This window comes from Pinus tabuliformis, chromosome 6, assembly GCF_031772625.1.
Source record: "Pinus tabuliformis cultivar Carrire ecotype Pingquan chromosome 6, CPIR1, whole genome shotgun sequence".
NCBI lineage: Eukaryota > Viridiplantae > Streptophyta > Pinopsida > Pinales > Pinaceae > Pinus > Pinus tabuliformis.
Window position 1 is genome coordinate 1,175,920,283 of NC_142292.1, and position 288,358 is coordinate 1,176,208,640.

The following is a 288,358-nucleotide window of genomic DNA, read 5'->3' on the forward strand; positions in this document are numbered from 1 at the left end:
TTTACAATGTTGTTTGAACCATTACTGTCTTAGGAATCAAGTATGATCTTCTTGATTAGACATTTATTTTTGTTTTTTCCTAATTAAGCTTTGTATACACTTTTTTCTTAGTTTACAGTCGCATATACACGCAGATTTCTTCAATCAAATTCACGTATACACGAGTTTCTTGTATTAGAAATGTGTGTGCACGCTTCTGTGTCTTCACACAGTTGCATATGCAATTTTTTTAATTGTTTTTTCAAATCTTCTTTCCCAGATAGGTCTATTACTTGGTGTTTATGTTGTTGTATGGTCATCTGCTGTCTGGAGAACTTAGTTTTCCTACAATATTTCTTTTTCAAAATCTCCTTCTCACTAAAAAGTCTTGTTTTGCCTAGGATTTCTTCTTAAGCAAGTTTGTGGTTTGTGTCTTGGATTCAAAGCTTCGTTTTGAAGTTCTTGGATGTTTTGGTTTTCTAGAACAAGAAATTGATTTTGATTTTCATTTTAGCCCAGATTTCAAGTTCCCTTGCTTTGCTTTTCCTTGTTTTATGGACTTGTTGCTTTTCATGCCTTTTTGAGAGTCTTTTTGGCAAGTTTGAAAGTATTTCTTTCTTGACATTTTGTTGATTTGCTGAAATCTGTTGTTGCTGTTCGGATCAGTTTATGCAAGTTTTTAGTCTTTCTTCACTTATTCATGAGTTTTATAACTTGCGAGATTGGAAAAATCCTTGTACTTTTTTCTTGATCATTAAAATTTAGCAGTACTTTTGAGACCTCAAAAAGTTTCTTTTGTTTCCTTAAAAGAAAAACACAAAAAAATTTCTTTTTGCTTTTCTTTTTCCAAGCTTTTGGTTTACAGTTTCTTTTGTTTTGTTGTTGAGAAGCGAATTGTGATCTTTTGCAATTTGTTCTGCTTGCTTTGGAGAGAGATTTGTTTTTAATTTTTTTCCCTCTTCATTTTCAAGTTGGCTTATTGTCTCTATAAAGAAACACATTTGCTTGTGAGTGTTATTTAGGATCTTGCATCATCATTTTGACTTGCATTAGGTTAGTTTTCATTTTAAGCATTCTTAGTCTTTTTAGATTTTGGGTGTGTGTGGATTGTTTCAGAAAAGAAAAGAAAAATATTTTGCTTATATATAGGTTTTCATAGAACCCAAGTAGAAATCACTCTTCATCGAAGAAAATGAATGCATCCATATAGTTAGTTTTCTATTGATTTCTTTTAAGTCATAAAACATCATCAGTTTCACTCTCGTAATTCCCCCTGACTTAAAGAACAACTATATAAACTCAAGAGATCTAATAAAATGAACTATAACTTTTATTGTTGTCATTAATAAACACCAACAAGTTTAGGTTCATTAGGGCCTTGGAATAGGTGAGTGGAGAGTTAACTCTCTCCAAGGCTACTCAAATTACAAAACTTATAAGTTGAATAAAAAGTGAATCCCAATATTGTTAGAAAGACCGGGAAAGCTACGTGATTTGGATTTAAGCACGAGGTAGATTGAAGACAAGGAAGAGAGATACCCCCTCTCCTACTTGTTGGATCCTGCCTCATGACTGTTCCATCTTGCTTTTGATACAAGTTGGTATCCATAGTTTCCTTTCCTAGGGATCGCATAGGTGGCTACAGAGGGGAATCCTGTGGCACTAGAGGTTGACATTGCATCATGTTCAAGAGTACTTCTGGAGGGTACCTGTTGAGCCTCAAAACTTCCCTTTCCTTAGTAACTTTTCTCATCCCTTCTTCTTTGTTTTTCCATGAAGAAATGCATTTCTATCATCGATGACCAGTATACATTGCCTTAAGGAGAACATTTTAGTGGTTTACATTTTATGCTTTTATGTTTCGCTGTTTGAATAAGTTTTTGCCTTTTGGCTACGAAACGCAGCCTATTCTGCAGTTAATCGGATGTTCCACAACTACTTCCATGCTTTTACATGTTCTAGGTGTCAGAAGGAGAAAATAACTACATGGGCAGCTTGGAAAACATCATGACATGGATCGTGTCCTATTCACCTAGCCCAAGTCAACAAGGAAGATGACACAAGACTTCGGTCAAGGAATAAGTCAAACATAGAGACCTAAGGCAAACATGACTCTGTTTTTTACACGTTTCACAGTGATGGGATCCAAAACAACTTCCTGAACCCAAAGACTTCAACAACCATCTGTGCAACCAAATCCAACAGCCATCACCTTAGATTTATGTCTCTAGTAGCCGAGGAAGAGAATTATGTGTGCCTGTTTGCTACGTGTTTTGGTTGTAGCTTATTTTTCTCCATAACCAGTTGTATAATTCCTTTATAAATACCTATGTGAAGAACACAGAACCAATTCAAATTTGCTCATGTATTAAGCGCAGACTACTACTATGTAATTTTGAAAACTCATTTCCTTTGTTTTTAATATGAAGATCGTGTGTTTTATGGATATCTGAAAGCGTTTCTTGGAGTTTTGATTGAGTATGCATAACCTAAGCAGTTTCAGAGGGCCCTTGCGTTGACTGAGATTTCATTTCATTTTGTTTTGTCTTTTCTATTTCAAACTGTAAATTTACCATTCCTTTTCATAGTGTTCATAACCATTTACTAACTTTGTTTATAATGCAGTCTTTATCATTTTCTTACTAATGCAGAATAGCTTCTTTCAATGCAGAATAGTTCTTTTTGCTTAATTTCTTTCTAGTTTCTTATCAGTAGTTAGAAGTTGAATTCAGTAGTGTAGAGTAGTTTGTTTCATTTGTTGTTTCATTAGTCTTTAGGTTTTCAATTAAACTGATCAGTGCCATTACTGTTCTTGCCATTTTATTACTAGTTTAGTGACTCATGGTGTAGGTGAATGTTTCTAAAAATCCCTTCTAGTTGATGATTCATCTTAAACTAAGTGGTTGAATACTTCATTCATGCAATGAGTCTTTTTCTGTGTTTTTGTATTTATCTTCTCTTAGAATAATGAAGTACAAAATTCCTCAAAATGTCATCTCAAGGAGGTTTGTCTTCGAAAATTGAGAGGCAGAGTAACTAAGTATTTCATTTAGTTTTGTTGCAATTTCACTTTCAGTTTTTCATTAAGTTTTGTTTCTGCGATAGACTAAACATTAGTTGTAATCTCACTTTTAGTTTTAGTATTTCATTTTGGTTTTGTTTCCATAATAGATAGTTGCAATTTCACTTTCAATTTTAGTATTTCATTTTGGTTTTTTTTTCCATAATAGATAGTTGCAATTTCACTTTTAGTTTTAGTATTTCATTTAGTCTTGTTTCTATAATTGATTAGACAATAGTTGCAATTTCACTTTTAAGTTCTTTTAGTTCATGATTTGGAAACAAGGGTAAGAGCAGAAATAGAAACTCTGTTTTCATTTCTTGATTAAACTTTACTACCAGGTATTTCTTAAAGAAATTTTAGTCCTCATTTCATTTCTTTAGATTCTTAGCAGAAGCAGATTCAATATTCTGTTAAGTACATTGTAAATCATTAGGGATTAAAGGATCAAAAACCACAAGACAACATAAAACTCAAAAACGTTGAAGTAAGAAGGGTCATCTAGCACATATATTGCACTACACTTCATTAGTTTATGATACTCGGATTGATAATTTATGTAGAGCAATTTAGGACACTAAATTGACCAAACATTTTGGCGCTGTTGTCGGGGAAGTGTAACTAGGTAGCCTTATCTCTTACATTAAGAAAATAAAAAAACAAAACAATGACATGGTTTTACGGGCAAGTAAAATATGGCTTCTAGCTTCGCGAAAATAGCTACTAGCTCATCCGCTTCTGGAGGGCAAGCTCTTGCCCATATCGTCAGTGAAGCCCCAGCTCCCATTGTCCAAGTGGTCCATGCCTCACTCGATGAGGCTTTGAAGTTTTCTGAAAGTGCCCTAATCTGCCGGTTCAATGGTTTTTGGCCACGGCTGACAGCTCTCCACAATTGGATCTCGGAGGTATGGAAGCCTATTATTTCTGATGAAATTAATATCTACCCCTGTGCTAGGGGTTTCTTTATAGTAGATTTTGAAAATCCTGAAAGCAGGCAATGTATTCTAGATTCCAGCCCTTGGTTTTGGGAAAAATCAGGGCTATTCATGAAGCCATGGAACCCATCATTTGATCCCTCTACAGCAACCATAACCTCGGCACCAGTTTGGGTGAGATTGCCAAGCCTACCCTTGCATCTCTTGAATCTCTTCTCGCTAAAATACATTGGAAATGCAATTGGGAAATTTTACTGCAGGTGCCCAGAAACAGAGGAATATGCCAAAACCACCTATGCATGCATCTGTGCGGAAATGGACTTCAGCGCCGGATTCCCAGCTGAAATAAACCTAACAAGTAAAGACTATGTGTGGACCCAGAAACTCGATTATCAAAGTGTCCTCTTCAAATGTCGATCCTGCTTTGAGATAGGCCATCTAGCCAAAAATTGCCCAAAATCCTCCCAGCAAAATTCTACTAGAAAAAACCACCACAGATCTACATGGTGTGAAGGAGTAGAAAAAGAACACTACACTGTCATCAAAGAATAATACTCTAGAGGAAACTCTGAATCACCAAAAATCTGGCAAGAAAGAAACAACTCTTAACACAAGCGAGGAGAAAGTCCCACCCAACAGATCAACAGTTATGAAGATTCGAAGACCGCACAAAATAAATCTTCATTTAACAGCAAAGCAGATCTCCTAGACCAAACTTCTTCTCTGACTATCCTCAAAAGGACGAACACAATAGATCGCGAAGCTAAAACACCAATGTCCCAAGAACCAGAAGAGATGAAAGAGATGCAAGATAAAGGAAGTTGGAAGATCGTAGAGAAAAAAAAGAAAGCTATAGCACCAATCTCACCAAGAGAGACGAGGAGCCAGATAATTAAAAACTAAGAAAATTATAGGTCCGATAGACCAATTTGGTCTCAGTGGACGTTAACCATCATCATCATCATCATCATCATCAGAAAGAGACACTAGGTGTAGATTTATAGCTAGGGGAAAAAGTTCAATTCCCACAACTCCACCTACTCCACCAAGAGTTAGAAAAGACACATCTCTATCCCAGACTCATACTCCCAGCCATAGGATTCCTGGAATTCAAGGGGTAGAAACTCAATTACAAGATTCTCCTACTACATCTACCAAAACAGTCCTTGGAGAGAAAAATTTTGAATCTCCAATAGTAGGGATAACCTTTTTCACCTCCAGAGGAGAGCCTATTGTAGTTGAAGAATTAGGAATACTTGGTGAGGAAGAAAAAGTAGAAACTCTCTCCCATATTCCATTAATAGAAGAACCAGAGGAGGAGGGAATAACCTTGCAGTTTGAGCCCTATACTGACTCTGAAGAAACTATAATGGTAGAAGAAGAACAATATGGAGAATTCTCACTGTTTGGAGGAGGGGGTAGAGGGAGAGGTAGAGGAAATAATGGAGGAGGTAGAGGTAATAATGGAGGAGGCAGAGGAAATAGGGAAGTAGATAACTCTTTCGGATTCCCTATAGTGGATGAGGAAACACATACCACAATGAAAAATGTCTCACCATCTGTCCTCCCAAAATTATATGGGTTGAGAAGTGAGGACCTGAAACATTTTTGTTTTAGTTTGAAGTCTTGTACAAAACTTATGAATATCTAGAAGACTCTCAAAAACTCGAATTGTTTCCTTCAACACTAAAAGGGGCTACTTTGAAATGGTTCATGGGGTTAGTCGCTCAATCCATTAGAATGTGGAATGACATGAAATAGGCATTTTTGGATAGATACTTGGATTATTGTATGCCTACCAATCATAAAGATGGGGAATTCAAAATGATGCAAAGAGAGGATGAAAACTTGGAAGATTTGCTTGAGAGATTAAAATATAATTTGAAAAGAGCAAAGATTAACAATTTAGATGAAAAAAATTTGAAAGCTCTTTTGTTAAAGGCCATTAGAGATGAGTGGATAGATATCCTTAACATGATGGGGAAGGGAGATATCTCTCAACTTCCATTGAGTGACATAGGAGAACTATGTGTTCATCTCTCAAGAGGGAAATCTAAAATAGGGAAAGGGTCGAGAGATCCTTCTCTTGTTAGAGCAAACAAATCTGCAATTAGATCTATAAGTAGGGTAGAAATTGGCAATATGTTTGATGAGTTTAAAACTGACATTCTAGGGAGCCTTAGTGAGCAAATAGACACCCTTAAAATTCAAAACAAGTAGAAAACAGAGGTTTATTCTTTAACCATTTTTTGACCAAAATGCAGAAAGAAACATGCTCTAAGGGAATTCCCTTTAGATGTAAAAATTGTAGAAACTTATAATATTTGTTCAGAAAGTCATGAGACCAAGGGTTGCCCTTCAATCCTAGGTCTTAAGGCCGTCTTTCAAGAGAAAACAGTCCCACATTTTGTAGAATCTCTTTTTTTTGTTGCAAGAACACCTTGGCAGGGCCACAAAATCAAGGATTTAACAATCCAATGTATCTTCAACCCCCACCAAACTGGAATTCTTGGCAGCAACCTTGGCCTTAATCTCAATCTCAGTATTAATCTCAACCGTGGACACAAGGGGTACAAAATCCTTATGGGATATTTGCCCAATATTATCAATATCCTCCATCCTATCAGAATTATCCTCCCCCACAAAGTCAACAATAAAATCAACATCCACAACTTTAAAATTAGAACCCTCAACTTTCATTGCCATTTCCACAACGACCTCGACAAAAAGTCAAAATCCTCAACTCTTGCTGCCATTTCAGCAGAAACCAAATCTGCTACCTGCTCAACCATTACCAAACCCCAAAAATAAAAACCGTTAGAATGCTTACATGGTAGAGGGACAACAATTTTCAACTTACATGATTACCCCACTAGATCTTAATGATGTTCAACTAAGATCTGGTAGGATATTAGAAAAGGAAAGACCTTTTGTAGTTATTCAAGAACAAGACACTTCTGAGGAAGATTCTCTAAAAGTCAATAAAAGTTTTGTGGGAGCATCCCTCCAAACCAAAACATTGAAAAAGAAAATCAAAAAGAACCAGTGAACACAACTCCTATCATTGAGCAACTAGCATCTACTTCTACACCTCCTTTTCCTGAGAGACTACAAATTCATAGAGGGGTAGAAAAATAGATCTTGTTGCCCAATCATGATTTTTGAGATGAATTGAAGAATGTCTGTATCAAAATTCCTTTGCTACAAGACATTAGAGAAATTCTTGTTCTAGCCAAAACAATAAAGGAGTTGAGCATCAAAAGACTAGGAAGAAAATCAAAAGAAACAAAAAGAATTCATCTGGTAGGAAAGATAGTAGACATGATGATGGGAAAAATTGCCATGCAGAAATATGTGGATCCAGGAAGTCCAATTGTCAAGACACGTATAAATGGAATTGAAATTCGAAATACATTGATTGACTTAGGGGCAGCAATATACATTATGAGTAGACAAACTATGGAGCAACTTAAACTTCCTAATCTTCTTTACACACCTACCTTACTGAAACTTGCAGATAGATCAGTAATCAAACCAGATGGTGTGCTAGAAGATATTTCAGTATCCTTAGATTCTTGGGAATATCCTGTTGATTTCATGATATTAACTCCCAAGAATAATTTAGGAGGACACCCACTCATAGTAGGAAGACCTTGGCTGGCCACCGCTGATGCTTTTATTAGTTGTAGATCTGGTGACATGTATATTTCTGATGGTAATTCAACAAAGAAATTTACTTTGTATCCTCTAGCAAAAGCAATCACAAAAATAGATGACAAGGAATCGATTAATGATTAATATGATATTCAACCTCTCTTTACTATGTCAGAAATTAGTGAGGATAGTCAAATTTTGAACACATTGGAAAATTTTGAAACATCTTCAGAATATGATCATGCACAATTTCAAGAAAAATCGAATGTTGAATACTTGTCATCTAGGTAGATGTCTCTCTATTCTATGGAAGAGTTTGGTAGCTCTACAATTGAAATTTTTCTAGGTAGGACATTGAACATAAACAAAATCTTAGAGAAACTACAAAAAGAAGAGCTAACCAAAATATTACAAAAGCATTATGCTTCATTTGCATGGGAATACACCAACATGAAAGGTATTGATCCTAAGACTTGTATCCATCATATCTATATTGAGGAAAATAGTATACCAATCAAACAACCTCAAAGAAGAATGAATCCAAATCTTAGAGAAATTGTGAAAGAAGAGCTCCAAAAATTACTCAATGTAAACTTCATTTATCCAATTTCAGATAGCCAATGGGTTTCTCCTTTGGTAATTGTGCCTAAAAAGAATGGTAAATGGAGGGTGTGCGTTGAATACCGAGAATTGAATAAATCAACCCTTAAATATCACTTTACTTTGCCCTTTATAGATCAAGTGTTAGATACATTAGCAAGTAAGAAATATTTCTCATTCTTGGATGGTTTTATTGGTTATAATAAAATTCAGGTAGCACCTGAGGATCAGGATAAAACCACATTTACTTGTCCACGGGGAACTTTTGCCTACCGAGTACTTCCTTTTGGGTTATGTAATGCACCTGCAACATTCCAAAGAGCAGTACTAGGATTTTTTTCTGATCTAATACATGATTGTGTAGAGGTATATATGGATGATTTTACAGTTTATTGAAGAAGCTTTGGAAAATTTGGAAAAAGTTCTTAAAAGATGTAAAGAGACAAACCTTTCACTATGCCATGAAAAATGTTTTATGATGTTTACAGAAGGTATTGTTTTAGGAAATCACATTTCAGGAGATGGGATTAAAGTTGACAAATCAAAAGTTGAAGTCATCTCTAAGTCATCAATTCTAAATTGCCAAAAGGATGTTAGAAGTTTTCTAGGATTTATAGGATACTATAGGAGGTTTATAAAAAACTTCACTAAAATAACATCTCCACTCTTCAAATTGCTTACAAAAGATTGTGAATTTAGTTGGAATCCTGATTGCCAATTAGCATTTGAAACCTTGAAAGCAAAAATTTTCAAAGCACCTATTTTAAGAGGTCCAAATTGGAAAATTCCTTTCCATATTTCTACAGATGCTTCAGATACAACCTTAGGAGCTATGTTGGGACAAAAATATTTGATTCCTTATGCCATTTAATATACAAGTAAGAATTTGACTCCCACTGAGTTGAATTATATTGTGACTAAAAAAGAATTCTTAGATGTTGTTGATGCAATTAATAAGTTAAGACATTATATAACAGGCTATGAAACCTTTGTTCATACAAATCACTCTGCAATTACATATTTGATGAATAAACCTATTACTAATGGTAGAGCTACAAGATGGCTTTTAATTTTGCAAGAATTCAACATTACTGTGCTAGATAGACTTGGAAAACAAAACATAGTTGCTAATTTCTTGTCTAGGATTTAGAATATCAAAGAAGACTCTCCGGTTGAAGATAAGTTTCCTGATGAATATATTTTTGCAGTATCTACTCAAACTCCTTGGTTTGTAGATGTTGCTAATTAATTGGTTACAGGGAAGTTACCTTCACATTTATTTCCTAGAGAGAAAAGATAGATTATTCAAGAAAGTGCAAGATATTCATGGATCACTGACGAATTTCATAAAACAGGGCCATATCTTATGATCAGGAGGTGTGTCAGGGAAAGTGAAATGCCTAATATTCTCAAAGCATGTCATGATGAGCCATGTGGTGGACACTTTGCTGACAAGAGGATAGCCTATAAAATCCTTTCTTTAGGATATTATTGTCCATCCATCTTCAAAGATGCTAAATAATATGTCAAGAGGTGTGACAGTTGCCAAAGTGTAGGGAAACCTACTCCCTCAAATGAAATTTTATTACAAACTCAGGTACTTATCAAACCCTTTGAAAAGTGGGTTTTAGACTTTATTGGACCAATTAATCCTCCATCTAGGTAGGAAAAGTATATATTGGTATGCACTAATTATGTCACCAAATGGGTAGAAGCCAAAGCATTACTTTTTGCTAATGAAAAATCTATAGTTAATTTTCTTTTTGAGGACATCTTCACTTGTTTTGGTGTTCCAAGAGAAATTGTAACAAATCAGGGATCTCAATTTACATCTAACATGATGGAAAGGCTTATGGAGGAGTACAAAATCAAGCATAGGAAATCCAATCCCTATCATCCACAAGCAAATGGTCAAGTGGAGTCTACAAATAAAGTGATTAAATGAATCCTCACCAAGACTGTGCATCTACATAGAAGAGATTGGGCAGAAAGGCTTCCTGAAGCCTTATGGGCCTATAAAACTACATGGAGGAACACAACATGACACACACCCTATGAACTTGTTTATGGGAAACAAGTACTATTCCCTATAAAGTTCCAAATCAGAACTTTCAAGATGGCAGTTCAGTTGGGGATGGATTTATCAGAAGCTCAAAAGCATAGATTGAAGCAATTGAATGAACTTGATGAAATCAGATAAGAGGTAGTTCAAAGAACTGGTCTAGTCCAACAACAGAGGGCTAAATGGCATGACAAATACATTAAGGACAAGAGGTTTCAAGAGGGAGATTGGGCACTACTATTTAATTCAAAGTTTCAAGATTTTAAAGGGAAGTTTCAAACTCATTGGCTTGGGCCACATGAGATTGAAAAAGTCTTTAGTAATGGAGCAGTGAGGATCAGAACAATAGATGAAAGTCAAACTCCTCTTCTTTTGAATGGTCATAGATTGAAAATATATCAAAAGCCAATTTCAAAGGAGGAGTTCATCAAGGTCTTCCAGAACAATTCTGAAATGAAGTTAGTGAAGAAGAATCCTTTTTCTCCACCAACTTAGTCTTTGTTTTTCCTATCTAAAAAATTATATATATATATATATATATATATATAATAATATAAATAAATAAATTGTATAAGGTTGAAAACCAATCATTGATTGGCATGCTTATACATAAAATACAGGGTGAAAATCAGAAGTTTCTGACACCCTATATTTTCCATTTCCTTTCTAAAAAAAAATGGTGACAAAAAGCCATAGTCATTCAACATTCTGCAAAATTCATTGTCTCATTTCATTTCACTCTATTTTACTTTTACAGTTTCACTTCATTCCATTGCCATATTTCACCAACAAATTTTTCCTTTTCCAACATTTCTTCATCTCCATTTTCATTTATCATCTTGTCTTATTTTCACTTACACAACCATTTCCATTTCATCCATTCATAAGCCATATTCTACTCTCTATTTTACATTCTATAGCTATTTCCACATTTGGCAGCTAATTCTATTCCGTAGTTGATCTTGTTCTGCAGCTAATCTGATTTTGCAACAATAGTTTGTTTATCAGTCTAAGCACAAGTGGCCAGTTCATAATAAAATCTTGTATGTAGGTAATTGAAGAAAAATCAACTTTGAAGACCAATCATGCCTAAAGAACCTATGGAGAAAACATAAAAATATTAGCAAGAGGAAGGTAAAAGTTCCAAAGGTAAAATACAAAAATTTATTTCAAAAAGCAATTCAAAAACATAAGCTTTTATAACATGTATGATCACATGTCTCCTTGATTAATCATTATGTGATTTGACCACCACGATGTCTCCACCATATATTCTGTCTTCAATGACAAACGGTCCAATGATTCCTTCATAACTGATCTCTGTTTTAAACTCCATAACTTGTACTTAACCAGACTTCTACAACCACACCTGTTAACAATCAGATTAACGACATGACCTATCTATATACAACTATTTAAACCATGAATTTTTATTTATTACATGCCAACTCTTAAGTTTTTCTCTGATATTTATGTAGCCACTTCGTGCATATAGTCACTCTATTTCCATATATTTTGTGCATACAGTCACTCTGTTTCCACACCTTTTGTGTATACAGCTACTTTGTTTCCACACCTTTTGTGTATACAGCTACTCTGTTTCTATATATTCCGTATATACAGTTGTTTTCTTTCATATTCACAGGAATTCTGTTCCCATATACCCTATCATCCTGTTTCCATATCCGTAATCATTCTGCTTTTGTATACACCGTCTTCTTATTACCATATATGCAGTCATTTCATTTCTCAAATAGTGAGAGTAGTTTGAAGGGTAGCCAAGAACAGAGGTTATGGGGCTTATTGTTAGAACTGAATCCGTAGGGGTAAAATACATGGAGGGATTTCTGCAGCTGAAGGGAATGTTACAAAAAGTCAGTTGGTTTTGTTTTATTGAAAAATTCAATGGTTACCATAAGGAAATCACTAAGTCCTTTGCCAGGTCATTTGATGGAATGGAAGTGGAAATAGGTGACATCAAATTTGCAGTTACCGAGTCCTTCATACCTGAAGCAATAGAAATTCCAAGGCTAGGAGAAAGGTGTTTTAAGAACATAGAGTTTCATGATGAATCTTGGAAGGTCATTCTTAAAAATCCAGGTATGGACATTTCAGTTTTTAGAAAAGGGATTCCAATTTCTGCATTCAAAAATAAATGGAGAAGCATGTTGTTAATACTGTAAAAATTTATTACATGCGAAGGGAGGTTTCGATCTATATATGTTTATCATATAAGATTGCTTATGAATTTTCCAGAGAATGGAACCCTCAATCTTCCCTTTTCCCTTTTGAATAGTCTGAGAAGAATGGCAACTAATGTTCAAAAGAAAGTTGAATCAATAGAAACCATTCTATATCACCATGGACTAGTGAAGATTTTTGCTGAATTTCATTTGAGAAGTGTAGGGGATACGTGGGAGGACTTTTTGGTAAGGAATTTCTTCCAAGATGCTCCAGATTTGTCTGGGGGAAGTCATGTTAAAAGAAGTAGGAGAAAGAAGACCAATCTCACCATTCAAAGCACCCCTAAAACTTCAGCATAGAAAAATGATGAAGAAGAACCAATCTCTGAAAAATTAACAGAGATCAGAAAGAAGAATAAGGAGAGGAGAAAAATGAAAGAAAATGTTGAAGAAATCAACAGGGATACCCTTGCACCTTCATCACCTCAGGAGGATGAACAACTACTTTCTGAAAGACTAACTAAGATTAAGGAATAGATCAAGAAAGATAAGGAGAAAGAGAAGAGGAAAAATGATACAAAAGAAGAAACCATAGGCTTCCAAAACTTGAGGAGGAGTTCTAGACTCCGAGGCAAAGTGAAGAAGGTGAAATCAAAAGAGGCCTAGTTTATAAATTTAGAGGAAGAAACTCTAGCTCAGTCCCTTAACAATATTCCATATGAACAAAGTCCATAAAACTCTCCTCCACAAAATTTTGAAGACAACCCAAGAAGAGCTTCTCTTGGCATTGATCCAATACAACAATAAATCTATGACTACATACAGTCATTAGAGAAAAATAATACCTCATTAGACCCAGGGACTTCAGATAATCTAGAGCAGCTTGCCACCTCACAAGAAACTCTAATTAGCTCTCTCAAACAAGAGATCTATGAGCTAGAAATTGTGAACAGGCACATCCAAAAAGAAAATGAAAATTTGAAGGAACAAAATAAGGTGGATAGAGCTATTCATGATAACACCATGCTACACTTGGGATTATGGCACAAGAAGAACAGAAAGCTGAAAAAGAAAAATAAGAAGTTGAACAGGGCACTTATTAACCTCAAGTACAGATTTCTCATCAGGAAGCCAATGATGGCAGTTGGTGCAAAGAAATCAAGAAGAGGAAGTTGGATGTGTTGGTTGAAGTATCAGAACAAATTCAGTAGGAGGAGGAAGTTCACAATTTTGATTGCATGGGGACATGCAATAGTCCTGCAATGGGGGCATGTTGAGCCTCAAAACTGCCCTTTCCTTAGCAACTTTTCTCATCCCTTCTTCTTTGTTTTTCCATGAAGAAATGCATTCCTATCATCGATGACCAGTACATTGCCTTAAGGAGAACATTTTAGTGATTAACATGTTATGATTTTATGTTTTGCTGTTTGAATAAGTTTTTGTCTTTTATCTATGGAACATAGCCTATTCTGCAGTTAATCGGCTGTTCTGCAGCTACTTCCATGCTATTATAGGTTCCAGGTGTTAGAAGGAGAAAATAACTACATGGGCAGCTTGGAAAACATCATGACATGGATCATGTCCTATTCACCTAGCCCAGGTTGACAAGGAAGATCCAATCAAAGGAGAAGTCAAATGTAGAGACCTAAGGCAAAGAAGACTATGTTTTATACACATTTCATAGTGATGGGATCTGAAACAACTTCCTGAACCCATGGACTTCAACAACCAACTGTGCAATCAAATCCAACAACCATCACCTTAGATTTATGTCTCCAGCAGCCGAGGAAGAGAATTCTGTGTGCTTGTCTGCTACGTGTTTTGGCTATAGCTTATTTTTCTCCATAAACAGTTGTATAATTTCTTTATAAATACCTGTGTGAAGAATGTAGAACCAGTGTGCAAGTGATATCTAAATACGGTAAGCACAGAAGGAACTAAGAGAAAAGCTATGGCGGGAGCAACCTAGGGTTTGCAGTTGCAACCTGTAACCTCAGCAACAGTTCTGGCAGCACAAAGGGACCGATTAGCTGATCTACTCCACATAGGTCAAGGACTGACCCGACAAATGGTAAACGAGGGGTCCACTGGGACCCCAACCTTCAAGCAGGTCATCATGAACAAGCAGAAAACGTTAGAAGGGTTCAAAATCAATGGCTCTGGAGACCGTAAGGATGGCAGTGGCAGCAGAGGGGAAAGGACACAGCCGCTGCAGAAAGAAACAGGAAAAAACCCCTCGATGAAGGGCAAAGTCAATAACGAACAGGAGACAGAGGGTAAAAGACTGGAAGCAGAGCAAAGGAACACAGTACCAATAACAGCTCACAACGAAGGCGGGAAAGAAAATGATAAAGAGCCGCAATCACAAGCGGAAAAGGAGCAAGCAAAAACAGACAACCCCGGCTCAAAACAGCCAACTCAAGGGGCTTGCAAACCTAAGAAAAAGGAAACCCTCCGTGTTGTTTTCTCAGATCTAAATATTCAGGCCTACAGAGACCACATGATGGAGCACACAGTTATCTGCAAATTTATGGGACTATGGCCAACAGAAAGCACTCTCTGCCAATGGATAAAACAGCACTGGAAGCCAAAAGGGGATGTTAAACTCCACCTTGGAGCTAAGGGCTTCTTCACGGTTGTCTTCACAAACCTAGAAGACAAGGATAGAATCTTCGATGGCGGCCCTTACTTCTTTGCCTCCGCTGGACTCTACATGAGGCCATGGAAGGCAAACTTTGTACCTGAACAAGAGACATTCACACAAGTTCCAGTGTGGATCAGGCTATTTTCACTACCCATAGACTATTGGGGACTGGCAACGCTCAAGCAGATTGGAGACCGGCTCGGAACCTTCATCAAGGCATCTGAAGCCACAGTGCAACGAAGATATACCTCCTGTGCGCGCATTTGTGTTGAGATGGACGTCTCGGGGGCCCTGCATGAAGGGCTGTGGCTGGAATTCAGAGATGAAGACTACTATCAGGCCATCGACTACGAACAGATCCCCTTCCGTTGTAGGAAGTGCCATGAGCACGGACACCTAGTCAGAGAATGCCCACTCAACAAAGCAGGGGATGAACACAAACAGGAACAAGCAACAAAGAACAAAGAGGCTTTCACAAGGCCAAAACTACGACAGAGAGCCAACAGGAAACAAACACACAGAGCAGAGACAAGACATGGCATCATCACCAACAGCTTCAGCATCCTGGAAATGGACACAGACTCAGAAGGCACTAACAGAAACACAAAACGCATTGAAGCACCAGACAACCAAACAGAACATACTATTCAGGATGGGGAGGAAAATACACCCAGAACAGAAGAGCAAATGCAAGAGCACGACGAGGTACATGATGAAGACACTGATATGTTAACCAGTGATGGAGGAAGCGAGGACCTAGAGCTCAATGCAATCTTAGAAAAAGGAGTCAACCTCCCAGCCCTGGAAAAAAGCTGGAAATCCCAAGGGCTAGACAACATACATGAAGAAGAAATCAGGAAAATCAGTGATCTCTTCATAGAAAGACAAAAAGTGGAAATCGAAAGGCAAAACAGAAGATTAGGCATCGAAAAAGGTACAAGTAAGCAATCAAAACTCATAGCTCTCAACCCAACAGGCCGAAAGCCAAATAAAAGAAGAGGTAGAAGAACCAGCGGAGAGGTATTGCATGACCTAGGGATTCTAATGATTAACTCTGGGAAAATGAAGGCTCTTCATGCCTTCCAGACCTACCAATAAGTCTTTTAGTTACCAATGAAGGTCATCTCATGGAATGCAAGAGGGCTAAATAGCCAAGCTAAGCAGAGACTACTCAAGCGGAAGTTCCAACAGGAAAAGCCAGATATCATGTTCATCCAGGAGACCAAATGCGCCACCAACCAAATAGAGATCATCAGCAAGAGAATTGGCAAACCAATCAAATATATAGAGGTAGCCAGTCACAGATGGGAAGGAGGCATAGCTACATTTTGGGATACCCGAGCAATAAGCATCATCTCAATGGAGGCTGCACGTTCATTTATTACCACTGAAGTTCAAATAACAGGTAACTTTGATACCTACCTATGCATTAATGTCTATAGCCCGCAAAAAATAGAGGACAAATTTTCTTTTCTTAACTCTCTTATGAATTTAAAGTTAAGATACCCCACCTCTAAGATCATCATGGGGGGAGACTTTAACATGATAACATCCCTGCTGGAGAAGAAGGGAGGTCTCAGAAAGCTCAACAAAGATTCAGAGCTATTTGTATATTTTATAGAAGCTGCAAAGCTCGTAGATATCCTCCCCAAAAATGGTTCCTACACATGGAACAATAGAAGAGGAGGAGACAATAGGATTGCCTCCCGGCTAGATCGATTTTTGATCTCGTAAGGCATCCTACTCGGAGGAGCTACTGTGGATTCTGATATCCTCCCCAGCGGAGGATCGGATCACTGGCCCATAGCTTTGGAAGCAGGCATTCTTGGCACCCCCAGAAACAAGCCATTCCGATTTGAAAAGTTTTGGTTAACTCATCCCGACTTCCCAAATCTGCTGAAGGAATGGTGGCACGAACCATTGAATCTAACAGGTACCAAAATGTTCAAGTTCCAAAGCAAGTTAAAACACATCAAGCACAGAATCAAGGAATGGAACACTGAAAAGTTTGGAAACATCTTCCAGGAAAAGAACATTATTGAAGGAAAGTTAAATCAAATTCATACAGAATGGGCTTCCGGGACCTATAAAGAAGACTCAAAAGAACAGGAGAAGGTTCTGATGTAGCAATGGCAACTTCGCTGCCAACAGGAAGAAACCTTGTGGAAACAAAAATCAAGGATCCATTGGCTGAAGGAGGGAGAGCAAAATACAAAATTCTTCCACAGATCAACTATGGACTACAGGGGAGCAAACAAAATCCTTAGACTAAAAAATGAAACAGGGGAAATCCTTCAAAACCACAAGGACATATCAACGCTACTCACCAGGCACTTTCAGCACATAGCTAAGGAAACGCAAGAAGATAGATCCGAGGCCATTGAGGAACTAACTAAAGCAATACCGCGCACCATAACCTCAGAACAAAACTCTGCTCTGCTCAGAAAAGTTTCAATGGAGGAAGTGGAGGAAGCTGTCAAAAGCATGCCAATGGATAAAGCACCGGGACCGGATGGCTTTACAATCAACTTCTACAAAGCTTGCTGGTCAACCATCAAAACAGAGGTTTGGGAAATTGTCGAAGACTCAAGACGCTCAGGCTCTATTCTCAAATCCCTGAATGCCACCTTCATAGCGCTTATCCCCAAGGAAGAAGAAGCCAATTCCCCTAACAAGTTTCGGCCTATATCCCTCTGCAATGTGATCTACAAAATCATCTCTAAAGTCATTGCAAACAGACTCAAACATGTTCTTCCTAACCTCATTTCAGAAGAACAAACAGGGTATGTGGAAGGCAGGCAGATTCTAGACAATATCCTCTTAGCTCAGGAGATGATCCACACCCTGCAGACAAGGAAACTTCCAGGTATGCTAATGCAACTAGACCTCTCAAAAGCATTCGACAAAGTAAACTGGAATTACTTGGAGGCCATTTTAAAGGCCTTCGGTTTTGCCTCGCAATGGATCAAATGGATCCTCGCTCTAATCAAGTCCTCCAACTTTTCCATCCTAGTAAACGGATCCCCCTCTGCTCCTTTCTCCCCGTCCCGTGGTATTCGTAAAGGAGACCCTCTCTCCCCTTTCCTCTTTGTAATTCTCATGGAAGGACTCAGCAGGCTCATTCACAAAGCAAAAGAGGAGAGAAAGCTCTCTGGCCTTCGACCTTTCCCCTCCATTCCTGCCACTACGCACCAGCAATTTGTTGACGATACAATGTTACATGGCTCCCCTACTGTCAAAGAGGCCACGGCCTTCAAAAGTATCCTCCATCTCTTTAGTAAAGCTTCAGGTATGGAGATAAACCAGGCCAAATCGACCATTTTCTTCTTCAACACTCATCCTGCCATCTAGATTCATCTTTCCAATATCCTGGGGTTTCGAAAAAGCTCTCTCCCTTCTAAGTATCTGGGAGCCCCTCTCACCACCAAGCCTTGGCAAAAAGTTCACTGGGAAAGCATCTTAGCAAAACTAGAGAAAAAATGCAAGCATTGGACTCATAGGGCGCTTAACCTAGCAGGGAGACTGGTCCTAACCAAAGTTGTTTTGCAGGCCATCCCGCAGTACTTGATGTCCATAATGCCAGCCCCTAGCGGCATCATGCAGAAGATTAGAAACATCCAACGTTCCTTTCTATGGAGTGGTAATGCGGAAAAAAGAAAATGGGCACCAGTGGCCTGGAGCAAGCTTTGCACCTCGAAAGCAGTTGGAGTTTTAAATTTAATTGACCCCCATATAGTCAACAAGACATGTGGAGCCAGGTTATGGTGGCGTTGGCTGAAGGAAACCAACCTACCATGGGCCAGACACTGGAAGGAGAAATACACTCCCCACTACAACAATCAGGACCTAATCAGGATACAAGAAACTTCGGAGGGCTCTCCAATATGGAACTTAGCTAGAAGAAACCGCAACTTAATCCAGGACCGTAGCTTTTGGGAGATCCGCAACGGAGAAACTGCCCTCTTTTGGGAAGATGCATGGCAGTAGCTCCTAAAACTAGAACAACCAGAGCTAGAAGAGTTCAAAACAGATTGCCAGAACAGGGGAAAATTCACAGTCCACCACTACTGGAACCCTAACAGCTGCGACTAGGAATGGAGGGAATGGGCTGTCCAGGATGAGGGGAACCCAATTGAAGAAAATAACAGCACAAAAAATCTTCTGAAAGTCCTAAATAACCGCACTATCAGGAAAACCACAGAAAACGATATCCTGAGATGGGGTATGAAGGGTAGCGGGAACTTCACCCTCAAAGAAGCCAGAGAGAAACTTGAACTCTTGGAGCAACTGGAAATGCCTCAGTGGAGCAGCAAGGTTTGGGACGCCACATTTTGGCCTAAAATAAAAACATTCTTATGGCTTCTCATGAAAAGAAAAACCCTAACGTGGGAGAACTTGCGCAGAAAAGGTTTCGAAGGCCCCTCCATTTGCCCCATGTGCAAACAGGCAGAAGAAACCATGAATCACCTTTTCAACTCCTGTAACTGGGCCGATCAATTATGGCAAAAAATGGAAACTACATTGAAGCAAACAAACAGAGACGGGGAATCCATACACAATACCATCATGCACTGGCCTACCAATTACTCCAACAACACAAGAATCAACAACATATGGAAAATTCTACCAGGCTTCATCACTTGGACCCTCTCGAAAGAAAGAAACCGCATAATTTTTCAGGATGAGCACAGAAGCATGGATTACCTGCATAGCATCTTAATCCAAAACATGCGCCAACTAATCCTCGTGAAATTCAAGGTAGAACCTGACAATCATCCTTCGGCCAAGGACCAACGAATACTGGAAGCCTTCAACCTGCTCAATGCTCCTCAACAGGGCTCTTACGGTCAACAGCAACACTTCAACACAGAACCAAAGAGCTGGAGGCCACCACCGGAAGGGTTTTTAAAACTAAACTTTGACGGTGCCTCAAGAGGAAACCCCGGCCAAGCAGGGATCGGAGGAGTCATCAGAAATCATGAGGGAAACATACTCTACATCTACAACAAAGCTCTGGGGGAAGGCACCAATAACGAAATGGAGTTTGCAGCGCTGGAAAAAGGGTTGAGGATCCTCCAAACTATTCAAACAGGCAAGGCAGTAATTGAAGGAGACTCAGAGGTGGCCATTAACGTCGCCAGGAGAATTCAGGGAGGAACGCCGGCTAGCAAGGTAACCAAACATTGGCGACTGTCCAAAGTCACAGATAACATTGCCAAAATGATCGGGGAAATGAAAGGTCTCATATTTCAAGTTGTAAGGCGTAATGCCAATGCAATCGCTGACCACTTGGCTAATCATGGGATTGAACACCCCAACGAAATTTGGGACAGCTGTTGGCAGCAGGTCGACAACCTGCAGTTAAAGAGCAAGTGCATCCAACTCTCACAATTGGATATGGTGACGACAGTGGCGCCCGTCCGGAGGGTCGAATAGACATTCTCCATAATGGCATGAACAGTCTGACTAGGCATATAACATTAATTCCAAGCAGCATGTTAAGGACATATAGGATGAGGGCAAGCATGAACACAATAGATGACAAAGATTTGGGCAGAGCCATAATCTGGAATGATATGAGCCGCCGAATCATTTCAACGAACAGGGACAGATGGCGCATTTTGGCGTATGCAGGGTGCGACGACCATAGGCGGGCTCAATTATCCCAAATCCCAAACAAATTTCCTTCACGTCGCAATAATGTTGAGCAGACTTGCAAGTTGCACAAATTTTTCCGATCACACGCCGGAGACCTCACCAATTTGAATTATAAAATCACTCTCAGTCTCCCATCGAAATTCATTGTTTCGGTAGAAAGCACTCTCGTTTCTCCTCCTTCAGCAATTATCGAGCGAGATTCGGCCAGGAAAGCAAGCAGCACTATGGCTAGGGAGACGAGCCGCAACAAATCTTCCAACAGAGATTTGCAGCAGGCCAAGGAAATGTTCGAGAGGCGAACATCGCAGCGCAACAAACGCAGAATTATTGATTTAGAAGCCGAGGTCAAGGATGAGGAAATCAAACTTTTTGATCAACAAATCGAAAACGAGGTCGACTGGATTCAGGACCGGGGAACTCCCAGCACCAGAGCCACTTAGTTTGTAAGAACTCAGGCAGAAGCATGGCGAATGAAGACCCTCCTTGCCAAAGCCATGGACGTCCAAGGGGAGCAAGCAGACCAGCTGCGTAAACTCAAGAAGTTTGCTGAAACCATTGCGCATGATCATATGGCAGTGGTGGAAAGCAGCGAATTTAAGCTGAGTGCAATCCAACAACAAGTCGACACCATAACGAAGAAGCTCGCAGTGCTGATTAAGATCCTGCAGCAATTCATGGGGAAAGACAACAAGCCTGCTGACAAACAGAAGACTGAATCTCCAGGTGAATAGCAGGGTGCCTCTTCCAGGCCAGGGCAAAGCCATATGGCAAAACCCAACCCGACTCTGGAAATGTTTAAACGACTTTGATTCAGCAGTCCTCCCAGCCTCCCCTGCTCTTCTCTTCTCTGCGGGATTAATGTCTTTGTTCCAGGTTCCTTCTGTTTGTGTCTACTGTCTACTAGTGCTTATTGCCGCCCTGCGTGGTGAGCATGTTCTCTTGTCTTGCAGTTTTTTTCAATGTTCTGTCAGTTTAGATACCTCTGTCTTCATGAGGCAAGGCCTTCAGTTAAGCGGCCTGTAATCTGCTTCTGCAGAATTTTTGTACCATATTTTTGTTAATACAAAGCTTACTTACACAAAAAAAAAAGAATGGAGAACCAGTTCGAATTTGCTCATGTATTAAGCTTAGACTACTGCTTTGTAATTTTGAAAACTCATTTCCTATGTTTTTAATATGAAGACCGTGTGTTTTATGGATGTTTGAAAGCATTTATTGGAGTTTTGATTGAGTACGCATAACTTGAGTAGCTAGAGAGGGCCCCTGCACTCACTGAGGTTTCATTTCATTTTGTTTTGTCTTTTCTATTTCAAACTATAAATTTACCATTCCTTTCCATAGTGTTCATAACCATTTACTAACTTAGTTTATAATGCAGTCGTTATCATTTTTTACTAAAGCAGAATAGCTTCTTTCAATGCAGAACAGTTCTTTTTTCTTAATTTATTTCTAGTTTCTTATCAGTAGTTAGAAGTTGAATTCAATAGTGTAGAGTAGTTTGTTTCATTTGTTGTTTCATTAGTCTTTAGGTTTTCAATTAAACTAATTAGTGCCATTAGTGTTCTTGCCTTTTTATCACCAGTTTAGTGACTCATGGTGTAGGTGAATGTTTCTAAAAAGCCCTTCTAGTTAATTATTCATCTTAAACTAAGTGGTTGAATACTTCATTCATGCAATGAGTCTTTTTCTGCGTTTTTGCATTTATCTTCTCTTAGAATAATGAAGTATAGAATTCCTCAAAGTGTCATCCCAAGGAGGTTTGTTTTCCAAAACTGAGAGGCAGAGTAACTAAGTATTTCATTTAGTTTTGTTGCAATACAGAATTCCTCAAAATTTCATCCCAAGGAGGTTTGTCTTCCAAAATTGAGAGGCAGAGTAACTAAGTATTTCATTTAGTTTTGTTGCAATTTCACTTTCGATTTTTCATTAAGTTTTGTTTTTGCGATAGACTAAACATTAGTTGTAATCTAACTTTCAATTTTAGTATTTCATTTTGGTTTTGTTTCCATAATATATAGTTTCAATTTCACTTTTAGTTTTAGTATTTCATTTTGGTTTTTTTTTCCATAATAGATAGTTGCAATTTCGCTTTCAGTTTTAGTATTTCATGTAGTCTTGTTTCTATAATTGATTAGACAGTAGTTGCAATTTCACTTTTAAGTTATTTTAGTTCATGCTTTGGAAACAATTATAAGAGTAGAAATAGAAACTCTGTTTTCATTTCATGATTAAACTTTACTACCAAATCTTGCTTAAAGAACTTTTAGTCCTCATTTCATTTCTTTAGATTCTTAGCAGAAGTAGATTTAAGATTCTATTAAGTACATTTTAAATCATTAGGGATTAAAGGATCAAAAACCCCAAAACAACATAAAACTCAAAAACACTGAAGTAAGAAGCATCATCTAGCACATATACTGCACTACACTTCATCAATTTAAGATACCCAGATTGATAATTTATGTAGAGAAATTTAGGACACTAAATTTACCAAAAAATACCCTTGTGAAGCTTGGGTGCTTGCACCAGAAAAGGTTGTTGTTTGGAGGTCAGCATAATTACTTCTAATACCTTCGCTATTAGGCCTAGGGCGTAATTACCCTATACTATTTTCGGAAGGCCCTTGATTTTGACTTCCTTGTATTTTGGTGTCTGGTCCTAATCACCTGGAGCGGAAATAATTGAAAGTTGTTTGATTTTTTGTATCTTAGGGGACTTTTAGAGAGTGCTCTTTGCTCCTAGTTGGCCTAGCTTTACAATTTTTTCAGTCTTTAAGTATATCTCTTTAAAATAATTCAAAGTCATTGAGCGAGTGGCTCGTCGGTCTAGGATACTTCGTGTGCTATCACCTACGAGTCCTGAGCCTTCTCCTTGAAGGCATAGGAGAAATCCTTCCAGTGGTTTCCAACTGATAGCCACAGGCGCATCAGAGATTGATCCTTTGGTTGGAGTTGTTGATTCACAAGATAGACCTGGTACAAGTAGAGAGTTAGAGGGGAACACTCTAGTTCTTTCTTAAGTCCTCTTCCAGTTGGAAGATAATATTGAGGTTGAAGAGATCTCTAAGTCTATTTTGGCTCCTAATTCTCCTCTTTTTCCTAATTATCCAGATGTTTTATTATACATTGGGACTCCAACCAACAGGCCTTCAAGCCCAGGTCTATATCGATATTTTCCTTCGATGACCATTGCTGGAAGCATGGCATCCATGACAAGTGCTATGAGTATGCAAACTCCTGTATCCATACAAGGAGGAGGAACCATTTCTATACCATTTGTTACTCCTAGCACTACTATATTTGGTTCTATGTCCATTCCATCTTTGAGGGGAAGTTCTCAAGTTGTTACCTCTTGCATTGGTTTTTTCCCTTTTGGAATGCTGACCAATGTGATTCATTCGGTTCATTTAAGTATTCCATTAGCTTCCTCCACATCCATGGCAAGTGGATCAACTTCTTTTCAGGGTTTCCCATTTAGGGGTGTTCATATACCACATTCCAATCCAACTTTGGGATCAATGTCTTTTTCCTCTACGGGTCAAAGTTATAATTCGTTTCAAAGTTGGACAAACCCTGTGGTTGGTGGGTTAGGAGGTGGGAATCAATTTTATTTCGGCCAATAAGGGAATATGATGTATTCTTCTGTTAATTATTTCTAAAACTTTTATCCCTATGCTAATGCATGGAACCCTTATCAAGGGCTCTCTGCTCCTTTCAAAACTTCTCTAGGGGGAAACTTTACTAGTTACGGAGCTTTTTCAGTAGCAGTTGGTCAAAATCTGGTTTTTTCTGGACCACAAGGAGCTCCTTATGGTTCAGTTGGGTCCACGAGTTACTTCATGCAACCTGGTGGCTTCACAAATCTAGGCCATTATTTTTAGAATGTTGGGGGTTTCGCCCACACTGGGTGGAATCCTTAGGGTCCGCCATGAGTCCATTTTATGGCAACGTTAAACTTGCCAGATCTCTCTAAATTGACTAATGATCCAATTAGGTATAACTCGGTTTGGCCTCCGATCCCATCCAAACTTCCCTCAGATATACCAAAATTTGAGGGGAATATTTGTGAAGATATAGGTGACCACGTAACCACTTTCCACTTATGGTGTCCGTCCAACTCCCTAATAAGCGATTCAATCAAGTTGAGATTATTTCAATGTACCCTAGGGGCACCTTCACTTCTTTTAGCAATTTGGCTACTATCTTTCTGAACCATTTTCAATTTCTTGTCCAATATGATGCTGGAACTGAGCTTGTAGCTAATTTCCAACAGGATTAGGAAACTCACATTTCAGATCATATCCAAGAATGGATGAGAAGGAAGAGGTTCATTAAAGCTGATATTCCACAATAATTCCTTCTTGAATGGTTTCTTAAATCATTATAGCTTGAGATCTCTAAGGACGTGTCCCTCTCCGGTGTTTTCATTGAAGAGAAGGCTATTTTCAGAGCTCAGAAGTTGGAACTTATATATTCTTAGTTTGGGGTTCTTAAAAAAATTCTACATGACGCTCCTAGATCCAAGGTGGGTATAGTCAAATGGAAGCCAGGTCCCCATGCCAACGGGCTAGTCAGATCAATTGATGCCAACACAGCTAACTTACTAAATCAATTACAACAGTTGTCTTTACAAACTGCTTCTTCTATGCAGGCATCACTGTCTGTATCTACACCTTCCCAACTGATGTTTATAAATAATGTCCAAACTTCTAACCCCAAAGGAAACCAAAAATATGATGGGAAGAAGAAACGATGAGGTAGGAAAAAGAGCTAGGATGGGAAGGGCAATGCAAACAAACCCAGCAATGATGTTAGAGGTGGTAGGAAAGAGTCGAAGAAAAAAGTAAAATTTCCATGCAAGTTATGCAATGGGGATCATTTGACTCATGTTTTCCCTAAGATCCAAGACACTCAACGCTTATTACTATAGCAGGGGCCCTCTAGCTCCCAGATTGTCCTCACTAACCCTTTTCCCTAAGGGCATCGATTACTTGTTGGCGCGAACTCTAGTACTTTTAGAAATTCTCACTGTAGATTAAACTAATTATGCAATGTACTAAAGAAAAATACTTAATCTACTTCTACTATCAAACTTGCGGAAGCTTAATCGATTTGGGAAAGATCAAATAGAACACATATAATAGAGAAGAAGAATCAATCACACATGAAACATAGAAGAATACTCTAGGGAAAGCCTCAACTAAAAACCCCGCTATATGTATTATCATACAAGTGGAAATATCTAGGATTGCACAAAACTTTAGCTCTCATAGCTATCCAGCTCTCGGTACAATCCCTCACTACTGCTCATAGACATAATATACAACACATATGCCTTCTCCTCTGTCCTCCAAGCCTCCTATTTCCTTTTTTTGTTTCTCCTAGATGATCCAGCTGTAACTTGTCTAATTCCCACCTCACACACTGCTCTGAACTCTATAGAAACTGTGTAATCCTCAAGGAATGAATTCCTTCTCTTGCAAGAGATTTCTGTTGGGTGTGGAGCATGATTATCATCCTAATTTAGAGATATTTGTTTCAGCCAAATGTATACCCCAAGAAGATTGTACACCCCTCCATGCAAGGGGGTGCGGTGGTTCGGGGGGGCCACCCCTCCGGCTAGGGGGTCTAGGGGCCAGCGGTCCCCCGGCAGGGGTTTCTGGGGCAATGCCCCCGAAGCTAAAAATAGATGTAAAATTGCCTTGTAAAAGTATAGTAATCAATCTGGGCCATTCATTAGGTAGATGATTTGACGATAGAATTTATGTTTAGTTTAGGGTTTTTTTCCCTAGAAGGCAACCCCTCTCTTTGTATGAGGGTATTGTATTGAGGCTATGAAATATATGTGTATTCTCAGAGCAAGAAATAGGGAGGTGAGACTGTGAGAGAAAACAGAGGGTATTACAACAAATCTGCTGGAGGTTGTGTCTCTTCATTTTGCTGGATAATAGAAAGGAAAGATTGGCTATTCAGGGTGGACGTAGCCCAAACTGGGTGAACCACGTATATTTGTGTCTATAGTTTTATGTGTTTGTGTTTTTCCACATATTATATGTCTTGCATTTCTCTGTCATATATAATATTTTTCTAACAATTTCCTCATGGGAATACTCTTGCAACTGATAGTACACTGTCCCTACCTTTAATCTCAACTGGGTCTTTGTCTGAACTGACATACATGAGTTATTTATGAGAGAATATTCAGTTATCTGGAGAACAGTAGTTGCATGCATGCATGCATTAACTGACTGAACTCACAATTAGTTCCACAAACTGTTTGAAACTAATTTAACTAGACTTAACTCAGTTAATTGAGCTAACTAATTACAACTCAAATAAAACTCATTCTCATCTCCTTAATTAAGGGATAACTTCCTCAATCAAAGGGATAACTGCTACATGTCTCCATAAAGACTTCATGTTTGAATTTCACCAACTAGTTAACTCAATATGAATTAATTAATTATTTTTCAAACAGCTGGTGAGACTAAATTTGAATTTTAATTCTCAATTTTAATTCAAGGATAAATTAAAATTGGAATATATCCTGAATTGCTATCTATAGCAATACTATTTATAGCAGTTCTATTTTAGCATTTCTTGTTATTTTCAACACTCCCTCTCGACAAGAAAGGGATTATATACCACCCCGATCATGTCTCTATGGAACTCGAATTTACAGTTTGACAATGCCTTAGTCAAAGTGTCAGCATCTTGCTCCTTAGTTGAAATATACTGCAACAACATGATCCTCCTTGCCACATAGTCTTTGAGATGATGATACCGAATGTCGATATGCTTGGACCTATCATGAAATACTAGATTCTCAGAGAGTTTGATACAACTCTGATTATTGCAATAGATTACAGTTGGATCCATCTTATAATCAAACAAACCAACTAGAATTTTCTGCATCCAAATGGCCTCACATGTTGCCTGACTTGCAGCCATGTATTCAGCCTCTACTTAGCTGAGTGCAACTGACCTCTGTTTCCTGCTATACCAAGAAACTACAACTGAACCAAGGTTGAAAATTCTTCCTGATGTGCTCTTTCGATTTGATGGACTCCCTGCCCAATCTGCATCTATGAAGCCCTGTAGCTTCACTTCCTCTGACTGTCTATACCATAATCCATACTGATATGTGCCTCTGAGGTATCTCAAAACATGCTTCACTACCTTCCAAAACAGCTTGGTAGGCTGAACCATAGCTTGACTCAGCTGGTTAACCGCCTAGCACAAATCTGGTCATGTGTTCACTAAGTACTGTTGAAAATAGCAACAAGAAAAGCTAAAAATAACATTTCTTTAAATAACATTTCAGGATATACTCCAACTCTGTTGGAAATAACAAAAAATAGAAATGATAAAAATAGCATTTCGGATATATTCCAATTTTGATTTGTCCTTGAATCAGAATTGAGAATTAAAATTTGAATTTAGTCTCACTAGTTGTTTGAAAAATAATTAGTTAATTCATCTTGAGTTAATTAGTTGGAGAAAATCAAACATGAAGTCTTTGTGAAGACATGCAACAGTTATCCATTTGATTGAGGAAGTTATCCCTTAATTAAGGAGATAAGGGTGAGTCGTATTTAGTTAGCTAAGTTAACTGAGTTAAGTCTAGTTAAATTAGTTCCAAACAGTTTGTGGAACTAATTGTGAGTTTAGTCAGTTAATGCATGCATGCATGCAACTAGTGTTCTCCAGATAACTGAATATTCTCTCATAAATAACCAATGCATGTCAGTTCGGATAGAGACCCAGTTGAGATTAAAGACATGGACATTGTACTATCATTTGGAGGAATTTTCTTATAAAGGAAACTCATCCATGCAGAAGGGATCAACTCCTTCAGGATTGCGTAGTTATTTCAAAGGTTAGTGTTGTGTGTGAGATGAGAATCACACAGGTTGCATCTAGAGGACCCAGGAGAAACTACACAAGGAAATAGGAGGCTTGGAGGACTAAAGGAAGGCATATGTGTTGTCTATTCTATCTATGAGTAGCAATGAGAGATTGTATTGAGAGCTGGATAGCTTGTGAGCTAAAGCTTTGTGTAATCCTGAGATATCTCCACTTGTATGATAATATAGATAGAGGGGTTTTTAGCTGAGGCTTTCCCGAGAGTATTCTTCTATGTTTCATGTGTGATTGAATCTTCTTCTCTGTTATATGTGTTCTAGTTGATCTTGCTCAAAATCAATTAAGCTTCCACAAGTTTGATTGTAGAAGTAGATTAAGCATTTTGCTTTAGTACATTGCATAATCAGTTTAATCTACAGTTTCTCTACAAGATGTGTAGACAGCATAATTTCTACATGGTATGAGAGTGAGGTTTTGTATTAAAAGTTCTACATGGTATCAGAGCAAAGGTTATCATAGTTGTGAACAATTTATTGAGAAGAATTCAAAGTTTGAAGTTCAGGGTTGCAAGTGCAAACCGAATTCACAAGATGGGACATTATGCAACTAATTGCCCATCGAAGAAGTCCAAGAAGGGATCCTCGAAAGGATTGGAAGGTGAGGCATTAGCCTCTCAGTTTGAAATGGGCTTTACCCTCTTCGCATGCGTGGTGTCATCGACGATGGGTTATGTTTGGTATATTGATAGTGAAGCCTTGTTCCACATGACCAATGATAAAAGTTTATTCAGTACCTTGGAGGAGAAGGACCTCCAGATACGCATAGAAATGGGCGATGATGGAAAGTACCGTGTTTCAGGTGAAGGTACGGTTGTGTTTTAGAGGGACCATGGAGCTCCTCTCACCCTGACTGATGTGAAGTATGTGCCAGGACTGAAAAGGAACTTGGTATCGGTTGTGATGTTGGAGGACAAAGGCTACGATGTTGTCTTTGGTAAAGGAAAGGCATTCCTGAGACACATAGCCACGGGTGAGACCAAGAGGATTGGGATTCGAGTGAAGAATCTCTACTAGTTGGAGGTAGATGATTGTGCTGCATTGAGTTCCAAAGAAAAATTGGCACAAAGCTAAGATATTGGCGAGTTATGGCATAGAAGGTTGGGTCACTTACATCATGGGGCCTTAAAGATAATGCAACAGATTTCTACTGAACTTCACAATTGTAATGTTGAGCAAGTGGACACATGGAAAGGTTGTACCTTGGGTAAGTATGCAAAATATTCCTTTCAGGATCGAGACAGTTTAGCTGAAGAAATCTTGGAGCGAGCTCATACAGATGTGTGTGGACCATTCTCGACAGCCTCCACTACTAAACAAAGGTAATATGTTATTTTCATTGATGATTTTTCTCGTATATGCTGGATTTATTTCATGACGAAGGAGGATCAAAACTTATCAAGGTTTTTTGAGTTCAAAGCCTTGGTTGAGAAAGAATCGGGAAAGAATATTAGGGCCTTTTGAAGCGACAATGGTGGAGAGTATGTCTCTCAAGAGTTTAAGGACTTCTGTGTTGTAGAAGGAATTAAAAGAGAGTTGGCGACACCTCATAACCCACATCAGAATGGGGTTTCCGAAAGGAAGAACAGAACAATTGTGGGAGAAGCTCAGGAAATGCTGCATGACCAAGGTCTACCACTTCATTTGTGGGTTGAGGCATGCATCATATTAGTTTACTTGCAGAATAGAAGCCCGCATCGCATACTTGGAATGAAGACACTAGAGGAATATTTCTCTGGGAAGAGACCAGATGTGAGTCACTTTAGGATCATTGGCTCATTGGTTTATTACCATGTGACCAAGGATGCCCGAAAGAAGCTAGAGCCGACAGCAGAGTTGGGGATACTTGTGGGGTACACTGATACACCCCACAACTATCGGGTGTACTTGGCTACCAGTCGAAGGACAGTGGTTCGTAGAGATCTCAAGTTTGATGAGTAGAAGGCCATGCAAGTTTCCCTTGAGAGGGAGCTCAAACTATAGGCTGTGGAGGAACTATTGGTTCCTAAGGAGGAGAAGCCTCAGACTGGTGCAGAGTAGCCGCATGCAGAGGTTCCAATAGTGGAGACATCCACTCATGTAGATTCTTCCAGAGATTGGTAGAAGCACACAAGAGAAGTTGACAAATTGTTGTCGGATGCGAGAGAGAATGTGGGAGAACCATCTTCTCAGTGCAGACAGAGGAGGTCACTTGAGAGGTACACTGGATACATGGCCCTTGTTAGAGAATGTGTTGAGACCGAGCCATATTCCTTTGAGGAAGTAGTGCAGCAGCTGATTTGGGTTGATGCTATGGTGGAGGAGTATGACTCCATAGTTCGGAACAGTGTTTGGGATGTGGTTCCAAGACTGGAGAACAAGTCAGTTGTGAGTTCCCGTTGGCTTTACAAGGTAAAACATGTTGCTGATGGTAGTGTGGAGAAACATAAGTCAAGGTTTGTTGCCCATGGTTTCTCACAGGTTGAGGGGATCGAATATGATGGGAATTTTTCTCCTGTAGAAAGGTACTCATCTATCATATCGATGTTGGCACTATCAGCACAAATGGGCTGGAAGATCCATCAGATGGATGTGAATACTGCATTCCTCAATGGCAAGATTTAGGAAGAGGTGTACATAGAGCAACAGAAAGGATTTTAGACCTTCGATCGTGAGTTGCATGTGTGTCGACTCAAGAGAGTTTTGTACAGTTGAAGCAAGAACCCTGTGCTTGGTACACTAGGATTGACAACTACTTCACCGGGTTGGGCTTCACAAAGAGTGAAGTGGATGCGAACTTGTACTAGATCGTGGTGGAAGGTAAGCAGTTGATCATTGTTCTTTATGTTGATTATCTGATATTGATAGGTGATGATCAGTTGATCATGTCTTGCAAGGAGGACCTTGAAAGAGAGTTCAAGATGAAAGACATGGGCCTCATGCACTACTTTCTAGGCATGGAAGTGTGGTAGAAGGATGGGGAAGTGTTTGTGTCTCAAGGCAAGTATGCTAATGAGATACTCAAGAGATTCCACATGGAGAAGTGAAAACCCATGCAGACTCCTCTAGCAAGTAACAGGAGGAAGGAGGATGCTAATTCAAGTGAGGTAGTAGAGGCTACTGTGTATCGACAGCTTGTGGGCTCACTGATGTACTTAGTGAAAACATGACTAGATTTGTGCTTTGCGGTGAACTAGCTGAGTCAAGCTATGGTTCAACCTACCAAGCTTTTTTGGAAGGCAGCAAAGCATGTTTTGAGATACCTCATGTTTTGAGGTACCTTAGAGGCACATCTCAGTTTGGATTATGGTACAAATGGTCAGAGGGAGTGAAGCTACAGGGCTTCACAGATGTAGATTGGGTAGGGAATCCATCAAATTGGAAGAGCACATCAGGAGGAATATTCAACCTTGGTTCAGCTACAGTTTCTTGGTACACTAGGAAACAGAGGTTAGTTGCACTTAGCTCAGCAGAGGCTGAATACATGGCTACAAGTCAAGCACCATGTGAGGCCATTTGGATGTGGAAAATTCTAGTTGGTTTGTTTGATCAGAGGATGGATCCAACTATGATCTATTATGATAATCAGAGTTGTATCAAACACTCTGAGAATCCATTATTTCATGATAGGTCCAAGCACCTAGACATTCGGTATTATCATCTCAGAGACTATGTGGTGAGGACGATCATGTTGTTGCGATATGTTTTGATCGAGGAGAAAGATGCTGACATTTTGACTAAGGCATTGTCAAAGTGTAAATTCGAGTTCTACAGAGACAGGATTGAGGTGACAGATAATCCCTTTCTTGTTGAGAGGGAGCGTTGAAGATAGCAACAATAAATGCTAAAAATAGAAATGCTGAAAATAACATTTCTATAAATAGCATTTCAGGATATACTCCAACTCTGTTGGAAATAGCAAAAATAGAAATCCTAAAAATAACGTTGCTATAAATAGGATTTTGGGATATATTCCAATTTTGATTTGTCCTTGAATAAAAATTGAGAATTAAAATTCAATTTAGTCTCACTAGCTGTTTGAAAAATAATTAATTAATTCATCTTAAGTTAATAAGTTGGAGAAAATCAAACATGAAGTCTTTGTGAAGACAAGCAACAATTATCCCTTTGATTGAGGAAGTTATTCCTTAATTAAGGAGATACGAATGAGTTGTATTTGAGTTGTAATTAGTTAGCTCAGTTAACTAAGTTAAGTCTAGTTACATTAGTTCCAAATAGTTTGTGGAACTAATTGTGAGTTCAGTTAGTTAATGCATGCGTGCATGCAACTAGTGTTCTCCAGATAACTGAATATTCTCTCATAAATAACCAATGCATGTCAGTTCAGACAGAGACCTAGTTGAGATTAAAGACAAGGACATTGTACTATTAGTTGGAGGAATTTTCCTATAAAGGAAACTCATCCATGCAGAAGGAATCAACTCCTTCAGGATTGCGTAGTTATTTTAGAGGTTAGTGTTGTGTGTGAGGCGAGAATCACACAGGTTGCAGCTGGAGGACCCAAGAGAAACTGCGCAAGGAAATAGGAGGCCTGGAGGACTGAAGGAAGGCATATGTGTTGTCTATTATGTCTATGAGCAGAAGTGAGGGATTGTATTGAGCGCTGGATAGCTTGTGAGCTAAAGCTTTGTGTAATCCAAGATATTTCCACTTGTATGATAATACAGATACCGAGGTTTTTAGCTAAGGCTTTCCCGAGAGTATTCTTCTGTGTTTCATGTGTGATTGAATCTTCTTCTCTGATTTATGTGTTTTGGTTGATCTTGATAAAAATCAATTAAGCTTCTGCAAGTTCGATTGTATAAGTAGATTAAGTCTTTTGCTTTAGTACATTGCATAATCAGTTTAATCTACAGTTTCTATACAAGATGTGTAGAGAGTATAATTTCTACAAGTACATCAGTGAACCCACAAGCTTCGAATACATAGTAGCTTCTACTACTTCTCTTGAAGTATCATCCTTCTTCCTCTAGTTACTTGCTAGAGGGGTCTGCATGGGCTTGCACTTCTCCATGTGGAATCTCCTGAGTATCTCATTGGCATTCATTCCTTGAGACACAAACACTTCCCCATCCTTCTACCACACTTCCATGCCTAGAAAGTAGTGCATGAGACCCGTGTCTTTCATCTCGAACTCCCTTGCAAGGTCCTCCTTGCAAGACATGATCAAATGATCATCACCTGTCAATATCAGATCATCAACATAAAGAACAATGATCAACTGCTTACCTTCCACCATGATCTGGTACAAGTTTGCATCTACTTCATTCTTTGTGAAGCCCAACGCAGTGATGTAGTTGTCGATCTTGGTGTACCAAGCACGAGGTGCTTGCTTCAGCTTGTACAAAGCTTCTTGAGTCGGAACACATTTGACTCACGATCGATGGTCTCAAAACCTTAAGGCTGCTCTATGTACACCTCTTCCTGAATCTTGCCATTGAGGAATGCAGTCTTCATATCCAACTGATGGATATTCCAACCCATCTATGCTAATATTGCCAACATCGATATGATAGATGAGTACCTTGCCACAAGAGCAAAAGTATCATCATAGTCGATCCCCTTGACCTGTGAGAAACCATCGGCAACAAACCTTACCTTATGTTTCTCCACACTACCATCAACAACATGCTTTACCTTGTAAAGCCAATGGGAACTCACAACTGACTTGTTCTCTGGTCTTGGAACCACATCCCAAACATTGTTCCAAACTATGGAGTCATACTCCTCCACCAAGCATCAACCCAAATCAGATGTTGCACTACTTCCTCAAAGGAAGATGGGTCGGTCTCAACACATTCCCCAATAAGGTCCATGTATCCAGTGTACCTATCAGGTGACCTCCTCTGTTTGTGCTGAGAAGATGGTTCTCCCACATTCTCTCTCACATCCGACAACAATCTGTCAGCTTCTCTCGTGCACTCCCGCCCATCTCTAGAAGACTCTACTTGAGTGGATGTCTCCACTCTTGGAACCTTTGCATGCGGCTACTCCACATCAATATGAGGCTCCTCCTCCTTAGGAACCAAAAGTTCCTCCATAGCCTGTAGTTGGGGCTCTCTCTCAAGGGAAATTTGCATATCTTTCTGCTGATCAAACTTAAGATCTCTACTAACTACTATCCTATGACTGGTAGGAAAATACACCCAATAGTTGTGGGGTGTATCAGTGTACCCCACAAGTATCCCCAACTTTGTTGTCGGCTCCAATTTATTCCAAGCATCCTTGGTCACATGGAAATAAACTGATGAGCCAAATATATTGAAGTGACCCACAACTGGTCTCTTCTCGAAGAAAGCTTCCTCTAGTGTCTTCATCCCAAGAATGCGATGCAGGCTTCTATTATGCAAATAGACTATTGTGTTGCATTCCTTAGCCCACAAATGAAGTGGTAGGCCTTGGTCACATAGCATTACCTGAGCTTCCCCCACAATTGTTCTATTCTTCCTCTCAGCCACCCCATTCTACTGTGGGTTATGAGGTGTCGTCAACTCCTGTTTAATTCCTTCCACTGCACATAAGTCCTTAAACTCTTGAGAGACATATTATCCACCATTGTCGCTTCTTAAGGCCTTGATCTTCTTTCCCGATTCTTTCTCAAACAAGGCTTTGAACTCACAAAACCTTGAGAAGGTTTGATTTTTCTTCTGCATGAAATAGATCCAGCATTTACGAGAAAAGTCATCAATGAAAATCACATAATACCTTGTTTAGTAGTGGAGGCTGTCGAGAATGGTCCACACACATCTATATGAACCTTCTCCAAGATTGCTTGAGCTCGAATGTCTCAATCATGAAAGGAAGATTTTGCATACTTACCTAAGGTACAACCTTTGCATGTGTCCACTTGCTCAAGTTTACCTTTGGGAAGTCTGGTAGAGATCTGCTGCATTATCTTCAATGCCCCATGATGCAAGTGGCTCAATCACCTATGCCATAACTCACTAATATGTTGGCTTTGCACCAATTCTGATTTGGAACTCAATGCAGCACAGTCATCTACCTCCAGCTTGTAGAGATTCTTCACTCAAATCACAATCCTCTTGGTCTGACCCGTGGCTATGTGTCTCAGGAATGCCTTTCCTTTACTGAAGACTACATCATAACCTTTGTCTTCCAACATCGCGACTGATACCAAGTTTTTATTTAGTCCATGCACATACTTTACGTCAGTTAGGGTGAGAGGAGATCCATGCTCCCTCTGAAACACAACTGTACCTTCACCTGAAACATGGTACTTTCCATCATTGCCCATCTCTATGTGCATCTTGAGTTCTTTCTCCTCTAAGGTACTGAATAAACTCTTATCGCTAGTCATGTGGAATGAGGCTCCATTGTCTAGGTACCAAACAAAACCCACCATCGATGAAACCATGCATGTGATGAGGGTAAAATCCAATTTGAACTGTGAGGCCTGTGCCTCACCTTCTGATCCTTTCGAGGATCCCTTCTTCAATTCCTTCAATGGACAATTAGTTGCATAATGGCCCACCTCATGACAATTAAATAATCTCACTTTAGATTTTTTAATATTCTTCCTTCCATGGGAAGAACTCAATTTGGAATGGGAAGCCTTCCTTTTACCTTTCCTTGCCTTACTTTCTAAGGCTATATTTTCTTCATCATCATGCTTAGATGAAGAACCATCTCTGGTGCTCCTCCTGATCTCCTCTTGCATTAGATCTGACCATAGTCATTCCCAATCTGGCAGTTTCTCTCTTCCATTCACTGAGTCCTAGTAGCAATGTCAGCTCTTAGGAAGATCGAGGAGAGCAAGACTCACCATATCATCATTGGCTTTCATGATTGATACACTTCCAAGCTCATCTCTATAGGTGGTGAGCTTGTTCAGATATGTAGAAATCGCGTCGCCATTTTCACACTTGATTTTCTGAAGCTTGTCCTTCAGTGCCAGTTTCCTCTGGTCGTTGTTGTTCTGATATAGGTCCCTCAATGTCTTCCACATGGAAAATAGAGTCTCCTTCCCATGGAGACTCAAGACAATATGGTCTTGAACTCCCTCCATAAGAATCCTCCTCGTTCTTGCCACACACTTCTTCCATTCTGCCAATTCTTGGGCATTAGCTGTTGCTGGCTTGGGGACTTCTTGATCAATGAAATCCTTAAAACCATTGTATTCTAATACCACTTCCATGCAATCCTTCCATGCTATGTAATTTGAGCTTCCATCCAGGGCATACTTGAGTCTCAAGCCATTGAACGTCATTGGTGAACCTTGAGATGTGATAAGAAATTGATTTTGTACCTGCAATCAAGAACTACAAAATTTGAACTTTTCCCTTCTTAGTATGTTGTTCACAGCTCTGATCACCTTTGCTCCGATACCATGTAGAAATTCTCACTGTAGATTAAACTAATTATGCAATGTACTGAAACAAAATACTCAATCTACTTCTACTGTCAAACTTGCAGAAGCTTAATCGACTTGAGCAAGATCAAACAGAACACATATAATAGAGAAGAAGAATCAATCACACATGAAACACAAAAGAATACTCTAGGGAAAGCCTTTGCTAAAAACCCCACTATCTATATTATCATACAAGTGGAAATATCTTAGGATTACACAAAGCTTTAGCTCTCACAACTATTCAGATCTCAGTACAATCCCTAACTATTGTTCATAGACAAAATAGACAACACATATGCCTTCTCCTCTGTCCTCCAAGCCTCCTATTTCCTTGCGTTGTTTCTCCTGGGTGATCCAACTGTAACTTGTGTAATTCTCACCTCACACACTGCTCTGACCTCTGTAGAAAATACGCAATCCTCAAGGGATGAATTCCTTCTCATGCAAGAGATTTCCTCATGGGAATATTATTGCAACTAATAGTACATTGTCCCTACCTTTAATGTCAACTAGGTCTTTGTCTAAACTGACATGCATGAGTTATTTATGAGAGAATATTCAGTTATCTAGAGAACACCAGTTGCATGCATGCATGCATTAACTAACTGAGCTCACAATTAGTTCCACAAACTGTTTGGAACTAATTTAACTGGACTTAACTCAATTAATTGGTCTAACTAATTACAACTCAAATAAAACTCATCCTCATCTCCTTAATTAAGGGATAACTTCCTCAATCAAAGGGATAACTATTGCATGTCTTCACAAAGACTTCATGTTTGAATTTCACCAACTAATTAACTCAAGATGAATTAATTAATTATTTTTCAAACAGCTGGTGAGACTAAATTCGAATTTTAATTCTCAATTTTAATTCAAGGACAAATTAAAATTGGAATATATCCTGAAATGCTATCTATAGCAATGCTATTTATAGCATTTCTATTTTTAACATTTCTTGTTGCTATTTTAAACAATACTGGTACCCCTCCTGGGGGAAACCAGGAAGGGGATAATTCATCAAATGTCTACATGATGAGCTCGCGTATCAACATCACTACGCGATCACATGATTACGGTGAATCAGAATCATCTAAGGCTAAGTCTTCTTCCGATGCCTCAGAGCCACTCCATATTGATAGGCCCTCTATTGATTCTATACCTCGGATGTCGAAAGGCTCTGCAAAGTGCTCGACCATTAACCCTAGTGGTAGGGTAACCCAGAACAACTCGATTGTAGAAGATCTGGCTCCAGGTCCTTGTGCTATGTCAGCGTTAGAGGTACTCTAGTCATGCCCCACTCAAAGGAGTGCATTACTCTTGGCAATCAGAGTAGTGGATCCAAAAAATTCTCTTGTGATCACCTTTGATATGTCAAATGTCAAAAAGAGACTCCCACATCATATGGCTTTAAAGTCTACATATCAAAAGACCAACATTTTTCAAATTGTCATTGATGAGGGAGCTTCCACATGTGCGATGTCCATGTCATGTTGGAAGGCCATTGGATCACCTCAATTTGTTCCTTCGAGGACTCTATTGATGACTTTTGATGGACATTCTCATAGGCTACACGGGAATATTCCAACCTTTCCCATCTATTTTCGGGGAAAGGTGGCAAATATTGAGGTAGAAATAGTCGATGCAAACTTGGATTACAACCTCCTCTTAGGCAGGAATTGGATTTACAAGATGGATGCCATAGTTTCATAATTATTTTTCATCCTTTGTTTTCCTTGTTGGGCATGGAATCCCCCCACAACATGTTTTGGGACTCAAAACCCAAGTTTTGAGTAGTATTGTTGAAAATACTCCTCGAATTGCAGGCGTGGAGCTCAAATTGTATGTTAGAGTCATAGGGTTTTCCACCCTAAGTTTTGAATGTAGTGTCGGCCTACCCATGGTCTGCAGACAATGGGATTGTATAAATAGAGTGAGGCTCTAAGTTGTAAAGATAACTAGAGAAATATAGAAAAACGAATGGAGTCTAGAAGATAGCGAGCATAGAGGGAAGGTCTAAGTGCTTTGAGTCATAGTAGTATGAAGAGGCTCTGCAACTGAGTGCACAGAGGCCTAGTAGAATCCGCAGCTGAGTGTGTTGACCCCTACAACTGAGTGTGTAGGGTGGAGTCAAGTCTGTAAACAAGGAAGAATAATAATAGAGAGAAGTTTGATTCCAAATCTTGTGTATCTGTTTTAAGTTATTGTATGGTTGATATCTTTTGCAATTATACTGTTTATTTATTGCGCACACTAGAATGAATGGTGAACACTGTTAAGTTTAACTAAACACATGCAGATAAGTTAAGTGATCAACTAATATCGGGTTCTTAATAAGGGATTGGGTACTAACGTGGATTGAGCCCCAAGTACTACGAGGTACTGATAGGTTCATGTAACGACCTGTGCGCAGGGTCAAAACTAGACCACTGAAAATCATCAAACATCCCTAGGGTGCAGAAACCTAGTTCTAGCACCCTCCCATACTACCTCGGGTGAGACCTCAATCCATGCTCCATAGGCTATTGCCAAAAGGGCCAGTAGTATCGGGATTTGTTTGGCTAAATCACCTCTGAACTTGGGTCAGGCCACTGCAAACCAAAAAATGGTCCCATTGTCGGGACCAGGATCTGTATAAGGAATGTCTGATGTCATGTCACTGGAATCCAACCAAGAAAGAAATTGAAGGGTGGTTGGACAAGAAGATTCACGAGTTCGCGGTGCAGGAAAACAGGAATCTGTGAGTATCTAAGGAACAGTGGTTGGAGTGCTACTTATATATGGAAATTCACGAAATTTTCTTTTCATCCTTTCCTTCTGAGCTATATGAGTGGATCACGAAGCTATCAGACAGTCAAGGAAGGTGTAGGCTAAAAAAACCAATCATGTGGACTCCAAAACTAGTGCACAGACTAGAAGCATCAGGAGATAATATCGCGTGATTTGTGGACCATTAGCTCGACCAGATTATAGGAGGATTTATCACTGAGTTTGCGGTAGATACGACCGTCAGCTACAGTGAGGCGGAATGACACTTCCTCAAAGGAATGTGAGGTAAGTATATTAAATATTTGAATACTTGGATTAAGATGATATTATGTGAAAAGCGGGTTATGAGAATAAATTAATGTTTGGGACTATGCGAAGTGGGAAGATCTACAGAAACAGAAGTAGTGAAGAGTTAGAAACTAGTCCCTTAATTTCACCCTCATGGGAAAGTGAGGAAGAGCTCGCAAAATTTTCTCCAAGAAGCACGGTCAGTCTGATAAGGTAGTGAATTTTGTGCTTACCACCTCCACCTACACTACCACTTGTCTTACCCTCTTCACCTCCATCTCCACCCACTCCACCTCCGCCACCACCACAGTTCAGTATGGCAAGTGTGATCAAATTGCCGCTATTCAGAGGAGTAGGGAGTGAGGATCTGGACCAATTCTGGTTCGTGGTAAGGGCAGTATGGGAAGCAAAAGGAGTCATGGATGACAATATAAATAAGGCTAAGCTGGTAAGCACATTGTAGGATCGTGCATTAACATGATACATTAAGCATTCTAATGACCATCCAAACATAGGAATCATAGAAATCTAGGCTGCGCTGAACAAGGAATTTAGCAGGCCAAAGTTGGAGACATAATCAATTAACAGGTTTAAGGAGATTGCAATGCTCTCAGGTGAGACTCCTTGGGATCTGGACCAGAGGCTAAAGAGTATGATTCATGAAGCCAACATGAATCTGACGGATGGACAACACTACGCATGGTTTATAGCGTCATTAACACAGCATTTAAGGACGACGCTATCACAACAAAAGCTTTCCACCTAGGCCAAAGCCTTGGAGATGGCAATGAGATTGCATGAGACCCCTATATAAGATCCTAGTCTAGGACTCAAACAAATCCATGCACAACTGCAAAATTTGTGTCTGGAAATGTAGAGTTTGAAACAGGACAGTGCACCTTGGCTAGAGGCGCACAAGGAGGTATGGTACATAAAATGTAAAGGCCAGGGGCATGACAAGGACCACTGTCCAGTTTTCACAAAGTACTTAGCAGGAGGAGGGTTGATGCCTTTATGACCTGAGGCACAAGTAGGACCAAGTGCGGCACCTGCACTATGGTGCACGATCTATCAGTAGGCCATGATGAATGCACCTGCAGAAGCTACGAACTAATGATGGATTGGACTCCTGCCTACAGGGTACAGACCGAAACGCGAGCCCTTGACCCAAATACAGGAATGAAACGTGCTGGATTTTAGGGGTACGGACGAGGTCGAGGTGGAATGGGACCATGAAGGGGTTATAGACAACTAATTTGTTACAATTACAGAGGGCCTGGACACTATGGCTATGATTGTACAAATTTAACGAGGACATCATGTTTGTACTGTACTCAGTTTGATCACGAGGTAGTGTTATAGACATTTTTGTGCCTTACAGCATTGAGCATGAAATGTCCATAAACTAAGGGATCCAAAGTCCCTAAACATGTTGTTCCTACCCCTAGACGAACAAGGCAAACTAACCACAGTAATTCACAGAAGTTCTCCACCTGAAAACACTCAAAAACAAGCCAATTCTGGATCATGTCAACTACTCCACTGAGCATCTGCGCTGAATGTCAACTGCTACACTGGCTACCTGCATTGAATGTCAACTCCAACACTAGCTACCTGCGCTGAGCGAGTTTGGACATGTGGCAGAGTCATTCCTCAAGGTGTCAATGCCCAGGAAGCTTCCAAAATGACACTTGCATCAAAGAATTCGACTGGTGATGAGTAAGAGGTTCCAAATCTCCAAGTGGAAGCAAGAACCTCCAAGTGGACTCAAGAACTGAGAGAGGGAGAGGACACTAGTCAGATCTCAAGCTGACTCATCCTCTCTCCAAACATCTATATATGGATCTCTCCTCCATGGGATCTAAAGGCTGGAATTTTGTGATTGCAAAGAATTGTTGTTGGTTTGTGGCTGGAAACATTGGGTGCTTAATGCTTTGAAGGGAGCTGAAGAAGGAATTCCATTCTGCTGGGAAGGAGATGCTGGATTGGAGCCCTATGGGTTGTATCTCTTCCTGAACCCTGTTACTTATTAATAAAGCTATCTTGATTCTTTCCGATATGCTGGTGTATTTTGTATGATTTCATTAGTGTATTTGATTTGTTTCTAATCCTGAATCATTTATGAATATGTATATTTGCCTTTGTATTGTGTTCTTCTCTTGTCGCAAGTAGCTGTTCTCTTGTCACAGGTAGCTGTTCTCTTGTGATCTCGTGGGATTCAAGTAGCTGTTCTCTTGAGCAAGCGAGGAGACAAGTAGCTGTGGACACACAAAGAGAAGAGGATCTAGATCGAGGGACAACCGGAAGACAACGGTAAGTCTGCCAATCTCCCCTCTTTCACATTTCATAAAGGAAGAAATCATAATAGCTGTATTCGTTTGTTGCTAAGGCGCTGTCACACCTTAAGTGGATAGGATCGTCCTGCATAGGCATTTTTCCCCACAACAAATTGGCGACTCCGCTGGGGAAGAACTTGTTTATTCATTTCATTTGTGTTTCCGCCATTTGTTTACTTCATTGACTTGACAGCAACTATTGAACTGCATCTTTCCCGGATGAAAAGTAAAAAGTTGCTGCTTTGATCCAGTTTGCTGGACTTGTCTATGATCTAAACTAGATCCACAAATGATTTGATGATCCTTTTGATAGTCTTTTAGTACCCTATCAAAGCATCCCTCTGTTTATACCTTGCTTGTGTTTCTGATTTGGCCTGAAACAGTTGACTTTTGAGCATTTTATGACCCAGAACCCAAGGGAAACGAGAGTTTCTCTTTCAGCGCAATTGTTGTGAAGGCAGTCTGCATTTCAACGCAGGTCCCGAAGGGGCTACCTGCGCTGAATGTCAAGTCCTCAGTGTTGAGGTTGCGCTGAACCAATTTGGCCTTGTGCAGCTGGGGTTCTTTGTCCTCTGTTGCCCTGTTTTGATCTCTGTTTTTGTAGCCTTTAACTAGCACAGGTGCCAGTCTGATAAACCCTTTTCTTTGCTTGAATTCTGCCTCATTTTTGTACAAAAAGACTGTGAATGTTTTTATGTGTTTGTGGTGTCATTTACAGTCTTTCTTTGCATGAGTAAAGTAGTCATTCTGTAGCCTTTGATTCAGATCTGATTGATAGTGATCTTAGAAGAGAGTTCATTGGTTGTTATTCAGATTGATTATAGTTTTACTTTTGCTTATTGGTTTGAATTTGTCTCTTTCAAAGTGTCATAACAAGTCTTTATTTCAAAAATCACAAAGTGATTGTAATCTCTTCTACCCTTGTTGATTTCGAAGAAAGTGAACTTGTTTGTATTGATCATCTTAAAAGCAAATTCAAAATTGTGCAAAAAGCTTTCTTTGTAGGCATTTATACTAAGAAAGTGGAAAACAAACACCTGCATTGTGCATTTTGCATTTGATAGTTTGCGTGTTGGATTTAGCGAAAGTGCATTAGAGTGTGCTGATTGCTCTTTGAGAAAAGATAGTGTTATTCTTTTCCCTTAGTAGCTAGGATTTTCAAAGTTGAGAAGATAATAAAGCTTGCTTATCATCTTAGACTGCATTTAGGAATTTGTATCATACATCTCGTGGTGAACCTTGAAAGGCAAACTTTAAAAAGATCAACCTAAAATAAACTAAATGAACCTAACAACGCTTTGTAACATAACGCACAACATAGAGGTCTAGGCTAGAGACGTGTTTCGGCGTCATTAAGCCTAGTGACTGTCGATCTCGAAGAAGGTGGGTGATTCCTCCTGAGAGACAGTAGTGCTAGTACGGATTGTGCTCCCACGTACCGTCGCGTATATATTGGGAGACCCCTATAGGCATATATATTTTATCCTTAGGAAGCCGTGTCGGTCGCCCTACTGATTGCAATGCAGTGAACACAGCATTCACGAAGATCGACCACCCGTACCGTAAAAAGTATTCTGTGGTTTTGCGAAAAGTTTGGCACACCCTCTGCCTAGATCTCCAGAGCAGTTTCTTTTGGCCTTTTTCAGACTCTATAACAGAAAAAGTCCATCCGAGCATTTGTCACTTCGGGCTCGTTAAAACATCAAAGGAGACTAGAGTCATCTTTAGCTTTTTCTCGACTCTTTAAAACTAAAAAAGCAAGTTGTGTCTAAAAGCATCGTTAACAATTTATTTTAAATGGAACAATCACCCTTTAATCCTGCGTTGATCTTTAGGTTGAAAAGATGGAGCACACCAACCAAGGAGTTCCCCTTGGTGGGAATCCTAGTCCCTTCTCCTCTTGGGGAGATGTTGGTGCACCCCACATGGCCACATTGTCGCTTCCAGGACTGACAATTGGCCTACCAGTTTGGCTCTTTTCAACCAATGTCATTCAGAATACCACCATTCCTGAACAGTCGAGTCAACAGTTAGATCATACAAGAGTTGCCTCCCAGCCTTCAACTTCATCTTCCTCCCCTCCTTCCTCTTCGCTTGAAGGGACTGGTCGAATTAAAAACCAGGTTCCTAAGGAGAAAAAGGAGAAGAAGAAGAATGAGCCTAAGGCGACTGGGGGCAAACAAATGTCATCTAACAAAAATCCACACACCGCATTCGTAAGGCCTAAATCGCCATGCGTCATCTGCAGGGGAGACCACTTCCATAGAGATTGTCCCTGTATCCCGCGGATACTAAGGGATTGGTCCCCCCGTTTGCACAATTCGGTAGCATCGACCTCTGATAGCCATGTCGACTGATTATCGTCAACTAGTGGGAGTGAAGCTCCAGGACAGAACGGGAGAGCTAAATTTCCCTGCAGACTGTGTGAAGGCGATCACGCCATCCACCGTTGTCCCTTCTTAGACGAGGCAAAAAGAGTTCTGGAAGATTGCCCAATTTTACGAGCGCATCTCCCTCCTGGATATCAAAGACTCTTGCCAAGTCCCTCACTAGTTGAGAATCTAGCCGAGCCACTTAAGTGGTCAGCCGAAGCACCTGTCATTGAAGAAGAACCGTCTGGATCCATGCCTGACGAAAGTCAAAAGGTTGATACGGCAGTTGACCCGGTTTTGCCTTCAGAGGCTCCATCTTCGAATGACACCATCACAGAGGAGAATAAAGACGACATCGTCCAGATTCTCTTCATCATCACTGACTCTGATGATCAAGGGGGCAATGCCACCATTCCTTTATCGCAGGAAGGAAGTTCATCGGAGCGATATCCGACCGTATATTCGGTCCCACCACCAAGCAACCTGGTTGTGTCCTTTGATTGGAACCAACTAGGCAGACCCCGGTTGCCAGCCAGTATACCATTCAGAATTATTTGTCAAATATACAGAATGGTAATGGCTGGCACTATCATTGATGAGGGGGCGTCTGTCAGTATCCTTTCCTCTATTGCTTGGAAAGCACTTGGTTCGCCAACGCTTTTACCTGAGATGAGAAATCTATCAGGTTTTGGTAAAGGAACCAGTCGACCTTTAGGGATCCTCCCCAATGTGCCTATAACATTGAAAGGGAAGACTGTTCAAATAAACGTGATGGTCGTTCAAGGACCCTTGGATTATAACCTACTCCTTGGACGAGACTATATATATTGCATGGGAGCTGTAGTCTCCTCACTCTTTAGAGTAATGTGTTTTCCGCATGAAGGAAGAATGGTCAAGCTCGTGGACCAACTTTCGTTTCCTGGATCACACATCGCAAATAGTCATGTGCCATCCCTAAATGGTCTATTCATGCAAGAAGTGTCTCAACCCACGGTCCGTCCTCCTGATGAGCGCGAGTAATCCGGGAGGATATGACTGGAACCCAGGGGGCATGCGTCCTGGCCTGCTTTGGCAGGAAAACTTTGGGTATAGGGTAGGTTTCCGCGGGAGAATATGACTAGTCCATACCCCGTCCGTTATTTGGAAGAGGGGTTGTTCTGGAATAAGATTCTTTTGTCAAAGTTATGTGAGGAGGCGGGGGTCGTCACTTACCTCTGTCTATTTGGGTAGACATTGCCGAGGAAGTGTTTTGTTTGAAAGATTAACGAGACAATCTTTGGGTAACTTGAAAGAGGTAAGCCTCTCTCGATTAAAACAAATGTTTTGGCGGAGGGTAAGTAGAGGTAACCTTGAAACTCTGTTTTATACTTGGGGGCATGCAAACCTTTTGGAGTGCAAGCAAGGGGCGACTATTTATTTTTTAAATTTTTAGGTCCTCCCTTTAAACCTGTAGGTCTAACCCTTTAAACTCGTAGGATTAGCCGTTTCCGAACTTGCATAAAGAAAGGATAGGGAGCAAAGCTTAGTGAGATGAAGCTCCATAAAAAATAGAATCTTGATGAGACACTCTTATCAAATGACTGGGTAATCGAGCAGTTTTAGCATAAAGTTCATGCTCGTTAAAAAATAAACGCAAGATCTGAGCAGTTTTAACGCGGTCTTCATGCTCGTGAAAAAATAAATATAAGCAGTGAGCAGAGTTTCCTCCAGTGTTTAAGCTCATTTTTAACTAAAAAATGAACCTATCCTGGTAAATAACCACTGTGAATGTAATTTATCAGCCGTTAAAGCCTTGGTCGTGTTTGCACCTGCCACCTCCACTTTTCATTTGTCCGATCGTTCACCTCCATATGATTGTTTACCATTTTGAGGAATAGCTGCGAAGAGTGATTTCACCTAGCCATCCTTGTGACACTGCCGTTATCAGAAAATTCCAACCTGTACCTGGAATCAGTTGCTATCCCTGTTTATCACTCGTTCCTCAAAAGATGAGTCTTCTTTAAGCTCTTTTCAATTGACTCGTAAAATATGAAAAGATTGCCGAGTTTTGGCCTTCCAGCTCGTTAAAGGACAGGAAGAGCTATCCCTCCTCTAGATTTTAATCTTTTTGGACCTGAGGGATTATTGCACAAAAAGGTCGAGCGCTTGTTTTATTCGGCTCGTTAAAATTATCGAAAACTCATCCCTTCTGTATGGTTTTATACTTTTTCGGACTTAAGGGATTAGATGACGAAAAAGGAATTTTGGAGTTAACTTTATGTACCTTTTCAGACTCTCTAAAAATGAAAAGGACCGAGTTATCCTTGTCGTTAGACTCGTTAAAATTATTAAATAGCGACAAACTTGTCTTTAGATGAGAACGAGTTTCACTATCGCTAGGCTCGTTAAAACATAGCGATGGGCTTGCCCGAAGGGCAGGTTATAGAACAAGCATATGTTATCCTCCTCAAGCTTGAAAAAAATAAAGAGGTACTGGTCAGCAATGACTGGGGAAAAATTGGGAAAAAATCAAGAAAACTTTGATGGTAGCAGGTCGCTCTTGAACATGACACTTTTCCTCCGTACCACATTCGGGTTGGGTTGTTTCATTCACCGGTCACATCACCATGGTCTCACCATACCATCCATATTTGGGGTAATGCTACCAATCCATCGCATCAGTGTCGCCATATGTTCAAGAGAAGTCGTTCAGAAAGAGTCAACCGGGTCCCATCCACTGCCATACATTATCCTTCATCCATTCATGACCGCCACCCTGAATCATATGTCACGGATCGTTTTCACCTCCATTAAAATCATTAGCTCCGTTCCGTGTCACTGATGTGGGATTCATTAAGGCCCTCCTGTGACGGATCGCTTCTTGTCGACATCAACTCATTATCCAAGAAGTTGATGTAGGGACAACCCCTTCAGTACTTTGAAGCTTGCATGCCTCAATGGCAAGTTTCTCACTTCCGGCGACAGGTATACATTAATGACCTTCGACCAGAAGATTTTGCGTGGTGTTCGACGCCAAGTCCTTTATTCACGCCACGTGAATTGTACTACAGTACCTTGAGGGTCATTATCATTATCGGTGATTCCTCTCGCGCTTGTTAACGGTTTACATCATTGACCGGTAATCAAGCGATGTCTTTCCATGTTCGACTTCAGCGCAATTCTCACATGGATCGACTTGTACTTAGAGTGAAGATCGAACGAGTTTGAAGACCCCGGATCTAGTTTCATCCATCCGGGCTGCGATATATATTCAGGAAAAATAAAGACATTTGACATGTACATCATTGCAGCAGATGATCATCCTACTCAAAGGATGATAATTTCGCCAAAATTATCAGTCTACCATCAAACTATCGTCTGTTCTATGTACAAAAATAAATTTATAAAGTTGAGCATGGGAATGCCCGCCTCAGCTAGATCATGAAAGCAGTATGAATCATAATGTATTGTATTGTATTTTATTACAGGTCTCCTCCCAGTAGATGGATGAACTTCGGACCCTCCTGGATAAAGCATTTCACCCGATAAACGGCCTCATACTTTAGGGGGCAACTGTTATAGACATTTTTGTGCCTTACAACATTGAGCATGAAATTTCCATAAACTAAGGGATCCAAAGTCCCTAAACATGTTGTTCCTACCCCTAGAGGAACAAGGCAAACTAACCACAGCAATTCATAGAAGTTCTCCACCTGAAAACACTCAAAAACAAGCCAATTCTGGATCATGTCAACTGCTCCAATGAGCATCTGTGCTGAATGTCAACTGCTACACTGGTTACCTGCGTTGAATGTCAACTCCAACACTAGCTACCTGCGTTGAGCGAGTTTGGACATGTGGCAGAGTCATTCCTCAAGGTGTCAATGCCCAGGAAGCTTCCAAAATGACACTTGCATCAAGGAATTCGACTGGTGATGAGTAAGAGGTTCCAAATCTCCAAGTGGACTCAAGAACTGAGAGAGGGAGAGGACACTAGTCAGATCTCAAGCTGACTCATCCTCTCTCCAAACATCTATATATGGATCTCTCCTCCATGGGATCTAGAGGCTGGAATTTTGTGATTGCAAAGAATTGCTGTTGGTTTGTGGCTGGAAACATTGGGTGCTTAATGCTTTGAAGGGAGCTGAAGAAGGAATTCCATTCTGCTGGGAAGGAGATGCTGGATTGGAGCCCTATGGGTTGTATCTCTTCCTGAACCCTGTTACTTATTAATAAAGCTATCTTGATTCTTTCCTATATGCTGGTGTATTTTGTATGATTGCATTAGTGTATTTGATTTGTTTCTAATCCTGAATCATTTATGAATATGTATATTTGCCTTTGTATTGTGTTCTTCTCTTGTCGCAAGTAGCTGTTCTCTTGTCACAGGTAGCTATTCTATTGTGATCTCGTGGGATTCAAGTAGCTGTTCTCTTGAGCAAGCGAGGAGACAAGTAGCTGTGGACACACAAAGAGAAGAGGATCTAGATCGAGGGACAACCGGAAGACAACGGTAAGTCTGCTAATCTCCCCTCTTTCACATTTCATAAAGGAAGAAATCATAATAGCTGTATTCATTTGTTGCTAAGGCACTGTCACACCTTAGGTGGATAGGATCGTCCTGCATAGGCATTTTTCCCGACAACAGGTAGAATACTTCCCTACATTGATAGCGAGGTTGCACGAAAAAGGGGTACTTCAGCCTCCTCTGACTCAAAATTTGCAAATGATGAGGTCTGAGTCGTGCAAAGAAGACGTTCATGGAAACTAAGAAAAGCTTAACGGAGGTCTACACTACCTTTCTGGAGACATGCATGAAAATTCTAAGTGATAGCAAGGCAGTAAAAGGATTACAGGAACTTATCACTAGGTGCGTGGGGTCCGAAAACTTGGAAAGCATGCATTGTGAATAGGGAGGGAAATGAGGTTGACTGCACAAATCAGTGAGTATGAAATAGATCAGGTAATCTTGGATCTTGGATCGGATGTGAATGTATTACCAAAACAAACATGGGAACGCATGGGCAGACCCACAATACAATGGTCTTCTATTCAATTGTGAATGGTGAACCAGCAGAAGATCGTCCCCTGTTATAGACATTTTTGTGCCTTACAACATGAAGCATGAAATGTCCATAATCTAAGGGATCCAAAGTCCCTAAACATGTTGTTCCTACCCCTAGAGGAACAAGGTCAGCAAACCACAGCACTGAATAAAAGTTCTCCACCTGAAAACACTAAAAAACAAGGCAATTCTGGATCATGTCAACTGCTCCACTGAGCATCTACGCTGAATGTCAACTGCTCCACTGTCTACCTGCGTTGAATGTCAACTGCAAAGAAGGCTACCTGCGTTGGGCAAGTTTGGACATGTGGCACAGTCATTCCTCAAGGTGTCAATGCCCAGGAAGCTTCCAAAATGACACTTGGATCAGGGAATTCGACCGGTGATGAGTAAGAGGTTCTAGATCTCCAAGTGGAAGTAAGAACCTCCAAGTGGACTCAAGAACTGAAGAATAACTGAAGTGAGAGAGGACACTAGTCAGCTTCATGCCAGCCTCAAGCTGACTCATCCTTTCTCCAAAACTCCTATATATAGATCTCTCTCATGAGGTCTAAGGAGGCTGGAATTTTGTGAATGTAAAGAATTGCTGTTGGTTTGAGTTTAGAACTATTGGGTGATTTGCTTTGAGTGAGGTGAAGAGGAGATTTCTTTCTGCTGGGAAGGTGATGCTGGATTGGGCCTTTTATGGTTGTATCACTTCCTGAACCTTACTTCTTCCATTAATAAAGCATTTGAGGTTCTTCTATATGCATGTGTCTCAATGGTGTGTTGTTATACTTGTGTATTTGATTTATTCTAATCCTTGAATCAATTATGAATGTATGCTTCTTGTAGTTTCCCTATCTTGCCATTTTGCAGGATCTTGGTGTAGCTGGGCCAGTGAAAGAGCAAGGAGCTGGGGGCAAGCAGCAAGGAGAGAAGATTGGATCAATCATTAGCGAAAGACATCGGTTAGTGGATCTCTTTCTCCCCTCTAATACATCTCATAAAGAAGTAATCTCAGATAGCTTTACTTTGATTGTTGCTAAGGAACTATCACCCTTAGAGTGGGATAGGGTCATTCCATATTGGATACTTTTCCCAACAACAAATTGGCGACTCCGCTGGGGATCGTATCTTGTTGGTTGTTTGTGTTTTTGCTATTCATTTCCTAAACACAGGGAGTACCGAATCGAACTGCATTTGGATCTTTCAAATGCAAAGTAGAGGGCAGCTACTCTAGCTCAGTTTCTGGGCATGTTTATGATTTGAAGAGCTGATCCACAAGGACTCTGAACAACTCTTAGTGATAGCTTTTCATCCTCCTTTGAATCATCCTTTAGTGTGTACTTGATTGGTAGCTTTGATTTGGCCAAAAACTGTTGATTTTTGAGCAATCTGTAACCCGGAAACCAAGAGAAACAAGAGTTTCTATCTTCATTGCAGGCACTGTGAAGGCAGTCTGCATTTCATCGCAGGTCCCGAAGGGGCTACCTGCGCTGAATGTCAAACTGACAGTGTTCTACCTGTGCTGAACCAGTGTGGCCTTGTGCAACTGGGGTTCTCTGCTTTCTGTTGCCCTGTTTTCATCCCTGTTTTTGCAGCCTGTTATCAGTCAATGTACCTATCTGAAACCACCTTTCTTTGCCACTATTCTGCCTTGGTTGTATAAAGAAACTGTATTTGTTCTTTGTGTATTTCTTACATCATTTGCAGTTTCCCATAACGAAAGTGAACTAGTCTTGCTGTGGCCTCTTAGATCTAGACCTGTGATAAGTGTCGTTCTGATCTTAAGAGTTAGTTTGTTTGCTGTTCATAGCTAATTGAGCTTTTGCTTTCGTCATATGGTTTGAATTTATGTATTTCTAGTGTTGAAACAAGTAAATCTTAAGGTGTCTTTTGATTTTGGACAAAAGCTTGTTTGCTTTCACTTGAAATTGAATTCAAAGTTATACAACAGCTTTCTTTTTGTAGTACACCAACATTAAGAAAGAGAAAAGAAATACCTGCATTGTGCATGTGCATTTTGACAGCTTACATGTTGATTTTGGAAAAAGTGCATTAGTGTGTGCTCTATGATCTGTGTGAAAAGATGATGTCTTTCTTTTCCCTCAGTAGTTAAGATTTTCATAAGTTGAAAAGATTGAAAAAGCTTGCTTCTCATCTTTAGACTGCATTTAGGAATTTGTATCATACATCTCGTGGTGATCCATAAAGGCAAATTGCTAAACAAGATCAACCTAAAATAAATTGAATTTACATAACAACGCTTTGAAACATAACGCAAACACATAGAGGTCTAGGTAGAGACGTGTTCCGACGTCGTTAAACATAGTGACTGTTGATCTCGAAGAAGGTGGGTGATTCCTCCTGAGAGTCGGTGGCACTAATACGGACTTGTGCTCCCACGTATCGTCGCGTATATATTGGGAGACCCCTATAGGAACAAAGCCTTTATCCATAGGAAGCCGTGTCGACCGCCCTAATGATCGCAATGCAGTGAACACAGCATTCACAAAGATCGACCACCCGTACCGTAAAACGTATTCTGTGGTTTTGCGAAAAGTTTGGCAGACCCTCTGCCTAGAACTCCAGAGTAGTTTCTTTTGGCCTTTTTCAAACTCTATAACTGAAAAAGTCCATCCGAGCATTTGTCACTTCGGGCTCGTTAAAACATCGAAGGAGACTAGAGTCATCTTTAGCTTTTTCTCGACTCTTAAAAAGTGAAAAAGCGAGTTGTGTCTAAAGCGTCGTTATAAAATTTATTTTAAAACGGAACATAATCACCTCCTATTCCTGCGTTGATCTATAGGTTGAGAACATGGAATTCACCAACCAAGGAATTCCCCATGTTGGAAATCCTAGTCTTTTCTCCTCTTGGGGAGAAGTTGGTGCGCCCCACATGGCCACATTGTCGCTTCCAGGACTGACAATTGGCCTGCCAATATGGCTATTCTCAACCAATGTAGCCCAGAACACCATGGTTCCTGAACAGTCGAGTCAACAGTTAGATCAGTCTAGAGCTACCCACCAGCCTTCTACTTCCTATAACTCTTCCTCCAATCCTTCATCTTCGCAAGGTAGAGCCGGCAAAAGCCAAGCTCCCATGGAGAAGAAGGAGAAGAAGAAGAGAGAAAAGAAGAAGAAGGAGCCTAAGGCGACTGGGGGCAAGCAAAAGACATCTGACAAAAATCCACACACAGCACAGACCGGGCCTAAATCGCCATGTGTCATATGTAGAGGAGACCACTTCCATAGAGATTGTCCCTGTATTCCTCGGATACTAAGGGACTGGTCCCCTCGTTTGCACAGTTCGGGAGCATCAACCTCTGATAGCCATGTTGAATGCTTACCGTCAACCAGCGAAAGTGAAGGTTCAAGACAAAGAGGGGGAGCAAGATCCCCCTGCAGACTGTGTGAAGGCAATCACGCCATCCACCGTTGTCCCTTCTTAGACGAAGCGAAGAGCGTTTTGGAAGATCGTCCGGTTTCACCGTTGAGACTTCCTCCTGGATACAAAAAACTCGTGCCAAGTCCTTCGTTGGTTGAGAATACAGCTGGCCCTTTCAAGTGGCCAGCTGAAGTGTCAGTCATTGAAAATGAACCTACTGAATCCAGACCGGATGAAAGTCCAAAGGTTGAAACGACAGTTGACCCGGTTCTCCCTTCAGAAGTTTCATCTTCAAATGACACCGTCACTGAAGATTCATCTTCAAATGACACCCTCACTAAAGAGAATAAGGATGACACCATCCAGATTCTTTTCATCAACACAGACTCTGACGAGCATTAGGGCAATGCGCCCATTCCTTTATCGCAGGAAGGAACATCGTCAGGGTCATATCCGGTCGTGTATTCGGTCCCACCACCAAGCAACCTGGTTGTGTCCTTTGATTGGAACCAACTAGGCAGACCCCGGTTGCCAGCCAGTATACCATTCAGAATCATAGTCCAAATATACAGAATGGTAATGGCTGGCACTATCATTGATGAAGGGGCATCTGTGAGTATCCTTTCCTCTGTTGCTTGGAAAGCACTGGGTTCCCCGGCGCTTTTTCCTGAGATAAGAAATCTCTCGGGTTTCGATAAAGGAACCAGTTGACCATTAGGGATCCTCCCCAATGTGCCTATTACATTGAAAGGGAAGACCGTTCAAATGAACGTGATGGTCGTTCAAGGACCCTTGGATTATAACCTACTCCTTGGACGAGACTATATATATTGCATGGGAGCAATAGTCTCCTCACTCTTTAGAGTAATGTGTTTTCCACACGAAGGAAGAATGGTTAAGCTCGTAGACCAACTTTCATTTCCGGGATCACGCATCGCAAATAGTCACATACCAACCCTCAATGGTCTATTCAATCAAGAAATGTCTCCACCCCCATTCCTTCTTCCCGATGAGTGCGAGTGATTCGGAAAGATGGGACTGGAACCCAGGGGGCATGCATCCTGGTCTGCTTCGGGCAGAGAAAACCTTGGGTATAAGGTAGAATTTCCGCGAGAGAATATGACTAGTCCGTACCCCGTCCGTGGATGGAAGAGGGGTTGTTCTAGAATAGGATTCTTTTGTCAAAGTTACGTGTCTGGCACCAGTCATTCACCCTTGTCTATTTCGGTAGACATTGCCAAGGAAATGTTTTGTTTGAAAGATTAACGAGACAATCTTTGGGTAACCAGAAAGAGGTAAGCCTCCCTCAATAACACAAATGTTTTGTCTTTGAGTAGTGTTCTTCTCTTGTCGCAAGTAGCTGCTCTCTTGTCGCAAGTAGCTGTTCTCTTGCGATCTTGCGAAAAATCTGTTGAAAGTTGGGCTGACGAGAAGACAAGTATCGTATAGACCCGTTAAAATTGACGAGAAGACAAGTATCGTTAAAATTGGACTAGCAAGACGACAAGTAGCTGTGAACACCCAAAGAAAAATAGAGGTGAGAAGGAGGAGGGGCAACCTTGAAATTGTATTTTATACCTGGGGGCATGCAACCTTTTGGAGTGCAAGCAAGGGGCGACTATTTATTTTTTAAATTTTTAGGTCCTCCCTTTAAACCTGTAGGTCTAACCCTTTAAACTCATAGGATTAGCCGTTTCCGAACTTGCATAAAGAAAGGATGAGAGGGAGCATAGCTTTGGTAAGGCGCAAGCTCTATAAAAAATGGGATCTTTCAGGAGACATTTCTTATCTTATGACTGGTATAATCGAGCAGTTTTAGCATAAAGTTCATGCTCGTTAAAAAATAAACGCAAGATCCGAGCAGTTTTAACGCGGTCTTCATGCTCGTTAAAAAATAAATATAAGCAGTGAGCAATGTTTCCTCCAGAGTTTAAGCTCATTTTTAAATAAAAAATGAACCTATTCCGGTAAATAACCGCTGTGATCGTAAATTTATCAGCCATAAAAACCTTGGTCGTGTTTGCACCTGCCACCTCCACTTTCATTTGGCCGATCGTTCACCTCCATATGATTGTTTACCTATTTTGAGGAACAGCTACGAAGAGTGATTTCACCTAGCCATCCTTGTGACACTGCCGTGATTGGAAAATTCCAACCTGTACCTGGAATCAGTTGCTATCCCTGTTTATCACTCGTTCCTCAAAAGACAAGTCTTCTTTAAGCTCTTTTCATCTGACTCGTAAAATATGAAAAGATTGCCGAGTTTTGGCCTTCCAGCTCGTTAAAAGGACCGGAAGAGCTATCCCTCCTCTAGATTTTAATCTTTTTGGACCTGAGGGATTATTACACAAAAAGGTCGAGCGCTTGTTTTATTCGGCTCGTTAAAGTTATCGAAAACTCATCCCTTCTGTATTGTTTTATACTTTTTCGGACTTAAGGGATTAGATGACGAAAAAGGAAATATGGAGTTAACTTTCTGTACCTTTTTAGACTCTCTAAAAATGAAAAGGACCGAGTTTTCTTTGTCGTTAGACTCGTTAAAATGATTAAATAGCGACAAACTTGTCTTTAGACGAGAACGAGTTTCCCTATCGCTAGGCTCGTTAAAACATAGCGATGGGCTTGCCCGAAGGGCAAGTTATAGAACAAGCATATGTTATCCTCCTCAAGCTTGACAAAAATAAAGAGGTACTGGTTAGAAATGACTGGGGAAAAATTGGGAGAACCTCAAAGCTTTAATGGTAGCAAGTCACTCTTGAACATGACACTTTTCCTCCGTACCACATCGGGTTGGGTTGTTTCATTCACCGGTCTCATCACCATGGTCTTGCCAAACCATCCACATTTGGGGTAATGCTACCGATCCATCGCATCAGTGTCGTTATATGTTCAAGAGATGTTGTTCAGAAAGAGTCAACTGTGTCCCATCCACTACCATACATTATCCTTCATCCATTCATGACCGCCACCCTGAATCATATGTCACAGATTGTTTTCACCTCCATTAAAATCATTAGCTCCGTTCCGTGTCACTGATGTGGGATTCATTAAGGCCCTCCTTTGATGGATCGCTTCTTGTCGACTTCAGCTCACTATCCAAGAAGTTGATCTAGGAACAACCCCCTCAGTACTTTGAAGCTTGCATGCCTCAATGGCAAGTTTCTCACTTCCGGCGACAGGTATACATCAATGACCTTCGACCGAAAGATTTTGCGTGGTGTTCGACGCCAAGTCCTTTATTCACACCACGTGAATTGTACTGCAGTACCTTGAGGGTCATTATCATTATCGGTGATTCCTCTCGCGCTTGTTAACGGTTCACATCATTGACCGGTAATCAAGCGATGTCTTTCCATGTTCGACTTCAGTGCAATTCTCACATGGATTGACTTGTACCTAGAGTGAAGATCGAACGAGTTTGAAGACCCCGGATCTAGTTTCATCCATCCGGGCTGCGATATATACTCAGGAAATATAAAGACATTTGGCATGTACATCATTGCAACAGATGATCATCCTACTCAAAGGATGATAATTTTTCACCAAAATTATCAGTCTACCATCAGACGGTCGTCTGTTCTATGTATCAAAATGAATTTATAAAGCTGAGCATGGGAATGCCCACCTCAGCTAGATCATGAAAGCAGTATGAAAAATAATGTATTGTATTGTATTTTATTACAGGTCACCTCTCAGCGATTGAATGAACTTCGGATCCTCCTGATAAAGCATTTCACCCGATAAATGACCTCATACTTTAGGGGGCAACTGTTATAGACATTTTTGTGCCTTACAGCATGAAGCATGAAATGTCCATAATCTAAGGGATCCAAAGTCCCTAAACATGTTGTTCCTACCCCTAGAGGAACAAGGTCAGCAAACCACAACACTGAATAAAAGTTCTCCACCTGAAAACACTCAAAAACAAGGCAATTCTGGATCATGTCAACTGCTCCACTGAGCATCTGCGCTGAATGTCAACTGCTCCACTGTCTACCTGCGTTGAATGTCAACTGCAAAGAAGGCTACCTGCGCTGGGCGAGTTTGGACATGTGGCACAGTCATTCCTCAAGGTGTCAATGCCCAGGAAGCTTCCAAAATGACACTTGGATCAGGGAATTCGACTGGTGATGAGTAAGAGGTTCTATATCTCCAAGTGGAAGCAAGAACCTCCAAGTGGACTCAAGAACTGAAGAATAACTGAAGTGAGAGAGGACACTAGTCAGCTTCATGCCAGCCTCAAGCTGACTCATCCTTTCTCCAAAACTCCTATATATAGATCTCTCTCATGAGGTCTAAGGAGGCTAGAATTTTGTGAATGTAAAGAATTGCTGTTGGTTTGATTTTAGAACTATTGGGTGATTTGCTTTGAGGGAGATGAAGAGGAGATTTCTTTCTGCTGGGAAGGTGATGCTGGATTGGGCCTTTTATGGTTGTATCACTTCCTGAACCTTACTTCTTCCATTAATAAAGCATTTGAGGTTCTTCTATATGCATGTGTCTCAATGGTGTGTTGTTATACTTGTGTATTTGATTTATTCTAATCCTTGAATCAATTATGAATGTATGCTTCTTGTAGTTTCCCTATCTTGCCATTTTGCAGGATCTTGGTGTAGCTGGGCCAGTGAAAGAGCAAGGAGCTGGGGGCAAGCAGCAAGGAGAGAAGATTGGATCAATCATTAGCGAAAGACATCGGTTAGTGGATCTCTTTCTCCCCTCTAATACATCTCATAAAGAAGTAATCTCAGATAGCTTTACTTTGATTGTTGCTAAGGAACTATCACCCTTAGAGTGGGATAGGGTCATTCCGTATTGGATACTTTTCCCAACAACATCCCCATGGGGAGATTGCAAGGGGTAACGGTGGATATTAAAGGTGCGAGTGCGTTGGTGGATTTTGAAGTGATAGATATTGTCAATGATAACAATCCCTATCCCGCATTACTAGGAATAGACTGGGCCACTGATATGAACGGAATCATAAATCTGAAGAAGTGCAAAATGATTTTTGAGAAAAAGTCACTACGTGTAGTAGTACCGCTAGATCCAGCCGAAGGAGCACGATACACTAAACCGGTGTGCGATGATGATAGTGATGATGATCTCTATTGTCTCTAAAGATAACCGTGCGAGAACAGGATTGGGTGAACCCAATTGTAGATGGTAGGATTTCGTGGGAGCACGAAAGCTCCTGCATGTTGGATTTAGACAAGGAAACAGAACGATGGCAGAGCCGGTTACACGAGATAACCACACATAATTTCAACATGATGGTTAGATCATTGCACTGTGTGACAATAGAGGTAAGAGATCTTCCTAGGTATGACAGGTTGACAGTGGTGGAAGAATTCCTGGACAAATTTGAAAGCGCAGTACTAGAACAATAGCAGTTCGATGCTCTAAAATGGGCACTATGCGTGACACCTGTAAGGTGGTGGAGTACACATCAGGGAAGTTTTGAGGACTGGCGCAGATGCAAGAGGATGATGCACCTATGATTTGGAAAACCCCAGTTAAGTATGAGAGCCATCCATGAGGGGAAAAATAACTTGCGTGCCCACCTTTCCCGATGGGTACAAACATGTGACATGCAGCCTGCACAAGCGCACACCACTCCCAGAATATAGAATAAGAACAAAACGTAGCAGTAGGAAAGGTGAAGTGTGCCAAGGATTATCCACGGAGAAGCATTCGACAAAGTGTGCGAAGTGCTAAACAGGGTTAACCAGGTGAGACACACTAATTGGGACCTGCGCGTACCAGCGGTTTAATGGGCCTATGGGACCATATGTAAAACCCTGATCATGAAAACAATTCCAAGGAGGAAGACTAAAGTATGGACTGTAATCTTGGAGGAGCATATGAAGATAAATCCACACGAAATAGAACCCACAGGGGTGATAGTGCATGAAGCCCAGGATAAGGAAATCACAAAGCTACGTGAAGTAGAACACATAAGGCTTCAGGAAGCCATTTGGAAAGGGAACCTTAGACTTCATGAACTTGAAAAGGACTTGGTACGGCTAAGAAAGAAAAGCATTTTGATGGACGCAGAGGTCAAGAGGGTGGGAGCATGTCTCGTTGGCAAACCAAGGATGGTAAGGCAAGGTGTGGGTGATCATACTAATGAATTAGAAGACTATCACCGAGAATTAATTAGTCTATTTCCGTGGCTAGGACTGTATATCACCAAACACAGTAACCAAGGGAGCACACTACAAATAGTAGAGTGCGCGACACCAATCACCACAATGACAGATGAGGATTTTCCGCAAACTATACTAGAGGGCAAGATGGAGCCTCACATAGGTGGTGCGACCACCTGACTAGCCATAGGAAAAATAGTCTTAGCACTCCAGGGAGTTAAAAGGGAGTGTGGGACTATAAACTATTCTGCCTGGAAGCTGCGTGCTCTGACAGGTGCGCAGGAACAACCTGTCACAATGTTCGCGCCTATGCATGGAGGGATGTGCTGCTGCACAGGTGGGCTAGGAAGTGACCGTTGGTGTCATTGTTCATGATGGGATGTTTGATTTAAGGCCAAATGGAGTGGGCGTCAGAGCTTAAAGACAAGGGTTATGGGCAAGATTTTAGAAAATCTACTGCCGAGAAAGCATTGATGGCCTGAAATTGGGGGAAATAGTCGAATTTGAATTCAAAAGGCGATATAAAACTTAGAGGGCTAGCCAGTAGACAACACTTGGTCATTTGAGCATTGAACGATTGAGCAGAGCACAGAGTGTTGAGAGCTGAGCGATAATAGAGCCCCTAAGTTCGTGAGAGACAAAATATTATCTAGAAATGATGACGACCACTAAGGATGGGTTGGGAATTGAGGAAGGAACCACCGGTGAGGCCGCGTTGAGCCCCATGGTATAGGACGTTCCCGAAAGCACTAGGGTCGTGACAGAAATCCCTAAATCACCCCAAACGCAGAGATTGAAGAAAGATAAGCAGGAAATGGGTCCAATACGTATGTCCCCGAGGAATTGTGGCATAGTAAGTTATCAATGGAAGAAAAAGGAAAGGTAGTTTCCATTGAAACAAATGAAGAGGAAGAAGACTTGCAAACCTTGATTGACACCACAGAGGAAGAAGAAGACATGGAGGAAGACATCCAACCAATGCACCCCGCAGAAAAATTGCCCGAGTATGTCCCTCCGTGGAAAGGGAAAGCTAAAGTACCAAAGGATTTGGATGCAACGAAAAGTGCACTCCAAACCCCACTCCTCCCTAATGGAATTACCTTTGAGGGTCCGCTTCTTGGATGCGTGCCCACCCTGAAATTTGAATATTGGGACCTTGTGGATAGCGAGAATTTCCCACACTTATAAATGGTGAACATAATGAAACAAAATACGGAGGGGTCAATGATAAAATTAGCACTGCGAAAATGGTTGTGCAGTGTGGAAAAGGCCAGGTTGCTTCATTTGCTATGGATACCACATTTCCACTGCACGCCTATCACCATTTTCATCATCAGGCAGCTACTTTTCCTGGTGCATGATGGGTACTTATGGCTAGAGGAGCATATTCCCATCATGTCAAATCTCATCCACCAAATTTATGGGCTTCCTTGTAAGGGAAAGGACCCCGCGATGATAGCAGGGAAAAGCAGTGACTTGGCTCTCACAGAGGCCATGAAGAAAAAATATAAGCTCGAGAAGAAAAAGAGGGGTTATGCCATCACTGGTATCAAGGATAAAGGGGTGTGCGTAGCCACCGAACTCCCAATCGGTAAAGCAATGAGAAAATGTCACAGAGATGAAGTACTAATGGCAGTAGTTGCATTGGCCGAATAATGTGTGGAAGGGGTCCAGTTCAACTAGGCCAAGTTCCTCTACAAAGAGTTTTTTCTCAACTTCCAGGAGACCCAGGAACACGGTAAGACCTTCCACTACATGTGGTTGCTCTTATCCATCTTGCTGGTAGTAGAAGAACTACTAGAGGATAGCCAGTTCCTGAGCATCGATCAAGACTTGCCAGAGGTGGCAAAGTATGCTTTGCTCTCGGCCACCAAGGACGTGAAATAGATTCGCGATACCAAGATTTTTTGGGTGCTCATGGAGGTGAGCATCCGAATGTGGATTAATAGGAGGTCGCGCCTTTCCCCCATAGTGCACAATAATCTACAGAGTTTTGTAGATTTCAAGGCAGACATGCACATTGTCTACATTAGAGCATGAAAAGATCCGGCGTACTAGTGGAAAAAGCTCCCATTCATAGCCATTGATGACATGATATTTACAATGTTAGAGACATGGCCTCCCAAGTGGCACGCCCCGAATTTGGCAGAGTTGGAAAAGACAACAACGCGGAAAAGTAAGGAAGATGGCAAGTTGCACGTCACACAATTGGCTAAGAAAAGGTACAACGTAAAAGCGGCAGCCAAGGTCAGGGAAACCCGGGAAGCGACACAGGCAGCCATGGAGTAGAATAAATTCATCGAAGAAGTAGCAGCAACATAGACAACAAAGGCCACAACATTGTAGGCAAAGGAGGGTCAAGCAGTGTTTGTAGGACAAGAGGCAGAGGAAATGGACCTTGAAGAAGAGAGCGTAGACCTAGGAACCACCTCGACCCAACTCAAACAGCCACGCGTTGCAGAAAGATCGGGTCCAAGAAAAAAGGTCAAGGCCTCAAAGCTGGCCATCGACCTGATCACCTTAACTAATGGTGATCTCCATGACATCGATGAGATGGTTCGCGATGTCACTAGTGAAGAAATCCAAGACTTTATGACAGAGCAACAGAGTGTGTTGGGGCCCTTAGGATGCAGTTGCAGGAGTTAAAGGTGTGGCCCCCTTAGGAAGGTATCCTATCTACCCACGTGGCAGTGGGCACTTCAATAGCAGAATAGATGCTGCGCGCGAGGATGGCCAACACAATAGTGTTGCCAAAATTAGCATTGGTATCAGCAGATGCGATGGACTGAATGATGGTTAGCATGATGAAAGGCCTTGGCCTTAATCTAGCTGCCCTTCCCCATGAAATGCTCTATCAGCTATAGGATGGAATAACAACAGAGCTGCGCACCAGGGAGAGCCACGCTATCTAGGTTTTGAGCGAGCAGAAGATTAATATAAAACAACTTAGCTTGTAGTGTGATGAGTTGGTGTCGCAAAACAAGTAGTTGGTGCAGATAGTATATGAACCTTGCTGACGCGTCCCAGAGCTTTCTATCACAACATATCTACCAGTATAAGTGTAGATTCACAGTTAGCAAGTGGAGTCTATGATGCCAGAGAAGAGACAACAAAGGTGTAGCTGGAGGTGAATCTCTAGATTGCTGAGTTGCAGTTGAAGGCACAGCCTTCCACTCACCCAGAGGTCAAAGAGTAGCGTGCCAACACTATTGCAGCAGGGATGGAAGATATTAGAGGTGCAGTGCGTGACTGTACCAACATGTTGGAGCAGGCGCTTGAGGTCTTCACAACGTTGTAGGAGGACCCCAACATTTAGTGGCTGGAGATAGAGGCACACAGACTCTAGCAACAATATGAAAACATCAGAGGGACTGCGTAGACAGTAGTCCTTACTCATCAACTTGCAAGGATGGAGCAAGCCAAGGCATTAAAAGAGTAGGTAGATGTGGCACGCCATAAGGAAGCCATTCTCAAAGCGCATGTCCAGCCATGGATTGATGAAGCCTTCACAATCACAACAGATATTGAAGGAAAGCTTGTGCAGATTTAGGGGATGCATGCATAGATGCAACACATCATGCCAGAAATAGAGGGCTCAGAAGACAGAATGCAGCAGGTTGAACAAGTAGTAGTTCAGTGTGATGCCAACATTCAGGCCATTCAAGACCAGCTGGAGGGACTCCGTGCCAAGATTTCCACGCTGACAGAGTGACTTGAGGACGAGACATGATGTTTTCGTTGGGGGCCTGTTGGGCATGGAGTCCCCCCACGGCATGTTTTGGGGCTCAAAACCCAAGTTTTTAGTATTATTGTCTAAAAGACTCCGTGAATTGCGGACGTGGAGCACAAATTCTATGTTAGAGTCACAGGGTTGTCTGCCTTAAGTTTTGAATGTAGTGTCATCCTACGCATGGTCCACAGACTATGGGATTGTATAAACAGAGCGAGGCTCTAAGTTGTAAAGATAACTAGAGAAAGATAGAAAAATGAATGGAGTCTAGAAGATAGCGAGCATAGAGGGAAGTTCTAAGTGCTTTGAGTCGTAGTAGTAGGAAGAGGCTCTATAGCTGAGTGTACAGAGGCCTAGTAGAGTCCACAAATGAGTGTGCAGACCCCTGTAGCTGAGTGCGCAGGGTAGAGTCGAGTCTGTAAACAAGGAAGAAGAATAATAAAGAGAAGTTTGATTCAAATCTTGTGTATCTATTTTAAGTTATTGTATGGTTGATATCTTTTTCAATTATACTGTTTACGCACTAGTATGAATGGTGAACACTGTTAAGTATAACTAAACACATGCAGATAAGCTAAGTGATCAACTAATATCAGGTTAATAATAAGGGATTGGGTACTAACGTGGATCGAGCCCCAAGTAGGGTTGCGTGAAGATAGCATCACCGGCTGCGAGGTACTGATAGTTGCACATAACGACATATGCGCAAGGTCAAATCACAGACCATCGAAAATCATCAGACATCTCTAGGGTGCAGAAACCTAGTTCTAGCACCCTCCCATACTACTTCAAGTGAGACCTCAGTCCACGCTCTACGGACTATTTCTAAAAGTGCCAGTAGTACCGGGATTTGTTTGTCTAAATCACCTCTGAACCTGGGTTAGGCCCCTACAAGCCAACATTCTTCATGGGGGGAGGATTGTAAAAGTTGATAAGATGGACTATTCTTCAGGTGACTCCCACGCATCTTCTGATTTTACTATTCCATTAGTGGAAAATCCTAGGAAACCTGTAGACAATGTAGGAGTTGGGATGTACTCTTCTTTAATGGGTATTTTTGATCTTCCTTCTCCTATAACTAGACTCAATGTTATTTCATCCTCCAAGGGACCTTCTCGAAGAAATTTATTTTGGACTCATTATCTTTTGGACCCTTGGCCCTTACCTTCATCTAACACCACACTAGATGGAGGGAAGGTAAGTGGAATGGCATGTCTTATGTATGCAACAGAAATTTCTTATTAGTCTATTGTTAACTTAGCAGACTCCCATCCTACTCCTTTCTCACAAGAGGAGTTAGATGGAGATGTGGCTCTGGCCTGGACCCTCGATTCAAGTTCGGCTAAGGATTGCTTAGATACAATATTACCATCTGAGGAAGCAATCCTAGAAGAAATCATGGGTGTTGATAGACCATGGGATGACCTACATCATTGTTCATATTTCCTCCCTCAATTGCGAGAAATTGAGTCAAGTTTGTCCAGTCGTTATACTAGTGATGTTCATACAGTTTTAAACCCTTTGGCCCTAGCACAATTTTCTGCCGAAGGTAACATGTCTGTTATCTCACAAACTGTACTGGTGAACATCTCTAGGAATCCTAACATAATAAAAAATGTCTTCATTGGAGTTGATTGTTCCCCAGAAGAAATTCAAATTTATACCAATCTGTTCAAAGAGTTTCATGATGTGTTCGCTTGGTCTTATGAGGAAATGCCTGGAATATATATATCTGTTGTCTAGCATGAGATCAAGACATATGGAAATGCTAAACCTATTCATCAAAGCTTTGACAGGTTAACCCTAGAAAAGCAGCAGCTATCAAAGCTGAAGTCGAAAAGCTGATAAAGGCGGGTTTTACATACCCCGTTCCTCTAACTGAGTGGATCTCCAATCCGGTCCCCATAGAAAAAAGCAAGGAATGATTCGAGTATGTATTGACTTTAGGGACCTAAATAAGGCTTATTCGAAAGACAATTACCCCACACCTTTTATTGATCAAATTATTGATGAATGTACAGGTAATGAAATTTTTTTGTTCATGGATGGATTCTCTAGTTACAATCAAATTACTATTCGTCAAGAAGATCAACACGGGACAACCTTTATTTGTCCTTATGGTATGTTTGCGTACAAAAATATGCCTTTTGGCCTAAAAAATGTTGGAGCCACTTTTCAGCGGGCCATGTCTTATGCTTTTCATGACATCAAGCACGTTATCGAAGCATATCTGGATGATCTAGCTACTCGTTCTTGAAAGAGAATTGATCATCCTAAGAACCTTTAGTTGATCTTTGAGCGGTGTAGTTTTTATAAAATCTAGTTGAATCCGAATAAGTGTGTTTTCGCAGTCACATCTAGTCGGTTGTTAGGATTCATCGTGTCAACATAGGGGATTTGTGATCATCCCTTCAATTTTGAGGCAATGCTTCAATTTCCTCCCCCTTCTTCCATACGTCAACTTCAAAGTCTCTAAGGAAAATCAAATTTCATGAGGAGATTTATAGCCAATTATGCCGAGATCACAAAAGGATTTATGTGTTTGCTTAAGAAAGGGGTCCTGTTTTTATGGGATGATTTCACGCAATGATCTTCTGATGCTTTGAAAAAATAATTAACCTCTACTCCATTGTTGAGTCCACCTTATTATAGAAGAGATTTCCTCTTGTATCTCACTGCAACAGAATCAACCGTTGGTATGGTTCTAGTTCAGAAAGATGATTTCTTATGTGAGCATGTGATCTACTATATAATTCGAGGCTGAGTAGGTCCTAAACTGCACTATTCTCCCATAAAAAAATTAGCTTTGGCAGCTATCCATGCTATCCAGTGGCTTCAAAATTGCATTCTTCTTCAAAAAACATTCATCTTAGCACCCGTCAATCCATTTCAGCTTGTTCTTAGTAGGTGAGTGATTGCAGGCAAATATAATAGATGGATTGTTATTTTTCAATAATTCTATCTCAAATTCATGTCAGATATATCTAAGAAATGTTTAGTATTTGCAAAGATAATATCATAGTTGCCTTGTGAGGAAGAAATTATTCACGAGGAAATTTTTCCTGATGAACACTTATTTCTTATTTCTTCACAAGATCCTTGGTTTGGGGATATCATTGTATATCTCCAAACATAGAAGTTCTTGCCCGTTTTTTCCAAATATGAGCATAGAAAGTTGTGCCACCTCATTAAGAATTATGTTATTATATGAGACACATTGTATCGTCACATGATTAATTCAATTCTTAGGCATTTCTCAACCTTGGAAGAATTTGAGTCAGTTCTTAATGATTGCCACAGTGGAGCTTGTGGCAGTCATCTATTTGTGCTTGCAACAACCCAAAAAAAATTACGAGTAGGTGTTACGGGAATAAGTACCCTAGGGCTTTGGGTTGAAACCCCAACAGAGCAAGAGAAAACTACAGTAAGAAACACTCATACAACTTAGGCGACATGCTTATATAAACAGACTATGTGATAGTGATCATACCCATATGTCCTTCGTTTGGGTAGTTTCGGCATGGTTCAGACCCTATGCAACTCCTGATGATCTATGAATATGCAAATCAACCAATCCGAACACACATAGCAGCACATAGATAAAACATTTTAATGAAATCAACTTTATATCATATAAGAAAGATGATTAGTTATACATCAAAATGACATTCATACATGAATTACAATAGTATCTAATGCATAAAGAAAGTTAATCTCAGGAACAAGACAGTGTTTCTTTTTATTGTAGAAAGCTATAACCAACACAGAGACAATTCACTTGAGTCTTCTTCTTCTGGCTCCAAGTGGAACCTTCCTCTAGATCCATCCAGTCCTAGTCTTCAATAGCCTTCTTCCATAACCAGTACCATGATATCTCAAGCAAGTGGGAGAATATCAACACTCAAGGAAACAAGGGTTTCCTGAACTTGGGGAAGTGCTTGAAGCACAAGGATACTTTAGATACAGTCAGAGGATAATCTTAGTATAGTAATTCTATCTCTTCTCCTCCTTAAGGCCTTCCCATAGAAGTATATTTATACTTCTCCCAATCAGTTTTTTAGTTGGGAAATAGTTGGGCCACGGGAACTAGGAGGTAATCAACAGGTAAAACCCATGAAATCCACCCATAGTTAAGGAAATTTAATTTTTTAAAGTGTTTTAACACATATACATGGGTTGGGTATTGACTAACCCATGTATACACGCTTTTATCACAGGTAAAAGTAGCGTACAGGGAGTAAAACCTTTGGACCAAGTCTAGAAGGAGGGGTTGCCCTAGGCCATAAACCAAGCATCAAAAATACCAAGGGTGATATTTGGAGCTATAACAGATGCCCCCTAATATATGAGGTCAGAAGGGGTACATGATGGCCGAAATGTATTAAGTATATGGAAAGGAAACCTATCAAAACTGAGAAGGACTTCACCAGATTTTAGCCTACCAAGCCATCAAAAAGAGATCAGAAAGAAACAACTGTCTGAGGTGGGCATACCCATGCCCAGAGAAAGTGAATCATGTCTACATATCAAGTACAAGCGGATCCACTATGTATACAAGTATAAAAGAATGAAAGTACATAATGGATCATCTGATCATGATCGAACAAGTACATGTCTCAATATCACATATAAGAAGATGATCAATGAAGGTGATCACTGATGTCAAAAACTGATCCCAATAGTACCAAATGAGCATGATGGAATAAGATTGTACTACATCGCAACTCAGATGCTAGCATATAAGATGTTGCTATGAAGGACTGCAACATATAATGTGGATGGTGTCAACTAGCAATAACAAGAGCAATTGACAAGTGAACCAAAGAATGTTGATGCAACCTGAGGTCTTCACTGACCGCCGACGTACATTTCTACACAATGGGAATAAATGAAGTAAAGCTGATCATGTGAGAAATCGTTTTATTACTATTCATTGATGTATACTATGAAAAATCGTGAGACTACTCACCGATAATGATAATGAGAGTCAAGGTACCTAGTACAATCTAACAAGTGCGAATGAATGAGTTGAAGTCGAACACCTGGAAGAATCTATCAATCAGGGGACAATGATGGTTTCCCATTGTCGATAGCGAAGGAATCTGCCACTGATGATTGCAAACCCCAAGGTACTGCCAAATGGACTCTAGATCTTTTTCCCAGAGCAATGAGTCGTAGTTGATAGGAAAAGATCCGCTAGAAGGAAGGCATTAAGGCATCCTTCATCAATCTAGTGCGAGTGTAACCCGTAGGCAAATAATGTGGAAGGAATCAGACAAAAAAGATGTAGTAACCCAACCGAAGCATGTTTCCAGTGTACATAAGATGTAGCTACCAACCAATAATGAAACCTGACACAGAGGCGAGGAATCCACCCATAAATGGAAACCAAGGCACTGCACGAATCCCAATGTGTGAAAATGAAAGCTAATGTTGAACACAAGGGAAACCACTCAGTCAAAGACCCATGATACTGATCGTTGCTGAGAACAAGATGACCTATCAATAATGAAAATAGGGCTAGGGTGCAGCACTAGACCTGCCCTCAGAGCAATATGTCATCATCAATAAGGACAAGACCCACTAGCAAGAAGTCAATGGAGACCTTCTCAAACCAACACGGGCAAAGGACCAATATAACTGATGTGATGATGAACATGACACTGACAACCAGGGATGGCCGACTGAAAAATAGGTCAAGGGACACCACAGAGAGGCTGACTCACGCTTACTTCCCTTGAACAAAAGCACGACTCAGTGATGACTATATGGCAGCATATGATAACTCTAGATAAGTTTGTCATTCAGGAGGAACGAGCGAACTCTCCATATGATTGGAATAGGTAACCAATCAGAGGAGAACTAACTCAATAACAAGGTTAAGGCATACCTAAGTCAAACTAAATCCCGCCCAAAATGGAGGAGAGACTTTCTTTTGAGTGCTTTGTTCAAGGGTGATACAACTGACTCTAGATGCCAAAAATATATGGAAATGTTGTCCCATTCCCGCTCTTTTTGGAATATATAATTTTTTTTGTCTTTTTCTTTAAGTTGGAAAAAGAATAAAAGAATGCTATAATACAATGGAAAGAACGAGTGTCAGAGAAACAGATGATCTAGTTCCTGGGATGGGAACATTCTTATGCTCAATGCAGGGAGGCAAAATTGGTTAAGGACACTCAAAGGGATGTTCCTTCCATGGGTCAAAGGGTGTGTCAAGTTGCAGAAGCTAAGTGATTGACTGGTTGATCTTGCAAAAGACATGGTCAAATAAGTGGCTTAAACATGAGTCCAAGTGAAGCCGGCTCAAGGCCAAAAAGTGCAAATAGTCAAAATGCAATGCAGCAGTACAACTCAACGCAAAGGAGCCTCTAGGGTATAAGGCTAGAAATAAGCGTAGAAGCAAGGAGAATGTGTCTTCACGCACAAGTCATGGCGGGACTAAAGAGGACTCTTAAGCCTACTCAGTAAAATAGCATGGGAAACCAATTTCAGTGAGGTTCTAACTACGATGCCCATGTAAAGGATGGCTCTACCATTGTATCATGGTTTTAAAAATTGGCGAGTGAACATGGTTTGCGAACCAAGACATGATGGGGTTGACCCTACGGCTAATGTATCGCTGAATGGAGGCTAGTACGCAAGATGAAATGGAAAAAATGGTTTCCCTAACCTATATGCTAGTAAGTGAATGAAACCTGCCATGACGGGTCAGTGGTTATGGGACCAAAATAGGATCTCGAAGAAGTGTCCAAAATACCTTGAAACAATAAATCATTCTCGACAATCCAAGCCAAGAAGTCAAAAAAATCATGAGACGAAAAATCAAGTTTTGAGAAAAAAATTTGAAATTTCAAAGCTATATATTGAATTTTAGACTCACAAATTTTTCATTTTCATTTGGAAAAAAGTTATGGATAAAAAATGAGCAAACTTGCCTCTGAAGAATTCAACCGTTCAAATCGCGCCAAAGTTACCAGGTAACCCTCAAACCATACTTGCAATGTTTTGTAATGCTTTTTAGAAGTTTTAATTAAGATTTAACTGTGGGAATTCTTGTTAAAAAATCCAACGCTACATACACATGGGTTGGTTGTGACCAACCCACATATATGATGGCCCTACACGCGACTGTGTGTGAAGGGAACCTGCATGTACGTGAGTTGAAGTTCAAACTCAAATTCTGATGGTTGAAACTCATTTCTTTTTAGGATGACCATTACATGGAGAGAGAGAGAGCATACCACAATTGACAATGAGGTAATGAACGACCAAACTGCACTAGATGCATTGAGAGGGTGAGGCTTGTTGAAGTTCTTCAAAATGCCAAACATGAAAGCGAACACACGCCTGCTTGAGTTATTGATCAACTATTGGAGTGTAGAGGATGATGCCCTCATGATAGATCAGATGCGACTCAGGATTGAGGTGGAAGACATCTACTTTATCATGGGTCTCTCCCGAAGAGGGGAGGTTGTGCATTCGACCGACAGGACACAGAGTAGTCTTTCAGTAGAAGACTATGCACACATATACTGTCCTGGGCATCCGAGAAGATTGGAAGTCAGATTCCAATCAAACACGTGGATAGTTTATCTCTCAGGATTCTGTTGTTTACCATTGCTAGGGTAAACAGATCAGCTTCACTACATCAAGCTTCAGAGGTGTCCATGAGCCTGGCAGCAGAATGCTTAACCACTGTGTTTGATTGGTGCACAGCTCTTCTAACCAACATGAAGAGCCAGATGACCTACATTCAAAAGGGTCAGACTAAAAACTTTGGATATGGGACCATTTTATGCTCCTTCTTCGAGAAGGTACCTGGGCTACGTCCCAAGGTATCTGTCTCTATCAGAAGCCCGCAAGATCCACAAATGGGTAGGTGGGATGACTTGACGAAATGCCTTGGAGGTAGGGACATTTTGAGGATGACTTTCGATGATGATCTTTTCACTTGGTGGGACCAACAAATAATCGCAGTTGACGACTACCCTTATGTTGGTATGGATTTGCAAGGATATCCAGACTTGGTGTTGCCACCAAATGTAGCATGGGGGGGACATAGGTAACAATTTTTAGTTTTTTATCAATTTTTAAGGTTTTTTTGTCTTTTAAATATGAACTTAGAAATATTTTTGATGGGACTAAATAATGACAAAATGATCATGTTCCAGATGTGGATCCAGTGAGACCAGATGGATTCCCATGGCACAAGCATCGTGGAAGAGGTGCCAAAGAGGCAACTATTGAGACAGAGAGGGTCTTATATGCGTTCCAAAGAAACTTGGTGAGATTGACTCACTAGGGACCGATGGTAGCCATAGAGGACCTACCTAAGGAGATGCAGTGCCACGTGGTAGGAGTACCACGATACTGGGTCCGCATAATTCGGCGTGTGGCAAATGCAGTAGTTACCTTCTTAGCCGCTCATCCTGAGTTGGGTCGATCGATAGACTGGACATGATTATGGGCATTTAGTCCTGATTTTGTATATTATTTTTTGAATACTTTATGTATACACAGGTAGTTTTATGATATATATATATATATATATATATATATATATATATATATATATATATATATATATATATATATATATATATATATATATATATATATATATATATATATATATATATATATATGTAGATAGATAGATAGATACAGTTCCAAAATTTTTATGTTTGCTTTTAGCTTGATGGATGATCGATATGCCAACCTAATGCTTGATTAGCGATAGAATCTGCTAATAAATTTTTAGATTGTGGAATGTGCACATATGTAATATAAACAAATGATCGTTGCAACACCCTCACTCTCAAAAATTGGTGATATAAATAAGGATCTCGAACTCGATAAATGTTATTTAATTGTGACACTACCAGTTGTGAGTCAAGATACACTACCAATGAATCAATTCCATAAGAAATAGCTTCGGATGGTAAATTAATAATGGTAGTATATTCGGCAATGTCATTTGAAGCAGGACTAATACATAATCCCCTTGACACCATCAACTGACTAGATGGATAATAAATCACCCAAGCTGCGGAAGCGAGATTCCGAGTGTGCCGACTAGCACCATTGGCGAATCCGAAATAGACCAAGTCATCCATCATCACCTGCTAAAGTAGATCAAAAAAGTGTTGATATCACAAAAATGCCCAACAAAATATGTAAAAAAATACAAAATATACAAAGAATCCATTGCTCAGTTGTAACCTAATAAAAATACTTCTTGAGGTAGAGCCCATTTCGGGGCTCCACCAACTTGCTCCCTTCAAAATCGACTAATTCATAAGCCCCTTTTTCTAAAACTCATTTTATTATAAAGGGACCATACCACATAGACTTGAATTTGCCTGCCCCCAAGGCATATTTATCTTGGTCATAGACCAAGACAAGGTCGCCTTAAGAAAAGTCCAGAGGACGGATAGCTTTATCATACTGAGTTTTAACCCTTTTCTTATGGGCCTATTTTATTATGGCGGCATCTCGATGCTACTCATAGAGATGTTAAAAATTAACAAGGCGCTCTTCGAGACTAGAGGTCTTTGGAAGAATCTCAACAGCTAAATTCAGGGATGGAATTTCGCATTCAATAGGAAAAATAGATTCTAGCCCATAAACCAACTGAAAAGGTGTAAAACCGGTGGTAGTCTCTAACAAGGTTTGGTATGCCCAAAGAGCCATGTACAACATGATGTTCCAATTGGAGCGATATTTTTCAATTATCCTTTGCAGGATCGTCTTGAGGGACTTATTCATGGCTTCGACTTTCCCATTGGCCTGAGGATAATATGAAGATGAATGCTCCTATCGGAAGCCCAACTTAAGAGCCAATTCAGTCTTCAATTGTTTTTGGAAATGACTGCCATGGTAAGCGACAATCTCTCTCGGGATACCAAAACATGAAATAATCTGATTGAAGAGGAACAATGTTGTTGTTTCACTATCCTTTTTATAAGTAGGCATGGCCTCGGCCCACTTCGTAAAGTAGTCTACGACCACTATAATATACTTGTTATTCACCACTAAAGGCAGATTACAAGTGGTAAAGTCAATGCCCCACTTCATAAAAGGACTGACAGTGACAACAGGGAAAAGAGAAGCTAGATGGGGGTGCATCTTCTAAGTATAGGCTTGACAAGGGTGGCAACGTTTGACCACTTCAATACAATATTTGAAAATTGAAAGCAAAAAGTAGCCGGCACGCAAGATTTTCTAGGCTGTTGCAAGCCCTGATAGATGACCACCACAAGCTCCACTGTGGCAATCATTAAGTACAGATTCTGCTTCCTCCAAAGTTAAACAATGCCTAAGGATTGAATCAACCCCTCGGTGATATAATGTATCACCAATGATAACATAGTTCTTAGCAAGGTGACATAATTTTTTAGGTTCATTCTTGGAAGAAGCAGGCGGGAACTTCGAAGTCTAGAGATATATGATGATATCTCCATACCAGGGATCTTGTGAAGAGATGAGGAATACATGTTCATCTAGGAAACTTTCCTCATAAACAATGTCTTCTTCACAAGGAAACTTGGAAATTAATTCCATAGAAACCAATGACTTCTTAGACTTGGTTGACAAGAACTCAAGATGGAATTCTTGTAAAATAACAATCCATCGATTTTATTTGCCCCTAATCACTCGCCTACTGAGGACAAATTGAAAAGGATTGACAACTACTAAGATGATTGTTTTGCATAGCAGAATATAATGACGAAGCCACTAGACAACATAGACAATTGCCAAGGCCAATTTCTCAATAAGAGAATAGCGTAGTTCAAGACCTACCAAGCCTTGACTCAAGTAGTAAATAACATGCTCCATGAGAGCATCATCCTCCTGAACCAGAACCATACCTATGGTTGATTATGCCTTTGCAAGATACAAAAGGAAATCTCTGCCATAATCCAATGGAATCAACAATGGGGCAGAGATTAATGCCCGCTTCAAGTCATCAAAATATCATTGCGGAAAGTCGTCCTGGAAAACGAAACTCTTTTCTTAAGAAAACACATAAATCCTTTAGTTATCTCAGCATAGTTTTCTATAAATTTGTGCATGATTTTCGCACATGTTTTTGGACGCGATAGTTTTTGGTCCGTGGTATTGGACGTGATGGTTTTCGATCCATGGTATTGGATGCTTCAGAATGTATAAATATGTATTATGACATTGAAAGGAACATAATGAAAAATCAAGCTGGTAGTCCCGTTTTTTAGGATCTAGTGGGAAAATATCTGTGTATATGTGTTTTATGTGTTATGCTCTCACATTTTTTATTTTCTGTGTTTTAGAATTTGTATGCAGGTAATTTCTATATGGGGTTAAAACCTACATTTGGTATCAGAGAATATTTGGCTTCAAGGGGACACCTTTGTTGCTGAGGGGTTTCGCTGGGGCTTGTGGTAAACCCTGTTCAGTGGGAGATCTGCGATATTGATTCTAGTGGTGAAAGAATATGGTGAGTAGTGGAAAGATAGAGATCGAGAAACTTAATGGTCAGAGTTTTGAGTTGTGGAAACTCAAGATGGAGGATCTGTTGGTGGATAAATATCATTGGATCGCGGTAGATCTAGGTACTAAACCAACGGGAGTGTTCGATGAAGAATGGAAGAAGTTGGATTGGAAGGCAAAGAGCACAATACGATTGTGTGTCTCGGATTTAGTATTGTTGAATGTATTAGGGGAAGCTATGGTGAAGGATTTGTGGGACAAGTTAGGGACTTTGTACCAATCTAAGTCTCTAGTGAATAAACTATTCCTGTGGAAAAAGTTGTATAACTTGAGGATGAAAGATGGAGACTTGGTGACAAAGCATCTAAATGCATTTAATACTGTGGTAAGTCAATTAGCATCTGTCGATATTAGAATTTCATATGAAGATAAGTGCATCGGTTTGTTGTGTTCTCTACCAGATTCATGGGATAGTCTGGTTATTACAATAGGTAGCAATGCAACTACTTTACAGTTTGATGAAATAGTCTCAGCCTTGCTGATGGAGGAGATGAGACGGAAAAATATAGAGAGCCAAAATGGTGATGCCTTGTCTATATGAGACGGTCCCATAACAGTAACAAATATAAGCCATTGAGTGGGAGATCTAAATCTAGAGGGAGATCTAAATCTCTAGGAAAACCTGTAAAGGTAGTGTGCTGGAAATGTGGAAAGGAAGGGCACTACAAAAGGGACTGTAAATCTAAAGCTCCTGATAAAGGAAAGGGATCTGATGATTCTCCTTCTATAGAGGCGAAAACCATCTCAGATGAAGGTGGGGTTGTGTACTTGGATTCTTCAAGTACACATGTAGATCATGAGGCATGGTTGATTGACTCAGGTGCATCCTTTCACTTCACTCCCCATAGAGAGTGGTTTTGCGAGTATAAGAAATAAAATGGTACTGATGTCTTCTTAGGGGATGATAGGAAGGCTAGAATCATTGGTCACGGAAAAGTAAAGTTGAAGTTGCAAGGTGGAAGGGTTAGAATACTTTCGGGTGTTCCGCATATTCCTGCATTAGCCAGAAATCTGATTTTTGTAAGCAAGTTGGATGATGCAGGTGTAAAAACAGTGTTTGAGAAGGATACCTACAAAATGGTTTGGGGAGCACTGGTATTGATGCGGGAGTTTGAATTGGAACTCTATACAAGCTACAAGGTAGCACTATTATTGATGGGTGCAACAATTTTGTGGTTCTTGAAAAAGGAGCAGAAAATCTAGTGGTCTCTGGAGAGAAGACCATGTTGTGGCATCAAAGGCTTGGACATATTCGAGAGAAGGGCTTTCGAATACTTCATGGTAAAGGTATGGTAGAAGGTATGAGTAATAGCTCTCTGGATTTTGATTTCTGTGAAAATTGTGTATATGGGAAGGAGAATCGGGTGAGTTTCCTCTCTGGTAGTAAGAGGGTGAAATAGATATTAGAATTTGTGCACAGTGATGTGTTTGGACCTGTGAAGGTTCCATCACTAGGTAAGTCTGTGTACTATGTATCATTTATAGATGACTTCACAAGGAATACATGGATATATTTCCTTAAGAAGAAATCTGAAGCCTTTGACAGGTTTAAAGAATTTAAGGCTCTCATGGAAAATCATACAGAGAAGAAGATAAAGGTGCTGAGGACAGATAATGGGGGAGAGTTTTGCAGCAAGGAATTTGAAGAATTCTGTAAGAAGTGTGGTATAGCACGACAGAAGACTACTCCATATACACCTTAGAAAAATGGAGCTGCAGAAAGAATGAATAAGACATTGATGGAAATGGCAAGAATCATGCTCAATGATGTTGGGTTAGGACAAGAATGCTGGGTAGAGGCGGTGGATACTGCATGTTACCTGGTCAACAGGTCACCTTCATTAGCGTTGGAGAATAAGACTCCACAAGAGATATGGACTAGTAAGAAACCCTCTCTTTCACATCTGAGGGTATTTGGATGTGATGCATATGTACATGTTCCAAAGGATAAGCAAACCAAGTTAGATAGTAAATATGAAAAGTGCATCTTTATTGGGTATAAGGATGGTTTAAACGGTTATAAGCTTTGGAACCCAGTAATAATGAAGGTTGTGTACATCCGAGATCTGGTGTTCAGAGAGGTGAAAGATGTTATTAAACATGAAATCCAACCAAAGGAACCTGAGAAGATAGAGTTTGAGCTAAAGGAGGAAGAATCGGACTCCATAACAGAGGAGGAATCAGAAGATGAAAAGCCACAAACTCCAAGTGTGAGAAGATCAGTTTGAGAAAGAAGGTAGCCAGAAAGGTATAGTCCATTTGCTTTCTATTCAAATTTTTCTTTATCTATTACTGATGATGATCCTAGAACTATGAAGGAAGCAGTAGATTCAGAGGATGGCAAACTCTAGAAAGAGGCCATGTTGATGAAATGGCATCTTTGCACAAAATGAGGCTTGGGATCTGGTGGAGTTGTTGGCTGGAAGGAAACCCATTGGTAGCAAATGGGTTTTCAAGAAGAAGATAAATGCAGAAGGAAAAGTGGAGAAATATAAAGCTCAGTTGGTAGCAAAAGGTTATTCCCAGGTTTCGGGAATTGATTTTGGTGATATTTTTTCTCCTGTGGCCAAGGTAACTTCTATTAGATTACTTTTATCTGTTGCTGCTACTTTTGATTTTGAGGTAGAATAGATGGATGTGAAGACATCATTTCTTCATGGGGATCTGGAAGAGGAGATCTACATGAAGCAACCTGAAGGCTTTGCGATGAAGGGAAAGAAAGAACTAGTATGCAAGTTAAAGAAGTCTCTGTATGGGTTAAAACAATCACCAAGGATGTGGTATCAGAAATTTGATACATTTATATGGGGACTTGGCTTCACCAGAAGAAAAGCAGATCATTGTGTGTATTTTAAGTTAATTTTTGACCTTGTTATTTATCTAGTCTTATATGTGGATGATATGTTGCTGGTTGGAAATGACAAAGAAATTATCTAGGATTTGAAGACCCAATTGTCCTCCAAATTTGACATGAAAGATCTTGGTGCTGCAAACTATATTTTGGGCATGGAAATTAAAAGAGATTAGGCAAAGAGGAAGCTTTGGTTAAACTAGAGGAAGTATGTCAAGACAATACTACAGAGGTTTAATATGCAGGATAGTAAACCAGTGAAGGTTCCTATTCTTGTACGTGTGAGGTTATCTGTTGAACAGTGTCCCAAGACACAAGAAGAGGAAGAGGACATGTCCTGTGTTCCATATGCAAGTGCAGTCGGTAGTCTAATGTATGCAATGGTTTGTACTAGACCAGACATTGCACATGCAGTGGGAGTATTGAGCAGGTTTATGTCAAAACCAGGGAAGAAGCACTGGATAGTAGTGAAGCGGGTTTTCAGGTATTGGTGTGGCACTAGTGATTATGGTTTGTGCTACCAAGGAAGATCAGGATTGGAAAGAATGTTGGATATTCATGGCTTTGTTGATGTAGATTGGGCTGGAGATCTGGATCAAAGAATATCTACAAGTGGGTATGTGTTTAACCTATTTGGAGGTGCAGTCAGTTGGATGAGTAAGAAACAATCTAAATTGGCCATATCAACTATAGAGGCAGAATACATGGCAGCCACTCATGTAAGCAAGGAAGCAGTTTGGTTGCAGAGATTGTGTTCAAGTATGGGGTTAGTACAGGGAGCTATAAGGATAGACTGTGACAGCCAAAGTGCAATTTTCTTGGCAAAGAACCCCACATATCATTCAAAGACAAAGCGCATTGATGTTTATTATCACTTTGTGAGGGATATGATAGAAGACAAAAAGGTGTTGCTGGTAAAGATGGACACATTGAAGAATATTGTAGATGCATTGACAAAATCTGTGAGCTTTGGGAAGTTCTCTTGGTGTAGAGAGACAATGGGAATTTTAGGGTTGGAAAAATGACTAATCTCTCTTATGGCCCCTTATGGAAAGAAAACAACAAGTGGGAGAATGTTGGGTTGTGTTATATTCTTTCCACGACTAGCCCACTTAGTTAACCGAGGGGTTAGAGGGGGGACATAGCCCACCTTTGTTGTGTCGATTGTGTAGCGGGGGGGATCACAGGGGGTTTGAGGTGTACCCATAACCCCACTTTATGGGGTCTAGGCAGTGCCCTAGAAAATTTTGGATTTGGACCCTATGATAGGATGGGCGGACCCACCTATGGTTTTGTGCATGATTTTCGCACATGTTTTTGGATGCGATGGTTTTCAGTCCATGGTATTGGACGTGACAGTTTTCGGTCCATGGTATTGGATGCTTTGGCATGTATAAATATGTATTATGACATCGAAAGGAACATAATGAAAATCAAGCTGGTAGTCCCAGTTTTGGGATCCAGTGGGAAAATCTCTGTGTATATGCGTTTTATGTGTTATGCTCTCGCATTGTTTATTTTCTGTGTTTTAAAATTTGTATGCAGGTAATTTATGTACGGGATTAAGACCTACAAAGACATGGCCCGGTGAAAAGTAGCGCCAGCATTTTTAAGACCAAAAGGCATCTTTTTGTATGCAAAGGTAGCCCGAGGACAAATAAAAGCTGTCTTATGTTGGTCCTCTGGATGGATATTTATTTGATTATAACTAGAGAATCCATCCATGAATGAGAAAATTTCATTACCCGCAAATTCATAAATTATCTGATCAATAAACGGTGTGGGGTAATTATCTTTCAGACAAGCCTTGTTCAAATACCTAAAGTCGATGTAGACTCAGATCGTTCCTTGTCTTTTGTCTACTGGGACGGGATTAGAAACCCAATCCATTAGAGGAACGGGGTATATGAAACCCATGTTTAGCAGCTTTTCTACTTCAGCTTTAATAGCTACTGCTTTCCTAGGATTGACCGGTGAAAGCTTCTGACGAATCGGCTTGGTGTTCTCATACGTCTTGATCTCATGCTGGACTATAGATGGATCAATACCAAGCATTTCCTCGTAAGACCAAGTAAACACATCTCTAAACTCTTTAAAGAGGTCGGTGTAAATTTGAATCTCTTTAGGGGAACAATTGGCTTCGATGAAGACATTTTCTATAATGTTAGGATTCTTAGAGATGTTTATAGGTATAGTTTTTTAGATAATCAACATATTACCTTCGACGAATAAATGTGTTGGAGCCAAAGGGTTTGACACTGTACAAACATCACTAGTAAGCAGATTGGACAACTCGGATTCAAATTCCTACAATGGTGGAATAAAATATGGTCAATGATGTAAATCTTCCCAAGGTTGATCTATACCCATTATCGCTTCTAAAATTGCTTCGTCGGATGGCAAAACTGTATCTAAGAAATCCATAGAAAAAGTAGAGCCAAGGGTCCAAGCTGGAGCCACATCACCATATAACTCCTCTTCTGAAAAAGGAGTGGGATGGTTATCTGTAGAGTTAACGATAGATTGATAACTAAGCTCTGCTGCAGACATGGGGAATGCCATTCCACCAACTTGGCCTCCATCTAATGTGGTCGTAGATGAAGGTAAGGTCCAAGGGTGAAAAAAATAATGAGCTCGAAAGAACTCTTTTCGTGAAGGCCCCTTGGAGGATGAAATTGCATTGATTCTAGCTGTAGGAGGGGGAATATCAAATATACCCATCAAGGAAGAGTACATCCCTACTCCTAAATTTTCTATAGGTTGATGAGGATTATCCACCAATGGAATGGTAGAATCCGAAGTTGCACGAGAATCACTCAGAGAATAATCTAATTGATCAATTTTAACAACTCTCCCCTCGTGAGGAAAACAAAGGATGTGAAACAGAGATGAAACTATGGCGCCCATCTCATCAATCCAATTTCTTCCTAATAGGAGGTTGTAATCCAAGTTGGCATCAATGATTTCTACCTCAATATTAACGACCTTCTCTCCAACACTTATAGGAAAAGCTGAGATAATTTCGTGTGGCCTATGAGAATGACCATCAAATGTTGTTAAGAGATTCGGTGAAGGAACAGTCGAAGGTGATCCAATGGCCTTCCAACATGGCATGGACATTACGCATGTGGAAGCTCCTTCATCTATAACTATCTGAAAAATATTGGTTTCCTGGTAAGTAGACTTTATCTAGAAATCCATATGATGAGGAAGTATCTTTTTGACATTGAGCATATCAAAAGTGAGCACTAAAGAATTGTTTGGATCTACTGCCCCCATTGTCAAAAGCAAAGCACTTCTTTGAGTAGGACATGACTGGAGTATCTCCAATGTAGACATAGCACATGGAATTTGAGACAGATCTTCTACAATTGAGTCATTCTGGGCTGCCCTAGCATTAGGGTTAATCGTCGAGTGCTTAGCAGAACCTTTCAGTATCTGAGGTATAGACTCAACAGAGGATCGCTCAATATGAAGAGGGTTTGAGGTTTAGGGAATAGATTTTGCCTTAGATGTTTTCGTTTCACCGTAATCGCGTGCGTTTGTGGCAACATCAACATGCGAGTTCATCATATACACATTTGAGGAATTTTCCCTTTCCTGGTTGCCCGTTGTGGAGGTACTAGAATTCAAGTTCGCACTAGCAGGTAACTGTTGCCCTTGGGGAAAAGGGTTAGTCAGGACAGCTTAGGATTTAGTGGACCCTTGCTACACTAACAAGTGATGAGCATCTTGAATCTTGGGGTAGAGGTCAGTCAAATGATCTCCATTGCATAACTTGCATGGAAATTTAACTTTCTTCTTAGACTCTTTTCTACCCTCACCAACACTGTTACGCTAAAATTTGTCACCATGATTATTTGTAGTTAGTATGGCTCTATCAACTGTCATACTATCCTCCTTGGTAAGTCTCATACCTCTACTCTTCATGTCAAACTCCAAGAAAGAGAGAAAGTCTTTAAAAATCTATATATCTCTGGGTACGCAGTTTCTCTTAGCCTTACCTGCGTGTACGCACCTTAAGTTCACAATACCTGCGTACTTGTACGTTCTGTCTGTAAAGGGATGGGTGCGTACTCCTGTAAAGGTCAAAAGGCGCAAGTTTCACTTCAAAAAAGTTACTTGTGGTCATTTCTAGAGCATTCTAGAAGCTTGTTTGACGTGTATTGAGCGCCTCCAGATGGTTCATGTATCCCTATGAAAGAGGAACTTATCCCATCAAGAGGGGAGCTATCCCATTCAAAGAGGGGCTTATCCCATTGATGGTGGACCTGATTAACTTCCTCTAAAGCACTATAAATACAGGCATTGGGCCAGAGGGAGGAGAGGTTGAAAGCTGAACATTCCTAAGGGTAGATGTTGCTGGAATTAGGACTCCCTTATAGAGCTTGAGAGGAGAGATTCCCATCCTTTCCTAGCCTTATTTGGAAGTGGGTGAGTTGATCAAAGTAAAGGAGAACTCTTGCTGGACCCTAGGAGGGACCTGCACAATACCAAGGCTCAGGTTGTAATGGTTTCTTTTGTTTCCACTTAATACAATTAAGCTCACTTTTCTCAACAGATTGTAATACATGATTTGTTTCATATACTCCTTGGTCCGTATGATGAATATGTTTTATTTTATAAGTTTATCAGGTGCTATGTAATCTTTTGGCTTGTTAGTGAATGCAGGTTTCGAAGAGAAGGAGGAGCTCATCCGGATCAGCGAGGCTGGACTACTACAAAGCGTTGGACTAAAGGTATGTTATAAACACCTGATTACTTGTATTCTAAATGCATATTTAGAGAAAAGTAGTGTTTACTTGTCTTGTTTGTCACTAGAAAGCCTTAGCTTCTAGGGAGGTCAGTTTTGTCCGCAAAATTGACTCTTTCCGCATGATAAAATGGCGACTCCGCTGGGGAACTCCATTGATGTGAATGATTTTTCCTTTGTGTTAAACTTTGATCTGAGAAAAGTTGTTTGTTTTCTGGTTTTTGGCTGTTTGACTGTGTATTTGGGTGGGATAGCTTAGGGTTAAATTATATTTTAGTTTTTCTTGGTTTTGCTAGAAGTACACAGCCTCTGTGTTGAGCACAGTGCGTATCTGTACGCACTACAACTTTGTACACAGAGCGTACACGCACCTGTGCAAACAGGTTGCCTGCATACCCTGTCAAAATTGAGAAAATTTTCAATTTTCTCCTTTTTGCTTTTTTAGATTTTGTTTATAATTTGTTTTTGCTGCCCAGATCCATTGGTTACCTGTCAGAAATCTTCACCTAAGCTTGTTTCATTAGTGTCAAGAGTTTTAGTGAAATTCATAGAGATTTTGCCCTAGGGTTTGATTTTTGCATTGGTCCTGTAGTGACTTTGGCTTTAGAAGTTGTAAAACCTTTTGATCTCCCTGGTATTTTCAGTCTTCTTAGGAGTCGGACCTTTCATAGAATCCACCCTTGTGAGAAACCTATCTTTGTGTTGTCCCTTTGCGGAATCTCGAAAAAATTTGTTGATTAAACTTTGAATTTTATTCTTAAGAAAAAGAACAAAAGATTTTGATTTTTGTTTTTGACTGGTTTTTGATTCTGCATTAACTAGTCCTTAGTTAAATTTTGACTGAGTAAAACATCCTGGAATCATACTTGCTAGGCTTTTGCCTCATTAGATTTACTTTTAGGTGAATTTCTCTTAGATTTGCTTTTGGGTGAAATTGAGTTGATTTGATTGCCATAGATTTTTTAACTTTGATTTCTGTTAAGGTAAGTTTTACATGCTTTGTTAATATAGGGAAAAATACAAAAAAAAAAACTCTTTTGAAGAAAAGTTTTCTTTAGTAGCATTTGAGTCTTTGAAAAGAAAAGGAATTTTCATGAAGTAATTAGTGGTCATGTGTTGTATGCTTTGGAAAAGATAAAGAGTTTGTTTCTTTGATTTTCATTGCCAAGAAAGTTGTTTTTATATCAATTTTGCATTCTCCAACTCTCTTAGCTAGGGAATTCATTGAAAAAGAAAATTAGTATAAATCATCCTAAGTGCATATTTTTAGTGGATTTGAGTCGAGTCTACACACCATCAGTTTCATCTCCACTACCTTTTGTCCTAAAGAAAAGCCATAAAAATTAACGCTTAAAGTAAAATCAACTTAGTAACTTTTATTTACTAGGGCTCTGAAACACCAATATAGATCAGGCTAGTGTCTTGGAGTAGGAGAGTAATTAACTCTCCAAGATAGTAAAACCAAACAAGTAGCTCATCTTGTGGTAGGATAAATCCAACTGTTTCATTTGTACTCTGGGAAAGCTCCTCTTAAAGGAGAAGCACGAGACCGTGTCCAAACCAGTGAGGGGATCAATCCTCCTTCATTGGGAAAGATGCCAGATACGCACGTACTACAAACAGTAAACCTCGGATTATTGTCGAGGAGCCTGGGGTCACTTGTCGGTAAACCTTGGATTATTGTCAAGGAGCCGGCAATGGGATTGAGCTTGTTACTCTGCCCTTGCGTGCTATTAGGTCGTAGACTGTTCCCCCATGTATATTTGTTGCTGTTGGTAACCTTAGTTACCATTATCCTTAGGATTCTACCGAGGTGACGGTGGAGGGAAGATCCCACTGTACCTGGAGCAGACGTTAGCTAGACTCACTTGGATTTTCCGGGGGGTTCACTTCACTCGAGACGGTTAAAGTGGAGGAACTTGTGCCGGTCTATTCATTAAGCAGGTTGCCGAGGTAACTGTTCCACCCACCACTTCTGTACTGAATTCGGCGATGTTGGGTTTCATCTCCAACTAGTGTTTTCGGTCTGGAAGGCTACTGTTTGTGTATGGTTTGACGCCCTAGATTCTTTAGGCGTATGATTTGAATTTGTTTGGTTCTTTAGAGACTTTAGGCGGTTTGCTTTGAGATTTTACTTTGTTTGCGTGTGCAGTAGTTAAAAGTTTTTAACTATGGTTGAATTACCGAGACAGTCCCTTAGACTTCGGGGCCAGTCTCCTGAGATTGTTACCGTGGCCGATTTGTTGAGGAAGTCCCGTAGACTTCGGGGCGAACCTCCTAAAGACGTCCCGGGTCATTACGAAGGTTTGAAAGTCCTTGTAACTCCTAGTGGCAGTAAAGTAGGTTCACCTGAAGAAGGAGAGTCGTTGTTGGTAGTCCATCCAGATTACCAAGGTCTAGAAACAGGTTATAATCCCGAAGTTGTTGCAGTTTCCGAGCTTGCTGGTAGTTTTACATCTACTAGTGATATAGGCGAAGAACCTGAAATATCTGAACCTGTTACTCCAACTTCTAGTGTTCCTGATTCACCTAGGGTAGAAAGAGTCATCACCGAAAATCTTCCTTCTGGTTTGATAGCTATTGAAGAACTTGCTCCAGAAGAAGAAATAGGCGTCTCTATCCTTGAAGATCAACCTACTATTGATCTAATGGAGCGTGAATCCATCTTTTACAGTCCTCCTAGAAGTAGTACTTGGTATCTTTCGTTAACCAATTATTTGGACAACTCAGGGTCAAGTTTTTCTCCACCTCGTACTCCTTATCCACCCGGAGGTATTTATACTCCTGTAAATATGTCTGGTCAATCGTCCGTGTTCACTCAATCTCCTGAATCTTTCTTGTACGGTGGTCCTTCTGTTCCCTCTGGGTATCAGTCACTTTCTGGTACTTTTGCAGGAGCATCTCCTCAACCCATTGAACATGGGTTATTAACTGGAAACAATGGTAATAAACCGTTGGGTGTAGGAGACATTTACATGATGTCAGGTTCAGTTCCCGGTTCTCAACCTCAAGGTGGCCAGTTACCGCCTGGGGGGCAGCCTCAATTAACGCCTTGGGGGCAACCTCAAGGTACACAAATTGCATCTGGGGGGCAACCTCAAGGACAGTATGTACCCATAGTGCAATACATTCCTCAAGGTCAACCCCAGCCTCAATATGTACCCCAAGGTCAACCTCAGTATCAATTTATACCTCAAGGTCAACCCCAGTATCAGTACTTACCTCAAGGGTATCTATCTCACGGTCAGTACTCGAGTCAAGGTTATCAACCACCCCAAGGTCAATCTTATGTTCAAGGTACGGGAAATGTCCCTTTCAATTATCAATCCTACCCTCATTCCGGTTATGGATCTCAATATCCTCAACCTGTCATGGGTCAATACCCCGGAATGAACATAGTGTGGGATCCATCGCAAGTTCAACAGGTATTGCAACCAAGTGTACAATTGTCATCTCAAACTGGACAACCTTTAGTTTCTGGTCCACCCCAGCAACCAGTCCAGTCTAATGTTCAAACTTCTGTACCTTTGGTAGTTACTCAGTCGCCCATTGCACCTAGTACTCCATCTCAAACGACTGCTGCAACTACCGCAACATCTGTCCCATCCACCACACTTACTTCTGGAGTATCGACAGCTCCGGTTTCTACTGTCTCTGCCACTACTCCTCAGACATCTTTACCATTGTCTGGATCCCCAATTCAAACTACGGTTCAGATTCCTGTAGGACAACCTGGTTTAAGTACGGTTGTCACTAGTCAACCACAATTCACTTATCAACCGTACCAGGGACAGTACCAATACGGGCATGTTGTCCAGCAGCTAGTTTACCAGTATCAACCGTATCCTGGGTACACTTATCAACAACCTCAACAACCCCAGTACGGTTCGGTTAATCCTGGTTTTCCGGGAGGATATAATATCCTGAATGCGATTCCTATTCCAAGTTATCCTGGATATCCTCCTCCTGGGACTGGTGTTGTGACCCAGAGTTTTAGGGATCCTAATCGGCAATTATCGTTTATCGCAACTTTGGATTTACCAGACTTGTCGCGCCTAACGAACGATCCGATCAATTATCTTTCGTTTTGGCCGCCAATGCCGAATAAGTTGCCCAGTGACATTCCCAAGTTTGAGGGTAAGTCTGGAGAGGATCCGTCAAATCATGTGATGACTTACCATCTCTGGTGTGCTTCAAATTCCATCTCGGATGATTCGATCCGCTTACGTCTTTTCCAGCGTACGCTCATTGGTCTCGCGGCCAAGTGGTACATTGAGTTACTATGGGCCTCTTTTTATAATTTTAGTCAGTTAGCTACCTCGTTCTTAACTCATTTTCAGTTGCCGGTCAGATATGATAATGGCACAGAGTTATTAACTTCATTAAAACAGTCGACGTCCACTTATATTTCCGATCATATACATGAATGGAGACGTCCAAGGCGATTAGTGAAAGGTTTTATCTCGGACCAAATCTTAGTTGAATGGTTTGTTAAATCATTATTACCGAAGATTACTGAAGACGTAGCTAAGGTCGGAGTAGTTACTGAGGAGCAAGTGATTGCTCAAGCGCAGTACCTTGACTTAGTTTACACTCAGTCAGGTACGTTACACGAAAAGATCCCAGATCTTCCAAAGTCAAATCAAATCGCTGCTAATCCTTCGGGATCTCATGCTGCTGATGGCATGATTGGTACGGTGAATACTAAAAGCAAGAAGAAGTCTTCAAAGAATTCTTCGCCCATTATAACCTTACCAGACTCCCTGACAGGAGAATCTTCTGCTGAAGTTTCCGCTGATATTCACGCTGTAGAGTCATCTACGGCTAAATCAAAAAACGGTGGGAAGAAGAAAGGTAAGAAGAAGAATAAAGCAGACAAGACTCCAAAGGAGAAAATAGAAAAGTCGAAAACCAATGACGAAAAGCGGAAACCTCGATATCCTTGTCTTATTTGTGAAGAGGATCATTTTACAAGAGATTGCCCTCATCGGGCCGAGGTTGTGAAAATCGTCAAGGGTTCCCCAACTCCTGCTGTTTTGAAAGATCCATTTCCAAAGCAAGAGAGTAAGATGATAGGTTCTTCCTCGAGTGCCAGTGAAGAACCTGTTAGTGCTTGAAATTTCACCTCAGGCTGAGAAAGGTAAACTTCAAGGCAACATCAAACCACTTAGCCTCGTAGCTAGCCCTACGGGGCAGGAGAGGGCTCTCTCCGGTCTATCTCGATAAAGATCTTCAATGGGCGAGATAACCAACAGGGTAACACTGATTTTAGGCTAGTAAACTGATCAAAAAGGTTGATTTGGGATTTTTAGGGTTTTTGGTGGAAAATTGGGGAAATGGCAATTTTAGGTGCGGGGATTGGACACAGTTTTCGCAGGGGGTTCTTTAGGGCGAGGTAGGAAACAGTATTGATGCCTTTAATAGAGATGGATGGATGAGAATGAACAGTGAGGAGTTAAAGAGAGCAAGCAATAACCTTGAATTCCCTTTAAACAGTCGAAAACATTGATATTAAGCAAACTTAAAAGCAGAGCATGACAGTCATGAGTTCTACTTTAACACTTCATTTCCCTAATGTGCAGAAGGAAAAGTAAGGAAATGATTCACATAACACACTTACAAGTACAAAGAGAAACACACCATCAATACATGTTTCCACAAGAATCCCAAAAAGGACTGTAAAACCCTGGTCTTCCTTTGCCAAAAATTGCAGAGATACAATGAATAATACAATAAGAGCTTCTCCCTCAAGAGTCCAACCATGAAAAATGAGAAAGAGAGTACATAATATAGATCATCTAACATCTTTCCCTGCCTCTAGGGGTCAAGCTCACTATCCTAGGAGCTGTTTCAACCACTTCTAAACTAAGCACTGAAAACTAGGCAATCAAAACAACTTGCCTCTATAAGCTAGGAAACCAATTCATTCATTAAATACAAGCTATTTCATGAATGAATATTCTAGAATAGGTAAATAAGTGTCACATCAACATGAAAATACATAAATTACATCAAAGAGGGTGAAAAACCCCATCAAAAGTCAAAACTAGTAATAGCTGGGCGAATCCATGAGCTGTAAGCGAAAAATTATGAAATTTGCCTAATGGGTCGCGCGCAAAATCCTGACGGGTCACGTGCCTTTGAGAGATATTGTGGGGCACTTCCAGGTGTCCAAATGAGGCAAGCGTAGGCTTTTTGGAAAGGTATGTGAGTCTACTTTCCAACCCAACTAGAATTTCTGAATTTGGTTGTCATTTGCCCCTCCAAAATTGCAATCTCCCAAGACTGCTTTCTGTGTGTCAAAAATGTTGCAGAAAGTCATTTTTTGCTTGTTTTTTGACTTTTAGGAGGCCCAAAACTTCATAAAATCTCTTGAAAATGGGTGAGCATGTGTAAATTTTCATGAAAAATCCAGAAATGCTGAGTTTTCCCGGAACGGAGTAGCCAAATGAAAGGGTCGCGCGGGGGGTGAGACCCGTTGAGGGGACAAAACCTGTTTTTGGCACAAAAAATTCACAATTGACAAAATTTTCTCCAAATTTCTTGAAATTTGGGCTGGGAGTCCCCAATCAAGTACCATGCTCAGTCAAACAGGCTTTGGCCAAAATTTTGAGTGGATTGAGCCTTTTCCGTCGTTTTAGTGCCTTGGCCAACCTCCTTGGATCTGGCGATTGTAATTTTGACATTTCTCTAAAACCATGACACCTGTGCAAAAAGTGAAGGAGGTTTTTCTTCCTTGGCATGTTATGGACAAAAACCTCTCTCAGGTTTCCAAAATTCATCTTTTATTTCTCTGGAACATCATTTGAGTGCAACTTGTCCCGATGTGTGAAACAAGGAATTTTGTCGAAATGGAGCGAAATGAAGGGGATAGGGGGCTTCTAAATTCTTGGGGAAATTTTTGGGAGTGGGGACGGATGTTAGGAAGCAGGGGAAAGTGGAATCTCAGAGATTGAGCGTGGGGAAGGGGTCCAAAAGGGCAAAACACAGGCCAAACCTAGAAAATTGCCAGGTTGTAGCTAGAAACTAGGGTTTGTGCAAAAATGAGGAATTTGGGGGATCTCAGTGATGGGAAGCATTTGATAAGGTACATGAAGGATAGGGGAAGGTGTATGAACATCAGGATACAAGTTTTGCCGATGATTTGACCATCCAAGAGAAATTGCCTTCAAAACCCTAGGAGAGGGAAATGACCTTGCCTAGGCGCAACTGAAGGATGAACAAGGTGTAAAATGACTCATTAGACACTGACATGATAGTGACAACCCTATGAATGATGATAGACTCAGCTGAATAATGACATGGACCGACATTTTGACAACTTTAGAAGGAGTGAAAGCAAACCCTAGACCTAATGCCTAGTGACCAAATTTTGCTTGAAAACTCTTTGAAATTACAAAATTTGACTTGGAAACTCTGAGACCACTTTGTAAGAGCATATTTGATCACTGGAGGAAGGCTGGAAAGACTGACACTAACATTGGCTACAATGGGGATGGTAGCTCCTTGGAGATGCCAAGAATCTTAGACCTCTGGGAGAGCAGACCAGTGCTTTCAACCATTGGGCAATGGAGTCAAAAACTCAAGTTGAAATGCATGACTGAAAACTGATGACTTGACAACAAAAATTGACTCTCACTCAACTAAAAACTGACTCAATACTTAAACACAATCGACAAACTGGAAATGATGCTCAAAGTGGAGCTTATTCATCACAACCTACTCTAATAGTTTCATTCATCACCTGATCAAGTGAAATGAAAAAACCAATGCAACCAAGTAAGTATCCTGTCTGTTGGTTGAATTCTCCACAAGTTCTCGCTTATGAACAACAAAAGAGAACTACTGAAAGGCAACTCCCATGACAATTTAGAAACATATCCGTTGAATGATATGAATTCGCTATCCACCTCCAAAAACACTGCATAAGGATCTTGAAATTCAAACACATTGGAACTTAGCTCATCCAATGGATTACTTCTCTTTCCTTCATACCATGAATGCAAACTTTGATCTGAGCCTTGTGACGAGACCTCTGCTGAAAATAAGAAAGAAACTGGCTGCCGGATCAAATTCATATCAGCACATGCTTCAAGCTCACATGTAGTCAATGGAGAAAGACTTTGACTGCAAACCTCATCCAAAACATCAGCTATTGGATCATGAAAAAATTGAAAAGACTGCTGCAATGTATCCATTGAAAATGTATGACATCCTTCTAGCTGTTCATCTTTTTCTTGAGAGATTTTACAAAGATTCTGCCTTATAACCTGAAATGCTTTGAAACAAAAGGGTATAGAATCTTCCTGCATCATCAAATCATGTATTTCGTCTTCCACAGCTTCATCTGTAATCTGCCCTTCAATTTCATTTGGTGGCTGCAAATCTGATGCTACAGGCTGCTCAAGAATTTTGTTATCTGTCTCATCCTCAACATTAACACTGAGAAATTGCTGATTTGTGATAGGATGTTCATTTGAAGATTTACTATGCAATCTACCCTCCAAAAACTGAAACGATTCAAAACAGAATGGTACGGAGTCACCTTGAATCATTAAATCATGTGTGTGCACTTCCAAGTCTTCATCTGCAACTTGAAAATCAATGGCTTTCGGGGGTTTCAAATCTGAATATGAGAAGTCTGGAACAAGGTTTTTATTGCCTTCAAGATGGTCTAGATCAAGACTTGTTGACAGCTGATTTCTAAGTTCATGGAAGTTGTCTCTAATGAACTGACATGAATCAAAACAAAAAGGTAAAGATCCTTCACTTACTTCAAACTTTGCTGCACTTTCCTCATCATTGTCATAGCTGATATGTGATGGTCGAACATTGTATTCGAGCTGCTGAAAATGAACTTCCTCCTCCCACAAACTAGCTGCCGATTTGTCTGCAAGATTAGCTTTTGTTTGGAGAACATAATTATCGTCATACTGATCAAACTAAGGCAAATCATCAGTATAAAACACATCATCAAGCATACATGTCATATCAACAGTTCTCTCTTCTCCAAGGTGATCTACAAAACAATCATTATCAGATCTATGACAACTAGGATAAGAAACAAAATGTTTTGGATCAGCAACTTGTTCTTCTTCAATCAGCGAGCCATGGGCTTGAACATCATAATCATTCCTTGCAGTGACCTTCTCCATAATCTTTTCCACTGCACTTACCAAAATGTCAAGCTTCACCTCTAGAGATGTTGATTCGTCCAGATCTATGTTTTTCATCTCTTCTTCCTTCAACCTTGCCCGTCGGATCAGTAGATGAGCCTCTACATTTACTGCACTGTTTTGCATCTCGTGAAGTGTTGCAATATTCCTTTCTCTCAGCTGAAACTCCATCTCCGGATCAAAGGCACCCGGATAGTGCAAGAGAGCAGATCTAGGAGAAGGTCTAATATCAACTAGCATCGAATAATAAACTTGGTTAAATCTGGCTGAAAACTGTTGTATTGTCTCCCCTGGTAGTCTTTTCAACTGGTTATACTCTTCTATAATCAAGAAAAGGTTCTGCCCGATCATCCACCTATCGAAAAAAACTTTGACAAACTGCTGGAAATCTGAGATGCTCGCATCACGCAGGGCTTTGAACCAACTCTTCACTTTAGCTTGCAAAGAAAGAGCAAAAAGCCTTATACTAACATCTTCATCATCAACTTCAAAAAGATCTAGAAAATTCTCAAAATTCTGCACATGTTCCTCAGCGTTGACATTCTTACATTCACCGTCAAACCTCGGCAAGTATAGATCATAGTTTTTGGGGAAAGCATGGAGAACAGAAGGTAAAACAAGAGGTTTATACCGATCTGGAATTTTACAAGGTGTAGGGGTATGTACAGCAGGTATAGAATCGGTCTTGGTCTTTTGAGGCTCATCAATTTGAATATGGTCATCACAAAATTCGGAAAAATGATCCTTATCAAGCTCAAAGGCATGTAAATCTTCGGTTTTCACAATCTTCAAAGGGAAAGAATCAACTGCAGGCCAAGGATCTCTTCTCAAATACAGTATACTTTGCAATGTAGTCTTGACATTCTTGGGAAAAGAGAAGAAATAATTTATGACAAAGAACAAAATGTCTTGGATGAAATTCCAACTTGAATACCTGATCTATCCATGTTGTCCTTTCATGTTTTTGCTGGTCGGGATCATCCTCCAGTGGAGTCTTTAGATCTGATCTCGAAAATGATTTAGAGTCACCAAGTGAATGATTTCAGCCTTTCAAGTGTCTGATCGTTGTCCACCATCAACAATCAGATCTGAAATTGATAAATGTACTGGGGTAAAATGCAAATGAAGTGTTGTATTCACAAGCTCACGGAGATTGACTGAAGTAGCGTTTATCTACTTCCGCTAATGCAAAGCAAAAGCGTTTCGAAGGCTATCTGGCATAACTTCAGGCTCCATCTAAGACTTATGAAACAAACACATCAACCCACAAGAAAGTTTGTTGTCCCCAGTATGGTCGCCAATATGTTAGCGCTTGAAATTTCACCTCAGGTTGAGAAAGGTAAACTTCAAGGCAACATCAAACCACTTAGCCTCGTAGCTAGCCCTACGGGGCAGGAGAGGGCTCTCTCCAGTCTATCTTGATAAAGATCTTCAATGGGCGAGATAACCAATAGGGTAACACTGATTTTAGGCTAGTAAACTGATCAAAAAGGTTGATTTGGGATTTTTAGGGTTTTTGGTGGAAAATTGGGGAAATGACAATTTTAGGTGCGGGGATTGGACACAGTTTTCGCAGGGGGTTCTTTGGGGTGAGGTAGGAAACAGTATTGATGCCTTTAATAGAGATGGATGGATGAGAATGACCGGTGAGGAGTTAAAGAGAGCAAGCAATAACCTTGAATTCCCTTTAAATAGTCGAAAACATTGATATTAAGCAAACTTAAAAGCAGAGCATGACAGTCATGAGTTCTACTTTAACACTTCATTTGCCTAATGTGCAGAAGGAAAAGTAAGGAAATGATTCACATAAAACACTTACAAGTACAAAGAGAAACACACCATCAATACATGTGTCCACAAGAATCCCAAAAAGGACTGCAAAACCCTGGTCTTCCTTTGCCAAAAATTGCAGAGATACAGTGAATAATACAATAAGAGCTTCTCCCTCAAGAGTCCAACCATGAAAAATGAGAAAGAGAGTACATAATATAGATCATATAACATCTTTCCCTGCCTCTAGGGGTCGAGCTCACTATCCTAGGAGCTGTTTCAACCACTTCTAAACTAAGCACTGAAAACTAGGCAAGCAAAACAACTTGCCTCTATAAGCTAGGAAACCAATTCATTCATTAAATACAAGCTATTTCATGAATGAATCTTCTAGAATAGGTAAATAAGTGTCACATCAACATGAAAATACATAAATTACATCAAAGAGGGTGAAAACCCCCATAAAAAGTCAAAACTAGTAATAGCTGGGCGAATCCATGAGCTGTAAGTGAAAAATTATGAAATTTGCTTGATGGGTCGCGCGCCAAATCCTGACGGGTCACGCGCCTGTGAGAGCACTTTTGGGGCACTTCCAGGTGTCCAAATGACGCAATAGTAGTCTTGTTGGAAAGTATATGAGTCTACTTTCCAAACCAATTGGAGTTTCTGAATTTGGTTTTCATTTGCCCCTCCAAAATTGCAATCTCCCAAGACTGCTTTTTGTGTGTCAAAAATGTGGCAGAAAGTCATTTTTTGCTTGTTTTATGACTTTTAGGAGGCCCAAAACTTAATAAAATCTCTTGGAAATGGGTGAGCATGTGTAACTTTTCATGAAAAATCCAGAAATTCTGAGTTTTCCCGGAACGGAGTAGCCAAATGAAAGGGTCGCGCGGGGGGTGAGACCCGTTGAGGGGACAAAACTTGTTTTTGGCACAAAAAATTCACAATTGACAAAATTTTCTCCAAATTTCTTGAGATTTGGGCTGGGAGTCCCCAATCAAGTACCATGCTCAGTCAAAGAGGCTTTGGCCAAAATTTTGAGTGGATCGGGCCTTTTCCGTCGTTTTAGTGCCTTGGCCAACCTCCTTGGATCTAGCGATTGTAATTTTGACATTTCTCTAAAACCATGACACCTGTGAAAAATGTGAAGGAGGTTTTTCTTCTTTGGCATGTTATGGACAAACACCTCTCTCAGTTTTCCAAAATTCATCTTTTATTTCTCTGGAACATCATTTGAGTGCGACTTGTCCCGATGTGTGAAACAAGGAATTTTGTCGAAATGGAGCGAAATGAAGGGGATAGGGGACTTCTAAATTCTTGGGGAAATTTTTGGGAGTGGGTAGGGATGTTAGGAAGCAGGGGAAAGTGGAATCGCAGAGATTGAGCAAGGGGAAGGGGTCCAAAAGGGCAAAACACAGGCCAAACCTCGAAAATTGCCAGGTTGTAGCTAGAAACTAGGGTTTGTGCAAAAATGAGGAATTTGGGGGATCTCAGTGATGGGAAGCATTTGATAAGGTACATGAAGGATAGGGGAAGGTGTATGAACATCAGGATACAAGTTTTGCCGATGATTTGACCATCCAAGAGAAATTTCCTTAAAAACCCTAGGAGAGGGAAATGACCTTGCCTAGGCGCAACTGAAGCATGAACAAGGTGTAAAATGACTCATTAGACACTGACATGATAGTGACAACGCTATGAATGATGATAGACTCAGCTGAATAATGACATGGACCGACATTTTGACAACTTTAGAAGGAGTGAAAGCAAACCCTAGACCTAATGCCTAGTGACCAAATTTTGCTTGAAAACTCTTTGAAATGAAAAAATTTGACTTGGAAACTCTGAGACCACTTTGTAAGAGCATATTTGATCACTGGAGGAAGGCTGGAAAGACTGACACTAACAGAACCCATATTGATGATGTCTCATGTAAGGATTGCGACTCGATCGCAAGATTATGGTAGTAAAATTCCTGTTGATGGATCGAAAGAAGCAGAATCTTCTCATTCAAATCCATCAACCTCGGCTCCTGGTTCCGATCCACTACAGATCAAGAAACCTAACCCTGAATTAGTAATCAAATCGCCCACCAAGGGTGTACTTCGAAGGTTTGCTTTCAATCCACATGCTAGAGCGGCCCAGAATTACAACATTGTTGAGGATTTAGCTGTTTCACCCTCAGCAATGTCGGCTTTAGAAGTGCTGCAATCATGCCCAGCACAACGAAAATTAGTTTTGTCGGCTATAGGAGCTGTTGATGTTCAGGACCCGAACCTAATAATCTTTGATCTAGAAAATAGTACTTTGCGTTTGCCTCATCAGATGGCTTTCCAGATCCTAGTGATAGTAAAAAACAGGCCTATTCATCGGACTGTAATTGATGAGGGAGCTTCCATGTGTATTATGTCGATACAGTGCTGGAGATCGCTTGGTTCTCCCTCACTGAATCAATCCTCGACAATTCGTAAGGCCTTTGATGGCCGTGGGTTCCATCCGTTTGGCATTCTACAGGATTTTCCTATAGGGGTTGAAGGAAAAACCGTTAGTCTAGATGTGGAGGTGGTTGATGCCCCTCTAGACTACAACCTTCTCTTGGGTCGAAGTTGGTCTTATGCTATGACAGCGGTCGTTTCATCGGTCTTCAGAGTAATAAAGTTTCCACATAATGGCAAGATCGTAACCATAGACCAGCTGGCTTACTTTTCATCCGACCCAGCCTCTTCAGAGAGTATCCAGCATGTCGGTAAAACGACTATCCATTATAAGGATGTTGGCGTAGGATTAGTTAAAGATGCCGGTTTACTGGGAACTTTTCCTTTTCCTCCAATCAATGCCGTGTCTTCGTTTGCATCTATTTATATGATTACTTCAGACACCATTGTTTATGACGATCCTTGGATGGTTCCTTCTGAATCTGAGATAGACTCATTTGGTGATGCGATGCCTTTGAGTCCATATGAAATTGCCTATGAAGCCGTGCAGTCTTTTACCGACCCGAGTTCAACTAAAATCGACCAAATGAATGTGGTATGTGAGGAATCACTTTTCGCGTCAACCTTGGAGTTAATAGTGTTTCCTGAAGTTGTGTCATCTGACGAACAACTTTGTGAAGTCCTGTGCGTAGACGATTTACCATGGGAAGATCTCCATCATAGATCTTCATTTTTACCTGAGGATGATCATTTTGAAAATGATTTCTCATCAATCTTTACAGCTGAATATGTCAAAGAAGCTCAGAGTCCAATGAAACATCCTGATTCAGAGCTGAATTTGGGAAACATTTTTCGCACTATTCCCATTGACATTTCAGTCAAGCCCGGAATTGTTGAGCACATTCATATAGGTGCCTCGTGTTCAAATGACGAAATTCAGACATACAAGGCCCTATTTCAAGAATTCCGCGACGTGTTTGCCTGGTCCTATGAGGAAATGCCAGGAATTGATCCCACAATTGTTGTCCATGAGATCAAGACTTACCCGGATGCTAAACCCGTCCGGAAACGTTTGCGTTAGATTCACCCACGAAAAGCGGTTGCAATTAAAGCAGAAGTTGAGAAGCTGTTGAAAGCAGGTTTCATTTATCCGATCCCGTTAACGGATTGGGTATTGAATATTGTTCCGGTTAACAAAAAACAGGGAACAATAAGAATATGTATCGACTATAGGGATATTAATCGTGCTTGTCCCAAGGACAACTACCCAACACCCTATATCGATCAAATAATTGATGATTGTGCCAGTAGTGAAATATTTTCCTTTATGGACGGTTTTTCCGGTTACAACCAAATCAATATTCTACCTGCCGATCAACCAAAACCGGCTTTCATTTTTCCATGGGGGACATTTTCTTATTGCAAATTACCTTTTGGGCTGAAGAATGCTGGAGCCACTTTTCAAAGGGCGATGTCTTATGCATTTCATGACATCAAACACATTGTGCAACCGTATCTCGATGATTTGCCCGCTCACTCCTTACATCGAGCTGATCACCTTGTCCATTTACGAGCAATCTTCATGAGGTGTAGGCATTATCGGATTCGGTTGAACCCACACAAATGTGTCTTCTGTATAGAAGTGGGACGATTGCTGGGATTTGTAGTTTCAAAAGTCGGCATTCGCGTCGATCCCTCGAAGGTAGAAGCTATCATCAAATTGCCTCCTCCTTCGAGTCTTCGCCAACTCCAAAGTTTGCAGGGGAAAGCAAACTTTTTACGCCGATTCATTCCTAACTACGCCAAGATTACAAAGGGTTTTACCTGGTTGTTGAAATAGAACGCTCAATTCTCTTGGGATGAGATAGCTCAGAAATCTTTCGATGCACTCAAGCATGCGTTGACCCATGCACCGTTGCTGCATCCTCCCAACTACAACCAGGATTACTTTTTGTACCTCACCGCCGCTCATTCCACCATTGGAATGGTCTTAGTACAGGAAGACGAATTCGGAACGGAACATGTGATATATTACCTTAGTCGGACCTTAAATCCAACTGAGCTCAAATATTCACATGTGGAGAAATTGGCATTGGCAGCCGTTCAAGCTGTCCAACATTTTCGTCACTACATTCTTCTCCGTAAAACTACAGTCATTTCGGATTGCAACCCTATGATCTACATTTTGACTAAACAATTGCTAGGGGGAAAGTACTCTAAATGGATCATTATCCTGTAAGAGTTCGACTTGGAGTTTGAAAAATCTAAGTCTAAGAAATCTTTAGTTTTTGCAGAGTTGATGTGTGATTTCCTGCGTGCTGACATAGAAACTGTGGCAGAGGAACCCATTGCGGACGAATCTTTGTTTCTCATCAGCACTTTAGATCCGTGGTATGGGGATATAATCGTCTATCTCCAAACCCAATCCTTTCGGCCCGAAGTTTCAAAGTCGGAACGTCGAAGAATTCGATTCTAGTCCCAACAGTACAAAATTATTGGAGATACTCTTTATCGCCGTGGGGCGGACTTGGTTTTTCGTCGTTGCTTAACTCACGAGGAAGCTGAAAGGGTTTTGAATGACTGTCACTCTGGAGCGTGTGGCGCTCATATGTCTGGGTATGCCACAGCCCAAAAGATATTGCGTGATGGCTATTTCTGGCCGTCCTTGTTTAAAGACTGTATTATTGCGGTCCGGAAATGCCACAACTGTCAAGTGTTTGATCGCAAGATGCGTGCACCACCTACTCCTCTCCACCCTATAATTGTCGTTGGTCCTTTTGCCAAATGGGGTATCGATTTTATTACATGTAACCCTCACTCGGCCGGGGGGCATGCGTATATCATCCTTGCGGTTGATTATTTTACTAAGTGGGCCGAGGCGATGCCTACATTCGAGGCAGACGGCAAGACAGCTGCAATTTTCGTATTCAATCACATTATTGCTAGGTTTGGTGTCCCACAAGCGATAATCACTGACCATGGGCACCATTTTCGAAACGTTATGATGACAGAACTTACAGGCCAGCTTGGTTTGCGTCACGATAGCTCAACTCCTTATTATCCACAAGCAAACGGTCTGGTTGAGTCCATCAACAAAGTTTTAGTTATCATGATCCGACGAATCATTGGTATTCATCGGTCGAATTGGCACAACATTTTATTTTCCGCGCTTTGGGCGTACCGAACCTCAGTGAAAACATCAACAGGGTTCACTCCTTTCCAACTAGTTTATGGTTTGGAAGCTGTGCTGCCCATTGAATGCGAAATCCCGTCACTTCAAATGGCTGTCGAATTACTTCCAGCTACTTCCGAAGAGGAGAAGCGTTTATTATACTTAGCTCAATTAGATGAGACTCGACGTGACGCTGCATTGGCAATCGAGACTCACGCAAAACGTATGAAAGCTCAGTATGATCGAAATGTGACCCCTCGAAATTTTTCGGAAGGAGACCTAGTGCTATTATATGATCAAGCCAACGATAAATTAGGTGCTGGAAGGTTCGTTCCTATGTGGCATGGGCCCTACATTGTCAAGCGAAAGCTAGCAAAAGGGGCCTATGAGCTGGTAGATTTTGACGGGGACTCTTTGGGTAAACCCAGAAATGGACTTTACCTAAAGAGGTATTATGCTTAAATGATGGGTATGAAGATTTAGTTAGGTTAGATTTTTCTTTCTAGCTGGTGTGTTTGTTAGTATAGACAGTGTGCTTAGCTTAGAGAGTGTGTTTTTCATCGTTATTCTGGCTTATCTTGGTTTTACTCTTGATATTGCAGATGTCGACGCCTCTCCAAATGTACATTGGATTCGCTGATGGTGCTTGTTGTAGTACACGGAATATCTCTTCCGCAGCTTGGGTTATCTATTCATCCTCTGACGAGTTAGTTTCTATGCATGGGGTGAGCCTCGGTCAAACAATAAACAACATTGCAGAATACAGTGCAGTGATTGAATTATTGTCTGAATCTATTTCATTTGGGATTCGGAGTTTGATAGTGAGGTTAGATTCTGAACTCATTGTATTACAGCTTAATAGAGTGTATGCCATTAGAAATCCAGTGTTATTAAGGTTATTTTTGAGAGTGCGTCTCTTGGAACGTGAATTTGATTACATTGAATATCAGCATATTCCAAGGTCCTTAAATACATTAGCAGATGCAATTGCTTCTCGAATGTTAGACAGACATTTGCAATAATCATACATGTAAATTTTAAAAACATTTCATCACACATGTTTAACAAAATAAGCCGGTAATAATGATATATATAGATAGGAGTGTGTCAAAAATACATCGTCTTCGATCATAGGTTGAAAAACACCTTATGATCGGCAAAAATGATAAGTACAAAAAACCAAAATGTCACAGGTGTCTACAAAAGTGACCATCCAATCACTGGTGATGCTCTCTATACGACACCACTGCACGTGCCACCCTACACAAGAACCTCCTAAAAGGTCCTGGGACTACGACGACATAGCACTGAAGTCTGATAGGAATATCATCTATAGTCGTCTCTGGTATGTCTGCCGTAAGACGCTCTAGGTCTTGTTCCAACTCAGCTAAGGTCTCTGCGGCCGCGTCCTGTGGGGTCGGTGCTGGTGCAACTGGTACTCTCCTCTCGAAAGGCCAGAGATTGGCTGGACGCTGTGGGCCTACATCTGCATTTTGAAAATTTTCACTGTCAGTTTTGAGACGATATAAAAAAAAAAAAAAATAGATAATTTAAAAACTTGTGAAAAATGAAGTACCTGTGTCATCCCACTGTTCTCCCGGTGGAAGAATCATGTCCGGATCTCCACGAAAATCAACTCCAGCATAAGGAAAATCCTGTATCGATAAGACCTGGTTCTCTAACCAGTGAAAATACTCTGGTCTAAATCGGACAACCTCCATGCCCTCGTCAGGATGACGGGCCATCACTGCAACCCATCGCATCAACTTAGGCTCTCGGGGAGGCCCAACCTCAACAGTGAGCTGCTGTGGGATCAGCATCAGAACCCTCTCTAGGGCAAAACTCACAAATAAAGGCCCATAACCAAAAGTCTTCAGCTGTCCGTTTTTGGTCCTAGTCAGTTGGCCCTTTAAGTTGGCCAACACAGCATTGCACCAGTTGAAAATGGTGCCCCGATAGCAATCAATCGCCATCCGCATCTGGGATCCAGTGGCAATGTGCAAAGCAGCAACCCCGCAAAGTCTGGTAACTGTAAAGGCAATTACCATAAGTTCAGGTCGGGATATCTTTTTGATTTCTATCCCCTTATCCTAGTTTTGATTATTACACCACTCTAGTCGGAGACTAGCAATGGACTGGCCACCCGGCCTAGTCCCGGACAGAATCAATTGTTCGCCCCTCTTGGGCAAACCAGTGAGAAAGTAAATATCTGAGGGCTCTATCTCGAGCTGGTGCCCTCCAATGTAAAAGCACTGATCCTGAACGTTCCACCTTTCAACCAGCCACTCTAGAAAGTGCACCTGGGCCCTCATGCCAGGTATGGCCCAGTATTTGTAAAGACCGCATGCCTTCAAAGCATCAATGGAAGGTTGGTGATTAATCGCGGCCAAATCAACATCTTCGTGTTCTCTCTCGCGCCAATCAAGCATGGTGGGCAATCTACACACAATAAAACATTTGTTAGAGTCCATAAATTTAAAATTTTTTGGTTCATTTTGGAGAAATGGGGGTTTGAAAATCCTTTTCGCGGTGTACGCAGTCCACCTTTAGAGACAGAGCATCTGTACGCAGGTTCTCTTAAGGCAAGCTGCGTACGCCCGACATTTTCCCAACTGAGAAAATGTCGGGGTACGCAGGTCACCAATGGAGCACCTGCGTACCCCGAAAAGCGGACCTTGAAACCCCAAGGCCTCCAAAAAACGAAAGTAAAGCTTAAAAACAAATTCTAAACGGATGGAAATGCAAGGGAGGATGTTGTAGAATACCTGATGAGACGCCGTTCGGTTTCGACGGTCGGATTCTCCGCAATGTCCACAGGAAGTTTCTTGCCAAAAGCCCTTTTTCTCTCCTCAACAGTAAAATGGTGAAAATGAAATGGTAAAATCCCTTTTTATAGGTTTTTTGAGTAAATAAATGTCAAATTTGTTTATTTTCCACCGTGAAAAGGTATTTTTCAAAGTATTTTTATCTATCTTTAAATAGGTATGAGTAATGTGTTGGTTTTTGTGCAGGATAAAAGGATTTTCAGGGAAAATTGTCATTTTTCACAAACAAAAACATCAGAGTCATCTTTTAAGCCCTTTTCTGATTCCTAAAACATGAAAATATTGTCAAGCGTTTCTTTTACACTCGTTAAAATGGAATTAAAAGACGGTCCCCTTATAGCCCTTTTCTGACCGTAAAAACAGGAAAAGACTGCCGGATTTTTGTCGTTTCAAATTCGATACTGGAAATAAAACGACGTGTCCTTGATCGCTTTTTACTTTTCAGGTCAAAGACACTAATCATGAAAGTACTCCTTGGTCGCAAGATCAAGCGGTTCTCTCAAGTATTATTTTATACTTTTTCGGGCTTGGGAGACACAAATTTACGAAAAAGTTCAAACCTGGAGTTTTCTTACGTTTTTTCAGACTCTCTAAAATTGAAAAACGTCGAGTTTCTCCTATACTGGACCCGTTAAAATTTCACAGTAAAGGACCTATTCGATTACAAACAGGAATGGACCACTCCTTAGGGTTCAAATCAAAACTAAGTTGGACTCATCCGAAGGATGAGCTTATAATCAAGCATATGTTATCCTCCTCAAGCTTGTAAAAAATAAAGAGGTACTTGCCAGAAATGGTGGGGGAAAAGAGAGAAAAATGAGCCTATTTGTTATCCTTTGTCTCAGAAGAAGCCTTATCACCACTCTTGAACACGACACTTTTCATTCACCTAGGTTGGGAAGTCCTTTGCCCACAGTTGATCAAACCACATTGAAAGTCTTCAGCCGGGTATTAACTTTGGGTCAAATATTACCAAGCCATCTGTTGTGTCGTTATGTGTTCAAGAGGTCACTGCAAATAAACCATTCATCTGCAAAATACCCGTCATCCATCTCGACCATCCCTGAGTCAGTCCTTACAACCACATTTCTTCAACTTGATCTATGATTTTGTGTTGTGGGCTTGCCTGCAACGGGTCGCTTTCTATCGACATCAGCACATTATCTAGAGAGATGACCTAGAAATCATCAGTACCTTGAAATCTGCATGCATCAATGGCAGGTTTCTCGCCTTTGACGACGGTTTACATCACTGACTTTCGATCGAAGGACTTCGTGAAATGTTCGACATCAACTCATTCATTCACATCTCATGGATTGTACTGGGTACTTTGAGAACCATTGACATCACTGGTGGTCTCTCTCACACTTGTTAACAGTTTACATCATCGACTGGTAATCAAGTGGTTTCTACCATGTTCGACATCAACTCATTTATTCGCATGGATAGAATCGTACCTTTTCGGGAAGTAGAAATGAAGACCCTGGATCTAGTTTCCACCATCCAGGCTGCGAGGAGTTTTGTATTCATTATACAGTAGAGTAATCATAAACAGATGGCTGCATCCATACTGTGTCTACAAGAGTCTATGATTATGATGTACTGCAAAATCATTCCTGTATCAGAGCAGTAGTTAGTTTGTTAGTTAAAGTTTTCAATCTGAGTATGGGAATGCCTACCTCAGCGATGATATGATCTTATATATGTATTTTGTGTTGAATATTTGTAGGTTCCGACCGGGCTCTCCACAAGATAATCCTTGAAATGATAAAGTACTTCACCCTTCCTAGATGATATGAAACCCTAATCTACTACAGGCTTCGCACTTTAGGGGGCAATCTGTTACACTAAAATTTGTCACCATGACTATTTGCAGTTAGTATGGCTCTATCAACTGTCATACTATCCTCCTTGGCAAGTCTCATACCTCTGCTCTTCATGTCAAACTCCAAGAAAGAGAGAAAGTCTTTAAAAATCTATATATCTCTGGGTACGCAGTTTCTCTTAGCCTTACCTGCGTGTACGCACCTCAAGTTCACAATACCTGCGTACTTGTACGCTCTGTCTGTAAAGGGATGGGTGCGTACTCCTATAAAGGTCAAAAGGCGCAAGTTTCACTTCAAAAAAGTTACTTGTGGTCATTTCTAGAGCATTCTAGAAGCTTGTTTGACGTGTATTGAGCGCCTCCAGATGGTTCATGTATCCCTATGAAAGAGGAACTTATCCCATCAAGAGGGGAGCTATCCCATTCAAAGAGGGGCTTATCCCATTGATGGTGGACATGATTAAATTCCTCTAAAGCACTATAAATACAGGCATTGGGCCAGAGGGAGGAGAGGTTGAAAGCTGAACATTCCTAAGGGTAGATGCTGCTGGAATTAGGACTCCCTTATAGAGCTTGAGAGGAGAGATTCCCATCCTTTCCTAGCCTTATTTGGAAGTGGGTGAGCTGATCAAAGTAAAGGAGAACTCTTGCTGGACCCTAGGAGGGACCTGCACAACACCAAGGCTCAGGTTGTAATGGTTTCTTTTGTTTCCACTTAATACAATTAAGCTCACTTTTCTCAATAGATTGTAATACATGATTTGTTTCATATACTCCTTGGTCCGTATGATGAATATGTTTTATTTTATAAGTTTATCAGGTGCTATGTAATCTTTTGGCTTGTTAGTGAATGCAGGTTTCGAAGAGAAGGAGGAGCTCATCCGGATCGGCAAGGCTGGACTACTACAAAGCGTTGGACTAAAGGTATGTTCTAAACACCTGATTACTTGTATTCTAAATGCATATTTAGAGAAAGGTAGTGTTTACTTGTCTTGTTTGTCACTAGAAAGCCTTAGCTTCTAGGGAGGTCGGTTTTGTTCGCAAAATTGACTCTTTTCGCATGACAAACACCATTGTTGCATTACCTTTCCCTTCCTAATTCTTCTTCTTACCTTGTCCCTTCTTCTTCCCATAGGATTGTTGATTTCCTTTGGGGTTAGAAGCCTGGATGACGTTAAGGGAGGTAGGTTGGGAGGTCGAAGGTGTAGATGGTGCTGCCTGGTTAGAAGAAGCAGTTTGTAAAGACAATTGCTGCAATTTGTTCAAAATGTTCACCGTATTTGCGTCAATTGATCCAACTATACCATTGGTGTGAGGGTCGGGCTTCGGTTTAGCTAAATAAACCTTGGATCTAGGACCGTCAAGTAAGATTTTTTGAACTGATAATATATCAACTCTAATTACTGGGCTCGAAAAATAGCCTGCTCTTTCGAATAAACACCAAAAAGAGAAACATCCTTAGATATTTCAGGTTGTAAAGATTTTAAAAAACATTCAAGATGGAACTCTGGTGGAATTTCATCTTTGATAAGCCTCTTTCTCCGTCTCCATTCCTGGATATGATCCGAAATGTGAGTTGTCATGTCTTGATGAAAATTGGCCAGAAGTTTAGTTCCGGCTTCATAACGGACAGGCAACTGAAAATGGTTTAAGAAAATATTAGCCAAATCACCTAAAGAAGTAAAAGTGCCACTTGGAAACTCTATATACCATTTGGACACATTCCCCATTAAGGTGCACTAAATTAACCTCAACCTAACTGAATCATCAATCAGGGAGATTGATGAGCACCATAAATGGAACGTGGTCACATGGTCTCTCGGGTCTTCACCATTCTTCCCTTCAAATTTTGGAATATCTGATGGAAGTTTAGTTGGGACTGGAGGCCAAGCCGGATTGTACCTAATTGGATCATTCGTCGATTTAGTCAAGTCTGGAAGATTAAGTGTGGCCAGAAAAGGAATTCGTGGAGGACCTTGGGGATTCCATCCAGATAAGGCAGGCTTCTCATAGATCTCAAAATAATGACCTAGATTTTGAAAGGCACCAGGTTGCCTGAAGTAAGTTGTAGAACCTACTGCACCAAAGGGTGATCCTTGTGGTCTAGCAAAACTCAGAGTTTGACCAACTCCAGAGGAAAATTCTCTTTAACCGGTAAATTTACCCCCTAACGAAGTATTGTAAGGAGTTGAAAGCCCCTGATAAGGGTTCCAAACATTAGCAAAGGGTGAAAAAATTTGAAATGAATGAACCAAGGAATACGACACATTCCCTTGTTGGCTGGAAAAATGATTCCTAGCTCCTATCCCGCTAACCACAGGGTTTGTCCAACTCTGAAAGGGGTTACCACCTTTACTTGTGAAAGGAAAATGCATAGACCCTACTATCGAATTAGAATGTGGTATATGACCACTTCCAAATGGGAAAACCTGAAAAGAAGTCAATCCACTCATCATGGATGTGGAGGCGGTTGATGGTATATTCAACGGAACTGAAGGAATACCTTGAGAGGGTATTCCAAAAGGAAAAATTCCAAAACTGGATGCATTAGCTTGAGAACTTCCACTCATCGATGGAATGGAAGTAGACCCAAATAAGGAAGTACCGGGAGTGTTAGAAGGGATGTAATAATTCCTCCCCCTTGCATAGATATGGGAGTCTGCATGCTTGCAACACTCATGGTGGATGCCATGCTTCCAATAGTGGTCATCAAAGGGATAGATGTTTGTGGACCTAGGCTCGAAGGCCTGTGAGTCAGAGTTCCAATGAATAACAATACGTCTGGATGATCAGGAGGGAGAGGAGAATTTGGAGCCGCAACTGACTCTGAAAGCTCTTCTACTTCAATACTATCTTTTGACTAGAAGAGTACTCAAGAAAGAATTGGTGTGTTCCTCTCTAACTCTATGGTAGTACCAGGTCTATCTTGTGAACCAATGCCCCCAAGTGAAGGATCAATCTTCGATGTGCCTACTGCCACTGGTTGAAAACCACTGGCATAATTGCTCCTACGCCTTCTAGGAGAAGGCTCTGGACTCGTAGGTGAAAGCCCACGAAGTCTCCGGGACCATCGAGATGGTCGGTCAGCAACTTTGAATTATTTTTATAAGATATACTTAAAGACTCAAGAAAATTAAAATCTAGGCCAACTAGGAGCACAGAACACACATTAAAAATGTCCCTAAAGAGATTAGAAATCAAACAACTTCCAAGTATTTCTACTCCATGTGATTAGGACCAGACACCAAAATACAAGAAAGTTAATAATAAGGGCCTTCCAAAAATAGACTAGGGTCATTACGCCCCAGGTCTACTAGCGAAGGTATCAGAGGTAGTTACGCTGACCTGAAGACAACAACCTTTGCCAGTGCAATCCCCCAAGCTTCGCAAGGGTTCCCTCCAGAAGTACTGTTGAACGTGATGCAACGTCAACCTTAGGTGCCACAAGATTCCCCTCCACAACCACTTGTGTGGATCCCTAGGATAGGTAACTAAAGACACCAACTCGTATCAGAAGCCTGGCAGAACAGTCGTGAGGTAAGATCCAACAAGTAAGAGAGGGGGTATCTCTCATCCTTATCTTCACGAACCCTCGTGCTTAACTCCTAGTCACAGAGCTTTCTCGGAATCCCTAACACTATTGGATTTCACTCTTTAATAAGACTTCTATGTTTTACAATTTAGAGTGGCCTTGGAGAGTTTACTCTCCTCTCGCCTAATCCAAGGCCCTAAATAAACCTATTACTTATTGGTGTATTCTGATGACAATACAAAAAGTTCTAGTTTATTTTATTAAGCGCTTAATTTTAAGTGGTTGTTCTTTTAAGTCAAAGGGACAATATGGAAAATAAATTGATGGTGTTTGTATGACATAAAATAAATTAATAAAAAACTAACTTATATAAAATTCAATCATTTGTTCATCGATGAAAATAAATTTCTACATGGGTTCTAAGAAACTTCTATAAAGCAAAAACTTTTTTATTTTCTTTTCTTATATCACACTTCACACTCACAAAAACTAAAAAGAACTATTGATAATTTAATAATGCAAAACTACCCTAATGCAAGGTGTACATGATAATGCAACATCCTAGATTACTCTAAAAAGAATGAAAGCAATTGTTTATAACTTATTAATAAGCCAACTTAAGTGTTTCAAAAGAATACAAATTTTGAATGCAAAATCTTCTCCAAACAAGAAGGACTAATAAAATATATTACAAATCACTTTCAAAAAATCAAAAGAAACCAAAATCAAACTTGGAAAAAGAAGACAAAAACAATGTTTTTTAAGGACTTTTATTTTTCAAGAAGCAATGAAAACAACCTTTCGAAAGCACTCTATATGCCACCAAAGACTCAAAGACCGAAAGAAGAGCACAAGGAAACTTTGCAAGTTACCAATTCGACAACGAATGAAAACTTGAACAAAAAAGGTCTTCAACTTGTACTAATCGACCCAAATAGTAGCAAAGAGCTTTGAGAAACTAACCAAGAAGTCAGGAAAGAAACACTTTCAAATTCATCAAAAATAAACCTTCAAAAAGCAAGAAAAGGTGTAAGGCCACAAAATGACGGAAAGTAAAGCAAGCAGACCAATAATCAAGCTTGACACAAAGATTGAAAACAATCTGCTGTTCCAGAGGACCAGAACAATCAAGAACCTCTATAAGAAGTATTGTGTGTCCAAACACAAATCATAAAACTCACTCAAAATAAAACCTAGTCCAAAAACTTTTCAAAGTAGAAGAGAATTCAAAACAGTAAGCTCACTAAATAATTAAATTCTAGAGACAGAAATTGACCACTTAGAAACCAAATAGACCAAGAAACAAATATTTCTGGGCAAAAAGTTTTGAAAAAAGCATGCAAAAAATGGTATATGCAACTGTGTTCAAGCACAAAGGCGTGTACACGTGCTTCTGACAAAGGAAACTCACATATATGTGGGTTAACTTCAAAGAAACGAGCGTGTGTACACTACTGTAAATAGACAAAAGTGCATATACAAAGATTTGCAAGAAAAATAAAAAATGAATCTAGATCAAAAGGATCAGACTTAAGGTCTAAGATTCTATTGGACCAAACAATACTGTCACAACAAGCAAACCAAGAACTGAGCCCTGATTGACACTGAACAACCCAAACTAGGAATAACAAGATTGTTATCCCCCATGGAGTTGCAAATTTTGTTGCGGGAATAAGTACCCTAGGGCTTTGGGTTGAAACCCCAACATAGCAAGAGAAAACTACAGTAAGAAACACTCATACAACACATGCAACATGCTTATATAAATAGACTATGTGATAGCGATCATACTCGAATGTCCTTCGTTTGGGTAGTTCCAGTAGGGCTCAGACCCTCTATAACTCCTGATGATCTTTGAATCTGCAAATCAACCAATCCGAACATATATAGCAGCATATAGATAAATCATTTTAATGAAATCAACTTTATATCATATAAGAAAGATGATTAGTTATACATCAAAATGACATTCGTACATGAATTACAACAGTATCTGATGCATAAGCAAAGTTAATATCAGGAACAAGACAATGTTTCTTTTTATTGTAGAAAGCTCTAACCAACATGGAGAGAATTCACTCGAGTCTTCTTCTTTCAGCTCCAAGCGAAACTGTCCTCCAGATCCGTCCAGTCCCAGTCTTCAATAGCCTCTTTCCATAACCAATACCATGATATCTCAAGCAAGTGAGAGAATATCAACACTCAAGGAAACAAGGGTTTCCTGAACTTGGGGAAATGCTTGAAGCATAGGGATACTTTAGACTCAGTCAGGGGATAGTTTCAGTATAGTAATTCTATCTCTTCTCCTCCTTAAGGCCTTCCCATAAAAGTCTATTTATACTTCTCCCAATTATTTTTTTAGTGGGGAAATAGTTGGTCCATGGGCACTAGGAGGTAATCAATAGGTGAATCCGTGAACTCCACCCATAGTTAAGGAAATTTAATTTTTTTAAGTTTTTTAACACATATACGTGGGTTGGGTATTGACTAACCCGCATGTACACTATTTTATCACGAGGAAAAGTAGCGTACAGGGAGTAAGACATTGTTTTTAAAATATTTGGAACAAGTCTGGAAGGAGGGGTTTCCCTAGGCCATAAACCAAGCATCACAAATACCAAGGGTGATATTTGGAGCTATAAGAGTAGGCTACTTTTGGCCTTTGATCTTCAAAGATTGTATTGAAGAGGTCAAAAGATGCCATCCTTCTCAAGACTATCATCGCCAGTCCTTTCACGAAGTGGGGCATTGATTTTACTACTTGTAATCCACCTTCGGCAGGAATTCACAGGTATATCATAGTGGTCGTAGACTACTTTACGAAGTGGGCTGAGGCCTTGCCTACTTTTAAGAATGATAGTGAAACAATGACCTTGTTTTTCTTCAATCAAGTTATATCCCAGTTTTGTATCCCTGAAGAGATTGTCACTGATCATGGTAGTCATTTCGAAAATCAACTAATTTCTGAATTGGCTCTCAAGTTGGGTTTCTAGCAGGAGCATTCATCTCCGTATTATCCTCAGGCCAATGGGTAGGTTGAATCCATGAAGAAATCCCTTAAGATAATCCTCCAAATGATGACTAACAAAGCTAGATCCAATTGGCACATCATGTTGTATCTGACACTTTGGGCATACTGAATGTCAGTTAAGAATGCCACTAGCTTTACTCCTTTTCAACTGGTTTATGGGTTGGAATCTATCTTTCCCATTGAATGTGAAATTCCTTCCCTTAAACTAGTTGTTGAACTTCTTCCAAAGACTTCTAGACTTGAGGAGGGCCTCGTTCATTTGGAGCATCTTGATATGCAACGTCGAGATGCCGCCACAATAAATGAAGCCCATAAAAAGAGGGTAAAAAATCAATACGATAAAGTTGTCCATCCTAGAAATTTTTTTGAAGGTGACCTTGTCTTGGCCTACAATCAAGATAAAGAAGCCTTGGGAGTAGGCAAGTTTAAGTCTATGTAGTATGGTTCCTTTATAGTCAAGCAAGTTTTGAAAAAGGGAGGTTATGAATTAATTTACTTTGAAGGAAACAAGTTGGTGAAGCCCAGAAATGGGCTCTACCTTAAGAAGTACTTTTTTGAGGCTTCGACTGAGCACTTACTTGTTTATATATATTATATGTTTGTACATATCTATCTGTCAGTTTTAATGATGTTGATATTTTTGATCTGATTTAGTAGGAATTGATGGAAGATTCAATATATTTAGGATTTGCCGATGGTGCAAGTAGGCATACCCGAAACCTTGCTTCCATGGCTTGGGTGATTTATTATCCATCTAGCCAGTTGATGGTTTCGAGAGGAGTATGTATTAGTCCTTCTTTGAATACTATTTTTGAATAAACTGTCGTTATTAATTTTCTATCCAAAGCGATATCTCTTGATATTGATTCTTTAGTGGTTTATTTAGACTCAAAACTGGTGGTATCTCAACTAAATAACATTTATTGGGTACAAGATCCCTATTTGTATCACCAATTTCGGAGAGTACGATTGTTGCAACGATCATTCATTATATCAGATATGTTCACATTCCACGATCAGAAAATTCCTTAGCTCATTCTATTGCTATTCAAGCATTGGACTGGCATATAAATCATTCATCAAATTAAAAAACATAAAAAATAATAGAAGTATCAGCTGTATATATGATCATCATAAAATCGCATGTAGTGTTTCTGTCCAAAATAATATACAAAAATCGGGACAAAATGCCCTACAGAATTTGGGCTTATGCCCATCATCATGTCTAATCATAAAAATATTTGATCATCTATCTGGCTGGCTCAGGATGAGTAGCTAGAAAATAAACAACGACATTGGCCACACGTCGGAAGAGTCACACTCAATCTCGTGGTACTCCTACCACGCGATGCTGCATCTCCTCGGGTAAGTCCTCTATGGCTATCATGGGTACTTGGTGAGTTAGTATCACCAAGTTCCTCTAAACTACATGGAGAACTCTCTCTGTCTCAGCTTAAACCCCTTCAACATCTCTTCCATGATGCCTATGTTAGGGAAATCCGTCAGGTCTCACTAGCCCATCATCTGAAACATTATCATATATTTTTTAAGTGTCTTGTATCATAAAAATATTTTTAAGTTCATTTATATTAAAAATGCAAAAAAATCTTAAGAAATTTACAAAATAAAAAAGTTGTTACCTATGGTGCCCCATGCTGCATCTGGTGGTAATACTAAATCTGGATCTCCTTGGAAATCCATTCCGACGTAGGGGTATTCATCGGCTGCGATGACATGTTGATCCCACCATGAGAAAAACTCGTCGTCAAAAGTCATCCTGGGGAAATCACCACCCCCTAGGCATTTCATCAGGTTAGCCCATCTTACCATCCATGGATCCCTCGGGCTACGGATGGTCGATATCACCTCGGGTCGAAGCCCGGGTACTTCCTCAAAGAATAATGAGCATAAGATTGTGCCATATCCAAAATTCTTTGTCTAACCCTTTTGAATGGAAGTAATTTGGTTCTTCATGTTGGTCAGTAGGGGTGTACACCAATCAAGCACAGTAGTGACGCATTCCACTACTAGGCTCATGGATACTCATGAGGCCTGATATAAAGCAACAGAACTATTTACCCTGGCCATGGTAAATAGTAGGATATTCAAGGATAAGCTCTCTACATGCTTGATTGGAATTTGACTTCCAATCTTTTCAGGACGACCAGGACAGTATATGTGCACATAGTATTCGAAACTGAGACTACCACTTTTCTTGTTAGTAGAATTCACTATCTCTCCCCTTTGTAGGTTTTAACCCCGTACATAAATTACCTGCATACGAATTCTAAATCACAGAAAAATGAACAATGCGAGAGCATAACATAAAACACATATACACAGAGATTTTCCCTTGGATCCCAAAATCGGGACTACTAGCTTGATTTTTCATTATATTCCTTTCAATGTTACAATACATATTTATACATGCCGAAGCATCCAATACCATGGACCGAAAACCATTGCGTCCAAAACCAAGGACTGAAAACCATAGGTAGGTTCGCCCAACCTAATATAGGGTCCAAAAATTTTTTTCCTAGGGTGCTGCCCCGGACCTCGTAGAGGGGGGCTACCCGCCCCACTCAAACCCACCGGAGAGGGGGAGGCTGCCAGCCCACCGCTGCGCAATCGGCGCAATGAAGGGGGGGCTCTGCCCCCCCTATAACCCCCCGGTTCACTACGTGGGTTAGTCGTGGAAAGAATATAACACAACCCAACAATCTCCCACTTGTTGTTTTCTTTCCACACGGGGCCACAGGAGAGCTTAGTCATTTTTCCAGCCCTGAAATGCCCATTGTTTTTCTACACCAAGAGAACTTCTCAGAGCTCACAGATTTTGTCAATGCATCTGTAGTATTCTTCAAAGTGTCCACCTTTACCAACAACACCTTTTTGTCTTCTATCATATCCCTCACAAAGTGATACTAAACATCAATGTGCTTTGTCTTTGAATGATAAGCAGGGTTCTTTGCCAAGAAAATTGCACTTTGGCTATCACGGTCTATTCTTATAGCTCCCTATACTAACCCCATACTTGAACACAATCTCTGCAACCAAACTGCTTCCTTGCTTGCATGAGTGGCTGCCATGTATTCTGCCTCTGTAGTTGATAGTGCCACTACAGGTTGTTTCTTACTCATCCAACTGACTGCACCTCCAAATAGGTTAAACACATACCCACTTGTAGATCTTCTCTGATCCAGATCTCCAGCCCAGTCTGCATCAACAAAGCCACGAATATCCAGTACTATGTCCAATCCTGGTCTTCCTTGGTAACACAAACCATAATCACTAGTGCCACACAAATACCTGAAAACCTGCTTCACTGTTGTCCAGTGATCCTTCCATGGTTTTGACATAAACCTGCTCAATACTCCCACTGCATGTGCAATGTCTGGTCGAGTACAGACCATTGCATACATCAGGCTACCGACTGCACTCGCATATGGAACACAGGACATGTCCTCTTCCTCTTCTTGTGCCTTGGGACACTATTCAGCAGATAACCTCACACCTACAGGAATAGGAACCTTCAACAATTTAGTCTCCTGCATATTAAATCTCTGCAGTATTGTCTCGACATACTTCCTTTGGTTTAACCAGAGCTTCCTCCTTGCCCGATCTCTTTTAATTTCCATGCCCAAAATATAGTTTGCAGCACCAAGATCTTTCATGTCGAATTTGGAGGACAATTGGGTCATCAAATCCTGGATAATTTCTTTGTCATTTCCAACCAACAACATATCATCCACATACAAGACAAGATAAATAACACAGTCACCAATTAATTTAAAATACACACAATGATCTACTTTGCTTCTGGTGAAGCCAAGTCCCCGTATAAATGTATCAAATTTCTAATACCACATCCTTGGTGACTGTTTTAACCCATACAGAGACTTCTTTAACTTGCATACCAATTCTTTCTTACCCTTCACCGCAAAGCCTTCAGGTTGCTTCATGTAGATTTCCTCTTCCAAATCCCCGTGAAGAAATGTTGTCTTCACATCCATCTGTTCTACCTCAAAATCAAAAGCAGCGGCAACAGATAAAAGTAACCTAATAGAAGTTACCTTGGCTACAGGAGAAAAAATATCACCAAAATCAATCCCCGGCACCTGGGAATAACCTTTTGCTACCAACCGAGCTTTGTATTTCTCCACCTTCCCTTCTGCATTTGTCTTCTTTTTGAACACCCATTTGTTGCCAATGGGTTTCCTTCCAGCTGGCAACTCTACCAGATCCCAAGCCTCATTTTTATGCAAAGATGCCATTTCATCAACCATGGCCTCTTTCCAGAGTTTTCCATCCTCTGAACCCACTGCTTCCTTCACAGTTCTGGGATCATCATCAGTAACAGACACAGAAAAATTTGAACAGAAAGCAGATGGACTATACCTTTTTGGTTGCCTTCTTTCTCGAATTGATCTTCTCAGAGCCATAGTTTGTGGCTCTTCATCTTCTCATTCCTCCTCTGTTGTAGAGTCTGATTCTTCCTCCTTTAGCTCAAACTCTATCTTCTCAGGTTCCTTTGGTTGGACTTCATGTTTGATAACATATTTCACCTCTCTGAACACCACATCTCGGCTGTACACAACCTTCCTTGTTACTGGGTTCCAAATCTTATAACCCTTTAAACCATCCTTATACCCAATAAAGATGCACTTTTCAGATTTACTATCCAACTTGGTTCGTTTCTCCTTTGGAACATGTACATATGCATCACATCCAAATACCCTCAGATGTGAAAGAGAGGGTTTCTTACCAGTCCATACTTCTTGTGGAGTCTTATCCTCCAACGCTGATGAAGGTGACCTGTTGACCAAGTAACATGTAGTATCCACCTCCTCTGCCCAGAATTCCTGTCCTAACTCGGCACCACTAAGCATGCTTCTTGCCCTTTCCATCAATGTCTTGTTCATTCTTTCTGCGACTCCATTTTGCTGAGGTGTATATGGAGTATTCTTCTTCCATGCTATACCACACTTCTTACAGAATTCTTCAAATTCCTTGCTGCAAAACTCTCCACCATTATCTGTCCTCAACACCTTTATCTTCTTCTCTGTTTGATTTTCCACTAGAGCCTTAAATTCTTTAAACCTGTCAAAGACTTCAGATTTCTTCTTAAGGAAATATATCCATGTATTCCTTGAGAAGTCATCTATAAATGATACATAGTACACAGACTTACCCAGTGATGGAACCTTCACAGGTCCAAACACATCACTATGCACAAGCTCTAATATCTATTTTTCCCTCTTAGCACCAGAGGGGAAACTCACCCGATTCTGCTTCCCATATACACAATTTTCACATAAATCAAAATCCAGAGAGCTATTACTCATACCTTCTACCATACCTTTACCATGAAGTATTCGAAGGCCCTTCTCTCCAATATGTCCAAGCCTTTGATGTCGCATGGTCTTCTCTCCAGAGACCACTAGATTTTCAGCTCCACTTTTAGTAACTACATAACTGTTGCACCCATCAACAACAGTGCTACCTTGCAGCTTGTATAAAGTTCCAGTCCGAACTCCCCGCATCAATACCAGTGCTCCCCGAACCATCTTGTAGGTATCCTTCTCGAACACTGTTTTTACACCTGCATCATCCAACTTGCTTACAGAAATCAGATTTCTGGCCGATGCAGGAATATGCAGAACACCCGGAAGTGTTCTAACCCTTCCATCTTGCAACTTCAACTTTAATTTTCCACAACCAACGATTCTAGCCTTCCTATCATCTCCTAAGAAGACATCACCACCATCGTATTTCTCATACTCGCAGAACCACTCTCTATGGGGAGTGAAGTGAAAGGATGCACCTGAGTCAATCAACCATGCCTCATGATCTACATGTGTACTTGAAGAAGCCAATTACACATCCCCACCTTCATCTGAGGTGGTTTTCGCCTCTGCAAAAGGAGCATCATCAGATCCCTTTCCTTTATCAGGAGCTTTAGATTTACAGTCCCTTTTGAAGTGCCCTTCCTTTCCGCATTTCCAGCACACCACCTTTACAGGTTTTCCTGGAGATTTAGATCTCCCTCTAGATTTAGATCTCCCACTCGATGACTTATTTTTATTTCTATTCTGGGACCGTCCTTGTACAGACAAGGCATCATCATTCTGGCTCTCCATATTTTCCGTCTCATCTCCTCCGTCAGCAAGGCTGAGACTATTTCATCAAACTGCAAAGCAGTTGCATTGCTACCTATTGCAATCACCAGACTATCCCACAAATCTGGTAGAGAACACAACAAACTGATGCACTTATCTTCATCTGAAATTTTAATATCAACAGACGCTAACTGACTTACCATAGTATTAAATGCGTTCAGATGCTCTGTCACCGAGTCTCCATCTTTCATCCTCAGGTTATACAGCTTTTTCTGTAGGAACAGTTTATTCCCCAAAGACTTAGATTGGTACAAAGTCCCTAACTTGTCCCACAAAGCCTTCGCCGTAGCTTCCCCTGATACATTCAAAAATACTAAATCTGAGACACACAATCGTATTGTGCTCTTTGCCTTCTGATCCAACTTCTTCCATTCTTCATCGGTCACTCCCATTGGTTTAGTACCTGGATCTACCGTGATCCACTGATCTTTATCCACCAACAGATCCTCCATCTTGAGTTTCCACAACTCAAAACTCTGACCATTGAACTTCTCGATCTCTATCTTTCGCTACTCACCATCTTCTTTCACCACCAGAATCAATCTCACAGATCTCCCACTGAACAGGGTCTACCACAGGCCCGAGCGAAACCCCTCAGCAACAAAGGCATCCCCTTGAAGCCAAAACAGCTCCAATACCAAATGTAGGTTTTAACCCCGTACAGAAATTACCTGCATACGAATTCTAAATCACAGAAAAATAAACAATGCGAGAGCATAACACATAAAAAACATATACGTAGAGATTTTCCTTGAATCCCAAAACCGGGACTACCAGCTTGATTTTTCATTATATTCCTTTCAATGTTACAATACATATTTATACATGCCGAAGCATCCAATACCATGGACTGAAAACCATCGCGTCCAAAACCAAGGACCGAAAACCATAGGTAGGTTCGCCCAACCTAATATAGGGTCCAAAAAAAATTTTCCCGGGGCGCTGCCCCAGACCCCGTAGAGGGGGGCTACCCACCCCCCGGACAAGGGGGGTTTCCGCCCCCCCACTGCGCAATCAGTGCAATGAAAGGGGGGCTCCGCCCCCCTCTAACCCCCCCGGTTCACTACGTGGGTTAGTCGTGGAAAGAATATACCACAACCCAACACCCTTCGATAAATACGGGTAATGAAGTAAATATCTTCAATCTTGATCCTTAGGGGCATCTGATTGATCATGAATGCATCATCCTCTGCACTCCCGTAATGAATCATCAACTCAAGAAATCGTGTTTTTGCTTTCATATTTAGCATTTTAAAGAATTTTAGCATGCCACAGCTTCTCAAAACATCCAAAGCATTTTGATCCTCCATTACTTGGTTATCAATGATACTATTCTCCCTTTCTCTCCAGATGATTATTATCCTGCCCAAAAAAGATGTTTCAAATCATTAGATATATGTTTTAAAATTTTTACTTGCGCACACGTGGGTTCCCTTTTTACATAGTCGTGTGTAGGTCCCTCGTATACGTGGGTTACCTGTATTCAACCTGCATGTATGCAGAGTTGAAATTTTTAGCACATTTTGCTACGGTCAATTTTTGAAAAGAACATCTAAAAAGTATCACAAATTATTAAAAGCATGATAAAATGGTTACTTGGAAGTTTTGGAGCAATTTGAACGATTGAATTGGATGGAGGAAGGTTGTTTGAGTTTGTCTCCACAACTCCTTGCTAAAAAAACAAATGACAAAAATGTGAGTCCAAAAGTCCTTATATAGGTTGCAAAATGAAAATTAATTTTTCAAAAGTTGATTTTTATCATATGGACTTTTTGACCTTTTAGCTCGGAGTGTTAGGAATGGGTTGTCTTTACGGGAAATTTTGGAGACTTATTTGAGAAATAATTTTGGTCCCATGACTGTAGACCCATCATGGCAGGTATCATTTTCTTACTAGAATATGGGTTAGGGAATACCACTTTCCACTGCATTTTGCATTCTAGCCTCCATATTGCGATATGTTTTCCATAGGGTCAACCCCATCGTGTCTTGGCTCACAAACCATTTTCACTTGCTGACTTTAAAATCGTGACGCGATTGTAGAGCCAACCTTTACATGGGAATCTTAGTTAGATTTGTTGGAGATATTGGGGGGGGGGGGGGTGAATCAGTATTTCTTTTTTTTGTTGTTGTTCTTGTTGTTACCAAAAACACACACATATATATATGGAATACAAAAATATATAGTTTGAATTAATTCTTTTATTAACACAAAAGAACGCAATGAAATAAATACATATATATATATATATATATATATATATATATATATATATATATATATATATATATATATATATATATATATACTAGTTGCAATTAGTTTCCAAGCTCCAACTTGGACTTCTGTGAGGCTCCAACCACCAGAGCACCAATTCTGTCTTGCAATAGTTCTTCACTTAGGAGCACCAACTGCCAAGGATTTCAATCATATTCAGTTCTGAGGCTCCAATCTCTTGGGCTCCAACCCAAACCTGATATAAATTGTTTTGCTTCCGTTCTCTACTCCCAAGCTTGCTGAGATTATGATTTTCTCTTATTCTCTTGCTTCTCTGGCCTCTCTTGCCTCTTGCTTGTTCTTCGGCTTCCTCTCTCACTGATTATACATGCATCAATATATATCTCACCTTGTTTCTCTGTTTTTAAGTATTTTAGATGCCTCTAACTCCTCATTTTCGCTTTCCATTGCCTCTTTGGCTTCCTCCTCGGTCACTGTCATTTCCTCTTACTCACTTGATCTTTCAGCTTCCCTCCTTGGTCTATGTGGCTTCCTCTACCCTAGCTTTCCATTTCACTTCCTAGCTTTACGATCACCGAGTGTTAAAATTGTAACATAGGCCTCTTTTTTCAATGATAACAGGCATCCACTGAGACTGTTTCATTTAACGAACATGCCACGTCCTATCACAATCGCAATCAAATTGATTCTAGCCTTCTGAGGCTATTGTTCAGGCTTCCTGAATGATTCAGAGCATCCCTTAGTGTATTTCTGCCTCCAAACGCCGCACAAGCCAAATATTCAATTACACAGGAAATAGGAGTAAAACAAGCAAAAAAGACTAAAGGGCAAACTTCAAAAATATTACACCTGCATCTATACTGTATCGGGTCCACATTATAATCACAATCAACACTCAAGGCTTCTGGGGATCCTTTATACATAGAGACCATGGCATCGCAGATGGCCAATCCTCCACTGGATGCAATATTATAGTAACCCCATCTACAATGTTGCATCGGGTCTGCATGTATATGTATCACAATTGGAGTTTGCCCTTGGCAGAGGTCCAATGTGAATCACTAATTTCTATCGGTGATCGCAATGGACCGCTTGACACTTTGTAACTCTGCTCTCGAAGTGTCGATGCGATATACGTTGGAAATCAAAAATCGTAAGGGTTCAAGGCTCGACGTTAACGCAGATCACTCACTTATAGCGATGCGATATTATGTCTCAGACTTTATACAACTCAACACTCCCATGTATAAAGTTTCATGTCCGCTTTTGAAATCCGCTAAGTGTTTAGCATGATTTCTTTGTGTAAAAGGCATTTGGCAATAAAAAATATATACACAGGGGTGATGCTATATGGGTTCTACGGGCCTGATAACGTAAATGCATATATATATATATATATATATATATATATATGTATGTATATATGTGTGTGTGTGTGTGTGTGTGTGTGTGTGTGAGTGTGTGTGTGTGTGTGTGTGCTTTGATATGCTCTCCGCTGGCTCTATTTGCTTCCTCCAATGGCTCTATCTTCTCTGTGCTTTGTTTGCTCCTCTTGGCTCCGTCTGCTCCTCTTGGCTCCTCTGATAGCTCTATTTGCTCCTCAAATATTGCCATATTGACATCAATGACAATCTATGTCCAACGATCTCCACCTTTGTTATTGATGGCAATATTCTTTTGTTTTCTCCCTTTGACATCAATGGCAAAGGAATGCGTACAGACTTCCCCTGTCAAACTGCTCCCCCTGTCTTGCTACATCTTTATGAATGAACTTGAGTGATGATAAAGAGATAATCCCCATCTTTTGATGCAGATGTTTGAATGCTTCTCGAGGAAGAGGTTTCTTGAAAATATGAACTATCTACTCCTTAGTACTGATATATTCCAGGATGATGTTTTGTTCGACTACTTGCTCATGGAGAAAATGATACTTGATTGGTATGTGTTTGGTCCTTAAGTGCATCACTAGATTTTTGCTGAGATTCATAGCACTTGTGTGGTCACAATAGATGGTAATCAATTGATCTATACCTATGTTGACATCTTATAGAGCTTCCTTCATCCATAGTATTTGAGTACAACCATCGGCTGTAGCTATATACTCGGATTTGGTTGTGGATAATGATATGGATGATTGTTTTTTGTTGAGCCAGGATACTAAACAGTCTCCTAGGAAGAATGCATTTCCACTAGTACTTTTCCGATCATCTACACTTCCAGCCCATTCGGCATCGGTGTATGCAGTTACAGTCAGTGTTGAGCTCTTAGGGTACCAAAGACCTAAATGAGGAGTTCCTTTCATATATTTGAGAATTCTTTTTACAGCTAATAAATGGGATTGTTTGGGAGTAGATTGAAATCTTCCCACCATTCTTATTTCCTGCATTATGTCTGGTCTTGTAGCTGTTAAGTATAGAAGGGCTCCAATTATTAACCTGTAATAAGTTACATCTATTGGAGGGGAGTCATCATCTTTGCTTAATTTTCAGTTTGTGGTCATATGTGTGCTCATGGGTGCATAGTCCTCCATTCCATATCTTTTGACCATGTCTTTTAGATATTTGGTTTGAGATATACACAATCATGCTCTGCTTTGAGATACTTGAAGTCCAAGGAAGTGAGATAGCTCTCCTATCATTGACATCTCAAACTCTTTTGACATGTTTTGAGAAAATTCATGGCTCATTTCATCATTATTTCTAGCTAAAATCAGATCATCGACATAAACAAGAGTAACTAGAAACTTACGTTCATTTGTATTTATGTATAGATTACTTCTAGCCACTCCCTTTTTGAAGCTTTGTTTTTGTAGATAGTGATCCAATCTTTCATACCAAGCTCTAGGAGCTTGTTTCAACCCATATAAATCCTTTTTGAACTTATAGACGAAGTCCTTTCCTTCTGTTAGATCAAACCCTTCTAGCTGGTCCATGTAGACTTCTTCCTTGAGTTCCCCATTTAGAAATGTTGATTTTACGTCCATTTGATATATTTTGAGTCCTTTTGAGCAAGAAAATGCCAAGAACATCCTGATAGCTTCCATACGGGTTACCGGAGCAAATGTCTCTTCAAAGTCAATTCCTTCAATTTATGAATAGCCTTTGCAGACAAGCCTTGCCTTGTTTCTGATAACTTGTTGTTTTTCATTCATTTTATTTTTGAACACCCATTTGGTTCCTATTATTTTTTTGTCCTTTTGATGAGGTACTAGCTCCCATGTCTCGTTCTTCTCAAATTGGGACATTTCTTCTTCCATGGCTTTTACCCAATGAGGATCCTTACTTACTTCTACAAATGTTTCTGGTTCAATCATAGATAGAAGAGCAATAATGTTTCCCTTTGGTGTAATTGTCATCCTTCTTCGGGTTTGCATCCCTTCATCTCTATTGCCAATAATCTGCTCTTCTGGATGATATTTCTGGATAACCTTCATCTTTGAAGGGGTATGAGGTGGTTCTTTCTCCTCTTCTTCTTCTTCCTCATCTATTTCTTCTTCTTTAGGTTCTTCTTCTTCAATGAGAATATCATCTTCATGTTCTTCAATTTATTTTTCTGGAAGGTCTTCATCAATTTTTACATCAATGCTTTCCACTATTTTCTTTAGTTGAAAATTGTAGCACTTGTATGCTTTGCTTCGTGTAGAGTATCCAAGGAATATCCCTTCATCAACCCGAGAATCAAACTTTCCTAGTCAGCCATCATTGATTTTTATGAAGCACTTGCTTCCAAAGATCTTGAAGTACTCTATTGAAGAAGGTCTTACTTTCCATAATTCATACGGAGTTTTCTCACAATTTGGTCTTAATTGCATCCGATTCAAGGTATAGACAATTGTCCCCACTACTTCTCTCTAGAATTTTGGCTGCATGTCTACTGCTAATAACATTATTCTTGCCATTTCTTGAATTGTCTTGTTTCTTCTTTCAACTACCCCATTTTGCTGGGATGTTCTGGCAGCAGAGAATTCTCTTTTAATTCCATGAATATTACAAAACTCATTAAACTCTTTTGATGTGAATTCTCCCCCTCTGTCTATTCTGAGGCACTTAATTTTTGAATCTTTTTCATTTTCAACAAGAGATTTTAGATTCTTAAAACACTCAAAAGTTTCAGATTTATATTTTATAAAATGTATCCACATCATTCTAGTATAGTCATCAACAAATAACACAAAGTACCTTTCTCCTTGGAGTGCCTGATTTCTGGTTGGTCCACACAAATTAGCATGGATGATCTCCAAGGGCTTTGATTTAGAGAGCTTCTTTGTCTTGTGGCTAGTTCTGGTTTTCTTTCCATGTTGACATGGACCACATACTCCTTGATTTGGTTTGAATATGCTTGGTATGTCTTGTACATCTCTAATCTTGCTGATATTGATTAGATTTTTGAAGCTTGTATGTCCAAGTCTCTTGTGCCATAGCCAACTCTCATCTGTCTGACTCAGGTAGCATTTATTTTCCTGAATCTTGTTTAGAATGTAAATTTTGTCTGGTATTTTAACCCCTTTTGCCACAACTTCCCCTGAGGAAGAGTTCCTTATTTCATAGTCTTTGGTGCTAAAGTCAACCTTATGTCCTTGATCATAGATTTGGCTGACACTCAGGAGGTTTTGTTTGAGCCTGTCTACTAGCAGATCATCTTGAGCTTTTCCTTTCCCATTGATAAGAGTAATAGTTCCTTTTCCTGCAATTCTGCAATTCTGCCATATCCATTTCCAAAGGACACATTTCCTTCCTTTTTGCTCAATGAGACAAACTTCCTTTTGTCCCCTGTCATGTGTCTGGAGCACCCACTATCCACAAACCAATGATTTTCATTATTTGAGCATATAGAGCCGGGCCGCATTTATCCAAGTTGGGTTTCTCACTACTCGCTTTTCTTCCTTTGAGTGGGTAGTTTTGTTCAAAGTGTCCATTATTGTATCCTAATGAGAAAATCAGATCAAATTTGGTCAAGGGATCTAACGAGTTGAAGGTTTTGATTTGTCCCTACCTTTTGGGGGCATATGAATTGATTATTCGGTCCTTTAGCTTTGTTGTTTCACTTCTGCGAGCCATGCAGTGTCTGGCTTGATGACTGAAGTTTTTATAGTGAAAACACTGTCCAAGAAAGATAGTTTTGTACCTATTGTAGCAGCGATGGTTTGAGTTGATTTCCTTCCTTGGAATTACTCCCGCCTCATTCTTTGGATTTTAGATGGGCCTTTGGTGGAATACTGGTTTGTATTTGCTGTAGTATCCCTGATTTAAATCCACATTCTTCTTTGGAGTAGTTCTCTCTTCATTCTTTGGATCTGGGATGCGCTTTTGATGACATACTTTTTCTTATTTTGGATTGCTGGAAAGTGCATCGACATAGCTTTTTGAACTATTCTTAGTGCTTGAAGATTCTCCTTTAAAGTTTATTCTAGACCTGTCATGTTGAAATTTTTTACGTTTTAGGATAGTATCAAGTATTTGAGAGCTTTTATAGCTCTTTTTTACTTGCTCCAATTCCTTCCTCAGAGATGTTATTTCAGCTTCACGTTCTTCACAAGTTTCTTCTTTTTCTTTTAGCTTTTTTTCTAAGAGATCTTATCTTCTTCTTGTCTCCTTGTTTTCTACCTTGAGAGAAATTATTTTATTCCACAATTTCTCATCTTCTTCAATGGCACTTATTAACAATTCATCTACACTTCCTTCTAGCCCTGAATCATCTTCATCCGTGAATACCATGAATAATGGTTCTTGGATTTCAGCATGGTCACTTTCCTCATCTGATTTCCTTTTTATGACTACGAATTCATCCTCATCAGACTCATCTTTCTTAGAGAAGAATAAGTTCTTATTGAAACCTTTCTTTTTGTGTGCCATTATTTTAGAATTTCCTTCATCATCACTATCACGTTTATGAGGAAATTTTGCAGCATACTGACCTATTTTTCCACATTTGAAACATATAAGAGGTTACCTACCTTTTAGCTTAGATCCTCTCTTCAGCTTTTGTACAAATTGAGCCAATTTGGTTTCCACATCGGAGTCGTCATACAATCATTCCATTCTTCCCCCTTCTTTGATTTGGAAGCCTTGAATGCTGAATCTTTGGAGCTTGGGCCACCTTTCCTCATCTCATAGGCAATGAGGATTCCATGGAGTTCATCCATCTTGAGAGTATCTAGATCCTTTGCTTCTTCTATGGAACTTATTTTGGAGTCAAATATGTCTGGAAGAGATATTAATACCTTTTGAACAATGGTACTTTCTTCAATTTTTTCATCCAATCCTTTAAGGGATTTGACCACTTCAGCTACTCGAAGGAGGTATGCTGCAATATCTTCTTCATCTTCCATCCTCAGACTTTCAAATTGTCTTCTGTGAGTTTGAAGCTTTGCCTTCTTAATTTTTGAGTCTCCATCGTATAATCCAACTAGCTTATCCCACATTTCTTTGGCAGAGTTACAATTCATTACTTTTGTAAACTCTAAATCAGTGATTCCACTAGTGATGGAGTTCAAGGCTTTTGCATTTGCAATGTAGACTTTCCTCTTATCTTGATCTGTTTGAAGACTGGTAGGAATATGGTACTCATTTTGAACAAATTTCCAGACTTTAGGTGCAAGGGACATTAAATAGTAGGTCATTCTCTTTTTCCAGAAACCAAAGTTAGTGCCATCGAGGAGGTCTTCCTGATGCTTTGTGATTTCTCAACATGGTTGCGGATATTTCTTCAAGTTGTTAGGCTGGTATGAAGAAGCCAACTCTGATACCAATTTTTGGAAATACTGAGGGGGGGATGAATCAGTATTTCTTTTTTGTTGTTCTTGTTCTTGTTGTTACCAAAAGCACACACACACACACACATATATATATGGAACATAGAAATAGATAGCTAGAATTAATGCTTTTATAACACAAAACAGTGCAATGAAATAAATACAATATATATATATATATTTATATATATGTATATATATATATATAGATATAGATATATATATATATATATATAGTTGGTTGCAATTAGTTGCCAAGCTCCAAATTGGACTTCTGTGAGGCTCCAACCTCCAGAGCACCAACTCTGCCTTGCAATAGTTCTACACTTAGGAGCACCAACTCCAAAGGATTTCAATCCTGTTCATTTCTGAGGCTCCAACCCCTTGGGCTCCAAACCAAACCTGATATAAATTGTTCTACTGCCATTCTCTGCTCCCAAGCCTACTGAGCTTCTGCTTTTCTCCTGGTGTCTTGCTTCTCTAGCCTCTCTTGCCTCTTGCATATTCTTCGGCTTCCTCTATCATTGATTATACATGCATCAATATCTATCTCACCTTGTTTTTATGTTTTTATGTATTTTAGATGCCTCTAACTCCTCGTTTCCACTTTCCACCACCTATTTGTCTTCCTCGTCAGTCGTTGTCATTTCCTCTAACTCACTTGATCTTTTAGCTTCCCTCCTTGGTTGTTGTGGCTTCTTCTACGTTAGCTTTCCGTTTCTCTTCCTGGCTTTATGGTCACCGAGTGTTAAAACTGTAACATGTGCCCATTTTTCAATGATAATAGGCATCCACCGAGACTGTTTCGTTTAACGGACATGTCACGTCCTATCATAATCACAATCGGCTTGATTCTAGCCTTCTGAGCTATCGTTCAGGCTTTCTAAACCATCCGAAGCATCCCTTAGTGTATTTCTGCCTCCAAATGATGTGTAAGCCAATTTTCAATTACATAAGAAATAGGAGTAAAACAGGCAAAAAAGACCAAAGAGCAGACTTCAAAAATATTACACCTGCATCTATATTGTATCGGGTCCGCAGTATAATTGCAATCGGTGCTCAAGGCTTCTGGGGGTCCTTTATACATCGATTCGATCCTCCACTGGACGTGATATTATATTAACCCCATCTACAATGGTTCATCGGGTTTGTGTGTATATGTATCGCAATCGGGGGTTGCCCCTAGCAGAGGTTCGACGCGACATCGCTAATCGCTATCAGTGATCACAATGGACGTCTTAACACATTGTAACTCCACTCCCAAAGTGCCAATGCGATATACGTCGACAATCGCAAATTGCAAGGGTCCAAGGCTCGACGTTAACGCAGACCACTCACTTATAGCGATGTGATATTATGTGCCGGACCCGATACAACTCAACACTCCCGTGTATAAAGTTTCAAGTCCACTTTCCAAATCCGCTAAGTGTTTAGCATGATTTCTCTGTGTAAAAGGCATTTGGCAATAAACAAATAAATACACAGGGGTGATGCTATATGGGTTCTATGGGCCCAATAGCATAAATTCATATATATATATATATATATATATATATATATATATATATATATATATATATATATATATATATATATATATATATATATATATATATATATGAGTTCTACTCCCAATAGTGTATCCTATGGCATATATGGCCCCCGAACGCTATTTAAATGCAAGCATATATATATATATATATAGATGCACGCTCTGATATGCTCTCTGTTGGCTCTGTTTGCTCCTCGAATATTTCCATATTGACATCAATGACAATCTGTGTCCAACAAGATCCTCACTGACATTTGTTTCCCATGCTTCTCTATTGAGTAGGTTTGGGAGTTCTCTTTAGTTCTACCATGATTTATGCATTGAAGACTCATTCTCATCCTTCTACGCTATTTTCTGTCCTTGTACCCTAGAAGCTCCTTTATGTTGAGTTGTACTGCTGCATTGCATATTGACTATTTGCACCTTTTGTCCTTGAGCCGGCTTCACTTGGACTCCTGTTTCAGCCACTTTTTGACCATGTATTCTGCAAAATCAACCTTGCAATCACTTAGCCTATGTGACTTGACGCACCCTTTACCTGTGGAAAGAGCATTTGTTTGAGTGCCCTTCACCAGTTTCTCCACCTTGCATTAAGCATAGGAATGTTCCCCTCTGAGCAACTAGAGCATCTGGTTTTTCGACACTTGTTATTTCCATTGTACTATAGCATTATTTTATTCCTTTTTAGGCTTCCTATAAAAGAAAAAGGCAAAAAAATTATATATTCCAAAAAGAGTGGGAATAGGACATTATTTCCATATTTGATGGTAGCTAGAGTCAGTTGTGTCACCCTTGAAAAAAGCACTCAAAAGTAAGTCTTTCCTCCATTTGGATGGGCTTTAGTTTGACCTAGGAGAGCCTTAACCTTGTTATTGAGTCAGTACTCCTCCGACTGGTTACCTCTTCCAATCATATGGAGAGTTTGATTATGCCTCATGCATGACAAAATTATACAAAGTTATCATATGCTGCCATGTAGTCACAGTTGAGTCGTGCTTTTTTCAAGGGAGGTAAACCTCAGTTGGCCTCTCTGCAATGTCTCTTGACCTATTTTTCAATCATTCATCCCTAGTTGTTAGTATCATGTTTGTTATCACATCAACTATATTGGTCCTTTGCTTGTGCCAGTTTTAGAAGGTCTCCGTTGACTTTTTATTGGTGGATCTTGCTCTTATAGACTATGACAAATTGCTTTGAGAAAAATTTAGAGTCGCACCCTGGCCCTATTTTCATTATTGATAGGTCACCTTGTGCTTAACATCGATTAGTATCATGGGTATTTGACTGAGTGGTTTCCTTTGTGTTCGACATCAACTTTCATTATCACACATTTGGATTCGTGCAGTTCCTTGGTTTCCATTTGACTCTATTGGTGGATTCCTTGCCTCTGTGTCAGTTTTCATTATTGTTTGGTTCAAAGGGTTTCTATTGTGCACTAACCACATCTTGTGTACGTCGGAAACATGCTTTGGTTGAGTTACTACATCTTTTTTCATTCGATTCCTTCCACATTACTAGCCTACAGGTTACACTCACACTATATTGATGAAGAATGCCTTATTGCCTTCCTTCTAGTAGATCTTTTCCCATCAACTTCATCTCATTGCTCTGGGAAAGAGATCTAGAGTCCATTTGGCAGTACCTTAGGGTTTGCAGTCATCAGTGGCAGATTCCTTCGTTATTGACAATGGGAAAACATCATTGTCTCTTGATTGATAGATTCTTCCAAGTGTTCGACTACAGCTCATTTATTTGCACTTGTTAGATTGTACTCGGTACCTTGACTCTCATCATCATTATCGGTGAGTAGCCTTGTGTTTGTTAATGGTATACATTAATGATCGGTAATCAAATGATTCTCACATGGTAAACTTCAGATCATTTATTCCCATTGTGTAGAAATGTACCACGGTGGTCAGTGAAGGCCTTGGGTTTGCATCAGCATGTCTTGGTTCACTTGTTAGTTTCTTCTGTTTCTGCTAGTTGACACCATCCACCTTATATATTGCAGTTCATCACAGTGATATCTTATATGTTGGCACCCGAGTTGAAGTGTAGTACCATTTATTCCATCATATTCACTTGGTACTATTTGGATCAGTTTCTTGACTTCAGTGATCAACTTCATACTTCAACATCATTGATCAGCTCTTTATGTGTGATATCTAGACACGTACTTTCTTGATTATGATTAGATGATCCATTATGTATTTTCAGTTCCTTTATACTTGTATGCATATTGGATCTTCTTTTGTACTTGACATGCGAACATGCTTTACTATTTCTGAGCATGGGTATGCCCACATCAGACAACAGTTTCTTTCTAATCTCTTTCGCTGGCTTGGCAGGCTGAATTTTGTGAACTCCTCCTCGGTCTCAGCATGATTCCTTCTATACACTTAATACATTTCAGACATCATGTACCCATTCTGACCTTATATATTAGGGGTAATTTGTTATAGCACAATTTACCACTTTTGGTAGATCTGATGCTCTGATTATGGCCTAGAGAAACCCTTCCTTCCAAACTTGGTCCAAAATCTAAAAAACAATGTTTTATTCCCTATACACTACTTTTCCCTATGATAAAAGCATGTACACTTGGGTCAGCATATACCCAACCCATGTACATATGTTAAAACACTTTAAAAAATTAAATTTCCTTAATTTCAGGCAGATTTCATGGGTTTTACTTGTTACTCACCCCTATTTCCCATGGCCCAACTATTTCCCAACTGAAAAAGCTAATTTGGAGAAGTATAAATAAGCCTCCATGGGAAGGCCTTAAAGGAGAAGATATGGGATATTGATACTATAGTGATATTATCCTTGGTCGAGTCTGATGAAATCCCTGTGCCTCCTGCACTCCCAAAAGCTTTAGGAAACCCTTGTTTTCTTGTTGGAGATATCCTTGTATTGGTGATAGAGGAAGTCGCTGAGCCTGGGAAAGGATGAATCCGAAGGATGATTCCAGTTAGAGCCGGAGAAGGACTCAGGTCGTATTTCTCCACTTGTAGCTAACTTCACTAAAGGAATGTTGTTTTGTTTCCAATATTAAATGCATTTATGTATCTATTTATATTGTAATTCATTTATGAGTCTTACATTGATGCATAATTGTTCATTCATTTATATGATTTAAAGTTAATATCATGAAAATGCTTTATGTTTCTATTGTTGTATATATTTCATTTGAATAATTTTTAGGTTTTGAATATATCAAGAGAAGCTAAGGGTTTTCACCCTATGGGATCTACTCAAACATATGACTCTCGGGTAAGGATACTCTTACAAAGTTCAGTAGAATAAGAATTTAGCTTGATTGCTTGAGCATTTCTTGTTGTGGTTTTCCCTCCACTTTGTTGGGGTTCTCAACCTAATACCCTAGGGTGGTCTCACCCGCAACACTAGTATGTCTTTGAAGATAGTGTTATTTGATAAAGAAATTTCAAAGTCTCTCTCGCTTGATAAGGTCAAATCATTTGTAATAGGCCAAATACATAAATGACATGTTAGATAGAAGTTCTTGAATAAATTTGTTATTGCAATGTTCTAATATTTTGAAGAATTGATGACATCTGTGTTGTTGTGTGTTAGGTCCCTATATTACTAGTGTAACCCATTATTGTTATTAGTACAACCCCCTTATTATATTGTTGTGCCCATGTAGTCCCCATATTATTATTATTATGCCCCATAGAAGCCCACTATTGTTATTATTGTGCCCTTACATTATTATTGTTATGATTTTCCCCCATAGAAGCTAATATCAGTGGTATGAAATCGTATTGGAGGAAAGTCATGGAAGATTTGAAGAAAGACATGGAAGGTTTGAAGGAAGGTGGGACAAAGCTACTACCTAGAAAGGCCTCCTAATGATGAAAAGGATCAAGAAATGTCAAAAGAAGAGGATATACACCGGGAACCAACCCTAGAGAAAGAACAAATGAATCCGACCATATCTTGTATTGCAATGGTCGGAATTACCACTCCTCAAACTCTCAAGATAGAAGGACATATCATGAAGAAGAAGTTCAAGAAGTGAAATATCAGGAAGAAAAGTATCAAGAAACATCAAAAAAAAAGGATACTCACTAGGAACCAACCTTAGAGAAAGAAGAAATGAATTTTACCATATCTTGTAATGCATTGGTTGGAACTACCATTCCTCAAACTATAAAGATAGAAGGACATATCAAGAAGAAAAAGGTAATAGTGTTGATTGATTCGGGTAGTACCCATAATTTTATTCATTGTAAGATAGCCAAGGAATTGAATTGCATCCTATATCCAGCACCAGAGTGTCGAGTGATGGTTGTAAGTGGAGGAACCATAAGTTGCTTTGGAAATTGCCATAATATGAAGTTATCCATGGGAGAATATGTATTGAATAGACCAATTCTTTCTGTTTCAATGGGTGGTACTAATGTTGTACTAGGAGTCCAATGGCTACAATCCTTGGGTACAATAGATTTTAATTTTCAAGAACCTTTCATGAAATTTTCTTTGGAAGGAAAGGAAATTGAATTAAGGGGTATCACAGGGAAACTAGGAAATATAATTAGCTCTAATGGAATGACAAAGCTTCTAAAGAAAGAACAATGAGGCGTAATTGCACAATTATGTTCACTAATGGTTCCCACATTGAAATCATCTATTTTTGCAGATCTCCAAAAATTCTTGGACAATCATTCCAAGGTATTTGTGACTCCCAAAGGTCTCCCACGTATTTGTGATCATGATCATGCTATTCATTTGATTCCAGGAAGTGTTCCTCCAAACATCAATCGTTATAGATATCCATATGCCCATAGGAGTGAAATTGAACATATGGTTGCAGAAATGGTAGAGGTTGGTATAACTATCCAACCAAATTTGATAAACAAAGCAAGGGATGAATGGAAGAATGGTGAAGTAGGGTGGGAACTCATTCAAAAGTTGTTGAAGATCCCAGTTTCAACAATATTGCCTAAAATTGACAAGGAAGAAAAAATCATATTGGAACCTAAGGCATTCACAGAACCGAAAAGTCGACAGCTACGAAATCGATCAATTTTAGAGTATCTCATCAAGTGGAAGAACTTAATCGCTGAATATTGCACATGGAAGGATGAGAATTTTATACAAAAGCATCAAGAACTACTCAAGCATTTAGGACAACACTTTCTGAAGGAGAGGGGCATGTTAGGTCCCTCTACTACTAGTGTAACCCCTTATTGTTATTAGTACAACCCCCTTATTATATTTTTGTGCCCATGGAGTCCACATATTGTTATTATTGTGCCCCATAGAAGCCCACTATTGTTATTATTGTTCCCTTACGTTATTATTGTTATGTCGACACTGATTATATTATGACCCTTTAGACTCCTATATATAGAAAGGAGGTCTTGTCATTTGTATCATCCAAGAATTGTTCATTTTTTAATGTAAAGGAGGTTTCCCCCTCGAAGAGGCTTATTTCTAAGGTGTTGATCTATCTTTTCTATCTTTTTGTGAGCTGGTTTCATAACATTTGGTATCAGAGCTTTGGATTCTAATGTTTCGCTGCTCCAAGCAGGTCATCATGGAAGTTTCACTATAATTTTTTTTTATGCGACGTTTCAGAAGAAGAAAAAAAACCCATTTGATATGAAATCGCATTGAACCTTGGGTCCAAATTTTAGATCTTGTCTCACTAAATTTTCGGAGATATGATATGAGGGAGTTAGGGTTTTTGGAAGCTCTAGAATTTCATCTAAAACATGTCATCATGGAATTTTCGCTATAACATTTTCGCTACAAAGTTTCAGAAGCTAAAAAAAAAAACCATTTAAGAAGAAATTGTTCTAAACCTCAGGTTTGAATTTCAGATCTTGTATCACTATAGTTTCGGATATATGATCTGAGGAAGTTAGGGATTTTGCAGACTCCCGAATTACATCCTAATCAGGTGACCTTGGGAAAATCGTCATAAATTTCTATCTGAGCATCAGATTGAAAGTTCGTAAGAAGTTACAGAAAGAGGACAGACTTTATTTTGTTTGGGTATAATTTTTAGAACCTAAGGTTGAAACAGTGACACATGGCGCATCGTACCAATTCACTCTATTGAACTAGCCTATAATTAGGTCATCGCGGGAGATTGGGAATAAATATTTCTTCAGGAATCCAATTGAAATCAGACTTGTGGAGTTAGAAAGAGGACTCATAGGGATATTACAAGCAAAAATTTTAGAACTTAAAGATCTGAAATTCCAAAGTTACCTTCTTTTCAATACCGAGCTCCTAAAATCAAGAAAAAGTGAGATGAGGAAGTTTGATGGCAAGGATCCGGTAAATTGGATACTATAGATGGAGAAATATTTTGATCTACATGGTGTACTATTGTTACAAAAGGTGCATATTGCATCTAATTATTTAGAACTTGATCATTTTTTATGGTATAAAGGGCTTTGTTCTCGTAAACCACTTGTCACGTGGTCAATTTTCACAGAGGAAATGATAGCACATTATGAGGATACCAAGAGCAACACCTTGTTTAGCTAATTGATAAATCTCAAACAAAAGGGTTCAATGGCAAAGCACATTGAGGACCTTCAAAAATTGAATATAAAAGTAAATGATATTCTAGAGAAGCAAAAGATAAATAGTTTTAGCTATGTCATGGAAGCTGATACCAATGGTATGAAAGCATATTGGAGGAAATGCATGGAAGGTTTTAAGGAAGGTGGGACAAAGCTACTAGAAGAAAGGCCTTCTAAGGATGAAAAGGATCAAGAAATGTCAAAAGAAGAGGATATACACCAGGAGCCAACTCTAGAGAAAGAACAAATGAATCTGACCATATCTTGTATTGCAATGGTGAGAATTACCACTCCTCAAACTATCAAGATAGAAGGACATATCAAGAAGAAGAAGGTTCAAGTAGTGAAATATCAGGAAGAAAAGTATCAAGAAACATCAAAAGAAAAGGATACTCACTAGGAACCAACCTAAGAGGTTGGAATTACCACTCCTAAAACTATAAATATAGAAGGACATATCAAGAAGAAAAATGTAATAGTGTTGATTGATTTGGGTAGTACCCATAATTTTATTCATTGTAAGATAGCCAAGGAATTGAATTGCATCCTACATCTAGCACCAGAGTGTCAAGTGATGGTTGTAAGTGGAGGAACCATAAATTGCTCTAGAAATTGCCATAATATGAAGCTATCCATGGGAGAATATGTATTTAATAGCCCAATTCTTTCCATTTCAATGGGTGGTACTCATGTTGTACTAGGAGTCTAATGGCTAAAATCCTTGGGTACAATAGCTTTTAATTTTCAAGAACTTTTCATGAAATTTTATTTGGAAGGAAAGGAAGTTGAATTAATGGGTATCACAGGGAAAATAAGAGAGATAATCAGCTCTAACGGAATGACAAAACTTCTAAAGAAAGAACAACGAGGTGCAATCGCAAAATTGTGTTCACTAATGGTTCTCACATCGAAATCATCTATTTTTGCAGATCTCCAAAAAGTCTTGGATAGTCATTCCGAGGTATTTGTGACTCCCAAAGGTCTCGCACATATTCGTGATCATGATCATGCTATTCATTTCATTCCAGGAAGTGTTCCTCCAAACATCATGCATTATAGATATCCATATGCCCGAAGGAGTGAAATTGAACATATAGTTGCAGAAATGGTAGAGGTTGGTATAACTATCCAACCAAATTTGATCAGAAAAGCAAGGGATGAATGGAAGAATGACGAAGTAGGGTGGGAACTCATTCAAAAGTTGTCGAAGATCCTAGTTCCATAATATTGCCAGAACTTGACAAGGAAGGAAAAATCATATTGCAACCTGAAGCATTCATAGATCCGAGAAGTCAACATCTACAAAATCGATCAATTTCAGAGTATCTCATCAAGTGGAAGAACTTACCCGCTGAAGATTCCACATGGAAGGATGAGAATTTTATACAGAAGCATCAAGAACTACTCAAGTGTTGAGGACAACACTTTTTGAAGGAGAGGGGCATGTTAGGTCCCTATACTACTAGTGTAACCCCTTATTGATATTAGTACAACCCCCTTATTATATGTTTCTGCCCATTAGTCCCCATATTGTTATAATTGTGCCCCATAGAAGCCCACTATTATTATTATTGTGCCATTACAATATTATTGCTATGTCCGCTCTGATTATATTATGACCCCTTAGACTCCTATATATAGAAAGGAGGTCTTGTCATTTGTATCATCCAAGGTTTTTTTATTTGTGTAATGTAAAGGAGGTTTCCCCCTCAAAGAGGCTTATTTCTAAGGCGTTGATCTACATTTTCTATCTTTTTGTGAGCTGGTTTCATAACATTTGGTATCAGATTTTTAGATTCTAGGGTTTCGTTGCTCCAAACAGGTCATCGAAGAATTTTTGGTATAACTTTTTTTCTGTGACGTTTCAGAAGAAAAAAAAAAACCATTTAAAATGAGATCCCGCTAAACCTTGGATCCAAATTTCAGATCTTGTCTCATTATATTTTTGGAGATATGATCTGAGGATGTTAGGATTTTTGCAAGCTCTAGAATTTCATCTAAAATAGGTCATCATGGAATTTTCGCTATAATGTTTTCGCTACAAAGTTTCAAAAGCTAAAAAAAAACCCATTTGAGATTAAAATGGTCTGAACCTTGGGTTTGAATTTCAAATCTTGTCTCACTATAGTTTCGGATATATGATCTGAGGAGGTTATGGATTTTGCAAACTCCCAAATTACATCTTGAATAGGTGACCTTGAGAAAATCATCATAAATTTCTCTCTGAGCATCAGATTGAAAGTTCGTCAAAAGTTACAGAAATAAGACAACCTGTATTTTGTTTGGGTATAATTTTCAGAACCTAAGTTTGAAACAGTGACACGTTGCGCATCGTACATGTTCACTCTACTGAAATAGCCTATAATTAGGTCATCGCGAGAGATTGGAAATAAATATTTCTTTAGGAATCCAATTGCAATCAGACTTGCGAAGTTAGAAAGAGGACTCAGATGGATATTACAGGAAAAAATTTCAAAACTTAAAGATCTGAAATTATAGAGTTATCATCGTTTCAATATCGAGCTCCTAAAATCAAGAAAAATGGAGATGAGGAAGTTTGATGGAAAGGATCCGGTAAATTGGATACTACAGATGGAGAAATAGTTTGATCTACATGGTGTATCACTGTTACAAAATTTATGTATTGCATTTAATTATTTAGAACTAAATCAATTTTTATGGTATAAAGGGCTTTGTTCTCGTAAACCACTTGTCACGTGGTCAATTTTCATGGAGGAAATGATAGCACATTATGAGGATACCACAAGCAACACCTCGTTTAGCCAATTGTTAAATCTCAAACAAAAGGGTTCAATGGCAAAGCACATTGAGGACTTTCAAAACTTGAATATAAGGGTAAATGATATCCTAGAGAAGCGAAAGATAAATAGTTTTATCCATGTCATAGAAGTTGATATCAATGGTATGAAAGCATACTGGAAGAAAGGCATGGAAGATTTGAAGAAATACATTGAAGGTTTGAAGGAAGGTGGGACAAAGTTGCTACAAGAAAGGCCTCCTATTGACGAAAAGGATCAAGAAATGTCAAAAGAAGAGGATATACACCAGGAACCAACCCTAGAGAAAGAACAAATGAATCTGACCATATCTTGTATTGCAATGGCAAGAATTATCACTCCTCAAACTCTCAAGATAGAAGGACATATCAAGAAGACAAATGTTCAAGTAGTGAAATATCAGGAAGAAAAGTATCAAGAAACATCAAAAGAAAAAGATACTCACCAGGAGCCAACCTCAGAGAAAGAAGAAATGAATCTGACCATATCTTGTAATGCATTGGTTGGAATTACCACTCCCCAAACTGTAAAGATAGAAGGACATATCAAGAAGAAAAAGGTAATAGTGTTGATTGATTCGTGTAGTACCCATAATTTTATTCATCGTAAGATAGCCAAGGAATTGAATTTCATCCTATATCCAGCACCAGAGTGCCAAGTGATGGTTGTAAGTGGAGGAACCATAAATTTCTCTAGAAATTGCCATAATATGAAGTTATCCATGGGAGAATATGTATTGAATAGTCCAATTATTTCCATTTCAATGGGTGGTACTGATGTTGTACTAGGAGTCCAATGGCTACAATCCTTGGGTACAATAACTTTTAATTTTCAAGAACTTTTCATGAAATTTTCTTTGGAAGGAGAGGAAGTTGAATAAAAGGGTATCATAGGGAAACTAGGAAAGATAATCAGCTCTAACCTAATGACAAAGCTTCTAAAGAAAGAACAACGAGGCATAATTTCACAATTATGTTCGCTAATGGTTCCCACATCGAAATCATCTATTTTTGCAAATCTCCAAGAAGTATTGGAAAATCATTCCAAGGTATTTGTGACTCCCAAATGTCTCCCACATATTCGTGGTCATGATCATGTTATTCATTTGATTCCAGGAAGTGTTCCTCCAAACATCAGGCCTTATAGATATCCATATTCCCAAAGGAGTGAAATTGAACATATGGTTGCAAAAATGGTAGAGGTTGGTATAACTATCCAACCAAATTTGATAAAAAAAGCAAGGGATGAATTGAAGAATGGTGAAGTAGGGTGGGAACTCATTCAAAAGTTTTTGAAGATCCCAGTTTCAAATATATTGCCTAAACTTAACAAGGAAGGAAAAATAATATTGGAACCTAAGTCATTCACAGAACCGAAAAGTCGACAGCTACGAAATCAATCAATTTCAGAGTATCTCATCAAGTGGAAGAACTTACCCGCTGAATATTCCACATGAAAGGATGATAATTTTATACAAAATCATCAAGAACTACTTAAGCATTGAGGACAACACTTTTTGAAGGAGAGGGGCATGTTAGGTCCCTCTACTACTAGTGTAACCCCTTATTGTTATTAGTACAACCCACTTATTATATTTTTGTGCCCATGTAGTCCACATATTGTTATTATTGTGCCCCATAGAAGCCCACTATTGTTATTATTGTGCCCTTACATTATTATTGTTATGTCGGCTCTGATTATATTATGAACCTTTAGACTCCTATATATAGAAAGGAGGTCTTTTCATTTGTATCATCCAAGAATTGTTCATTTTTTTAATGTAAAGGAGGTTTCCCCCTTGAAGAGGCTTATTTCTAAGGCGTTGATCTATCTTTTCTATCTTTTTGTGAGCTGGTTTCATAACATTGTGGGAGACATGCATTTATAGCTGATATGGGTACTTGGTTCCATTCCTTGCATATTGACATGAAGATCAATATATTGCTTCTACAATGATCTTAAGAAAGAAAAGTTAGTTGGACCAAGGATAATTATTGGGTGAAACATTCTTGATATATTGATGACAATAATGGGTTTCATCACATGTGTAAAGAGCATATTCACTCTAGGGATTTGACATTTTGGATACGTAGGGTTTGCAAACTCTAGCAATAAAAGTGGTTTGGACAAGAAATCGCTAGGGTTTATGAAAAAAACCCTAGGATTGCACATTACCACTAAAAGAATTGGGTGAAACATTCTTGATATATTGATGACAATAATGGGTTTCATCACATGTGTAAAAAGCATATTCACTCTAGGGATTTTGCCATTTTGGATACGTAGGGTTTGCAAACTCCAACAATAAAAATGGTTTGGACTCCCTAGGGTTTATGAAAAAAACCCTAGGATTGCACATTTCCACTACCCTAGCTCATGCAAGGAAGGAATCACATTATATAGATAAGGTTGATTTTTAAATGGGTACTATTTTTTCCCAAGGAAAATCGTAATTTTATTAATGAAAACAAAATTACATGTTGTATATGCTTGCAAGCATTCCATCATCTAGTCAAAGACTGATGATCATAAGTTCATACAAAATAATCAACTAATGGATGAAGATAAAAGGTTAACCTTTTCTCCATTTCTTCTTTTGAACCTTCCACCGTTCTCCTTGAGATGGCATGGACGAGACAATAGCTAGCTGATTTCCTTCTTCTATTCTTGAAATTTTCTTGTCTGAATCAGAATTATCAGATGCGTGGTGACATTTGTATCCTCCAAATTCCTTTTCTTCAACTATCCTCACTAGTCGTGCCTTAGTGACCTATAATTATATTGGTTCTTGAGATGATTCCCCATTTCCTTATTTTTCTTGTGTATTCTAATTTTCCACATTGGGAATGGGATCCTTTTCTACTTCATCCTCTTCCTCATCTGGCTCATTTGAGAGAAATTTCCATCCTTTGGGTTTCTTTCCTAGTTTCTTCTTCCTTCACGACTCTTTCTTGGCATCAGGGCCCGTGTTTTGTAGATGTCCTATTTTTCGGCATATTCAACATCTGAAGGTTATGTTCTCGAAATCTAGGAACTAAGTCCATCTCTTCTTGTTGTGTGAAAAGTGAATGTGATCCAACATGCCTTTATTGAGGTCCACCTCCACACATATTCGTGAAAATGTATAGATCCTTTCTTCCATTCTTTGCAGGTGTGTATTTATGAATCGTCCTAAGAGATTCCCAATGCCTTCTAGCATATAATTATGCTAGAAATGAAGGGTGGGGGGGTTATGAATCCTAACCCAAAATATCATTCTTGATACAATCATGGTGTTTGCATCAAAATTTGGGAGCCATGGGGTAATGAAAAGTCTCATTGATCCCCAGAACCACAGACCTTTCTGAAGGATAATTTCTTGATCCTCTGATGATGAAAACTTTACGATGAAGAATCCTTTGGAGCAAAGGTGTATTTCACAGTTTTTTGTCCAACTTGTGAAGATCCAAAGGAAGAGATCCATTGGTTTTGGTGAAAAACTATTAAATTTGTAGATGATGGCTTGTGCTTCATAAGTTGTGTAGAGATATTTTGTTTCTAAAATATCTATGATCAGTTCTGGGACATAATTCATTTGCTCCACTATGGAGGGGATAGGAATATTGTGTGTTTTTTATGGGTTTGAGGTAACTATTGGTTTCCTTTGGAGGATTTTTTTGAAGGAGAGTCCACCATCTATGTGTTCTTGGTTCGATTCTATACCTTTGGGTAAGTTAGAGCCAACAAAACCTACTGCTCCCTTTATTTTACTTAATCCCTCAACTCTACATCTCAATCTCGGATTTAGGATGATGGTGATCATAGGAAGAATGTTGTATTCATGTAAACTCTGACCATCTTGCAAAGATCTGCCACCACAAATAAGGTTTTACAGGTGTGATGGATAGCCTAGATTTTGCATGATATTCTTCTTTAATTGAAAAACCTTGTCAGAAGCCTGCACCCAAATTGATGATGATTTGCCAATATGGGATTTTTTATTTTTATTTTGGAAGAAGTTATGTTCTTCCTGATCTAGGGAATCATATTTTTTGGGTTCCATATCAGTGTCGTATGACATTTTTGTTGTGTGTAGAAAATATTGCAATGTGGGCACAATCATCAACAATAAGATCCTTACTACTCTGTGATCTATTATGTTTAAGAGCAGATTTGATCAAGAGATTTTAGAAAGCCTCAGTTTAGATCTCGATCTGTCTTGACTAGTGCTAAATGTATACAAGTTAGATGAAGATCCTCGATCCGACATGGGAGATCTAATATTTATTGGATACATTACTTGAATGATGGATATCGTTGTGCTGGATTCGATGATTCATTTAAGTTCTTGTAGTGGATATTCTATGACAAGAGATAGAGGCAAAGAAATATTCAGATTTATTCCAACTAGCCTATATGAATACATATTTGGTATGTAATGACTTATTCTTGTATAGGCTTTCCATCCTTCTTGAAAGGCTTAGGCGAATTGGGCCTTAGCGTCGACAAACTGAGCACACTCATTAATTTGTTGGGAGCTCCCAGAGTGTATGGTCACAAATGTGTGAAACCACCCACATAAATTGCTGAAGGAAGATTCATGTGAGTGGAGTCGAGATTCTCCTAGTGCAGATCTGACCCAAAATAGTAAATCAATAAAAAGAAAAAAAATCCCATCTCTTTCATAGAATAAAGATGGTTCATATATGATGATCAAATGTAATCAGAGAGAGATCCCAATGTGACCTAACCCATCCGACACAAAGTAATGGTTCCAAGTATTTCCTTCAAAACATTGGACAAAGGATACCTCCCCACTATCAAAAATATCCTTGATTGCAGAGAGCATCGAATCCCTAACGTACGTTGCCATTTCCCCCCTCTTCCATCTGGTGTAAATTGTAGCTCTGTTTTATTTATCTGTGAGAAACTGAGGGAGCAGATCAACCACCATCATGGGCTTCAAACTCTCGCAAACACTATACACCTCCATCTCCACTTCCTCTTATTTATTATTATTACTATTATTGTGTTGTAGCGGCTGCAACACCCTCCAAAATTTTGGCTCATATTCAAATTTTGGAGCCTTGCTTGGTTTTTCTGTTGATTATTGCAAGCACTTGAGCTCATCCCATGAGGTCTTGTAGAGTTTTTTCACCCCTTTTCTTGTATGACCAGTGGTCATCTTTGGGCATATAGATTGCTTTGTCATGCTTGCGATATTATTCTGGTTATTTTGAAGGTTTGTGTTTGTGTGTTTGGGTTTTCTTCACTATATAAAAATCTGTCGTACTCACACACAAAGTTGTAAGCATTGTCGCTCAAGTGTCATCACAATTGTGCAAAGGTATATCTCAAGTGTCATGTTTGTTGCTATCAACTCTAAGTCAGTCTCATCGAGGGCATGTTTTGTCTTGTTTTCCTGTTGGTCTATGTTGTCTCATCATTGAAGTATGCTAATTGTGTGATCACAATGTCAAGTCTGCACAAGTTCACTTGCCTACCACACTTAGCCATTTTCCTAAAAATCTGTCTGACTGGACAAACCTCTTCCACTAGACCTCGACTAATTTTTAGTATGCAGTCTCAACCCTTAGTGCCCTTGCCTCACTGCCTAGAAATACACAGTGATTGAGGCTATCCTCTGGGTCAGTTGCACTATGGAATCTCAGAGGTTAGCAGTTTTTCTTCCTCCCCAAAAATGTGTAGAAATTTCCTCCATGCCTAATTTGAACTATTCCGCAAGAACATTGATCAAACCTCCTTCCTACCTATTGGAACCCCACATTGCATAGAGACCTTGGCCTGCACTACGCTCATAAACTGTGCATAAATTCCCAGCTAGTCATTTGTTGCCTTGTCCTATCTTCCCCTAGGAAACTGTGCAGATATGCCCAACTAGTCCTTTGTTGTCTTGTCCTGTCTTTCCCTTGGAAACTGTGCAGAAATGCCTAGATGGTCCCCTACTGCCCTATCATGCCTTCCTCCTGGAAACTGTGTAGAAATTCCCAGCTAGCCCTCTACATCCCTGTCTTGTCTTCCCTCCAAGAACTGCGCAGAAGTGACCCTCATGGTCCCACCTTGTATCTTCCATTGGTGTCCTTCACTACGCAATTCTGCCTCCTAGTGGTCACTGCATAGTTTTCCATGATAATGAGGAATGTGCCCCGGAGTTACTCATCCTAACCTAAGATGTGCTATGTGTTGTCTAGATGACATTTCCTCCATCCTTGTCACTTGGAACTGTGCATTACACAGTTGTTGGGCCCTCTTCACAGCTTGTTATCTATCTCGGTCCCTGAACACGAAAACAACGCATCATGCCAGACTAGGAGGTATTTAATTTTATGTCATCCCATCATGCGTGAATTACAGGAATAGGTACACAGATGGATCATGGCGAGACAATGAACGGGATGAAGAAGAAGCACACATGCTACAAGACTTATTTGTAGCTAGAGGACCAAACAAAGCACATCAAGCAACAAGCGCAAGGAACACATACATTGAACCATATTGCAAGACCAGGACCATCAAAGACCCCATAGCACTAAGACATGCAGAGGAGAAGACAAAGCACACCAAGAGTACATCCATCACTTAGAAGCACAACAACTTGACATGGACACCAAAATCAACCAGTACATGTCAATAGTGTTATGTCAAGTTATGTCATGAGTTGTCTTGGCCACATCACCGCCATGGGACATATCTTTTGTTATTGAATGTAACGTAAAGTGGAAGTCCAATGGACACACACAAGAAGTTGAAGAGTCATGCTAGTTGAAAATTCATAGGAAGTTCAACGACCACGAGGGTATTCCAAGAGTCACAAAGATCAAGCATCAACCTTTGCTATATATACCCTTCCCATTGTATGGGCAAGGAATTTTCACCTTGTCTCCTCCCATATATCCTTGAGAGTAGACAATTAAATCTTTGAGGAGCAAGGAGTGGCTCCAATGTCCCACTATTGGGACTAATGATGTATGGTGTACATATGTGTCTTGGGAATTTTTCTTAATTCAGAATCTTGTTAAGGCCAACACGTTTTCATGCATGTTTTGTAGATGTTTGTAATAATATTATTCCTAAATTTGTAATGCATGTTTGTTTCGCCTGTATTAATATAGTTGAACTACTTTGGTTGTTTTAGTAATTAGATTGTTGGGAATGTGTTGTACTAGTTATCACTGATCTCTCATCACTGTGGACTACTCTGCGGGATATTATACATACCACCTTTTTCTATTGGTTATCACCACACTCACATCCTTGTGGACTTCTCCACGTGATACTCGACATACCATCTTTGTTTTCTGGTTTTAACGACCATCACACCCATGTGGAATACTCCACTGGGTGGTGTACGTATTTTCCCCTTCACTTCGGTTTTAACTACCGTCACATCTGTGTGGACTACTCCATTGGTTGGTGTACGTGTTGTCCCTACACTTCGGTTTTAAATATTGTCGCATCTGTTGTGGACTATTCCTTGGATGCCAAACAAACCTTTCTGGTTCACATGTGTCTCTTCTTGGGTGGCACTATTACGTCTCACTTAGAGGCTCACTTTACTCTCCCCATTTATAGTAAGAGAAACGAGACACAAATTACATTACACACTCACCAGGAGAACATACCTCTAAGTATATGACAACCACGGCATATCTCCAAGTATATGACAACCACGCCTTCATACCAGATGAGACTCCCACACCAAACAGTGTGAGGTCTAGTTGGGACTTCATACCAGGGAGATCCCCTAAATGTTGGCGGGTCCAACACTATAAACATATTGTTAGCTGTTATCTTGTCATTGTATCATTTCCTTGGTTGTAGTTTTTCTTCCATGGCCTCCTAGTGAGGATTTCATGTACAAAGTGAAGGCTACCAAGACTTTGGCAAAAGATAAAAACAATGGAAGAAAAAAGAAATTATTGTGACAATAACACTTGTGTTGAGAGATATTATTCTAATTGGAATATAAGACCAAAGGGAGCAGACAAATCAATAATATTGAAGTATGTCTTGATCTATGTTGAAAGGAAGTCAATGGTGACTTCTAAGATAAGGTATACAATAGATGGAAACTCAAGAGAAATACAAAGAAAAGGATTACCTTAGTAAGAGGGAGAAGACTATGAAGGGACATCTTGTTAGGTACACTTGTATATCTATATGTTTGTGTGTGTGTGTGTGTGTGTGTGTGTTGAAAATTACATCAAATAGATGTAGAGATCGTCTTCCTTGATGAAAGAAGAAGTGTACATAAGATCTACTTCAAGCTTGTCACATACATGAAGAAGTCTTATACTTGCAAGAAATATTTGTACAAGCTCCTCAAATTTGATACACTTGGATTGATGGATCATGGTTGATCCTATATGATTCTTCTCTGACAAAAGCAAGAGGACTCATGTGTCAGAGGGAAAAGTTGTAGCAGAAATAATTTCTTCCATAATGGAGGAAGCAGTTAAAGAGACTTCTTTTAGTTTCAGAAGGAGTTGGTCTCTGAGATGATGGAATATCATTGTCATTATTAGGCCAAATAATTGATATGATGAAATAAAATAGTAGTAGAGGCAGTATCCTAAATTACCACAACATAATATGTTTCAGTGTGAGAAGGAGCACCCAGTCAGGGTGAGCAAAAAGTGGATGTGGTAATGGAGTTGGTGAGAAATAGTTGATTAGTTTTATGACCTAAGGCATGTTTCTTAAAATGGATTGGAGTATCAACATGGTACATTTGGTCATGGAAAAGTTAGTTATAATTTGGGAAGTGAAACTACAGAATTAGTTTGGGAAGAGAGTGTTGAAGACAAAAATAATTCATCAAGGCATTGCTTTAGTTTAGTATCCATTATAATTTATTGGATGAGCATGAAGTAGTCGTTTTTTACACTTAGTATGGAAGAGGTCAAGTATATTGCAGTTGAATTGACAAGTTAAGAAGTAGTATGTATTCAAAGGTTACTTGTCGGATTATCTTGATCAAATGTCGATGATAACCATGATGACAAGTTGAAGCAAATTGGGATCAAGTACCACTTCATTTGAGAGATGGTGTTAAAGGGACTTGTGAAGCTCCAATATATCTCCACTAATGAGTAGATAATTGATATTCTTTTGGTGTCCCTTTCTAGATTGAATTTTTTGTACTTCTGGGACAAGCTTGGACTTGTGGAGCATGACTCTCTCATTGATAGGGAATGTTAATGAGATTGCATCATGGAAAGACATTCTCTTTGTGTGATTATGAACTTAGTTGGAGGATGGATCATTCTCCCTGTGTCATTACGACCTTGGTTGGAGGATGATCAATTTTCCATGTCATTATGACCTTGGTTGGAGAATAATTTGACAGATAGTATAACATCATGGATTGACATTGTTCATGTGCCTTTATGACCTTGGTTGAATATTGGTTTTATGGAATGACATTCTTCTTGTGTCACTTTGAAATTTATTGAATAATGGTCCATTAGAAGACATTCTCCCAGTGTCATTTTGACCTTGGTTTGAATAATGGTCTGATATAGGACATTCCCCCTATGTCAGTTTGACCATGGTTGAAGAATGGTCCTAGAGGCCACTTAGATGAGTTGGAGCCTCCTAGAATCATGCTCATATACCTCTCTAAAGTGAGGTAGTTTGGAATTGGACTTAAGATGAGACCTTTGGTGTTTCACTTAGACTTTCTAGTCGTTTGATGGTGAACCTATACTAGTCTATGCATATATGTCATGAGTATCGACTGGAATTCTAGGGTACTGACTACCTGATTTTTGTTGGTGATAATGATATTGATGATGATGCTTATCTTAATATCATTCCTTCCTTATAGAATTTTTCAACTTGATAACATCTTGACAACCATTATGAATACCTCAGTAGCTAATAGGGAGTGTTGAATTTTGTAGCTATGGTCAGTCTTCATAATCAGTATTTGTTTCATTGATGTACTTGTAACAATATATTTCTATGTAAATATTGTTCTTCATGCTCAAAATAAAATTTTATTATTTATGTATTTTTCAAAAGAAAAATTAGAAGGCATGTTCTTCATGACCTTCTCAAATGAAATTTTGAATTTTAAAGGTCTGATTTTTAGCTCCAATAAATGTCCAAGTCAGCCTCCTTTGATCAAGTCGGCTCTACCCCAAGAGGAACCTATTCAGACCCATTCAAGTGTGTATAAATAGGTCATTTGAACTCCATCCAAAGGGAAATTTGGATCACATCCAAAACATGTATATATATGTTCTAAAGTGAAGTAAGACAAGGAGAAAATAGGTCAAAGAAAGAGAATGCAAGTCAATCAAAGTTCCAAATGAAGAAGACTCTTGCACATGTGAATATTCCCTCTTCTCTCCTCGCATGTGTCACTGTAGGAGGTCTAAATTTTTTTGTGGTGAAGTCTAAGGTTAGTCTGATATTTTTTGTGGGAGAGACAAGCTAAAATTTGGCCCCTATTACAAACCATGTTGCAGACCTTTGACTGAGTTTTGTGTAGGATTGAATTGGCTTCTTGGTGGATTGATGAGGTTGTCATATTGCTGGTAAGTTTATCTATGATCTTTAATTTTATATATCTCTTGTTGAATTGGTTTTATAAGAAAAGGATTGTTGGGTTCCCCCCATACTAATTTTCCTAGGGTAAAATCTTGTGTTCTTGTGTGGTTTTATCTTTATTATCCTCTATCATTTTGTTTTATTGTTTATATTCCTTTGTGTAATCAATTATGATGCAAAAAATCACAAGAAAAAGATTAACCTAATGGAAATCATAAGAATTAATTATATGTTTAGAGGATTCCCTAAAAATCAACACACAAAACTTGGGTTCCAATTTAGCATAGGTTCCTAGCCTCAGTGTGCTCTTATTTGTTTTGACTTTGATATAAACATGTTGTCCCACATTGTATTACTTACGAATCCTTTTATGATTTGCATAAATTTCTTTCCTCTCTTGATCTGTTTTTTAATTCTATCTTACTTTTCTAACCACATGCTCCATATCTCTTAGGAGGTTAGGTCTAAAACCAATCTATCTTCTGGTTGACTCTAGCTCAATAGAGTATGACATTTTTTTCAATAAAGGACTTCAAAATGGCTCATCTTAAGAGATGACTTATAAATATTATTGTATGATCCTCCCACTTAAAAGGGAATAGTACCAACTTAGTTAGAGACACACAGTATAGAAGGATCTACGTAGCTTCTGGTGGAGTCGTCCACATAGATGTGACGGTCACAAACACAAGGTGAACAAATAGCATGTACAAAACCCAACGGAATAGTCCACACAAGTGCGACGGTCATTTTAAAAAGTTTACAAGAATGAATCTGTTGAGTTTCCGAAGGAGTAGAACACATGGATGAGACTATGACAACAACTTATACAACACATTTCCAATAACATATGCATTAAAACAACTGAAATAGTTCAACTATCTTAGTACAAGTTAAAACAACATGCATTATAAGCATCCAAAGAATAGTCTTATAAACGAATACAATACATGTGTGAAAACATGCTGGCATGTTAACAGGCTTCTAAATTAAGCGAAAGTTCCAAGACACATCCGTATACCATACATCAGTAACCTCGATAGCGGGGCGTTGGATCCATTGCATGCTCCTCAAGGAAAATACTATAGACTCTCAAGGCTATGTGGGAGGAGCCAAGGTGAAAAGTCCTTTACATGTAAAAATGAGGAGTATATATAGCCAAGGGTGAAACTGAACCTTGTGACTATTTGAATTACATGACTCTGTTATAGACATTTTTGTGCCTTATAGCATTAAGCATGAAATTTCCATAATCTAAGGGATCCAAAGTCCCTAAACATGTTGTTCCTACCCCTAGAGGAACAAGGCTAACAAACCACAGCAATTCACAGAAGTTCTCCACCTGAAACTGCTCAAAAACAAGTCAATTCAGGATCATTTCAGTGGCTACACTAGTTGTTTGCGCTGAATGTCAAAGCCAACACTGGCTACCTGCGTTGAATGTCAAAGGGAACACTGGCTACCTGCACTGAACGAGAGTGGACATGTGGCAAGCTCATTTCTCAAGGTGTCAGAACCCAGGAATCTTCCAAAATGACACTTGCCTCAGGGAATTCGACTGGTGATGAGTAAGAGGTTCCAAATCTCCAAGTGGAAGCAAGAACCTCCAAGTGGAATCAAGAGCTGATAGAGGGAGAGGACACTAGTCAGATCTCAAGTTGACTCATCCTCTCTCCAAACATCTATATATGGATCTCTCCTCCATGAGATATAGAGGCTGGAATTTTGTTATTGCAAAGAATTGCTGTTGGTTTGAGATTGGAATCATTGGGTGCTTAATGCTTTGAAGGGGGTGAAGATAGGAATTCCATTTGCTGGGAAGGAGATGCTGGATTGGAGCCCTCTGGGTTGTATCTCTTCCTGAACCTTGTTATTTATCAATAAAGCTATCTTGGTTTCTCCTATATGCTGATGTATTTTTGATGTATGAATGCATTAGTATGTTTAGTTTATTTCTAATCCTGAACTAGTTATGAATATGAATCCATGTCTTGTGTAGTGTTCTCTTCTTGTGATCTTGCAGAAACCTCTTGAAGCTGGGCGAGCGAGAAGGCAAGTAGCTGGGAACTCTCCAAGAGAAGAGAAGCCAGATCGAGGGACAAGCAGAAGACACCGGTTGGTCCATCTATCTATCTCTTCATTCTTAATTCATAAAGGAAGAATACTAGAATAGTTGTCTCTGTTTGTTGCTAAGGCACTGTCACACCTTAGGTGGATAGGATCGTCCTGCATAGGCATTTTTCCCCACAACAAATTGGCGACTCCACTGGGGAGATTTGTTAAGTCATTTTATTTGTGTTTCTATCATTGTTTGTTTCATAGACTTGACAGCAACAATCGAACTGCATCTGCTATTCCCGGATGCAAAGTAGACAGTTGTTGCTTTGATCCAATCACTGGACTTGTCTATGATCTGGACAATGGACTCACAAATGATTTGATGATCCTTTGTGATAGATCTTAGTACTCCCTCAAAGCATCCCTTTGATTACACCTTTCTTGTTGCTTTTATTTGGCCTAAAACAGTGAATTAAGTAGCAATCTGTGACCCAGAACCTATGGGAAACAAGAGTTTCTCCTTCAGCGCAGACCCAGTGAAGGGATTCTGCATTTCAACGCAGGTCCCGTGAAGGCTACCTGCGCTGAATGTCAAAACCCCTGTGTTGAGGTTGCGCTGAACCAGTTTTCCCTTATGCAGCTGGGGTTCTCTGCTCTGTTTTGCCTTGTTTTGATCTCTGATTTTTGCAGCCTGCAACCAGCATAGGTACCAGTCTGATAACTCCTTTTCTCTGCTTAGATTCCACCTCCTTTTGTACAAAAATACTGTGAGTGTTTTTATGTGTTTTTGGCGTCATTTTCCGTTTTCCTTTGCAAGAGTGAAATAGTCATCCTGTAGCCTTTGATTCAGATCTGTTGATTGTGATCTTAGGAGAGAGTTCATTGGCTGTTTACAGTTGATTATACATTTACTTTTTCTTTTCGTTTGAGTTTGTCTCTTTTAAGTGTCAAAACAAGTATTCATTTCGAAAATCGTTAAGTGTTGTAATCTCTTCTACCCTTTCTGATTTGGAAAAAGTAAACTTGTTTGTATTTGTCATTTAAAAGCAAATTCAAAGTTGTACAAAAAGCTTTCTTTGTAGGCATCAATACTAAGAAAGCGGAAAACAAACACCTGCATTGTGCATTTGCATTTTGATAGTTTGCATGATTGATTTAGGAAAAGTGCATTAGAGTGTGCTGATTGCTCTTTGAGAAAAGATGGTGTCTTTCTTTTCCCTTAGTATCTAGGATTTTCAAAGTTGAAAAGATATAAAGCTTGCTTATCATCTTTAGACTGCATTTAGGAATTGTATCATACATCTCGTGGTGAACCTAAAAAGGCAAACTTCTAAAAAGATCAACATAAAATAAATTGAATGAACTTAACAACGCTTTGCAACATAACGCACAACATAGAGGTCTAGGCTAGAGACGTGTTCCGGCGTCGTAAAGCCTGGTGACTGTCGATCTCGTTGATGGTGGGTGATTCCTCCTGAGGGACGATAGCACCAGTACGGATTGTGCTTCCACGTACCGTCGCGTATACATTGGGAGACCCCTATAGGCATAAAACCTTTATCCTTAGGAAGCCGTGTCGGTCGCCCTACTGATCGCAATGCACTGAACACAGCATTCAGGAAGATCGACCACCCGTACCCTAAAAAGTATTCTGCGGTTTTGCGAGAAGTTTGGCACAACCTCTGCCTAGAACTCTAGAGCAGTTCCTTTTGGCCTTTTTCAGACTCTATAACGGAAAAAGTCCATCCGAGCATTTGTCACTTCGGGCTCGTTAAAACATCGAAGGAGACTAGAGTCATCTTTAGCTTTTTCTCGACTCTTTAAAATTGAAAAAGCAAGTTGTGTCCAAGCGTCGTTAAAATTTATTTTAAACGGAATAATCATCACCTTTCCCTCGTTGATCTTGGAAGTTAGTCTACCTTCATCACAAAGTTCTTGTAGAATCGCTAGAAAATCTTTTGGATAGACTAAATATGTCTGAACAACCGTCAAAATCTAGGACTATGTCATCCGACACAGCAGCGGCAGAGCCTCCTGCCGCTACTCCAACGATGTTCGCTGGTATACCATCTGTCCCGGTAAATTGTCAACAACAAGCTGGAGTCCAATCAGAGACTGTTTCGACGACATGGTTAGTTCCTATTTCTTCATCCGGATTATCATCTGGTATTTCTTATGTTGAAACTCAACAAATTGATCCAATGTGTCTTCAAAGGCCAATCTACCCTTTAAGTACTGGATTGCCACCATATGGAGGGCAGTATGCCTTTTCATTGTCCCCCCCCGGAGAACAACCATATGGGAGTTTACAACAAAGTTCAGGTCAAACTGGAATTACATCCAGCGGATGGGTACCGATACTGCCTCAGCAACCAAGGGTTGGATATTTAATGCAACTAGTCCACCCTGTGTCGAATGTTGCCACTATACCTGGTATGGTGATTGTGTCGCAAGTACAAGCGCTACCTGTTGTATGTCAACCCCAAGTTTCTCAGGTTGCCATACAACAGCCTCTTGTCTCGACAACTCAATCACAACCTCCGGTTAGTGCCTCCTTATCTGGAGCGAATCAGGCTCAAACAAGTACTATGACTCCTCATCTTGGTCAATCATCCAGTATTGGACAACAACAACTGGTCCAACAACCAGAGCTGGTTCAAACTCATCAACCCCCATTCCAGCAATCATATCGAGGACCTGAGCAACAAGTCTTTGCAAGTAATGGGAAATCGCATTTACAAAGCGGTTACCAACAACCATATTATAATGGTTATGCCCATCAACCTTGTCAAAGTTGCCAGCATCAAATACATTATGCTGGTATGTAAAGACCCACTGATCAGGCGATTCCATCTTATCCTGGGTATGCTTCACCTAACCTGACTCAACAGTTGCCCTTTGTAGCAACTCTAGAATTACCAGATCTAAACCGGCTGACGAATGATCCAATTGCTTATGCCCCTTGGTGGCCAGCGATTCCACATAAACTTTCGTCAGATATTCCTAAATTTAATGGAAATCCAGGTGAAGATCCATCGAATCATGTGATGACCTTTCATCTGTGGTGTTCATCAAACACCCTAAATGATGATTCGATTAGGCTTCGCCTTTTTCGGAGGACGTTAACTGGTCTGGCAGCAAAATGGTATATCGAATTGCCTAGAGCTTCATTCGACAACTTCAGTACCCTAGCCACAACTTTCTTAACCCATTTTCAATTACCCATAAGGTATGAAATGGGAACGGAACTCCTAACCAACTTCAAACAGACAACGACCACTCACATATCTGATCATATACATGAGTGGCGACGTCGTCGTAGGATGGTAAAAACGTACATGCCCGATCAGCTATTAGTTGAATGGTTTATCAAGTCATTACTTCCTGCCATCACAGAAGATGTGGCAAAGGGGGGAGTCGTAACGGAAGAGCAAGTCATCGCTCGTGTGCAATATCTGGACTTGGTTTACACTCAGTCCGACATGCTCTACAACAAAATACCTGATACCCCTAGACCAAAATTCTCAATTCCTCCTCCTCCTAAATCAAACAATGACTCTCATGCCGGCGATGGCGTGATTGGCGCAACTGACATGAAATCGACAAAGGCTATATCTAAAAAGGGCCGTAAGATTTCCGGTCAAAATGAAAATGAGGAACTTCTTGCCTCAGAAGTAAGTGCCGTGTCGGACGACAAGGGCAAACAACTGAAGCAACCAGGGGACAAGAAGAAAAAGAAAGGGAGAAAAAGGAAACCCCCTGCGGGGTGTCATATATGCGATGAGGATCATTGGACAGCAGATTGTCCATACAAAGCTGAGCTTAAAAGATTCTTTAAGAGTTCGAAAACCTCAGCTGTGTTGACTGATCCGTTTCCAAGCCCGGGAACCGAACTGGTTGCTAATCAAAATGCTTCCCGATCCCAAGTGCTTATGTTGTCTACATCAAAGCAGCAAAATGATGCTTTGACGAGGAATAAAAATTACAGGAATCCAAAGCTGTCGAACAACAAGGCTAATGAACAACCTAGTAGTTCGACAACAACTTTGATCGAAGTTGTGCCACCCATCGTTCCTGAGCCAATGATAAAGTCGCAAAAGGGAGCAGTACACAAATCGACATTTAATCCTTGTGTGAAAATAGCACAGATAGAGGACCTGGCCCAATCGTCGTCCGCTATGTCGACACTTGAGGTACCGCAAAATTGCTTCTCCCAAGAGCAAGCTTTATTATCAGCAATAGGTGGGATTGACCCAATGGATTCCAATCTTGTGGCCTTTGATCATAAAGGATATGACCCTCAGTTACCAGCTCAACTAGCTTTCCTTATTCAATTGAAATCCCTCAACAAAACTGTTCATCGAACAATTATTGATGAGGGGGCATCTACATGCATTATGTCGATGAGTTGCTGGAAAACTTTAGGATCTCCAACCTTGTCACGATCTTCGACGACATTAAAAGCATTCGATGGAAGGACATATACCCCATATGGTATCCTAAGTAACTTGAAAGTTAAACTAGGAGGGAAAACAGTAGAAATAGATGTTGAAGTCATCGATGGGAATCTTGATTACAACATCCTACTAGGAAGACCGTGGATCTATGCCATGGCCGCAGTTGTGTCGACCTACTTCAGGAAGATTGCATTTCCCTTCCAAGGAGGAATTACAATCGTCGACCAACAAACTTTTCTCCCCAACAACTCACAAGTTACGGGAAGCATTCCAATGATCCATGGAAGCAATCATTCGCACCAAAATATCGGAGTAGGTCTCCTTAAAGACCCTGCTTTAATGGGTACTTTTGCCCTATCCAAGTAATCTGGCGGAAGTGGCCACAGTGGAATATGAAACCTTCTACATCTAATGGATTTGGACTCCGAGGACGGTTCTTATCTCGTGTCAACCTCATTAAAAAATGAAACAAGGAGTCATGAGGATAGTTCTTTTACTGTGTCAACCTCATTAAAAAATGAAACAAATCACCTTTTCAAATCTCAAAGGTAAACCTTCATTCCAACCACCGAGTTGAATGCAATGAAGCTTGGGGGGCATGCACCTCGATTTGCGTTATTATGCTGGGGGCATGCAAACTTATCATCGAGCAGTTTTAGCACACAGTTCATGCTCGTTAAAAAATAAACGCAAGATTCGAGCAGTTTTAGCACATAGTTCATGCTCGTTAAAAAAATAAACGCAAGATTCGAGCAGTTTTAGCACACAGTTCATGCTCGTTAAAAAATAAACGCAAGATCCGAGCAGTTTTAGCACATAGTTCTCGTTAAAAAATAAACATAAGACCGAGCAAATGTTTCCATCCGCGTTTAAGCTCGTTAAAAAATGAACTATCCCGGTAAATAACCACTGTGAATGTAATATCATCAGCCATTAAAGCCTTGGTCGTGTTTGCACCGTCACCTCCACTTTTCCATTGGCCGATCGTTCACCTCCATATGATTGTTTACCCATTTTGAGGAACAGCTGCGAAGAGTGATTTCACCTAGCCATCCTTGTGACACTGCCGTGATTGGAAATTTCCAACCTGTACCTGGAATCAGCTGCTAACCCGTTTTATCACTCGTTCCTCAAAAGACGAGTCTTCTTTAAGCTCTTTTCATCTGACTCGTAAAATATGAAAAGATTGTCGAGTCCTTGGCCTTCCAGCTCATTAAAGGGACAGGAAGAGCTATCCCTCCTCTAGATTTTAATCTTTTTGGACCTGAGGGATTATTGCACAAAAAGATCAAGCTCTTGTTTTATTCGGCTCGTTAAAACTATTGAAAACTCATCCCTTCTGTATTATTTTATACTTTTTCGGACTTAAGGGATTAGATGACGAAAAAGGACTTTTCGAGTTAACTTTATGTACCTTTTCAGACTCTCTAAAAATGAAAAGGATCGAGTTATCCTTGTCGTTAGACTCGTTAAAATCATTAAATAGCGACAAACTTGTCTTTAGATGAGAACGAGTTTCACTATTGCTAGGCTCGTTAAAACATAGCGATGGGCTTGCCGGAAGGGCAGGTTATAGAACAAGCATATGTTATCCTCCTCAAGCTTGACAAAAGTAAAGAGGTACTGGTCAGCAATGACTGGGGAAAAATTGGGAGAAACTAAAGAAAACTTTGATGGTAGCAAGTTGCTCTTGAACATGACACTTTTCCTCCGTACCACAATCGGGTTGGGTTGTTTCATTCACCGGTCACATCCATGGTCTCGCCATACCATCCATATTTGGGGTAATGCTACCGATCCATCACATCAGTGTCGCCACATGTTCAAGAGAAGTCGTTCAGAAAAGTCAACCGTGTCCCATCCACTGCCATACATTATCCTTCATCCTTTCATGACCGCCACCCTGAATCATATGTCACAGATCGTTTTCACCTCCATTAAAATCATTAGCTCCGTTCCGTGTCACTGATGTGGGATTCATTAAGGCCCTCCTTTGACGGATTGCTTCTTGTCGACATCAGCTCATTATCCGAGAAGTTGATCTAGGAACAACCCCTTTAGTACTTTGAAGCTTGCATGCCTCAATGGCAAGTTTCTCATTTCCGGCGACAGGTATACATCAATGACCTTCGACTGAAAGATTTTGCGTGGTGTTCAACGCCAAGTCCTTTATTCACACCACATGAATTGTACTGCAGTACCTTGAGGGTCATTATCATTATCGGTGATTCCTCTCGCGCTTGTTAACGGTTTACATCATTGACCAGTAATCAAGCGATGTCTTTCCATGTTCGACTTCAGAACTTTTCTCACATGGATCTACTTGTACTTAGAGTGAAGATCGAACAAGTTTGAAGACCCCGGATCTAGTTTCATCCATCCGGGCTACGATATATATTCAGGAAAGATAAAGACATTGACATGTACATCCTTACAGCAGATAATCATCCTACTCAAAGGATGATAATTTCATCAAAATTATCAGTCTACCATCAGACGATTGTCTGTTCTATGTACAGAAAAATGAATTTATAAAGCTGAGCATGGGAATGCTTGCCTCAGCTAGATCATGAAAGCTGTATGAAAAATAATGTATTGTATTGTATCTTATTACAGGTCTCCTCCCAACATTGGATGAACTTCGGATCCCCCTGATAAAGCATTTCACCCGATAAACAGCCTCATACTTTAGGGGGCAACTGTTATAGACATTTTTGTGCCTTACAACACTAAGCATGAAATGTCCATAATCTAAGGGATCCAAATTCCCTAAACATGTTGTTCCTACCCCTAGAGGAACAAGGCTAACAAACCACAGCAATTCACAGAAGTTCTCCACCTGAAACTGCTCAAAAACAAGTCAATTCAGGATCATTTCAGTGGCTACACTAGCTGTTTGCGCTGAATGTCAAAGCCAACACTGACTACCTACGTTGAATGTCAAAGGGAACACTGGCTACCTGCGCTGAACGAGAGTGGACATGTGCCAAGCTCATTTCTCAAGGTGTTAGAACCCAGGAAGCTTCCAAAATGACACTTGCCTCAGGGAATTCGACTGGTGATGAGTAAGAGGTTCCAAATCTCCAAGTGGAAGCAAGAACCTCCAAGTGGAATCAAGAACTGACAGAGGGAGAGGACACTAGTCAGATCTCAAGCTGACTCATCCTCTCTCCAAACATCTATATATGGATCTCTCCTCCATGAGATATAGAGGCTGGAATTTTGTTATTGCAAAGAATTGTTGTTGGTTTGAGATTGGAATCATTGGGTTCTTAATGCTTTGAAGGGGGTGAAGATAGGAATTCCATTTGCTGGGAAGGAGATGCTGGATTGGAGCCCTCTGGGTTGTATCTCTTCCTGAACCTTGTTATTCATCAATAAAGCTATCTTGGTTTCTCCTATATGCTGATGTATTTTTGATGTATGAATGCATTAGTATGTTTAGTTTATTTCTAATCTTGAACTAGTTATGAATATGAATCCATGTCTTGTGTAGTGTTCTCTTCTTGTGATCTTGCAGAAACCTCTTGAAGCTGGGCGAGTGAGAAGGCAAGTAGTTGGGAACTCTCCAAGAGAAGAGAAGCCGGATCGAGGGACAAGCAGAAGACACCGGTTGGTCCATATATCTATCTCTTCATTCTTAATTCATAAAGGAAGAATACTAGAATAGCTGTCTCTGTTTGTTGCTAAGGCACTGTCACACCTTAGGTGGATAGGATCGTCCTGCATAGGAATTTTTCCCCACAACAGACTCTTTGACTTCATCTGCGGGTATCCTTGACTTCGACATTAAATTACAGTGATTACACAGTTATGAACCAAAGTAGTGATGTGGTTGAGGCAACTCATGACACAACTTGACATGACATTGATGGTATGCACATGTTGGTTGTGTTGTTCATGTTGAGTTGGTGTGTTGTTGAGTGATGAGTGTACTCATGGTGTACCATAGCTTAACCTCTGCATGGAAAAGTGTTCATATTCTTCAATGGTCTTAGTGTTCGCTTGATGGTTCATGCATGTGTATGTGTCTCCTTCACTTGCTACTTGGTATACTTCATGTGCTTGTCCAACTGCGAGCAAGTCTTATAGCATGCACTCCTTATTCATCCCATTCATCGTCGCACCATGTCTCATCCATTTACCTATTTATACAATCACTCATGTCTAGACACCATCAAATCCATAAATCCCCTAGTCTACCATGATGCATTTTCTCTCGTTTCTGGGTGAAAGTGACAGAGAGAGGACAAGGCTCTAAAATAACATAGATCACATGTCAAGCTGGGTACTGTTGGGAAAAACTGGGCAAAGGTCACTGAGAGGCTAGGTTGAGAACTCTATGACAATAGTTCCATTTGTGGGATCTAGCTCAGCTAGGAGGCAGAATTGCACAATTTTTTTGGGGAAGGTAGTGTAGGCACTAGGAGGCACTAGCAGTGAAAAATGCACAAATTTTCAAAGGAGGCCGAGATCGGGGTGCAGGAGCTTGCTGGCTAGAACTGCGAAGATTTGCGAGGCAATCATGTAGGACATGTATGCACAGTTTCCGAGATGAGTAGGGTGTCGGGCAGTAGGTGGACTTTCCATGAAAACTACACAATTTTTAGAAGGAGTAGCAAGCAGGTTGGTGGGGGGACTGTGTTGTAGGGAAAAGTATCCGACTCGGATGACCCTATCCCACTCTAAGGGTGATAGTACCTCAGCAACAACTGTAAAGAAAACTACTTAAGGTTTAATTCTTTATGAAAGCAAAAGAGAGTGGATAAATGCACTAACCGTTGCCTTGCGCTTAATGTCGAATCCAAACTCTTCTCTATGGCTGCTTGCTCCCAGCTCTTTGCTCTTTTGCCGGCCCAGCTACAATGAGATCCTGCAAAATGACAAAGAAGGAGACTACAAGAGGCATGCAATCATAACTGATTCACGGATTAGCATAAACCAAATATACAATTATCTTTTGCTTTTGCGACTCCACTGGGGATCGTATCCGTTTGATTGTGTTTGTAGTATTTTGCTATTCATTTCCTGAACAAAAGAGTACCAAATCGAAAAGCTTTTGACTATATCAAAAGCGAAGTAGAGGGCAGCTACTCTAGCTCATTTCTGAGCAAGTTCATGATTTGAAGAGCTGATCTACAAGGATCCTTGTAAGCTCTTAGTGATAGCTTTTCACCTTCCTTATCATCCCTTTGAGTGTGCTTGACTGATTGCTTCTGATTTGAGCAAAAACTGTGCATTTTTGAGAAAATTATGACCCGGAAACTGTGAAAACGCAACTTTTGTTTTCCAAAGCAGGTAGTACACAGGCTACCTGCTTTGCAACACAGGTCCCGAAGGGGCTACCTGCGTTGGCCCAATTTTGCCTAGTGCTGTTGGGGTTTCCTCCTTTTCTCTTGCCTGTTTTCACTATAGATTTGGCAGCCAGTTACCAGTCTTGTACCTGTTCTGAAACCAACCTTACTTGCCATCATTCCGCCTCTGTTATATAACGAAATTGTACTTGTTCTTTTGTATTTCTTACTCATTTACGATTTCCCATAACGAAGAGTAAACTAGTCTTGCTTTTGGCCTCTTAGATCTGAACCTGTGTTAGGCATTTTGCTGGTCTAAAGAGTTAACTTGTTTGCTGTCCATAGCTGATTAGTCATTTTACTTTCGTCATTATGGTCGAAGGTCATTGATGTATACCTATCGCCGGAAGTGAGAAACTTGCCATTGAGGCATGCAAGCTTCAAAGTACTGAAGGGGTTGTTCCAATGATGTTTTGTGATAATTGTATATTTGGTTTATGCTAATCCGTGAATCAGTTATGATTGCATGCCTCTTCTAGTCTCCTTCTTTGTCATTTTGCAGGATCTCATTGTAGCTGGGCCGGAAAAAGATCAAAGAGCTGGGAGCAAGCAGCCATAGAGAAGAGTTTGGATTCGACATTAAGCGCAAGGCAACGGTTAGTGCATTTATCCACTCTCTTTTGCTTTCATAAAGAAGTAAACCTTAAGTAGTTTTCTTTACAGTTGTTGCTGAGGTACTATCACCCTTAGAGTAGGATAGGGTCATTCGAGTCGGATACTTTTCCCTACAAAAAATTGGCGACTCCGCTGGGGACCGTATCTGTTTGATTGTTTGTAGTATTTTGCTATTCATTTCCTGAACAAAAGAGTACCAAATCGAAAAGCTTTTGACTATATCAAAAGCGAAGTAGAGGGAAGCTACTCTAGCTCATTTCTGAGCATGTTCATGATTTGAAGAGCTGATCTACAAGGATCCTTGTAAGCTCTTAGTGATAGCTTTTCATCCTCCTAATCATCCCTTTGAGTGTGCTTGACTGATTGCTTCTGATTTGAGCAAAAACTGTGCATTTTTGAGAAAATTGTGACCCGGAAACTGTGAAAACGCAACTTTCGTTTTCCAAAGCAGGTAGTACACAGGCTACCTGCTTTGCAACGCAGGTCCCGAAGGGGCTACCTATGCTGATAGCCAGACTGGCTGTGCAGCACCTGCGTTGGCCCAATTTTGCCTTGTGCAGTTGGGGTTTCCTCCCTTTCTCTTGCCTGTTTTCACTATAGATTTGGCAGCCAGTTACCAGTCTTGTACCTGTTCTGAAACCAACCTTACTTGCCATCATTCTGCCTCTGTTATATAACGAAATTGTACTTGTTCTTTTGTATTTCTTACTCATTTACAATTTCCCATAACGAAGAGTAAACTAGTCTTGCTTTTGGCCTCTTAGATCTGAACCTGTGTTAGGCATTTTGCTGGTCTAAAGAGTTAGCTTGTTTGCTGTCCATAGCTGATTAGTCATTTTACTTTCGTCATTATGGTTTGATTTCATGCATTTCCAGTGATTAAGCAAGTAAATCTTAAGGTGTCTTTTGATTTTGGACAAGCTTGTTTGTTTTCACTTTAAATCGAAATCAAAATTATATAACAACTTTCTTTTTGTAACCAATCAACATTAAGAAAGGGAAAAGAAAATACATGCATTGTGCATTTTGCATTGGAAAAAGTTTGCATGATGATTTAGGAGAAAGTGCATTAGTTTGTGCTGTATGAACTTTGTGAAAAGAATTTGCCTTTCTTCTCCCTCAGTAGTTAAGATTTTCATCAGTCAAAAAGATTTGAAAAAACTTGCTTCTCATCTTAGGCTGCATTTAGGAATTTGTCATATACATCTCGTGGTGAACCTTGAAAGGCAAACTTTAAAAAGATCAACTTAAAATATACTGAATGAACCTAACAACACATTTGAAACATAACGCAAACACATAGAGGTCTAGGTAGAGACGTGTTCCGGCGTCGTTAAACATAGTGACTATCGATTTCTACAAAGGTGGGTGATTCCTCCTGAGAGTCGGTGGCACTAATACGGACTTGTGCTCCCACGTACCGTCGCGTATATATTGGGAGACCCCTATAGGCAATCATCCTTTATCCTTAGGAAGCCGTGTCGGCCGCCCTACTGATCGCGATGCAGTGAACACAACATTCACGAAGATCGACCACCCGTACCGTAAAACGTATTCTGTGGTTTCGCGAAAGGTTTGGCACACCCTCTGCCTAGATCTCCAGAGCAGTTTCTTTTGGCCTTTTTCAAACTCTATAACTAAAAAAGTCCAACCGAGCATTTGTCACTTCGGGCTCGTTAATACATCGAAGGAGACTAGAGTCATCTTTAGCTTTTTCTCGACTCTTAAAACATGAAAAAGCAAAGTTATGTTTAAAAGCATCTAATAAAATTCATTCAAATCGGAAACACAAATTTTCCCCTTTATATTTTAGTTGATCGAGTAATCCGCAATCGTGGAAGAAAGTCAATTGAATATCCATCGTTCTCGGAGGCTTGCGAGTCAACCATCTTTGTCTCCGGAATCGAAAACAATCCGGACAAAGCGAGCTCGTCGAACCAGTTCAAAATCTCCTTTAAAAAATTAGAACAAGTCTTCCGACAACATCTGAGATTCTGGTTACTCCAAACATTTCCGGAAACCCTGCCTCTATAGAAGAAGTTCAACCGCCACAGAAGGACAGTAATACTGATCCTAGTCTGGGGACAAATACTTGTATAACTGAACCAGTTCCATCTGTAACTGGTCCAGAGAGTTTTGTTCCTCAAACATCTGTCGCTGTTGATACAACCCCTTCTTCGGCACCGGAAATCTTTTACGGACCTGACGGTCTTCCTCTTCCACCTGGTCTGATTGCGATAGAGGAAATTATAGAGGAACCGCAAGTATCCACTCCAACTCATTGTGGAGTAGGGGTCACTCTATTTCCTGCTACAACAGAAGTTTGTCCATCACCAGTGGAAGTTCTTGTAGAATCACTAGGCGATCAATTGGATAGACTTAAAATGTCTGAACAACCGTCGACATCTAGGACTGTGTCAAATGACACGGCGATGGCAGAATTACCTGCTGCAAATCCAACAATGTTCGCCGGCATACCATCTGTCCCAACTAGCTCTCAATCGCTAGAAGGAGTCCACCAAGAGACTATCTCGACAGTATGGTCTGTTCCTGTTTGTTCCGGAGTAATGTCTGGTAACTCTTATGGTGAGACTCATCAAATTGACCCTTTTGGGAATCTAATTAGGCCATCCAGTCCTCCAGGACAATCAATTTCCTTGAGTTCTGGATTACCACCGTATGGGGGGCAGTATGCCCTTTCATTACCCCCTCCGGGAGGGTACCCATACGGGAGTTCTCAACCTTATTCAAGTTATGGTGGAATTGCAACGAGTAGCTGGGTACCTATGCTATCCCAGCCACCAAGAGTTGTGTATTCCATGCAACAGTGTGTACCTGTGACGAACATCCCAACTACACCGGCTATTGTAACCGTGTCGCAAGTTCAAACGATGCCTGTTGTATGTCAACCTCAGATTTCTCAGGTTCTCATGCAACAGCCCCTTGACCCGGCGACCCAACCACAATCGCCTACTGGTGGGGCGACGCAAGTACAATCGGGTACAACTACCCCACATCTTGGTCCAATGGTTAGTGTAGCGCAACAACCCATGGTATCGCAACCGTGGATAGTGCAATACCAACAGCCACAATTCCAACAAGTGTACCAAGGTTCTGAACAGCAAATCTTTGCGAATACTGGACAACCATATATCCAAAATGGTCAAAATCAACCACTTTATAGTGGTCAAGTCCATCAACCGTATCAATCATACCAACATCAACTCCATTATGCTGGTATGCAAAGACCAACTGTTCAGGCGATTCCATCGTACCCTGGTTACGCTTCACCTAACTTGAATCAACAGTTACCATTCGTGGCGACTTTAGAGTTGCCTGATTTACATCGGTTAACCAATGATCCAATTGCTTACGCCCCATGGTGGCCAGTTATCCCGCACAAACTTCCCTCCGACATTCCTAAATTCAATGGAAATCCAGGTGAAGACCCGTCGAATCATGTGATGACATTTCATCTATGGTGTTCGTCGAACACTTTAAATGATGATTCGATAAGGCTTCGCCTCTTTCAGAGGACATTGACAGGTCCAGCGGCAAAATGGTATATAGAATTGCCAAGAGCTTCGTTCGACAATTTTAGCTCCCTTGCCACGACATTCTTAACCCACTTTCAATTACCAATAAGGTACGAAACGAGAACAGAGATATTGACCAATTTCAAACAGACAACCGCAACTCATATATCAGATCATATACATGAGTGGCGACGTCGACGAAGAATGGTTAAAACATACGTCCCTGATCAGCTTTTAGCTGAGTGGTTTATAAAGTCGTTACTTCCGGCCATAACGGAAGATGTGGCAAAGGGGGGAGTCGTAACAGAAGAGCAGGTTATTGCTCGTACACAATATTTGGACTTAGTATATACTCAGTCCGGCACGCTCTATGACAAAATACCAGACGCCCCTAGACCAGAGTTTTCAATCCCTCCTCCTCCTAAATCAAATAGTGACTCTCATGCCGGCGATGGCGTGATTGGCACGGCGAACGTGAATCCGAGAAAGGCCAATCAAAAGAAGGCCCGTAAGGATTCAAATCAAAATGCGCATGAAGAAATTCTTGCTTCGGAAGTAAATGCCGTATCAGCAGATAAGGGAAAAGAAACCAATCAACCAGGAAGCAAGAAGAATCAAAACAAAGGGAAGAAGAAGAAACAAGGAGAGTCATCTCCTCGAAAAACTTCTTCAAGCCCTCCTCGGGATAGGAGACCACCTTATGGGTGTCAGATATGTGATGAGGATCACTGGACGAGAGAATGTCCATACAAAGGTGATCTAAAAAGATTCTTAAAGAGTTCGCAAACTCCAGCTGTGTTAACTGATCCGTTTCCGAATAGAGGAACAAATCTGGTTGATAATGGAAATGCTTCCCCGTCGCAAGTGCTAATGTTGTCAGTATCCAAGCAACAAAATGATGCTTTGATTTCGACAAGGAATAAAGATTACGGGAATCCACAGGTGTCGAACGATAAAGGTAAAGATCAACCTAGTAGTTCGACAACAACTTCGGCAGAAGTTGTACCCCCCATCACGCATGAATTAACAATAAAACCGCCAAAGGGAGTAGTACACAAGTCGACATTTAATCCTCGTGCTAGAGCAGCACAACATTATAACATAGTGGAAGATTTGGCACAATCGCCGTCCGCTATGTCGACTCTTGAAGTACTACAAAATTGCCCATCCCAAAGGCAGGCATTGTTATCAGCAATTGGTGGAGTGGATCCTAAAGATTCCAATCTTGTATCCTTTGATCACAAAGGATATGATCCTCAGTTACCAGCTCAACTAGCTTTCCTCGTCCAAGTGAAAGCCCTCAAAAAAACTGTTCATCGAACAATTATTGATGAGGGGGCATCGACATGTATTATGTCGATGAGTTGTTGGAAAACCTTAGGATCTCCAACCTTGTCGCGATCATCGACGACATTAAAAGCATTCGACGGAAGGACATATACCCCTTACGGTATACTTAATAACTTGAAAGTTGAACTAGGGGGCAAAACAGTAGAAATAGATGTTGAAGTCATCGATGGCAATCTTGACTATAACATCCTACTGGGAAGACCATGGATTTATGCCATGGAAATGTTGTGTTGACCTATTTTAGGAAAATCGCATTCCCCTTTCAAGGAGGGATTACGATCATTGACCAACAAAATTTCCTCCCTAATGGTCCACGAGTTACAGGAAGCGTTCCTATGATCCATGGAAGCGACCATTCGTTTCAAAATATTGGAGTAGGCCTACTAAAAGATCCTACATTAATGGGGACTTTTGCCCTTCCGCCACCATTCATTGTGGGAGAAGTGGCGACGGTAGGGGCCTGCAATATGATATCTTCCGCACAAAAGATGTCAGAAAACGATATCAACATGGATCATGCAAAGGTTTTGTCCCCAAGCCCAATGGAAGTATTGTAGCAATCAATTTTCTTGGCCTGGGGGGCAACCCCAAATCAACGCTCATCAAGCGTTTGGATAGATAGGTCTAGAGAATATGGCACCCCTTCATATCCTGGGTCGCGAGTGCATGGAACCGACAAAGGAATAGTCCAATCAATGGTAATTGACGGGGTACCATGGAATGATTCCCACCATTGTTCCCTTCTCCCGAGTTGTGGAGAAGATACTCAAGATGACCTTTATCATCCTTCAGTTTTCGATTTTCTATCGAATACTGTAAATACAATGGGCTATGAGGATAGTTCTTTGACTATGTCAACCTCATTAAAAAAATGAAACCGACCCCCCTTTCCAAATCTCAAAGGAAACCTTCATTCCAATCATCCAGTTGAATGCAATGAAGCTTGGGGGGCATGCACCTCGATTTGAGTTATCATGCTGGGGGCATGCGCAAGATTCGAGCAGTTTTAGCAATGTTCATGCTCGTTAAAAAATAAACGCAAGAATTCGAGCAGTTTTTGTACAGAGTTCATGCTCGTTAAAAAATAAACATAAATTGTGAGCAATCTTTCCCTACAGTTCAAGCTCATCCAGAAAAAATGAACCAGTAAATAACCTTGAGAAATGTAACCTTTGATAGCCATATTAAAAGCCCTTGGTCGTGTTTATATGCCATCACCTCCATCTGTTCATTTGGCCAATCGTTCATCTCCATATCTTTGTTTACCCATTTTGAGGAACAGCTGCGAAGAGTGATTTCACTTAGCCATCCTTGTGACACTGCCGTGATTGGAAAATTCCAACCTGTACCTGGAATCTGCTGCTATCCCTGTTTATCACTCGTTCCTCAAAAGACGAGTCTTCTTTGAGCTCTTTTCACTGACTCGTAAAATATGAAAAGTTTGCCGAGTTTTGGCCTTCCAGCTCATTAAAAGGACCGGAAGAGCTATCCCTCCTCTAGATTTTAATCTTTTTGGACCTAAGGGATTATTGCACAAAAAGATCGAGCGCTTGTTTTGTTCGGCTCGTTAAAGAAATCGAAAATTCATCCCTTTTGTATTGTTTTATACTTTTTCGGACTTAAGGGAAAAGGAATTTTGGAGTTAACTTTCCGTACCTTTTCAGACTCTCTAAAAATGAAAAGGACCGAGTTTTCCTTGTCGTTAGACTCGTTAAAATGATTAAATAGCGACAAACTTGTCTTTAGACGAGAACGAGTTTCCCTATCGCTAGGCTCGTTAAAACATAGCGATGGGCTTGCCCGAAGGGCAGGTTATAGAACAAGCATATGTTATCCTCCTCAAGCTTGACAAAAATAAAGAGGTACTGGTCAGCAATGACTGGGGAAAAATTGGGAGAACCTCACAGCATTAATGGTAGCAAGTCGCTCTTGAACATGACACTTTGTCCTCCGTATCACATCGGGTTGGGTTGTTTCATTCACCGGTCTCATAACCATGGTCCTCGCCACACCATCCACAATTGGGGTAATGCTACCAATCCATCACATCAGTGTCGTTATATGTTCAATAGATGTGGTTCTGCAAAGAGTCAACCGTGTCCCATCCACTGCCATACATTGTCCTTCATCCATTTCATGACCGCCACCCTGAATCATACATCACAGTTTGTTTTCACCTCATCACAATCACTAGCTCCGTTCCGTGTCACTGATGTGGGATTCATTAAGGCCCTCCTTTGACGGATCGCTCCTTGTCGACATCAGCTCATTATCCAAGGAGTTGATCTAGGAACAACCCCTTCAGTACTTTGAAGCTTGCATGCCTCAATGGCAAGTTTCTCACTTCCGGCGACAGGTATACATCAATGACCTTCGACCAGAAGATTTTGCATGGTGGTCGACACCAAGTCCTTTATTCCCACCATGTGAATTGTACTGCCGTACCTTGAGGGTCATCATCCTTATCGGTGATTCCTCTCGCACTTGTTAACGGTTTACATCATTGACCGGTAATCAAGCGATGTCTTTCCATGTTCGACTTCAAGAAATTCTCACATGGATCGACTTGTACATCGAGTGAAGATCGGAAGAGATTGAAGACCCCGGATCTAGTTTCATCCATCTGGGCTGCGATATATATTCAGGACATAAAGACATTTGATATGTACATCATTACAGCAGATGATCATCCTTCTCAAAGGATGATAATTTCAGCAGAGAATTATCGGTCTACAATCAGACGATCGTCTGTTCTATGTACCAAAATGTATTTATAAAGCTGAGCATGGGAATGCCCGCCTCAGCTAGATCATGAAAATGTATGAAAAATAATGTATTGTATTGTATCTTATTACAGGACACTTCTCAGCAGATTGAATGAACTTCGGATCCTCTCAATAAAGCATTTCACCCGATAAACGACCTCATACTTTAGGGGGCATCTGTTATACACAATTTTGTGCCTTACAGCAACAGGCATGAATTGTCAATAATCCAAGGGATCCAAAATTCCCTAAACATGATGTTCCTACCCCTAGAGGAACAAGGTCAGCAAACCAACAGCTCTCAGATCAGTTCTCCACCTGAAAACACTCAAAAACAAGCAATCTTGAAATCAAAGCAGGTGCTCCACTAGGCTTCTGCGCTGAAACTCAGATCCTCCATGGTGTACCTGCGTTGTAAAGCAAGTGGAACAAAGGCCACCTGCGCTGAGCGAGATGGGACAAGTGGCACACTGAGTCATTGCTCTGGAATCTTCCAAAAATGACACTTGGATCAGGGATTTCGCCTTGTGATGAGTCAGAGGCTCTGTTTCTCCAAGTGGAAGCATGGTTCTCCAAGTGGACTCAAGAACTGAAGATCAACTAAAGATTAACTGAAGAGAGAGAGGACACAAGGCAGCTACACATCAGTTGCAAGCTGACTCATCCTTTCTCAATTCATCTATATATTGAGCTCTCTCCTATGAGCTCAGGGGGCTGGAATTTTGTGCAAAGTAATGCTATGCTGTTGGTTTCACTATAGAGCTATTGGGTGATTGCTTGAGGGAGGTGAAGAGGAGAAATTCTTTCTGCTGGGAGGTGTTGCTAGATTAGGACCTTCAATGGTTGTAACACTCTCAGAACCTTTACTTCTTCATTAATAAAAGCTATTGAGGTTCTTCTATATGCATTTGTTCCAATGATGTTTTGTGATAATTGTATATTTGGTTTATGCTAATCCGTGAATCAGTTATGATTGCATGCCTCTTGTAGTCTCCTTCTTTGTCATTTTGCAGGATCTCATTGTAGCTGGGCCGGCAAAAGAGCAAAGAGCTGGGAGCAAGCGGCCATAGAGAAGAGTTTGGATTCGACATTAAGCGCAAGGCAACGGTTAGTGCATTTATCCACTCTCTTTTTCTTTCATAAAGAAGTAAACCTTAAGTAATTTTCTTTACAGTTGTTGCTGAGGTACTATCAACCTTAGAGTGGGATAGGGTCATCCGAGTCGGATACTTTTCCCTACAACAAACTGGCGACTCCGCTGGGGATCGTATCTGTTTGATTGTTTGTAGTATTTTGCTATTCATTTCCTGAACAAAAGAGTACCAAATCGAAAAGCTTTTGACTATATCAAAAGCGAAGTAGAGGGCAGCTACTCTAGCTCATTTCTGAGCAAGTTCATGATTTGAAGAGCTGATCTACAAGGATCCTTGTAAGCTCTTAGTGATAGCTTTTCACCTTCCTAATCATCCCTTTGAGTGTGCTTAACTGATTTCTTCTGATTTGAGCAAAAACTGTGCATTTTTGAGAAAATTATGACCCGGAAACTGAATTGAGGAACCTCAATATATAGATGAGTCAGCTTGCAACTGATGTGTAGCTGCCTTGTGTCCTCTCTCTCTTCAGTTAATCTTTAGTTGATCTTCAGTTCTTGAGTCCACTTGGAGAACCTTGCTTCCACTTGGAGAAACAGAGCCTCTGACTCATCACAAGGCGAAATACCTGATCCAAGTGTCATTTTTGGAAGATTCCAGAGCAATGACTCAGTGTGCCACTTGTCCCATCTCACTCAGCGCAGGTGGCCTTTGTTCCACTTGCTTTGCAACGCAGGTACACCATGGAGCAACTGAGTTTCAGCGCAGAAACCTAGTGGAGCACCTGCTTTGATTTCAGGATTGCTTGTTTTTGAGTGTTTTCAGGTGGAGAACTGATCTGAGAGCTGTTGGTTTGCTGACCTTGTTCCTCTAGGGGTAGGAACATCATGTTTAGGGAACTTTGGATCCCTTGGATTATTGACAATTCATGCTTGTTGCTGTAAGGTACAAAATTGTCTATAACAGATGCCCCCTAAAGTATGAGGTCCTTTATCGGGTGAAATGCTTTATTGAGAGGATCCGAAGTTCATTCAATCTGCTGAGAAGTGTCCTGTAATAAGATACAATACAATACATTATTTTTCATACATTTTCATGATCTAGCTGAGGCGGGCATTCCCATGCTCAGCTTTATAAATACATTTTGGTACATAGAACAGACGATCGTCTGATTGTAGACTGATAATTCTCTGCTGAAATTATCATCCTTTGAGAAGGATGATCATCTGCTGTAATGATGTACATATCAAATGTCTTTATGTCCTGAATATATATCGCAGCCCGTATGGATGAAACTAGATCCGGGGTCTTCAATCTCTTCCGATCTTCACTCGACGTACAAGTCGATCCATGTGAGAATTTCTTGAAGTCGAACATGGAAAGACATCGCTTGATTACCGGTCAATGATGTGAACCGTTAACAAGCGCGAGAGGAATCACCAATAAGGATGATGACCCTCAAGGTACGGCAGTACAATTCACATGGTGGGAATAAAGGACTTGGCGTCGACCACCATGCAAAATCTTCTGGTCGAAGGTCATTGATGTATACCTGTCACCGGAAGTGAGAAACTTGCCATTGAGGCATGCAAGCTTCAAAGTACTGAAGGGGGTGTTCCTAGATCAACTCCTTGGATAATGAGCTGATGTCAACAAGGAGCGATCCGTCAAAGGAGGGCCTTAATGAATCCCACATCAGTGACACGAAACGGAGCTAGTGATGATGAGGTGAAAACAAACTGTGATGTATGATTCAGGGTGGCGGCCATGAAGTGGATGAAGGATAATGTATGGCAGTGGATGGGACACGGTTGACTCTTTGCAGAACCACATCTCTTGAACATATAACGACACTGATGTGATGGATTGGTAGCATTACCCCAATTGTGGATGGTGTGGCAAGGACCATGGTTATGAGACTGGTGAATGAAACAACCCAACCCAATGTGATACGGAGGACAAAGTGTCATGTTCAAGAGCGACTTGCTACCATTAATGCTGTGAGGTTCTCCCAATTTTTCCCCAGTCATTGCTGACCAGTACCTCTTTATTTTTGTCAAGCTTGAGGAGGATAACATATGCTTGTTCTATAACCTACCCTTCGGGCAAGCCCATCGCTATGTTTTAACGAGCCTAGCGATAGGGAAACTCGTTCTCGTCTAAAGACAAGTTTGTCGCTATTTAATCATTTTAACGAGTCTAAGGACAAGGAAAACTCGGTCCTTTTCATTTTTAGAGAGTCTGAAAAGGTACGGAAAGTTAACTCCAAAATTCCTTTTTCGTCATCTAATCCCTTAAGTCCGAAAAAGTATAAAACAATACAAAAGGGATGAATTTTCGATTTCTTTAATGAGCCGAATAAAACAAGCGCTCGATCTTTTTGTACAATAATCCCTCAGGTCCAAAAAGATTAAAATCTAGAGGAGGGATAGCTCTTCCGGTCCTTTTAACGAGCTGGAAGGCCAAAACTCGGCAAACTTTTCATATTTTACGAGTCAGTGAAAAGAGCTTAAAGAAGACTCGTCTTTTGAGGAACGAGTGATAAACAGGGATAGCAGTAGATTCTAGGTACAGGTTGGAATTTTCCAATCACGGCAGTGTCACAAGGATGGCTAAGTGAAATCACTCTTCGCAGCTGTTCCTCAAAATGGGTAAACAAACATATGGAGATGAACGATTGGCCAAATGAACGGATGGAGGTGATGGCATATAAACACGACCAAGGGCTTTTAACATGGCAGTCAAAGGTTACATTTCTCAAGGTTATTTACCGGTTCATTTTTTCTGGATGAGCTTGAACTGTAGGGAAAGATTGCTCACAATTTATGTTTATTTTTTAACGAGCATGAACTCTGTACAAAAAATGCTCGAGTTCTTGCGTTTATTTTTTAACGAGCATGAACATTGCTAAAACTGCTCGAAGATAAGTTTGCATGCCCCCAGCATAATAATGCAAATCGAGGTGCATGCCCCCCAAGCTTTATTGCATCCAACTTGGTGGTTGGAATGAAGGTTTACCTTTGAATTTTGAAAAGGGGATTTGTTTCATTTTTTAATGAGGTTGACATAGAAAAAGAACTATCCTCGTGACTCCTTGTTTCATTTTTTAACGAGGTTGACATGAGATAAGAACCGTCCTCGGAGCCCACTGTATTTACAGTATTTCCATTAGGGCGATGATCCATGCTGACAAAATATTTAGGAATCTTCCGAATCCGTTGGATATAGAAGATTTCATATTGTAGGTTTCCAGTGTGGCTACTTCCGCCAGATTACTCGCCAGCGGTAGGGCAAAAGTACCCATTAAGGCAGGGTCTTTTAGGAGACCTACTCCAATATTTTGGAGTGATTGATTACTTTCATGGATCATTGTGCTGCTTCCCGTAACTTGAGAACTGTTGGGGAGAAATGTTTGTTGGTCGACGATTGTAATTTTTCCTTGAAAAGGAAATACAATCCTCCTGAAGTAGGTCGACACAACTGCAGCCATGGCATATATCCAAGGCCTTCCCAGTAGGATGTTGTAATCGAGGTTTCCGTCGATTACTTCCACATCCACTTCTATTGTTTTGCCCCCCAGTTCAACTTGCAAGTTATTTAAAATCCCGTATGGAGTGTATGATCGTCCATCAAATGCTTTTAACGTCGTTGACGATTTCGACAAGGGTGGTGAGCCTAAATTTTTCCAGCAACTTGTCGACATAAGACATGTAGATGCCCCCTCATCAATAATTGTTCGATGAACAGTTTTGTTGAGGGCTTTCACTTGAATAAGGAAAGCTAGTTGAGCTGGTATCTGAGGGTCATATCCTTTATGATCAAAGGCCACAAGATTGGAATCCATTGGGCCAATCCCACCTATGGCTGATAATAAAGCTTGCTCTTATTATATCAGGATTGCTTGTTTTTGAGTGTTTTCAGGTGGAGAACTGATCTGAGAGCTGTTGGTTTGCTAACCTTGTTCCTCTAGGGGTAGGAACATCATGTTTAGGGAACTTTGGATCCCTTGGATTATTGACAATTCATGCCTGTTGGTGTAAGGCACAAAATTGTCTATAACAGATGCCCCCTAAAGTATGAGGTCGTTTATCGGGTGAAATGCTTTATTGAGAGGATCCGAAGTTCATTCAATCTGCTGAGAAGTGTCCTGTAATAAGATACAATACAATACATTATTTTTCATACATTTTCATGATCTAGCTGAGGCGGGCATTCCCATGCTCAGCTTTATAAATACATTTTGGTACATAGAACAGACGATCGTCTGATTGTAGACTGATAATCCTCTGCTGAAATTATCATCCTTTGAGAAGGATGATCATCTGCTGTAATGATGTACATATCAAATGTCTTTATGTCCTGAATATATATCGCAGCCCGGATGGATGAAACTAGATCCGGGGTCTTCAATCTCTTCCGATCTTCACTCGACGTACAAGTCGATCCATGTGAGAATTTCTTGAAGTCGAACATGGAAAGACATCGCTTGATTACCGGTCAATGATGTGAACCGTTAACAAGCGCGAGAGGAATCACCGATAAGGATGATGACCCTCAAGGTACGGTAGTACAATTCACATGGTGGGAATAAAGGACTTGGCGTTGACCACCATGCAAAATCTTCTGGTCGAAGGTCATTGATGTATACCTGTCGCCGGAAGTGAGAAACTTGCCATTGAGGCATGCAAGCTTCAAAGTACTGAAGGGGGTGTTCCTAGATCAACTCCTTGGATAATGAGCTGATGTCGACAAGGAGCGATCCGTCAAAGGAGGGCCTTAATGAATCCCACATCAGTGACACAGAACGGAGCTAGCGATTGTGATGAGGTGAAAACAAACTGTGATGTATGATTCAGGGTGGCGGTCATGAAATGGATGAAGGACAATGTATGGCAGTGGATGGGACACGGTTGACTCTTTGCAGAACCACATCTCTTGAACATATAATGACATTGATGTGATGGATTGGTAGCATTACCCCAATTGTGGATGGTGTGGCGAGGACCATGGTTATGAGACCGGTGAATGAAACAACCCAACCCGATGTGATACGGAGGACAAAGTGTCATGTTCAAGAGCGACTTGCTACCATTAATGCTGTGAGGTTCTCCCAATTTTTCCCCAGTCATTGCTGATCAGTACCTCTTTATTTTTGTCAAGCTTGAGGAGGATAACATACGCTTGTTCTATAACCTGCCCTTCGGGCAAGCCCATCGCTATGTTTTAACGAGCCTAGCGATAGGGAAACTCGTTCTCGTCTAAAGACAAGTTTGTCGCTGTTTAATCATTTTAACGAGTCTAACAACAAGGAAAACTCGGTCCTTTTCATTTTTAGAGAGTCTGAAAAGGTACGGAAAGTTAACTCCAAAATTCCTTTTTCGTCATCTAATCCCTTAAGTCCGAAAAAGTATAAAACAATACAAAAGGGATGAATTTTCGATCTCTTTAACGAGCCGAACAAAACAAGCGCTCGATATTTTTGTGCAATAATCCCTCAGGTCCAAAAAGATTAAAATCTAGAGGAGGGATAGCTCTTCCGGTCCTTTTAACGAGCTGGAAGGACAAAACTCGGCAAACTTTTCATATTTTACGAGTCAGTGAAAAGAGCTCAAAGAAGACTCGTCTTTTGAGGAACGAGTGATAAACAGGGATAGCAGCAGGTTCCAGGTACAGGTTGGAATTTTCCAATCACGGCAGTGTCACAAGGATGGCTAAGTGAAATCACTCTTCGCAGCTGTTCCTCAAAATGGGTAAACAAACATATGGAGATGAACGATTGGCCAAATGAACGGATGGAGGTGATGGCATATAAACACGACCAAGGGTTTTTGATATGGCTATCAAAGGTTACATTTCTCAAGGTTATTTACCGGTTCATTTTTTCTGGGTGAGCTTGAACTGCTAGGGAAAGATTGCTCACAACTTATGTTTATTTTTTAACGAGCATGAACTCTATACAAAAACTGCTCGATTCTTGCGTTTATTTTTTAACGAGCATGAACATTGCTAAAACTGCTCGAAGAGGTGACTGGCAAACGCAAAATTTCTAGTCAAAATGCAAATGAGGAACTTCTTGCCTCAGAAGTAAATGCCATGTCAACCGACAAGGGCAAACAACTGAAGCAACCAGGGGGCAAGAAGAAAAAGAAAAGGAAAGGGAAACCCCCGACAGGGTGTCATATATGCGATGAGGGTCATTGGACGAAAGATTGTCCTCATATAGCTGAAGTTAAGAAACTCTTCAAGAGTTCAAAAACCCCAGCAGTATTGACTGATCCGTTTCCTAGTCCAAGACAAAATCTGGTTGCTAATCAAAATGCTTCCCGATCCCAAGTGCTTATGTTGTCCACCTCAAAGCAGCAAAATAATGCTTTGACAAGGAATAAAGATCACAGGAATCCAAAGCAATTGAACAACAAGGCAAATAAACAACCTAGTAGTTCAACAACAACTTTGACCAAAGTTGTGCCACCCATCGTTCCTAAACCAATGATAAAGTCGCCAAAGGGAGTAGTACACAAATCGACATTTAATTCTCGTGAAAAAATAACACAGGATTACAATATAATAGAGGACCTGACCCAATCGTCGTCCGCTATGTCGACACTTGAGGTAGCGCAAAAATGCACCTCCCAAGAGCAAGCTTTATTATCAGCCATAGGTGGGATTGGCCCAATGGATTCCAATCTTGTGGCCTTTGATCATAAAGGATATGACCCTCAGATACCAGCTCAACTAGCTTTCCTTATTCAAGTGAAAGCCCTCAACAAAACTGTTCATCGAACAATTATTGATGAGGGGGCATCTACATGTCTTATGTCGACAAGTTGCTGGAAATATTTAGGCTCACCACCCTTGTCGAAATCGTCAACGACGTTAAAAGCATTTGATGGATGATCATACACTCCATACGGGATTTTAAATAACTTGCAAGTTGAACTGGGGGGCAAAACAGTAGAAGTGGATGTGGAAGTAATCGATGGAAACCTCAATTACAACATCCTACTAGGAAGGCCTTGGATATATGCCATGGCTGCAGTTGTGTCGACCTACTTCAGGAGGATTGTATTTCCTTTTCAAGGAAAAATTACAATCATCGACCAACAAACATTTCTCCCCAACAGTTCTCAAGTTACGGGAAGCAGCACAATGATCCATGAAAGTAATCAACCGCTCCAAAATATTGGAGTAGGTCTCCTAAAAGACCCTGCCTTAATGGGTACTTTTGCCCTACCGCCGGCGAGTAATCTGGCGGAAGTAGCCACACTGGAAACCTACAATATGAAATCTTCTATATGCAACGGATTTGGAAGATTCCTAAATATTTTGTCAGCATGGATCATCGCCCTAATGGAAATACTGTAAATACAGTGGGCTCCGAGGACGGTTCTTATCTCGTGTCAACCTCGTTAAAAAATGAAACAAGGAATCGAGGATAGTTCCTATCTTGTGTCAACCTCATTAAAAAATGAAACAAATCCCCGAGGTAAACCTTCATTCCAACCACCGTGTTGGATGCAATAAAGCTTGGGGGGCATGCACCTCGATTTGCATTATTATGCTGGGGGCATGCAAACTTATCTTCGAGCAGTTTTAGCAATGTTCATGCTCGTTAAAAAATAAACGCAAGAACTCGAGCAGTTTTTGTACAGAGTTCATGCTCGTTAAAAAATAAACATAAATTGTGAGCAATCTTTCCCTACAGTTCAAGCTCATCCAGAAAAAATGAACCGGTAAATAACCTTGAGAAATGTAACCTTTGACTGCCATGTTAAAAGCCCTTGGTCGTGTTTATATGCCATCACCTCCATCCGTTCATTTGGCCAATCGTTCATCTCCATATGTTTGTTTACCCATTTTGAGGAACAGCTGCGAAGAGTGATTTCACTTAGCCATCCTTGTGACACTACCGTGATTGGAAAATTCCAACCTGTACCTGGAATCTGCTGCTATCCCTGTTTATCACTCGTTCCTCAAAAGACGAGTCTTCTTTAAGCTCTTTTCACTGACTCGTAAAATATGAAAAGTTTGCCGAGTTTTGGCCTTCCAGCTCGTTAAAAGGACCGGAAGAGCTATCCCTCCTCTAGATTTTAATCTTTTTGGACCTGAGGGATTATTGTACAAAAAGATCGAGCGCTTGTTTTATTCGGCTCGTTAAAGAAATCGAAAATTCATCCCTTTTGTATTGTTTTATACTTTTTCGGACTTAAGGGATTAGATGACGAAAAAGGAATTTTGGAGTTAACTTTCCGTACCTTTTCAGACTCTCTAAAAATGAAAAGGACCGAGTTTTCCTTGTCGTTAGACTCGTTAAAATGATTAAATAGCGACAAACTTGTCTTTAGACGAGAACGAGTTTCCCTATCGCTAGGCTCGTTAAAACATAGCGATGGGCTTGCCCGAAGGGCAGGTTATAGAACAAGCATATGTTATCCTCCTCAAGCTTGACAAAAATAAAGAGGTACTGGTCAGCAATGACTGGGGAAAAATTGGGAGAACCTCACAGCATTAATGGTAGCAAGTCGCTCTTGAACATGACACTTTGTCCTCCGTATCACATCGGGTTGGGTTGTTTCATTCACCGGTCTCATAACCATGGTCCTCGCCACACCATCCACAATTGTGGTAATGCTACCAATCCATCACATCAGTGTCGTTATATGTTCAAGAGATGTGGTTCTGCAAAGAGTCAACCGTGTCCCATCCACTGCCATACATTATCCTTCATCCACTTCATGGCCGCCACCCTGAATCATACATCACAGTTTGTTTTCACCTCATCACAATCACTAGCTCCGTTCCGTGTCACTGATGTGGGATTCATTAAGGCCCTCCTTTGACGGATCGCTCCTTGTCGACATCAACTCATTATCCAAGGAGTTGATCTAGGAACACCCCCTTCAGTACTTTGAAGCTTGCATGCCTCAATGGCAAGTTTCTCACTTCCGGCGACAGGTATACATCAATGACCTTCGACCAGAAGATTTTGCATGGTGGTCGACGCCAAGTCCTTTATTCCCACCATGTGAATTGTACTGCCGTACCTTGAGGGTCATCATCCTTATCGGTGATTCCTCTCGCGCTTGTTAACGGTTTACATCATTGACCGGTAATCAAGCGATGTCTTTCCATGTTCGACTTCAAAAAATTCTCACATGGATCGACTTGTACATCGAGTGAAGATCGGAAGAGATTGAAGACCCCGGATCTAGTTTCATCCATCCGGGCTGCGATATATATTCAGGATATTAAGACATTTGATATGTACATCATTGTAGTAGATGATCATCCTTCTCAAAGGATGATAATTTCAGCAGAGAATTATCAGTCTACAATCAGACGATCGTCTGTTCTATGTACCAAAATGTGTTTATAAAGCTGAGCATGGGAATGCCCGCCTCAGCTAGATCATGAAAATGTATGAAAAAATAATGTATTGTATTGTATCTTATTACAGGACACTTCTCAGCAGATTGAATGAACTTCGGATCCTCTCAATAAAGCATTTCACCCGATAAACGACCTCATACTTTAGGGGGCATCTGTTATAGACAATTTTGTGCCTTACAGCAACAGGCATGAATTGTCAATAATCCAAGGGATCCAAAGTTCCCTAAACATGATGTTCCTACCCCTAGAGGAACAAGGTCAGCAAACCAACAGCTCTCAGATCAGTTCTCCACCTGAAAACACTCAAAAACAAGCAATCCTGAAATCAAAGCAGGTGCTCCATTAGGCTTCTGCGCTGAAACTCAGATCCTCCATGGTGTACCTGCGTTGCAAAGCAAGTGGAACAAAGGCCACCTGCGTTGAGCGAGATGGGACAAGTGGCACACTGAGTCATTGCTCCAAAAATGACACTTGGATCAGGGATTTCGCCTTGTGATGAGTCAGAGGCTCTGTTTCTCCAAGTGGAAGCAAGGTTCTCCAAGTGGACTCAAGAACTGAAGATCAACTAAAGATTAACTGAAGAGAGAGAGGACACAAGGCAGCTACACATCAGTTGCAAGCTGACTCATCCTTTCTCAATCCATCTATATATTGAGCTCTCTCCTATGAGCTCAGGAGGCTGGAATTTTGTGCAAAGTAATTATATGCTGTTGGTTTCACTATAGAACTATTGGGTGATTGCTTGAAGGAGGTGAAGAGGAGAAATTCTTTCTGCTGGGAGGTGTTGCTGGATTGGGGCCTTCAATGGTTGTAACCTTCTCAGAACTTTACTTCTTCCATTAATAAAAGCTATTGAGGTTCTTCTATATGCATTTGTTCCAATGATGTATTGTGATAATTGTATATTTGATTTATGCTAATCCTTGAATCAGTTATGATTGCATGCTTCCTGTAGTTTCCTTCTTTGTTATTTTGCAGGATCTCATTGTAGCTGGGCCAGCAAAAGAGCAAGGAGCTGGGAGCAAGCAGCAAAGAGAATAGTTTGGATTCGACATTAAGCGCAAGGCAACGGTTAGTGCATTTCTTCATTCTCTCTTGCTTTCATAAAGAAGTAAACCTTAAGTAGTTTTCTTTACAGTTGTTGCTGAGGTACTATCACCCTTAGAGTGGGATAGGGTCATCCGAGTCGGATACTTTTCCCTACAAAAAACTGGCGACTCCACTGGGGATCGTATCTGTTTGATTGTTTGTAGTATTTTGCTATTCATTTCCTGAACAAAAGAGTACCAAATCGAAAAGCTTTTGACTATATCAAAACCGAAGTAGAGGGCAGCTACTTTAGCTCATTTCTGAGTATGTTCATGATTTGAAGAGCTGATCTACAAGGATCCTTGTAAGCTCTTAGTGATAGCTTTTCATCCTCCTAATCATCCCTTTGAGTGTGCTTGACTGATTGCTTCTGATTTGAGCAAAAACTGTGCATTTTTGAGAAAATTGTGACCCGGAAACTGTGAAAACGCAACTTTCGTTTTCCAAAGCAGGTAGTACACAGGCTACCTGCTTTGCAACGCAGGTCCCGAAGGGGCTACCTGCGCTGAGAGCAAGACTGGCTGTGCAGCACCTGCGTTGGCCCCAATTTTGCCTTGTGCAGTTGGGGTTTCCTCCCTTTCTCTTGCCTATTTTCACTATAGATTTGGCAGCCAGTTACCAGTCTTGCACCTGTTCTGAAACCAACATTACTTGCCATCATTCTGCCTCTGTTATATAACGAAATTGTACTTGTTATTTTGTATTTCTTAATCATTTACAATTTCCCATAACGAAGAGTAAACTAGTCTTGCTTTTGGCCTCTTAGATCTGAACCTGTGTTAGGCATTTTGCTGGTCTAAAGAGTTAGCTTGTTCGCTGTCCATAGCTGATTAGTCATTTTACTTTCGTCATTATGGTTTGATTTCATGTATTTCCAGTGATTAAACAAGTGAATCTTAAGGTGTCTTTTGATTTTGGACAAGCTTGTTTGTTTTCACTTTAAATCGAAATCAAAGTTATATAACAGTTTTCTTTGTGTAAAACATCAACATTAAGAAAGGGAAAAGAAAATACATGCATTGTGCATTTTGCATTTGAAAAAGTTTGCATGATGATTTAGGAGAAAGTGCATTAGTTTGTGCTGTATGAGCTGTGTGAAAAGAATTTGCCTTTCTTCTCCCTCAGTAGTTAAGATTTTCATCAGTCAGAAAGATTTGAAAAAGCTTGCTTCTCATCTTAGGCTGCATTTAGGAATTTGTCATATACATCTCGTGGTGAACCTTGAAAGGCAAACTTTAAAAATATCAACTTAAAATATACTGAATGAACCTAACAATGCATTGTAACATAACGCAAACATCTAGAGGTCTAGGTAGAGACGTGTTCCGGCGTCGTTAAACATAGTGACTGTCGATCTCTACGAAGGTGGGTGATTCCTCCTGAGAGTCGGTGGCACTAATACGGACTTGTGCTCCCACGTACCATCGCGTATATATTGGGAGACCCCTATAGGCAATTATCCTTTATCCATAGGAAGCCGTGTCGGCCGCCCTACTGATCGTGATGCAGTGAACACAGCATTCACGAAGATCGACCACCCGTACCGTAAAACGTATTCTGTGGTTTTGCGAAAGGTTTGGCACACCCTCTGCCTAGATCTCCAGAGCAGTTTCTTTTGGCCTTTTTCAAACTCTATAACTGAAAAGGTCCAACCGAGCATTTGTCACTTCGGGCTCGTTAATACATCGAAGGAGACTAGAGTCATCTTTAGCTTTTTCTCGACTCTTAAAACATGAAAAAGCAAAGTTATGTTTAAAAGCGTCTAATAAAATTCATTCAAATCGGAAACACAAATTTTCCCCTTTATATTTTAGTTGATCGAGTAATCCGCAATCGTGGAAGAAAGTCAATTGAATATCCGTCGTTCTCGGAGGCTTGCGAGTCAACCGTCTTTGTCTCCGGAATCGAAAACAATCCGGGCAAAGCGAACTCGTCGAACCAGTTCAAAATCTCCTTTAAAAGTTAGAACAAGTGTTCCAACAACATCTGAGATTCTGGTTACTCCAAACATTTCCGGAAACCCTTCCTCCATAGAAGAAGTTCAACCGCCACAGAGGGACAGTAATACTGATCCTAGTCTGGGGACAAATACTTGTATGACCGAACCAGTTCCATCTGTAACCGGTCCAGAGAGTTTTGTTCCTCAAACATATGTCGCTGTCGATACAACCCCTTCTTCGGCACCGGAAACCTTTTACGGACCTGACGGTCTTCCTCTTCCACCTGGTCTGATTGCGATACAGAAAATTATAGAGGAACCGCAAGTATCCACTCCAACTCATTTTGGAGTAGGGGTCACTCTATTTCCTGCTACAACAGAAGTTTGTCCATCACCAGTGGAAGTTCCTATAGAATCACTAGGCAATCAATTGGATAGACTAAAAATGTCTGAACAACCGTCGACATCTAGGACTGTGTCAAATGACACGGCGACGGCATAATTACCTGCTGCAAATCCAACAATGTTCGCCGGCATACCATCTGTCCCAACTAGCTCTCAGTCGCTAGAAGGAGTCCACCAAGAGACTATCTCGACAGTATGGTCTGTTCCTGTTTGTTCCGGAGTAATGTCTGGTAACTCTCATGGTGAGACTCATCAAATTGACCCTTTTGGGAATCTAATTAGGCCATCCAGTCCTCCAGGACAATCAATTGCCTTGAGTTCTGGATTGCTACCGTATGGGGGGCAGTATGCCCTTTCATTACCCCCTCCGGGAGGGTACCCATACGGGAGTTCTCAACCTTATTCAAGTTATGGTGGAATTGCAACGAGTAGTTGGGTACCTATGCTATCCCAGCCACCAAGAGTTGTATATTCTATGCAACAGTGTGTACCTGTGACAAACATCCCAACTACACCGGCTATTGTGACCGTGTCGCAAGTTCAAACAATGCCTGTTGTATGTCAACCTCAGATTTCTCAGGTTCTCATGCAACAGCCCCTTGACCCTGCGACCCAACCACGATCGCCTACTGGTGGGGCAACACAAGTACAGTCGGGTACAACTACCCCACATCTTGGTCCAATGGTTAGTATAGCGCAACAACCCATGGTGTCGCAACCGTGGATAGTGCAATACCAACAGCCGCAATTCCAACAAGTATACCAGGGTTCTGAACAACAAATCTTTGCGAATACGGGACAACCATATATCCAAAATGGTCAAAATCAACCACTTTATAGTGGTCAAGTCCATCAACTGTATCAGTCATACCAACATCAACTCCATTATGCTGGTATGCAAAGACCAACTGTTCAAGATATTCCATCGTACCCTGGTTACGCTTCACCTAACTTGAATCAACAGTTACCATTCGTGGCGACTTTAGAGTTGCCTGATTTACATCGGTTAACCAATGATCCAATTGCTTACGCCCCATGGTGGCCAGTGATTCCGCACAAACTTCCATCCGACATTCCTAAATTCAATGGAAATCCAGGTGAAGACCCGTCGAATCATGTGATGACATTTCATCTATGGTGTTCGTCGAACACTTTAAATGACGATTCGATAAGGCTTCGCCTCTTTCAGAGGACATTGACAGGTCCCACGGCAAAATGGTATATAGAATTGCCTAGAGCTTCATTCGACAATTTTAGCTCCCTTGCCACGACATTCTTAACCCACTTTCAATTACCAATAAGGTATGAAACGGGAACAGAGATATTGACTAATTTCAAACAGACAACCGCAACTCATATATCAGATCATATACATGAGTGGCGACGTCGACGAAGAATGGTTAAAACATACGTTCCCGATCAGCTTTTAGCTGAGTGGTTTATAAAGTCGTTACTTCCGGCCATAACGGAAGATGTGGCAAAGGGGGGTGTCATAACAGAAGAGCAGGTTATCGCTCGTGCACAATATTTGGACTTAGTATATACTCAGTCTGGCACGCTCTATGACAAAATACCGGACGCCCCTAGACCAGAATTTTCAATCCCTCCTCCTCCTAAATCAAATAGTGACTCTCATGCCGGCGATGGCGTGATTGGCACGGCAAACACGAATCCGAAAAGGACCAATCAAAAGAAGGCCCGTAAGGATTCGAATCAAAATGCGCATGAAGAAGTTCTTGCTTCGGAAGTAAATGCCGTATCGACAGATAAGGGCAAAGAAACCAATCAACCAGGAAGCAAGAAAAATCAAAACAAATGGAAGAAGAAGAAACAAGGAGAGTCATCTCCTCGAAAAACTTCTTCAAGCCCTCCTCGAGATAGGAAACCACCTTATGGGTGTCAGATATGTGATGAGGATCACTGGACGAGAGAATGTCCATACAAAGCTGATCTAAAAAGATTCTTAAAGAGTTCGCAAACTCCAGCTGTGTTAACTGATCCATTTCCCGATCGAGGAAAAAATCTGGTTGGTAGTGGAAATGCTTCACCGTCGCAAGTGCTTATGTTATCGATATCAAAGCAACAGAATGATGTTTTGATTTCGACAAGGAACAAAGATTACGGGAATCCACAGGTGTCGAACGATAAAGGTAAAGATCAACCTAGCAGTTCGACAACAACTTCAGCAGAAGTTGTACCCCCCATCACACATGAATTAACAATAAAACCGCCAAAGGGAGTAGTACACAAGTCGACATTTAATCCTCGTGCCAGAGCGGCACAGCATTATAATATAGTGGAAGATTTGGCGCAATCGCCGTCTACTATGTCGACTCTTGAAGTACTACAAAATTGCCCATCCCAAAGGCAGGCATTGTTATCAGCAATTGGTGGGGTGGATCCTAAAGATTCCAATCTTGTATCCTTTGATCACAAAGGATATGATCCTCAGTTACCAGCTCAACTAGCTTTCCTCGTCCAAGTGAAAGCCCTCAACAAAACTGTTCATCGAACAATTATTGATGAGGGGGCATCGACATGTATTATGTCGATGAGTTGCTGGAAAACTTTAGGATCTCCAACCTTGTCGCGATCATCGACAACATTAAAAGCATTCGACGGAAGGATATATACCCCTTACGGTATCCTTAGTAACTTAAAAGTTGAACTAGGGGGCAAAACAGTAGAAATAGATGTTGAAGTCATTGATGGCAATCTTGACTATAACATCCTACTGGGAAGACCATGGATTTATGCCATGCAAGCTGTTGTGTCGACTTATTTTAGGAAGATCGCATTCCCCTTTGAAGGAGGGATTACGGTCGTCGATCAACAAAACTTCCTCCCTAATGGTTCACAAGTTACAGGAAGCGTTCCTCTGATCCATGGAAGCGACCATTCGTTTCAAAATATCGGAGTAGGCCTACTAAAAGATCCTACATTAATGGGAACTTTCACCCTTCCGCCAACGTTCATTTGGGAGAAGTGGCGACAGTAGGAACCTGCAATATGATATCTTCCACACAAAAGATGTCAGAAAACGATATCAGCATGGATCATGCAAAGGTTTTCTCCCAAGCCCAATGGAAGTATTGTAGCAATCAATTTTCTTGGCCTGGGGGGCAACCCCAAATCAACGGTCATCAAGCGTTTGGATAGATAGGTCTAGAGAATATGGCACCCCTTTAAGTCCTTGGTCGCGAGTGCATGGAACCGACAAAGGAATAGTCCAATCAATGGTAATTGATGGGGCACCATGGAATGATTCCCACCATCGTTCCCTTCTCCCGGGTTGTGGGGAAGATACTCAAAATAACCTTTATCATCCTTCAGTTTTCGATTTTCTATTGAGTACTGTAAATACAGTGGGCAATGAGGATAGTTCTTTTACTATGTCAACCTCATTAAAAAATGAAACGATCCCCTTCCCAGATCTCAATGGTAAACCTTCATTCCAACCAACAAAGTTGAATGCAATGAAGCTTGGGGGACATGCACCTCGATTTGCGTTATTATGCTGGGGGCATGCAAACATATCATCGAGCAATTTTAGCAATGTTCATGCTCGTTAAAAAATAAACGCAAGAATCGAGCAGTTTTTGTATAGAGTTCATGCTCGTTAAAAAATAAACATAATTTGTGAGCAATCTTTCCCTACAGTTCAAGATCATCCAGAAAAAATGAACCGGTAAATAACCTTGAGAAATGTAACCTTAGAAAGCCATATTAAAATCCCTTGGTCGTGTTTATATGCCATCACCTCCATCCGTTCATTTGGCCAATCGTTCATCTCCATATGTTTGTTTACCCATTTTGAGGAACAGCTGCGAAGAGTGACTTCACTTAGCCATCCTTGTGACACTGCTGTGATTGGAAAATTCCAACCTGTACCTGGAATCTGCTGCTATCCCTGTTTATCACTCGTTCCTCAAAAGACGAGTCTTCTTTGAGCTCTTTTCACTGACTCGTAAAATATGAAAAGTTTGCCGAGTTTTGGCCTTCCAGCTCGTTAAAAGGACCGGAAGAGCTATCCCTCCTCTAGATTTTAATCTTTTTGGACCTGAGGGATTATTGCACAAAAAGATCGAGCGCTTGTTTTGTTCGGCTTGTTAAAGAAATCGAAAATTCATCCCTTTTGTATTGTTTTATACTTTTTCGGACTTAAGGGATTAGATGACGAAAAAGGAATTTTGGAGTTAACTTTCCGTACCTTTTCAGACTCTCTAAAAATGAAAAGGACCGAGTTTTCCTTGTCGTTAGACTCATTAAAATGATTAAATAGCGACAAACTTGTCTTTAGACAAGAACGAGTTTCCCTATCGCTAGGCTCGTTAAAACATAGCGATGGGCTTGCCCGAAGGGCAAGTTATAGAACAAGCATATGTTATCCTCCTCAAGCTTGACAAAAATAAAGAGGTACTGGTCAGCAATGACTGGGGAAAAATTGGGAGAACCTCACAGCATTAATGGTAGCAAGTCGCTCTTGAACATGACACTTTGTCCTCCGTATCACATCGGGTTGGGTTGTTTCATTCACCGGTCTCATAACCATGGTCCTCGCCACACCATCCACAATTGGGGTAATGCTACCAATCCATCACATCAGTGTCGTTATATGTTCAAGAGATGTGGTTCTGCAAAGAGTCAACCGTGTCCCATCCATTGCCATACATTATCCTTCATCCACTTCATGGCCGCCACCCTGAATCATACATCACAGTTTGTTTTCACCTCATCACAATCACTAGCTCCGTTCCGTGTCACTGATGTGGGATTCATTAAGGCCCTCCTTTGACAGATCGCTCCTTGTCGACATCAGCTCATTATCCAAGGAGTTGATCTAGGAACAACCCCTTCAGTACTTTGAAGCTTGCATGCCTCAATGGCAAGTTTCTCACTTCCGGCGACAGGTATACATCAATGACCTTCGACCAGAAGATTTTGCATGGTGGTCGACGCCAAGTCCTTTATTCCCACCATTTGAATTGTACTGCCATACCTTGAGGGTCATCATCCTTATCGGTGATTCCTCTCGCGCTTGTTAACGGTTTACATCATTGACCGGTAATCAAGCGAAGTCTTTCCATGTTCGACTTCAAGAAATTCTCACATGGATCGACTTGTACATCGAGTGAAGATCGGAAGAGATTGAAGACCCCGGATCTAGTTTCATCCATCCGGGCTGCGATATATATTCAGGACATAAAGACATTTGATATGTACATCATTACAGCAGATGATCATCCTTCTCAAAGGATGATAATTTCAGCAGAGAATTATCGGTCTACAATCAGACGATCGTCTGTTCTATGTACGAAAATGTATTTATAAAGCTGAGCATGGGAATGCCCGCCTCAGCTAGATCATGAAAATGTATGAAAAATAATGTATTGTATTGTATCTTATTACAGGACACTTCTCAGCAGATTGAATGAACTTCGGATCCTCTCAATAAAGCATTTCACCTGATAAAACGACCTCATACTTTAGGGGGCATCTGTTATAGACAATTTTGTGCCTTACAGCAACAGGCATGAATTGTCAATAATCCAAGGGATCCAAAGTTCCCTAAACATGATGTTCCTACCCCTAGAGGAACAAGGTCAGCAAACCAACAGCTCTCAGATCAGTTCTCCACCTGAAAACACTCAAAAACAAGCAATCCTGAAATCAAAGCAGGTGCTCCACTAGGCTTCTGCGCTGAAACTCAGATCCTCCATGGTGTACCTGCGTTGCAAAGCAAGTGGAACAAAGGCCACCTGCGCTGAGCGAGATGGGACAAGTGGCACACTGAGTAGAGGGCAGCTACTCTAGCTCATTTCTGAGCAAGTTCATGATTTGAAGACCTGATCTACAAGGATCCTTGTAAGCTCTTAGTGATAGCTTTTCACCTTCCTAATCATCCCTTTGAGTGTGCTTGACTGATTATTTCTGATTTGAGCAAAAACTGTGCATTTTTGAGAAAATTATGACCCGGAAACTGTTCCTAGATCAACTCATAGGAGAGAGCTCAATATATAGATGAATTGAGAAAGGATGAGTCAGCTTGCAACTGATGTGTAGCTGCCTTGTGTCCTCTCTCTCTTCAGTTAATCTTTAGTTGATCTTCAGTTCTTGAGTCCACTTGGAGAACCTTGCTTCCACTTGGAGAAACAGAGCCTCTGACTCATCACAAGGCGAAATACCTGATCCAAGTGTCATTTTTGGAAGATTCCAGAGCAATGACTCAGTGTGCCACTTGTCCCATCTCGCTCAGCGCAGGTGGCCTTTGTTCCACTTGCTTTGCAACACAGGTACACCATGGAGCAACTGAGTTTCAGCGCAGAAACCTAGTGGAGCACCTGCTTTGATTTCAGGATTGCTTGTTTTTGAGTGTTTTCAGGTGGAGAACTGATCTGAGAGCTATTGGTTTGCTGACCTTGTTCCTCTAGGGGTAGGAACATCATGTTTAGGGAACTTTGGATCCCTTGGATTATTGACAATTCATGCTTGTTGCTGTAAGGCACAAAATTGTCTATAACAGATGCCCCCTAAAGTATGAGGTCGTTTATCGGGTGAAATGCTTTATTGAGAGGATCCGAAGTTCATTCAATCTGTTGAGAAGTGTCCTGTAATAAGATACAATACAATACATTATTTTTCATACATTTTCATGATCTAGCTGAGGCGGGCATTCCCATGCTTAGCTTTATAAATACATTTTGGTACATAGAACAGACGATCGTCTGATTGTAGACTGATAATCCTCTGCTGAAATTATCATCCTTTGAGAAGGATGATCATCTGCTGTAATGATGTACATATCAAATGTCTTTATGTCCTGAATATATATCGCAGCCCGGATGGATGAAACTAGATCCGGGGTCTTCAATCTCTTCCGATCTTCACTCGACGTACAAGTCGATCCATGTGAAAATTTCTTGAAGTCGAACATGGAAAGACATCGCTTGATTACCGGTCAATGATGTGAACCGTTAACAAGCGCGAGAGGAATCACCGATAAGGATGATGACCCTCAAGGTACGGCAGTACAATTCACATGGTGGGAATAAAGGACTTGGCATCGACCACCATGCAAAATCTTCTGGTCGAAGGTCATTGATGTATACCTGTCGCCGGAAGTGAGAAACTTGCCATTGAGGCATGCAAGCTTCAAAGTACTGAAGGGGGTGTTCCTAGATCAACTCCTTGGATAATGAGCTGATGTCGACAAGGAGCGATCCGTCAAAGGAGGGCCTTAATGAATCCCACATCAGTGACACGGAACGGAGCTAGTGATTGTGATGAGGTGAAAACAAACTGTGATGTATGATTCAGGGTGGCGGTCATGAAATGGATGAAGGACAATGTATGGCAGTGGATGGGACACGGTTGACTCTTTGCAGAACCACATCTCTTGAACATATAACGACACTGATGTGATGGATTGGTAGCATTACCCCAATTGTGGATGGTGTGGCGAGGACCATGGTTATGAGACCGGTGAATGAAACAACCCAACCCGATGTGATACGGAGGACAAAGTGTCATGTTCAAGAGCGACTTGCTACCATTAATGCTGTGAGGTTCTCCCAATTTTTCCCCAATCATTGCTGACCAGTACCTCTTTATTTTTGTCAAGCTTGAGGAGGATAACATATGCTTGTTCTATAACCTGCCCTTCGGGCAAGCCCATCGCTATGTTTTAACGAGCCTAGCGATAGGGAAACTCGTTCTCGTCTAAAGACAAGTTTGTCGCTATTTAATCATTTTAACGAGTCTAACGACAAGGAAAACTTGGTCCTTTTCATTTTTAGAGAGTCTGAAAAGGTACGGAAAGTTAACTCCAAAATTCCTTTTTCGTCATCTAATCCCTTAAGTCCGAAAAAGTATAAAACAATACAAAAGGGATGAATTTTCGATTTCTTTAACGAGCCGAACAAAACAAGCGCTCGATCTTTTTGTGCAATAATCCCTCAGGTCCAAAAAGATTAAAATCTAGAGGAGGGATAGCTCTTCCGGTCCTTTTAATGAGCTGGGAGGCCAAAACTCAGCAAACTTTTCATATTTTACGAGTCAGTGAAAAGAGCTCAAAGAAGACTCGTCTTTTGAGGAACGAGTGATAAACAGGGATAGCAGCAGATTCCAGGTACAGGTTGGAATTTTCCAATCACGGCAGTGTCACAAGGATGGCTAAGTGAAATCACTCTTCGCAGCTGTTCCTCAAAATGGGTAAACAAACATATGGAGATGAACGATTGGCCAAATGAACGGATGGAGGTGATGGCATATAAACACGACCAAGGGCTTTTAATATGGCTATCAAAGGTTACATTTCTCAAGGTTATTTACCGGTTCATTTTTTCTGGATGAGCTTGAACTGTAGGGAAAGCTTGCTCACAATTTATGTTTATTTTTTAACGAGCATGAACTCTGTACAAAAACTGCTCGAATTCTTGCGTTTATTTTTTAACGAGCATGAACATTGCTAAAACTGCTCGATTATACCAGTCTTAATACAAGGAATGCCTTAGGTGAGGTAATCTTATTTAAGGAGCGATACCTCACTAATTACTCCAATTTGGCAGGTTTTAACTTTTGCCTCATACCCTTTCTTTATGCAAGCTGGAAATGGCTAATCCTACGAGTTTAACGGGTTAGACCTACAGGTTTAAAGGGAGGACCTAAAAAATTTAAAAAAATAAATAGTCGTCCCGTGCTTGCACTCCAAAAGGTTTGCATGCCCCCAGGTATAAAGTATAATTTCGAGATTCTGTCCTCTTACTTATTATCCGAAAAATGGTTTTGTTTGCTGCCACAAACCAAACTCTCTTTTCGGCGATGTCTATCATTAGGTTGCTAAGGATGGTGACTACTTGTTTTAGCAATTTCATCTCTTTCTTTGGAGACTGCCCCTACTTATCCTTCAAAACATATTGTTTTAATGGGTGAGGCTTGACATTCAAAGATGGTGGCTACTTGCAGCCACAAATGGATCTCCTCCTTAGGAGAGCCTACTTTTTTAGACAAAGGGAGCGATTCTTCCGCTTCACATAACTTTGACAAAAGAATTTTATTCTAGAACAACCCTCTCTTCCTTTTTCGGACGGGGTACGGACTAGTCCATTCTTCTGCGGAAATTAACTTTATACCCAAGGTTTCCTCTGCCCAAGGCAGGCCAGGGTGCATGCCCCCTGGGTCCCAGTTCTTTCTTTCCGAATTACTCGCATTCATCGGGAAGTAGAACCGGGGGTGGTGGCATTCCTTGAGTGAATAAACCGTTAAGGGATGGTATTTGACTATTTGCAATGCGTGATCCTGGAAATGAAAGTTGGTCTGCGAGCTTGACCATTCTTCCTTCGTGCGGAAAACACATGACTCTAAAGAGCGAGGACACTATTGCCTCCATGCAATATATATAGTCTCGTCCAAGGAGTAAGTTATAAACCAAGGGTCCCTGGACGACCATGATGTTCATATGAACTGTCTTCCCTTTCAATGTAACTGGAACATTGGGGAGAATCCCTAACGGGTGACGGGTTCCTTTATCAAAACCTGATAGATTTCTTATCTCAGGTAAAAGCGCCGGGCAACCCAGTGCTTTCCAAGCAATAGAGGAAAGGATACTCACAGATGCCCCTTCATCAATGATAGTTCCAGCCATCACCATTCTGTAGATTTGGACTATGATTCTGAATGGGATACTGGCTGGTAACCGGGGTCTGCCTAGTTGATTCCAATCAAAGGATACAACTAGGTTGCTTGGTGGTGGGACCGAATACACGGCCGGATACGACCTTGACGATGTTCCTTCCTGCGATAAAGGAATGGGCGCATTGCCCTAATGCTCATCAGAGTCTGTGTTGATGAAAAGAATATGGACGGTGTCATCCTTATCCTCTTCAGTGAGGGTGTCATTTGAAGATGGGTCTTCAATAACGGAGTCATTTGAGGATGAAACCTCTGAAGGAAGAACCGGGTCAACTGCCGTTTCGACCTTTAGACTTTCGTCTGGTCTGGATTCAGCAGGTTCATTCTCAATGACCGACACTTCAGCTGACCACTTGAGCGGGCCAGCTGGATTTTCAACTATCGAGGGATTAGGCACGAGTTTTTGGTATCCAGGAGGAAGTTGTAACGGTGATACCGGACGATCTTCCAAAACTCTCTTCGCCTCATCTAAGAATGGACATCGGTGGATGGCGTGATCGCCTTCACACAGCATACAGGGTGATCTTGGTTTCCCTCTTCGTCCTTCACTCTCGCTAGTTGACGGACTGCAATCAACATGACTACCAGAGGTTGATGGTACCGGATTGTGCAACCTTGGGGACCAGTCCCTTAGTATCCAGGGAATACAAGGACAATCACAATGGAAGTGGGTCCCTTTGCAAATGACACATGGCGATTTAGGCCCGGTCGGTGCAGTGTGTGGATTTTTGTCAGATGTCTTTTGCTTGCCCCCAGTCGCCTTCGCCATAGGCCCCTTCTGCTTCTTTTCTCTCTTCTTCTTTTCTTTCTTCTCCATGGGAGGCTGACTTTTGCCGGCTCTACCTTGCGAAGATGAAGGATCACAGGAAGTATTGTAAGAAGTGGAAGGCTGGTGGGTAGTTCTAGACTGGTCTGACTGTTGATTCGACTGCTCAGGATTAGTGGCGATCTGCACTACATTAGTTGAAAAAAGCCATACAGGTAGGCCAATTGTCAATCCTGGAAGTGACAATGTGGCCATATGAGGCGCACCAACATCTCCCCAAGAGGAGAAGGGATTTGGTCTTCCACCAAGGTTACTTCCTTGGTTGGTGGGCTCCATACTTTTCAACTGAAAGATCAACGTGGGAATAACAGTTGATTATGTTCCGTTTAAAATAAGTTTTATTAACGACGCTTTTAGACACAAACTTGCTTTTTCATGTTTTAAGAGTCGAGAAAAAGCTAAAGATGACTCTAGTCGCCTTCGATGTTTTAACGAGCCCGAAGTGACAAATGCTCGGATGGACTTTTTCAGTTATAGAGTTTGAAAAAGGCCAAAAGAAACTTCTCTGGAGTTCTAGGCAGAGGGTGTGCCAAACTTTTCGCGAAACCACAGAATACGTTTTACGGTACGGGTGGTCGATCTTCGTGAATGCTGTGTTCACTGCATCGCGATCAGTAGGGCGGCCGACACAGCTTCCTATGGATAAAGGATAATTGCCTATAGGGGTCTCCCAATATATACGCGACGGTACGTGGGAGCACAAGTCCGTATTAGTGCCACCGACTCTCAGGAGGAATCACCCACCTTCGTAGAGATCGACAGTCACTATGTTTAACGACGCCGGAACACATCTCTACCTAGACCTCTATTTGTTTGCGTTATGTTACAAAGCGCTGTTATGTAAATTGGATTTATTTTAATGTTGATCTTGCTTAGCAGTTTGCCTTTAAGGATCACCACGAGATGTATGTAACAAATTCCTGAATGTAGTCTAAGATGAGAAGCAAACTTTTCAATCTTTCAACTTTGAAAACCTTAACTACTGAGGGAAAAGAAAGGCAAATCTTTTCACACAGATCATAGAGCACACACTAAATGCAAAATTTTCCTAAATCGTCAAGCAAACAGTCAAATGCAAAATGCACAATGCATGTATTTTCTTTTCCCTTTCTTAATGTTGATGTATTACAGAAAGAAAGTTGTTATATAACTTTGATTTCGATTTAAAGTGAAAACAAACAAGCTTGTCCAAAATCAAAAGACACCTTAAGATTTACTTGCTTAATCACTGGAAATGCATGAAATCAAACCATAATGACGAAAGTAAAATGACTAATCAGCTATGGACAGCAAACAAGCTAACTCTTTAGACCAGCAAAATGCCTAACACAGGTTCAGATCTAAGAGGCCAAAAGCAAGACTAGTTTACTCTTCGTTATGGGAAATTGTAAATGAGTAAGAAATACAAAGAACAAGTACAATTTCGTTATATAACAGAGGCGGAATGATGGCAAGTAATATTGGTTTCAGAACAGGTGCAAGACTGGTAACTGGCAGCCAAATCAATAGTGAAAACAGGCAAGAGAAAAGGAGGAAACCCCAACAGCACTAGGCAAAATTGGGCCAACGCAGGTGCTGTACAGCCAGTCTGGCTCTCAGCGCAGGTAGCCCCTTCGGGACCTGCATTGCAAAGTAGGTAGCCTGTGTACTACCTGCTTTGGAAAACGAGAATTGCGTTTTCACAGTTTCCAGGTCATAATTTTCTCAAAAATGCACAGTTTTTGCTCAAATCAGAAACAATCAGTCAAGCACACTCAAAGGGATGATTAGGAAGGTGAAAAGCTATCACTAAGAGCTTACAAGGATCCTTGTAGATCAGCTCTTCAAATCATGAACTTGCTCAGAAATGAGCTAGAGTAGCTGCCCTCTACTTCGCTTTTGATATAGTCAAAAGCTTTTCGATTTGGTACTCTTTCGTTCAGGAAATGAATAGCAAAATACTACAAACAATCAAACAGATACGATCCCCAGCGGAGTCGCCAATTTGTTGTAGGGAAAAGTATCCGACTCGGATGACCCTATCCCACTCTAAGGGTGATAGTACCTCAGCAACAACTGTAAAGAAAACTACTTAAGGTTTACTTCTTTATGAAAGCAAAAGAGAGTGGATAAATGCACTAACCGTTGCCTTGCGCTTAATGTCGAATCCAAACTCTTCTCTATGGCCGCTTGCTCCCATCTCTTTGCTCTTTTGCCGGCCCAGCTACAATGAGATCCTGCAAAATGACAAAGAAGGAGACTACAAGAGGCATGCAATCATAACTGATTCACGGATTAGCATAAACCAAATATACAATTATCACAAAACATCATTGGAACAAATGCATATAGAAGAACCTCAATAGCTTTTATTAATGAAGAAGTAAAGGTTCTGAGAGTGTTACAACCATTGAAGGTCCTAATCCAGCAACACCTTCCAGCAGAAAGAATTTCTCCTCTTCACCTCCCTCAAGCAATCACCCAATAGCTCTATAGTGAAACCAACAGCATAGCATTACTTTGCACAAAATTCCAGCCTCCTGAGCTCATAGGAGAGAGCTCAATATATAGATGAATTGAGAAAGGATGAGTCAGCTTGCAACTGATGTGTAGCTGCCTTGTGTCCTCTCTCTCTTCAGTTAATCTTTAGTTGATCTTCAGTTCTTGAGTCCACTTGGAGAACCTTGCTTCCACTTGGAGAAACAGAGCCTCTGACTCATCACAAGGCGAAATACCTGATCCAAGTGTCATTTTTGGAAGATTCCAGAGCAATGACTCAGTGTGCCACTTGTCCCATCTTGCTCAGCGCAGGTGGCCTTTGTTCCACTTGCTTTGCAACGCAGGTACACCATGGAGCAACTGAGTTTCAGCGCAGAAACCTAGTGGAGCACCTGCTTTGATTTCATGATTGCTTGTTTTTGAGTGTTTTCAGGTGGAGAACTGATCTGAGAGCTGTTGGTTTGCTGACATTGTTCCTCTAGGGGTAGGAACATCATGTTTAGGGAACTTTGGATCCCTTGGATTATTGACAATTCATGCTTGTTGCTGTAAGGCACAAAATTGTCTATAACAGATGCCCCCTAAAGTATGAGGTCGTTTATCGGGTGAAATGCTTTATTGAGAGGATCCAAAGTTCATTCAATCTGTTGAGAAGTGTCCTGTAATAAGATACAATACAATACATTATTTTTCATACATTTTCATGATCTAGCTGAGGCGGGCATTCCCATGCTCAGCTTTATAAATACATTTTGGTACATAGAACAGACGATCGTCTGATTGTAGACTGATAATCCTCTGCTGAAATTATCATCCTTTGAGAAGGATGATCATCTGCTGTAATGATGTACATATCAAATGTCTTTATGTCCTGAATATATATCGCAGCCCGAATGGATGAAACTAGATCCGGGGTCTTCAATCTCTTCCGATCTTCACTCGATGTACAAGTCGATCCATGTGAAATCACTCTTCGCAGCTGTTCCTCAAAATGGGTAAACAAACATATGGAGATGAACGATTGGCCAAACGAACGGATGGAGGTGATGGCATATAAACACGACCAAGGGCTTTTGATATGGCTATCAAAGGTTACATTTCTCAAGGTTATTTACCGGTTCATTTTTCTGGGTGAGCTTGAACTGCTAGGGAAAGATTGCTCACAATTTATGTTTATTTTTTAACGAGCATGAACTCTATACAAAAACTGCTCGATTCTAGATGCCCCCAGCATAATAATGCAGACGAGGCATATGCCCCCTAAACTTTAAGGGGCAGTTCATTTTTTAACGAGCTTGAATGCGTTCAAACCTTGCTCAATTTATACCAGTCTTAATACAAGGAATGCCTTAGGTCAGGTAATCTTATTTAAGGAGCGATACCTCACTAATTACTCCAATTTGGCAGGTTTTAACTTTTTCCCTTCATCCTTTCTTTATGCAAGCTGGAAACGGCTAATCCTACGAGTTTAACGGGTTAGACCTACAGGTTTAGAGGGAGGACCTAAAAATTTAAAAAAATAAATAGTCGTCCCGTGCTTGCACTCCAAAAGGTTTGCATGCCCCCAGGTATAAAGTATAATTTCAAGGCTGCCCCTCCCCTGTCCCACCTCTGTTTTTCTAATTGTCGTCTTGCTATATTTTTAACGATACTTGTCTTCTCGTTATTTTACGGTGCCGACGGTACTTGTCTTCCCATCAGTTCACTTTTTAATTTTGCAAGATCGCAACAGATAAAACATTGGTGTTACGGAGGGAGGCCCTCTTACTTATTATCCGAAAAATGGTTTTGTTTGCTGCCGCATACTAAACTCTCTTTTCGGCGGTGTCTATCATTAGGTTGCTAAGGATGGTGACTACTTGTTGCAGCAATTTCATCTCTTTCTTTGGAGACTTCCCCTACTTATCCTTCAAAACATATTGTTTTAATGGGTGAGGCTTGACATTCAAAGATGGTGGCTACTTGCTGCCACAAATGGATCTCCTCCTTAGGAGAGCCTACTTTTTTAGACAAAGGGAGATGATCTTTTCGCTCACATAACTTTGAAAAAAGAATTTTATCCTAGAACAACCCTCTCTTCCTTTTTCGGACGGGGTACGAACTAGTCCATTCTTCTGCGGAAATTAACTTTATACCTAAGGTTTTCTCTGCCCAAGGCAGGCCAGGGTGCATGCCCCCTGGGTCCCAGTTCTTTCTTTCCGAATTACTCGCATTCATCGGGAAGTAGAACCGGGGGTGGTGGCATTCCTTGAGTGAATAAACCGTTAAGGGATGGTATTTGACTATTTGCGATGCGTGATCCTGGAAATGAAAGTTGATCTACGAGCTTGACCATTCTTCCTTCGTGCGGAAAACACATGACTCTAAAGAGCGAGGACACTATTGCCTCCATGCAATATATATAGTCTCGTCCAAGGAGTAAGTTATAAACCAAGGGTCCCTGGACGACCATGATGTTCATATGAACTGTCTTCCCTTTCAATGTAACTAGAACATTGGGGAGAATCCCTAACGGGTGACTGGTTCCTTTATCAAAACCTGATAGATTTCTTATCTCAGGTAAAAGCGCCGGGCAACCCAGTGCTTTCCAAGCAATAGAGGAAAGGATACTCACAGATGCCCCTTCATCAATGATAGTTCCAGCCATCACCATTCTGTAGATTTGGACTATGATTCTGAGTGGGATACTGGCTGGTAACCGGGGTCTGTCTAGTTGATTCCAATCAAAGGATACAACTAGGTTGCTTGGTGGTGGGACCGAATACACGGCCGGATACGACCCTGACAATGTTCCTTCCTGCGATAAAGGAATGGGCGCATTGCCCTGATGCTCATCAGAGTCTGTGTTGATGAAAAGAATATGGACGGTGTCATCCTTATCCTCTTCAGTGAGGGTGTCATTTGAAGATGGGTCTTCAATGACGGAGTCATTTGAGGATGAAACCTCTGAAGGAAGAACCGGGTCAACTGCCGTTTCGACCTTTAGACTTTCGTCTGGTCTGGATTCAGCAGGTTCATTCTCAATGACCGACACTTCAGCCGACCACTTGAGCGGGTCAGCTGGATTTTCAACTATCGAGGGATTAGGCGCGAGTTTTTGGTATCCAGGAGGAAGTCGTAATGGTGAAACCGGACAATCTTCCAAAACTCTCTTTGCCTCATCTAAGAATGGACATCGGTGGATGGCATGATCGCCTTCACACAACATACAGGGTGATCTTGGTCTCCCTCTTCGTCCTTCACTCTCGCTAGTTGACGGACTGCAATCAACATGACTACCAGACGTTGATGCTACCGGATTGTGCAACCTTGGGGACCAGTCCCTTAGTATCCGGGGAATACAAGGACAATCACGATGGAAGTGGGCCCCTTTGCAAATGACACATGGCGATTTAGGCCCGGTCGGTGCAGTGTGTGGGTTTTTGTCAGCTGTCTTTTGCTTGCCCCCAGTCGCCTTCGCCATAGGCCCCTTCTGCTTCTTTTCTCTCTTCTTCTTTTCCTTCTTCTCCATGGGAGGCTGACTTTTGCCAGCTCTACCTTGTGAAGATGAAGGATCAGAGGGAGAATTATAAGAAGTGGAAGGCTGGTGAGTAGTTCTAGACTGGTCTGACTGTTGATTCGACTGCTCAGGATTAGTGGTGATCTGAACTACATTAGTTGAAAAGAGCCATACAGGTAGGCCAATTGTCAATCCTGGAAGTGACAATGTGGCCATATGAGGCGCACCAACATCTCCCCAAGAGGAGAAGGGATTTGGACTTCCACCAAGGTTACTTCCTTGGTTGGTGGGTTCCATACTTTTCAACTGAAAGATCAACGTGGGAATAACAGGTGATTATGTTCCGTTTAAAATAAGTTTTATTAACAACGCTTTTAGACACAAACTTGCTTTTTCATGTTTTAAGAGTCGAGAAAAAGCTAAAGATGACTCTAGTCGCCTTCGATGTTTTAACGAGCCCGAAGTGACAAATGCTCGGATGGACTTTTTCAGTTATAGAGTTTGAAAAAGGCCAAAAGAAACTGCTCTGGAGATCTAGGCAGAGGGTGTGCCAAACCTTTCGCGAAACCACAGAATACGTTTTACGGTACGGGTGGTCGATCTTCGTGAATGTTGTGTTCACTGCATCGCGATCAGTAGGGCGGCCGACACGGCTTCCTAAGGATAAAGGATAATTGCCTATAGGGGTCTCCCAATATATACGCGACGGTACGTGGGAGCACAAGTCCGTATTAGTGCCACCGACTCTCAGGAGGAATCACCCACCTTCGTAGAGATCGACAGTCACTATGTTTAACGACGCCAGAACACGTCTCTACCTAGACCTCTATTTGTTTGCGTTATGTTACAAAGCGTTGTTATGTAAATTGGATTTATTTTAATGTTGATCTTGCTTAGCAGTTTGCCTTTAAGGATCACCACGAGATGTATGTAACAAATTCCTGAATGCAGTCTAAGATGAGAAGCAAACTTTTCAATCTTTCAACTTTGAAAACCTTAACTACTGAGGGAAAAGTATCCGACTCGGATGACCCTATCCCACTCTAAGGGTGATAGTACCTCAGCAACAACTGTAAAGAAAACTACTTAAGGTTTACTTCTTTATGAAAGCAAAAGAGAGTGGATAAATGCACTAACCGTTGCCTTGCGCTTAATGTCGAATCCAAACTCTTCTCTATGGCCGCTTGCTCCCAGCTCTTTGCTCTTTTGCCGGCCCAGCTACAATGAGATCCTGCAAAATGACAAGGAAGGAGACTACAAGAGGCATGCAATCATAACTGATTCACGGATTAGCATAAACCAAATATACAATTATCACAAAACATCATTGGAACAAATGCATATAGAAGAACCTAAATAGCTTTTATTAATGAAGAAGTAAAGGTTCTGAGAGTGTTACAACCATTGAAGGTCCTAATCCAGCAACACCTCCCAGCAGAAAGAATTTCTCCTCTTCACCTCCCTCAATCAATCACCCAATAGCTCTATAGTGAAAACAGGCAAGAGAAAAGGAGGAAACCCCAACAGCACTAGGCAAAATTGGGCCAACGCAGGTGCTGCTCAGCCAGTCTGGCTCTCAGCGCAGGTAGCCCCTTCGGGACCTGCGTTGCAAAGCAGGTAGCCTGTGTACTACCTGCTTTGGAAAACGAAAGTTGCGTTTTCACAGTTTCCGGGTCACAATTTTCTCAAAAATGCACAGTTTTTGCTCAAATCAGAAGCAATCAGTCAAGCACACTCAAAGGGATGATTAGGAGGATGAAAAGCTATCACTAAGAGCTTACAAGGATCCTTGTAGATTAGCTCTTCAAATCATGAACATGCTCAGAAATGAGCTAGAGTAGCTGCCCTCTACTTCGCTTTTGAAATAGTCAAATGCTTTTCGATTTGGTACTCTTTCGTTCAGGAAATGAATAGCAAAATACTACAAACAATCAAACAGATACGATCCCCATTGATTGTTTTAACGAGCATGAACATTGCTAAAACTGCTCGAAGATAAGTTTGCATGCCCCCAGCATAATAATGCAAATCGAGGTGCATGCCCCCCAAGCTTTATTGCATCCAACTTGGTGGTTGGAATGAAGGTTTACCTTTGAATTTTGAAAAGGGGATTTGTTTCATTTTTTAATGAGGTTGACATAGTAAAAGAACTATCCTCGTGACTCCTTGTTTCATTTTTTAACGAGGTTGACATGAGATAACAACCGTCCTCGGAGCCCACTGTATTTACAGTATTTCCATTAGGGTGATGATCCATGCTGACAAAATATTTAGGAATCTTCCGAATCTGTTGGATATAGAAGATTTCATATTGTAGGTTTCCAGTGTGGCTACTTCCGCCAGATTACTCGCCGGCGGTAGGGCAAAAGTACCCATTAAGGCAGGGTCTTTTAGGAGACCTACTCCAATATTTTGGAGCGATTGATTACTTTCATGGATCATTGTGCTGCTTCCCGTAACTTGAGAACTGTTGGGGAGAAATGTTTGTTGGTCGACGATTGTAATTTTTCCTTGAAAAGGAAATACAATCCTCCTGAAGTAGGTCGACACAACTGCAGCCATGGCATATATCCAAGGCCTTCCCAGTAGGATGTTGTAATCGAGGTTTCCGTCGATTACTTCCACATCCACTTCTACTGTTTTGCCCCCCAGTTCAACTTGCAAGTTATTTAAAATCCTGTATGGAGTGTATGATCGTCCATCAAATGTTTTTAACGTCGTTGACGATTTCGACAAGGGTGGTGAGCCTAAATTTTTCCAGCAACTTGTCGACATAAGACATGTAGATGCCCCCTCATCAATAATTGTTCGATGAACAGTTTTGTTGAGGGCTTTCACTTGAATAAGGAAAGCTAGTTGAGCTGGTATCTGAGGGTCATATCCTTTATGATCAAAGGCCACAAGATTGGAATCCATTGGGCCAATCCCACCTATGGCTGATAATAAAGCTTGCTCTTGGGAGGTGCATTTTTGCGCTACCTCAAGTGTCGACATAGCGGACGACGATTGGGTCAGGTCCTCTATTATATTGTAATCCTGTGTTATTTTTTCACGAGAATTAAATGTTGATTTGTGTACTACTCCCTTTGGCGACTTTATCATTGGTTTAGGAACGATGGGTGGCACAACTTTGGTCAAAGTTGTTGTTGAACTACTAGGTTGTTTATTTGCCTTGTTGTTCAATTGCTTTGGATTCCTGTGATCTTTATTCCTTGTCAAAGCATTATTTTGCTGCTTTGAGGTGGACAACATAAGCACTTGGGATCGGGAAGCATTTTGATTAGCAACCAGATTTTGTCTTGGACTAGGAAACGGATCAGTCAATACTGCTGGGGTTTTTGAACTCTTGAAGAGTTTCTTAACTTCAGCTATATGAGGACAATCTTTCGTCCAATGACCCTCATCGCATATATGACACCCTGTTGGGGGTTTCCCTTTCCTTTTCTTTTTCTTCTTGCCCCCTGGTTGCTTCAGTTGTTTGCCCTTGTCGGTCGACATGGCATTTACTTCTGAGGCAAGAAGTTCCTCATTTGCATTTTGACTAGAAATTTTGCGTTTGCCAGTCACGCCATTGCTGGCGTGAGAGTCAGTATTCGATTTAGGAGGGGGAGGAATTGAAAATTCAAGTCTGGGGGCATCAAGTATTTTGTCGTAGAGCGTGCCAGACTGAGTATATACTAAGTCCAGATATTGAGCACGAGTAATGACCTGCTCCTCTGTTACGACTCCCCCCTTGGCCACATCTTCCGTTATAGCCGGAAGTAACGACTTTATAAACCATTCAGCTAACAGCTGATCGGGAACGTAAGTTTTCACCATCCTACGACGACGTCGCCACTCATGTATATGATCAGATATGTGAGTGGCCGTTGTCTGTTTGAAGTTGGTAAGGAGTTCTGTTCCTGTTTCATACCTTATCGGTAATTGAAAATGGGTTAAGAAAGTCGTGGCTAAGGAGCTGAAATTGTCAAAAGAGGCTCTTGGCAATTCAATGTACCATTTAGCCGTTGGACCTGTCAATGTCCTCTGGAAGAGGCGAAGTCTTATCGAATCATCGTTTAGAGTGTTCGATGAACACCACAGATGAAAAGTCATGACGTGATTCGACGGGTCTTCACCTGGATTTCCATTGAATTTAGGAATGTCCGATGGAAGTTTATGCGGAATCGCTGGCCACCAAGGGGCATAAGCAATTGGATCACTCGTCAGCCGGTTTAGATCTGGCAATTCTAGAGTTGCTACAAAGGGAAACTGTTGGTTCAGGTTAGGTGAAGCATATCCAGGATAAGATGGTATCGCCTGAGCAATGGGTCTTTGCAGACCAGCATAGTGCTGACAACTTTGACAAAGTTGATGGGCATAGCCATTATAGCATGGTTGCCCATTACTTACAAAGAATTGTTGCTCAGGTCCTTGATATGATTGCTGGAATGGTGGTTGTTGAGATTGAACCAGCTCTGGTTGTTGGACCATTTGTTGTTGACCAATACTGGATGATTGACCAAGATGAGGAGTCACAGTACTTGTTCGAGCCTGAGTCGCTCCAGATAAGGAGGCACTACCCTGAGATTGTGATTGAGTCGCCGAGACAAGAGGTTGTTGTATTACAACAGGTAGCGCTTGTACTTGCGACGCATTCGCCGTAGCAGGTGTGGTGGGAATATTCGACACAGGGTGTACTGGTTGCATTGAATATGCAACTCCTGATTGTTGAGGCAGTATTGGTACCCAACCGCTAGATGTGATTCCAGTTTGACCTGAAATTTGTTGTAAACTCCCACATGGTTGTTCTCCGGGAGGGAACAATGAAAGAGCATACTGCCCTCCACATGGTGGAAATCCAGTACTTAAAGGGTAAATTGGCCTTTGAAGACACATTGGATCAATTTGTTGAGTTTCAACATAAGAAGTACCAGATGATAATCCGGATGAAGAAATAGGAACTAACCATATTGTTGTCCCTGATGGGACTCTGGCTTGTTGTTGGCAATTTGCTGGGACAGATGGTATACCAGCAAACATTGTTGGAGTGGCAACAGGAGGCTCTGCTGTTGCTGTGTCGAACGACACAGTCCTAGATGTTGACGGTTGTTCAGACATTTTGAGTCTATCCAAAAGATTTTAGCGATTCTACAAGAACTTACGATGCCAAAAGACTAACTTCGAAGATCAACACAGGAATAGGAGGTGATTATGTTCCGTTTAAAATGAATTTTATTATGACGACGCTTTAGACACAACTTGCTTTTTCATTTTTTAAGAGTCGAGAAAAAGCTAAAGATGACTCTAGTCTCCTTCGATATATTAACGAGCCCGAAGTGACAAATGCTCAGATGGACTTTTTCAGTTATAGAGTTTGAAAAAGGCCAAAAGAAACTACTCTGGAGTTCTAGGCAGAGGGTGTGCCAAACCTTTCGCGAAACCACAGAATACGTTTTACGGTACGAGTGGTCGATCTTCGTGAATGTTGTGTTCACTGCATCGTGATCAGTAAAGCGGCCGACACGGCTTCCTATGGATAAAGGCTTTGTTCCTATAGGGGTCCCCCAATATACGTGACGGTACGCGGGGGCACAAGTCCGTATTAGTGCTATCGTCTCTCAGGAGGAATCACCCACCTTCGTAGAGATCGACAGTCACTATGTTTAACGATGCCGGTTCACGTCTCTACCTAGACCTCTACTGTGTTTTGTTATGTTTCAAAGCGTTGTTAGATAAATTCAGTTCTTTTTAGGTTGATCTTGCTTAGCAGTTTGCCTTTATGGATCACCACGTGATGTATGATACAACTCCTAAATGCAGTCTAAGAATGATAAGCAAGCTTTTTCGATTCTTTCAACTTATGAAAATCTTAACTACTGAAAGAAAAGAAAGACATCATCTTTTCAAACAGATCATAGAGCACACACTGATGCACTTTTCCTAAATCGGCATGCAAACTGTCAAAATGCACATGCACAATGCAAGTATTTCTTTTCTTCTTCCTTAATGTTGATGTATTACAAAAAGAAAGTTGTTATATAACTTTGATTTCGATTTCAAGCGAAAGTAAACAAGCTTGTCCAAAATCAAAAGACACCTTAAGATTTACTTGTTCAATCACTGGAAATGCATGAAATCAAACCATAATGACGAAAGTAAATGACTAATCAGCTATGGACAGCAAACAAGCTAACTCTTTAGACCAGCAAAATGCCTAACACAGGTTCAGATCTAAGAGGCCAAAAGCAAGACTAGTTTACTCTTCGTTATGGGAAATCGTAAATGAGTAAGAAATACAAAGAACAAGTACAATTTCGTTATATAACAGAGGCAGAATGATGGCAAGTAATATTGGTTTCAGAATAGGTACAAGACTGGTAACTGGCTGCAAAATCTATAGTGAAAAAGGCAAGAAAAAGGGAGGAAACCCCAACTGCACAAGGCAAAATTGGGCCAACGCAGGTGCTGCACAGCCAGTCTGGCTCTCAGCGCAGGTAGCCCCTTCGGGACCTGCGTTGCAAAGTAGGTAGCCTGTGTACTACCTGCTTTGGAAAACGAAAGTTGCGTTTTCACAGTTTCCGGGTCACAATTTTCTCAAAAATTCATAGTTTTTGCTCAAATCAGAAGCTATCAGTCAAGTACACACTAAGGGATGACAAGAAGGATGAAAAGATATCACTAAGAGCTTACAAGGATCCTTGTAGATCAGCTCTTCAAATCATGAACATACTCAGAAATGAGCTAGAGTAGCTGCCCTCTACTTCGCTTTTGATATAGTCAAAAGCTTTTCGATTTGGTACTCTTTTGTTCAGGAAATGAATAGCAAAATACTACAAACAATCAAACAGATACGATCCCCAGTGGAGTCGCCAGTTTGTTGTAGGGAAAAGTATCCGACTCGGATGACCCTATCCCACTCTAAGGGTGATAGTACCTCAGCAACAACTGTAAAGAAAACTACTTAAGGTTTACTTCTTTATGAAAGCAAAAGAGAGTGGATAAATGCACTAACCGTTGCCTTGCGCTTAATGTCGAATCCAAACTCTTCTCTATGGCCGCTTGCTCCCAGCTCTTTGCTCTTTTGCCGGCCCAGCTACAATGAGATCCTGCAAAATGACAAAGAAGGAGACTACAAGAGGCATGCAATCATAACTGATTCACGGATTAGCATAAACCAAATATACAATTATCACAAAACATCATTGGAACAAATGCATATAGAAGAACCTCAATAGCTTTTATTAATGAAGAAGTAAAGGTTCTGAGAGTGTTACAACCATTGAAGGTCCTAATCCAGCAACACCTCCCAGCAGAAATAATTTCTCCTCTTCACCTCCCTCAAGCAATCACCCAATAGCTCTATAGTGAAACCAACAGCATAGCATTACTTTGCACAAAATTCCAGCCTCCTGAGCTCATAGGAGAGAGCTCAATATATAGATGAATTGAGAAAGGATGAGTCAGCTTGCAACTGATGTGTAGTTGCCTTGTGTCCTCTCTCTCTTCAGTTAATCTTTAGTTGATCTTCAGTTCTTGAGTCCACTTGGAGAACCTTGCTTCCACTTGGAGAAACAGAGCCTCTGACTCATCACAAGGCGAAATCCCTGATCCAAGTGTCATTTTTGGAGCAATGACTCAGTGTGCCACTAACGGAAGATGTGGCAAAGGGGGGAGTCGTAACAGAAGAGCAGGTTATCGCTTGTGCACAATATTTGGACTTAGTATATACTCAGTCCGGCACGCTCTATGACAAAATACCAGACGCCCCTAGACCAGAGTTTTCAATCCCTCCTCCTCCTAAATCAAATAGTGACTCTCATGCCGGCGATGGCGTGATTGGCACGGCAAACACAAATCCGAAAAGGACCCATCAAAAGAAGGCCCGTAAGGATTCGAATCAAAATGCGCATGAAGAAGTTCTTGCTTCGGAAGTAAATGCCGTATCGACAGATAAGGGCAAAGAAACCAATCAACCAGGAAGCAAGAAGAATCAAAACGAAGGGAAGAAAGATCAAAGAAAGTCATCTCCTCGAAAAACTCCTCGTAGAAAGGAGAAAACACCTAGGAGATGTCACATATGTGACGATGATCATTGGACGGCAGATTGCCCGTACAAAGCTGAGTTTAAAAGATTCGTAAAGAACCCACACACTCCAGCCGTGTTGACTGATCCATTTCCCGACCCAAGTCAGAATCTGGTTGACAGTGGAGATGCTTCCCCATCACAAGTTATGATGTTGTCAAGTTTTAAGCGCCAAGATGATGCTTTAATTTCGACATTAAACAAAAGCCATGGGAATTCACAGTCGTTGAATGGTGAGAGAAAAAGTCGATCAGGCAGTTCGACAACAACTTCGACAGAAGTTGTGCCGCCATCCAACACGAGAAGCATTCCAACGATCCATGGAGGCAATCATCCTCTCCAATATATCGGAGTAATTTTCCTAAAAGGCCCTTCTTTAATGGGTACTTTTGCCCCACCATCGCCGAGTAATCTTACGGAGATGGGTGCAACGGAATATGAAGCCTTCTATTTTTGATGGATCTAAAAGTTACGAGGATAGGTCTTATGTCAACCTCGTTAAAAAATGAAATAAGGAGTCAAGAGGACAGTTCTTTACAAGGTCAACCTCATTAAAAAATGAAATGTTCCCTTAGGGATTAAGGGACATGTGCCTCGTCTGCATTATTATGCTGGGGGCATCATCGAGCAGTTTTAGCAATGTTCATGCTCGTTAAAAAATAAACGCAAGAATTCGAGTAGTTTTTGTACAGAGTTCATGCTCGTTAAAAAATAAACATAAATTGTGAGCAATCTTTCCCTACAGTTCAAGCTCATCCAGAAAAAATGAACCGGTAAATAACCTTGAGAAATGTAACCTTTGATAGCCATATTAAAAGCCCTTGGTCGTGTTTATATGCCATCACCTCCATCCGTTCATTTGGCCAATCGTTCATCTCCATATGTTTGTTTACCCATTTTGAGGAACAGCTGCGAAGAGTGATTTCACTTAGCCATCCTTGTGACACTGCCGTGATTGGAAAATTCCAACCTGTACCTGGAATCTGTTGCTATCCCTGTTTATCACTCGTTCCTCAAAAGACGAGTCTTCTTTGAGCTCTTTTCACTGACTCGTAAAATATGAAAAGTTTGCCGAGTTTTGGCCTTCCAGCTCGTTAAAAAGACCGGAAGAGCTATCCCTCCTCTAGATTTTAATCTTTTTGGACCTGAGGGATTATTGCACAAAAAGATCGAGCGCTTGTTTTGTTCGGCTAGTTAAAGAAATCGAAAATTCATCCCTTTTGTATTGTTTTATACTTTTTCGGACTTAAGGGATTAGATGACGAAAAAGGAATTTTGGAGTTAACTTTCCGTACCTTTTCAGACTCTCTAAAATGAAAAGGACCGAGTTTTCCTTGTCGTTAGACTCGTTAAAATGATTAAATAGCGACAAACTTGTCTTTAGACGAGAACGAGTTTCCCTATCGCTAGGCTCGTTAAAACATAGCGATGGGCTTGCCCGAAGGGCAGGTTATAGAACAAGCATATGTTATCCTCCTCAAGCTTGACAAAAATAAAGAGGTACTGGTCAGCAATGACTGGGGAAAAATTGGGAGAACCTCACAGCATTAATGGTAGCAAGTCGCTCTTGAACATGACACTTTGTCCTCCGTATCACATCGGGTTGGGTTGTTTCATTCACCGGTCTCATAACCATGGTCCTCGCCACACCATCCACAATTGGGCTATGAGGGAAAAGTATCCGACTCGGATGACCCTATCCCACTCTAAGGGTGATAGTACCTCAGCAACAACTGTAAAGAAAACTACTTAAGGTTTACTTCTTTATGAAAGCAAAAGAGAGTGGATAAATGCACTAACCGTTGCCTTGTGCTTAATGTCGAATCCAAACTCTTCTCTATGGCCGCTTGCTCCCTGCTCTTTGCTCTTTTGCTGGCCCAGCTACAATGAGATCCTGCAAAATGACGAAGAAGGAGACTACAAGAGGCATGCAATCATAACTGATTCACGGATTAGCATAAACCAAATATACAATTATCACAAAACATCATTGGAACAAATGCATATAGAAGAACCTCAATAGCTTTTATTAATGAAGAAGTAAAGGTTCTGAGAGTGTTACAACCATTGAAGTTCCTAATCCAGCAACACCTCCCAGCAGAAAGAATTTCTCCTCTTCACCTCCCTCAAGCAATCACCCAATAGCTCTATAGTGAAACCAACAGCATAGCATTACTTTGCACAAAATTCCAGCCTCCTGAGCTCATAGGAGAGAGCTCAATATATAGATGAATTGAGAAAGGATGAGTCAGCTTGCAACTGATGTGTAGCTGCCTTGTGTCCTCTCTCTCTTCAGTTAATCTTTAGTTGATCTTCAGTTCTTGAGTCCACTTGGAGAACCTTGCTTCCACTTGGAGAAACAGAGCCTCTGACTCATCACAAGGCGAAATCCTTGATCCAAGTGTCATTTTTGGAGCAATGACTCAATGTGCCACTTGTCCCATCTCGCTCAGCGCAGGTGGCCTTTGTTCCACTTGCTTTGCAACGCAGGTACACCATGGAGGATCTGAGTTTCAGCGCAGAAGCCTAGTGGAGCACCTGCTTTGATTTCAGGATTGCTTGTTTTTGAGTGTTTTCAGGTGGAGAACTGATCTGAGAGCTGTTGGTTTGCTGACCTTGTTCCTCTAGGGGTAGGAACATCATGTTTAGGGAACTTTGGATCCCTTGGATTATTGACAATTCATGCCTGTTGCTGAAAGGCACAAAATTGTCTATAACAGATGCCCCCTGAAGTATGAGGTCGTTTATCGGGTGAAATGCTTTATTGAGAGGATCCGAAGTTCATTCAATCTGCTGAGAAGTGTCCTGTAATAAGATACAATACAATACATTATTTTTCATACATTTTCATGATCTAGCTGAGGCGGGCATTCCCATGCTCAGCTTTATAAATACATTTTCGTACATAGAACAGATGATCGTCTGATTGTAGACCGATAATTCTCTGCTGAAATTATCATCCTTTGAGAAGGATGATCATCTGCTGTAATGATGTACATATCAAATGTCTTTATGTCCTGAATATATATCACAGCCCGGATGGATGAAACTAGATCCGGGGTCTTCAATCTCTTCCGATCTTCACTCGATGTACAAGTCGATCCATGTGAGAATTTCTTGAAGTCGAACATGGAAAGACATCGCTTGATTACCGGTCAATGATGTAAACCGTTAACAAACGCGAGAGGAATCACCGATAAGGATGATGACCCTCAAGGTACGGCAGTACAATTCACATGGTGGGAATAAAGGACTTGGCGTCGACCACCATGCAAAATCTTCTGGCCGAAGGTCATTGATGTATACCTGTCGCCGGAAGTGAGAAACTTGCCATTGAGGCATGCAAGCTTCAAAGTACTAAAGGGGTTGTTCCTAGATCAACTCCTTGGATAATGAGCTGATGTCGACAAGGAGCGATCCGTCAAAGGAGGGCCTTAATGAATCCCACATCAGTGACACGGAACGGAGCTAGTGATTGTGATGAGGTGAAAACAAACTGTGATGTATGATTCAGGGTGGCGGCCATGAAGTGGATGAGGGATAATGTATGGCAGTGGATGGGACACGGTTGACTCTTTGCAGAACCACATCTCTTGAACATATAACGACACTGATGTGATGGATTGGTAGCATTACCCCAATTGTGGATGGTGTGGCGAGGACCATGGTTATGAGACCGGTGAATGAAACAACCCAACCCGATGTGATACGGAGGACAAAGTGTCATGTTCAAGAGCGACTTGCTACCATTAATGCTGTGAGGTTCTCCCAATTTTTCCCCAGTCATTGCTGACCAGTACCTCTTTATTTTTGTCAAGCTTGAGGAGGATAACATATGCTTGTTCTATAACCTGCCCTTCGGGCAAGCCCATCGCTATGTTTTAACGAGCCTAGCGATAGGGAAACTCGTTCTCGTCTAAAGACAAGTTTGTCGCTATTTAATCATTTTAACGAGTCTAACGACAAGGAAAACTCGGTCCTTTTCATTTTTAGAGAGTCTGAAAAGGTACGGAAAGTTAACTCCAAAATTCCTTTTTCGTCATCTAATCCCTTAAGTCCGAAAAAGTATAAAACAATACAAAAGGGATGAATTTTCGATTTCTTTAACGAGCCGAACAAAACAAGCGCTCGATCTTTTTGTGCAATAATCCCTCAGGTCCAAAAAGATTAAAATCTAGAGGAGGGATAGCTCTTCCGGTCCTTTTAACGAGCTGGGAGGCCAAAACTCGACAAACTTTTCGTATTTTACGAGTCAGTGAAAAGAGCTCAAAGAAGACTCGTCTTTTGAGGAACGAGTGATAAACAGGGATAGCAGCAGATTCCAGGTACAGGCTGGAATTTTGTGCAAAGTAATGCTATGCTGTTGGTTTCACTATAGAGCTATTGGGTGATTGCTTGAGGGAGGTGAAGAGGGGGAAATGCACCCATTCCTTTATCGCAGGAAGGAACATCGTCAGGGTCGTATCCGGCCGTGTATTCGGTCCCACCACCAAGCAACCTAGTTGTATCCTTTGATTGGAATCAAGTAGGCAGACCCCGGTTACCAGCCAGTATCCCATTCAGAATCATAGTCCAAATCTACAGAATGGTGATGGCTGGAACTATCATTGATGAAGGGGCATCTGTGAGTATCCTTTCCTCTATTGCTTGGAAAGCACTGGGTTGCCCGGCGCTTTTACCTGAGATAAGAAATCTATCAGGTTTTGATAAAGGAACCAGTCACCCGTGAGGGATTCTCCCCAATGTTCCAGTTACATTGAAAGGGAAGACAGTTCATATGAACATCATGGTCGTCCAGGGACCCTTGGTTTATAACTTACTCCTTGGACGAGACTATATATATTGCATGGAGGCAATAATGTCCTCGCTCTTTAGAGTCATGTGTTTTCCGCACGAAGGAAGAATGGTCAAGCTCGTAGACCAACTTTCATTTCCAGGATCACGCATTGCAAATAGTCAAATACCATCCCTTAACGGTTTATTCACTCAAGGAATGCCACCACCCCCGGTTCTACTTCCCGATGAATGCGAGTAATTCGGAAAGAAAGAACTGGGACCCAGGGGGCATGCAAAAGAGCATAACTGAGAAAAGTATATCCGTCCTACTCCGAGTTCCTTAATACCTGACGCCCCCAGACCTGAATTTTCAATTCCTCCCCCTCCTAAATCGAATACTGACTCTCACGCCAGCAATGGCGTGACTGGCAAACGCAAAATTTCTAGTCAAAATGCAAATGAGGAACTTCTTGCCTCAGAAGTAAATGCCATGTCAACCGACAAGGGCAAACAACTGAAGCAACCAGGGGGCAAGAAGAAAAAGAAAAGGAAAGGGAAACCCCCGACAGGGTGTCATATATGCGATGAGGATCATTGGACGAAAGATTGTCCTCATATAGCTGAAGTTAAGAAACTCTTCAAGAGTTCAAAAACCCCAGCAGTATTGACTGATCCGTTTCCTAGTCCAAGACAAAATCTGGTTGCTAATCAAAATGCTTCCCGATCCCAAGTGCTTATGTTGTCCACCTCAAAGCAGCAAAATAATGCTTTGACAAGGAATAAAGATCACAGGAATCCAAAGCAATTGAACAACAAGGCAAATAAACAACCTAGTAGTTCAACAACAACTTTGACCAAAGTTGTGCCACCCATCGTTCCTAAACCAATGATAAAGTCGCCAAAGGGAGTAGTACACAAATCGACATTTAATTCTCGTGAAAAAATAACACAGGATTACAATATAATAGAGGACCTGACCCAATCGTCGTCCGCTATGTCGACACTTGAGGTAGCGCAAAAATGCACCTCCCAAGAGCAAGCTTTATTATCAGCCATAGGTGGGATTGGCCCAATGGATTCCAATCTTGTGGCCTTTGATCATAAAGGATATGACCCTTAGATACCAGCTCAACTAGCTTTCCTTATTCAAGTGAAAGCCCTCAACAAAATTGTTCATCGAACAATTATTGATGAGGGGGCATCTACATGTCTTATGTCGACAAGTTGCTGGAAAACTTTAGGCTCACCACCCTTGTCGAAATCGTCAACGACGTTAAAAGCATTTGATGGACGATCATACACTCCATACGGGATTTTAAATAACTTGCAAGTTGAACTGGGGGCAAAATAGTAGAAGTGGATGTGGAAGTAATCAATGGAAACCTCGATTACAACATCCTACTGGGAAGGCCTTGGATATATGCCATGGCTGCAGTTGTGTCGACCTACTTCAGGAGGATTGTATTTCCTTTTCAAGGAAAAATTACAATCGTCGACCAACAAACATTTCTCCCCAACAGTTCTCAAGTTACGGGAAGCAGCACAATGATCCATGAAAGTAATCAATCGCTCCAAAATATTGGAGTAGGTCTCCTAAAAGACCCTGCCTTAATGGGTACTTTTGCCCTACCGCCGGCGAGTAATCTGGCGGAAGTAGCCACACTGGAAACCTACAATATGAAATATTCTATATCCAACGGATTCGGAAGATTCCTAAATATTTTGTCAGCATGGATCATCGCCCTAATGGAAATATTGTAAATACAGTGGGCTCCGAGGACGGTTCTTATCTCATGTCAACCTCGTTAAGAAATGAAACAAGGAGTCACGAGGATAGTTCTTTTACTATGTCAACCTCATTAAAAAATGAAACAAATCCCCTTTTCAAAATTCAAAGGTAAACCTTCATTCCAACCACCAAGTTGAATGCAATGAAGCTTGGGGGGCACCCTCCTTTGACATGCGTTATTATGATGCTGGGGGCATGCAAAAGATCGAGCAGTTTTAGCACACAGTTCATGCTCGTTAAAAAATAAACGCGAGATCCGAGCAGTTTTAGCGTCATAGTTCATGCTCGTTAAAAAATAAACATAAGCTTTTGAGCAAGTTTAAGCTCGTTAAAAAATGAACTGCCCGGTAAATAACCATTTAAAGAATGTAACCTTTGACAGCCATATAAAAGCCTTGGTCGTGTTTTGCTGCAGCCATCACCTCCACCGTTCATTTGGCCAATCGTTCATCTCCATATGATTTTTTACCCATTTTGAGGAACAGCTGCGAAGAGTGATTTCACTTAGCCATCCTTGTGACACTGCCGTGATTGGAAAATTCCAACCTGTACCTGGAATCTGCTGCTATCCCTGTTTATCACTCGTTCCTCAAAAGATGAGTCTTCTTTGAGCTCTTTTCTCCTGACTCGTAAAATATGAAAAGTTTGCCGAGTTTTGGCCTTCCAGCTCGTTAAATGACCGGAAGAGCTATCCCTCCTCTAGATTTTAATCTTTTTGGACCTGAGGGATTATTGCACAAAAAGATCGAGCGCTTGTTTTGTTCGGCTCGTTAAAGCAATCGAAAATTCATCCCTTCTGTATTGTTTTATACTTTTTCGGACTGAAGGGATTAGATGACGAAAAAGGAATTCTGGAGTTGACTTTATGTACCTTTTCAGACTCTCTAAAAATGAAAAGGACCGAGTTTTCCTTGTCGTTAGACTCGTTAAAATGATTAAATAGCGACAAACTTGTCTTTAGACGAGAGCGAGTTTCCCTATCGCTAGGCTCGTTAAAACATAGCGATGGGTTTGCCCGAAGGGCAGGTTATAGAACAAGCATATGTTATCCTCCTCAAGCTTGACAAAAATAAAGAGGTACTGGTCAACAATGACTGGGGAAAAATTGGGAGAACCTCACAGCTTTAATGGTAGCAAGTCGCTCTTGAACATGACACTTTGTCCTCCGTATCACATCGGGTTGGGTTGTTTCATTCACCGGTCTCATCACCATGGTCCTCACCACACCATCCACATTTGGGGTAATGCTACCGATCCATCACATCAGTGTCGTTATATGTTCAAGAGATGTTGTTCTGCAAAGAGTCAACCGTGTCCCATCCACTGCCATACATTGTCCTTCATCCATTTCATGACCGCCACCCTGAATCATACATCACAGTTTGTTTTCACCTCATCACAATCACTAGCTCCGTTCCGTGTCAATGATGTGGGATTCATTAAGGCCCTCCTTTGACGGATCGCTCCTTGTCAACATCAGCTCATTATCCAAGGAGTTGATCTAGGAACAACCCCTTCAGTACTTTGAAGCTTGCATGCCTCAATGGCAAGTTTCTCACTTCCGGCGATAGGTATACATCAATGACCTTCGACCAGAGGATTTTGCATGGTGGTCGACGCCAAGTCCTTTATTCCCACCATGTGAATTGTACTGCTGTACCTTGAGGGTCATCATCCTTATCGGTGATTCCTCTCGCGCTTGTTAACGGTTTACATCATTGACCGGTAATCAAGCGATGTCTTTCCATGTTCGACTTCAAGAAATTCTCACATGGATCGACTTGTACATCGAGTTAAGATCGGAAGAGATTGAAGACCCCGGATCTAGTTTCATCCATCCGGGCTGCGATATATATTCAGGATATAAAGACATTTGATGTGTACATCATTGCAGCAGATGATCATCCTTCTCAAAGGATGATAATTTCAGCAGAGAATTATCAGTCTACCATCAGACAATCGTCTGTTCTATGTACCAAAATGAATTTATAAAGCTGAGCATGGGAATGCCCGCCTCAGCTAGATCATGAAAAAGTATGAAAAATAATGTATTGTATTGTATCTTATTACAGGACACTTCTCAGCAGATTGAATGAACTTCGGATCCTCCTAATAAAGCATTTCACCCGATAAACGACCTCATACTTTAGGGGGCATCTGTTATAGACAATTTTGTGCCTTGCAGCATCAGGCATGAATTGTCAATAATCCAAGGGATCCAAAGTCCCTAAACATGATGTTCCTACCCCTAGAGGAACAAGGTCAGCAAACCAACAGCTCTCAGATCAGTTCTCCACCTAAAAACACTCAAAAACAAGCCATCCTGAAATCAAAGCAGGTGCTCCACTAGGCTTCTGCGCTGAAACTCAACTCCTCCATGGTGTACCTGCGTTGCAAAGCAGGTAGAACAAAGGCCACCTGCGCTGAGCGAGATGGGACAAGTGGCACACTGAGTCATTGCTCTGGAATCTTCCAAAAAATGACACTTGGATTAGGGATTTCGCCTTGTGATGAGTCAGAGGCTCTGTTTCTCCAAGTGGAAGCAAGGTTCTCCAAGTGGACTCAAGAACTGAAGATCAACTGAAGAGAGAGAGGACACAAGGCAGCTACACATCAGTTGCAAGCTGACTCATCCTTTCTCAATTCATCTATATATTGAGCTCTCTCCTATGAGCTCAGGAGGCTGGAATTTTGTGCAAAGTAATGCTATGTTGTTGGTTTCACTATAGAGCTATTGGGTGATTGCTTGAGGGAGGTGAAGAGGAGAAATTCTTTCTGCTGGGAGGTGTTGCTGGATTAGGACCTTCAATGGTTGTAACACTCTCAGAACCTTTACTTCTTCATTAATAAAAGCTATCGAGGTTCTTCTATATGCATTTGTTCCAATGATGTTTTGTGATAATTGTATATTTGGTTTATGCTAATCCGTGAATCAGTTATGATTGCATGCCTCTTGTAGTCTCCTTCCTTGTCATTTTGCAGGATCTCATTGTAGCTGGGCCGGCAAAAGAGCAAAGAGCTGGGAGCAAGCAGCCATAGAGAAGAGTTTGGATTCGACATTAAGCGCAAGGCAACGGTTAGTGCATTTATCCAGTCTCTTTCGCTTTCATAAAGAAGTGAACCTTAAGTAGTTTTCTTTACAGTTGTTGCTGAGGTACTATCACCCTTAGAGTGGGATAGGGTCATCCGAGTCGGATACTTTTCCCTACAACAAACTGGCGACTCCGCTGGGGATCGTATCTGTTTGATTGTTTGTAGTATTTTGCTATTCATTTCCTGAACAAAAGAGTACCAAATCAAAAAGCTTTTGACTATATCAAAAGCGAAGTAGAGGGCAGCTACTTTAGCTCATTTCTGAGTATGTTCATGATTTGAAGAGTTGATCTACAAGGATCCTTGTAAGCTCTTAGTGATAGCTTTTCATCCTCCTAATCATCCCTTTGAGTGTGCTTAACTGATTGCTTCTGATTTGAGCAAAAACTGTGCATTTTTGAGAAAATTGTGACCCGGAAACTGGGAAAACCCAACTTTCGTTTTCCAAAGCAGGTAGTACACAGGCTACCTGCTTTGCAACGCAGGTCCAGAAGGGGCTACCTGCGCTGAGAGCCAGACTGGCTGTGCAGCACCTGCGTTGGCCCCAATTTTGCCTTGTGCAGTTGGGGTTTCCTCCCTTTCTCTTGCCTGTTTTCACTATAGATTTGGCAGCCAGTTACCAGTCTTGCACCTGTTCTGAAACCAACATTACTTGCCATCATTCTGCCTCTGTTATATAACGAAATTGTACTTGTTCTTTTGTATTTCTTAATCATTTACAATTTCCCATAACGAAGAGTAAACTAGTCTTGCTTTTGGCCTCTTAGATCTGAACCTGTGTTAGGCATTTTGCTGGTCTAAAGAGTTAGCTTGTTCGCTGTCCATAGCTGATTAGTCATTTTACTTTCGTCATTATGGTTTGATTTCATGTATTTCCAGTGATTAAACAAGTGAATCTTAAGGTGTCTTTTGATTTTGGACAAGCTTGTTTGTTTTCACTTTAAATCGAAATCAAAGTTATATAACAGCTTTCTTTGTGTAAAACATCAACATTAAGAAAGGGAAAAGAAAATACATGCATTGTGCATTTTGCATTTGAAAAAGTTTGCATGATGATTTAGGAGAAAGTGCATTAGTTTGTGCTGTATGAGCTGTGTGAAAAGAATTTGCCTTTCTTCTCCCTCAGTAGTTAAGATTTTCATCAGTCAGAAAGATTTGAAAAAGCTTGCTTCTCATCTTAGGCTGCATTTAGGAATTTGTCATATACATCTCGTGGTGAACCTTGAAAGGCAAACTTTAAAAAGATCAACTTAAAATATACTGAATGAACCTAACAACGCATTGTAACATAACGCAAACATCTAGAGGTCTAGGTAGAGACGTGTTCCGGCGTCGTTAAACATAGTGACTGTCGATCTCTACGAAGGTGGGTGATTCCTCCTGAGAGTCGGTGGCACTAATACGGACTTGTGCTCCCACGTACCGTCGCGTATATATTGGGAGACCCCTATAGGCAATTATCCTTTATCCATAGGAAGCCGTGTCGGCCGCCCTACTGATCGTGATGCAGTGAACACAGCATTCACGAAGATCGACCACCCGTACCGTAAAACGTATTCTGTGGTTTCGCGAAAGGTTTGGCACACCCTCTGCCTAGATCTCCAGAGCAGTTTCTTTTGGCCTTTTTCAAACTCTATAACTGAAAAGGTCCAACCGAGCATTTGTCACTTCGGGCTCGTTAATACATCGAAGGAGACTAGAGTCATCTTTAGCTTTTTCTCGACTCTTAAAACATGAAAAAGCAAAGGTATGTTTAAAAGCGTCTAATAAAATTCATTCAAATCGGAAACACAAATTTTCCCCTTTATATTTTAGTTGATCGAGTAATCCGCAATCGTGGAAGAAAGTCAATTGAATATCCGTCGTTCTCGGAGGCTTGCGAGTCAACCATCTTTGTCTCCGGAATCGAAAACAATCCGGGCAAAGCGAACTCGTCGAACCAGTTCAAAATCTCCTTTAAAAGTTAGAACAAGTGTTCCAACAACATCTGAGATTCTGGTTACTCCAAACATTTCCGGAAACCCTGCCTCCATAGAAGAAGTTCAACCGCCACAGAGGGACAGTAATACTGATCCTAGTCTGGGGGCAAATACTTGTATGACCGAACCAGTTCCATCTGTAACCGGTCCAGAGAGTTTTGTTCCTCAAACATCTGTCGCTGTCGATACAACCCCTTCTTCGGCACCGGAAACCTTTTACGGACCTGACGGTCTTCCTCTTCCACCTGGTCTGATTGTGATACAGGAAATTATAGAGGAACCGCAAGTATCCACTCCAACTCATTTTGGAGTAGGGGTCACTCTATTTCCTGCTACAACAGAAGTTTGTCCATCACCAGTGGAAGTTCCTGTAGAATCACTAGGCAATCAATTGGATAGACTAAAAATGTCTGAACAACCGTCGACATCTAGGACTGTGTCAAATGACACGGCGACGGCAGAATTACCTGCTGCAAATCCAACAATGTTCGCCAGCATACCATCTGTCCCAACTAGCTCTCAGTCGCTAGAAGGAGTCCACCAAGAGACTATCTCGACAGTATGGTCTGTTCCTGTTTGTTCCGGAGTAATGTCTGGTAACTCTCATGGTGAGACTCATCAAATTGACCCTTTTGGGAATCTAATTAGGCCATCCAGTCCTCCAGGACAATCAATTGCCTTGAGTTCTGGATTTCTACCGTATGGGGGGCAGTATGCCCTTTCATTACCCCCTCCGGGAGGGTACCCATACGAGAGTTCTCAACCTTATTCAAGTTATGGTGGAATTGCAACGAGTAGTTGGGTACCTATGCTATCCCAGCCACCAAGAGTTGTATATTCTATGCAACAGTGTGTACCTGTGACAAACATCCCAACTACACCGGCTATTGTGACCGTGTCGCAAGTTCAAACAATGCCTGTTGTATGTCAACCTCAGATTTCTCAGGTTCTCATGCAACAGCCCCTTGACCCTGCGACCCAACCACGATCGCCTACTGGTGGGGCAACACAAGTACAGTCGGGTACAACTACCCCACATCTTGGTCCAATGGTTAGTATAGCGCAACAACCCATGGTGTCGCAACCGTGGATAGTGCAATACCAACAGCCGCAATTCCAACAAGTATACCAGGGTTCTGAACAACAAATCTTTGCGAATACGGGACAACCATATATCCAAAATGGTCAAAATCAACCACTTTATAGTGGTCAAGTCCATCAACCGTATCAGTCATACCAACATCAACTCCATTATGCTGGTATGCAAAGACCAACTGTTCAAGCTATTCCATCGTACCCTGGTTACGCTTCACCTAACTTGAATCAACAGTTACCATTCGTGGCGACTTTAGAGTTGCCTGATTTACATCGGTTAACCAATGATCCAATTGCTTACGCCCCATGGTGGCCAGTGATTCCGCACAAACTTCCATCCGACATTCCTAAATTCAATGGAAATCCAGGTGAAGACCCGTCGAATCATGTGATGACATTTCATCTATGGTGTTCGTCGAACACTTTAAATGATGATTCGATAAGGCTTTGCCTCTTTCAGAGGACATTGACAGGTCCCACGGCAAAATGGTATATAGAATTTCCTAGAGCTTCATTCGACAATTTTAGCTCCCTTGCCACGACATTCTTAACCCACTTTCAATTACCAATAAGGTATGAAACGGGAACAGAGATATTGACTAATTTCAAACAGACAACCGCAACTCATATATCAGATCATATACATGAGTGGCGACGTCGACGAAGAATGGTTAAAACATACGTTCCCGATCAGCTTTTAGCTGAGTGGTTTATAAATTCGTTACTTCCGGCCATAACGGAAGATGTGGCAAAGGGGGGTGTCGTAACAGAAGAGCAGGTTATCGCTCGTGCACAATATTTGGACTTAGTATATACTCAGTCTGGCACGCTCTATGACAAAATACCGGACGCCCCTAGACCAGAATTTTCAATCCCTCCTCCTCCTAAATCAAATAGTGACTCTCATGCCGGCGATGGCGTGATTGGCACGGCAAACACGAATCCGAAAAGGACCAATCAAAAGAAGGCCCATAAGGATTCGAATCAAAATGCGCATGAAGAAGTTCTTGCTTCGGAAGTAAATGCCGTATCGACAGATAAGGGCAAAGAAACCAATCAACCAGGAAGCAAGAAAAATCAAAACAAAGGGAAGAAGAAGAAACAAGGAGAGTCATCTCCTCGAAAAACTTCTTCAAGCCCTCCTCGAGATAGGAAACCACCTTATGGGTGTCAGATATGTGATGAGGATCACTGGACGAGAGAATGTCCATACAAAGCTGATCTAAAAAGATTCTTAAAGAGTTCGCAAACTCCAGCTGTGTTAACTGATCCGTTTCCCGATCGAGGAAAAAATCTGGTTGGTAGTGGAAATGCTTCACCGTCGCAAGTGCTTATGTTATCGATATCGAAGCAACAGAATGATGTTTTGATTTCGACAAGGAACAAAGATTACGGGAATCCACAAGTGTCGAACGATAAAGGTAAAGATCAACCTAGCAGTTCGACAACAACTTCGGCAGAAGTTGTACCCCCCATCACACATGAATTAACAATAAAACCGCCAAAGGGAGTAGTACACAAGTCGACATTTAATCCTCGTGCCAGAGCGGCACAGCATTATAATATAGTGGAAGATTTGGCGCAATCGCTGTCTACTATGTCGACTCTTGAAGTACTACAAAATTGCCCATCCCAAAGGCAGGCATTGTTATCAGCAATTGGTGGGGTGGATCCTAAAGATTCCAATCTTGTATCCTTTGACCACAAAGGATATGATCCTCAGTTACCAGCTCAACTAGCTTTCCTCGTCCATGTGAAAGCCCTCAACAAAACTGTTCATCGAAAAATTATTGATGAGGGGGCATCGACATGTATTATGTCGATGAGTTGCTGGAAAACTTTAGGATCTCCAACCTTGTCGCGATCATCGACAACATTAAAAGCATTCGACGGAAGGATATATACCCCTTACGGTATCCTTAGTAACTTAAAAGTTGAACTAGGGGGCAAAACAGTAGAAATAGATGTTGAAGTCATTGATGGCAATCTTGACTATAACATCCTACTGGGAAGACCATGGATTTATGCCATGCAAGCTGTTGTGTCGACTTATTTTAGGAAGATCGCATTCCCCTTTGAAGGAGGGATTACGGTCGTCGATCAACAAAACTTCCTCCCTAATGGTTCACAAGTTACAGGAAGCGTTCCTCTGATCCATGGAAGCGACCATTCGTTTCAAAATATCGGAGTAGGCCTACTAAAAGATCCTACATTAATGGGAACTTTCACCCTTCCGCCAACGTTCATTGTGGGAGAAGTGGCGACAGTAGGAACCTGCAATATAGAAGAACCTCAATATATAGATGCACCTCGATTTGAGTTATCATGCTGGGGGCATGCACAAGATTCGAGCAGTTTTAGCAATGTTCATGCTCGTTAAAAAATAAACGCAAGAATTCGAGCAGTTTTTGTACAGAGTTCATGCTCGTTAAAAAATAAACATAAATTGTGAGCAATCTTTCCCTACAGTTCAAGCTCATCCAGAAAAAATGAACCGGTAAATAACCTTGAGAAATGTAACCTTTGATAACCATATTAAAAGCCCTTGGTCGTGTTTATATGCCATCACCTCCATCCGTTCATTTGACCAATCGTTCATCTCCATATGTTTGTTTACCCATTTTGAGGAACAGCTGCGAAGAGTGATTTCACTTAGCCATCCTTGTGACACTGCCATGATTGGAAAATTCCAACCTGTACCTGGAATCTGCTGCTATCCCTGTTTATCACTCGTTCCTCAAAAGACGAGTCTTCTTTGAGCTCTTTTCACTGACTCGTAAAATATGAAAAGTTTGCCGAGTTTTGGCCTTCCAGCTCGTTAAAAGACCGGAAGAGCTATCCCTCCTCTAGATTTTAATCTTTTTGGACCTGAGGGATTATTGCACAAAAAGATCGAGCGCTTGTTTTGTTCGGCTCGTTAAAGAAATCGAAAATTCATCCCTTTTGTATTGTTTTATACTTTTTTGGACTTAAGGGATTAGATGACGAAAAAGGAATTTTGGAGTTAACTTTCCGTACCTTTTCAGACTCTCTAAAAATGAAAAGGACCGAGTTTTCCTTGTCGTTAGACTCGTTAAAATGATTAAATAGCGACAAACTTGTCTTTAGACGAGAACGAGTTTCCCTATCGCTAGGCTCGTTAAAACATAGCGATGGGCTTGCCCGAAGGGCAGGTTATAGAACAAGCATATGTTATCCTCCTCAAGCTTGACAAAAATAAAGAGGTACTGGTCAGCAATGACTGGGGAAAAATTGGGAGAACCTCACAGCATTAATGGTAGCAAGTCGCTCTTGAACATGACACTTTGTCCTCCGTATCACATCGGGTTGGGTTGTTTTATTCACTGGTCTCATAACCATGGTCCTCGCCACACCATCCACAATTGGGGTAATGCTACCAATCCATCACATCAGTGTCGTTATATGTTCAAGAGATGTGGTTCTGCAAAGAGTCAACCGTGTCCCATCCACTGCCATACATTGTCCTTCATCCATTTCATGACCGCCACCCTGAATCATACATCACAGTTTGTTTTCACCTCATCACAATCACTAGCTCCGTTCCGTGTCACTGATGTGGGATTCATTAAGGCCCTCCTTTGACGGATCTCTCCTTGTCGACATCAGCTCATTATCCAAGGAGTTGATCTAGGAACAACCCCTTCAGTACTTTGAAGCTTGCATGCCTCAATGGCAAGTTTCTCACTTCCGGCGACAGGTATACATCAATGACCTTCGACCAGAAGATTTTGCATGGTGGTCGACGCCAAGTCCTTTATTCCCACCATGTGAATTGTACTGCCGTACCTTGAGGGTCATCATCCTTATCGGTGATTCCTCTCGCGCTTGTTAACGGTTTACATCATTGACCGGTAATCAAGCGATGTCTTTCCATGTTCGACTTCAAGAAATTCTCACATGGATCGACTTGTACATCGAGTGAAGATCGGAAGAGATTGAAGACCCCGGATCTAGTTTCATCCATCCGGGCTGCGATATATATTCAGGACATAAAGACATTTGATATGTACATCATTACAGCAGATGATCATCCTTCTCAAAGGATGATAATTTCAGCAGAGAATTATCGGTCTACAATCAGAAGATCGTCTGTTCTATGTACCAAAATGTATTTATAAAGTTGAGCATGGGAATGCCCGCCTCAGCTAGATCATGAAAATGTATGAAAAATAATGTATTGTATTGTATCTTATTACAGGACACTTCTCAGCAGATTGAATGAACTTCGGATCCTCTCAATAAAGCATTTCACCCGATAAACGACCTCATACTTTAGGGGGCATCTGTTATAGACAATTTTGTGCCTTACAGCAACAGGCATGAATTGTCAATAATCCAAGGGATCCAAAATTCCCTAAACATGATGTTCCTACCCCTAGAGGAACAAGGTCAGCAACCCAACAGCTCTCAGATCAGTTCTCCACCTGAAAACACTCAAAAACAAGCAATCCTGAAATCAAAGCAGGTGCTCCACTAGGCTTCTGCGCTGAAACTCAGATCCTCCATGGTGTACCTGCGTTGCAAAGCAAGTGGAACAAAGGCCACCTGTGCTGAGCGAGATGGGACAAGTGGCACACTGAGTCATTGCTCTGGAATCTTCCAAAAATGACACTTGGATCAGGGATTTCGCCTTGTGATGAGTCAGAGGCTCTGTTTCTCCAAGTGGAAGCATGGTTCTCCAAGTGGACTCAAGAACTGAAGATCAACTAAAGATTAACTGAAGAGAGAGAGGACACAAGGCAGCTACACATCAGTTGCAAGCTGACTCATCCTTTCTCAATTCATCTATATATTGAGCTCTCTCCTATGAGCTCAGGGGGCTGGAATTTTGTGCAAAGTAATGCTATGTTGTTGGTTTCACTATAGAGCTATTGGGTGATTGCTCGAGGGAGGTGAAGAGGAGAAATTCTTTCTGCTGGGAGGTGTTGCTGGATTAGGACCTTCAATGGTTGTAACACTCTCAGAACCTTTACTTCTTCATTAATAAAAGCTATTGAGGTTCTTCTATATATTGAGTCAGCAAAAGAGCAAGGAGCTGGGAGAAACAGAGCCTCTGACTCATCACAAGGCGAAATCCCTGATCCAAGTGTCATTTTTGGAAGATTCCAGAGCAATGACTCAGTGTGCCACTTGTCCCATCTCGCTCAACGCAGGTGGCCTTTGTTCCACTTGCTTTGCAACGCAGGTACACCATGGAGGATCTGAGTTTCAGCGCAGAAGCCTAGTGGAGCACCTGCTTTGATTTCAGGATTGCTTGTTTTTGAGTGTTTTCAGGTGGAGAACTGATCTGAGAGCTGTTGGTTTGCTGACCTTGTTCCTCTAGGGGTAGGAACATCATGTTTAGGGAATTTTGGATCCCTTGGATTATTGACAATTCATGCCTGTTGCTGTAAGGAACAAAATTGTCTATAACAGACTGGCTGGTAGAACTACAATATTTCTAGAGGCAATGCAGTGATAGGTAGCGGGTGCCTGCCCCTCTTGTCTGCGTAATTTCTTCAGGAAGTGCAAGTAGGTAGGCTGGCAGCTTCCACGCAAATTTTTGGAGGAAACATTGGATCACTACCCAAGTATAGTTCCCCAGTTGACCAACAGGAGGCTTGATGGATATGCTTGCGGGAACTGTAGACTAAGATAGCTTCTTGGGAAACTTATGTGTTGCTCTAGGTGACAGACAGCTGGGTTAATTCCATAATTGTGTAGTGAAGACTACCTGGAGGGCAGCCTCAAGCTCTGTGCAGTTCTAGGAAACAATGCTTGGTTACTAAGGGTTTAGGCTGCATAGTGCAGCTCAGTGGAGGTCCGACTAATGGAGGGTGTTCCAGTCAATGAAATTTTGGAAAAGAAGGCTAAGTGTGTGAGCAAGTGAAATCATGTATATATTACCTTGTGAACACACACTTAGTATGGCTCGACGACAAGACCCCTCAAATCAACAAGACAACATGTGCTTAGCTTGATCCTTTGCGAGACTGTCTAATGGTGAAAGCGACAAGTGCAACACTTTAGATATACCTTCGAATGATTGTGATGGCACTTGTGTGACAATTATTAAAACATTGTGTGTGAGAGCAATGGGTCTTTACATAGTCGAAACAACTCATGCACACAAAGACAAGCCTTCGATATCACTAGAACAAGGTCGCAAACATGACATTACAATATCCATGCTAAAGACGACAATTAGTCAAAAAAGAGAAAAGGAAGCAAGACATGTAGAGGAAACACATAAAATGAATTTTTTTATTTGTGCACATGCATGTTACTAAAGACAGTATGATTTGGCAATGACAAGAAGTCCTGCAAACTCAACTAAGAGGTGCACTTTGAAAGGTGTTCTTTACTTACCATACTTACCCTCGAGATGATTGTGCATCCGATAGAGTTTTTCATACAGTCCTGATCTATTTCCATCACTTGGTCTCTCTCTCCTTCTCCTCAACTCCTTGGGAGTGATATCAGCATGTCACCTTTTCCTGTATCCACTGGGAGATATATCAATGCACTTTCAGTGGGAAGTGTCTACTACTGGGATGAGGCCATGGGAGGCGCATCTGCGCTGTTTCTGCATGCAAGAAAGACATGACAATTTGGAAAACACTACGCAGTTTTGAGGCATAGGATACTGCTGCGGGATGGGTTATTGCAAATCTACCTCTATGTAATTTTTGAGTGCAGTGCAACCTAGGAAGCTGGGAGGAAATACTGCGTAGTTTCGGACGACAGTGGGTTCCGACTGGGGGAAGGACACTGGGGGAAAAGGCTACGCAATTTTGGATGGAAATGGATGCTGGGGTATCTACACACTACAGAGTTCCGGTATGGAAGAGGAATCTTGATGGTTGCAAAAGCAAAATGCACAATTCCAGGAGGCTGAATGAGGCTAAGTTGCCTAGAAAATTGGCTAAGTGTGGGATCAGTGAAACATATGTACACAGTGATAGGAATCGATTATGATCACACATGAACACTTATTGATACAACATAGACCATACATAATGTATAAGACATACTTTTCTTGATGCAACGACCTTCGTGACAAGAGTGTGTGAAGTGAGTGTGAAACATATCTATGTAATGAAAACAATTCCTACACACAAGATTTCCCTTGAAGTGAAACAACATTACCTTTGCATGAAAAACAACAATCCCATGCTCAAGATGACACATGATACATAAAGATGTGAACATGAAAAACTCTTAATATCATGGAGGGGATCTTGAAATCATCAACTCACTAACAAGTGACCAAGGATGATCGATCGCAGGGTCCAAGGTAGGCTCTGAAATTTGCATGCGAACCAAAATTTTGGAGGTTGGTTCTAACCACTACAACATAATTCTATGCTAAAATCAATGTCTGTTTTTGGTGGTAACCTGAGAATTTCATTTGGGAAAACATCTTTGAATTATGACACCATTGCAATTTCATCTAAATTCTTTGAGTTTCTTTCCTGTGTTAAATCTTCAACATTGCAAAGCATTTACACCCCTTTTTTGTACATATTTTTAATTGCAAGGATGATATCTATATTGTTGAGTTTGGTTTTGGTATACCTATAATGTTTTATACTACTCCATCATTGGTACAAGTAATATTCTTTTCCAAGAAGTTAATAACCACTCTATGCTTTTCTATCTATTCCATACTCACTAACACATCATATGATCCTATAGTTATGATATTCAAATTCATTTATGTTTTAAGTCCATTTAAATTAATAGGGAAATCCCTAACCAAACTAGTGATATTCCCTTTAGTGCCAATTTCTAGTTTTACCATCCAAGGGTTTTTATGGTTTTCTATTTTCAATTGGCATTTGTCCAATATCCTTGGACTAACATAACTTAAACTAGCTCTTGGGTCTATTTGAATTGACACAATCTGGTTTAGAATGTTGCCTTCTTTTTCAATCATAGTGGATTAAAGTTCATGTTATCGATCCTCCAAGGCTGCATTGATCCTAGGAATACTCCTAGACACATTCACCATGGAGGCATCTTGTATATTGTGTAAATCTTGATTAGACTTAACATTATACGAGATATTTCAAAGCTGATGAGGCTCCCCATAGCCCCAACACTTCAAGGGTTCTCTTTCCTTCTCATTGGCTCTTTTACCATTTAGATCAATTAGTTTGGATCATGTTTGCGATTAAGTCTTTTTTTGGTTATTATTTCTATAGAAGCTTCCATTTTGATGATTTTTTATAGAATTTTTTAAAATAAGAATATTTGAACCCTTTATTCCCTTGCATAAATATATCAATTTTCTTATTTTTCCAAGGTTTTTAGTTATGGCCTTTCTAATAATTTCATTCATTTCCTTGGGGTTGTTATACTCAATATTTTCTTTGAGAAAGGGGGTAAACAAATGATGAGTCACTAAAATTTGGCCTTTTCCTCGTGAATGTATGCTACATATTGGAGGAGATGGGTGAATCTAGTGACTAATTTATCCATGGTCATCTAGACCAATCTTCAACTCGTGAAACTCTAGCTCTACCATTGTAATACCTTTTTGTCAAATATTTTTCTTTCAAATGTTTTTTAAAATAACCCCAACTCAAAGTATTATTTTCTATATTATGCATAATCCTAATTTCATCCTACCATACGGATGCCTTACCTTGCAACTAGGAAGTGGCCAATCTAGCTTTCATATTACTGGGGTATTCATATACCTGAAAAAATTTATTTATGTTTAACAATCATGTTTTAGTTTCCTCCTCTAATTCACCATCAAATGTGAGAGGTGCAATTTTATTAAACTCTCCCTGTAATTATTCTTTTTTTTTCTTCACCTGATTAGGTGATATTAGTGGAATATTAGATGAACTATGTTCAATTCCTTCTTCATATTTAGATATGAGAGGCTCACTGTCATCTATACTTCCTTGATCCTTCCTTTTGAGAGATTACTCTTTATCTCCATATTTGAGGTTTTTCCTAATGTTTTCTTATTTGGCTTTCTGGTTAGGATTTTTATGAGTATTTCCTTATTGATACTAGATTTTAATAGTTTTTCATTAGCTACTCTAATGCTTGCTAGTTTTTCTTTCATACCTTTCACAATCTCCAACAATTCTATTGTATTTGATGATGTCTCACCACCCCACTTGATGTAGGTGGATATTGGTGGCCACCTGCCAATTCCACTTGGACCCCCACCATTATTTCTTTCAATTTTTCAGTTTCCTTATGTAGCACAATTTACTATTTTTAGCATTCTTTCGGGTCCTAAACTTCTGGAACTGTTTTGAGGCCCTAAACGACGTTTTTTTTGGAAATCTATCTCTAGTGATTTTTTCCCTGAAATCATATTTTCCATCGTAGTCCTTCGGGATATCTTTCCAATGGGGTATCATGCGCGTCAAACAGAGATAATATGACCAAGTCGCGACCCCAAAAATTGGTTGTCCAACTAACCCCAATTGAGCCCATAAACTCTTAGTGTTACATCTCCTCGGGTTAGGTTTTTGGTTGTTTAGGGTTTTCTCTTATTGTTCAATAATAAAAAGGCCCTTGGGTATCATAAATTAATGTAGTTCAGAGGCATGTAGCCACCACATCTCTTCTTAGAGATAAGCTACCATCGCCAGAGCTAGTCTTATTTCCATTCTGTTTGTAAGCATATTTCAGTATTTGATATTAATGAAATGAAGTGTTATTTCTACTGCATCTTTGTATTTATGGTTATATCTGTAATTTGTTGTGTTCCTGTTAAAATTCAGATCAGTGGTATCAGAGCAGTCTACTCTTTCTCTGTTTTTCTTTGCATGTCTCGGAAGAGGTCGAGATATAAGGAGTTAGGGCTTGAACTAGTCAAAAATTTGCAAGACCAGCCTCTCAAATCCTGACAACCTCCCATGGCGGATGAAAGAAAAGATGAGGGGGTGGGAGATCCTATCAAAATCTTACTTGAAGAAGCCCTCGAGTGACAAAGGAATGCGATGATGGACAACTTTTCCCAGATCCTTCAGCGACTACCCAAGGGAAACGCATCTACTTCTGACAGCTACTATGGAAGTACCACACCCTTTAAGGTACAAGTTAACTTTGAAATTCTCATATTTGAGGGTAAAATAGATGAAGACATTGTAGATAAATGGTTAAATCCACTAGAAGGATATTTTTAAGTTCATGATTTTTCCAGCCAGGAAAAGATCACTTTTTCACTTCTCAAAGCAGCCCCCCACATCAAGGGTCACTGGTGGGAAACCTACTTTGAGTAGAAGGATGAAAGTAAGAACTCACTATTTTCAACCACACCCACTTGGAACTTGTTTTGAGATTCCATCAAGGAGTAGTACTATCTTGTCGAGAGCTATGAAGATAAATACATAAAGTGAACAACACTGTGACAGGGAAGGGACCAAGATGTGCCAGAGTTTACCAATGTTTTTCATACCCTTCACACGAAGTTGAGTATCAATGATTCTGAGAAGCATTTGATTCTCAAGTAATACGGATGCTTGCACAGGTACATCCAGGACATAATGGAATTCCTGGACATCTCCTCGCTTGGCACGACATAATGATATGTCGTCAATATCAAGCAAAAGTTTAAACAGAATAAGTGAGAGTTTGAATATGCGAATCCTAAGCAAGGGAAAGGTGCCCCCAAACCACAGAACAAAGGACAAAGCCAAGGTGGGGTGGCCCAGGACAACCTGCTAAAGCCACAAGCAAAGAACAACATCGTGAAGCCAAAGAAGGACACGAGAAAGTGGTGTGAGTTCCATAAGAGCTCCACTCAAAACACAAGTGAGTGTTGGGTCAAGTAGTCACTGATGGTCGAGCTAAAGGCTTTGGAATCAAATGCATGTTCTGACTTTGAGTCAAAACCTGACAAGTGGAGTGACAAAGGGAAGCAGATTATCAATGCAAAGCCCAATGCCACCATTGCCACCATGGATATCTAGAAGGAGGAACTTGAAAATGCAGAGGAGGAAGAGTGCCTCTTCTCCTCCCAGATGTGGGTAAAGGGTTCCTTGCTACAGTTCATTTTCAACAACGGGAGCTAAAAGAACCTCATTTTGGCAAAGGTCGTGAAGTGTATGGGCTTATAGACCATAACACATCCACAACCGTATACCATCAAGTGACTTCACCAAGGACGGGATCTTCGAGTGAGTGAGTAGTGCCGCCTTCCATACAACATCAAGCCCTTCACAGATGAGGTATTATGTGACATATCTACCCTTGATGTTTGTGATGTATTATTAGGCCAACCATACATATGGAAGTGACATGCTGTGTATGATTCAAGGCCTCATGTTGTTATTGTTACTTTGGGAAATAAGTTGTACAGGATACCGAAGGTAGCACCGCCTACCATCTATTTGGTTACTACAAAACAATGCAGTAAGATCATTTCCAAAACCAGAAAATTTGCTTTCCTGATGATACGCCCTTAGGGAATGAAGAATACGATGGCCAAAACCTCTAGACAGGGCCCCTCCGCACGACAACAACAGATGGACAAGGTCATGGAGGAGTATGAGGACACCTTCACCTCCCCTTGAGGGGTGCTTTTACACTGTCAGGTCAAGCACTCCATTGATTTGACCCCAGGTGCACCACTTCCCAATGGATCAATCTATCAGTGCTCCATTCTGGAGAATGACAAAATCAAGAGTCAGATTCAAGAGCTACTGCAGAAAGGTCACATCCGTCCAAGTTCATTGCCTTGTGGGAGCTTGATCGTGTTGGTATAGAAGAAGGATGGGACTTGGAGACTCTGTATTGACTATCGAGCATTGAACAAGATCACTATCTGGAATAGGTACCCGATCCCATAGATTGATGACCTTCTAGACCAACTGAAGGGGGGGAAATATTTCAGCAAGATTGACTTGAAATCAAAATATCACCATGTGCCAATCGAACCCTTTGATGTGTGGAAGACTGCCTTCAAAGCCAAGGAGGGCCTTTTTGAATGGTTGGTTATCCCTTTCAGGTTGATGAATGCTCCTGTAAACTTCATGAGGCTGATGGATGAAATTTTGCTTCCATTCACCAACTCATTTGTAGTGGTATACTTGGATGACATCCTTATCTTCATTCAGAATTGGGAAGAGCACCTCCACCACATCCGATAGGTTCTCCAAACACTACGGCAACACAAGATATGTGAAAATTTGGAGAAATACACTTTTGGCATGACCCAAGTTCAGTATCTAGGATACATTATTGATGAAAGACAGGTGTATGTGGATCCAGCCAAGATCTAAGTCATTTGGGATAGGCCACTCTAACTACTCTAACATAGCTCTACAGCTTTCTGGGTCTTGCCAATTTCTACTGTAGGTTCATTTTGGGATTCTCTCATATCACTTGTCCCTTGAGTCAAGCCACCAAGGGAGGAGAAAAAGAAAAATTATTTTGGTCTGAATCTCAACAGAAGGCATTCACAGAGTTGAAATATTGCCTTTGCTTTGCACCAGTGCTCACATTACCAGAATTGAAACAGCCATTTCAGATCGAGACAGATGCCTTTAACTATGCTATTGGGGTAGTCTTTACTCAATATGGGCATCCAGTGGCATATCACAGTGAGACACTTTCAGACACAATCAGGAAGTATCCCATTTATGAAAAAGAGATGTATTCCATTGTGCATGCCTACCGTCAAAGGAAGCATTACATTTTGGGGAAGGAAATGGTCATCCACACAGACCACCAGCCCCTGCAGTTCATACAGACTCAAGGGAAGTTGCAAAATGATCGCCATCAAAAGTGGTTCACATACCTGCAACAATTCCATTTGAATATCAAGTATAAAAATGGAAGCACCAATAATGTTGCAAATTGCCTCAACCGACCATCGATCATGGCATTAACCACTGTACTCAAGTCTTGTGGGTACGAGACTTTTGATTAGCCACTTCTCTACAAAGGCAACCCATAATTCGGCCACACATACCAGATGCTCTTTGAGGGTAAGCAAGTTCCGTATTTTCACCTCCAAGATTCATTGTTATGCCACTTGAGACACATTTTTGTTCCTTGAAGTGAGGGTGCCAAGATGATTTGGGAAGTGAATTTCAGTCAAGTTGCTGGGAATTTTTGGGTCAAGAAAATAGTGGTAGTGCTACAAAATTATTTCTGTTGGCCGAATCTTTGACAGGATGTTGGGAAGTACATCAAATCCTGCACTGTTTGTGCCATTGCCAAACTGACCATCAAGAAGCAAGGCCTCTATACTCTGCTACCTACCCCTAGTTGACCTTGGGAATCCATCTCCATGGATTACATGTTGGGCCTTCCTTCTACTAAGCATGGCAATGACTGTGTTTTTATGGTCGTCGATAGATTCTCAAAGATGGCCATTATGGTTGCTTACAAGAAGAATATCACATCGTAAACCACTGCTAAACTATTTTTTGAATGACTGTGGGCACTTTGGGACCCCAAAGTCTATCATCTTAGATTGGAACAACAGGTTCCTCAGTAAACATTGGTCCAGTCCCTGGTCGATGTTGGACACCAAGCTCACTAAGTCCACAACTTTCCATCCCCAAACTGATGGCCAGAAAGAGGTCGTCAATAGGATGATCATACACATTCTACACATGTACAACTCAAAGCATCCACACACATGGGATTAGAGCTTCCCCTATGTCCAGCACAACTATAACTGGGCCCTCCATAGCTCGATTGGCCACAACCCTTTTTACGTGGGCTTGGGATTCCAATCAATATGTCCCATTAATGTGGCCATGCCATTTGTAGCTACTCAGGTAGATTTGGCTCATGTCCAGTCTGAAATTGATAAGGAAAACAACTTCATTGAGCACATCCAACATATCCGCTAGCAGGTCCATGACATTCTAGAGAAATCAAATCCTAATTACAAGCAACAACATGATCAACATCAGGTGCCACACAAGTTTCAGGTGGGTGACAAATTCTAGATGCATTTGCAAAAGGAACGCCTTACTAGAGCCTATCGGAAACTCATACCACTCTGATATGGTCTTTACAACATTACCAAGGTTGTGGGAGACAATGAATTTGAGCTCACCATTCCCCCATCCCTTGGTCTGCACCTAGTGCTCAATGTGGACCACCATTGACCATACTTCCCACCATTTCTAGACACATCAGACATTGCAGAATAACTCACACCTATAAAGTTAAATCCAGATTGCATGGAACAAGCCACAACTTATCAGATCATGGACACGTAGATCAAGCACACTCACCAGAAGAAGATCCAACTGTATTGAGTTTTCAAAGCAAGCCAAATCCTTCACCAGGGCAAGTGGCTCACTAGGGACCAAGTTCAACAAAAGTTTCCTCATCTCATGGAGGAACTCAACACAATGGGGACCATTACTTCCTAAGGGGGGAGGAATGATCTAGGTGGATATTGGTGGTCACCCACCAATTCCACTTGGACCCCCACCATTGTTTCTTTCAGTTTTTTAGTTTCCTAAATTGTAGCACATTTTACTATTTTTAGCAGTTTTCTGGCTCCTAAGCTTCCAGAGCCATTTTGAGGCCCTAAAAGACGTTTTTTTGGCAATCTACCGCCAATGATTTTCTACTTAGAACTGTCTTTTCTATCATATTCCTTAGAGAGATCTTTCCAACAGGGTATCATGTGTGTCAAATGGAGATAATATGACCAAGTCATGATGTCGGGAAGTTGGTTGTCCAACTAACCCCAATGAGGCCCATAAACTCTTGGTGTTACATCTCCTCGGGTTAGGGTTTGGTTTTTTAGGGTTTGCTCTTATTGCTCAATTATAAAAAGGCCCTTGAGCCTCATTATAACGTAGTTCAGAGGCATGTATCCACCACATCTCTTCTTAGAGATAAGCTACCATCTCCTGAGCTAGTCTTATTTCCATTCTGTTTGTAAGAATAATTCAATATTTGATATTAATGGAATGAAGTGTTATTTCTACAGCACCTTTGTATTGATGGTTTTATCTATAATTTGTTGCGTTCCTGTTTAAATTCGGATCACCACTATACCCAAAGTTCCTCTCCATCAATAGGTTTTGAATATTTCTCTATCATGAATTTTCTTTACTTTTCCCCTTACTATGCAATAAAAAACATTTATGTTGTTAAATTATAGTCGTCATATGGCTCATAGACCTCAGTGTTGTAACCTATATCTTTGATACCACATGCAATGTACCTCTAAATTTAGACATACTTTGTTTTTTATTATAGCTTTTATTTAATTCCATATTGTGATTATGGCACAATTGTCTCTTAGGAAAAGGTTATAATTTCATGATCATATAGAATATCTCTTCCCATGTGTAAGTTCTTAGTGTTCTTTCAATTGATAATACATTATGGAGGAGCTCTTACTATCATGGTTCATTTACTTTACTTTCAAAAAGATAATACACGAATATTTCTATGAAAAGGAATGAGATTCGACCCTTTAACCATGGGTTCCACACTTACTTATACAGTCCTTGTGTATCCACTATATCACCATCTTTCTAATGTAAAATATGCCTTGTAATTAAAAGATGTTGGGCTCGAACCAAAAACATGCTTGATACTAATTATACCTTTTCCCCATACTTAACCATTAAGTCTTTATGTGATATGTGAACTACTGTCTTACTATAAAGTTACTATATGAATGGTTTAATATTTTTTTAATACATGTATTCATGTACATATCTAGCCATTTTTGTTTCGCCCTCCTTGAGATACACTTAGATATTATAGTCATGTGGGTCCTTACACCACTTTTCGGGTATGTAGACCACAAGTATAATCTATCCATGTGATGAGGTCACAAATGGATGGTTAAGATGTTTTATCATCACATTATGGTGATGGTCTCTTGATAAATCAATTGTTCATAACAAATATATCATTTTGCATTTGTTCTTCCTCTACTTTCTAAAATTCCCATAATACTAGTCTAAGGTTATACTCTATAACTTATTTTTCCTATTAATAAAGCTATTGGCTTCAAACCCACACTTTGGAAGCTCCTCAAATGTTATATTATAGGTAACTTCACATTTTCCTATGAAAGTGGGTTTAATAATTGTACTACTGATGGTTTGAACAGTGTTAACTTAAATTGAGCATTAAATTCTTATACTAACATCTTTTTTATAGGTTTCCCAACATCCTTCTATCTGACAATTTGTATAGGTGCTACGATTCTTCCATAGTATGCAATAGGATTACCATAGTATTAGCCATTTTCATAGACTAAGTATCCTTGGCTTAGGGTTTATATGTATAATTGGTTGTTGGATTCATTGTTATTTTTTTATTAAATAGGGATTTTCTGAATTTCCCTTTTTGAATTTTTGAGAGTTTTCTTATGTATTCCATCTCAGATTTCTTCAATTTAATTTGTTACAATAGTTTTTTGTTGAAATACGTCCAATGTTTCAATGAAGTAATTTTATTTTAAGTTGTTAGATGAACCTATTGGAGTCAATTTACTAATCAACAATTATCTTGATGATTGCAGGACCTTCAAAGAATCATTTAACAACATTATGCTTTCCTTAGTACATTTTGTCAACAATTCTCCATGGAGATGATGGCTAATTTAGGGTTTTATCGTTTGACCATTTAGGAGAGTGAATGCATACAAAGATTATATCCCAACACTTTTTATATGAATGATTAATCTATTACATTTTATTTATATGTTATAGAGCAGGTTTTATTACTTACATTATTTTCAAGGTTTTGATTTGGGGAATAACCCAAGGATTTCTCTTCACTTACAAGCATTTTGAGAGCTTATGCGTTTGAATTCATCACATGATCTATTGGAGGCCTCATTTGTTGAGCCAATCCTTCTCTATTGGGTATTTTATCTAACCATGAATGCAAATATTTGTTTTTATGTATTAAGATGAGAATACTAACAAAAAAATTCTCTTTTTCTTTAATACGGGTTAGGTTTTCAAACCCCATCGCAAGGCTTTATCAAAACTACCTCATCATTATATATGATTTACATTTCCAGGAAATAATTTCCTTTAACTCCCTTCTTTTGCAAGGTTTATAGATATGGAGATAGAGACCGACCAGTGATGGCCATAACTGCTATGTTACAACTATTTCAATGGAGTTTAGCATACTCAGCCTCGATTTATGTAATTAGCTTATGAAGTTAGTATTATCCTATTTTTATACTATGTATGTCAAAAATGGCATTAGCTAACTCCATAGTGTTTCTCAAGTAGACTTGTTTTGGAGTTATTCTTAATAGAATACATTGTACTCCTATTCTTTTGTTTAGGGTTCCTAAGCCCATATTATATTTACATGGTTGATGTATTTATTTTCAAACAAGTAATATGAAGAGGATATTCTGATATATATCTTAGACACTGTAAATTCTATTCTTTATGGCTTGTTTTTACATGATTCCTCGACCTTGAGTATGTAGAATTATTATTTTTCTCTAAGTTGTTTCCATTCCTCTCTGCGTTATCAATTAGATATTTCTTTTCCTTTATTGTTTCATTTTTTTCCTCAATAATTCCTCTCTTTGAAACATTTGGTCAAAGTCAATTCTTGGATTTCTTCTAGGCATGATTTGAACATAAAGATAGTTATATAATTCCTATACATACAAGTTCAGTAACTTATTTTCCGATAGCGTTTTACATATTAAATATATACTACATACATGAGGAGGCTAATATGTAGGTTATCCCTCCAAGCTATCTCACAAGCATGTTAATCCTACTTAATCCTTCTATATGTTTGTATGGTGGCTTGTATTAACACATCCACAAAATTACCATTTTTTCATCGTTTAAAATACTAAATAAAAACAACCATATTTCACTAAAACACTAATATATTTAGAATTTGTTGACATTAATGATTCAACTAGGAATTTCCAGCCTTTATTTAGAAAAATGTTTATAAGTTTCTTTATTCTATTCAACATATCATCACATGCATAACTTTTCTTTGTTTAGTATGAAACAGAGATGTATCTATACTTCACTTATTGTTCATAGTGACATGAAAACATGAATATTACTATATAATTTAATCTACATGATAGTTATTTTTTCTTTGTCGTGCAAACAACCACATGATAACATCCACTATTTAGTACATGCTTGAAACCTTTCAGATAACCAACAAATCCAGTTAAATTTTACTTATCTAAACCCTTGAAAATAAATTAGGAACCAACATGTTCCTCCCAACTAGTGAATTGAAACCACAACAACTCCCTCCGAGCCCCATGATTCTCTGTTGTCAGTATTTTATTTTCTTCTTGTTGGAATAAGTCTTCTTTCCCACACAGACTTTAGTAGTGTCTCACCTTTTTCATTTTTTTTTATCTTTCCTGTTCCTAGTAATATTTACAAGAAACTCCCTTTATTCACATTTAGCACTACATTTCTGTCCAGAATATATTTTTTCCCAACAGAACCTCTCTCTCCAATTATGTTGCCTCTTGTGGTGATCCTCTTCCTACAACCTTGGGAAGTCATGGGAAGTCATAACTATGGAAATTTCCACCTTTACTTGTCCACTCATGCAACAAAACACTTTGACTACTCACATGTTGGTTCCCATAATATTTCCAAATAAAAATAATATTTTATTTACAACTATACATAATTATTTACATCCATCATTCAAAATTCTTAAATTTAGTCTTGGCCTAACGACTAGTGTCTCTAATTTAATATTTACAAGTAAACATAAAACCATAAAGTCTTGCAAAATTTATTTGCAATAGGGTTATTACAAGGTACATGGACACTTAGATAACGATTGAGTCAATAGCCAAGAGTCCTTTTTAAGGGGAAACCTATTTTTACAATATATCGAATATGCATAAGAAAATTATGATTATTCAAATGAATTTCCTTTATTATTAATAGGAGATAAAGATGGCATGATGTATCTCATACCCTAAGATGGTCTCAATATAAAGAATATAATAATAATAATCCATTGCAACATAATCGCTTACATACCTAGTAAGTAGACAGATAATCCAATAAGTATTCTATGATACTCTAAGTCGATTAATGATTTTGTAAGTATATAAATTCAAGATTGTGGGAAAGAAAATAGGAGCTCATTCAAAGTTAAGCCTCCACATTTAGTCATCCATAATTCATCCTTGGTGTATCCTACATTCTACGCCTCCATGATGTAAGTTAACGCCATGCCCACTTCTCTGCTCACTAATCCTTAGACTTAGTATCAAATGTGCCATTAATTGGAAGTATTCTAGTGAAATAGCTTGATATCCCAACTTTAGAAGAAAAACCAATAAAAAATACCTAGAGAGCAACTAGACAAAGTTAATGAGGTTCCATAATAAGCAATATCCTAAGCTACACTTTTAAGACATACAATTTAATATGTACCTCTTGGTAATGATCATTAGACCCAATGTATTGGACTATGGTTCCAATATTTAGGGCCCTAGCCTTTTGTCATAGCATTTCGTTAGAAATAGAAAAGTCTGATATTTGTTTTTAATTATATGATTTATGTTAAGAAAATGATTTCTCAGCACCTTAAAACTATGTTTAAATTTTCCTCCTTCCTCCACAAGACCTAAACCCATGAAGACTTATCCATGAAAAGTAGGAGTTTTTCCCTTCTTGACATTTCACTCCTTAAAGGAGATTTCCTCTATAGGGCCCTCAAAATGGAGGTGTTTTTGGTTCTTTAAGGCTTCTTTATAACTTCAAACTATTAGCATATGTGTTGATCATCTACCCCATTTTATGTACTCCTTAGAAATTTTTGGTCACCCTCTACCCACCAAGAATAATATCATAAACATGGTAGTTAAATAGGATATTGTATATAGCACATCTAGGTCACTTAGATGCGACCCTAACAAGGGACTTATCCCTATATGGGCTTATAATTGAAGCACTTTTTGCAGTTGAGTGACTCATACAATCCCATGATTAGAGAGGATTTATTGACAATGTCACTTGATATATTTCAAGTTAGAGGAGCACCTCATATTCATATGTATATTTACAACAAGATTATAGGAATGTTCCACTTATTTTACTTAGATTTATATTTGTTGTGACTACTTTCATTTGTTACCCATACTAGATATTCCTAGATCTATTAATGAGGGAGGTTACAGGACATGGTTTTAATTTTTACGAGGATCACCAAATAGAATACATCAGGTGGATCACTTCTTTCCATCCCTAATTCCTCATCCATCTATGGTAGAAAGTGATGAGACTATGAACTACAATGCATTTGATGCTAGATTAATGATATTGAAAATCTATTATTTATATTTACATTTAATATTTATACCTCATGAGGCCTTTTGGTATTTATTATTTTAGGTTTAACCCTACACAATTAATTATTGATAGAGAAAATATGCAATGGAACACACAAATTAACACAAATATTTTACCCTGAAAACCCCAAAAAGGAAAACCAGAAATATTTTTCAATATATTCTTCTTTACAATATTACAATACGATATATCTATATATATATATATATATATATATATATATATATATATATATATATATATATATATATATATATATATATATATATATATATATATATATATATATATATATATATATATATGTGGCATCCGTAAGTTGCTAATTCATTTCCCTACATTAGAATGAAACTTTAATTCCTAATCAGAATTACAAAACCATGTGCTAAACCAACATGCACCACGAAAGTGCTAAAGTGAAAACCATCATGTAAAGAATATAACACATACCCAACTTTATCCCACCTATTGTTTTCTTTACATATAGGGGATCATAGAAGTACATGATCAAAAAATCAAGGTAATGGTACCCATTATTTCTTTACAACACTACATTAAGAGAACTTCTTAGTCATCATATATTTCCTTAATGAATCCATAGAATTTTTCAAATTGTCAACCTTTTCTAATAGCAACTTGTTGTCTTAAATCATATATCTCACAAAGTGATACTAAAAATCAATATTTTTTGTCTTAAAATGAAAATTTGGCTTCTTCGCTAGAAATGTTACACTCTGACTATCTCAATCTATACTTACAACTTTTTTTAACAATCTAATACCTAAACACAATATCTATAATTGTACTATTTTATTTTTTGCATGAATGGTTTCCATGCGGTCCACTTTTGTAGTTGAGTGTGCCACAACAAAATATCTCTTGCTCATCTAACTATGATCTGAATTTAAACATGAATGCAAAAAATTACAGATATAACCATAAATACTACTATGCAACATAAATAAGAGTTCATTTCATTAATATCAAATATTGAAATATGCTTACAAACAGAATGGAAATAAGACTAACTCGGGCGATGGTAGCTTATCGTTGAGAAGAGATGTGATCGCTACATGCCTCCAAAAACCTAACCCTAGGAGATGAAACACCAAACTATAGGCCCCGTTGGGTTAAATTGGTACATCAACTTCCCGAGGTCATAACTTTGGCATAGGATCTTCATTTGATGCATATGATACCTAGTTCAAAATATCTATCCGAGGACTACAACTGATGATAACGAATGTTGAGTTGCATTTTAATATTCCACACTGCTAGTTTTCCCAAACAACATTGTTTAGGGCCTCAAAATGGCTCTGGAAGTTCAAGAGTCAAAAAATTGCCAAAAATAGTAAACTGTGCTACAATTAAGGAAACTGAAAAACTGAAAGGAACAATGGTGGGGTTCCAAGTGGAATAGGTAGGTGGAAACCAATATCAACCTAGGTCATTCCTCCCCCTTAGGAAGCAATGGTCCCCATTGCGTTGTGTTCCTCCATGAGATGAGGAAACTTTTGTTGAACTTGGTCCCTAGTGAGCCACTTACCCTGGTGAAGGAGTTGGCCTGATTTAACAACTCCATATAGTTGGATTCTTTTCTATCAGGTATTCTTGATCTGTGTGTCAATGATCCAATTAGTTGTGGCTTTTTCCATGCAGTCTGGATTTAACTCTGTAGGTGTGAACTATTTTGCAATTCTGCAATGTCTGATGTGTCCAGTTGGTAAGTATGGTCAAAGGCAATCCACATTGAACACTGGGTGCAGGCCAAGGAATGGGGGGAATGATGAGCTCAAATGCATTGTCTCCCATAGCCTTGGTAAGAGTGTAAGTACCATATCGGACTGCTCTGAGCTTCCGATAGGTTCTAGTAAGGTGTTCCTTATGAAAATGCAACCAAACTTTGTCGCCCACCTGAAACTTGTGTGGCACTTGATGTTGATCATGTCGCTTCTTGTAATTGGCATTTGATTTCTCCAGATTGTCATGGACCTATTGGTGGATGTGCTAAATGTGCTCAAACTGGACATGAGCCGAATCTGCCTGAGTAGCTGCAAATGGTATGGCCACATCAATGGGACATAGTGGTTGGGATCCTAAGCCCACATGAAAAGGGTTGTGGCCAGACGAGTTGTGGAGAACCTGGTTATAGCTGTGTTGGACATAGGGGAGGATCTCATCCCATGTGCGTGGATGATTTGAGTTGTACATGTGCATAATGTGTATGATCATCCTGTTGATGACCTATGTCTGGCCCTCAATTTGGGGATGGAAAGTTGTGGACCTAGTGAGCTTGGTGTCCAACATCGACTAGAGACTTGACCAAGATGTACTAAGGAAACTACAATCCCAATCTAAGATGATAGACTATTGGATCCCAAAGTGTACCCACACTCATTGAAAGGAGTTTAATAATGGCTTTTGTTGTGATATTCATCTTGCAGGCCACCATAATGGCCATCTTCGAGAATGTATCAACAACCAACAAAAAACAGTCATTTCCATGCTTAGTAGAAGGAAGGCCCAACATGTAACCCATGGATATGGATTCCCAAGGTCGACTAGGGGTAAGAAGTATAGTATAGAGCCCTTGGTTCTTGATGGTCGGTTTGGCAATGGTGCAGCCAATGCATGCTCTGGTGTACTTCCCAATATCCTATCGAATATTTTGCCAATAGAAATACTTTTGCAGCATTGACACTGTTTTCTTGACCCTAAAATGCCCAGTGACCCAACTATAGTGCACTTCACAAATCATCTTGGCACACTCGCTTCAAGGAACACAAATGTGTCTCAAGTGGCATAACAGTGAATCTTAGAGCTTAAAATATGGAACTTGTTGACCCTCTAAGAACATCTAGTATGTGTTGCCGAATTATGGGTCACCTTTGTAGAGAAGTGGCTAATCAGAAGTCTCATTCCCATAAGAGTTGAGAACGATGGTTAACGCCATGATCGGTGGTCAATTGAGCCAGTCTGAGACATTATTAGTGTTTCCCTTCGTGTACTTGATATTCAAATGGAATTTTTGAAGGTATGTGGACCACTTCTGATGGAAATCATTCTGTAACTTCCCTTGCATCTGTATAAGCTACAGGGGTCAGTGGTCTGTGTGGATGACCGTTCTCTTCCCCAAAATGTAATGCTTCCATTGTCGGAAGGCCTTCACAATGGAATACATCTCTGTGTCATAAGTGGGATACTTTTGGACTGTGTCTGAAAGTGTCTCACTATGATATGCCACTGGATGCCCCAGTTGAGTAAGGACTACTCTAATAGAATATTCAAAGGCACATGTCTCGATCTCAAATGGTTTTTGTGAGTATGGTAATGTGAGCACTAGTGCAGAGCAGAGGCGATGTTTCAAATCTCTGAACACATTCTATTGAGATGCATACCAAAATAATTTTTCTTTCACTCCTCCCTTGGTGACTTGACTCAAGGGCCAAGTGATATGAGAGGACCCCAACATGAACCTACAGTAGAAATTGGCAAGACCCAGAAAGTTACGGAGCTCTCTCAGAGTGGTTGGGGATAAACAATCTTGAATGACGTGGATCTTGGTTGGATCCACATGAACCCCCATTCATTAATAATGTATCCTAGATACTGAACCTGGGCCATGCCAAAAGTGTATTTCTCCAAATTGGCACACAGCCTATGTTGCCACAGTGTTTGGAGAACCTATCATATGTGGTGGAGGTGCTCTTCCCAACTCTATCTGAAGATCAGGATGTAATCCAAGTATACCACTACAAATGAGTTGGTGAATGGTCACAATATGTCATCCATTAGCCTCATGAAGGTTGCAGGAGCATTTTTAACCTGAAAGGCATAACCATCCATTTGAGAAGGCCCTCCTTGGCTTTGAAGGTAGTCTTCTGTTGAGCGATAAAAGGTGTATTCTTAACTCCTAATTATCTTCACATTAATTTTCAACCCAGGTACGACTTTTTATTTCAAGAGTGTACTCAGTATGAGGCAGCTATTTACTCAAGAGTAATGTTATGAAAGATGTAGTATAGTGTTCTAAATGTAAGAATAAATGGATACTTGAAAATCAACAACATAAACTCAAATGCTCTAAAATCCAACTATTCACTCAGCGAACATCAATAGAGGATATAGTAGCAATAACTCATTCCTCTAGAGATTGATGCACTTGAAATCAAACTGGAACAAGACAATCAATCTAGGAACAAGGAAGCAATAACCAATGTTATCTACAGTTGACAGTCCTGCTTTAAAGAAATTAAAAGGAAATAGAAATTGAACTAAAGCTGCCATTGAAAGTAAACTAGGAAAACTCTTTAAAAGAAAACTCTTTGCAATTAACCAACAAAAATGAACAACAACGTAAATGGACAGCAAACTATAATTAAAAGAATTAAAAGATGAATCATATTTAATAAATCTGAACAACAAACTCTAATTAATGGAATCGAATAACCAATCCTATTGAACAACAATCTGTAATGAATATCAATCAAACGGAACAGCAAGTGGAATGAAACCATAATTGGAATAGAACAACGAAGCTCTATTAAGGCATTAACAAGATAAATTATACAATGTTGAGATTCTTGTTAAATAATAAAAGAACAACAATTCGATTCATTAATATAACACACTGATATCAAAGAAATTAAACAGCAAACCGATTAACTTGAAAACTGTAATAAAAGTAAATATGAACTATCTCACAACAATAATGAAAAGGTAGATATACAAACAACGGATTGATCCACCAAGGCAGGGCCCTCAACCACCGGTGAAACGCCGCTGAGCTACTGCAGAACTAAGAAGTTAAACGGCAACACGTTCTTGTATTAATCATGCATATCAGCATTTACAAATAGTCGATCTCTGTTTAATCAATGAGATTCGATGAGGAATTTTATAATTGCAACAAGAAATCTCTCCATCTCTCAGCCATCCTTCATCCATGAATTCATCATTTTCCTCCTCTGATCTCTATTCTGATTTAAATACATACGGAGAAAAGAGCAGTTACAACTGTGATGATTACAATATGATCATTATTACAAAATTGGATTGTTTCTAACCAATTGATCAACAAGAAAATATATTTCCATCCTTCTTTCAACAAGAGAAAGGCGAATTTGGCTTTGCAGCTGAGATTTGGAGGACGACCGCAACAACATGTCTGAGAAAATTATGATCAAGGAACCCTGCGTTTCTCTCAATACAAGCCAAATTTTTGCAAACCATTATTTGTTAAAGTTAATTTGGTCCATTTTGGACAAAACCCATGTTCTGGATTTTTCAGATTCTTTTTCATTTTCCCAGAATCTCAACCGCGAAACTGTCACTTCTTATTCCAACGAATTTTTGAGTTGGAATATTTGATGATGATTTGGAGATCAAATCTATAATCTGACAAATATCTTGGAGGCTAAAATGGTGAGTGATGTTACAAAATATATTAATAAACTATCATTGATAAAATCATGCATAATCATCAATTTATTAAAAATAAAGGAGAAGAAATAATATTCATCCATAAGAGCATAAATCATTATAAAATGGATTTATATAATAAATTATAATAAATAACATGATAAAGAAGAGTAAAAATGAATGAAATAAGTATTAAAAAGTGGCCGTATTCACGGCCCAACATACCCCCACACTGAATATATTGCATGTCCTCATGCAAAAAAACTAAATATATTGCATGTCTTCATGCAACCCAGAGACAAAACCCATGTGTTAACCAAGCAATAAACAAATTGTTCATCCCAGCTCATGAAATTGATGGAACAAATGAATTCTTCCTCAAATAATGAATATTAAATTTTAGCAATGTTGATGAAGGCGTAACAATTTGTACATTGACATTCAACTTATGTGTATATGAAGTTGCAGTAAAATATGATATAAGTAACAGCAACTTCATTAACCATTTTCTCAAAAACTACAAACCAAATTTTGTTGAAATATTGCAAGTAAATTTATAATATATGAATGCTTCTATGATCCAAAAATCAGATCGTTTTGATGGACGGATAATGAGATATAAACAAAATGGATGTAGGTGATAATGCATGATTTCCGAAATATTACGAACTAATATAACTTGAAATTGTCTGGGTTTGTATATTTTAATGATATATCTGTGTTTTCCATAAATCACAAGAATTGAGATCATAGTTTTAAAATTATTATGGAAATCAATTTCTGCACTGTGTAAAAATGAAATTATATGCCTTACATTAGGAAGAAAATAGAAAACATCCATCATGCATAGCAATTCCTCCCCCTCTCTGAAGAATTACCATGCCCTCATGCAATGCTAGAAAAAAAAATTGAGGTGGTTGCTACCATCTATTGAATTTTATGCTTGGTGTAAAACAACATGGAATAAGGGAGGGGTTGAGAATGAATAAGAATAGCAATGGATGATAAAAAAATATGAATGATATGGTCATAAGAAAGAAATGAATGAAAGAAATACTCTCCCAAACTGAAAGATGATATGCTGTTGAAAAATGGGAAGTGGTAAAGAAGTCAAATAAATGATGATAAATAATGATCAATTGATTTTCATGAAATTCTCCTAAATTTGTAATAAATTAGAAAATTATGCTATTTTACCTCCGAGAAAAAAAATGTAGAATGACATGTATGGACTGACATTTGTTGAAGCTGATGTAGACAGAGTTGGTGTTGAAAGTGATGCAAAAGGTGCAATCCAGGCAAGCACATCATGTCTGAAGAATTGTTCACGTTCGCAAGTTGCTCGAGCCTCTTTTATTATTTGCAATCATATGGTCATGCTGCGAATAGAGTTCTCCCCCCCCCCCCCCAATACTTGTTGTTCTCCTGTAAACAGATCACTATTTTGCATACAATGTTCTTGAATCTACAGTGTTAGTTTTGAATAGCAACAGATAAGATGCATGCAAAAATTTCAATCAGAAAAATGTTTGTTTATATGTAATACTAATATTTTGTCAAATCAACAAATTATGGCTGAGTGCAGTAATTATATGCCATGCTATCCCATAATGCATACATTCCCCCTCCAATTGGAAAAGAGATTCCATGACCATAAAGGCTATGAAAGGTGTTATGCTGGCGGCAAGGCAAGGGAATGAACAATACAGAAGTAAATGAAGCAGAGTACACATATCAATGATAGGACGGCGAGAGTTATGGTTATAATGAGAGCAGAGTGTGTAAAGATAGTTATGAATAAGAGATGGTATGCTTTGAATTGATGATAAGTTATGCAAAAACTAAAAAGGACAAAAATATGCCAAAAATATGCTTTGCTGACAGTGTTCTAGCTAAAAATGATGCAATTGATCTGAAAATAATTTCTCATGCGTAAAGGTTCAAAACAGGAAATTTTTTTTTAAGAAATAACTTCTCTAATAAAAATAAAAAAATAAGAAAAGGGTATTATAGTAATAATTTATGATAAGATATAACTTCAATACCATAAGCAGAGCCTCTGCTGCCAGCAGGCATCCATAGTCTCGGCAGGGTTGCTTTTTAACCCATATGAGTCAAGATCCTCAATTTATAAATGGAGAGTTCCAGTGATGTTCTACAGAAGAGATCATTGTGCTGGCATGGTAACCAGATAACCACACTGCCATTCACTGGGATGTAACAAAAGTGATCAGGCCGGCTCGTGATGAGACCTCCTATTCCAAGGATAATTTGGCTATCCAATGGATCATAACCCTGGTGTGGTGGCCATAATGGGAATGTCACTTTGTTACAACCTTATGAACATGGTAGGCTGGCTCGTAATGAGACCCCCTATTCTCCATCTGCAAACAAAATTTTGTTGTTATTATACATTTTTATGATAAAAAGAGGGAGGCTCAGTACTCCTTAAGAGCAGGGATGGTGGAAGAAGTTGAACATGTCAATAGAAAAAAATATACCCATAATCTCATTTATTACAGAGAGAGAAGATTATAACCAGGAAGGGTGGAACCAGCATAGTATTAAGATGATCAATCAATATCATGTTCAACAGAAAACAATGCAGTAAAGTGGTATATAAATAATTGTGTCTCTTTTGAAAAGAATCTATCATCAAGGAGTTGTCCTGTTAAAGATCATAACGTGAAAGATATTAACTCGCTTCAATAGAATCCATAATTCTTGTCCTCATAAAAGTAGTGTACTTCATGCCATGAAAGGGAATCAATAAAATGTGGTTGAGATGAACTAGGAATAATCCCACAAGAGGAAGGAAGGGTTGCTCTCAAAAATGCTTCCAAATTGTTTCTCTTTTGAAGGAACAACAAAAACACTCAAAAAAGTATTGTTCCTTGTAGGGAACAGCAAAGAAAATGCATACCAAAAAGAAAAAATGCACACGAAAAGGTGTTGTTCCCTGTATGAAACAACAAAAAATGCATGTGAAAAAGTGTTGTTCCCTAAGAGGAACAACAAAAAATGAGAAAATGTTGTTCCTTTGAAAGGAACAACAAAAATACGAAAGCGTTGTTCCTTCGGAAAGGAACAGCAAAAACACAGAAGTGCAGAACTGTTGTTCCTTCGGAAAGAAACAGCAAAAATGTGAAAATGTTGTGAACATCAAAAAATGTGAAAATGTAGAAGTGTTGTTCCTTCAGAAAGGAACAACAAAAATATGAAAGTGCAGAAGTGTTGTTCGTTTGAAAAGGAACAACAAAAATGTGAAAGTGTAGAAGTGTTGTTCCTTCGGAAAGGAACAGAAAAAATGTGAAAGTGCAGAAGTGTTATTCCTTTAAAAAGGAACAGCAAAAACATGAAAGTGCAGAAGTGTTTTTCCTTTAAAAGGAACAACAAAAACGTGGAAGTGAAGAAGTGTTGTTCTTTTCAATAAGGAACAAAAAAACGTGAAAGTGCAGAAGTGTTGTTCTTTTCGGAAACGAACAGAAAAAACGTGAAAGTGCAGAAGTGTTGTTCCTTTCGGAAAGGAACAACAAAAATGCAGAAGTTTTGTTCCTTTGAAAAGGAACAACAAAAGTGCGAAAGTGTTGTTTCTTTGAAAAGGAACAGCAGAATGCAGAAGTGTTGTTCCTTTGAAAAGGAACAACAAAAGTGTGAAAGTGTTGTTCCTTCGGAAAGGAACAACAAAAATGCACAATCATAAAATGCAAGCACACAAAAAATGAATTGGTTGTTCACTGCATTGATGCTGAGGATGGGTTACAATTTGAAGGAAGCAACACCTAAAACACAAAATATAAGAGAAATCAGAAAAGAAACAACATTTTATTTATAAACAATATGTAAATAAATAAATTAAATTACAATAGCTATGATATTATGTAAAAAAAATGATCTCTTTGAAAAATGTGTTGGCAGTAGTGACATGACATGAATCTTCAAATAGAAATAAATTCTAAATTTCTTCTATTATGAATCCGCTAGTTAATAAGTTGGATGAAATTCCCTTGCTTCATTAAAATTTCTTTCAAGAATCACTCGTCCATAAATTGACCTTCTTTATTCTCCTAGGACCTGCAAAAAAACGAGTGTCTACCTTCAATAAAACATTAAATCATAGAGAAAGAGAAGTGATCGGGCTTCCATAATCCAAGAATTATGCAAAAAAACAACAAGTAATTACTTTTTATAACAAATCCACAAAGAAAATACAAAGTAAAATTCATTTGTCACTTGCAGAAGAGCAGTGGCCAATCATGCTAACCTACAATGTTTTAATAAAAAATTCTTTGTTTTTCGTCCAAATTAAGTGATTCCAAAGCCAGATCAGAGATAACTCAAAGGTATATCTCCAATAGAAACAGGTTTTAAAAATTTAATGATATGATATGTCAATTTTACTTAGAACAACCTGCATAAGAGAGTCATTTTCGATTTCCCCATTTAAAGTAATAGTGGATATTTTAAGCATAGATTTTTCGTTTGATGATGGATTCGAATGATTCAAATTCGAGGTGAAATTAGATTCATTTATTTATCTTTTATAGAAACATGTTTTGAAGGCAAGAAGAATTGATAGGTCAAATACTCTAAGGAACAGCCTGAAAGACAGAGTTTTAAGAGTGATGATTTACGATAGATAGTTAGTATTTTGATCATAACTTCCCCATACAATATCGAAAATGAGTGATTTCAACTTCCTTGTAAACTAGATTCATAGGGGAATCTACCATAGAAACATATTTTAAAAATTCAATCATTTAGGCCTTCAAAAATGGACTGTCCCAACTCTATTCCTGAGCTGCCTACTGGACACCTTGTCACTGTTTTGGTTCTAAATTTCTTGTTTCAAATCCAAATTGAGTTATTCAAATTGGGTTGGAAAATATACATCAAGGGCTACTTAGGATAGAAATAGATTTTAAAAATATTTTCATTTTGTCCCTCAAAACATGACTGTCCCGACTGTGTTTTCAGAAATTCCATCAAGCCCACAAGCCAAAAAATATGATATTCAAGCATTTTTTCCAAATTGGTGATAAAAATGAAAATGAGTGTTTGTAGAACTATTATTTCCATTATAATTCATCTACATACACAAATGAATTAAAAAAATTATCACCGATGTTGATTTCCATAGCATGTTGCAACAAAAAACAACTAGTTTTACATACAAAACAAAATGCATTTATTTATGTCCTTATTTATTTTAATTTTTTACACTAATCTATTTTGATTTGAAAAATTAATATGACTACGTATAAGAGTACTTCCAATGGAACCATTTTTGAAATAAGGCTTCATGTATGCACATACCCAAATTTGAAAAATGCATATTAATGAATATTAGGGTATGAGAAGCCAACTTCCCTTGAAAAGATGGTGTCAAAAATTGTTGAAGTATGGAGTGATGTTGCAAACAAGTGATGGAGTGAAACCAATCTTCATTATATCCTTTAATTTCTTGATTTCCCATAGCCATCATACCATGAAGTTCTTGAGCTTTTAAAATGACTTGCTGATGCATACTAAAAGAAACCTCATTTTCTTCCATAGCTTCTACAATTTTTGAATTTGAAACATTCTGAATCTCATTGTAAGTTTTCTCCATTGGTGCATGTGATATAGAATGGGTGGGAAGGGTGGCTAAATTTTGCAGTTCAACACTGTAAGCATGTTGTACTAGTTTATTGTGGTGAGGGTGTGGAATTAGTTGAGTAGGAAATTGTGTACGGAATGGAGCATTTTGATGATGTAGATGATTGGGTTGAGTGGATGATTTTGATATGCAAGCAGGATGTTGTGGAAGAGCTGGTGAAGAATATGGAGAATGTGTTTGTGCTACAAGATAAGGGAGAGTAGTCATGCAATCATAAGATGAACCATGCCAAATTTGTAGACAAGATTAGTGGTGATTATATTGAGATTGACATGGTTTCCCTAACACATTAGTATTCCATAATGGATTATGCAAGTAAGAGAATGGAGAAGAAGTGTTTTGAACCATACATGTAGCCCATGATTTCCATGGTTTTGACCTTGTTGCAGCTTCCTCATCTCTTTGATATGATACTTCATTCCTAGATAAGGAAGAACAACTCTCTATGAGATGCTCCTTTCGGTCATGAAGGCAAAACACTTCATCAAATTCTTGATTTTTATGAACCTGTAAAACATCCAATTTTAAATTTAGAGAGTTAATAAAATCAATTTTAAATTTTCCAAATAAAACTTTGATTTCAGCTCTTATGTCTCCTATTCTTGTAGCAGATTTGGAAAAGAAAGAACAAACATCTCTAGAATTCTTACCAGCCTTGGAGATTCCTCTTGAGTACCTTATGCACAATTCACAAAAATCATCATATGACAACTGAAAAACATCACATTTTCCTATCAGATTTAAGAGTTCTAAAAATTCATCTTTGATTCCTTTAAGAATGAGTTCTTTTAAGATCTCTTTTTCCAAATACTTATGCTTTGATTTTTGAAGGTTATATTGAAATCGATCTACATAGTCCTCCAAGCTTTCATCTTCCCCTTGTATCATATCGAAAATATCTTCATTGGCTTTTTAATAGTCTTGGTACTTCTTCAAGAATATGTCCTTCATGTCCTCCCATGTTTGGATGCAGTTCCCACCTAGGCTCATGAACTATCGGAGAGCTTCTCCTTTTAGAGTAAGAGGAAACACTTTCAACCTTTGAACATTAGTACAATAATCATAACCTCTACAAAGTATTTCAAACTCAAATAAAAATGTATCCAGGTCTTCATTTGTTAAACCATGAAAATTTGGTAGAGAAGATGGGGGAATTATGTGCATTTGTGTCACTCCTCCTAGATCTTTGATATGGAATTCGAAAGTAGAAATGTGAGTCATTTCTTACCATAATAGAAGATGTTCTTCATGTGTTTCTTCGAAGCTCCTTATTCAAATTTTCCTGTCAATCAGTTAGTGAAATGGGTGGTGCTTACATCACCACTTAAGTGAAATCATGAGATTTGTTTTTTAAAATTTCTATTTTTTTTTAGTCGTCACACTAAAATTCAAACATCCATTTCTACCCTAAGTTCTTTAACAATCCTGCTGGAAAGCGAGCGAGGGAGCAGGGCTTTTACATGTTCATGTCCGTAGGTTCTTACCTTCTGTTTTTAATACCCAATTGTTTCCTAACAGGCACTCATCAGATGCACACTACTCTTTAAAAATGGCTACACTCTCCCCACCAACGGCGCCAAAATGTTGAACGATAAAAGGTGTCTTTTTAACTCCTAATTATCTTCACATTAATTTTCAACCCAGGGACGACTTTTTATTTCAAGAGTGTACTCAGTCTGAGGCAGCTATTTACTCAAGAGTAATGTTATGAAAGATGTAGTACATTGTTCTAAATGTAAGAATAAATGGATACTTGAAAATCAACAACATAAACTCAAATGCTCTGAAATCCAACTATTCACTCAGAAACATCAATAGAGGATACAGTAGCAATAACTCATTCCTCTAGAGATTGATGCAATTGAAATCAAACTGGAACAATACAATCAATCTGGGAATGAGGAAGCAATAACCAATGTTCTCTACAATTGACAGTCCTACTTTAAAGCAATTAAAAGGAAATATAAATCGAACTAAAGTTGCTATTGAAAGTAAACTAGGAAAACTCTTTAAAGGAAAACTCTTTGCAATTGATCAACAGAAATGAATAACAACGTAAATGGACAACAAACTGTAATTAAAGGAATTAAACAACGAATCCTATTTAATAAATTTGAACAACAAACTCTAACTAATGGAATCGAATAACCAATCCTATTGAACAACAATCTATAATTAATATCAATCAAACGGAACAACAAGTGGAATGAAACCATAATTGAAATAGAACAGTGAAACTCTATTAAGGCATTAACAAGATAAATTATACAGTGTTGATATTCTTGTTAAATAATAAAAGAACAACAACGCGATTCGTTAATATAACACACTGATATCAAAGCAATTAAACAACAAACCGATTAACTTGCAAACTGTAATAAAAGCAAATATGAACTATCTCACAACAATAATGAAAAGGTAGAGATACAAACAACGGATTGATCGACCAAGGCCGGGCCCTCAACCACCGGTGAAACGCCGTTGAGCTACTGCAGAACTAAGAAGTTAAACGACAACACATTCTTGTATTAATCATGCATAGCAGCATTTACAAATAGTCGATCTCTATTTAATCAATGAGATTCGATGAGGAATTGTATAATTACAACAAGAAATCTCTCCATCTCTCAGCGATCCTTCATCCATGAATTCATCATTTTCCTTCTCTAATCTCTATTCTGATTTAAATACACAGAGAGCAGAGAGCAGTTACAACTGTGATGATTACAATATGATCATTATTACAAAATTGGAATGTTTCTAACCAATTGATCAACAAGAAAATATATTTCCATCCATATTTCAACAAGATTAAGGCGAATTTGGCTTTGCAGTTGAGATTTGGAGGACAGCCGTAACAACAAGTCTGAGAAAATTTTGTTCAAGGAACCCTGTGTTTCTCTAAATAAAATCTGAATTTGGGTAAACCATTCCTTATTAAATTTAATTTGGTCCGTTCTAGACAAAACCCATGTTCCGGATTTTCCAGATTCTTCTTCATTTGCCCAAAATCTCAACCGCAAAACTGTCACTTCTTATTTCAGGGAATTTCTGAGTTGGAATAGTTGATGATGATTTGGAGATCAAATCTATAATCTGAAAAATATCTTGGAGGCTAAAATGGTGAGTGATGTTACAAAATATATTAATAAACTATCATTGATAAAATCATGCATAATCATCAATTTATTAAAAATAAAGGAGAAGAAATAATATTCATCCATAAGAGCATAAATCATTATAAAATGGATTTATATAATAAATGACATGATAAAGAAGAGTAAAAATGGATGAAATAAGTATTCAAAAGTGGTCATATTCACGGCCCAACATCTTCCACAGATCAAAGGGTTCGATTGGTATGTGGTGATATCTTAACTTCAAGTTGATCCTGCTAGAATATTTGGCCCCCTTGAGTTGGTCCATAAGGTTATCAATCCGTGGGATTGCGTACCTATTCCAAATAGTGATCTTGTTCAACACCTAATAATCAATATAGAGTCTCCAAGTCCCATCCTTCTTTTGTACCAACACGATCGGGCTCCCACAGGGAGATGAACTTGGTCGGATGTGACCTTTCTACAGCAGCCCCTGAATATGCATCTTGATTTCATCATTCTCCAAAATAGAGCATCTATACATTGGTCCATTAGGCAACGGTGCACTTGGGGTCAGATCAATGGAGTGCTTGACCTGATAGTGCAGAGGTACCCCTGCGGGGGAGGTGAAGATGTCCTTTTACTCCTCCACGACCTTGTCCATATATTGTTTTCGTGCAGAGAGGTCCTGTCTAGAGGTCATGGCCACCATCTTCTTATTTCCCTAAGGGTGTATCATGAGGAAAACAAATTCCCTGGTTTTGGAAATGAGCTTATTGCATTGTTCTGCAGTAACCAGAGAGATGGTGGTAGGTGGTGCTCCCTCCGTTATCTTGTACATCTTATTTCCCAAGGTAACAATAACAATGCGAGACCTTGACTGATACACATCATTTCTCTTCCACAAGTATCGTTGGCCTAATAATACATCAAAAACATCAATAGTAGCAAGGTCACATAATACCTCATCTGTGAAGGGCTTGATGTTGTATGGAAAGTGAGACTATTGGTTGATGCGATTATCTCATCCTTGGTGAAGCCACCCGATGGTGTATGGTTGTGGGTGTCTTATGGTCAGTAAGCCTAGGTGCTTCATGATCTCTACTAAAATGAGGTTCTATTGGCTCCCATTATTGACAATGAAATGTAGTGGGGAACCCTTTACCCACATCTAGGTGTGGAAGAGGTGCTCCTCATCCTATGGATCTTCAGATTCCTCCTTCTAAATATTTGTGGTGGCAACAATGGTGTTGGGCTCCGCATTGATAATCTGCTTCCTTTTGTCATTCCCCTTGTCAGGTTCTGACTCAGAGTTGAAACATGCATATGATTCAGAAACCTTCAGCTCGGGCACCAACGAGTACTTGGCCTGACACTCACTTGTGTTGTGAGTGGAGCTCTTATGGAACTCACACCACTTTCTTATGTCCTTCTTTAGATTTGTGGTGTTTTTATTTGCTTGTGGATTTGTAAGGTTTTCCTGGGTTGTCCTGCCTTAGCTTTGTCCTTTTTTATGGGGTTTGGGAGCACCTTTCCCTTGCTTTAGATTCACAGATCCAAAGTCTCTCTTTTTCTGTTTAAGCTTCTACTCAATCTTGACATTGTTTCAGTATGTCGTGCCAAGCGAGGAGATGTCCAAGAACTCCATCTCAACCGAGATGTACCTGTGTAGTCAGATGTGGTACTTGAGTACCAAATGTTTCTAGACTCCTTGATACCCAACTTCGTGTAAAGGGCATGAAAAACATTGGAAAACTCTGGCACGTCTTGGTCCCTTCCTTGCAGCATGGTCCACTTTATGTATTTATCCTCATAGCTCTTGACAAGGTAGTACTACTCCTTGATGGTGTCCTGGAATGAATTCCAAGTGGGTTTGGTTGAAAACAGTGAGGGTGTACTTTCATCCTTCTACTCACAGTAGGTTTCCCACCAGTCCTTGACTTGGGGACATCTTTGAGAAGAGAAAAAGTAATGTTTTCCTGGCTGAAAAATTCATGGATAGAAAAATATCCTTCTGGCATATTTAACCGTTTATCTACGGTGCCTGCATTTATTTGGACCTCAGATATGGCAATGTAAAAGTTTTCTTGTAACTTAAAAGTAGTGGCACCTCTAGAGTGGCTATTGGATGTAGATGCGCTGCCGGTGGGAAATCGTTGAAGGATCTGGGAAAAGTTATCCATCATTGCATTCTTTTGTTTCTCGAGGACCTCCTAGAGCAATATTTTGATATGATCTCCTGCTCCCTCATCTTTCTTTTCTTCGCCCATGGGAGGTCGTCGGCATTTGTGAGGCTAATCTTGCAAAGGTTTGACCAGTTCAAGCCCTAACTCCTTCTATCTTAACCTTGTTGGGGACATGTAAAAAAAACAGAGAAAGAGCAGACCGCTCTGATACCACTGATCCAAATTTAAACAGGAACGCAAAAAATTACAGATATAACCATTAATACAAAGATGTAGCAGAAATAACACTTCATCTCATTAATCTCAAATACTGAAATATGCTTACAAGCAAAATGGAAATAGGACAAGCTCGGGCGATGGTAGTTTATCTCTAAGAAGAGATGTGGTGGCTACATGCCTCTGAACTATGTTACAATGAGGCTTGACAACCTATTTGTTATTGAGAAGCAATGGAAAATGCCAAACATCCAAAAACCTAACCTTAGGAGATGAAATGCCAAACTATGGGGCCCATTGGGGTAAATAGGTACATCAACTTCCCAGGGTCATAACTTTAGCATATGATCTCCATTTGACACATATGATACTTCGTTGGAAAGATCTATCTGAGGACTACAAATGCTAATAGCGAATATCAAGTTGAAAAATTGTATTCAAATCCTATGGTTTTCCCAAAAATATGTTTTTTAGGGCCTCAAAACGGCTCTCGAAGTTCAGTACCTGAAAAACTGCCAAAAATAGTAAACTTTGCTACAATTAAGGAAACTAAAAAACTGAAAGAAACAATGGTGGGGGTCCAAGTGGAATAGGTATGTGGCCACCAATATCCACCTGGATCATTCCTCCCCCCTTAGGAAGAAATGGTCCCCATTATGTTGAGTTCCTCCATTAGATTAGGAAACTTCTATTGAACTTGGTCCTTGGTGAGCGACTTGCCCTAGTGAAGGAGTTGGCCTACTTTGACAACTTGATATAGTTGGATTCTTTGTTTTCAGGTGTTCTTGATATGTATGTCCATGATCTAATCATTTGTGGCTTGTTCCATGCAGTCAGGATTTAACTCTGCATGTGTGAACTGTTTTGCAATGTTGGATGTGTCCAACAATGGTGGTAAGTATGGTCGAAGGCGGTCCACATTGAACACAGGGTGCAAGCACAAGAATGGGGGAATGCTAAGTTCAAATGCATTGTATCCCACAACCTTGGTAATGGTGTAAGGGCTATATTAGAGTGGTATGAGTTTCTGATAGGCTCCGGTAAGGTGTTCCTTCTGCAAATACAACTAGATTTGGTTGCCCACTGGAAACTGGTAAGGCACCCAATGTTGATCATGTCGTTGCTTATACTTGGAATTTGATTTTTCTAGAAGGTCATGGACATATTGGAAAATGTGTTGAATATTCTCAATGGAGTTGCTTTCCTTGTCGACTTTGGACTTGACATGAGCCGAATCTACCTGAGTAGTTGCAAATGGTATGGCCACATCAATGGGACATAGTGGCTAGAATCCCAAGCCCACCTGAAAAGGGTTGTGGCCAGTCGAACTATGGAGAGCCCGATTATAGCTGTGTTGGGCATAGGAGAGGCTCTCATCCCATTTGAGTTATACATGCACAAAATGTGTACAATCATCATGTTGACGACCTTTGTCTCGCCATCAGTTTGGGGATGGAAAGTTGTGGACTTAGTGAGCTTGGTGTCCAACATCAACTAGAGATTGGATCAAAGTGTTATGAGGAACTTGTGATCCCGATTTGAGATGACAGGTTGTGGGATCCCAAAGTGTGTCCACACTCGTTAACAGAAGAGTTTAGTAGTGGCTTCTATTGTGATATTCTTCTTGTAGGTTTCCATAATGACCATCTTCGAGAATCTATCGACGACCACAAAAACACAGTGGTTGTCATGCTTAGTAGAAGGAAGACCCAACATGTAATCCATGGAGATGGATTCCCAAGGTCGACTAAGGTTAGGTAGCAGAGTATAGAGGCATTACATTTTGATGGTCAGTTTGGAAATGGCATAGGCAGAGTAGGATCTAATGTACTTCCCGACATCCTGTCAAATATTCAGCCAATAGAAATAATTCTGCAGTACTGGCACTTTTTTCTCGACCCAAAAATGCTCAGCAACTCGACTGTAGTGTGCTTCCAAAATCATCTTTGCACGCTCTATTAAAGGAACACAAAGGTGTGCTAGGTGGCATAACAATTCATCTTGAAGGTGAAAATATGGAAATTGTTTACCCTCCAAGTGTGTGCGGTATGTGTGGCCGAATTCTAGATTGCCTTTGTAGAGAAGAGCTCAATCAGAAGCCTTGTTCCCATAAGGGTTGAGCACGTTGGTTAATGCCATGATCGATGGTTGGCTGAGGTAGTCTGAGATATTATTGGTGCTTCCATTCTTGTACTTGATATTCAAATACAACTATTGCAGTTATGTGGACCACTTTTGATGGAAATCATTCTACAACTTCCCTTACATCTATATGAGATGCAGGGGTCGGTGGTCTGTGTGGATGACTGTTTCCTTCCCCAAAATGTAATGTTTCCATTGTCGGTAGGACTGCACAATGGAATACATCTCTTTTTCATAAGTGGGATACTTCCAAACTTTTTCTGAAAGTGTCTTACTGTGATATGCCACTAGATGCCCCTGGTGAGTAAGGATTGCCCCAACAAAATAGTCATAGGCATATGTCTCGATCTCAAATGGTCGTTGCGAGTATGGTAATGTGAGCACTTGTGAAGAATAGAGGCGATATTTCAAATTTCCAAATGCCTTCTATTGAGATGCATACCAAAATAAGTTTTCTTTTGCTCCTCCCTTAGTGACTTGACTCAAGGGCCGAGTGATATGAGAGGACCCCAACACGAACCTGCGGTAGAAATTGGCAAGACCCAAAAAGTTGTGGATCTCTGTCAGAGTGGTTGGGGCTAACCAATCCCGAATGAGTTGGATCTTGGCTAGATCCACATGTACCCTTTTTCATTAATAATGTATCCCAGATACGAAACCTAGGTTATGCCAAAAGTTAATTTCTCCAAATTGGCACACAGCTTGTGTTGCCACAATATTTGGAGAGCCTATTGGATGTGGTGGAGGTGCTCTTCCCAACTCTATCTGAAGATGAGGATGTCATCCAAGTATACCACTACAAATGAGTTGGTGAATGGCCACAATATGTCATCCATCAGCCTCATGAAGGTTGCAAGAGAATTGGTTAACCCGAAAGGAACAACCAACCATTCAAAAAGGCCCTCCTTGACTTTGAAGGCAGTCTTCCACACATCGGAGGGTTTGATTGGTACATGGTGATTTCCGAACTTCAAGTCGATCTTATTAAAATATTTGGCACCCTTGAGTTGGTCAAGAAGGTCATTAATCCATGGGATTGGGTACCTACTCTGGACAATGATCTTGTTCAGTGCCCGATAGTCAATACAGAGTCTCCAAGTCCCAACCTTCTTCTATACCAACACGATCAGGCTCCCATAGGGAGATGAATTTGGTCAGATGTGACCTTCCTGCACTAACTCCTCAATCTTCCTCTTGATTTCATCATTCTTGAAAACAAAGCATTGATACATTGGTCCATTAGGCAACAGTGCACCTAGGGTCAAATCGATGGAGTGCTTGACCTGATAGTCCAGAGGCACCCCTCTGGGGGAGGTGAAGATGTCCTCTTACTCCTCCTCGACCTTGTCCATCTATTTTTGTCATGCGGAGGGGACCTATCTAGAGGTCATGAACATCGTCTTCTTCTTTCCCTAAGGGTGTATCATCAGGAAAAAAAAAATCTTGGTTTTGGAAATGAGCTTATTGCATTTTTCTGCACTAACCAATGAGATAGAAGTAGGTGGTGCGACCTCCAATATCCTGTACAAATTATTTCCAAAGGTAACAATAAAAACGTGAGACCTTGACTCATACACAACATATCACTTCCACAAGTATGGTTGGCCTAACACTACATCACAAACATCAAGAGCAACAACGTCACATAATACCTCATTCATGAAGGGCTTGATGTTGTATGGAAGGCGAGACTGCTATCTGACATGATTATCTCATCCTTGGTGAAGCACCCGATGGTGAATGTTGTGGGTGTCCTATGGTTGGCAGGCCCAGGTGCTTCATGATATCTGCTAAAATGAGTTTCTATTGGCTCCCACTGTCGACAATGAACTGTAGTGGGGAACCCTTTACTCACATCTAGGAGTGGAAGAGGTGCTCCTCCTCCTCTGGATCTTCAGTTTCCTCCTTCTTAATATTCATGGTGGAAATGATGGCTTTGGGATCTACATTGATAATCTACTTCCTTTTGTCATTCCCCCTGTCAGGTTCTGACTCAGAGTCAGAACATGCATCTGATTTAGAAACCTTCAGCTCAAGCACCAATTATTGCTTGGCCTAACACTCACTTGCGTTGTGAGTGGAGCTCTGATGGAACTCACACCACTTTCTGGTGTCCTTCTTTGGCTTCACAGTGTTTTTCTTTGCTTGCATCTTTTGCGGGTTGTCCTGGGTCGTCCCGCCTTGGCTTTGTCCTTTGTTTTGCGTTTGTGGGCACCTTTCCCTTGCTTCAGATTCACATATCCAAAGTCTCTCTTTTTATGTTTAAGCTTCTTCTCAATCTTGACAATGTATCAGTATGTCATGCCGAGCGAGGAGATGTCCAGGAACTCCATATCATCCAGGATGTACCTGTGTAGGCAGTCATGGTACTTGAGTACCAAATGTTTCTCAAAATCATTGATACCCAACTTCATGTGAAGGGTATGAAAAACATTGGTAAACTCTAGCACATCTTGGTCCCTTCCCTGCTACAGCGTCGTCCACTATATGTATTTATCCTCATAGCTCTCGATAGGGTAGTACTGCTCCTTGATGGCATCCCAAAACGAATTACAAGTGGGTGCGGCTGAAAACAGTAAGGGCGTAATTTTATCCTTTTTCTCACAGTAGGTTTCCCACTAGTCCCTGACGTTGGTGGCAACTTTGAGAAGAGAAAAACTAATATTTTCCTGGCTGGAAAAATCTCGAACAAAAAGATATCCTTCTAGCGGATTTAGCCATTTATCTACGGTGTCTACATCTATTTGGCCCTCAAATATGGGAATGTCAAAGTTTACTTGTACCTTAAAAGGAGTGGTGCCTCTAGAGTGGTTGTTGGATGTGGATGCGTTGTCGGTGGGCAACTGTTGAAGGATCTGGGAAAATTTATCTATCATCGCATTCCTTTGTTTCTCGAAGGCCTCCTCGAGCAATATTTTGATAGGATCTCCTGATCCCTCTTCTTTCTTTTCTTCCCCCACGGGAAGTCGTCGGGATTTGTGAGGCCATACTTGCAAAGGTTCGACCAGTTCAAGCCCTAACTCCTTATATACTGACCTCGTTGGGGACATGCAAAGAAAAAGAAAGAAAGAGTGGACCACTCTAATACCACTGATCATAATTTAAACAAGAATGAAAAAAATTACATATATAACCATAAATACAAAGGTGAAACAGAAATAACACTTCATTTCATTAATATCAAATACTGAAATATGCTTACAAATAGGATGGAAATAAGACTAGCTTGGGCATTGGTATCTTATCTATGAGAAGATACGTGGCAGTTACATGCCTCTGAACTGTGTTACAATGAGGACTGAGGGCTTATTTTTTATTTAGAAGCAATGGAAAACCCCAAACATCCAAAAGCATAACCCTAGGAGATGAAACGCCAAACTATGGGCCCCATTGGAGTAAATTGGTACATCAACTTCCTAGGGTCGTAACCTTGGCCTATGATCTCCATTTCATGCGTATGATACCTCATTATAAATATTTATCCGATGACTACAACTAATGATAGTGAATACCAAGGTGAAAAGCTGTATTTTATGCATGTGGTTTTCCTAAAAAAACGTTGTTTAGGGCCTCAAAATGGCTCTGGAAGTTCAATACCCGAAAAATTGCCAAAAATAGTAAATTGTGCTACAATTAAGGAAACTGAAAAAATGAAAGAAACAATGGTGGAGGTCCAAGTGGAATAGCCGGTGGCCACCAATACCCACCTGGATCATTCCTACCCTCTTAGGAAGAAATGGTCCCCATTGCATTGAGTTCCTCCATGAGATGAGGAAACTTTTGTTGAACTTGGTCCGTGGTGAGCCACTTGCCCTGGTAAAGGAGTTGGCCTACTTTCACAACTTGATATAGTTGGATTCTTTGTTTTCAGGTGTTCTTGATTTGTGTCTCCATGATTTGATCAGTTGTGGCTTGTTCCATGCAGTCTGGATTTAACTCTATAGGTGTGAACTATTCTACAACTTCTGATGTGTCCAACAATGGTGTAAGTATGGTCGAAGGTGGTCCACATTGAACACTAGGTGCAGGCACAAGAATGGGGCAATGCTGAGATCAAATTCATTGTCTCCCACAACCTTGGTAATGGTGTAAGGACCTTATCAGAGTGGTATGAGTTTCTAATGGTATCCGGTAAGGCATTCCTTCTACAAATACAACCAGACTCTGTTGCCCACCTGAAACTTGTGTGGCACTCGATGTTGATCATGTCATTTCTTGTACTTGGCATTTGATTTCTCTAGAATGTCATGGACCTGTTGGAAGATGTGTTGAATATTCTTAATGAAGTTGTTTACCTTGTTGGCTTCGGATTCGACATGAGATGAATCTGCTTGAGTAGCTGTAAATGGTATGGCCACTTCAATGGGGCATGGTGGCTGGAATCCCAAGCCCAACTAAAAATGGTTGTGACCAATCGAGCTGTGGAGAGCCCGCTTATAGCTCTGTTGGACATAAGGGAGGCTCTTATCTAATGTGCGTGGATGCTTTGTGTTGTAAATGCGCAGAATGTGTATGCTCATCCTATTGATGACCTCTATCTGGCCATCATTTTAGGGATGGAAAGATGTGGACTAGTGACCTAGGTGTCAAATCGACCAGAAAATGGACCAAAATGTACTGAGGAACCTGTTATCCTGATATGAGATGATAGATTATGGTATCCCAAAGTCTACCCACACTTGTTCAAAGAAGAGTTTAGCAGTGGCTTCTGCTGTGATATTCTTCTTGTAAGCTGCCATAATGGCCATCTTCGAGAATCTACTGATGACCACAAAAACAGAGTCATTTCCATGCTTATTAGAAGGAAGGCCAGACATGTAATCCATGGATATGGATTCCCAAGGTCGACTAGGGGAAGGAAGCAGAGTATAGAGGCCTTACTTCTTGATGGTCGATTTGGCAATGGCATAGGTAGTGCAGGATCTAATGTACTTCCCAACATCCTATCGAAGATTCAGCCAATAGAAATACTTCTACAGTACTACCATTGTTTTCTCGACCCCAAAATTCCTAGTGACTTGACTGTAGTGCGCTTCCAAGATCATCTTGGCATGCTCGCTTGAAGGAACACAAAGGTTTCCCAGGTGGCATAACAGTGCACCTTGGACGTGAAAATCTAGAAATTCCTTACCCTCAAGAGCGTATGGTATGTGTGACTGAATTCTAGGTCACCTTTGCAGAGAAGTGGCCAATCAAAAGTCTTATGCCCATAAGAGTTGAGCACGGTGGTTAATGACATGATCGGTGGTGAGCAGAGGTAGTGTGTAACATTATTGGTGTTTCCCTCACTATATTTGATATTTAAATGGAATTGTTACAGGTATGTGGACCACTTTTGTGGAAATAATTTAGAAACTTCCCTTTCATCTGTATGAACTGCAGGGGTTGGTGTTCTATGTGGATGACCTTTTCCTTCCCAAAAATGTAATTCTTCCATTGTCGGTAGGCCTGCACAATGGAATACATATCTTTGTCATAAGTGGGATAATTCCATATTGTTTCTAAAAGTGTCTCACTGTGATATGTTGTTGGATGCCCCTGTTGAGTAAGGACTGCCCCAATAGCATAGTTAGAGGCATCTGTCTTGATCTCAAATTGTTGTTGCAAGTTTGGTAATGTGAGCACTTGGTGCAAATCAAAGGTGATGTTTCAACTCTGTGAATGCCTTTTGTTGAGATGAAGACCAAAATAATTTTTCTTTCACTCCTCCCTTGGTGACTTGACTCAAGGGCAAAGTGATATGAGAGAACCCCAACACGAACCTGCGGTAGAAATTGGCAAGATGCAGAAAGTTTCAGAGCTCTGTTAGAGTGGTTGGGGCTGACCAATCCTGAATGACTTGGTTCTTGGCTCAATCCACATGCACGCCCATTCATTAATAATGTATCCTATATACTAAACCTGGGTCATGCCAAAAGTCCATTTCTCCAAATTAGCACATAACTTGTGTTTCTGCAATGTTTGTAGAACCTATCGAATGTAGTGGACGTGCTCTTTCCAACTCTGGCTGAAGATCAGGATGTCATCCAAGTATACCACTACAAATCAGTTGGTGAATGGTGGCAAGATGTCATCCATCCACCTCACAAAGGTTGTTGGAGAATTTGTCAACATGAAAGGCATAACCAACCATTCGAAAAGACCCTACTTGGATTTGAAGGCAGTCTTCCACAAATCAAAGGGTTCGATTGGTAACTAGTGATATCCGAACTTCAAGTCGATCTTTCTAACATATTTTACCCCCTTGAGTCGGTCCAAAGGTCATCGATCCATGGGATTAGGTACCTATTCTGGACAGTGATCTTGTTTAGTGTTCGATAGTCAATACAAAGTCTCCAAGTCCCATCCTTCTTCTATACCAACACGATCGAGCTCCCACAAGGTGATGAACTCAGTCGGATGTGACCTTTCTACAACAGCTCTTGAATCTGCCTCTTGATTTCATCATTATCTATACTAGAGCATCGATATATTGGTCCATTGGGAAACGATGCACCTAGGGTTAGATCGATGGAGTGCTTGACCTGACAGTGCAGAGGAACCCTTATGGGGGAGGTGAAGATTTCCTCATACTCCTCCACAACCTTGTCCATCTGTTGTTGTGGCATAAAGCAGTCCTATCTGGAGGTTTCCGCCACCATCTTCCTCTTTCCCTAAGGGTCTATCATCAGGAAAACAAATTTCCTGGTTTTGTAAATGAGCTTACTGCATTGTTTTGCAGTAACCAAAGAGATGGCAATAGGCAGTGCTACCTCTGGTATCTTGTACAACTTATTTCCCAAGGTAACAATGAGAGCACAAGGCCTTGAATCATACACAACATGTCACTTCCACAAGTATGGTTGGCCTAATAATACATCACAAACATCAAGAGGAGAAAGTCACATAATACCTCATCCGTGAAAGGCTTGATGTTGTATGGAAGGCAACACTACTAGCCGACGTGAAGATCTCATCCTTAGGGAAGTCGCCCGATGGTGTATGGTTGTGGGTGTGTTGTCGTCGATAAGCCCAACCGCTTCATGACCTATGCTAAAATGAGGTTCTTTTGGCTCCCGCTGTCGACAATGAACTGTAGTGGGAAACCCTTTACCCACATATGGGAGTGGAAGAGGCGCTCCTCCTCCTATGGATCTTTCAGTTCCTCCTTCTGAATCTTTGAGGTGGCAACAGTGGCGTTGGGCTCCACAAAGATAATCTGATTCCATTTTTCGTTCCCGTGTCAGAAAATGCATTTGATTTAGAAACCTTCAGCTCGGCCACTAGTGACTACTTGGCCCGACACTCACTTCTGTTGTGTGTGGAGCTCTTATGGAACTCACACCACTTTCTCGTGTCCTTCTTTGGATTCACAGTGTTTTTCTTTGCTTATGGCTTTGGTGGGTTATCCTGGGCAGCTCCGCATTGGCTTTGTCCTTTGTTCTGCGGTTTGGGGGCACCTTTCCCTTACTTCAGATTCATAGATGCAAAGTCTATCTTTTTTGTTTAAGCTTCTGCTCGATCTTAACAGTGTATCGGTATTTCATGCCGAGCGAGGAGATGTCCAGGAACTACATCTCATCCTAGATGTACCTCTGTAGGCATACACGGTACTTGATTACCAAATTTTTCTCAGAATCCTTGATACCCAACTTCGTGCGAATGGCATGAAAAAAATTGGTAAACTCTGGCATGTCTTGGTCCCTTCCCTACCACAACTTAGTCCACTTTATATATTTATCCTCATAGCTCTCAACAAGGTAGTATTTCTCCTTGATGGTGTCCCAAAACGAATTCCAACTGGGTGTGGCTGAAAATAGTGAGGGCATAGTTTCATCCTTCTACTCACAATAGGTTTCCCACTAGTCCTTGACGTTGGGGGCAGCTTTGAGAAGAGAAAAGGTAATCTTTTTCCAGCTGGAAAAATCATGAACAAAAAAAATCCTTCTAGAAGTTTTAACCATTTATCTATGGCATCTACATCTATTTGGCCTTTAAAAATGGGAATGTCAAAGTTTACTTGTAAATTAAAAGGAGTGGTGCCTCTAGAGTGGTTGTTGGATGTGGATGCGCCACCAGTGGGCAACCATTGAAGGATCTAGGCAAAGTTATCCATCATCATGTTCCTTTGTTTCTTAAAGGCCTCCTAAGCAATATTTTGATAGGATCTCCTACTCCCTCGTCTTTCTTTTCTCCCCCCATGGGAGGATTTTGGGATTTGCGAGGTTGGTCTTGCAAAGGTTCGACTAGTTCAAGATGTAACTCCTTATATCCTGACCTCGTTGGGTACACGCAAAGAAAAATAGAGAAAGAGAAGACTTATTTGATACCACTGATCTGAATTTAAACAAGAATGCAAAAAATTAGAGATATAACAATAAATACAAAGATGCAATAGAAATAACACTTCTTTTCATTAATATCAAATACTGAAATATGCTTACAAACATAATGGAAATAAGACTAGTTCAAGCGATGGTAGCTTATCTATGAGAAGAGATGTGGCAGCTACATGCATTTGAACTATGTTACAATTAGGCTTGAGGGCCTATTTATTATTGAGAAGCAATGGATAACCCCAAACATCCAAAAGCCTAACCCTAGGAGATGAAACGCCAAACTATGGGCCCCATTGGGGTAAATTGGTACATCAACTTCTTGGGGTCGTAGCTTTGGCATACGATCTTCATTTGATGTGTATGATACCTCGTTAGAAATATCTATCTTAGGACTAAAACTACTAACAAGAAATAAAAATACGTACACTAATATTTTCCACCGGTGGTTTTCCAAAAAAACGTCGTTGAGGGCCTCAAAACGGCTCTGGAAGTTTAGGACCTGAAAAACTAGTAAAAATAGTAAATTGTGCTACAATTAAGGAAACATCAAAACTGAAAGAAACAGTTGTGGGGTCCAAGTGGAATAGGAGGGTGGCCACTAGTATCCACCTGGATCAATCTAATTTCTCCTCCAAATAGGTTTAACACATATTGACTTGTATATCTTATGTTGTCAAGACCTCCAACCTAATCTACATCAACAAATCCATGCATGTCCAACAATTTGTCCAATCCTGGTATTCCTTGGTAGCATTGCCCATAAATAGCAGTGCCATACAAATACCTAAAAACCTTTTTAGTATTGTCCAATGCTCCTTCATTGCTTTTTACATATACCTTCTCAATACTCCCACTGCATATGCAATGTCTAATATAGTACATAATATTTCATACATCAAACTTTCAACCATATTGGCATATGTAACATGAGAAATGTCATCTTGCTCTTCCTATGTCTTGGGACACTGATTTAGAGATAAATTTACACTTACATGAACAGGGACCTTTACCTATTTACATCCCTACATATTAAACCTCTTAATCTAATTTAACTAGAGTTTCCTCTTTGCTCGACTTCTTTTAATTTCCATGCTCAAAATGAAATTTGGAACACCAAGATCCTTTATGTCAAATTTATAGGGAAATTGTGTTTTCACTTCTTGTATGGTTTTTTTGCCATTTCCAATCAACAAGATATCATCTAGATACAAGAAAAATAAATAAGATGATCACCAAATAATTTGAAATACATATAATGATATTCTTTGCTCCTTGTGAATCCAAATCCCAATATATAAGTATCAAATTTTTGATACCACATCCTTGGTGATTTATTTAACCCTTATAGGGACATTTTCAAATTGTATACCAACTCTTTATTTCAATTTATTGTAAATCCTCCAGGTTGATTCATATAGATTTCTTCTTCTAGATCCCCATGTAAGAATGTTGTCTTCATATTCGTATGTTCTACTTCAAAATCAAAAGAAACAACAATAGATAAAATAAATCTAATAGAAGTTAACCTGGAAATAAGAGAAACAATCTCACCAAAGTCAATGTTGGACATTGGATAAACCAGTGCTCCTCGTTTGTTTCGTAACATGTTCTTAATGAGCTCTTGTGGATCCATTAACTCTGGCGCTACATTTTTTTACTAACACCTATGGTTATGGTGTAATGGCGATCATGATAGTAATAAGTGGTATTAGAGCCAAAGGTCTCGAGTTAGAATCACACCTAACCCATGCTAGGGGGGAGATTGTTTGACATTGGATAAGCCAACACTCCCTGTGTGTTTTGTGACATGTTGTTAAATGCCTCTCATGGATTCGTGAACTCTGGAAATATGTTTGTTTACTAAAACCAATCGATTTTGATGTAATGGAAATTGTGATTCCAACAGTCAATTCCCTCTACCTAGGAATAACCTTTTTCTACTAACCAATCTTCATATTTCTCCACTTTTCCTTTTTCATTCAACTTCTTCTTAAACACCCATTTGTTGCCAATGGGATTTATTTTAACTAGAAAATTCACTATATTCCAAGTCCCATTCTTGCCTAAGGCCATCATTTCTTAAATCGTGGTATTTTTCCAGATTTTTCCATCATATAAATCCGTTGCCCCCTAAAAATTAGAGGATCATCATTATTAATAAACAAAATATAGTTTGAACAAAAATTAGGTGGAGCATAACTTTCTCGTTGTCTTCTTTCCCGAACTAATCTTCTCAATACCAGAGTACGTAGTTCTTCTTCTTCTTCAAATTCCCATTCTTCTATAGATTTTGATTCATTATCCTTCACTTCAAACCATATCTTCTCTAGTTCTTTCTCCCTTGGTATGACTTGTTGCTCGACAACATCTTTGATTTCTCTAAATAATTCATTTTTATTATACACAACCTTCTTAGTTTTCATGTTACAAATATTATAAATTTTCACACCATCTTTATATCCAATAAAGATACACTTTTTAGCTTTCTTCTCTACCTTACCCATATTCTACGGTTTTCTTACCAATCCATACTTCATGTGGAGTCTTATCATCCAACCCTGATGAGGGTGATGTATTTAGTAGGTCACATGCAATATCCACTATCTTCGCCTAGAAATATTGTCCTAACTTGGCACCACTGAGCATGCTTCTTGCTTTCTCCATTAGCATCATATTCATCCTTTATACATATCCATTCTACTGAGGTGCATATGGATTAGTATTCTTCCTTTCTATACGAAACTTCTTACAGAATTCTTTGAATTCATTCCCACATAATTCTCCAAAATTATATGTCCTCAACACCTCAATTTTCTTCTCTATCTTTTTTTCACAAGAGACTTAAACTCTTTTGAATTTGTCAGACTTCATATTTTTTCTTATGGAAATAAATCCATGTATTCCTTGAGAAGTTATCTATAAATGAGACACATTACATATATTTACCTAATGATAGAACTAACATAGGTTAAAACATATAACTATGCACCAACTAGAATGTTCCCTTTTCCCTCGTAGTACCAAAGGAGAATATTACCCGTTTCTACTTCCCATATAAATTATGTTCACGAAAATAAAATTATAGAGAGAAACTATACATACCTTCTACCATACCATTACCATGTAGTATTACAATGCCTTTATCTCCAATATTCCATAGTCTTTCATGACACATCATAACCTTTTCTCCAAATGCTATAGGAGTTTTTCCTTCTTCAATACTGCTCTTTGGAATAGTGGAACTACTACAACCATCACAAGCAATGATTTCTAGCAACTTATATAAAGTTCCAATTTTAACTCCTATGAACGATACCCTTTCTCCTTGAGCCACCTTGTAGTTATCCTTTTCAAACATTGTTTTTACACCTCCATTATTCATCTTGCATACAAAAATCAAATTTTGGCTAATCCTGGGATGTGAAGAACACCAGGGGGTGTTCTAATCCTTCCAACCATGATATTGAACTTTAATTTTCCTTGTCCTATGATTCTAGTTGTCAAGTCATCACCTAAGAAAACATTGCTTTTGTCATATCTTTTGTACTGACAAAAGCACTCCTTGAGAGGAATCATATAAAATAATGTCCTTGAGTAAACTAATCATACCTCATCATCTACATGTCTACTTGAAGAAGCCAAGTACATATCCCCTCCTTGATTTGAGGAGTTTTTTCTTCAATAGAAGGATCATTACTAAATCCCTTCCCTTTCTCCGCAATTTTGAATTCACAATATTTCTTGTAATGCCCTTCTTTTCCACATATCCAACATTCCTTTATAAATTTTCTTGGAGATTTCTATCTTCCTTTAGATTTAATCTCCCACTTGTTAAATTATTTTATTTTCATTTTGTGATTGTCCTCTTAAAGATAAGGCGTATGTGTTCTAACTTTCCATGTTTTTCTACCTCGTCTCATCCAATAACAAGGATGAGACTATTTAATCAAAAATAGTTACAATAATACCTATAGAAACAACTAAACTATCCTACAAATTTTGGATAGGAAAATAAAACTAATATTAATATCTTCATCTAATATATAAATATCGAGAAACAATATATGATTTACCATAGTATTGAAGGTGTTTTGATGCTCTGTCACGAAGTTTCCATCCTTCATTCTCAGGTTATACAAGTGTTTTTATAGGATCAAATTTTTCACTAAGGATTTACACTGATACAAAGTTCCCAACTTGTTCCATGATGAAGCTATTGCAACTTTTCCTAAAACATTCAATAATACTAAATCTAAGAGACAAAACCATATTATTATTTTTTCCTTTCACTCTAACTTAGTCCAATCTTGTATTGATATCCCTGTTGATGTGGTACCTAGATCCATGACAATCCACTGATCTTTGTTGACCAATAGATCTTCCATAGCTCAAAATTTTTCTCATTAAATTTCTTGATCTCTATATTTGAACTACTCACCACTTATTTTCATTGCAAGAATTGATTCCACATATCTTCCTCTGTAATAGGGTCTACCATAGGTTTGAGCCAAACCCCTTAGCCACAAAAACATCCTCTTGTTTCCAAACCTAGCTTTGATACAAAATGTAGGTTTTTACCCTATACAATTATTTTCCATTAATATATTCTTGATCATATAGAAAATATGCATTAGCAGATCCACACATTAATATAGATATTTTGCCCTAGAAACCCAAACCAGGAAAACTAGATTTTTTTTTTTCTCACTATATTCTTCTTTACAATATTACAGTAAAATTTATATATATCCTACAACATCCATAAACTACCAATCTTTTTACCTTGGATTAAAATACAATTATATTTCCTTAACCAAAATTAAAAAAACATGGGATAAACCAACATGTACCACAAAACAACTAAAAGTAAAAATTGTGTGCCAAAAACTACCAAAATGGATGCAAAAAGTCCCCTTTTTTTACACAAGTGGGTTTTATCACCCTCATCTCCCCCGACCCCTCCACTACACTCAATACATTGTACAACACAATAGGGGAGTCATGCAAAAAATATAACACATACCCAACACTTATTATGATCTTATTAGGAAAAATACTAAGAGGGGGGTGTGGTTGTGTGGGGGGTGAATCATGTTTTTAATTCACTTTAACTTTCAGTTTCACATTCAAAATTTTGTAAACAAATGTTATTCAGACAACTCACATGTGTACGCATCTTCATTGAATTAAAACCATGTATATCTAGATTACTTAATTTCCATAACTCCCATTAGATGTTTAACTTAATCATTGCATTACTAGTTCTTTGCCATTTACTATCCAGTAAAGAATAGATAAATCACAACACAAAACCATCATGGGCACTGAGATTTTAGGTGGAAACCAATGTGGGAGAAAACCATCATTGTTGTCGTCTTTGTCTTCTTCTATAATGAAAAATCATTCATTACATCATGGTTTTTTACTAGTGTGTATTCTTTCCAGCATGTAGGTACATACTTGCAGGAGGCTACAACCTCAACTCATTCTCCAACACCTACTAAAAGGGAGCTACAACCCCTTGATCTCATTTATCATCTCTTATAGGAAAGGATCTCCTACCCCCTCATTAAAGGTTGCAACCCTCAATACTTTGTGACAATGTTTCACAATATTTAATATTGGATCCACCTATCTCAAATACACATCAAAACATGTAGGACATCTTTCATCAAATATTCAAATTGGACCCACACCCATCAATAAGCTCAACCAAATATCAAGATACAAGTATTGGTTACTAAAAAAATTGAGCACAGAATCAATGAATCATGGAACCAATGTTGAATCACTATATACCCAATCATAATGCAACATCATCACTGATTAATATACCAAGCCACAACCAAATCAATCCAATCAACATTGCCAAACACAAACCATCTTAATCAAGACATCATTAATAAACAATAATAAATAGAAAAAAACTCATCAGTTTTCATCATCAAGAAACAATTCAAACCTTGATCAAATTCAACTCAGAGTATATACCTAATTGTTATGAAGCATATATACACACTTATCATGTGTTAAACCTATGTATATATTTCAAAATACGTAATATGTTATCACAAAACTTATACGTGAAAATACTAAATAATATTTGCGTATGTACATGATATTCCTAAATCAAACCAGCATATAGATCTTAAATTATTGAATCAAATCATCTTTGCAAACACACCACAAATTTTGCATACTTCACTATTAAAATCACATATCACAGCAAACACATTCAGATCATACCACCACTATGCCCACATATCATGCATTATTAGCCACTTAAATATTTGCAACAAGCAAATCAATCAAGCATATATTTCAACATATCTTCAAAAACTTTCATATTTGAGTCTTCTCCTTAGTCCCTAGTGCGCACCTTTTTCAACTCAGATCACACATGAATAATCCATTACATTGCACACTTAACTCCTTGATCTCTTTCTCCTTATATAAGTTTTTTCTTTTCCAATACCACAGGAAAATCCCTTGGTAATTTTGTTAGTATTTGTTGACAGGATCAAATACAATTTGTTGACCCAATACTATGTGTAATGACCATGGTAATGGCTCCTAGTTTTTATTTTCCATGGGTAGGATTTTTTTACGTGACTTTTGTACACAAAACCTTCATATGTATGCAATTCTTCTTCACAGGGGTCTTGTATACTTTCCAAACTTCACATTTTTCATTCATTTTGTAACTAAGCTACCAATTCTCTATGACATCCTATGTAATATTTTTACTATAAAACATTCCATCTACGATAGTGTCATAATCATTATATTATAACTAAGTTGAAATCAAGGTCATATCAGTTAAGTATTTTTTCATCAAGGACAACTCATTAGCCATAGTGCCAATAATCTCCACCTTTGGACTTGATGGCAACCACTTTGGTATTTGGAAACCACTTGCAAACACCAAGTCTTCTCTCCCCCTTTGACATCAAGGGAAAAGATCTAAACTAGGTTGAAATAAGTACTTTCTCTTGTAGCACTCATCACTCTAAGTTTGATCTGTTGATATGAACTATGATGTCTTCATACTAACCATGCTCCCCCTGAGCATATATTGGACCTTCTAAAGATATGTAATTTATAAGTACAAGGATTTATGATTCAAGTGCATGTATATCCATAAGCACACATGACTTCTACTTTAACCTATGACTTTATGATCCCATGTTTACATCAATCACCCATAATGGGCTTACATACATGACATGAATAGATCCCAATAACCCATACAAGACTGAATTTTATAATGATTACGACATGAGTATTTTCATGACCAATACACCAACAAAATAGAACATTAATTATGCATGAATTTTACAAATTCACACAAATGTGCTCTCTTCCATGAAAGCCTTATATAATGATATGGAATCCCTGATCAACGATCTATGATTTTTGTAACACACAATCCATAAACAAGGATCTCAATAAAGAAACCATCATGCTTGACAGCATAATCATCTAACAACAAAAACACAAATGTCATAATGAAAACAACAAGAACATCCTCATAATCAAAAATCAATATATCCATAGGTAGATAAGACAGTGCATCATCATTCCCTTCAATATCATCAATACATGGCCAAATATGCAAGGCATCCAAGCTATAGCAAAGAAACTCATCCCTTTACCTCATGCCATTAAGGACAACCTAGTCTTTCCACATATAGAAGGAACCACAATCCTTAAGCAGTGAAAACATATCAACCTCTTGGGCCACAACACCATAAGAAGCACGTACAACATACTCTCTCCATGCATCAACAAAATATGTAAAATCGAAGAGAACCTCCAACATTACAAACCATCAACCAACATCAATAGTGGCCATAAAATACATATATTCCTCATCAAATGCATTAAGATTTATACAACAATAGCAATAACTTCATCATATGAAATCCAAGTGTTGTCATTTCAAATCGCACTAACAACACAAGTGTTGTAGGAAAGACAAAAATCCCCTAAAGATAGCCTCTGGGTTGATTGTAGACCAGTGCCTAGGACATTTGAAAGAGAGGAGTGCTTAAGAGATAAACTGTGAGGGGTTTTCAACAATCCAATTGTCATGTAAAAAGGTAATAAGATGGGCTTGGTTAAATAAGCCTTCACTGAGGTAGCTTCAAGCCAACACATGGATCCAAATGCTAGGGGTATCCTGGGAAAATCTCAAAGAGAAATTGCTTCATCTAGTGGCCGACACAAAACAATGAGACAACTCAACACTGAAGTTATAGTAATGGTGGAGAGGAAGAAAGGAGGGAAATGGATGCATAAGGTTGTAACAAACAGAATCCTAAGCAGTAATGTTCCAGTAGAAAAATGGAATTCGATGTATAGGGTTGTAAACAACACAAAATCCTAAGAAAATATTTTCCAAGAGAAATATGGAAGAGGAAGGAGGTGGAATGATAGAAACAACAGAGTACTTATTGAGGTTTCATGCCTATAACATGGGTACCTCTATCACCAAACAGTGTGAGAAAGATTGTGCTCATATAGGTACTGCAGGTTAATCCAATAACACAAGTAAATATGTAGTTACTACAAGTACTGTAGGCTATTGAATAACACAATTAAATATGTAATATGAAAAGGCATTGTTCTCTATTTAGCATCCAGGGTAAATCCATAAATCAGGGAGAAACCAACAATCTCATTACACTATTTCAGAGAAGGAAGAACAACTTATGAAATGATATTACAGAAGGGAAAACATACTACACATCAATCATGATTGGAATCAAAAGAGAGTTTCATTCATCCAATATGAGTCCAACGTACTAGTCCAATGGACTCATATTGTAACTATAACCAAGCTCCTCCCTCTTCTTAGCTAGAGCTTCAGCTATCCTGCTAGACTAGTTGTCTCGGCCTATGTAATGCGCTATTGCCAAAACGATTACAATTGGGATTCGATCCCTTCTTGGAAATAAATGGAAATTGCAGAACTAAAAATAAAACTGGAGGATTATGGAGGAAGTGTCCCTTATTTTGTCCCTGTGAATGGCCTTGGGTCAAGCCACTTCTATGTCATCTTCTGCCCATCTTCAATTTAGTTGGTTCCCTGTCACTTCTTCCTTTATTGTGTGAATGACTCATTCTCTGAAGTAGGGAATGGGTCGCCGCAAGTGCATGTCTCAGTGGTCCTTTGCTGTGTAGAGGAGTGAGGCTCCATGTCAAGCCATTAAGTATTCTTGAGCCTCCCATACTAGTTCACTACCACATCATACTCTTATTCAATGCTCCAGCTGCCAACCCATACACATTTACTTCCCAGTACCGTGCTCTTAGAGACGTGCTGTAATCGGGGCCATTACTCTTGTAGACGTCGCAGAACTAAAAGTTTCAAAGCTCCTTAGCTCCCTTGATTTTAGCCCCTTATATTGTTGTTCTATTCATATGAATAGGGCTTATGACTAGGGGCTCAACCTTCAGGCACTAAGACCTTTAGGTCTATGTCCAGGGGCCATTTTCCTTTGTTACTGGGAATCCCTTATCCCGAAGATATCCTGCGCCTGCCTTTGATAACACCCAGTGATACCTGCAATCTCCGATCTGTGGGATTGGGCCCACCAGCTATATCGCAATCACAATACGGGAGAGGGAGGGACCTTACATATTTTTACATCACAAGCCAACAGTCCAGAATCGAAGTCCTCATGAGATATGTCAAATAAAATATCACATCTAGGAGGATTCCCCAGATATCACAATCGCAACCCGAAGGTGGGGACCTTTTACATTCTTTCTTAGCGCTGGCCGACTATCCTAGACACAGGAGCTTTATAGGCTAGATCACATAATATATCACATTGGGGACGATCCCCGCTTATCGCAATCGCAAGCTTAGAAGGAACTTTGGCAAAAGAAAGACTTTGTTGTGTGTGATCGTCGATTGCCAATCTGGGGGGGTGATGTCATCACTGCCACATGTCACCCTGCTAGTGGTGACATTTGTTACCCAGAAATACCCCTATAGGACCCCTAAAAATGCTAAATTTTAATGCCATGTGATCCGTGGAAGAGAAATAAAATGGACTACCTAACCTTGATTTTTTCATGAATTCCTTTGTTAAATAGAATCGGCCCCTCCCAAGAGATTTAACATTGTATTGCAAATCAGTGATATTGCGAGGTTTTTAAATTGGTAGCTCCTTTACTCTACCAATTTCTGATATCATGGGATTTACTATGATGTTGTGAGATGAAGGACTATAGGATTGTGATACTACGGGAATGCGGGATCGGGGTACTACGGGATCCAGGACTGTAGGAATGCGGGAATGCGAGATGTGGGAATCTGAGAATGCAGAATCACGGGATGCGGGATTGCAGGACACCCAATACGTGGGAGTGTGAGATTTACCATATTTCATCGCATGGAGGAGAGAGAAGGGGGCATATTAGCCTTGGTTTTTCCATGCATTTCCTTTGTTAATTCTTTTCGGCCTCGCCTGACGATGTTACACTATATCATTGAATCGCACACTACGAGGTTTATAATTTAGAACCTCGTTGATCACGCTGATAGAAAATATCCTAAACCAAACGATGCTTCTTGCCTACTAGACTCTGTCAATAGCTGATTTGCAATTACGATAAGCTCTTGGGTCCTCGATATGTGATTTTCCTTTACACTTGGTCATTTTCTTTGTTCTTCTGGCTTTCCAAGCGTAACTTCAATAGGCCATATTTTATTATACATAAGTCCATTTTTGGACTTCCATATATCATTGGAAAGCTATTTTTGGGCACTATGAAATGGGGAGAGTCCAATTTAGCTCTGAAATATTTTTTGGCTTAGTAAGGTGACTTCAATCTTTGCTGCTATTGGTCAACTTTGACCAACTAAAACCCACAATGTAGTGAGTGACAACATTGACTCAACTTGGGGACAGTGCCTTGCTGGAAAGGTGCTGAGAACCTGTAGACCAGTGGATTTCCTTCCATTTGGAATGGAGTCAGAAATATATGAAGTTACATAACATATCCATGAACCTTTGTTTGCAGGGAGTCACTTCCTCCTCAAACTGAAATGCAGAAATAAGAATTCTAACAACTAGAAATTAAATTTTCATCTAGTGAGATTATTTATATACAGTCCTACTTATGCACAAGACTCAATTCACCTAAGTGAGTTCAACCCTCCAATGGAGCTAGGTCAGCATTAGAGTATTGGGCCTTATGCCTTCATGCTGTTGAAATTTAAAAATCAAAGCCGACATGCACCATGAAAAATATTCAAACAAGGAACCTGATACATGTTGCTGAAATTTAAAAATTAAAGCTGACATGCACCATGAAAAATCTTCAAACAAGGAACCTGATACATGCTGCTAAAACAACCTATGTTGTTGGGTTAAAAATATGCTCATGTAATTAGCCACAATGTCATGGAATTCACAAGGAAAATTTTTAGCTGCCTCCTCTTCATGAGCAATCTACTGACCAATATCCTCTTGGCGAGGGCAGCCACAAACAGTTCTCAGCTTCACAACTTTAGACTTTTCGAGAAACGCTTGTTGTTGATTCTTTGTTACCCATTTGTTGGTGGGCCAACCTTCTTGGAAATCTGCAGTAGAATCTTCAGTTTCTAAGTTGCAAGAGTTAGAGATGAGGGCCTACTGAGACTTCCCAACAGGGACCTTTTTGCAATAAGTAATCACAAGCACTGGTTGGTCCTTCGACTCTGGGCTCTTCTTGAAAGTTTTTCTACTGGGAGCCTTCTCCCCACTTGCTGGTAAATAACCCCTTTTTTACCCGATTGACCATCTCTTCCTCCTCTAAATAATATGAATCATGCTTTGGAGGAGGGTCTTGGTCTTGTTCTCCAAGCGAAAAATGAGCATTGCAAATTGGAGGCTCTCCGGTGACTTCCTAATGGGCTTCCTCTTCTTGTGTATCTTCCCCTGACTGGAAGCATTATGGCTTTGCATCACTTGACTCTTCACCAGAGTCGTATTCATCATAAGAAGGGGAAACATCACATTCGACTAAATTAGACCCCTAAGGGTTTGTTGGCAACTTGACGACATTAGCTTCTTCTCTTTCTTGCTTAGTGGGTGATGCTTCTTGATGCGAGAAGGGTGTCTTCCTGGAGTGGAGCTCCATAAACATCTTCAACAGATTCATCAACCTCATAAATGTCTTCATCATTAAAATATGCACAACAATATTCAAATAGAGCATTCAGTGGATATAATCCTTTGTAATAGTGATTGAACGATGTATGAAAACTTCTTAGGGAAGATATGCTACTATGAGGTATTTTTTTGTACCGGACTCTAGCATCCTCATCTAAAGACAATTTGAACAATTTCATTTCTATATCTTCAAGAAGAATACCTTTTCGCTACATGCATTCATGAAAGTCTTTGAGGTGTTGGTCAAGTCTTCGCTCTATGTTCCCACTGAATCTAGGAAAATAGGTATTCCACTCATGAAATGCAAGGACATGATTGGGATAACCAACAATAGAAGAGAAATCCACTAGGGAAAATTGGTTGGCCAAAAATTCAAGAAGGACCATCTTGAGAACCTCCCTATATGAGTGATTTCGGTTTCAAAATTAGGGGAATTTTTCGACTGTTGTAGCATTATAGTGAGTATGGGGCTACTTGAAAGCCATGATGATCAAACAAAGATATGGACAATGGATTCGCTAGGATGTTTACCATAAAATTGAAACAGTGGAGTCGCCAAGGTCAGAGATCTTCAACCCACTCTTCACTTTCTCACCTAACAAAGGAAATGTAAAAATGTGTCGTACCCAGGGAAAAATATTCTAATCCGTTCCACGGAAACGGCGACAGAAAGATGTTGTCACTTCAAATCACACCAACATCACAAGTACTGTAGGAAAGACAGAATCCCCCCTAAAGACAACCTCTGGGTTTATTGTAGACTAGTGCCTAGGAAATCTTAAAGAAAGGAGTGCTTAAGAGAGAAACTGTGAGGGGTTTCTAGCACTCCAATTGTCGTGTAAAAGGGTAATAGGACAGGCTTGGTTCAATAAGCCTTCATTGAGGTAGCTTCAAGGCAACACATGGATCCAAATGTTGGGGATATATAGGGGCAATCTCAAAGAGAAATGGCTTCATCTGGTGGCTGACACACAACAATGAGACAACTCAATACTGAAGTTGTAGTAATGGTTGAGAGGAGGAAGGAAGGAGGGAAATAGATGCATAGGGCTGTAATAAACAAAATCCAAAGCAACAATTTTCTAGTATAAAAATGGAATTCGATGTATAGGGATGTAAACAACACAAAATCCTAAGGATATATTTTCCAATAGAAATATGGAAGAGGAAGGAGGTGGAATGATAGAAACATCGAAGTACTTATTGAGGTTTGATGCCTATAACATGGGTACCTCTATCACCAAACAGTGTGAGAAAGGTTGTGCTCATACAGGTATTGTAGGTTAATCCAATAACACAATTAAATATATAGTTCTATAGGTATTATAGGCTATTGAATAACAAAATTAATTTTTTAATACGCAAAGGCATTTTTCTCTATCGAGCAGCTAGGGTAAATCCATGAATTAGGGAGAAACCAACTATCTCATTACAATATTTCAGAGAAGGGAGAACAACTTATGAAATGATATTACATAAGGGAAAACATGCTTCACATCGATCATGCTTGGAATCACTAGAGAGTTTCATTCATCCAATATGAGTCCACCATACCAGTCCATAACATCCAGCACCACATCAGTCAAGTCCACCATGAATAAGAAAATAGAAACAAAATGGCATCTCAAAATTCAAACCGCTCCGGTGAGGAATTCCGGAACCCTTAATAAGTGTTTCTTCCCCCTATTTATATGAAGAGGGGGGAGCTTGGGTTTCAATTACAAAAATTTCTTAGCCAGAGCCCCAGCTTTCTTGCTAGACTAGTTGTCTTGGCCTATGTAAGGCACTATTTCCCAAAACGATTACAATTGGGATTCGATCCCTTCTTGGAAATAAATGGAAATTGTAGAACTAAAAATAAAACTAGAGGATGATGGAGGAAGTGTCCCTTCTTCTATCCCTGTGAATGGCCTTAGGTCAAGCCACTTCTCTGTCATCGTATGCCCCTTTGTTGTTTAGTTGGTTCCCTGTCGCTTCTGCCTTTACTGCGTGAATGACTCATTCTTTGGAGTAGGGAGTGGGTCAATGTAAGTGTCTGTCTTAGTTGTCCTTTGTTGTGTAGAGGAGTGAGTCTCCATACTGAGCCATTAAGTCTTCTTGAGCCTCCCATACTAGTTCACCATCGCACCGTACTCTTATTCAATGCTGTAGGTGTTGACCCATATGCCTTTACTTCCATGTACTGTGCTCTCGAAGCCCTACTGTAATCGAGGCCTTTACTCTTGTAGACACTGTAGAATGGCAAGTTCCAAAGGTCCTTAGCCCCATTGATTTTATCCCCTTATACTGTTTTTCTCTTTATATGACCACAGGATGTGACCAGGGGCTCAGCCTTCAGGATTTAAGACCTTTAGGCCTGTGCTCGGTGGTTGTTTTCCTTTGTTACTGGGAATCCCACATCTCAGAGATATCCCGTCCCTGCCTTTGATAATACTCAATGATACCTACAATCATCGATCTGCGGGATTAGGCCCACCAACTATATCACAATAGCAATACGGGAGAGGGAGGGGCCTTACGTCTTTTTACATCACAGGATGACAGTCCAGACGTGAAGTCCTCATGAGATATGTCAAATAAAATATCACATCCTGGAGGATTCCCCGAATATCGCAATTGCAACCCTGGAGAGGAGGGACCTTTTACCTTCTTTCTCAGTGATGTTCGACTGTCTTGGACATGGGAACTTTATAGGCCATATCACATAATATATCGTGTCCAGGAGGATCCCCACTTATCACAATTGCAAGCCTGGAAGGAACTTTGGTGGAAGAAAGACTTTTTTGTGTGTGATCATCGATTGCTGATCTATGGGGGGTGATGTCATCATTGCCATGTGTCACCCTATGAGTGGTGACACATGTCACCTGTAAATGCCATATAGGACCCCTGAAAATGCCAAATTTGAATGTCACGTGTCCTCCGTACTTCCATGTCATTTCCGTATTTCCACGTTATTGATGACATTAACTGCCATGTCAGCCATAAGGACCAATGATATTGTGCCACATGTCCCCCTGGAGGAGAGAGAAAATGGCCTGCCCAACCTTGGTTTTTTCATGAATTCCTTTGTTAAATAGAATCGGCCCCTCACCAACGATTTAACATTATATCACAAATCAAAAAGATCGCAAGGTTTTTAAAGTGGTAGCCCCTTTACTCTGTCAATTTTCAATATCACAAGATTTACTATGATGTTGCAACATGTAGGACTACAAGACTACAAGATCACGGTACTGCAGGATTGCGGGACTGCGAGATTGCGGAACTTTGGGAATGCAGGGATGCAAGATGCGGGAATGTGGGAATGTGAGATGTGGGACTGTGGGATGCCTGATATGTGAGAGTGTAGGATTTACCATATTCCGTCACATGGTGGAGAGAGAAGGGGATGGCCCAACCTTGGTTTTTCCATGCATTTCCTTTGTTAATCCTTTTCGACCTCCCTTGACGATGTTACACTATATCGCCGAACTGCACACCGTGAGGTTTATAAGTTAGAACCTCGCTGATCACGTCGATCACTGATCTCCTAACCCTACCAATGTTTTCTGCCTGCTAGACTATGTCGATAGCCAATTAGTGATTTCGATAAGCTCTGGGTCCCCGATATGCGATTTGCATTTACACTTGGTCATTTTCTTTGTTCTCTGAGCTTTCTAAGGGTAACTTCAATAGGCCATATCTTATGATCTAGAAGTCCATTTTCGGACTTCCATATACCATTGGAAAGCTCTTTTCAGAACTATGTAATGGGGAGGGTCCAATTTAGCTCTAATATCTTCTGTGTCTTGAGAATATTACTTCAAACTTAACTATTCTTGGGCAACTTTAACCAACTGAAACCCACAATGCAGTGAGTGACAACACCAAGCATCATTGATAACCCATGACATAGTGACAACAATGCGTGTTTTCCAAAGTGACCAATGAAATATGACTGATGACAATAGTATGAATTCACCATAGATAATATCATGCAATCAAGAGTGCTCAAGAAACCATAATGCCAACAATGAATCATTAGAAGCACAACAGTTGCTCCCCCTGAATCTGTGCCAACTCTTCATCATTAATTTTGATCACATTATATCCTTATTACCAACAACAAAGAGGCATATCAACAATAGTAATAACACTTTGCAATAACTCATGATGAACCAATATTCTTTCACACATTTCTAAACAACATAAGGGCATCATCAATAGATTGCAACAGACCAATGTTAGACCAAAAATACCAATAATGATCAAATGGAAGCATATGAGAAGCTCCCCTTGAACTTTTTCCCTTCTTTATCATAATTGAGAAGCATACATTACTGTAAAAATCAGAAAATCATGTGCATACGTGATTTTCCTTCATGAGAAACATGTACAAAATGCAAAAAACTTATTTCTCTTACCAATGGCTCCACCTGAACATGTAATTCCTATTCCTAATCATAGTTACTTCATCAGATGCAACATTAGTAATATAAATATAACCAAAAGAATATCATAACAACATAGTGAATCATCATTAAGACACACATGCATATCTCCCCCCGAGATCATATACCATTGGTCCTATGGACTAGATAGTTATTATTTGTTCTTCACGAGGCTATGTACCTTACATTTACTTATGTAGTCCTTGTTACAATGATGCATTAAGTGCAACAGACTACAGTAGCAGATATATTCCTTTACTCTGAATATGAAGAGGAGTTAGACCTCTTACATCTCCCTCGATTCTTCTTTAGTACATATAAATTGTTTAAATTTATGAATCATTTTGCTATAGTTTTTCTAGTGTCTTCTTCTATATTTTTTCATCCAGTTGATGTAAATACAATTACATGCCCTTTATCAACTATTTGAATTACACTTAGAATGTTTTCCTTTAGCCAATCAACCAATAATACATTATATTCTTCTATATTCTTAATATCAACATCAACATTACCCTTACCTAGAACCTTTGCAAATGTACCAATACTAAGAAAAATTTTAACACTTTTGTTTTTGAAAAAGATGAATTTGTCCTTATTTCCATACATGTGATGAGGGCATCCATTGTTTATGTACTATTGATCTTCTTCTTCAAACAATCATAGAGAAAGGCCACACCTTACTTGTTCTTCTTCTATCTGCTTAGTATGAGGAGTGTTGGCGGATCCAACAATATTCTTGTTTGTCTGTGTATTTTGTTGTCTCAATGAATCTATTGATTTGTTCCTGCATTATTTTGCTACATGCCAAACTTTTTACAAGTACAACATCTCACATGACCAAAAAAGGGAGTATGAGAATCATAATATTTATGCTTCATATTTCTCATACTGCAATCAATAGCTTTGTGACCAAACATATTGCAATCAAGACAATATCCCTAAAACAACCATAAGTACTTGGGAGCTAGTGATATTTTTGTGAATCTCCTTCTATAATTGGCTACAATGTGCCGAAATTTATGATAGATAAAGCATTCAATATCACTATTTAAAGGAGTAAATGGATTTTTATTTCTATGGTTAGGAGAAAATGATTTTCTTTGAAAAATGATTTTCTTAGTTGCTGGTTTGGTTGACATTTTGATTATTTACCATAACTTTCTTTGTTAACCTCAAGATTACTTGCATGGACTTGTGAACTGGATTCTCCTTTTACAACTTCATGAAATCCAAGACATGATTTAATGGGGGGAGACATTTGATTATTAAGAATATTATCCAATATCTTTGAGCTATCTTGAAATCTCAATTTCTTATCCTTTTCTGCTAATTTGCCTTCTAGTATACATACCTCAATCTCTTTTTCTTATTTTGACTTTCTTAATTGAGTTCTCAACTTGATGATCTCCTTCCTAAGCTCATTTTCTTGTTCCTAAAATGCTTGAAATATCTCCTCATATTATTTATTTGATTTTTCAAGATCATATTTGAGAGAGATAATCTTTTCTTCTAGTCCATAATAATTGGTCCTTTCTTTAATTTCTTTGATTGTTGCATCTCTTCATTTCTTGTTTCCTCTTGCAAATTTTTGATTTTATTTCTTAATGAAGTTATTTCATCCTTCAAACTTTGACACTAATCATCCCTTTCCTTATAATGATTTCTTATTCCTTCTTCAATTTTCTTTCCTTCTTTCAACTAGGTTTTTAATGTGACAATATCTTCTTTGTAGGTACACTCCTTTCAATCAAGTTGTTTCAATAAATTTTGTTGATCGCTATTCTCATCTATGGCCCTTTTAATCTTTCCTTCTAAGGATAATATTTTTTAATTTGTTTTCTCTGCATAATGATTATCTTCACTTCTACCCATGAGATAAATTTCAGTTGATTTACTATCATCATCACTACATGTACAAGAAAACATACTACAATTAGATAAAGATCCAATACCTCATGATTTCTAGTCACTATCTTCCTCATCATTGATTAATAGAAAACAGGGTGCTCTTAAAGCTGAATATTTGTTTACATATCTTGACAAATTTTATCCTTTATTTGTAATTCTTGAAACTATCTTCACTTCTACCCATGAGATAAATTTCAGTTGATTTACTATCATCATCACTACATGTACAAGAAAACATACTACAATTAGATAAAGATCCAATACCTGATGATTCCTAGTCACTATCTTCCTCATCATTGATTAATAGAAAACGGGGTGCTCTTGAAGCTAAATATTCGTTGACATATCTTAATAAAGTTTATCCTTTATTTGTAATTCTTGAAACTACCACTGCATTTGATATATCACTTTCACTGCCAATATTTTCCTAAGTTGACTTCTTCTTTTGAATTTCCTTCTTCTTTTGCTTCTTTCTCATTGTCCCTGATCCACTCTCAATCAGTTAAGCTTCTAGTGGAGCGAACTGCTCTGATACCAATTGTTAGGAAAAATACTTGGGGGGGGGGGGGGGGGGGGGGGGGGTGTGGGGAGGGCATGAATCAATATTTTAATTCACTTTAACTTTAAATTTCACATTTAGAATTTTGTACACCACTATTATTTAGACAAATCGTGTGTGTACACACTTTCAGTGAATTAAAACTACATATATCTAGATTACTTAATTTTCATAACTCCAATAAGATGTTTAACTTAATCATTGCGTTACTAGTAGATATCCATATTACTTAATTTTCATAACTTCCATAAGATGTTTAACTTAATCATTGCATTACTAGTTCATTAGCCATTTAGTATGCAGTAAAGAACTAGATAAATCACAACACATAAGCAACACATATGGACACTGAGATTTTAGCTGGAAATCTAATGTGGGAAGGCACACCAGCACCTCAGCATGCAACTGCTCGAGAAGGTACACTAGCACTAGGGATCATTCATTCACAGGATCAAGGAGACAATTATGGTTTTGAAAGGACATGGATGCACCTATACTGTTGTGAAGTGGGAGGAAGTTAGATGTACAACTGACCAGAGGAAAATGGGAGCCATAATACCCATTAAACCATGGTGACCATTCCTCAATTGGTGCACTCAAGGGTCAACAAGCCAGGTTGTCATGAATCATGCAATCTTAGATATTAACAATCACATGTTATCTCAATAGTTCGAGGCTTTTAATGGTCATTCAAGCTTCTCCATTGTGTGGATCTTCATTACTAAGGTTTTACCTTTTATTTCTTGTTCCTTGCAACTCTTATCATGTATGGTATCAGTTTATGCTTTCGTTGTTTACTCTGGCTTGGTGTTTTTGGTTTTGGGTCCCAATCCCTCTCCCTGGGTCTATTTTTTTAGGAGGATTTTATTCACCTGTTTCTCTATGAATTGTCCATATCATTCTCTCTGTCTATCTAAATTTCTTGTCAATTTGTAACTCCTTCCTCCTTAACCCCCTACCATTCTCTCTTGTGTGTTTTCAATAAGCCATCCTTATCCATTCCTGCCCAACTTCCCCTATGTTTGCTACCTCCTCTGTTGTGGTGCACCGGTGACTGGTTATTCCCTCGTGATGAGGTCATCATGGTAAGCTTGGTTCACCCCCTTCTCTTGCTTTCAACACCCCATCTCTGCACAACACCCATGCCCAAACCTCATCCAAAGTTGTCATGGAATGATGCAAACATATCATCCTCGAAGCCATCAAAAGGGCTATTTTAGATATTAAAGATTGGGTTAGACAAGCTTGTAGATCTGTTCCTAACTCGCATGTGGAGCAGGAGACCAGAGATTGATCCTCGAGGTGAGAAATTCCACCAAGGAAATGGATTTAGCCTACATGCAAATGATTAATATGTATTGGCATGTTAAAACTCTTATGGATAAGGTTCTCACTGATAGAGCAGGCACTCGATATGAGCTTCTTATTTGTATGGTTGAACTCATGGAGAAAATGGACACTAACAATGACAAAGTCAATATGTTGTTCATGCATATCACTGACACTGAACCCCCATCATCAAATACCAATGGGGATCCTCATTTTCCAGATCAAAGACACATCACAGTGGCGTGAGAGCACTCAAAACCCAGACTATGTTCTATATTTTGTCTTATAACATCATCCTACCTCTAGTCTATGTAATATTTTCTTTTTGTTTATGGTTTATGCTTTTAGATCAACAAATTAGAAACAGTAGGGGAAACTTAAAAGTTATAAGTTTATGCCATTGGTTTCGTTTCCCCATTGGCATACTAGTAGAGACCGTAGAGACTGCCTATGATGTAATTTTATGCTTTATGAATTAATACAATATCTCTAATGTTACAAAAAAGGCAAAAGATCGATTCAATTATATATATATATTAATTATAAAAATTAAAAATATCAAATATACATACCAACTATATATGTGTTATCAAATTTTTAATAAAATCAAAACTAAAAATATTCCTATGAAACTTATATAAATATAAATAATATGATTAAAGACAAACATAAATTTATTTTAATTTCAGATTTATCAAAAATCTAAAGAAATCAAACCATTCAAAATGTAAATGTTTTTTTACCATAAAATTTCTGATAAATCAAATTTATCAAAATGTAAAATATTTGAGCTTTCAAATTTTACACTTAAAATAAAATTTCCATTTTGAAAAATATGATTCATAATGAAACTAAATACAACTATAATTTAAATAAATCAAACTGTGTCGAATAAAGATAGAAAATAGATTAATTAAACATCAAATTGTTTTTTTTTTAATAATGATAGAAAATATAAAGGTTTTTCCTTTCCATAAGCGATAACTTACCTGGTAAGGAATGATTAGATGTGACTTCGTGGCGATTCGAAAATAATATTTTAGAAGTTTATTTTTTCTGCATTATGGATTCGTAAAGTATGGACCTTTTTTTAATGCTAAAAAGACATCTCTCATTGCCAAATTTAAAATTTAAATATTTTTTTCAATATAAAAAGAAGGTTTATAAATTTAAAATATTTTTTTCCAATATAAAAAGAAGGTTTATAATTTTTAAAAGCCATTAAAAACAAAATTAGTGATTAAAAAACAATTTAGCCTTTAAACTTCTAATAAGTATGATTTTCCTCACTTGTTTTTTTACTTGTTAGTCCCTACTATCTCGCAATGGCCAGGGACTATGGTAATCGAAAACCACGATGTTAGTATTAATTGAGCCGTCTGTGAGCGTACTATCTTATTTGGCCTCTTCCCTAGGTGGGGAGGCAAAAAATTAGGTTATATGTATTTATGTTTTTCTTATCATTGATAGATCAGCTATAGATCAGCTTAATGCTAGCATTAATGCTAGGCATTTAATGCTTGGGATTGGGATGTTCATGCTTGCCTAATGCTTGGGATGATGTTCAATTGTCTTATTTTAGACAGACAGGTGGTCTGTTGGCCTGCATGAAGATGAGCATGGCGAGATGACGAGAGGAGAGGAGGGTTGCATGAAGATGTGCGTGGCCACAATCTTAGGTACATTATGAGTGGTACCTGCTACTGTTTGTTGACGATCCCTGGCTACAATCCCAGGGACATTATGAGTGGTACCTGCTACCTGTACTTTCCCCACTTTGCATATGGGCTTTATATTCCCTACAGCGTGAACCAGAAGTTTGGTTACACTACGTTCAATTCGAGCTGGGCGGTGGAGAGTTTGATAAGCAATAGCATGAGCTCTCGTTCTTTCACCATCAATCATGCAAAAGTCGATCAATTGTTTTCTGCAACAACTATGCAACATCTATGGGTACCCAAACTGCTACCATTACCTTTCTCTCTGCAACAACTATGGATACGGAATTCAAATGTCTCTGCAACAACTATGGACACTGAATTGTTGTGCAACAGTTATGGATACCAAATTGCTGTGGATACCGAATTCAAATGTAAGGATAAATATAATTACCGTTCTTTGTGGCTTCTGTAGCATACTACAGTCACCTCTTCTTCATTCTTATTATGTGCTTCTGATGTGCTTCTGATATGGGCTGTCATTGCTCAGCAGTAAGAGTGGTAAAGAAACCCTCTCGAAGATGAGATACAGAGGGCAAAGTCGGCTGTGTTTCTGCAGTGAGATACAATAAACCTACAATGAATAAGGTGAGATAAAACTGGAATGGTTACTAGCTATGGATACAAAAGCAAGGCGGTGGAAGCTAGCCTCACCTCTTCGAAAAATTTTACTGCCGGTGGTGGATCTGGCTTTGAATGTCATTGGCATTGCTCTTTCTGGTATCGAACTCCACTGCAACTAATCTGTTATTCGAATCTCCAACTCCACTGCAACCAATCTGTTATTCGAATCCCCATTCGTGGTAGAGTTGACACCAATCTGTTATTTGAATCCCCATTCATAGCATCCCCATTCATAGTAGAGTTGAACAGTCCCAAGTACTGC